Source organism: Perca flavescens, chromosome 2 (genome assembly GCF_004354835.1).
Source record: "Perca flavescens isolate YP-PL-M2 chromosome 2, PFLA_1.0, whole genome shotgun sequence".
Classification (NCBI taxonomy): domain Eukaryota; kingdom Metazoa; phylum Chordata; class Actinopteri; order Perciformes; family Percidae; genus Perca; species Perca flavescens.
Window position 1 is genome coordinate 9,485,423 of NC_041332.1, and position 288,358 is coordinate 9,773,780.

A 288,358-nucleotide genomic window follows, 5' to 3' on the forward strand; every position below is an offset into this window, starting at 1 on the left:
TGGGCTGACAAAAATATCACTGTCAAAGAGCCTGAAGCAAAAAGTTGTGGAAAAGCCCTGCTTTAATGACGAATGGACTGATAAGCAGTTCCTGTATGTCTCATTTTCAATGAAACGATGCTGTGGCAAAATAATAATAACACAACCAGCATCATTATCAAGAATGAAGAACACGAAGATAACGATTGCGTCATTCACGTGCATATTAAGTAGCCACATGTATTTGCTTTGGTCTAATAATGCATCCATATTTACCGCTCCAGCGGAGAGGATGGTTTCTTCAGAAAGCTTAAGTTTATAAGAATTTGTCCAAATTTCAAGATCCCTGCAAACTAAGTTACAAAAACAGACTACAAACCAACAGCTTTTGCTTTAGCTTGTTTTGTAAAAATTCGCTATTTGCAGAGTAGAGCTGTGTTTGCGTAAAACAGTGCAATGGACAAGAGTGGACTGAGCAGACAGAGCAGATTGAATTATCGCTTTCTACATGTTTATGCCGGTCTACACAGGTGAGTGCACTGATAAGTATTGGCTTTTAACTCACGAAGGTTTAATTGTAGCCTCCTTACAGTAACAAGACGTTAGTTCATCTGCCCAGCGGCCGTTGGTAATCCTCTTTGTATTGTTCCCAGTCAGAGATATGAGTCAATCAAACTACCGTAAATAACAGGTTGCGCACAGGCGCCGATTTGTTTTCCTCCGTGGGTGCTCACACGCACACACCCTTTAAAAAAAAAAAGTAGTCAAAAATGTTTGCATTTCAGAACCTTAGGAAATGGACAGCGGCCGACACGAACACACACGCCGTAGAAGCTCTCTTTCAACTCAGGACAGCGCCACTTCTCACAGATAGGATTGGAGATGAGAAGTTTAATCAGCTTCGTGGGAAATTATAAATCAATGCCACCGACATGACCAATCACACTATGACAGACGCTCCACTTAGCACCACCTGCAATGTTTAATATTAAAATAATGTAAAAATGAACTGGCAGTGTGAACACGTGGGTGCTCAGTATTTTTCGTGGGTGCTCAAGCTCCTGAGCACCCACGGTATCGGCACCTATGAGGTCGGCAACTGTGAACGTTGTAATTTGGCATGCGGATGAGAGAGTGCTTCAGCATTTCAACCATGATTTCAACACATCAATAACTCTCTTGCACACATATTGCCAGCGTGCCATTGGTTAAGGTGCCGCGTGCCCATGGTGGCACGCGTGCCTAAGGTTGCCGACCCCTGGTCTACAGTATGTATACTGTATATAGAGGCCAGTGGAGCCATATAGAGACATTATGTGTTGCCAAGTGGTTGCAGGATCCTGTAACCTCCCTGACAACGTGATGCAGGAAACTGCTTTCTGAAGCAATTAATCACTTTGGAGCAGTTGGGCTGAGCAACTTTCATTGTTTTGAAACCTATCAATCAACATTGTGATGGCCAACCCCTGGTATTTGTATAGAAAACAGCAAAAATTAATGGAAAAATGATTTGGGGAATGTAGTCCAGCACAGGCAAGCAGACATCTGGTCCTGCAGCGTATTTAAAGCGTAGTTTATGTCTGCCCCATCGCTGCATCCACATGATGCAAGCCTTCCGTGATATCGCACCACCCCCTCTCCTTCACACAGTTGCTAGTAGCATAGAAGGACACGGAGGATTAAAAAAACATGATGGACTCTTCCGAAGAGGTAATTATCTTTTGCTTGATTTTCTGCGTGCGGAAGTCATCGGACGACACAGTTTTCTTAACATAGCCATACTGAGAAATACAGAGAGAGTTTTTTTGAGCTGATAGTCCTAATTAGCTTTGTATCAATTTATTTGGCAATGGCTTGAATGTAACGAATGTTACTTAATATAAAAAAAAGTTACACACTAAAGCTTTAAAGATAACAGATAATCATTTCCACAGGATTTATTGCTCAAGTATTAGAAGGGTCTTCTCATGTAGAGGACTCTGGACCATATGTGGTGTCTGCTGTGGCACTTTGAGTTGCCAGTCAGTTCAGCTCAGGCTTTACTATGAACAAATTTATACTTCAGCTGACAAGATGGAGGCAAGTGCTAAACCCAAACCTCACCCTTACAAGAATAATTTAAGGTTATGTGACATGTAGGGTTAAAGCCTGGAGACTGAGATTGTCACATTTAATGGGATTTCTCACTTAATATGTGTGAAAGTAATGCTGATGTATGTGGTATGGTACAGTATATAGTGGGGTACTTCTCTATCTATATGTCCAGCTATCAAGCTGCACGGTGGACCCACTGCTGCTCTTGAAGTATTTAGCAGCCTAAGCTTTTCTGGCTAAGTTGGTGTCATGGACTCATGCTCAGCATACGATTGTTGGAGGAGTATGGATATAATTTCACACTAAAAGGTGAATGTTTTTTATTATTGTTTTTGTTCGAATGTCTACTGCCTATTTCTATATTTATTGTTCTTAAAGCAATTATGGCCCCAAATTTTACGATCCAAATTTAGCTAATTTTAGCATTTTCCTTTTAAGGTTTAATACTTTCACCTTCTGGACCACAATGTTTCTGTAGTCATACTAAAAGCCCACAATGTTTTGATTGTAGATTGTGGCTTACATCCAATTTTTTTTGCTAGTTTTCTTAAATCTGCAGTTCACCCTGTAGATTTGTCTCGTTTATTAAATTTTTTGTGTTCAGTCAAGCCTGGCGTGAGCTCACTGTGCAGAGAACGCTGTCTTCGACAGTATTTGATTTTTGCCTATCAAAAGACCTTTTGGTAAGCGTCAGTGTGTAGTTAAAATGTTTAGATTAGATAACAAACTACAACACTTTATTTTCCATGCTGTATCCATGCAATAGCTCGCTGCATGGATATTGGACTACCTCACCAACCAACCTCAGGGCTGTGTGTCCGACACAGTTGTATGTAGCATGGGGGCCCCACAGGGAACCGTTCTGGTCCCGTTCATGTTCATCTCTACACTGCAGACTATCAAATGACTCGGCAGTTGTTGGCCTCATCACACACTGGGACAACAGGGAGCACAAGGAACTGGACCAAAAAACCTTTGTGAACTGGTGCCAGCGGAACCACCTCCAGATCAAGGCTGGGAAAACCAAGGAGCTGGTGGTGGATTTCCACAGGACCAAACACTCTCCTCCTCTACCGGTAAACTTCCTGAGTACAGACATTGATATAGTAAGATCATATAAGTACCTGGGTATTTACCTGAACAATAAACTGGACTGGACTGACAACAGACAACAGCACTATACAAAAAAGGCCAGAGCAGACTGTATCTATTGAGGAGACTCAGGTCCTTTGGGGTGCAGGGGGCTCTACTGAGGACCTTTTATGACTCTGTGGTGGCATCAGCCATCTCCTACGGAGTGGTCTGCTGGGGCAGTGGCATTGCGGTGGCAGATAGAAAAAGACTTGACAGGCTGATGTGAAAGGCCAGCTCTGTTCTTGGGCAAAACACACAAACACAAGGTCTGATACGGTGCAATAATAATCTGACTGTGCAATACTGTTAACGTTAAATACAACTGTTTGTTTATTTTACAACAATTTATTCTCTTTACTTATATTTGTTTATTGTTTGTTCATCTCTAGAATATTTTTCCCATATCCCTTGCTGCAGCAACACAGTGAATTTCCCTGTTGTAGAATTAATAAAGGATTTTGAATCTTGAATCTTTTCTGTGCTTTGATGTTGCTTTCAAAATGATTTAAAAAAAACTTTAACATATAGTGAGCTACTAAAAGCCAATTGGCTGCATGGTAAGATATATTTAAAAACATCTAATACTACTTATTTTGCTACTGTGCAGGCTTTCAATAATGTCTTTCAAGACATTATTGCTGTTGTTAAACAGTCAACAGAAGAGAGCTATGCATTTTTGAATGACTGTAATCCACCCATCCATTTCCTCCATTTCTACTTGCCGAGCAAGACTATAAAATAGCATGGGAAAGGGAGAAAACTGACATAATCTGATTGGCGGTTGGCGGTCACTGACAGCAACAGTTTGACAAGTTGACAATCGTATTCCCCTGTCTGAACATCATCTGAAATTCCGAGGTTGTCAAACACATGAGTAGCACAATGTGATGGGTTTTTGTTCTGACACTGTTCACAATCAGACATGACCGGAGTTCTCCCATCTACCTTTTCAGAGGGAGGACATGTAATAAATTACTAGTAAACAAACAGCCAAGATGTCCCACGCATCAAAGATCGCATCAAAGATCACAAGCAAACACACCCTGAGGCATGCTCGGTAGGCAAAGCAACTACACCCGCCTTTACTGTTTCAGGTCAAACATACATCTGAACAAAATCTCATTTCACGAAGACACAATGGACATCTGACAATAACATATACGTGACTTTGGGGAAAGACTGAGGGATTGAGATGACCTGCTGTCTGTGAATCAATAAGTTGATATCAAACAGAAGTGTGGGGTGGGGTTGGGGGGTGGGGCGGGGGGGCAGTGAAGTCATGGTTCACTGATCTGATTGGTTCAGAGACAGAGGCTGTCCACTCTCATCCAACATGTTCACTGGCCTGAGCACAAATTGCTGCTTATTGGGCCTGGACTTCTTCCTCTCTCCGTTTCCCTTTTTCTTTGGTAATGCTTTCTCCATGTTAATGCCTTCCTTAGTATTCACCAGCCTGGTTAAGTCTCTCCGCAAAATCAATGCTCATTCACTAGGGATGTGTTACTGCCATACCACTTAGAAATGACCTTGCACAACATGTATATCGACTCTCGATTCTTTTCTGTAGATGCTGTATTTTGCATGTGTATATTTTGCGTATTAGCTATGTAACTCATGTTGTCTCGCACGTTAATGCTTTGTCTTGGCCAGATCGTCATTGGAAATGAGAATTTGTTCTCAATCGGCTTACCAGGTTAAATTAAGGTTAAAAAAAAAAAAAAAATATGTACTATCATTTTGATCAGATTTGGGTGAATAGAGTAAAAATGGTTGTTCATCATTACAAAGTGAAACCGAACTGGTACAGAGCTTTAACATCCATGTGTCCTGATCTTTACCTGCCTACTCTACCACAGCTCATTAATGTTTGGGTACTGCAGTGTTCAGTCAAGGACTCTCCGTTGATCCATCTGTCTGTTGAGGGCTCCAGAGCTCTGGGTTAATTCCCTCTCTCTCTCTCTCTCTCCCTTCTTTCCTCTGCCGATTCGCACTCTTCACTCCTCTCCACCGCGGCCAGCAGATGTTTTGCTGTTAATTAACAAGCTGATGTGGCAGATGTGGAGGTCGAGAGCTTGACGTCTGCCATCTCACTGGGTGCCAGATGGTTAAAAAAAGAACAAGGTAGAGAGCACTGTGCGCTGGACCTGATGGAAAATGCATCCGAGGGGTCTGCTGTCCATACTGGAGAGGTCGGAGCTAAGCACTGTGGCCAATTAGCGTCTCAACAAGAGATAACCTATTTGTTGCACTCTCTGAATTCAAACTGTAACATGTGTGTGGATAAGGAAGGTCAACAGGTGAAGAAAAGCAAGTGCAAGGGGAATTACCACTCACGTGGTCTAACCCCCCGTGATGACAGCTGCTGAAGTTACACCAAAATGACACAGAAATTAGCCGTTGTTAATTAAAAGCGGCTCCACAGATTCCTACAAAACATTCAATCATACATTAGGCACACCAACCTGTTGCATTCCTGTATCTGATCTAGTCATTATGTCCTAGTCAACACATTCCAGTCTGATGCAAGCAAATCTTAAGAGATGGAAACACTCAACGGTTTTCTAGAAGTTCTCTTTTGTCAAAAGGTCACAGTACCCCCTTGTTGCACAGATGATTAAGTTTTCATAAAGCCTATATTGCAATAATCCACAACGTTTCACAGGTTTCGTACATTTTCATTACAGTTCTCCCACACATGTTGATGTGCACCATCTCCAGGCAAGTAAAGTAATAGCTTCTTTAGTTGACCATTTCCTAATCCCTGCCTCCCTTAGTTACTGTTGCTATGCTTGGCAACAGTAAATCCAGCTCTTTTATTCAGTGATGAGTAAAATAGGCTAACCCTATTTAGATGCATACCATAGAAAATATCATTTTGTTCCCATTTACAGTGTTTCACATTTACAAGAGAAAGGCTTTGAGGGTGAGAACCAACTAATGTATATGAAAAATACAACACTATCTCAGTTTATCTGTATTTTTTGCCCCCAACGGCGCCTTCCAGGCAGTGGTTGGGAGGCACTGGTTATGGTTATGGTTAGGGTTAAGGTTAAGGTTAGGGTTAGGTGCCTTGAAGGCAGTGGTTGCAGTGCTGCCTGGAAGGAGCAGTTGGGGGCAAAAAGCACCATCGAGCAGTTTGGCAGGGGTTGCTGGAGTGTAAACGTTCACAAATCAAATTAAAGGGTAACTCAACCTGGACCCTATTTTCCTATGTTTTTGTATCTAAGTGACTGATAGAAACAACAACCTTTAAAATTGGTTTAGTATTAAGCGTGCAAGCTGTAACCTTCAGCCACAGCCTGGGCTGCTATGTAACCCTATGGGAAAAAATGTGCATCGTCAATTTGGTCCACTAAAAGTGCTTTATTTTGCCACTGAAAGGCGTAGATTATTGTCTGTTACGCCCCAGTCTAGGGGTGCCTAGGACGCAACATGGAAAGGCCCCATCTTCCCCGTCTCCCAAGTAGCCACAAACAATTCAGTGATTAGATAAATAAAGGAATTTATTTTACATAGAATATATGTAACAAATGTATAAAGCTTCAGGGTGGCCTACCATAAAAGTAACAAACAAAACAATCCTAACTGAGAGATAAGCAACTAACCTAACAAACAAATGGGCAAAACAAAAGACAAAAACATGAGAAAACAAGATCAACACATCTGGAGGTCCACCCTTACTTAACAAACGAAAAACGATATCCAATCTAAAACCAAAGAGTACAAAAAGAGTGGCCAGTTGGGTGATTAGGAGGATGAGAAAATGCCTGCTGCCCACTGACAGCCGCCATCTTGGCTCCTTATATGAGGGTAGTATCCTCAGCTGCAGTCAATCGCTGGGACGGACCTGAACTTCTGAAAATGATCCCTACAGAGATAGGCCTTTTAAAACCTCTTTAAGACCTTTTCTGTTTAACCACAAACAGCTCTGAGGTCGCTAGCGCTAAACCCAACAGACAAAAAAAGAATACTTTTGGGGTGTAAAAAGACAACATATTTTCACATGTATATTGGTAAACTATGTGTGTATTTCAACCAAAAGAGTTGTGATGGTTGGAAAGATGACTCAAAACAGCTTTTCATAGTTTTATTTTGCTTCTGCCGTCTTTGAATGAAGTGCATTTTACGATGCTAAAATTACTGTTTATTTATATGGAGTCTGGGGGCTTTAGCCAACGCAATTTAAAAAAAAAAAAAGATTCTTACTCTTTAACAGAAAGGTCGACCTCCTTAAAAATCCTTTCCAGAATGTTGTCAGACACTTAAAATATTAATCTTAGCCTGTCAGTGGCAAAACGAGCACTTTAGTGAAGGTAAATACAAGCTGCACTATTGCCCTATTAACTTACATTGTAGCTTGTTTTCGCCACTGCCGACTGCAGCAATCTCACTTAATACTGAGCTAGTGTAGATTGTTGTTCCCATCAGTCACTTAGATAGCCTGACAAGCCAGACTCACATCCAGATGTAGGGTCTGGGAACTCACCATTGACGGAGCTCGATCCGAGGGGCGGGATAAACGGTTGTCTTTCAAATTCCCTCTGCACGCAATAGGATAGCGCTACAACCAGGCAGAGCAACGAAGAAGGTAGAGAAGCTAGTTGATAGATTAAACTTTTGCCGCATCCGGTCGGCAAAACTCCGAACACATCTTCCTTTTTTAAGAATGACTTCAGTGCCGTTCTTTGTTCTTTTCTCAAAGAAAAGCTTAACTCCAAGTCTTCCAGAAGACCGCTGTTCCCAGCAGCAGCAGCCATAAGCCCCGCCCACCCACTCTATACACGATGTGATTGGCTTGACCAAAATTTGTTTTTTGCAGCTCGAAAGTCAATGGAGAGTGCCTAGACCCCCCCTGGCTGCCAAATACATTTGCTGCCACTAGGGGGTCTAGATTTCTAGGCTATCACTTAGACACAAAAACAGGAAAATACGGTCCAGGTTGAAAAAAAACGGTAGTTACCCTTTAAGAAGGAGGACAGAGCCTCTAACGTTAGCCTAAACTCTCATATACTAGCACACAGTGGATGTGTAACCTGTATCCCACAAACCAATGTATTAGATAAATAGATGCTCCTTGGCTTTGGTAGCAATGCTACGGTAGCTGGGTCGTAAGTTAGCCGGACATGCTAACACTTGCTGTTTAGAGCAGACTAACATATTTTTATCCATTCCTTACACTTTTGTCCTTGTGTTTTTGCTTTGTACAGGCGCTGTACCCAGTTCCATTTGCTAAGATATGATTTGAAAATTGTTCTGCGGGGGAGGGGTTTAGTGGACTGCGCAACAAATGGGATATGGGTTGCATAAAGCCTTATACTAGACAGGTTAGTCATTTCCACCTTCAACTATACAAAATTAAACAAAGCCAGTACTCCCTTAGATATTGCAGTATATAGATATGGAACTTCAAACTACACATTATCAAAAGCTCGTTAAGTCGTTATACATTTTTTAAAGGAAAATTGTAATCACATTTAATATAGGATGTCTAATTATTCATTGACATTTAGCTAAATATATAAATATAAATATATATTTGTACTCTTCTTTTTCCCTGTATTGTTTTACATGCATTTTTTTGTTTTGAATCGGATTGGTGTCTGATAGGTCCTTAAATTGAGGGGAGGTCTGTTGTAAAAGCCTGTGGTTTCTTGACCTCTCCTGACACATTACTTATTTTTTAATTATCTGGATTTTATGCAGTTTTGTGTGAAAATAAAAAAAAAGTGCGACAGAAATGTGTGCCACAAAAAGATTATAATTGCAATGCAATGCTTGTCTAATTGCCTCCTCCTCCATATGCATATGCACACACACACACACACACACACACACACACACACACACACACACACTTTGCAATTTGTCCAGGGAAGAAAAAGCGACATGGATGACAAGATCTTATCATGGTGTTCTATGGGAGTCATTAACATGTAAAAAGGAGGAGAGGCCAAACAGAAATCAACCTAGACCCTCTTTCTTATTTAGCTCCACTATTCCCAAGACTGATGCTTTTGTCCTTTCTGTTGCATCTAGGTATTGCACCGCCGACCAACCAGCGCTCTCCACCTCCCCCTCCTCCCCCCCCTCCTCCTCTTATTCCTCTGTCAAACCATTTAGCCTGGGAATTACAGTTTAGCTGGAATTACAAATTATGTGCTATGATTCACACAGTGATGCCCTCAACTCTCAATCACACTGATATACAAGGACAGGCATGCATAAGTGTGCGTGCACACACACACACACACACACACACAGAGCCAACAAAGTCATTGCAGTAATAACATGCTTCATTTTCAATCTGCCTCTAGCCCTCTTCAGCCTGCTTACACCTACATACAGCTTTCATATACAGTTACAGAAAATCACTTTTGACAACAAAGTAAATCTGTGAGTTCAGTTTTAAAAATCGACGTTCTGTTGTTTTCTTTGAAAAATGTGTGAATACATTTTTTTATTTCAGCTTCATGTTGAGGGATGGAAAGGAGCAGGCAATACAAATCTTAATTAACTAAAATTAAAAAGTAACAAAAAAAAATGTCAAAGTACAATACTAATGACCTCAGAGCTATCACAAACTACACTTTGAAAGTTGTTAAAACCACATGAGTGGGTCGCTCAAATGCACTCCTGTGAACACATTTGCTAAAAACACTAATAATTGCGTTGAAATGAAATTTCGCTCTAACACTTTATGGTGTGACTGGAACCTTACGGAGTTGAATGCATATGCCAAGATACTGTTGGCATGTAGTGTTGACAGGCAGAGGAACAGATGCTAGAGGTGGAAACTAGAAATTACTAGCTTATTTGTGTCATTTCATTTTCATTTGTATCAGTTCCACTTAAAGATGCAGTGTTTAAGATTCACTCCTACACGTTAACTCCTCTAACTGATGGACTTGCATTTTTTGAATGGCATAGCGCCTTTGTAGTCTTCCGACAACTCAAAGCACTTTACACTAGATTGCCACATTCACCCCATTCACACACACACACATTACACACCGATGGCAGAGGCTGCCATCCAAGGTGCCAATCTGCTCATCAGGATCTAATCTAAACATTCGCACACCAATTGCACGGCCTTCGGGAGCAATTTGGATTTCAGCATCTTGCCCAAGGACACTACGACATGCGGACAGCAGAACCTGGGATTGAACCGCCAATTACTGGATAACCTTCTCTACTTCCTGAGTAGTCTGTATCAACGGGAGCACATTTCCAGGATCAAACAACAACAAACTTCGAGCTAGCAAAGCCACAAGCTGAAAATGGCAAGTTTGGAAGAACATTTGGATCGTGCAATAAAACAGGCTTGCTTTTTTGAGGAATGATTTTTAAAGATTAATAAAGAATATATTCGCTGCATTTACTATCTAACTGTGACATTTTGAGACCGATTGGGGGGATTGCTGTGGACGAAGTACACACGGCGATACACTGGTTAGAGCAAATCAGGTATAACCATGTATCCAGCTAATTTTAAGCTAATTTCAAAAAGCTCCTGTTACTGTATTATGTAAACTGTTAACTTCATTTAATATTGTGTGTTGTTGTTTTTTTTGCCGGGGTGCAAATGTTCCACCAAAAGTTTCTATCCGAGACTATATTGCAGAGGCACCGTCACTGCGTTCGGTGCTTTGAGCTGCCCCAAGACAATTGTGATTGGTTGGGGGTGGCTGTGGTTCAGGTGATAGAGCGGTCACCTACCAATCAGAAGGTTGGTGGTTTGATCCCTGGCCTTGCTGTCCCATGTCATTGCCCAAGTGTCCTTGGGCAAGACACTTAAACCTGAATTGCTCCCTGATGCTGTGCCAACTGTGTGTGAATGTTTATCAGATGAGCAGGTGGCACCTTGTGTGGCAGCCTTGGCCTGTATGAATGCATGTGAATGGTGAATGGTTCCTGTACTGTGTAAAAGTGCTTTGAGTAGTTGTTAAGACTAGAAAAGTGCTGTATAAATACAGTCCATTTAGTTTAAAGAAATGCAAATAACCCAGAGTGTTTTTTTTGTGTGGTGTAGCCAGACCTTTATCTACAGCACTGTGGAGATACAGTGGGTCTGGCAATGTGAGACTATTTCCTCAGCCACGCACACACACACACACACACACACACACACACACACACACACACACACACACACACACACACAAAATATTCATTCAGGCCCAACTGCAGTCTCTATAAACACTGAGAAGAGCAAATATGTGGGTTTGATTGATTGTGCGCGTTCTTTATGTCCATATGTGCATGAGCCATTGCATCTGTCTCTGCAGGCATTGATACAGAGGACATCACTCTTCCATTGTCTCCCGGTCCACGTTGGCTGCACACAGTTGTGTCAGACCGCGCGCACATCTTTAAGAACTTCCGCCCATTTTGTCTTCCTCCTCTGTGCTGAATGCGGCGTCGGTGTGTGAGCTTTAAGTTAAGCCTGAGCCAGAGATAGGGGAGGTAGGGGCTGGTAATTGCATGTCGTGCTCTGCAGCCCCCTCCTTTCCCCACCCTCGATGGCCTCTCATTGTGCAGCACACTGCAGACGGAGAGGAAACACACATGTAGCCATTCCTCTGATTAATTGTCTATCTACTTCCCACCAGTTCACTCTCTGTGGCCTGATTAGGTCTTTTAATGGGAATCCAAATTAAATTGAGAGCTCTTATCTTGTTATTGCACTGTAAATTCTATCAAGTGGTCACAAATGGTTTGTCAAGGATGTGTGTCTGTGTGTGTGTGTGTGTGTGTGTGTGTTGAGTCCGACTCCACCATGACTAAAACTAATTATAGTATTTCTCCAAAGAAATTAAAGCGGCGTGTATCACTCCAGACTCTGTTGCTACCCTTTCAATTTGCCCATTGATATACAAAACTGTAGAGTTTCTCAAACAAATTCAATTTCTGATTATATTCTTATTACTAAACTATATCATAGGACTGCCACATTTTTTTCCAAAGGGGGATAATTTGGTAGTTATCACATTATGTTCTAATCCACTGTTGGAGCTGCAAAGTCACAGATGGTCGAGAGCTGTTTTTAAAAAGAAAGAATTTAGAATTTTTATTCAGAGGGAAATATTTTCAAGAGGCATTTCAGGCAATTAATTATTATGTCATTATGCAGCCAGAGTCTCTTAGAAGTTAAGCTGTTTGCTCAAGTGACCAGCTTGACTCGAGTCAACGAGGCAGAGTGGACTCAGTGGAGGGACATTTATGTTTGTGTCAGATCACTTGTTACTAAAGGTGTGTGACATTTAACATAGAAGGTGACAACAGCTGTTTGAACATTTCCTTACTAAAATTGCCAATTAGGAGGTGCTGAAAGCTCACTGCAGGTGGCTCTCCTGAAGTGGCACAGGTACAAAGGCTTCACTGCTGATGCAGACTTTTAATATAAGCTGTGAAGACTGGTCAAAAGGACACACACACACACACACACACTCACACACACACACACTCACACACACACACACACACACACAGCAGTGAGGAGCAGATGTGGAGCAACAGTGAGAACAAGATGAAGCTCTGAAGGCCTCGCAGCTGTTCAACATCTGACAAACTGCAACAGCTGGTGGCTGGCTTCTATATCTCTATAGAGTCACAGTTTGGGATGTCGGACTTTTAGAGGGATGACTCAATGACTCTGGATTTTATGCCAGAGTTGTTTATTTTTGGAATCAAATGTGGCTCCAAGAAAAAGATCACTCATTTTGATTAAATAATAGTGTTTGGTCTGTCTAAGATGGTGACATGGAAGAATATGGAAGACAAGGAAGAATCGCATTAAGGGTCAAGCGTCAGTTCGCCAAATCAGTGTTGGACTGCTTGAAAAATCTGAATGAATGAAAGGATGAGAAAGCACCACACTCATAACTATGATTTACATCTCAACAAGTAAGTTTTGACTATTATTAGCCCTAACAGAAAAAATAACAACAACAAAAAACCCACATTTTTTGCTGTGAAATTATGTTTTTGGCACAGGAAGTGGGTCAAAGAAAAGTAACATGCTCTCCAAAAAGAAACACATAGGTGTTTTTTGGTTTATTTTGGAATAAATTGTGTCGATGTGTTGTGTTCTTATTAATATTATTGGTCCAAAAGTTTGTGTTAAAGCACTATTGATACAGAGGAGTATTACCACCAGCTACACCCATTTCACATCCCTCTGTTTATACATTCATCTATCAATTAAACTGCATCTGGGTCTCACTTGGATTCCTGGTCGTATTAAATTGATCAGACTCTCATTACAGACTGATACATTAGTTTGGATACATGTTAGCCTGCTGTTTCTTTACATGCTGCCTTTGATTGGAGTACAGATGTCCAGGAGATGCTCAGGTTCTCGAGTGCTAGAAGAATAATTCAGGTTGGAGGTCTGTTTTATGCCAATTGTGAGTGGTAGCATGGCTTTGCACATACTCAAGCAGTTCCTTTTAAGTGTGTTTGCAGAAGCTCTCCATGCATAACAGGATTGCCTTTGCTGGCAGAGGTTTTTAAGCAACCAGTCCTTTCATTTCCTTTCCTGCGACAAGAGAAATGTTTGGCAGTTGTGTTCCCTCCGTTGTCAGTGCAGGAGAGCAGCTTGTAGGTGAAACCTCATTACAGAACTCACACATAATAAGTGCATTTTCAAAATACTGCATGGCGATACAGTTCCAAGTTTTTGGGAATGTTCCACCATCTAAATGTTAGCGTTGTTACTTGTTGCTAATGGCAGACTTGGGTTTTTCTGATGAAATAGTGGCATGGAAGTTTAGTTCTTTAAGACTGAGCAAAAAAACGTGTCAGTAAAATGAAGTCCAACGCTGTTACTTCTACATAACAGACCCACGGAAGACACATTAAGGGCTGAATGACAATGTTGGTTTGTCCGCACGTCCACCGCTCTGGTCCATACTGAGATATCTGAACTATTTGCTGGATTGCCTGGGAATCTATACAGACACTCATGGTCCCCAGACGATGAATCCAATCCTGACTTTTCATCTACCACATTGGGACGTGTCGAATACTTTTAATTTTGACCAAAATACCTGCAAAAATAATGATTCCCATCAGCCTAGTGAATTTTGTATTTACTTACCAACGTAACTAAGATGGTTAACATTGTTAACCATTGTAACATTGACTGTTAAACATCAACATGCTAGCATGTCATTGTTAGGCTGCTAATGTGGGCATTTAATGTAAACCACTACAGTTCCTAATTTAAGACTCATAGCTGCTAGCATGATTGTAAACTCTAAAGTCTGATTTATGCCTCTGCGTTAAATCAACGCTGAGGCTATGTATGTAGGTATGTGGAGAGAACGACCCTATGCCGGACCCTATGCCGTAGCCTGACGTGCTCCTCTCAAAAAAAATGACTACACATCGTGGTGACGCACATCGCTTGACCGTGGCATTTTCCCCCGACTCATTGCCTGGTTCTCCTTCTCCATAAACAACATGAATTCAAGGAGAGGCTTAACTTTTCCTGCTCCAGATTTCTCACCGTGGTCAGAAAGCACAGGGGAGACACTTTGTTTCTTCCACCATGCCTCTCTAGAGTCCTCGCTCCGAAGCTAATCCCCATCACTCTCTCACATGCTCTACCACACAATGCCCACACGCACACACATACGGGCCCTGCTATTCTCTTAAAGAGAATGACGCACACACTACATAAGTATAAACCTTCAGGCCTCTTACGTAGGCTACAGCAAAGGCTCTGCGTGGAGCCTCCACAGACACATAAATCAGCCTTTAGTCTGTTCCAAGACAAACAGAGGTAGTCATCTTTGTTACAGGAAGTACCAATGTTATGTGATCTTAATTGGAATTCCAGCTCTGATGATACTGTTGGACGAGTTCAAATGATGCATGTGAAAGCTGATTATTTACAGTGGCTAGTTTTTTTTTATGTCACTGCCAGAATTTCAGCTACCAGATGCTGCACATTGTGTAATATTGCATTATCATACTGTAACAGAGGCCCCAAAAACCCCAGATGCACTTTGTGTTAATACATTGTTTTTGGTCATTTGATTAAAGACGGGTTTTATTTTTAACAATTGTTTTACTTCGTCTGTAAAATGTACTATATTAAATAAACATATCATTATTTTTTTAACTGAAAATGAGGTTGAAAAGGATCTCAAGGCATTATTTCCTGATCTTAAAGCCATACGTTGTAAAGAATTGAACCATTCTTCTTACATGGTGCATTTTCCCAAATGAATGTGTTAAAGAAAAATACTATTAATTAACTGACACACAGCAACACAACCTGGGTGCAGGTATCCAGTGTAGGAGTAGGCAAAACATAATTAAATTGCATTGTGTGGTCCACTGTGTGCACTGCATTGGATGTTTACTTGAAGGCAACACAATGCACAGGGAACCGAGAGACGGGACCAACGCTCCTTTTTGTCTCAGGGCTCCTTACCATTTTAATCCGGCCATGCTTACAAATGTAAATTAGTTCTTATTCAGACCAAAGACTATATAGGTGTGAATGCATCCCTTTAGTTCGCAGATGTGGTTTATAATCATCTCCATACAAGTTCCTTGTTGGCGCCACATGTCTGCTGGAGGATTTATAAGGAAGGCTCCACTGCTTAGTCACCCAGAACCAGGAAATGAGCAGAAAATAGAGTTATAATACATTTATATAGGGGTTTGCATGATAGCAAAGCTGTGTCAAATATATTTTGCTAATTACATTTCTTCAGTAGTTGGCAGCACAGCACCATAATGGCCCAGGCCTGGTTGAGATCAGAGAGGAAAATAAGAGATGAAAGGGAGTGAGTGGCATCGGAGGAAGGAGTGGACGCGCCTAATGTGGATTTGAGTGTAGATGATGGTGGATGGAGGGATGGGGGGGGAAGGTTAAATAGGGAAAAATAATAAGAAAAAACAGAAAATATGCACATGGAAGTACCACAAGAGGGAGAGTCTGTTAGATGATTTTCTTACTGTGTTATGTTGTGATTTCTCACTGTCTGGTGCAGGTGTAAAGCTGCTTACACACTGACCAGACGGTCAACCGTTGACAGAAAAGCCAGTCGAAATGATCAGTCTCCCCGTGTTGGTCCAAAAGGTGCCACAGAACACACCGAAGAGACAAGACGAGACGTAATACATCTCTATAACAGCAGGGGGCGCTAATCTGTATTGTTGCCGAAGAAATGAAAACCGGCAGCTGATTGGACGAACGCGTCACATGGGTTTGTTTTCTCCGGAAATTCAAAGCCAGACTGTCATGGCGGCCGTTCAGAATACGATCTCATATTGTACTAAAATAGTTCACTGAAACATGTTTCTGAGAGAAATAGACCATGCAGTTGCTGAATCTGTCTTCATTTCAGCTCAACGAAGGTCAGTTTAAAAGATTTTCATCAGATTTTGAGAGACTCTAGTCACGCTCATTCCGCTCGCCATTTCCGGGTGAGTCCCGACGGCCCTGCCGCCGACTGAACGTGTCAGGTCGGCCAAAATGAACGCCGACAGCCCCCCAGACGGACGACGACACGTGACACACCGAACAGATTCGAGTCACTGACCTCGCCGGACTGTCCAACGGCCGATAATCTCCTTGGTGTGTCAGCACCTTTACATACAGTAGGTATATGCACTTTTAACCTAATAATCAAATACACTTTGTGTGTTCATTCACTGTGTTCTTTTAAAACTCTTAAAAACTATTTGATTTTAAATCTGATCTTACTTGAGTTTATTTTTACTTGATTTTAAGTTGCATAGCCTTTATTTTACTGGATTTTGTTTGTATTTGATTTTTAATCTCTTTTTGTTTCACAGTTTGCTTTGTTTATAGCTGCTTTTTTTAATGCAAGCCAATTTTATTAATACATTTAAGATGTCTCGTTAGCTTTACGATCTGTACAACATACATAAACCTCTAATCTTAGACAAATGAAGCACTTTGTAATTTAGTTTTAGATTGGTAGTGAGTCTACAGCCATGCTAGCAGCTCTGTAAGGCTGTATTTGGAGGTACATGCTAATGTCAGCATGCTAACATGCTGATATTTAACAGGTATGTTTTCCATTTTCACAATTTAGTTTAGCACGCTAACAGTACCGCTGAGGTTGATGGGAATGCAAAGTTTTGCAGCTTTTTGGGCATAAACCAAAGTACTGGACATATTAAAATCTTAATATAATGATGGTATAGATGACAAGTCTGTTGCAAGCTGTTGCACTTGATCTGATGAATATCTGTACCAAAATTCATGGCAATCCATCCAATAGCTAATTAGACATTTCACTCAAAACCACAAATGTCATCTTCATGGTTTCAAGAGCGTATGAATGTGTGTGAATGGTTCCTGTACTATGTAAAAGTACTTTGAGTAGTTGTTAAGACTAGAAAAGCACTATATAAAAACAGTCCATTTATATATTTCGGCTTGAACCAAAGTACTAGACATTACAGACCGACCTGCCCATAACCACTAGCATGGCTAAAACCAGTTTATAAAAGAAGCAGTGGTTTCCTTATCAAATGTCCTACCACATAACAAGCATACTAGCCTAGAAATCTAGACGCACCCTAGTGGCAGCAAATTTAATTTGCTATTGCTCATCTCTCACAAACAGTGAGCAACACACAACCCTATATGCATCATATCATGAAGCTATTTCCTGCAGCCTCAAGCAACATTATTTAAAGTTTTAATTGAGGTAGGTCCAAATTAGGGCTATAGTTTAGAATTATTTAGTTTACATTAGGGTACTGATTTCTTCTGCCAGAGGATAAGAGCTACTTGGCATGGAGAATAAGATTGATCAGACCATATGTGCTCCCCTGAAAAGTAAGCTTTAATTAAAATGTTTTTAGATATTGTTGACATATTAAAATGCTCTGTAATATATAACATAAACCCTCTGATTCACTGTGAGTGTCTGCTCTAAATGATAAGACACACTTTCAACACGGGCCTTCCAGCCAAAGGTGTTGTACACACCAAGGTGCCTATAGGAGCAGAGCCGATTGATTGGTTCATCATTTATGATGTTTGATACCCTCTGACCCATGTCACGAGCAACTCCACGAGCACCTATAACCTGTCCCAGCCACGCTCGCATCTAAAGTCAAGAGGAGACCGTGCCTTCGCTGTTGTTGGTCCTAGGCTGTGGAATAGCCTCCCCGTCTCCTTGAGATCGCTGTCCTCTTTATATGAGTTTAAACTCAAACTAAAGTTTTATCTCTTGGAGCATGCATTTCTCTAAATTCTTATTTTTAATTATGTTTTCTGCTGTCTGAAGGATGTTTTATTCTATTATCTTTCCTGACTCTTGTTATGTGAAGCACAGTGGTCAACTTCTGTTGTGTTTACTTGTGCTATACAAATAAATGAAATGAATGAATGAATGAATGAATGAATGAATGAATGAAACTCTTCATTTTGTGAAATGGTTGAATGAGATTGTTGGTATGGCACCACATTCTGGTCTCTATCTTAGCAGAATATTCAAAAGTACTTGTGTCTGTGTACAGTAGGCTGAGGTAGAAGTGTGCCAAAAATGCCAAAACACATGTTTGTGTACACATACCCATACAAAGCTATACATCTCTGTGAACAAAAACCTCAGCAAAAATCTGCTTAAAATGCTTCCTAAAACTATAGCCCCTTCTTAATTTTGAAAAGGTAGTCTCAGTAAAGGCTACAAAGCTGATAGCTACAGGCTTTAACCATGCTGATTGATATGAGGATCATCTTCTGAATAATAATTAATATGATAGGCCTACCATATAAATTTAAGTTATTAAAGTTATTTAAAACAACTGATAATGCAGTGTGATGTTAAATCTAATTAATTCCCACACATAAATATCCTCATGTTTTTTTTCCCCTTTAGTCTTTGCTATTAACATTCATCAACTGCAAAATTAGAAAATTGCGTTTTTAAATAACTATGCATGGAAAATGAAAAATGCTTCTCTTTGTAAGTAGTTTATTTTTTGTTTTTCACAACAGTAGCCTACAAGTCAAAACAAATGCCCATTAGTTAAACAAGCCATTAGGCTGTAGTTCTAAACAGTCAACTGTAGTTTGTTTATATAGGCCTAGTATTTTTCTGCGACAAGGCAAATCAAAGTGCTTAGCATAAAACACAATTTTTTCATTATTGGTATTTTTATTGTATAAATTCTCACATACAACGTGCAGCAATTTGTTTTATTTTTTTACGTGCAGCAATCTTTTCTATCCGCTGAGTGGTAATTACTACGTCACTTCCGGAGTCTTCAGCTGATGTCATTTAGCAACAGAAGGTGCTACACACATAAAACCAACTGTCGTTGTAAAGGTCTCAACCTGGAGAGTAACATATGTCAGTCTGGAGAAGATACATTACTCCTGCTTTGAAATATTGACCTCCGAACCTTGAACCCAGTACATGTATGAAGGCTTGTCATTTAGCAACAGAAGGTGCTACACACATAAAACCAGCTGTTATAGAAAGCTCTGGACCTCAGCTATCATGTAGATATGGTCTGCAAAGTTTATCCACTGTAAGCACTGTCAAATATGGTAATAAGCTATTTTCACCTATTTAAGGATTCTATTTTTAAAATATGATGACACAAGTGTGTTCCCCATCCCAAAAAAACCCCAGGGTGTATCCAGAATTCTACACTACCAACTTCTACTTATGAGAAATATACCAATATACTTAAAAACTACTACTCCCACTATAGACGCAGCCCAGAATCTGTTACAAAGCTTGAGCACTTGTAGTTCTTCCGGGGTGGGTGGGAGGACGTGTTGGGCTCCTCTTTCTGCTGTCTACCGTGACTGGGCTTCGTTCCGTTTCAGATTGAGGCCGCCCGCCGGCCGGCCGAGCACACAATACATGAGACAAATACATGAAACTGTATTTTATTATTGATGCTATCTTTATTGTTTAACTCCTCAAATACAACGTTAGACAAAAACATCAATGTTACGAATATTATGTATTTGTATCTTTTATATCCGCCGAGCGATAATTACGACGTCACTTCCGGAGTCTTCAGCTGATTTTTTTTAAACGTTATTACGATGCATAACTTACTGGAACAAAACTGAGCAACGTGTTGTTGCTGGTGACACAACTACTGATTATATATATTTATTACATGGCTTGCTTATATTCTAATGTACAATGCGGTCTGTTATTTTCTTGATAACAGACCGTTTCCAAGTATAACACACCGTTGCCATGCATAACAGAGCGTTGCCATGGACGCAGTTCTGTTCCATCTGGAGGAGAGCTATCAATAAATCCGCTAGAAGAAGATTGGCGTCGGGGTCCTGATCACCCCGTCGTTGTTGTATTCGCTATAACAACGCTCTACATTATCCCTTACGTACATTGAAGTGATACTGCCGTTATAGACCCGTTGATCGCCGTCTGATTCTGTGAATGAATGCCCGCATTGCATCGTGGGACATCGGCTTTGAATGCGCCCAGCTCGGCTCATATCGTAGCTTACTGTTCTGTCTTATTTACTGTAATATTTCACCGGTAATAAGACCGAAATAATATTAAAATAAAGAAATGCATGATAACTATGATAACAGCTAAATACATGTTGAAAGATGTAGCGTTATAGTTTAAAAAATAACAATAAACAACAAAGCAATCCAGCTTCCCTGGCCGAAATAGACCGAAATAACATTAAAAGAAATACATATAAACCGTGATAAGATCTGGTGAATAAATGTTGATTAAAACAGCGATTATTGGGCTAAAAATACCAATAATATTAAAGCTGTATCCAGCTTCTCTGCTCCAGCCGAGTGGCAGAAAGTTTCGTGCTGTGATTACGTAAGATGCTTCTCATTGAAATACATTAGTATAAAAAACGTGACCCCAACACGTAAATCTTTACAATAACGTAATGGTATCACATTCTAATAGATTTCATTTCGTAATGCCATCACGAACTGATGTGAGACTGGGTTGTCTAATGATCACAATGTACAAATATTTGAGGAGATTATTTCCCATGATCCCCTCAGAACTAAGTATGGCAGAAAATACAGCAGAGACCATTTCTTATTGTGTGTGGACACTGGAACAATAGGATAGCTGAGGAATTTGTTGTTGTGCTGAGTTAAAACTAAATAACGCTGAAGGTAAAAAGTACTCTTTTTATCCAGGGAAAAGAATATTTTGACTCTTAACGCTTATGTGACTTATTAGAGGCAGTAATTGCTCTAGATCCATAAACAAAGTCACACTTCTAAAGCAGTTTTAACTGATAATAGAGACAATAGCCTACACAGTTGTAGGTTTTATACTGTTGTCTCTGTTCAAAGAAAGAAAATAGCAGAAAATACATGCAAACAGCCCATGCATGTGATCAAACACAGAGGGAGAAACAGATGCCAAAGAGCAGTGTGTGGATGCTTTGTTCCTGCAGTTCGTTTATCTGATAAGTAAGAGAAAGAGGGGAAGAGGGAGGGATTTTAAAGACTGACAACAGCTGTTACAATTAGCTGATTGGGCCACACAGGTGTATCTAATAATATATCCTCCATGAAAGAGACCAATACTAAAACACTTGTTAAAAGTGCCTTTTTTGGGCAGTTACATGGAAGTTGGGTGCCATTTTACAAATTGTATAATGTTGACAACACTATTGTAAATTGTAAATTGTAAATTTATTTTTGTTGAACGATACATTGTGGAATGGCAGTGTCCATCACCAACACAATATAGAGTGCTGGCAATGCTAAAAACTTAATTTTGTCATTGTTTCCTTTTATGGTGACAAAAACCCTAGAATAATTTATTCGATTAATCAATTAGTTGATCAAATGAAAATTAATCGGAACTATTTGGATAACATATTAATATATTAATTGTGATTTTTCAACAGACAAAAAAATGCAATGTATTTGCTGCTTTCAGTTGCTCCAATGTGATTTTGAATAATTGTGATGGTCATAGTGTATGTGTTAGATAGTGTTATGGCGGTTTCCTCAGGTGTGTTTATTTTTGCCCATTCTCCCGTTTTACAGACATATCAACAAGGTTATAATAATTGCTGAACCCACCAGACTCCATGTACGTAAACAGTGATTTTATCATTGTAAAATGTACTTCATTCAAAGTTGACAAACACCAAATAAAACTATGAAAAGCCGTCTTGGTTTGTTTTTTCAATTTTTCTAACAATCACCACTTTGGTTTGGTTGAAATAAACACGTAATTTACACGTGAAAATATGTTGGCTCCATACACGCTGAAAGTATTGGTTATTTAAATGGAGTCTGGTGGGTTCAGCGACAGCCACGTCGGAGCTCAGAAGGTTTGAAAAGTGGACTAAATCTGTGGGCCTTTAGGTTGGAAGAAATACCGAACATCCACATAAATGGAACCTTTCCATTTACCTTTTGTCTCAATTACAGTCAAGCTCAGCTCAGATATGTGCTCAATCATAGCCTTGGGTACAAAGGAGCCAGACGAATGTTCTGGGTGCAACCTCACATTTAGGACTAAATAGGACAACAATTGGAATACAGCACCACATAATTTGTGTCTAAATCTGCCATTACCAACATTTTACAATTAATTCAAAACAATGTATCTCGGTCACGGAAGGCTTGTATCATGTGGACGCACCGAAAATGTGCAATGGCACGTAACAACATACTTTCCATTATATTTTTGATATATTTTGAAATGTCAGGTGTTTTTCTTCTTCACATAAATCATCATAAATCAAAATAAAGGTATTTCCACCGTAAAATTGGTGCATACAAGCGTGTCCATACATGGTTAAACAAAGATTTTATGCTTCAACAAAAAGATATTGTATCTCTGTGGGGATCCTTTCCATAAAGTTGTCAGACACCTAATAACACACATTTATATATATATATATATATATATATAGGTCCATACATATACAGTACAGTATACCCACTGCAATACATTAGACTACGCCACTGGCCCCCTACAATTTTGTTTTCATTACTTAAATTCCTCAGAGGGGCGGCAGAAACTACGCACTATAGCTTTAAGAAGTGAATTTTACATATACAGTATATATTTTTAAAGAATACTATTCTGAATGATTGGTGCTCTTCAACACTGTATAAGGTGTATGGATGCCAGTTAGTTGAAGGCCAAGCTGTATGCTGCTTTAAATTATCAAAATAAGTGAAAGTGCCGCAAAAGGAACTTCATCAAGTGTGTAAAAAAAGGACAAAATAACAAAACACTTACCTGCTTCAAGGCAAAAACATGTGACTCTAAGAAGTTAACTCCTCAGTCAAAGTCATTCATTCAGATCAATTTAATTTAGCAAGATGCCACTAGCAATTATTTGAGATATTTTGCAACTAGCCATTCCACTATAGACGCTGCTTGATAAGATAAATGAAGCTTTTGGACTGGGAATGAAGAAGGAAATTGAGACCAACATTGAACTTTTACACAACCTTGGGAAAAAAACAAGTAAAAAAAACAACAACACAATAACAACATTGTAAAAGACAAACTTCAGGAGTCAGAGGTTGAAAAGCTATTTCACTTTTATATGACACTAGAATGACATTTAAGAAAACAGAAGGAACAAAAAAAAAAAAAAATAACTCACATGCATTTTGGAGAAAAAAAATCTAAAATCCGGTCGGGAGGATGGAGGGGAAAAAGAGAAAATGCACACTCCAAACACTCTGGAATACATGAATACATCATCATCCTTTCAGTGACCTTTTAAATCTTGGTGACGTTTTATTCTAACACATGGATTCATAAATATTATCTTCTCTCACCATATTGTCTATCTATACGAGTCTCATACATCTAACTGTACATCTACTGTAGCATATTGCATATCTCGAATAGAGAGGGGGTTAATCAATAGTCATTTAATACTCCGGCTTCCCTGTGGAAGGGAGATAATACAATTGAATGACAATATGTGGGGGTGGGGGGAGGGGTGGGGGGGTTGAAGACAAAGTAGAGGAGGAGATACAGACTGAGGTTTCCTTCTGTCTCATCTCAAATAGTCTCGCTTTGCCAGACCTTCCTCTACAGCGCTGCGGAGGAGGGTCTGGCTAGTCCACACAGCATTCCGGGATGGGAGAAAAACGTGCTCTGTTTTATTGGCATTTCTTTAAACCAATCACAATCATCATGGGCGGGGCTAAGCGCCGGACGGAGCCCCGGTGCCGCTGCAAAATAGCCTCGGGAAGGAAATTGTTTTGGTGGAACATTTTTACGTTCAAAAGATTGTTTTAGTCGTGCAACAGAAAACTCAGATTGGACAGATAGTCTAGCTAGCTGTCTGGATTTACCCTGCAGAGATCTGAGGAGCAGTTAACCATAGTCCTCAGAAATCCACCGGAGTTCAAAATTACAACCCAAAGAAAGCGTTAGGGGACGGACATCCGGCTGAAAAGAAGGACATCCGGCGGAATTTCCGGCGGCACCGGAGCATTCCCGGAAGTGAAACATCGTGGATGTAGACTACACCTCAAACAATTACAGAAACACCCTGGAGTGTTTTGACACTAACATCTTTGTATGATATGTGTATGTAACATGTACTGTATATGTGCTTCAATGTGTGCTATGTGTAATGCTGTGTGTGTGAGTGCATATAGGTCAACCTGAGGTCTACCTTCTCTGGATTTTCAAAGATTATGACACAGTATATTATATGATGGATCATTACAATTTGTCAAAAGATGTCTGATAAACAAGTGCTAAAAGTTACAAGTTACACCAATTTGGACCACATTGCTTGCCATAGTATCTGGTATTTCTAATATCTTGCTACACTCAAGCAGACCTGAGTCAAATAATTGTCAAACTGTGAATCGCACCAAATGCTTGCTCGTGGGAAATTGTTGGGTCTTTGTAAATTATAGAGTGTGGTCTAGACCTACTCTATCTGCAAGTGTATTGCGATAGCTATTGTTATGAATTGAATTAAATTGAATCCCAATTTCTGAATTCCTGGAAATCTGACTGCAAGATGAAGACCTACAACCACCCTCAAGTACATTATCAGCTGCTAAAGTGTATTCTAGGCCACTTAACAATGGCCGATCATTATAAAGGCAGTTTGATGTCATTTAGTTCGCCCTGAATCTCCACACTGGTCCCACAGAGCAGCGCATGTCAATTTGTCAGCAGTGGTGAAATGTAAAGTAACTAAGTACATTTACTCAAGTATTGTACTTAAGTACAAATTTGAGTCTTTTCTTTTCATGCCACTTTCTACTTCTACTACTGCTACATTTCAGAGATAAATATTGTACTTATTACTCCACTACATTCATCTGACAGCTTTAGATACAAGTTACTTTACACATTAACATTTCTGTACACAAAACAGATGTAGTTTAAAAAATGACGAATCAGAGGAAAGGACGTCTCATCCCTCTAAAACACATTTGCTCGTTGCCTCTCTCCTCCGAGGATTTCCTTGCGTCTCTCCCGTGCCTCCTTGGTGCGAGGGACTAAGACGCGAGAAAGGGAGACAGGTCGAGGCGGCAATTTAAGCGACATGAGAAGCATCGATAGCCCTTAAAGGTGCTGTAGGTAAAACTTTGTGTCATATTTGCTGAAACTGACCCTATGTTCCAGCAGAACTACAGGAAGCAGGTCATTTAAAAAGCAATCCAGCTCCTCTGGCCCCACCTACAGCCTGTAGTGTGATTTGCAAAAATCCACCGCTTCCTGTTCAGATGCACCAATCATGGCCGGGGGGGTGGCGGGGTATCTAACTGTGTGTCAATCACTGCTCAGGCACACGCATTCGTTCTCCCTCGTGGGGGGAGAGGTTTAGGAGACTGTTTAGGCTTTAGCAGAAAGGGGGGAGGGACTGAGAAGTTGTCGATGTTCACATTTTGGAGAGGGGAGAGAGGCAACGAGCAAATGTGTTTGGAGGGATGAGATGTCCTTTCCTCTGATGCGTCACATGAATTCGTCAGCTGTTTGGGCGGGGTTAGAAACTCCTTCAGCTGCATGGCATCCGGGAAGGCTGCTCTCCTGTATCCTCGCCTAGAGCTCCTCAGTGATCCCTCCTCGATGCTCACTCCTCGCTCCACGGAGGAGCTATCCACTAAGGTTGCCAGATTGTTGAAGTGTATTGTATTGTAGTACTTTTCATGTCTCACACCCCAGCGTTATTTCCTAGTGTATCTTCCCAGTGTTTTCTAGACCTATAGCCCGTTTAACAACCACGTCTTTTGCCTCCTGCTTTTGATACCTTTCACCTACAATTGTACTTTGTACACTGAACTTCATTACTATTTTACCTCTGCCGCTGAGTCGTGCTTTTGAGTCTCCTGAGCTCGCTGACACTGGTCCCATTCAACTACTGTCTGAAGCGTAGACACTGTTGGTGTGTGAGGGACAACTCGGATGACATCAAACTGTCTCCTACTGTTGTAAAGCCCATACTGTTCATGTTATTATTGAAATGTTTTTAGAATATTTTGTTCATCCCCTGCCTTGTAAAATATATTTCTGACCTGCAGGAATCACTACTGCACATTTAACATCTAAGTAGAGGTTGCAGGGGCTGAGAAAGTCTGTTGATGTGTTGGCTATCATTACCTTATTTCTAATAATTTTGTGTTTTAATCTGTTAAATACATACTTGAGGAAATTGTAAATGTTTACTTAGAAATCCACCCAATTGCTTTACAAGTAAATGTTCATTTCAGTGACACATGTGTCTTTTATGTATATTAGCATCAGAAAAGTTTTTGAAAGTAACAGTTGCACCTAAAAGACAAGTTAGGTAGCAAAGGATTATTACCCAATAGGTTTTGGCCCAGGTCTGCACTCAATACATTTAGCCCTTTCATGGGTATGTAGAAAGCAAAAAAAGAAAAACCACTTTAAAGTGGCAAACGGTTCCACTGACAACCCACATGTATTCTCAGCGGCAGTCACAGATCCAGTCTTCTAATCAAAGAGGCCCTTTGTCAATTTTCAGACTAGCCAGGCTCCTTCGCTTGTCCTGGACTCCCTCTCCTTCACAAACGGAGACAGACATGTCTACATTCACACAACTTCAATAAACTGAAGTTAAAAAAGAACACAGAACAAAAATAAAAACAACCTTTCAATTCTCTGTTACTCACCAAATTTGCTTAAGAGGAAAAAAGGTTGGTCAATGCTACTGTTAGCAATTGTTATTACAAAAAAAAAACTGTACAAAGTTCAGTTCTTCCTCAAAAGAGGCTTCAGAGTTTGCCATTTTGTCCAATGTTGCAATCTGCACAACGTTCGAGGGCAAGCAATCTATTTTTTGAAATTTAACTTTTCAGCAGTTTTCATATAAATATCATCACTTTATGTTCATCTGTCAATCACTGTAATTTTCAAGCCTGTCTCTTTAATGGCCTTCCAAATATTCTGTATTTCACCATGGCTCACATGTAAAGCCCGGGACTGTCACATCTTTCAGGGCTGAATCCTGGCTATGCTAAAAGGCTAAGCCCCTTGTCACTATCGTTAAAGTCCTTTCAAAAGGCGAACGCATATCCTGCGGAAAAGAGAGCAAGTCAAAACTCAGAAACAATCGTGTTCTTTTGAGAAATGACTGATCCCAAGCAGCCGGATCCGAGGAGGAAAGAGAGAGAGAGAGAACAGACGATTCAAGGACAAGAGAGAATTTCAGAATCGGGATTCACGGGTCACGTATTAAAAGTCTCTTCCTGTTCTGTTCTGTTCAAGGTTCCCGGAAAATGGAAATGGTTAAAGAGCTCCACTACGAGAGAGGCAACAAGTGTTTCATCTATTTTTCCTGGAGCTTGTGTCTGTGGGCCGGCTGCTGAAGCCTGTGATGTCACCGTCCTCCTCCCCGCCACTCGCCCTTTCCTCCGTCCAGGGGTTGGACAAGTAGCCGCGGGCATCGATGCCGCAGAGGTGGCGGCTGTCTTTACTCCGGGCAGATAAATTGGTTCGGTCCAGGGAGCCTGTGCTGTTACATTTCTTCACCGGCGGGGGTGCCAGAGAGCCTGGGGTGAGCAGCGACGTCAGCGAGACGCTGTTTAATGTTTCTGACAAGGGCTCGCTGCTCAAGGTCTGGCGGCAGCCGTCCCCAACCGTCCCCGTGCCCACGTCCTCATCCGAAGGGTCCATGGAGTCCTGCCGGGGGCAGCCGGGGCTGGTGCTGCCGCCGCCGCAGCTGCTGCTCTGGCTCCTCTGATGCCCCCTGGTGGCTTGAAGGGTAAAAGTAGTACTGCGTCTCTTTAGTAAAGGCCGCCCCTGGTCTCCTGTGGCCGGTGCCCGGGGGCGTGAGGGGTGGCTGGGGAGTTCCGGATCTCGAGATGGGGACACGCTGAAGCTGAGCCCTTCTTCTAGGGTGGTCTGCAGGCTGCCCTCTGAACTGCCTGTGGCCAGGGAGGAGTCACTGTGGGACGGGTGCTGCACACAGAGGAGGGAGGTGGTGAAAGAAAATAAAAGTAGGCAATTAGGTCTTTAGTAGGCAAAATATTATTACTGGTTTGCACCAATATGGTTTTTTATTATTATTAGGGTTAATAAGTTAAGCTTTTCATTAAAAAAAAAAAAAAAAGAAGATTATTCAGGTTTAAAGCAACACTAGAGAACTTTTCCCGCTTTGGTCCCCCTACAGGTTGGAAGCGGAGTTGTCTATTACATTACATTATGCAAGTTTGCCAGATGAGGATAGAGGATCTGTAGTTCGAATGAACTGGACAGTATAATGTAACAGACAATTCCGCTTCCAACCTATAGGGGGACCGAAGCAGGAAAAGTTCTCTAGTGTTGCTTTAACTCTCTGAGGACAAAAGACCCACCGGTGAGTCAAAGAGATGTTTGACAACAAAAATTTCATTTTAGACATTTATCCATCCATCCATCCATCTTCGTCCGCTTATCCGGTGTCGGGTCGCGGGGGGAGCAGTTCCAGCAGGGGACCCCAAACTTCCCTTTCCCGAGCAACATTAACCAGCTCCGACTGGGGATCCCGGCGTTCCCAGGCCAGGTTGGAGATATAATCCCTCCACCTAGTCCTGGGTCTTCCCGAGGCCTCCTCCCAGCTGGGCGTGCCTGGAACACCTCCCTAGGGGGCGCCCAGGGGCATCCTTACCAGATGCCCGAACCACCTCAACTGGCTCCTTTCGGCGCAAAGGAGCAGCGGCTCTCCGAGCTCCTCACGGATGACTGAGCTTCTCACCCTATCTCTAAGGGAGACGCCAGCCACCCTCCTGAGGAAACCCATTTCGGCCGCTTGTACCCTGGATCTCGTTCTTTCGGTCATGACCCAGCCTTCATGACCATAGGTGAGGGTAGGAACGAAAACTGACCGGTAGATCGAGAGCTTTGCCTTCTGGCTAAGCTCTCTTTTAAATCTAACGGTGCGATAGATTGAATGCAATACCGCACCCGCTGCGCCGATTCTCCGACCAATCTCCCGCTCCATTGTCCCCTCACTCGCGAACACAACCCCAAGGTACTTTAGACATTTATTTACTATTTTATTCATATTCATTGTAAACTCATTTCAAGCACCAAAACATTTGAGTGTAGGTATGTATTCACAAGAGATTTGAGAAATGTTTCCGCTTAAGGGCCAAATTATCTCTTTCTACATTGCTCTGAAACACTTTTGGGCATCACTAGACAGAAAGCTGAGTTTGTTCCGACAATTTTGATATGAAACACATGGGGATCAGGTTATATGCAAAGGAGAATTCAAGGAGAATTAAAAAAAATGTTTAAAGTTAATCCCATCTGTGTTCCACAATTTTAATAAAATCCTGGATCAATAAATTTCTGTTAAATAACTTAAACCAAAGTCGTACATTATCTTAAATCCCCATAAAATACAGTATGACAAATTATTATAATAAGTGTTGATGATAACCTATACATTACTTTACCATTAACCCTTGTGTTGTCTTCCCGTCGACCATGCAACTTTTAGTTTTTCTGGGTCAAAATTTACAATTAAATTTCCCCAATGTTTTTGTCACTTTTTTAAAAATTTTTGTCACTTTTATCCAAGTTTTGTTTTCACTTTTTCCGACGTTTTTTTTTTGGGCATAAATTGTGCAACAGGAGAGTGATGGGAATGTCAATCGTTCATGGTCTGTGTTTGGCCACATGATTGGAGAGAAAATCAAATCAAGCACAAAGAAAAAAAATAAGGAAATACGTGTGTACCATGGGCGTTTCACACAACCAGCGCTGCACTTCAAAGTTTGCTATAGTTTTCACTTGTTACAACTGGCATGGCAGAAATGCTCAAATGTCCCTTCGGAACAATTTAAAGAGCTCCAAATACCATTCTGCTAGCTCCCACGTTTACTGGCAGGTCTAACTTTTCTTTTGAGTTTTGTTTATATTTCAGTCCAAATTATCTTCTACATCTGACTCTGAGTCGTTTCCTTATTTATTTTTTTCCAGGAACTGTGCTCATTTTGCTCTATCCACGCTGCCTGTCAATGCAGCAATTGTTGATTTTTTTTTTCTCCAATTGTTGAAGTTTAAAAAAAAAGCCTTTTAAAAAGATACAGAGATTAGAGTTTAAATTGGATTTTGAAAAGGTGGAGCAAAAGGGATGATTTTAATCTTGGTTTAAAGAAAAAAAGAGAGGTTTAAAATATAACCTGTTCAAACCTGTTCATTCTGTGAGCCAAGAAGAACAGTGTGCACAGAGTCGGTATCAGGCTCAGGGCTGGCCGGGCTAATTAGACGAGCGCCGCAGAGCATTACTGTAGCAGCTGAGGATCACAGAGGCACTCAGGCACAAGCTAAACAAACCAAACAGGTAGAGGGGAAACAAAGAAAAATCTGTCTCCATGGTTACACAGGAACTAAAAAAAGGGCCCTTTCATTCTCGTTTTGTTTTGTGCAGAAGCCAACACAGGGGAGGTGTTAGATTCAATACGTATTAGATCATAGCTTTAATTATAAAAGCATTAATATAAATAAATTATCGGAAGTTTCACACAACATTAGGACATCAAGGGAGGATGGAAAGTGTCATGTGTGTATTCACAATTTCACACAAGTTGCCAAAGGGATGTTCCAGCTCAGCTACTGCAGACTGATTTGTCAGTTATTAGTATCTGTATTACTGTGTGTAGACATTTACTAAGCCACGTTACGGTATCAAGTTTCCAGATCACCGTTTTTTGGGCTCATTCTGCATTATACATCATTTGGCAAATCCCATCTGACTGCCTGCAGTGTTTTTGATGCATGACAACTTTGGTTCACTGAACATTCCCTTAGGAATGATCTATTTACATCATGTCACTGATGTGTTGCACAGAGGTACTGATGGCAGGTCCTTATTTGTCTATCTATCCATCCATTCATCTGTCCATAATACCTGAAAGCTCAGGGGCCTGCTGTTGGCTCCGGGTGAGCGGAGAGAAGCCCAGGAGGCTGGGGAGGGCAACCTGGACGGCCCTCTATCTACTGGGCTAACACCGTTCCCAGGACTGCCCGGGTGAGCCGCAGCAGCTGGGTGGAAGAAATCTACCGGAAGGTGGAAGACGGGTGAGGAACCGCCGCCACCTCCACTGCAACTTCCTCTATCTGCGTCTGAAAAACAAAATGTCAGTGACAATGTTGCCAGTTTTGTGTATTTAGTGTTGTTGTTGACACATTTGTATCTAGAACGCATAACTGATGCTTTATAAACACCTCAATGCAAGATCATCAAACACACTTACTCAATAGTATCATGTTTTGATAATGATCTCCTCAGAGAAAGGCTAGAAACATGGTTTGGCCTCCTAGGTACAGTCCCACACTGGTTTAGGTCTTACCTACTTTGTTTCCCATGGGGAGTTCTAGTGATGTGCCACAAGGTTGAGTCCTGGGCCTCATTCTTTTCTGTCTGTACAATCTGCCATCAGGTTCTGTTAAAGTTTTGTTATCATTATTATTATTATTATTATTGCACCCAAAATATCTACCATTTTGAAATTGGGAGACTTGCTCTCATCATTCCTCATCTAAGTAAAGACACTTTTTTTTTAACACTAAAAACAAAATATCAATGTTTTAAACTTTATTCTCACAAGGGATACACTGTTTCATCTAATTATGAAAGTCTTAAAGTTGGACATTTTGCTCTAAAGAAAGACCTCCAGTGTTTGAAAAACTCACTATATATATATATATATATAAACAAAAATGTAACTCACGGGAGACAAATCAAAAATCAAAAACAATTCTATCATAACCTACATTTAGCACATTTTAGAGTTTTAGAGCAAGTATTATAGCTTCCCCCAAAACTCTATTCTCTAAACTCTAATGAAATAATCACATTATAGTTTGATCTTTTATATGGGTCTCTGAGATAAAGAATAAAGGGTAACACTTTATTTTAGGGGTGTGCATAAGACATGACATGACACCTGTCATGAACATGAAGGAGTCATTTTTAGTGTTCATGACTGTTGTCAGTAATTGTCATTTGTTAAATTATGACACTTTAAATGCAAAGTTAGCATTGTCCGAGATGCCTCTGATTGGCCAACCCTGGTATTCTTACCCTAACCAATCGCACTCCTAGTGCCTAAACCTAACCAATCAAACCAACAAAGGAAACGAGTAGTGAGGGACTTGTCGCGTCGCAGACATGGATTAGCGTTTACAGTAGCCAATAGCGCTGAATGTGCATGAAGCTGGGTTTCCACGTGGCAGTTTCGGAGCGACTCAATCGGATTCAATTCATCCGCCATGCTAGCGCATTACCTGAGTCGGTGTTGCCAGACCGGGACCAAAAACAGATATGGTTTTCTTTCCGGGTTTAGTTCTTTGCAGCCCAGGGCTGAGTCCGCTAGCTAGCTAATTGGACAGCTGTAACGTTACAGCTAACAGAGCTAAGGGCAGCTAATTATAGTTAGCAACAAGTCCAAAACTCAATAAATCACTTCGGTACTGCATTAACTGTCATCAAACTGGTCTTATAACTTTCAAGACATCTTAATGACGAGTCCAAATGGTTCCACTCTACTTGAGGTCAAGGATATTATTCACGACACTGTCATATGAGCATTTGCTGATGAAATCAAACTTCATGACAGGTCCAAATTGTTTCACTTATAATAATATTGTTATATATTATTATATAATGTAAAAAACAACCTTTTAATGACAGTTTAATGTAATGTTAACACATAAAGCTAAATAGTTTAATAAAGTTTGATAATTGGGCATATTTATGATAGGTTATGTTGTTTAGGTTAAGTCAAGTTGTCATAACACAGAGATTGTTGTCTTCGTTCATGTCAAGCTGTCATGACAAATCCATCTGGGACAATGCTAACTTTGCATTAAAAGTGTCATAATTTACGGAATGACACTTTATGACAACAGTCATGAACACTCAAAATGACTCCTTCATGTTCATGACAGGTGTCATGTCATAATAATGACGGTGTCATGTCAGTCTTATGCACACCCCTTCAAATAAAGTGTCACCGAATGGAGTAATATTTTTTTGCTGGCAGAAAACAAATCATGTTAACAACTCCTCCATGTCTTCAGTGGCATCGTGTCTACAACAGTCTGTGATAGTGTGTGCTGTTGAACGGTGCCCCTGAATTGACTTTGCCTTGCATCTCTCTACCCGTTCCCATGATGATGGTCATGTTAAAGGGGGGACATAACATGTCATTCATCAACATCTGTGTATCTGCGTCGCTGCTGGCCTCATCTATCACTGCATTAATTGCAGTGGAAGTTAATCAACGGTGTGGAATATGAGACACGTCCTTGTGCGCCTGTGTCGGCTCCAGAGACATTTAGAAAAAGCTTCTTCTTATTTAAACGATACTATCAATGTCACGTCAAAGTCACGGTTTAATGAAATCGCTGTGGTTAAATACCAGTGAGGGTCACAAAGAACACTGATAAGGATAATATGAAACGCTGATGAAAGGTTATCCTCAGAGGGATTATTTTAATATGATTGGATGACGTGGAAGATTCAATTGAACCATTCCACTGCTGTTGGATGAAAAATGATCTACAAAAAGCAGGAAAGCTATAGAATCTCATTTACATTTTTATTATTGAAAATATATAATGGGATTCTATATGATAGCACAAAAACTTGAGAGTCACCAATAATGGAACAAACTCAAGAAAATGTACACCAAACATGTAACTATATTGTATTGGTGATTTACAGTGACTTGGACTGCACATATCATTGTGTTCAAAATGAGTTTAACCTCATGTTATATTTATTTATATATTGTATATATTGTATAGAAACAAATGAATATTTATCTTTAGTGTTTCCCACCAAATTACATTATGTGTGCAAATGTGTTGAACATATTTTTCCTCCTCATAAAACAATTGCAAAGCTGATTTTTTACATTGTTTACATCCATGTTTGCACTTTTGCTTTTAATTACTTTCCTGCCTTTAGTTGTTCGTTTCCTGGCCTGTCACTGCCACCGGAGAGTGGGGATTCCACTCATCAGTCAAATAGCGTTGCTGTGTGTCCTTGTGAGTTTACATAGGATCAACCAAATCAATGATCCACTCACAGAAAAATTACTCCATGGCGCTACTAAATTTTCAGAAACCTTGAACATGTTTTGCGTCATATTTATATCTCCAATTGTCCTTGTTGTAGTGTCTTTGATATTTTTTACTTTGTCTGCTATTTAAAAAAAATGTTTTCACAATTGTTTGTTCACACTGTATGAGTTTTTATGAGTTTCAATTTTCCAATATACTTTAATGTCAGTCAGACATTGACTGCCTGTGTCCGTCTTTTTTTTTAAGCTGGTGGACTGTGTGAACACAATGGAAAGAAGTCAAGGTCTTCATCCGTCACTGATAAAGTCATGTATTTCTTTTTCAGAAACATATTAGAATATGGTCAATAAACCAAACTACGATTTGGTCATATAGCAGAGAGACATTGTTGAAGGAATATGTTTTACAGGCAAAATAATATATTAACACATTTACTAGAATGCATCGCTAAGTATTTTTCCATTATGTTTCCTGAGGGAATCTGTGTTAATTCATTAATTTGTAATACCCATGCTGCGACTAAAATCCTAATGTTATTAAGTGTATTAAGGTAACCAGTCGGTGGACATTTATCTACCAGAAACAAACTTTACAGGCATCTGGTGGTGGTGTGTATGAGTATTTCAAAAGATAAGACACAAGAAATACAAGAGCATTGGTTGTTTGTTCAAACAACTTAAATAAAACTGTTCAGCAACAAAGCATGGAGTATAGCAATGTATACCAGTATAGTGACATAAAAACTGTTATGGAGGACATTAGGGTGAATGAATGGGCATGCAAACGCTAACATTGGCTTACAAGGAAAATCTAATCTAAGAACTTGATTTCAGGACCTGCCACCAAGTATCTCACACGTTCTCACCGCCATCATGTCAAAAAGCGACATTTTGGTTTGGCGTTTGTTATTGATGTAAAAAGTGTCCTTTAGCATCATATTTAGACGCACTGGGTCGGGACTCTTGGCATCACTTTTTGACACTCTCGGGACTCGCGTCCCTTTGCCGTCATATTTAGACGGGCTTAGTGGGGACTCACTTTTTGACGCTCTGGGTCGGGATGTACGCTTAAATTGACATGTGCAAGGACAGGACAGTTAGGTTTAGCAAAAGGTCGTGGGTGGGGGTTACAAAATGTATGTTTCAGTGACAGGCGGGACACAAACCCCGGTCTCCGGGCTGAAAGTCCTATGTTGTTTGATCCATCCATCAGCCCAACCAACCTCCTTACGAGGATTTTCGGTCTTTCTTACTACTCACTACCGTTGTCTTAATACAATGTCATCTTACAGCGCCGCGGTGGAGCTGCTGCTATGCCCTGTGCGTCCCATTCAGACATTAAAGGTGGAATTTTGCATTGGTATCTGACCCTGAGAGACACTGACCAGGCCTCAGGATTTTACGAGTTGGGAGTGAGAATGGGTTGCACAGATTAATTCACTCAGGATGACAGTACTTACTAATCATCATGGGCAGTCCGGTACCTGTGCAATGTGCCCGGCTTGGCTGCTCCAGCGACAGACTATTCAACTCAAACAACTCCTGGACCCCACACTCGCTTCCTGAGCTAGGGGGACAGAGCCCCCTGTAGCCCCCCTGGGTGGGCAACTCCTCCGAACTATGGGAGTCACTGCTGCCCCTCTGCGAGCATGATGGGAAAAGGAAGAGGGAGATTGAAGATAGAGGAGCAAGTAAAAGAAGAGGAGAGACAAAGAGATTCAGAGAGAGTAAACATGATAACCAGGTGCGGTGATGTTCACTGGAGCAAGAAAGATATCAAACTGAAGCCTTTCATTTGGCCTTGCCAAAATGGAAATCTGAGCACAATTTGTTTCCAATTTCAAAAAGCTCCCTTTTCATGTCCCTTCCTTTATCCATCTATACAAGTCTGATTCAAATTGGATAAAAAAAACTGTAACGGCAGGCTTCAAAGCTTCAAATTGCTCGGCTGTTGATGTTGGTTGTAAACTGGATCAAATGAACTGGCCTTCAATAACGCAGCGATGAAACAAGCCAGGTGGAACCGCTGTGAGGCGAGGGCAAAGTGTTTATGAGAAGATGAAGATATAAAAGACAACACACACACACACACACACACACACACACACACACACACACACACACACACACACACACACACACACACACACATACACAGCCATATCAAGGGCACGGAGGGAGGCAGGTGTTTTAATCAGACGGTCGAGCATGTAAATAGTAATTAATGATGATTACCAAGATGGAAGGGGTGTGATGACATGAGCTGTGACTCCCCGACACCCCAGAGACGTACCTGTGTGTAAGTGTGAGTGATTATTACAGCGAATGTTAATTTGTATGTCACATGTCAGATTGAAATAGTAATAGGATACGGATGGATGGATATGATTTTTTAGTAGCCCCATACATACACCAATGTTGCTTTCCTGTGCATACACTGTGAATGTAACATGATATTTTGGGGGGTGGCAGTAGCTCAGTCCGTAGGTACTTTGGTTGGGTTGGGAACCGGAGGGTCGCTGGTTCAAGTCCCAGTACGGACCAAAGATGCCAGTTCACCTCCTGGGCACTGCCAGGTGCTCTGGAGCAAGGCACCGTATCCCCCCAACCGCCCAGGGCGCTGGTCCAGCACTGGCAGCCCACCCACTCTGACATCTCTCCCTTTGTGCATGAATAGGTTCTGAGCATGTCTGTGTGTATTTCAGGCCTGTGTGTAGTGATTTCTAACCAACAGAGTGTAAATTGTAATTTCCCCACTGGGGATCAATAATAATAAATTATAATTATATACTCTATATGGCCAAACGTATGTGGATTAGATTAGGACATACTTTATTGATCCCGCAAGGGGCAATTACATTTCCCCATCTGACCATTACACCCGTTTTGTGATTGAACATCTAATTTGAACACTATAGGCATTATTATGCTGCTACTGTATACAGGGGTGGAAGAAGTATTCAGATCCTAAGGTCTAATACACATGTGTCAAACTCAAGGCCCGCAGGCCAAATCCGGCCCCTTGCAGATTTAGATCTGGACCGTATATCAATTTGGGTTCACAATACATTTTGGCCCACCTAGTTGTGCGCCAAACCAAGAACACAGGAAAGTGTTTTTTAAACTGCAGTTCCGTGACATTCAAAGCAGAATATGGCAGATTTGCCGACTCTGAGACTCCGAAATTCCCCCAGCAGGAACTCTTTTGATGACTTTTGTAGGGCTTCATGTCAACAAAAATGTCGGAAAAAGCAACAGATTTACAAAATGGTGACAAATGTCTGAGAAAGCCACAAAAACGTCGTAACAAAAACAACAAAAATGAGGAAAAAAGCTACCAAAATGTAAAAATAAAAAATGACATGCGTTACTGCATGTCACTTTTTATGTTAAAGCATGCCAATAAACTCTACATGTCCAGCCCTTGGTGTGATTCTCTTTTTCAAGTGTGGCCCCTAGTGAGAATGAGTTTGACACCCCTGGTCTAAGACTACACTGTAAAAATAAAAGTCCTGCATTGAAAATGTTACTTAAGTAAAAGTATGTAAGCATCATCAGGGAAATGTACTTTAAGTATTAAAGTAAAAGTACTCAGAGAAATGTGGGAAATCGTCACATTTTAGAAAACGTAAACGATCAAAGCAGTTCTGTCGATCAACTAAGTGTTAAATCGGCTAATCATTTCAGCTTTACTTGTAGGCCGTTATATTGATTATATATAGTAAAACATGTTTTATAAACTACATGTGTTTTATGTGCAAACAAATCTTATTTTGTAAAGTAACTAGTAACTAAAGCTGTCAGATCAATGTCATGGACTAAAAAGTACAATATTACTCTCTGAAATGTAGCAGCGTCGAAAGTAGAAAGTGGCATGAAAAGAAAAGACTCAAGTAAAAGTTTCTCAAATTTGTTCTCAGGTACAGTACTTGAGTAAATGTACTTAGTTACATTCCACCACTGACTGTATAACAGATGTTGGAACCTGGCTGCAGGGATTTGCTTCCGTTCGGCCACAAAAGCATTACAGAGGTCCAACGCACCAACACTGATGCTGGGCGATAAGGTCTGGCTCGCAGTCAGCGTTCCAGTTAATCCCAAAGGTGTTGGATGGATTGAGATCAGGGCTCCGTGTAGGCATTTCAAGTTATTTTACACAACACTGGGGAAACCATTTCTTTATGGATCTGGCTTTGTGCAAGAGGGCAATAAATGCTGAAAGAGGAACAAGGCCTCCTCCAAACTGTTGCCACAACGCTAGAAACACAGAATTGTCTAAAATAAAGTAGTTGCATTAATATTTCCCTTCATTTGAACTAAGAGTTCTAATCCAAACCATAGAATACACCCCCGAGACTAGAAAACACACAGAAGTATGTAGACAAAAATAGAATCAGAAAATTGATGTAAAATGCATTAAACTGTGTTCCACTGCATTGCAGACAAAACACTTTGTGTTAACCTAAACTATGACATGTCCTGACAAAGGGCCCTGGAACCGAAACGTCGACACAGGCAAGAAACCAAATGCAAGAGGTGGAAAGTATGTGCTGTCATTTTTTTTTTTCCTTTCTCTTCTTTTCTTTTTGAAAGGGTTCTTCGGGGGATTTAATTCCCTGCACCAGAAAGGAGACCAAGCAAGTGGTGGGCATGTTGCTGTCTATTGGTCATATTTAGACAATACATATATATATATATATATATATATATATATATAAATCTTTTTGTCTTCTTTATGGGGGGAATCAGTCTGTGTTGGAGTAGTTAGGCTTGGGAGTGTTGTGTGTATGTGTTAATGTATTTTGAATTTTCTGTGTAATTGTTTTAAGGACCCCCTAGAAAATGAGATGATAATCTCAAGGGGTTATCCTTCTTATATATATATATGTATAAACAATATATTTGTGTGCAAGCCTGCCATGTGTCATACATGTAACAGTATAGTCCACAGGAAATGACTATGTTTGTATGTGTATGTGTGTGTGTGAGTGTGTGTGTGTGTGTGTGTGTGTGTGTGTGTGTGTACCTTGGCATCTCTGACCATCAGCTGATAGCTGCTGTGTTCGTCCAGGCTGAGGTCATCAGGCAGCGCCGGAGACGATGACTTGTCTGACAGCTGCTCTGACATCAGAGATGCCTGCTCCACCTCAGCCAGTTGGATCTGTTCCACAAACACACAGTAACGAGTCAAGTTGCATCTACAATATGATGTAGTGACGTCCCAACAACTTGCTGGCAACATCAAAGTATGTCTTGTCTTTGTTTGTTTTTTATAATACTGAATGAAACCTTTACTGCCTCAGGGGATTTAAAAAATAATAGCAAAAGAACATTAAAAAAAGATACATTGAAGTTAAAACAATAATATTTCTATCAGACTGTTGTACAGAAATAAATGGTCCGATAAAGTGAAAGTTTGACACACAGCAACATAAACAGACTGGATGAATCAGACAAGAAAATTGCTTTTTATGTTGCAAAATGATGAGCACACCACCACAATTTTGCTGGTATGAAAATGTAAAATTTTGCTTAGATTATAATATTGATGCTGTTTTGCCTGATCAATTTCAGTGCTCGATACATCTGTAAAATTATGGCCAATACTCATCAACGAACACTGATGACAACATAGGAAATAAATACTCATGAATTGAAAGCATAGATAGATAAATACATTCTAAGAATGCCAACATTTTCACTTTCCTGTGGGAGGGAGAAGATCAAATAAATATGAGATAGAAGGCCCTATTTTAACGAATTAAGTGCACAGCACGAAGTGTCTGGCGCAGATGTGTTTAGGGCGTTTTTTGCTAGTTTAACGGTGGAAAAAAGGGTCCATGAGCCGGGCGCATGGTTCAAAAGGGTTGTACTTAGTGTCTTTATTAATTCATAGGTGTGTTTTGGGCGTAACTTTACCTTGGCGCATTGCAATTATGATGGCGGATTTGCTAAGCAGGAAGGAGACATTTTTTAGGAGGAAACACTGATCTGCTCGTGCGTGAAGTGAAAGCACGTCCCTGTGTGTGGAACAAGCATAGTGTGCGTGCGCTGTGCACGAGCCTAGGTGCATTTTACTAAAGCCCTGTTAAAATAACAATGAAATGCTGCGCTATTGACTTTAGACCAGGTCTTTGTTGGTCAATGGCGTGATCACTTTCTGCTGCCTAGAGATAGCAGTACGCCAAGAATGCACCTGAACACAGATGGGCGCAGGTGCATTTGCTATTTAAACGACGCTGGACGGGAAATTGACAACAGCAACGTTCTTAAACTAGCAAAGACACTTGTGTCGGGCTTTGCGCTGTGCTGCGCTGTGCCGGGTACAAGATAGGGCCCAGAGTCTTAATATTTAAATATTAAAAAAAGAAAAGAGAAGAAAGGTGAGAGTTGAATAAATATGAATGCACTGTGTATAAAATGAAGGCCCCATTACATTATAGCATATTTGCATTCCAGCCAACCTCCAGGCATGTTAATACCTTATTTGCACAGAGAGAAACGGTAAATATCCCGCTATAGAGGTCCTTGGTGAAGTATATTTATATGTACGCAAATAGTAATTTAATGCCAGAGGCATAAGAGCTAGCCAGTTACTGTAGGTCACACTTCTTCACACGCATCCTAATATCTAAATCACATCGACTGTAAGCTGCTGTGACTTGTACATTGACACACACACACACACACACACACACACACACACACACACACACACACACACACACACACACACACTAAATATGCAATCTGCTTCTTATGTGTGACCGATGTTTTCACATGTCTGTGTGCATCATGGGTGAAAGCACATGGTGAGCAACCAGATTTCCAGTGCAAATCATTTGGAGGTGACATTTACAGTATGATTGCACCTTTGAGAAAGACACTGAATGATTGTAAAAGGCAGAGCAAATGTCTGAGCATTCTCACCGCCTATCATTAATATGGTGTGAAATCTGACATCTAAGACATCCAATATTGGGTATAGCTATCTTTATACAGTAGCTATTTCTTTTCTTTACATATCAACTACAATCTGGGTATTAACTGTATCTGACTTTATTTTAAATTAAATTTCCAGGATGATCAGGAACACCATTTGAAGTGCACATATCATGAAGCCTTTCCTCTTTTTATAACTTTGAGGGGTACAAAAGGGATTTCCTCAGCTAATCCTTGGCATCTTTCACTCAGTACCGTCATGATCGAAATGTTTGTTAATGAAGGCAGCGCATATACTGCACAGTCATTGAAAACAAGGACAATGCGCGTGATACCACAGCTATAAAAACAAATACTATTACAATACTGTATAGGGCCTTGATCGCAATGCAATGCTAATCTCAATATCTATTACAAAGATAACAAAGTCACCTTCCTTTAATCTTGCTGGGATTTTACTAGGAAAAATGGTTTTAAGGGATACTCCACATACATCTGAGCAGGGTTTTATCTTCATCTTTGGGCATTATGGATTACACAAGAACGACTTCATTTTGAAACATGATATACTAGTCAGTCCTTCCAGAAAAATGCAGAGTTTTTTTGTGATTGTTGCGGGCAAAAATCCTTGATTATGCGGCACCTTTTCTTAAAAAATGCGATGGAATATGCGGGATATTTCTGCAATTTTATGCGAAGAAATTGCGGGAACTTGCAAAAACTGCGGTTTGATGAAAAAAAAAGTGATTCCCCCAACACCCTGCTTTTTGATGAAGTTCACGTCGCGTAATTACGTCACTTCTGGGGGACTGACTAGTGCGGTGCCCATTTGGAACGGGCGATTGCTTGGCCTGTGGTATTGCTGCTTGTAGAATTCATCAAAACCAAATTGTACCCCAAAATGACTTACAGAAGGACCCCAAACCACTTAATATGCAACTCCTCTGTATAGCCTACTATTGACTTACAGTTTAGGCTACTTCAATCACAAAATATCAGACAGTAATCAGACATTAGCGTCATGGACTCATGGCAGTGCGCTACCCACCCGGCCCGTTATGAGGGCTAATCAGCACATATCTGCGTTCATCAACCACCAGAACCGGACCGTGCGTGTGTGTGTGTGTGTGTGTGTGCGCAGAGAGAGAGAAAGAGAGAGAGAGAGAGAGAGAGAGAGAGAGAGAGAGAGAGAGAGAGAGAGACAGTGTTGTCTTGTGTCGGATCGTTAGCAAATTTAAAATTTCAGCAGAGGTGTTCATTTTCATACAGGTTTAGTGGCTTGACGGTAAATGGGGAAGTAGGGGATTTGATTTGTGGAGTTATTTTGGCGACTTAATTAACCCGACCCAGAGTGAGTCTGATGAAAACTGATGTATCTGCCTGGTTCAACTCTGAGATTTTCTCGCATTGCACCGCTATGTGAAGGAATAATCTCCAAGATTAGGCTACGTTATGTTCTGTCAGCTCACAGCAATTTAATATACCAAACACGGACACACATATATACAGATACGTCTTGCTTTATAAGATAAATAGCCTGCCTATAATTGGGATCACGCTCTGTCTGCACTTGTTGTCTGGTTGTGCCTTGCATGTGTGGGATTCTGATACGTCCTTAAATTTGGGAATTGGCGTTTGTTTATTCAAAGTCAAAGACAGTCCAAAGTAGTGCAACTTTGCACATTTTTGTGGGTCCGAGGTGTATGCCACATTTTAGCTGCCAAAGCTCCGCTGCTCTCTGGTCCTCAGTGTGAGAGGGGGAGTGGCCAGCGGCTAGAGCGGCAAAAGCCAATGTGTGCTTCTTTTCCCTATAACGATATCTTTTGCATTTCTAATCCATACACCGTCAAAATTGCCATTGCACTTATTCGTGCCCGTAGCAAGACACCTGTCAAGTTTGAAATCCATCGGACTAACGGTTCAAGAGATATGAGATTAACACGCACACAGAAAGACGTTCCTGCAATTTATAGATAGATAATACTAATTGAGGCTAAAATTAACACAGCAGGAGTATTTTGTTGCTCGTAAAACAAAATTAAACACAGTGGCGGAAAATATACAGCTGTGCTGGCATTCTGACCCCAAAACAACAATGTCTATGTTGGTATATAAGAGGTTAAATAAATACAGAACATTCCACAGCTTTGGAACATGTGTAGGAGTATTTACAGCTCTGGATTTCTATCTGTTGTGTCTTTTTAGCGCCCTGGCTTTCCATCTGGGGAATAGTTACACAAATTTATAAATAAATAGAATTTTTTCTAGAGAATTTAACAAACAACCTGAGGAACTGGAAGAAGATGTGGATCCACTGAGGTCTTTGATCTTATATTGACTAGGGGATACAGACATTTGCATTTGTGGGATTGACACCAACGTTCTCGCCCTCTCTTCAAATGTTTGTGATACTCACTGTTGCTATGTGGTGTGGTAGAGCTCCACACATGCTTGTATTTAATCATACAAGCATTTTCCTTCTATCTACTAATTCATTTACACACACTCACACACACCATGGCTAATGTGATTGTGATATGGTAAATCCATATACATTAATGGGATAGACACACACGTTTCTCACTCACTCTCTCCCTCCCTCCCTCCCTCACGAATTAATGAATTAACACAGATTCCCTCAGGAAACATAATGGAAAAATACTTAGTGATGCATTCTAGGAAATATGTTAATATATTATTTTGCCTGTAAAACATATTCCTTCAACAATTTCTCCCTGCTTTATGACCAAATCATGGTTTGGTTTATTGGCCATATTCTAATATGTTTCTGAAAAAGAAATACATGACTTTATCAGTGATATATGAAGACCTTGACTTCTTCCATTGTGTTCACACAGTCCACCAGCTTATAAAAAAGACGGACCCAGGCAGTCAATGTCTGACTGACATTAAAGTACATCTCATAAAAACTCATACAGTGTGAACAAACAATTGTGAAAACATTTTTTTTAAATAGCAGACTAAGTAAAAAATATCAAAGACACTACAACAAGGACAATTGGAGATATAAATATGACGCAAAACATGTTCAAGGTTTCTGACAATTTAGTAGCGCCATTGAGTAATTTTTCTGTGAGTGGATCCTTGATTTGGTTGATCCTATGTAAACTCGCAAGGACACACAGCAACGCTATGCAAACATGGATGTAAACAGGGGCGGAGTGGGACCTAAACATTTACCGGGAAATTTCATGGACCACTGGCCCTCTGGTGGCACCAACATCTGGCCTAATCATAACTGGCCTGGCAACCTAAAGGCCAAGCTTTTGTCTCCAGAGCTATGTGGCAAGTAATGATACAAAACAAATGTAGCATTTAAAACTTAATTTCCTGCATTCTGGTGAATTTTTATGCACCTATTTCTACCTTTTATTGCTACCTTTTCCTCAATCAATTTATGCTGAAAATATCTTTATGTAAAGGGAAACATAGTGGACAATTTAAAAAATAAAAACATAATGGAATATAGGCTCTCAGGCATTCTGTATTGCTTTCAACTATTTATTCTCCTGTAGATCGGCTTTTCTAATTATATCTGAGTCAGCACACATGTAGCCTAGGCATAATTTACTCTTCCCTCCTCTTGTACGTCTTTTCTTGGGGAAGAAACCTCCTTAAATGTGCATATTGGTGATTATTCACCTCAATGATACATTCATTCATTTTAATGAATTAATAAACCCCTGGACTGTAATATTTCAGATGTGTTTGAGCAAGATTTCTGCTCATGTTCGAAACGTTGTGCACATTCAAAATATATCTGTGTTCTCTGTGATTTGGAGGAGTTGTGATATTTTGAGAAAAAATAAAGTGATAATAGGGTATTACAAGAATACAGTCACTATATTTCAGAAAATAATCTAGCTGCACCGTGGTCTGCTGTGCATTACGGTAGATCTCAGACCTCTGTTTCTCTCTCTCTGTTTCTCTCTCTCTCTCTCCCTCTGTCTCTCTCTCTCTCTCTCTTTCCCTCTCTCTCCTTCTGTCTCTCTCTCTCTCTCTCTAGCTGTGTGCAAATTTGTTCCCTACTGTATCATGGAAATGGTGCATTGTCATTTTGTAGTGGTGTTCAAATTCTCCACGGCAAATTTCATTCACTATATAGTCCACTATAAAATACCCCCAATGCACAGCTAATTTGTATAGTGTACATACGATGTACCCTACATTTTACTCCCGAATACCACAATGCAACGCGGCCGTGTTTTTTCACGCGGAGAAGAAGAAGCAGAAGGACCCGCGAAAATTGAAAAGTAAAAATGGAGCGGGCTTTCGTTTCTAAACAGTGGAAATGTTAAAATGCAACATAAATACAACCTTTAACTCCATAGCACTGTGTTTGTTTCAGGGGACTTATTAAAACTATTTTTCTTTCGGTTTGTTCACATGATGCTGGGCGCGCCCGCCTCCTTCACACAGATAACATCTGCTGACGCAACGATATTTTCAGTGAGTGTCCGAAATCTCGTTTGGTCGTTCCCTATATAGTTCACGCACAAATGAATATGAATATGAATATTTCTGCAGACATGGTTAATGCGAAGAATCAAACTGCTTCGATCCTAAACTGCTTATGAGCTTACATTTATCTTTTGTTATTTTATCTTGTATATATTTTGGAGAACACAACCATGTTCGTAGGGCAGTACTCTATACAAGTATCATTTGTCTTTCAAGTTACTCATTTTTACTTGTACCCTAAACGTTCCACAATTTTGGCAATTGTTTTTTATATACTTTTACTCAAAGTTTGAAATGTCCAATTTCCTCTGCACTGCGGCTCTTGTTGCTGCTGACTTCCATTCTTGTAGGAAGGAAGGCAAAGACTGAAAGAGACAGTGTTGACAAATCAATCAGGAACCCCTCATGTTGCAGCGAGGACGTGATCCCTCACCACTTCCCGCTGGTGAAGGCTTTTCTCTGAACAAAAAAAATTATGAGTTTGATGGTGCGCCCAGCCAATTAGAAAGACTTGCAGCCAGGCATTGAAACCAGGTTTCTGTGCTGGTGGGAAAATGTTTGTTCCCCTGCTCCACCCAGACATCTCAATAAGCGTGCTGGAGCCCCTTTTAATGGCTCATTTAAAAATTGTACATTTGGTGGCCGGGTTGGATCAGTGGGTAGAGCAGACGCACATAAACATATGGGTTTATGCCTCGACGCAGAAGGCCAGGGTTCAAATCCGACCTATGGCGATTTCCTGCATGTCTTCCCCCTTTCTCAACTAGCTGTCCTATCCATTAAAGGTGGAAAAGCCCAAAAATATAATATTTTTTTTATTTATTTACAGAATAGGTACAGAGGTGTACCGGGTTTAAGTGGACGTAGTAGGTCATGTGTAACAACACCGAAGATCTGGGCTTTAAACATCGCTGTGCCTTTGTCTGTCAGTGTGTGTATTCAGAAATGATAACAGTTGCTCTATCTAGATGATGCAGATTTTGTATGATTGGCAACTCTGAGTTGCTTCATGTTAATCCAACCTACTGTTCTTTGAGTACTGCAAGATACAAGGTAAGAAAACGTGTGTAGATAATAAGAGAGAAAAGGAAAGAAACGTGTGAATCTAGATAGTTAAAAACACAATTGGAGTAGCACTACTTAGGTCTAACCGGAGTAAAAATAAAGTTGCTGCCAGAGGTGTTGTTGGGATCTTGAAACATTGGGGGCTTAGCCCAGGCAGAAAAGTCATCTAGGGGGGGTCCAGAAAAAAATGGTATAGCTGGTAGTTAAATGCATCAATCTGGTATAGAACAATTGTTATAATACGTATTTCAGTCCTCAAAATGCCTGCTGATTGGAGGCAGACCGTTTGGTGTGTGTGTGTGTGTGTTTATTTTGTATAATTGAATTATCTGAAATATAAGAGGATGTTTGGAATTTATAAATTCATAAAAGTCACCACCAATGATAATAGGTACAAATTGGAAAGCTAACCATTAATTCCTAATATATTAACAAGTTATGTAAATGACACCAATACATAGTATTGCAATTTTAAGAGTGCTTTTCTTTTGTTGTTTCCTGTTCTACCGGAAGTTAGCAAAGGCGCTAAGCCCATCATTAACAGTAAATTGACCGCGAAAAGAAAGCTACAAAGACGTGAAAGGAAAGTAAGTTGTCAGTACCCGATCCGTTCCAACTGCACAATCCGTTCTGCGCATGCGCAAGATGTTCGCGCATGCGCTGTGGTACGATGATTTTCGACACTACCCGATCTGTTCCCACACTAGCCTCCACCGGGAAGCTAACGTTAATTTAGCTAATAGCTAATTCACGGAAGCTAACGTTACTTTAGCTAACAGTTCATTTGGCTAACCGCTAGCTGATTGTAGCGGTCTGCCGTCCGTCAGCCTCCACAGTTAAGCTAACGTTAGTTTAGCTAACAGCTAATTCGGCTAACCGCTAGCTGAGACAGCATGCAAACTTTTAAAAGACCATCAAAATAAAACTTCAAAACAAACGTTAACATATATAACAGCTGTTACGTCAGTTCTACTTTACTTGTGCTCATTTAAAATACAATCACTCAATACTTGTCTTTATTGTTACTGTAAAGTCTTAATTTTGCTGTAGCCTGCTTTTCCCATTATGTTTGACTTAACGTTAATTTGCCTGCACAATCCGTTCTGCGCATGCGTTATTTGTCGGCTAGCAGTTAGCCAAATTAGCTGTTAGCTAAACTAACGTTAGCTTGGGTGGAGGCTAGCGTGGAACAGATCGGGCAGGTCGTAAAACTTTATTATCATCTGCGCATGCGTGAACATCATGCGCATGCGCAGAACGGATTGTGCAGGTGGAACGGATCGGGTAGTGACATAAGTCTCTCCTAAAATTACGCCCTTCACAGCTTTCTTAGAGACGGTTGCTAGGTGATGAACAAATACAACATGCTGATCAGACCCCGCACGTAGCTGCCCGTTCTATTCGCCGGTAAAATAAACAGGACAAAGTTACAGTTCTACCATGAGTTCTACAAAAAAAATTTACAAACTGAGAAAAAACCTTTTTTAGGCTTTTTTATTCTTTTATTCTTATTTTTGTAAAAAATAAAAAATGAGAGAGAGATCCATGGCCCACGCCCATGGCTGCTGCTAAAAAAAATAGGGCCTTTATTAAAAGAGCATGCTAGCTTAAATGAAAGAAAGAGAAGGTATTTGTGTGTGTGTGTGTGTGTGTGTGTGTGTGTGTGTGTGTGTGTGTGTGTGTGTGTGTGTGTGTGTGTGTGTGTGTGTGTGTGTGTGTGTGTGTGTGTGTCTCAACACTAACCTCTTGTGGGTGGCCCTTACAGTCCTTGCAGACAGGAGGAGAGCAGTAGTGGTGGAAAACTGAACCGGAGAGGTTGTCAATCATGTCCCCCTCTAACGAGTCCTTAATCAGCAGAGACACACTGTCCAGCCACCGGCTCTCCTGCAACACACACACACACACACAAACACACACACGCTCTGTTTCTGTCAGTAGTATGAGGATTGACCTTTTGGTCTGTTTGTAATTAGCACAGAGACCAGATCAATAGCTTTCATTAGGGACTGTTCGTTATTTATTTAAGGGGCCACTGGAGGAGTTTTGGGATCTTAAATCAAAATAGACCTGACCCTCCCCTCACCAGAAATACATTTTCTATGACCCTCCAAAATAATTTGAATAAAAGGCTTGACCCTCCCCAGCAATTTATTGATGCCCTGTGTTCTAGTTTGTGCTTAGCAGAGATGTACAGACGCCCTTTGATTTTGTACAGCCATGACATAAATTAGTTAACCTCTGCCTTCTCATCTTACACATCCCACTCCTCTGTTATGGTGTGGTGGCCATTTCAGTAGATTTACTCACTAAGGTTGTTGTGGAAACACAATAAGCATGGAAACTAAATGCACACTTCCTGCATTACTTCAAATACTGAGTTACTCCTCTAGTAAACTAGTATTCACATGAAATAAAACAATAAAACATTGAGAACATCCAGCAAAGGATACTGGGAAATAACAAATTCAACACTGGTTGCTATGGACTCATCACTAGGCTTCCTCAGTCATTGTATATTTTAGCACATAGGTAAAGCTGCCGAAGCTGAACATTATATTCAAAACATATATGTTTATTTTTAAAGCAGATTTTAAATTACATTGTAACAATTTAACAATTCGCCCTTATGAAATTCAATCGCGGCACGGCTGTCTTGGAACGCAATAGACAGGCGGTGGCGGAATGCCCCGACACTTAAATTCAACTAAAATGTAACAGTGAACACTCAGTGTTTGACCTACAGTCTGTTGAGATGCCTCTCCAAACGCAGAAACCAAGCGCAATCGCACCATAAAATGTTAAGAAAAAAGATCCGTATTTTGCTGTAATCCAATGACACGAAAAAAAAGTAATCCACAGCGATCAGTAGATCCACAAAAAGGGTCACGGTGTATCCAGCAAGGCCTATATGAGCGTCACAATCTCCAGCCAGCTCCAAACAGGGGAACAAGGCTGAAAGCAACACTGGTAGGCTACGCTGGCTCTGATATTGACTATGTAAGCAGTTATAGATAACAAGGCATAAAACAAGTTCACAACTCAGGTTTCTTTGCGCGTCAGACTTCTTTTCAGTGATTTAAGATCCCAGCAATTCACTTGATTAGTACACTGATATCGTAGCTATAGCATCAATAGTCAAAATTACTCAAAAATTGTAATAAACTGGAAGTATCTTTTCAGGCTATCAGGAAGGGAATTTTCTACATGGTTGTATGAGAGTATTTGAACTGAAATGTAGCCTGTATTATATACTTTTTGTGCAATGTTAAAACTTGTACACCGTTTCCTGCTTGCGTAATGTGCTGTACAATCATCGGATGGGTTTCTTATTTGGCATGATTGCGTTATTTATCATCTTAAATGAAAGGGAATTACAGTTGAAAGTTGTTTCTGAAAAAGGATCCACGCAAATAGAAGGAGGTTTACAAATATATTTCCATTGAAAAATACTAAGTTGATTTACAAATGAAGAAATACAAGTTACAAATTAGAGGCACGGACACGGATACACATTCACAGATAAAAATCGCGCCCATGTCTAAAGTTTAAAGTACTTGCTCCCTCCAGGGCCTGCTCTTTCCTACTCTTTGCCTCCATCTAAGAGCTACTGCTAAAGGGTGTGCGGTGAAGAGGGCAACCACAGTCGATGGCTGGACCTTGGCACACACATACACATTGTTTTGAGTGTTGGGAGATGCACAGTTAGGGGTGAGGCAGCCTGATTGATTGGCTATGCTGTGGGCCTTGGTTGTGGTAAATGGTGCCCATGACCCTGTTTGATTCACTGCACTGCCATCTGCTTTTTCCCATCTAGAAATGCTCTCATCCACTCTGATCCCCACACTGTGGATCCTCAGTATATTTGAAGACATTCTGCTGTGTATCTCTTTGCATACCATAAGACATCTTTCAGTAGTTTGAAAATATAAAGGATTCAGTCCGTAAAAGAGATTTTACCACCGTTTGAAGTTGCCTCCTAACATTCCACAAAATTCATGGAATTAAAAAGATCATCAAAAGTCCAGATTTAACTTACAACTAGAAAACAGACAGAACATGCTTCAGCCAAGGCTGCACACACCTTTAAAGCTGTTTTGTTGACAACAGGAAATGTTTACAAAATTGTCTATACCTGCATCAAAAACTAATCACTTGTTCCTTGACCCATGCCCCAACTTTCAAGCACATTTCTTTGAAATCTGTTAACAGGTTTTTTGATATATTCTGCCAACCACAAACAAACAGGACCCGAAACATAACCTCTCTGGTGGAGGTGTAATAATGAAAATTACATTAGAAATGGCAAAATAATCTTACCAAGACTCAAGTTCTAGCTGTTTTGGAGATTTTGACTGTATCACACAATCCTCAACAGCAGATGGATTTTATATTATGAATGCTACTTGATTAGGTTCTACTGTATATGCTTGTGTACCAATATTACCGTGTAGGATCATGAGATTAAGTTGACAATTTTTAGTTTCACACTCAGACAGCTACTGCTTATCAGCGTTATTAGAACTGCCCTTATCTCATTTTGTATGCTGCACTTCATTTATGGTTGAAAAATCATTATTGTGGCCCTCTGCTACTTTCAGGTCACACAGGAAGACATGCTGATGCTTTCCCCTGCAGAGCAACTCATGAATAATATTTCAGTAAGTCAGCCAACTCACTTGGACTGGATTATTAAAAATGTAGGATTGATATCTAGTGTCCAGGCTCTGACTTTGTCACTTGGCGCAGCAGAGAGGGGGAAGTGATGACAGTATAAAAGTACACTCAGAGCCAACAGGTGGATGCTGGGGTGGACCTTGGCCTTATTAGCTCTATAAAGTATTAGCAGCAGCGGCAGCGAGGGATTGTGGCAAGAAAAGCACTGACAGCTCACTTACGCCGTCATAATGAAAAGAGTGAATTAGATATGTTGTCGTGAGTATGTTGCCTGATTGTAGCAGCGGACTTACGTTGTCTACCTGAACTTGCTTGCAGGCTTTGCTTCATTTATGTGCCACTCGTTGCTGTTTACACTTTGTCCGCACCTTGACACACGGGGACAGCAGCGTGCCAGCACGTGTCGACACGGCATCTGTTCAGCCAAATTACTGCAGCACTCCGAAGCATTTGGACACTCAGAGCCCAATTGTATGATCGTGAATTGAAAGTTGAAAGAAAAGAAACTTGAAGCCTTGGACTCCTTCAGTGACGACTTGGACTCAAGGATTTATGAAATCGCACTTGAGCATTCATGAAAGTTCTAGAGATGTTCCGATACCGGCTCCGATACTGCCTAAAACGCTGGTATCGGTATCGGGAAGTACTGGAGTTTATGCACCGATCCGATACCAAGTAATAAAGCCCTAAAGAAAATCTACGTTAAAGTAGATTATTTATGTTCTTCTTCCGTTATAACTGACTGTCAAACTGGACAATAAAAGAAAGTTCTGTGGCGTTCATTGTTTGTGTTTGTTCATGTTTCACAAAGATAGAAATAATATCACATCCATACAGGGGTAGTGGAATACAGTTGTTAAAACATAATAAAATATATGACACACTGGTATCGGATCGGTACTCGGTATCGGGCGATACACAAGTTCAGGTATCGGAATCGGTATCGGGAAGCTAAAAATGGTATCGGGCCATCTCTAGAAAGTTCCTGACTACTTTTATTTGTAATTGGCAGTGATGGAGTACTCGAGTCCTGAACTCGGACTCGAGTCCGACTTGAGTCGCTATTCTCTGGACTCAGGAGCGCAGGTAACGGAGACTCGACAGTTGGTGACTCGACTACAACACTGACTTGGAGATGACATGAGAGACGTTATGCAGCCGGTACGGGAGACAGTCCAAAAACTATAGCTGAAACATGTCCGGCAACGCTGAATCTGACTTTTGTTCTGGCTCTTTTGCATCCATCAAGCTGACTACAATTCAAAATGACCAGGCTGTTATCAATCACCACTGTATAAAAAATGTCTCTCTCTTGGTGTTAGGGGTGGGCAATATGGCCCTAAAGTAATATTACAATATTCTAGGGTATCTGTTATGATATTCAAGAAGAGTCAAAATACTGAACAATATTTCATTATTAAGTTCAAGAACATCAAATTGCAACAAAATAAGTGTTATAGTTGTATATGTCAGCATAAACCCTAACAGTTTGCCTTCAAATATTCAGTGTAAATAAAAAGAGACCTCTCACTTTAACTCAGAGTGAGATTCAGACTCTGTAAAAAATAAAAATAGTACAACAAAGTGCACTTCTGAACAGTTGCCAAATGAACAGACAATTACGTCAAGAAGTCGGAATGTTGCCTTTTTCACAATATGAATTTTTTCATATATCATATTTAAAATGATACCAATATTATCATGAATAATATGACATAATATGAACGATATGACACCTTTACTTGGTGTCCCAAACTTTTCAGTCTCTGATAGACTGGAAGCTTTGTACTGACTAAATACAACGTGCACCCACTTAATGGCACTTGATTTCCTTTTTCCACTCATCTAAATATTTTGCTCACAAATCACCATCATCACAATCATCTACTAATGGAGCCATTAAGATAAGTGTTTCCAAGAGCATGAATCATTCAACAGTAATCTGAATAATAATGGTCAGGCTTTGTTACATATTTCGCTGGGAAATAATAACCTATTCTATATGTCGCACCTTCTTTTACATTAGGCCTCGTTCACACTGGCTGCGTGGCGTGAGCGTGTCAGCCGCGTGGCGTGTCCGTTTTTATTTCGGCTCCCATGTTAACAGGTTAGAGCTCGCACACTGCCTGCGTGACACGCACGTCTCACGACGATCGTTCAACGCGTGCCTGCTAGAAATAGGACCGACGGCTATTTTTCACGCGACACGCAAGCGTGTTGGAAGCATTTCCATTCAAAATAGAATACGAAAAGACATTTATATGTCATTTTGACATGAATACATATTAATAAATGACATTTTGATGTTTGAAAGTCTCTAAGTTTTGACATAAATGCAGATGGAAATGTAATTAAAGAAATAATAATAATAATAATAATAATTATCGATTTTCAAATATTGCACCTGTCATTACAGAACGAAATATTCTGTAGCCTATTTTGCCGTCAATACTGCCGAAGTTGTCTTTGCTGTAATTAAATCAGTACATATTCATCTTTAACATGATGTATACTACTGCTTGAGTACATTTTATCAATGGCATTGTGCACAGACAAGGCTAGCAGCAGCAGCGCCACGCTCACGCAGCCGGTGTGAAGCCGGTCGTAGATTTTTTTATATATATAAACAAAAGTTGGATGGAGGTTTTCTATTCTGCAGTTATGGAGTTAAAGGTGAGACATGGATTCTACACCTGAGCTATTATCTTCCTCATTAGCATAATACAGCCAGAGACAAAAGGAAGAAATTCACATTTTGACACTGCATAGTTTCTTTGATGGATTCTGGATACGTCTTCACACTAATGACTTATTTGCGAAGAGATTCTGTGACTATAGAGTTAGTCTCGCTTTGCTAGACCTTCCTCCACCTATGCGGGACAGATAGTCTAGCTAGCTGTCTGGATTTACCCTGCAGAGATCTGAGGAGCAGTTAACCATAGTCCTCAGAAATCCACCGGAGATTATAATTACAACACAAAGAATCCCGGAAGTGGAACGTCAAGGATATAGACTACTATACAGTTATAAGACTGAAACAAGTTGAGCTGTTATAATGAGCATTGTACAATGAGGTCTATAAGGGTGTATATGGCTCTGATTACTGCTGATTCATGCTCTTGGTTGGTAGAAACTCAATGCTCTCAACTTGTTTTTGCTATTTCTCCCCGAGGTAGCTGAAGTGCTCCACTGCCTCTTAATCACACTTCAGTATAATTTAAACCTGACATGGCTGTGATTTATTTTTGAGTTTGAAGTTTTATCAAATCATTTGTGACAGGCTCATGCAGGGATTGTGCGACAGTAGCAATAATACTTTGTCGTGATTCTGGTTTTATCTGATAAGTGTTCCTTGGGAGAAAAAAAAAAATCTAAATCTCAATATGAACGCACATAAATAACAGGCCGAACTCTGTGCTTTTATTCTGACAAAGCCATTTGCTGGCTAATGAGAATAGAGATTTTAAATGCAGAGCATGTGGAAAGACACAAGAAAAGAGTTCCTCCTCTGTCTCATCTCTCTTTTTACTCCTCTTCTGGTTAAAAATACCAGTAGGCTGACAGACAATGAGCTATAAGCACAATGAGACTGTGGCGGATGGTGCCACCCACTCACACTGTGTGAAGCTTCCACAGTCAGCCTCTCTCTGTTCTCTCCTCACTCACCCATTGATTCGGTGTCATCCTTTAAGATGGATGAGAATATTCATTTGCTTTGGTCTGAACCAAAGTACAAAAGATTACTTAGGTTAATTAGGTTCACACTGCAAACATTCAAACAAACCAAGGCTTAATGGGGAAAGAGATCCCAAAAGACATCGGACTTGACAGAGTCCAGATAAAGGGTGGACACACATTACGGTTGTTAGGCCGATTATAGTTACGACAAGTGATCGGACACAGTTTGTCTGGGTCTATTTCAGTCTGGGCCAGATGGTGCTATTGGTAGGGCGATAACATCATACCGCGTGTGTCTTTTTAGCCACTTGGAGGCAGCAGAACAAGCCGTAAATTGACATATTATGACTTATGAAGTTGTAATAATAAAATAATAGCTAATATGTCAGACAACTGTTGCCTATTTACAACAGCAGTACACGCTGAGCAACATTAGCATTCATTTGGAGTTGTGCCACCTGAAGATTAGGCCAATTTTCACTCTCCTTTTAGCTCTGTTTTGATCACTGTTTTGATCACCGCTAACCCGTGAGGAAAATATACAAGTAGTATATGTTTGATGAGAACAGAATGGCTGTAAAGAAAACAATGATCCAAAATAGACTGAAGGGATCTGTCAAGCTAAGGGGAGGCCTAAACAGTGATCAAAGGGTAAAATAGCACAATAAGCTCCAAGTGAGAATTGGGTTATTTTATATTCATTGCCTTTCAGTGCAGAACCACTTAGGCAGCTTATCTTAAAGCTACTTTAATCAGTATTCATATATTACGAGTGGACCAAATTACTGCATGTAATGTGAAAGTGGTTGCTAATAGTTAGTTACAGAGAAACCATTTTGGCAGTTTTAGAATTCTTAACTGCTCTTATCAAGTGGTTTTCAGCTTCAGTTCAGGAAGCTGTTTTCAGCTCTGATACCTGGGCAAACATTTTTAGGCAGTTTTAAGCTTGGTGCATTATTTTTATTGCCAGCTTTTTTTGGTTAACCAGTTCAAACAATGTTAACTTTTCATTCAAACAAACGTAGTTTTGGACAGGGCTGGGTCAGACTGATTTAGTGAGACACAAATAAGACAGAAGTGCTAATAACTGTATGTTACTGCAGCTTTCACTACTGTTGATGCACTAGGCAGCCATGTTGGATTTTGAGCTTTGAGCAATTGTAGCACAAATGATCCAAAAAAGTAGTAAGTAATGAGCATATGTCCATTTCTGTTTTGATACAGGTAAACGCAAAATGTGTGTTCTCGCTGGATTTCGGTGGTTGACTTGACTCCACTGTGTCCTGGATTTACTGAATTTCTTCCATTCTTTCTGTATGTTTATTTATGTGCATGTTAATGGTAATGTTTTAGATTAGATTAGATTTAAATGTATTGTCGTTGCACAGTGTGCAGGTACTGAGACTGCAGAATTCAGTTTAGCATCTAACCAGAAGTGCAGAGTAATGTACATCATTTACAGAATAAAATATAGAATACACAGAATGTGGAATACACAATAAAGGGGTATGCTTGGGGGTTTCTTGTCTTCATATGTTTCTATAATAAAAGGTCTATTTCCAGTTTTAACAGCTTTAATGACAAATTAACTTTGTCTGCTGAAAACGTCAGACCCCATTAAGAAATATCATCACAAGAACATTAGTCCAGACTGCCTCTTTGTTGTTATGGCTCTCTTGGTATAAGGTCCAGCTGGCAATCAGAGGCCAACAGCAAGCTCCGTCTATTTCCACTAATCAGTGTTTGTGTTTACGGGGTCATTTCTGATGAACCACCTTGAAAGTTTATTTAGCACTGCTGTCAACTGCCCAAACACATTACAGTTAAGGAGTAAACACTCCACCGTAGACTCGCTTGGTGCACTGCAAACACAGTCTCAGTCAGTAAGTTGCAAGACGATCATTCAATGAGTCAAACACTTCAAACATTCATTCAGCCACTTGCTGCAGCAAACAAGTCACTTGCTTTCCAAAGTACCAACTACTCACTTTCTTTCTCTCCTTCTGTTTTTTTTTTTTATAATTTCTAATAATAACAATAGTTTTTTTAATTTACATTTGTTCTATTTTTCCCTCTCTCCATTTCGTTACTGTTCTTGTTTCCCCCACAACCTCCCCTTTGTTCCTGCCTTTGTTGTTTTATTTACTTGTTTCCTTCTTTCTGCCTCAGCAAGCGTACTTCAGAAAATATCTGTTCTCATCTGCAGGTGCTGTAATTTTATGTGAGTGTGATTACAGATGCAGCTTGAACCGACTTGCTGTTTGAGATGCAGCAATCAGGGAGCTGAAGAATAAGAGCCACCACGACCACGGCCCCCAATCATGGTATTTTTAGAATGGTGGCGACAGCGACAGTTTAATATCTTTGCATGTGTGTGTGTGCGGCGTTATCATGTCTGAGCTGAATGCATGTGTGTAAATGTCATCAACACCTTGCATTTGCACAAGTAGGGCAGCAGTATTTCATGAGTAAGGATAACTCCAGATGCTGTGAAGTCCCTAAGAGTCTGTCTGGATGTGCAGCACCAACGGTTGCTGTAGATGAAGTTCATGAAGCCTTGAAACAGCCGAGTAAACATGCCAATAACGTATTGTTTGGTTTAGCATTATAATATATCCACAGCCTGTTTACACATTGGGGACCCTATCTTGCACCGGCGCAAGTGTCTTTGCTAGACCGACGCAGTTGTCAATTTCCTGTCCGGCGCCCATGTCAATTAAATAGAAAATGCACCTGCGCCCATCTTTGCGCCCATGGAGGTGTGTTCAGGTGCATTCTTGGCGTACTGCTATCGTGAGGCAGCAGGAAGTAATCGCGCCATTGACCAACAAAAATCTGGTCGTAAAGTGCGCCTAGACACAAAGACAAAGGGAAGCGCAGCAGCACACAAACATGCAAAAGATTACAAATACAAATATTACGGTGCAAATCCGCCATCATAAAAGCAATGCACCAAAGTCCAAACACGCCTGGCTTTTAAAGGGAATGGGAGATGACACTCTGATTGGTTTATTGCATGTTACGCCCAAAACACACCTATGAATTAATGAAGACATTAAGTACAACCCTTTTGAACCATGCGCCCTTTGAACCATTTTTTCCACCGTCAAACTAGCAAAAGTGGATTTAGACACGCCCTAAACGCACCTGCGCCATGCGCTTCACGCCATGCGATTAGATCGTTAAAATAGGGCCTTGGGTCACACACACAAACATTTTGTATTCTTATCCTAAACCTCTTACTTTTTTTTTTTTTTTTTTCTGTGTGGCACGTTCATTTTTCAAGCTGGATTCTTTAAACTCTCTTAACTACATTCACTTGTCATAATTAACCTGTTCCAATCTGATGAATGCCCCTTCTTCATGAGGAAGAGCATGCTCAAGAGATTTGCATAATCAACGCCCCTAAATTGCTATCTAAAGAGACAAGTTCTGCTTCGGAGTGAGAGTATTTTCCCAACTACTAAACTTTAGTCTAGAAATTACCAACATTAATCAATCAAATAAAAAAATCTAATAAAAAAGAAGCAAAGATAATAATGGTGAACAGATTATTAATTTAGCATTACATTTATTTTAGTTATGTATTTTAATTCAGTTGATTTCTGGTACAAAGGCTTTTTAAACTCCATTTAAGATTAAGATTAAGGCCTTATCATCATGAGCTACAACTAATGTTTTTTGTACCTAGGAGAAAATTGTAAATATGAGAACATTGGTGAATGACACGAATTCTCTTAAGTCACTCATACATGCAACTTCAGAACAAATCTGTTCTTTTTTGAGTGGTTCTTGCATGAGGACCGATGACTCACTAGGGCTGAAACTAATTATTTTCTTTGTCGGCTAATCTCTTGATTATGATTTTCATTAATCAATTACTTGTTTAGTCTATAAGAAAACCCCAATCAGAAGTTCTGGAAGTTGTCTGCAAATTGCTTGTTGTTTTCTGAACTGCAGTAAAAAAAAAAAAAAATGATCTAAACATCAATCTCCATTTGAGAAGCAAAAAACATTAAATATTTGGCATAAATCAAAATAGTTGATTCATTTTCAGTCGATTGCCTTACTGGTTGATTGATTGAGCACTCAGTGGCTGCATTTTCTAGATTCCACACGCTCTGAGACAGCAGGGTCTGCTGTTACGCTGGACCAAACTCTTGAGGGACAAACCAACACCTCTGAGGCTGCGACTATCACTGAAGTCTCACTAAACTCATAAAATGCACCCGTGCAGTCAGTGAATGGATTGGTGAATGGGATGTTTTCAATGACTGATGACTCATCCGCTCGGCAGAGCTATCTGAACGATGCTGCAGGGAGTATGCAGTTAGGAGGTCCGTAGTATCAGAGCCTATCGGCTCATCAATAATGATCCCACACGATTAGCTGCTGGCGAGAAATGGCCATGGCATGGGAAGTTAACCGCTAGTTCCAGTATAGCATACGCAAGACATTTCAAATGCTGGGAACAGGGATCTCAGTGCATCTTCCAGCAGATTGCAGCTAAATTAAGTGCCTCTCAGCAAACTTCCGAGGGGAAAAAGGGACTTGATTGATTGATTTGCAGCCTTTAATTGTGCAAACAGACACAATTAAAAGTGGATTAATCAGTGTGCTCCAGTGTCCAGGTTTCCCCGTGGACATCATTCATCAGTCTTACAAAGGAATCTAGTATATTTTTCACAGCCTGAATATTGTTGCTTGCTAACTTATGTATTCACATGCATGCAGGCAACTGTTGATGGCTCTATAAGAACTGGTTTTGTGATTTGCAGGCCAAGATTTGCTTCATCGTTCCGGTTAACACCGGGCTACAATTTGGTTTAAAAATGAGATGATCGTGATCTGTTAATTACTGGCACAAACAAATGCTTAATAAATGAAAACATACGAATGTAGTGTAAAGTAAAGTAAAGTATGAGTTGAAAAATGAATTTGATAGGTAATATGTCCGAAATACTAATTCAAATAATGAGTAGGGGATGCAACGGGGGTTTGCATAAAACATTTTGTTTTTCTAAAAGATATTTGCATGTTGCCGTCCAAACCCGAGAGCACGAGCCTATATTGGCCAACTCTTATGTGCATTGTTAACTCAGTCACTACACTTTGAGGTAACCTTTATTCTGGAATTTAAGTCTGCCTGTTACACATATTATTTATTCTTCGCAAATGTGTGCACTTATTTTGTTGTATATATTTGTTTTCTGTATATTGTTTGTTTGTTTGTTTGTTTGTTTATGTATGCACCTCACACCAAGGCAAATTCCACATAAGTGTACTTATTGTGGCAATAAAAACTTTTCTGATTCTGATTCTTGAATGTCTGGAAGTCCACCTACCTGAGCAGGAGAGTAGAGACGACATCGATGGTGTGTGTGGCCTTCATGACCCGCACCGCCTCCTCCTCCTCCTCCTCCTCCTCCTCCTCCTCCTCCTCCTCCTCCTCCTCCTCCTCCTCCTCCGTCTCGTAGTGGCACCATCACCCCGCCACTTGGACCGCCGACTGTCCCCGATGTGATTACGCCAAACGCTCCTCCGCCCGCGCCCGACCCGCTCGCAGCGGCGCCGGTGGCAGCGGCCCCGGTGGCCCCGGCGATGGCGCCGATGCCCCCCATCATGCAGCAGAGGCCTCCTTGAGCCAGCTCCAGCTCCAGCTCGGCGTCCATCTCGGCGTCCTCCTGCGCCTCCTTATTGGAGTCGTCCAGATGCTTCATGAGCACGGCCACCACCACGTTGATCAGGACGAACTGAGCCGTGAGCACGAAGGACACGAAATACATCGGGGAGATGAACTGTAGTCCCGCATGGCAGCCGTAGTCGGTGGCCGGATAACCCGGCGGGCACTCCCTCAGTGTGTCCTGGTGGGTAGGTGGGGTATAGGGGTGAGGAAAGGGAAAAAGGGAATGGACAGTAGGAAGAATAGTTTTAAGATTTCAGATTCTTTCAGAGAAAAAATGTATTGTCTGTCGTGACAGAAAATCGCCTTAAGCTCAAATGTTCAGACCAAAAAAAAAGCGATCCGGCGATTTGCTGCAGGGTTGTGAGGCAGTGGCAGTGTTAGTTAACAAACGGCCTGTTTGTGTGATGTATAGTTGTGCTATTTTACCGCTCCAATGTAGCACAAGTAAGCTTTATGTTTCACAATCACTGTTTTCTGTCAGATCGTTTATAGATCTCGACGTTTCCGACCGCACTTGCAGGCAGCTTTATTTCACGGAGAAAGAGACATAGCGAGTGCTTTGTTGTGGCAGGAAACATTCAGCTATTGGACACGCTCCCGGGCAGTTCAGTGCTTGTGATTGTCATTGTTCCTGTTTTCTGTGTGGGATTCTCACACCGAGTAAAACCATGGCTCAAAACACACCGACGAGTCTGATCGCCGGTTACATGATTGGCCACCGCAGTGTGACGTGGGGTTGCGTTTCTTGAAAAGTTGAGTCAGGCCCGCTGCGTTTTTCTGAGTGTCCCGCCCTACGGCAAACCCCTGCCGCAGCCTACATGCACTAACCCCATTCAAAAATAATGGAAAGACCTGCGTTTTTGCCGGACCGTCTGACGGCCGACGCAGGCTGTCTGCATGAGGCCTTAGACTTGGCCTCAACAGAAAGTGCAAAAAAAAAACTCGGACAGTAAACATACAATAGCTTCTAAACAATAATTTACACAGGATAAAAAACACAATGCATGTGTGACATAGTATTTGTGTGGGTGTGTGGGTCATTACTTTTTATTTAAAGATGCCCTGCCATACAAAACCGTTTTTACTTGCATTTTGAAATATGTTAGGTCCATATGTGTTTGTGTTATGTTGTAAATGTGAAAATGAACTGCTACCTCCTCTGTCAGCTCTAGCCACTGAAAAGAAATAAGCAGAGAAATCAGGCCAATTACAAAAGCTGGTCAGTCGGACATCATATTGCCTTAGCTCGTTACTATTCATTAGCTCGCCCAGTTGGGCTGGGTAAAGGATTCTGACAGCCAGGCTCTCATTGGCTAGCTGCCAATCAGATTCAAACAGCTTAGCTTGTTGAATATTAATGACAACTGGCAGAAATCGAGCTGAGTCTTCCTGTAGGCTTTCTATACCACATTAGAATGGCTTGAAACAAGGTAACCAAGGCATTTTTTTCCACAACACAGACATTACAGAGTCCATGGCAGAACTTCAGACATTACCACAAAGTAATGAAATACGTGTGGCAGGGCACCTTTAAGGTGTTTATGGTGGTGGGAATGAATGAGTGTTTGAAAATGTTTTTCTTGGCTAGAGGGACTTTATGTTATACTTCACAGTGAGACGAACAGAAAGAGGAAACAGGAGGGAAAGGTGGAGGGAAGCACACAGAGAAGGTCCGTTAGTTGAAGAAGAGTTTACAGTAAGTGAAGAGAGACTGTTGTGGCCTTCTCCTTCCTTGCCTTTGTTGGTGCATTGCTATGTTTCTTTTCATGTTACTGCCACCTGTAGATGAGTGAAATAACTACTCAATCTGGTGACAGGAATGGTGTCACACACATGCTCACATGGGTGCGTCATATCATTGCTTGATACAAACAATACAGGGGACTCACTCGTAAGCACATTGCCTCATAGCGCTACTAACCCTAACCCCACAGGGTACCGTCAATATGTCAGTTATTTTTTCAGATTAAAGGATTAATCATTTGTTTCATGAAATGACGGAAAATATTGAAAAATGAACATTAGAATTTTCCCATTGCCGGCCCTGACACATGTTCACATTACTTGTTTGATCCGACTAAAAGTCCATAGATATTCAGTTTACAATATAATAGGCCTTTTTCACCACAGACATTTTGACTTGTCTTAGTAGGGAAAGCACAGGTGTTACTAATAACAATCGCAATTCTATTCAAGTGTCCCAGTAAAACACAAGAGTGTGATAGTGAGCCAGGACCCTAAAACTCAAGCAGCTACATGGAATTCAGCCATCATTAATTAGATTATATACACCTGTGCTTTTCCTTCTGAGACCTGTCAAAATGTCCTCAACTGAGCAAGGCACTCTCATGAACGGGTCTGTATGATATAGTACGAAAATGTATGCACATTACGGTTAAATTTAGCTATATCAACTTATAGTTCATGAGAACAGGCTGGACTGAGTAAAAAAAAACAGTAAATCTTCTTATTGGTTTCACATTAAAATCGGTCCCGCGATTAATCAACTAATAATCTTATTGTTTAAGAAATAATACAAGAGTAAAAGAAAGTAATGATTACATCTCAGTCCGTTCACACGTATACGTGTTTGTTTTTTAAGAATCTGAATATTATTTTAAGGAAAACAAGCTGATGAAGTAAAGCCTTTATGTTCAATAAAAAGAGACTTATTCAGAGCATAATTTAAGCAATTTGTAATGTCTTTACGGAGCACATCAAACTTTCACAATCTGGCTTGATGAAAGCTCAAGGCCTGACAAATTTAGGCCTTTCATTTACAGTCAGTCAATCTCTCTGAGAGCCTAATCAGCACTGATTTACTATTTCCCGGATATGAGCTGTGATAACATTTTAAGAGCTCAAGGTACTTGGTTTTGATTAGAGAGTGAGACTTGATTGAGGTGATGGATGAGGAAATGAAGAGGAGGATCAAACAGTGTGAATTTTAAACATTATTCATCCTTGTTGAGTGCACGTTTACATTTCTAACAGCATCTTTGCTAAAGGATGTGCCGCTCAATACTCAATCATTTCCCCCAACCGAAAATTTGTCTGGTCCAGGGATCTGAACTGAAGACCTTCAATTACTATTCTGCTTCTGGACTGAGATTGGTGTGAAATAGGTTTGGGCAGCTCAGAAAATATTGTACGTTCGTATGTCTGCCGCCTTTCTGATTGACCCTCATCTAAGAAAACCTGTGCTGTCTCTCAGTGGTGGAAGAAGTATTCAGATCCTTTACTTAAGTAAAAGTACTAATACCACACTGTAAAAGTACTCTGTTACAAGTAAAAGTCCCGCATTGAAAATGTTACTAGTAAAAGTATATGAGTATCATCAGGAAAATGTACTTAAAGGCAAAATCCTAAACTGGAAACGATCCAAACAAATCTGTCAATCAACTAAGTGTTTTATGGTCTAATCATTTTAGCTGTACTTGTAGGCCTGTACATTGTTGGGTAGTTCATATGTATGTATATATATATATATATATATATATATATATATATATATATATAGTCATAATAAATATTTTGTAAACTTTATTTTGTGTGCAAAAATCTTAATTTGTAAAGTAACTAAAACTGTCAGATTAATGTTGTGGATTAAAAAGTACAATATTTCCCGCTGAAATGTAGCGGAATTTGTACTTAAGTACAGTACAGTACTTAGAGTAAATCTACTTAGTTAGATTCCAACACTGCTGTCTGTACTGCAGGAGATGAGGTGACGCTGAGGAAAGTGAAAACCGATCAGCTTAGTCGATTACATAGCCCAATCCAAATGTCAAGAGATAAGTGCGGTTTGAACACGTCACTGAACTAAGCAGCTGTAAACTCAAGTACCTTCATGATGCCGTTCCAGTTGTCGCCCGTGGAAACCTGGAAGAGTGTGAGGAAGGCCATTCCGAAGTTTTCAAAGGTGGCGTGTCGGCTCATTCCTTCGCAGGGGTAGTCAGCGTTACACACTGAGAGAAGATATGACAGAAAAAGAAAAAGAAGAGGGAAAGAAAGGGTGTAGAGAGTGAAACCTTTGTAACGTTACACTTTTGTGAAGGTTTTCTGAGAGATCACAACTTTAAGTTTTCGGTTTCTTCGATCACAACAGTTTGAGAAATTTGCTGTGTTGTATCTTTGTGCATGTTAACTTATGATGTGTTGTACGAATGTTTTTGGTGCTTGACATGAGTTTAAGTTTGAGGTTATATATGATAAAAATAAATAAATAAATCCCTAACATGACTGGACGACAGGTTTCCAGGATTGTGGTCCATGTGACTTTCGGCATATGTGACAGTCTACTAGTCTACTATCTTCTTCAATCTACCATCCAATGACAAATGTACAGTTGTGGTCCTATGTCTTTCTCTATTTTGACTCTGATCCACTATTAAAGACATGTAAATATGTGTGCTTCAGTCCTTTGTTCATCTATGTTAATTAAGTTTGAAAGATTTGGCTTATTTTTGATTAAGCAGTGTTAACAGGCCTTTAAATTTAGAGACCGATCTGATTGGAACACCTTGCCCGGCTCACTTAGATCTATTACGTTGTTTGGTTTCTTTAAGGCATTTGTCTTTAATTATCTATAAACAACCTGCTCTTGCTTCTAATTTGACATGACACATGATTCATGTTGTTTTTTTTCTTTTCTTTTTTAGTTTCTTATTTTCTCCTCCTTAATGTGTTGTCGCCTGTTCATGCATATACTGTAAATAGAAGCGCAATTGGGATGTATGCAAACTTATTGTGTATAGAGTTTACTGTATATACGTATATATTTTGTATTTTTAATGGGGGGGAGTCAGTTGGTGTTGGAGTAGTTAGGTTTGGGAGTGCTGTGTGAAAGTGTGAATGCATTTTGTATTTTGTCTGTATGTTTGTCTTAAGGACCCCTTCGAAATTGAGATGATTCATCTCAAGGGATTTATCCTTCTAATACAAAAACACACACACATTAAACACAATTATTTGCAAGTCATTTTCATTCCCGTGCCCAATTAAGACTATTAATTGTTTGGCTGATTGACTGTAATTTCACGTTGACTGCTTTTTGATTCAAGGTCCTTTTTTTCATTTTTACAGCATAGAGTTGGATACATTTTTGTTTGCTTGACAGCAGGTTTTTGTCCAGGATGTGCGATCTTTAGAAATTACTACAAATCTTGAGATATGGTTAGTCATAAAGAAAAGGGACAGGCAATTAACGTTGGAAACGTTGTGGCAGAGGACACAATTTCTACAAAATGATACTGTGGAGAACGTTCCTTTATTTTCCTTGTCAAAAAAAACTGGAAAGATGTATTGGTTTGGCAGTTGAGTCAGAGACGCTTTAGAACCGAGACGCCCCAACTCAGGGCCAGATGTACGTACATTTGCGAAAGTAGCGTTATCGGCCAATCCGCAGAAAGCACACGCTGTGTATTGACTAGTGCGCTGTAGCAAAGCGTTAAGTACTGGTGCTATGATACGGCTGAGTGCAGACTGCGATATTCCCACTGCTGATGCTAGGACTGTTTGAAATGATCCTGATGCCAATATTTGTAATGTAGCGAGGAGTTTAACAGCTGCTGGAATGGAAAGTGAACGCTGAGTCGGAGATTCAATGTCATCTTTGATTTCTTCCAGTAACTGTAATATTGCATGGCTGTTTAATCTGTAACGCTTAATGATTTCGTGTTCACTCAACTGAAAAAGTGTGATCCTTGTGGCAAAAATCTTTTCAGCTCCTCTTCTTGGCCTATGTCTTCGTCTTGCTCAGATTACTGCTGCCACTTCACCAGGAGGCGTATGCGAGGAAACCCGCTTGCGACTGGTTTACACCTGCTTTTAAGAGGCGGTGAATTTTCACTGCGAAATAGAGGCGCGCTTTCGCAGGCGTTTTTTGTACATACCGCAGAATACATAATTAGGCGCACTTTACGTTTCCCCTCCCATCTCTTTATGGTAAACTCCCATGAATGCATATGCATGACACGGAAAAGCGCAATTTGCCATTTTCAGTTCCCGCGACAGGCAGTCTGTGCTTTTACCTCAGTGCGGCCTGTTTGTACATACCTCGCCATGCTTTTACACGCACGGTGCGAAACAAAAACCCCTGAAGTGGGCGCAAAAGCATTAGTACATCTGGCCATCAGAGTAGTTTCCTGTATCTGTGTCACGTGGGAGACTAGCGGCAGGTCTGTGTGTATTGACTCCAATGGGAGAAGTGAACACAGGTTGTGACCATGTCTTTCGCCCCATAGTCACCAAAGTAAATACTGCAGCCATTTTTCACAAGCCACATATGTCCAGAACATTCTGACACTAAAATGGCATTTTTCAGACATACGCATCAGGAGAAAATTTTACTTTGTTTGAGACCTGTTTCTGTCTCAGGACCAAACTCTCGCGAGATGTGGCTACACAGAGAAGCTAACGTCAGCTAACGTTAGTGAACGCCCAAACTAAACTAATCTCCGTTATGCTAAACTCTTATAGCTGTGTAAATATCTAATGTTAGCAAAATAACACATTAATAAATTATTCACAGATAACTTTTCATCTATCCACACGACGTTCACTACACGTTCAAACGAGGCCACGCCCCTTTATGAGACGGGAAGTGTGTACCGTTTCATACCATTGGCGCTGCTTGAATTGCGCTGCCTTTAGTATATAAAGGATCTTTGGTTGAGTTCAAATGTCAACTGTCTTTGCGCATAATCACTTACTGCACCTTTAAGTTGGTGGCAGAGAAGACTTACCCAGCTCTCCAAACAGCTCCACTCCCAGGGCTGCGTAAATGAAAAACAGCAACATGAAGAGCAGACCAAGGTTCCCCACCTGTCACACAAAAAGGAACATTCACACGTTATATTAACAGAAGTAACTCATATAGATGTGTTTAGTGTATTTAATCAGGTGTACCTCTATGATTGGGTATAGTGGGTCAGATTTTGGTTCAACCATTCCTTTACTGCCACAGTAAGTTTAAAATGTCACTTAAATAGTACAGATTAAAGTGTTTTGCAACTACACCACATAACACTCTCATGTTTAATCAACATGATCTGACTAATGACACAACCAGTATTTTTGCCAACACCCTTTATGACATTTTACGGTAATATTGAGTATAAAGGACTTTTATTATTTTATTTTATTTTATTATTTTATTTTCATTCCGATACAAAAAACAACAGACTAGAGTCAACATCTGGAGACAGGAGGCAACTGTTAAAAACCACAAATAGTGAAGCTGCTAAATAATGTATGGTGTGTCAGATAGATAGATACATAAATAAATCTCAACCTGTGTTGCCCACCAAGATGAATGGACAATATTCTGGACCGAAAGCCTTGGCTTTTCCTGTAATGCTCATTTTGAAATAGATGCTTATGCATTTTTAAAAATGCTGCATTGGGTTTTGAAAAGTTTTTTTTGGGGCTCAAAGGTCATAAAACTGAACAGGCACATCCAGCATCCTGCAAACATTGTATTCAATCAGAAATACTTGTAGTTGCAAACTGCAAAACTGAAGGTTACTGTAACTAACACAGACACAGACACAGAACGAGACACACAGAGACACACACACACAAACACACACACAGAGCATTTTATTACCTGACGTCTTAACAGGCATGAATCCATGCGTGTAAAGAAAACGTTCCCAGATAGTGATACGTATGCAATGCAAATAGATAAAGGACTCCTCAGGGTGCAATAGCAGGCACTATAAGCAGAATATCCTTTAGCTAAGTCACCTCACAGGGAGGTAATGAGGTGTTTTTGGATAGATAACTGTAGAATTCCATTATATAGGCAATCTTTTTTTAAAGCACTGATCTGGAGTGGCACCTTGAATTTCGTTGTTCTAACACTGTATTTATGCAATGACAAATAAAGCTTGATTTGATTAGATTTGAATCAAACTGAGAGAGTGAAGTGGCAAAGAATAAGTCATTCAAGACATTTTTTTTTGGAGGAGGAGAGGGTGCATAGAAATACATAGAGGAAATAACGAGGGAGGGTGAAATGGGGAATTTTGGCTAAGGCTAAGCCCGAGGATAGCTTTGTTTCTCTCCCAGGGATGGGGATGCTGTGGTAGGAGAAACAGATTGTTGGATGCTGTGGCAGAATAACAACTATATTTATACCTTTGGTTTCCATAGCGAACAAACCTGCTTCAAACTTTTAATGTGAACATGTTCTTTTCTGTATTTAGACTAATAGAACCTCGACTCAGTTGTCTGTTCCGTGGTGCAAGATGTGATGTTTTTGACACACAGAAGATCATTACACCCACCTCAAACTCCAGTAAAGGAACAACACCAACATCTGGGGTGAATGAAGATCATCATACTGTATTATACAAGCAACCAATTTATTTCCATAAATTGGTTGCTTGTATAATAAAGTATGAAGATATAATATAAATACTTTAGTAGAAAAAGTTCTGGTAACAATGGGTAAACCACAGTGTTAAAATATTTCTTTTCATTTATAATTGCAAAGCCTTACCAATGGAGACATCATGTTGCAGCTTTTCACTGGACTTAGTCACAGCCCAATGAGTAATTGTTTACACCTTTATGGATGATCTAATTTCCAAAAGTGGGACGCTCACAGTAATACATATATATATATATATATATATATATATATATATATATATATATATATATATATATATGTCTATTTTCTTCTGTAAAACCGTAACAATGCATGCTTGCTAATAAGCTGCAGTGGCTTTATTTCCTTGAAAAATTCAGCTCATATAATAAAGTCTATGCTGCATATCAGTCATTTGAAAGTGATCCTGCTTTCTTTGCAAGTTAATATATTTGTTTTTGTAACCTGTAGTGTCTTTACTTGGGGATGTAGCCAAAAGAAAACATTGATGAAATACCAATAAAGTCAAATCTGATCCTTCTTTCCTAAAAGAATATGTATCATGAAGGCCTTTTGCCCAACTAACCGAGCAGAACTTGAAGTCTCTAAAGAAGCAAAGCTATAAGTGAGGTTTTGCATAATTGTAAATTATGACAAAGAGAATATTTCTGTATATGGTTAGGAGTAAAAGCAGTGAACCTACCATTTGAAAACGTTCAGTATGTATCTATACGCCTACATGTGCGCTAATGTTCACAACACTATACCTCCAGTGACACACTCTTATTGTAGCTTGATGTGTATTTTTTTTCGGGGTCTAAGCTTTCACTGCAAAAACAAGACCAACAAAACGGATGAAATCTTTCCAAATGAAAGAGCAGGGACCAGAATGAAAACAAGTTAAAGTGGATGGAAAAATGCACTATTGATTTGAGCCACAACTGAAGGTTGATTTCTGTGACTGTAATTCTACCTCAGTGTGTGAGCCTTGTGTTAAAATGTATATCGCTGTGTATACAGAAATCCTCTCAGAGGGCTCCGGTCAGAGCATTGATAAGGCAGCAGAACTAAAAAAAACAAACAAACTTGTAGCTGTACACAGACTCAGTCCTTTATAAATGCCTTTAATAAAAAAGCTGTTTTAAAGAGAGCAGCCGGTCCAGATCCATAAGTGTATTCTTCTGTGGTTCATCACAGAAATAAAGATAGATAAGAGTTTCATGATTTTAGGAAAAGGCAAAGAGAGGCAAAACTTCAGGAACTCCTTTTTTTGATGATGAATAATACCGCAGAGAAGATGAAGAGGATGATAATGATAGGGCAGTTTATTTTGGCAAAAAGCAAAGAAGCTGCTTGCACATTGTGTTCCTGTGACCTCATTTTTTTTTTTTTTAAAGCTTCAGCGCAATGGCTTTTTTGTTTTTGTTGAGGCGTATCTACAGTATGTACAGTTACTGTCTTTGTGTTAATACATTTATGTTTCTGTTCTCAGACTCTCATTGCAGTTCATGTTCATTCTTCCCCGGGACTTGTTGTCACAGTGCGGTTACCAGGTAACCAGCAGAGATGCTGCACAAAGTCCTGGATAAACTCTTGATTGTCAGGAAATAGTTACATCACATAACTCACTAATCAACTGGCACAAAGAAATATTTTAAAGGAAAAGTGTGGTTACATTAAAAAAAGAAATTCTTCTATTTTCCACCTAATCTACAGACCAAAAGCAAACAATCTTTTATACTAACAGATTTGTCTGTGTAGCAAAAACCGGATAGAGCTTATTCCTCTGTGAAGTGTAAGGGCGCGCTCACACCTATAGTTCGCCGATTCGGGGGTGAAGTTGCAACATTGTTGCATTTTTCATCTGGCTCGCTTTGCTTTCACGCTGCACTTTGTCAAAAGCACCAAGCGCTGTAAACAAATGTCACCCGATCGAAACAGTCGCTTGTTTATACAGAATACAATATACGGAATATCCGAAACTCGCCGACACTTCTGGTCACAGAAATAATGGAACAACACCAAATTTATAACGTCTTGGGTTTACTGGTTCCGTTTTAGTGTATCTTATATTGTAGAAGAAGGCGAACAATGTGAGCAGCTGACAGCGATGTGTGCTCAGAACAGCTTATGGATCTGAAAGTTATCCCTTTCATCATTGTTTTTGGTCCACTTCCTGTATTTGGGTCGGATCGCGTCCTCACCTGAAGTGAGCCGTGAAGTGAGTCTAGTTCACTTGGAAGCGAACCGAGACCCCTGTTTTCAAGCGGACCAACAAGAACATGTTTTACTCATGTTTAAGTGACATTTGCAACAACAGTGCCCTGACGTTTTAGGAAATGATTGAGCTTCTTTTATATTTGTGTGCCATTCTTAAAAATGAATGTTTTCAGTGGGAACAAATGGGCTTTTGAATGGGATTTTGTGACAATAGCCAAACAAAACAGAATATTGCCAGTATTGTCCTTTAAGCAGTGACAAAAAGCACCACCATTTGTACATATTAATGCAAAAGGGTATGTCATCTCTGATAGGCTGCACTGGACAGATTAACATTAACATTAGTTTGTTCAAGCCAAATGTGCCAAAGATACATCATCATTTATCCGACAAAACTCATTCCTCCCACTAACCGGTCTATGCTTAATCTGTCTTAATTATTAAATACAGTTTCTGCTTGAGGCGTAGGAAACACAACTAATTAATAACTGAACTGAAGGAGGCAGACAATGACAGAGTGAAGCCCAGACGGGGACAGAGCATAGACTGTAAATAAAGATGGGACGACATGACAGTCCCCCAAAAGGGAAGCCAAAACATCTTGATCGATCTTGGGCCAAAATAAAAAAAATGTTCCCCCCAACGATGGTTTGTCATTTTAGATAGTTCTTATCACACTGATGTTTATTCAAGTGTTCATTTTTCTTTTAAATTTGGTTTATAATTAGTTTTGTGATGCTATAAAAAAGGTTCACTAAAAAGTCCTTTAGTGAACCAAGGGAGCAGAACTTTTTAGACGCTCTTGTCTTATTAGCAGCAGTGGGAATGATACATCTTAAATTAATGCCACAGAGGGCTTTATATCTCCCAAATAAATGAGAGGAACAGTGGAAGGTTAACAAGGTGTTGTAACATTTAGTAATAACCCAACTTCCTGAAAGTCATAATTCTCAGGGAGATTCTATCGATGCTGATCGTTTATCATTCCACAAATGTTAATTAACTCCTGGGTGTCCTTGTGATAAGCCAAGGGACGTGTGTGTGTGTGTGTGTGTGTGTGTGTGTGTGTGTGTGTGTGTGTGAGATGACACATACCTGAGGCAGAGCCTGGACCACTGTGTCTAGCAGAGCTCTCATCCCAGTTGCCATTTTCAACAACTTCAACACTGGGGAGAGAACACATCAGGGTGAGACAGCTATAGCAGCCGCACAAACTGTGTATGTCTGCATGCATGCGTGTTGCTTTGGACATGAGTTTTTGAGTAAAATGAAAATTCTGGGCCGAAACCGAAAATTCAGGATGCACTGGGACGAAAACCGAAACCGTTTTTTTTTTTTTAAACCCATTTTAAAATCATTTTTTTGTTGTTCTTTATTTGTATTAATATTATACTTTTTAATTGATTTCATGAATTGAATGAATCTGAATTGAAAAACTACAAACCAATAAAATTGATCACACTTTTATTGAAAGTAACACACCACAATTTGACAATATATATACAACACAATTTTAAATATATTATTCCTCATTCAGTTCTCTAACAATCAAATGTAACAGATTGTTTGATGTACTCTGCATATTGAATTGAACGTTGCGTTTTCAGTTGGTGCATCAAACCTCTTGAAATGTCGGCTGAACAAACACTGCAGATCGCAAATTTGATGTCCTTATCAGAAACTTTGTAAGTAATTCAACACCGCTGACATGAGTGGACTTTGCTGGGTAGCACCGTGATAACAGCTAGATCAACTGAGAGAGAAATCTGAGCACTGAGGGGCGGGGCGGAGAGGCATATCATTTCGGCTCATATTTTTGGCCGTTTTTCTCTTTCGGCAAAAAAACGAAATTTCGGTGCATCAGTATGACAAACGACAGCCAAAACCTACAGAGTAAGAGAAATAGAAACAAAGGACGGAAAGACAAAAGACATCAAAGAGACCGAAAGGGAACAATTGAGCGAGCGATCCATAGATGGAATAGGTTCACGACTCTCCATTAGGGACCCTACACAATCCCCAGTGGCCCAATTTATGGAGGAACATGGCTGGCGATGCGGCCGGTAGCGGAGAGAAAAAGACCATGGCCATATTGTGATGGGGAACGGCAACAGCTTCTCAGACAATAAAACCTCCCGGGAGATAGACTTTTGTCAGTATGGTTGGTGGTGGTAATATATCATGTGTGTGTGTGAGAGAGAGATAGAAAGAAAGAGAGAAAGAAAAAAAGAGAGAGAAAGAGAGGAAGTGGATGAAGTGGTGGTAGTGCGTAAATCATTAGCCCGCACTCCCTCTGTTCTCTCCAAACAGCATCCCTTAGAAACACTTTTTTGGTGACATCTTCGGTGCAATGTTTGTGTGTTTCTGTCCTTCACTTCACAGACATGTTGTTCATGTGAACATGGAGGACTGTTATTCTGTGGATTTTCTGTTAGTTGAGACCTTTGGTAATAACACTAGGTTACCATGGATGTATTTAATATAAGATACATTCACTATAAGACACTGCAGGTGAAATAGTGTTCTGTTCTTTATGTAAAGCGACAACAGGAGGTGAATATAAATTCAATTGAATTAAATATATTAAACTTCATTCAGCTACACTTGTTGAATATTTTTAAAGTAATAAGCTACAACAGAGGCTTATTCCTTTACAAATATTCAACAAGTGTAGCTGAATCTCTCCGTTTAAATTCAGCTAGGTGAAAGAAGTAGATGATGGTGCAATATCTTAATATTCTTTCTCACAGTCACACAAATAAGTTAACATTCAGGCAGAGTGGAAATGTTTTGAAAGGAGAGGAAAGACTAACAGTCAGCAGTAGCCCTCACACTCATTATCAAATACCCTACTTGCTTGTTAATCACCACCGGCTGCTGTTTGATTAGTATATCACCCATGGGTCCACTCAGTGGTCACTGGGCAGTGTTATGGAGGGCAGAGGGCGATGGTAAGAGGGAGAGGATTAAGTGAGAGTGATGTAATAAGTCCCTATCCTCCTCCTTGTTGCAGCCCAGAGAGCTAGTCCTGTAATTTCCTATAATCAGATTGGACGTGTTGAATGAGAGTCATACTAAAAAAAAGGAGAGAAGCTGAAAGATAGAAATATAGGAATATAATATTGATTTTACCTTCATTCAGAACAGAACAATAGGGCTGTAAATGACAGCTTATGTTTATGAGGCAAGAGATGAAAAGTGTGTTCATGTTTGTGTTTTAATGAGCCTTGGTTCATCCCATTGGTTGGTTGAAATGAGCTCACAGTCACAAAATGCAAATAAGGGACACAACTGGAAAGAAGTGAAAGATGTAGCGAATGTTTTTTGCCTTTAGAGAAATGGATAATTGGGCTTCAACTAACTAAATACTGTTACATATATTGCAATTTGAGTTGATAGCCAAATCAAAAACAAACAATAAAAGCAAACAGCATCAACAGATAACTAAAACAAGAGCAGAATAGAAAACACTTACCAAAATGTTGGTAAAAACAAAAGTTCAAAATATATTTTTTAAATAAGGCAAAAGGTAGGTCTCTAATATAAAATAAGTTTCAATTACAGTCATGTTCATTTGACAGCACTTATTTCAGAAAATATCATGGGATAACATGTGTGTGCATACCATGTTTGCATTTGTCAATGTGCGTGTGTGTGTGTGTGTGTGTGTGTGTGTGTGTGTGTGTGTGTGTATATACCTCGTGCTATCCTGAGTACCCTCATGATCCTGATGATGGTGGGGTTGATGGGAAGGGAGGCATTGATCTCGATCTCCTCCAGGGTGATGCCCATTACTGACAGCAGCACAATGGCCAGGTCCAACTGGTTCCACCTACACACACACACACACACACACACACACACACACACACACACACACACACACACACACACACACACACACACACGCTTTTTACAAAATGGATATTCAGCACTGGTTATTCTTTATCCCTTCGCTTTGCTTCTTGTTTTCAGCTGGTACCCAAACTTACCCGGAACTTTATGAAGGAACGATATATGGAAAAGACACGTGGCAAGTAACACACGCACACGCACAGCACACAAACATATACACAATTTTTTTCAATCTACCATAAACTGTAGAATTTAAGATAAGCCCTGCATGTGGCTCATGACTTCATGGCTGCACACATCAGGGCCTGTGTTATGTTAATCTTCCAATGAATATTAATGTTCTACATCAACTTTATCTTTGTTCATAATTTGCATGATTCTCCCACGACTGACTTGGCAGAATAATTAGTAACAGCTCACCATTACCTGAAGGCCTGCTCCTGTCATGAATATTCATGTTAATACTAGAAGAACACTTCGATACTATGCAAACCCTGCAGCCTCTGAAACATCACTTCCTTCCTGTTTGTTATTTTGTGTCTTATTCATTTTTAGTGCTAAACAACCAGCTGGATGTTGAAAGGTTTGAATGTGATCTTGGCTGCTGCCACTAAGGGCTCCTGCACACTGGCTGCGTGGCGTGAGCGTGTCAGCTGCGTGGCGTGTCCGTTGTTATTTCGACTCCCATGTTAACAGGTTAGAGCTCGCACACTGCCTGCGTGAAAACGCACGTCTCAGGCGAGGCTCGCCGAAAACGCGTCCATGCTAGAAATAGAACCGACGCCTATTTTTCACAGGACACGCAAGCGTGTTGGATGCGTTTCCAGGCAAAATAGAATACGAAAAGATGTTTATATGTAATTTTTACACGAATACATTTAAGAAATGACATGCTGATGTTTGAAAGTCTCTAGGTTTTGACATAAATGCAGATATAAATGTAATTTAAAAAAAAAATAATAATAATTATCGATTTTCAAATATTGCACGTCAATACAGAACGAAATATTCTGTAGCCTATTTTGCCGTCAATACTGCCGACGTTGTCTTTGCTGTAATCAAATCAGTATGTATTTATGTTTAACATAAAGTATACTACTGCTTATTTCATTTTATCAATGGTAAACATACATGTGTAGAGACAAGGCTAGCAGCAGCAGCGCCGCGTCAGACACGTTTCTGGTGTGCAAAGACATAGAAAAACGCCACGCAGCCGCCACGCAACTGACACGCAACAGAAACGCCAAGCTCACGCCACGCAGGCAGTGTGCTGGAGACCTAAGGCTGACACTACATGACAAGAACAAGAACAAGAACACCAAACATTGTCTGCTCCACTGTTGCTAGCTAAAAAGAGTTTGTCAAGAGGTTGATGTACTAAGCATGCCAATAGAGGGCTACAAAATGTTCAATTTAGCGGACGTCAATTGGCACAGCTGCAGTTAAGTTAGTTTGAATGTTCTAATCAACATCAGACAAGGCAATAACTGTAATGCTCGATAATACATTTGTTTCTGTGGTATATTAGAGTTTGACCATTGCAAATCTTTGGTGCAGTCCTTCAGAAAATACATTCCAATGCTACAGTATCTGACATTTGAACTCAACAACAAACTAAAAATCTACAGTAAGTCATACTGTAGTGTAACCTCTTGGTTAGTAAGGGCAGAAGTCTAAAAAAAAAAGCAGTTATTCTTCCTTAAATACACATTTGCCAGATCCAGGGGAGTATCTTTAATTTTTAACTCACTTTACTGCAAAATTGCTGCCTGGGGTATGTTCCTCCACAGTTAATGTGTCTCGTCCTAGATACTATCTAAGTTCCAGAGCGGTAGAGCTGGCACACACCAGGCTCAGAGGGTATAAACACACACAAAACGGGTTCGCAGAATAAAGCCAGGGCTTTCCAAAAACATACAAGAGTGTCATGGCACGAAAAGACAAAGGGACAGAGAGAGAGAAAGACAGGAATTTGACAGACGGAATAATATAGCTATAAAGGTTTCTGTCTACATAAAGAGCAAGAAAGGAAGAGACAGACACAGTGAGACTGGCAAAGTGCATTAAAATAGCTGGGAAGAAACACATTTGCAAAGAAAGGGGAGGGGGAACCAAAAGCAATTTCCTCCAACACACCCACAATTCTAAAACTGGAAGCTGCAATAATAAAATCTACATAGTAGAGTAGCTAAAATAATATTCGCCAACACCATCACAGCTGCTCCGCAAGCCTGTGCACATGGCAGTGAGAGAAACCCCCTGCTGTATTGTTTAGGTGGAGATACTGAAATATATTCACATTTCAACAAAAAAAAAATCTCCACCTGCACAGCCTTAGTGTGAACCATTTCTTTAGTCTGATTCACAGTAAAAACAGTGTTTGTACGAGTTTTAACTAATAGTCCAACATGTAATTCTGGGAGCAACATAATCATTACGGGTTTAAGCAAAGCATGCAGAGGGGACATTAAATATTTGTCTAAATGTTGATGGAATCATTACTTAAGTTGTACTTTATTTCATCATCCGTCCATCAACCATCCCTCCATTTGTCCATCCATCCATCCATTCACCCATCCATCCACCCATCCTGTCTCCTAATATTTATACGATAATAATTATATATAATACGCAAAAGCAAATAGGCCTACCTTTTGAATGGATTCATTTTTCTTTTATCATTATGAGTAAATGTCAATTGACTTACCTGGCAAGTCACAAAATGTTGACATACATGTGGATAGCTCAACATACGTACAGAAAACACGCCATTTGGCGTATGTTTACGCAAAGTCATGATGCCATGTTGTATCAGGAAAATGTATGCAGGGCTTAAGCCAAAGCCAAATGAATGTAAAATCAATGTGAGCATCAAAACTAACACCCAGAAATACTCTAATTATTGTAGTTTGCTCTCCAGTTTGCTCTCCAGTGGACTTCTTTAGCAAGTATTGGTTTTAAGCTTTTTGAGTGTTATTTATTTACTATCTGCTCTTGCTTTTCCAACGTTTGAGACACAGATATGGTGATAATAATGCTCCAGAAGGATGTGAAATTGATGATTATTTCTGTTGAAAAACATCAACTTTTTTGAGTCTTTGTCAAACCCAAGGAAAAACATTGGTATGTTCTTCTACTGTAAGATATTTAAGAATGTCGTATATACTTCAAATCAACGGGTTCAACTGTGCAGGGACTGCTCTGTTCTTGGTGTACCCACAGTAAATACTAACATATAAGCAGCTTCATACACCAACACAAATCTATACAGTCTTGTCTCCATACAGCTGGAAGTGTCCCCTTTATACCTGTCCTTGAAGAAGCGTCTAAAGCCAAAGGCCACCAGCTTCAGAGAGGCCTCAATCACAAACGTGGAGGTGAAGAAGTAGTTGCAGTACTTCAGTGTAGTCTCCAGAGACTGGGATAGAGAGAAACCAGGGTTTAAAGAGGCACAGAGGTTAGGGATAGAAAAACAGACAACAAGAAGTATAGACAGTTAATTTGTTCCGACTCCATCTCTGATCTTAAAGTGGTCATATTATGCTTTTTGTTTTTTTCCCCTTTTCTTTATTGTGTTATATATCTTTTTTTTGTGCATAAGTGAAAAAGCCTAAAGTCCACCCCAAAGGGAGTTACCATGTCCCACAGAAAACACTGTTCATAAACTGCTCCAAACAGCTCTATTGTAGTCCAGCCTTTACGTCCGTGACAAACGTGCGCCATTTTGCGTCACCTTGTAACATACAGTACGTTATAATGCTGGCCTAGCTGCCAGTATTACGCCCTTAAACCAAGCTAGTTAGAACGGAGGCCCAAACAGGATAGTTGTATTGCCATGTCTAGGAGACAGTGCAGAATTAAAACGTTACGAACGAAAGACTAATTTGTTAACATTTAAATAACTTACCACTCTGACACGTCTTGCTCCAGTCTAGTTTGAACGGCTGAGCCAAAGCCATAGGTTACCGACTGAAGCGGGTTTGTTTTGGATCACGCTAGAGTGCTTGTCAGGGCCCGCCCTACTCTTCTTCTGACTGGCTAGCAGTCCTTACCTAGGTGCTGCGCATTTGCGACTCCCAACAAAGATGGAACAGAAGTGTGATGTATCACTCTGTAGCTAAAACAGAGAGCTCAACACACAGGGTGAAAAGAGGAGCTGCAGCAATGTCCAGTATGACAAAAATATGGTGTTTTTTGAAAATTAAACCATCTATTCTGGTACAATCTCTAAATACAATTATGAACCTGAAAAGGAGCATAATATGAGGGCTTTAACTGTAATAAACTAATTATTCTTTGTTCCAAAGTTGATAGATTAGCCACTTCTTCGTCCACAGTGAGACATTGCAAACTGATTTGTTGTTTAACTTTCGTCATGTGAATGAAAGAACCTTTGTTCTGAAGAGAGGAAGGGAGAAGCGACAGATAATCTGTTCTGTCAATGTAAGGAAAGTATCCTGCCAATGAGTCTCTTTTAATAGATAGGAGCTCAATTGAGACAGACAACTAAATTATGTTAGACTCTGGGGAAGAACAGAGAAAAAAAAAAATTCTACCCAATGGTATTAATGACTCACCCAGAAAATTACATCATTAAACCTTGTTATCACAACGGCTGCAGCCAAATTAAGGAAGAACAAAAATATATGCTAAACTATGTATGTGTGTTAATACTAAATTATAGCAACAACAGTATATAGTCAATTCAGGTCAGTAAGTTTATTACCTTTACAGTATACACGCACATTATGTTTATATCGTACCACATCATCATAGAAATTATTGCAACGGTGTCCAGTGTTGGAGGAAGTATTCAGATCCTTTACTTAAGTAAAAATACTAATACCATACTATAAAAAAAAATACTCTGTCCAAGTAAAAGTTATGCATTGAAAATGTAACTTAAACCTACATTGTGTATTTTTTTTAGTTGATTCTTAGCAAATAAAAGCTTTGTTCTTTCACAAATATGTGCTCATTCATGTGTAATTACTTCCACCAACTAATCAAAGTATTCTTGAAAGCGTAGAATCTGCTATTCAGAATCATTCAGAATACATATGAGCGAGTCGCTCGAATGACAGCAGCCATGTAGCGCCTCCATCTTTAAAATACATTAGCCAAAGAGGGACATACCTCCGCCTTTTGCGTTTTTAAACTCAGTGGCACCGTGAAGAATGCCAGGGGGAGATTACTTGCTAGGGAAGCGAAAAAGAGCATTAAAAAGTAAAAGTATGTAGGTATAATCAGTAAAATTAAAGAAAGTATCAAAAGTAAAAGTAATCAGTCCTAAAAATGTGACTGTTATACTAATATTATATAAGTAGGTCATTATTACTCATACATTGATGTAAAAGCAGGATTTTACTGTTGTAATTGTAGTTAGAAGTATAAAGTGGCATAAGGAAGAAATACTGAAGTAAAGTACAAGTACCTCACATTTGTACTTACAGTACTTATGTGTATTTGGTATCCATTCATATCATTATTCCATCCATTATTCATCCATAGACTCTGATCATAGGCGAAACTTTTCATTTTTAGAGAGTCAGATCTTATAAACACATGTAATCAGTGTATCCATCAAGTGTTTCCACATCGTCTGCTGATGTTCTGATGTTGTAAAGTCCCAGTCACGCTAAGGTCGAGCTAGTTTGACATGTTTGGAAATAAGCTTTTTCATTTGCATGCCTAGAGAAGTGGGAAAAAGCAAATAAGCATACATTCCAAAAACTTTTCATTTAACTTAGGCCACCTTACTTTAGCAAAACAAGGTAGACTGCAACTTTAGAATGTGAACAAGTGTATAAAGTATATTATGTTATAGATTTGAAATAATCAAGAGGGGAAAACATTCAAATCAGGAAATATGTATGTTAAATAGTGTTTTCCTGCCAGATTACTGCAGGTGTAGAGCTTTACTGCTAAGAAGACAGCTGCTCTAGAGACAAAAAATAGAGCCCAGGTTTACGAACATACTTTTGAACAGCTATGTTAAGCTGAAAGCAACAGTGCCAACCTGTAGAACAGCATTTTATCTTACTCTACTGTTTTCACTGGGCTTTAGTCCAGTTTTATGTAGCTATACAACCTGTAGGTCTTTGACTGTAGCCTTGCCTGAGTAGGCGGTAGCTTTAGACGTCATTGGGAGCTAAGATAGCTGTTGACTGTTGAGAGAGTCAGTGTTGGTAAAATATGGCATAAACAGACTAAACAGATAAAGCTAACTGGAAATAATGAGCTGTGTCAGTTGTCTGTGTGCAGCCAGCCACATAAGCTGATAATATGGTATACCTTCAGTACAAGCATGTTATTTAAAATCAGTAAGGTTTCATCATAATCTTAAAAATATAGAACTATTCTCCTACAATTGACATGGATATCATCCAGCCAGGATGTAAAGAAAATGTTCTCCAGTTTAACTACCTTTCTGATTCACCAAATTGTATCTGGTGGAACAGCTCAGGTAAGATGTGGGCTTATGCAAAGCCTAAGATACTTTTTTTTATTCATTTTTTACATTTTCAAGAGAATAAAGTATCAGAATCAGGATACAGCAGTATTGCTTACTTACTGCCTACAAAATACAAGCCTGTTTTTTCTTTTAAAGCTTTAGTGCTTAACTTTTTTATATTAATGAACGTCCGTTACATTCAAGCCATTGCCAAATGAGTTGATACAAAGCTAATTAAGAATATCAGCTCCACACAACTCTCTCTGGATTTCTCAGTATGGCTATGTTTAGAAAATGGTGTCATCCAACGACATTTGCGGGCATAAAATCGGACTCTTCTGAAGAGTCCATCATGTTATTTTAATCCTCCGTGTCCTCCTTGGTTACTAGCAACTGCATGGAGAAGGGGTGGTGGGGTGGTGCGCAATCACGGAAGGCTTGTATCATGTGGATGCGCCGACAGTTTTGTTGTCATTACTTAGAATTCTTCATGGGGGCAACAGAAACGATGCACTATATATTTAAGTTTAACTCAAACTGATTTTGTTCGCCCCCAAAAGCATCTGTGCCTCTGAGAAACATTTTACATAACTAATACCCCAATCTGCCAGATTGTTTGTATTCCAGCACGTGGATAAATGTTTTGGTTGTTGGCGGTTTTTGCTGCTGATTCAGAGCAGCAGGTTGGCAGCCTGACACTGGGAGTGCCCACTTAAAAAAAAATAAAATAAAAAACTACCCAGATGGTGCACCACCGCCCACTCAGACGCCCATAAACAAGTCTGCTATGCTCCATCCCCATAGGATAGTGTGGTCACCTGTGGCTGGCTGTAGTGCTCCAGAGACATGGTGATGACATTGATACAGATAATAAAGGTGATGGCCAGGTCCAGGTAGTGGCTGGTACACAGATTGTGGATAGCTAGCCGGATTCTGCCATATGACGCATAGTAGGGTAGCTTCTGGGCCTCTGGAGAGCGAAAGAAATTCAAGGGAAAGGGAAAGTGGGAAAACAAGGCAAGGAGGGATTTGGATCAGTAAGAAGGCAGGGGAAATATCAGTTGAAGGGATAGACAGATGGAGAAATGGAATTTGGATGTGTAGGGGAAGGGAGTAGGAGGAGACAAATGGGGAAATGAAAGCCCAGAATCAAGGAAGAAGCAGAGGAAACGTACAGGAATAGCATAGCAAAAGTACAGGAATAGCATACACAGGGCAAATGAATCTAGGAGTGAGGAATGAAAGAGCAATAAGTGAAATAAGATGTTAAAAGAGAGAAAAACTGATATTTGATTTAAAGGAGAAGCGAGGAAAGCAACGCAAGGTGCCAACATTATGATTTATTTATGCCGGGGAGAAGGCAGAGAGGGAGATAAAAAGTTTGAAGGAGTTTTAAATAGGTTGAAATAATGATTTATTCAAAGGCATGTCAATGAAGATGTGTAATACGAAATATTCAATTTGAAGTCTTGGACATGTGCTACATGCCCAAGAAAGAGGACAGTATTTCTAAAGCTTCCAGTCAGGTTTTACTTAACTATTTATCATTATTGTAGATATTAACTAACTGGGTGGACTACATTGTATGTTAAAGTGGTAAACAAACATTTATGAGAGAAGAAATTAGTACATTTTAATGTATGTGTATACTGCAATCTTAATCTATTCCTGTCTTCCTCTTCTCCACTTTTTAAAATTGAGTTATTGATCCCATCTATTTATCTTTTCCAAAAAGACTCCCGTCCCTCCATCGTTCCGGGTCCTCGATATGGCTGGTTTTGAAGGATGAAATGGAAATGAGTTTGTCCAGTTTGAGAATCATTTCTCCACCTCATTCTATCCAAAGACTATTCTCATGTATCCCTGTCCCTCCCTTCTGCTTTATTTCCCATGCTTCCCTGGGCCTTACTTCTCCTCTTCTTCTCCATGCGACGCTGGCGTTTCTCCTCCCGCCGCTTGGCCTCCTCCACCTCCTGGTGCTGGCGACACTTGTGGAAGTTCTCCACCACAACGCCCACAAACATGTTGAGGACGAAGAAACTGACGATCAAGAGGAAAGAGATGAAGTAGAGCAGCATCCACGGATTGTTGTTGGTCGATGGCTGGGAGGGGGGTGGAACAAGAGTGAGGGGGAAGGAGGGGAGTTAAACAGAGAAAAAGAGATTAGACCAGGAACTACCGCGAAAACAGTAGAGTAAATGAAGGGGAGTGGGAAGACGAAAGGGAGGACAGAGTGAAGATAGGGTTATGAGGAGAAAAGGATGTCATTGGTTGAAATATCACCAAGAATAGTGAAAGACAACAGAAAAAAGGGAAGACATACAATGGAGGAGAGGAAAGCATAAGCAGAGACAAAAAAGTTAAGAAAGGATTATTATTATTATTAATATTATTATTATATTATTATTATTGGAAAGGAGAATTTGTCAAATATTGTGAGAAAAAGTCTGAATCTTTTGAGAAAAAAGTCACAAATTTTAAGTAAAAAGCTCATTATAGTAAAAAGCGCATTATATATTTTTCTTCTTCTCTTCCTTAGGTGAAATGTCTACTATAAGCCCCTAAGGGTTTTCTTAATCTCACCTGTACAATCTTTTTATTTTTTATTTTCTTGTCTTACTGTTGCCTTGATTTTATTCTGCAAAATAAACAAATACAAACGAAAGGAGCCTGGAGGGAGCTCAAGGGAGCAACAGCTTTCAGTAGAGGGTAAATATGGAAAGGGAGAAGTTATTTGAGTAAGTTATTTATTTATATATATATATATATATATATATATATTCCATTTAGAAATGTGAAATATTAGAAGGCCACATTAAGAACCTATGTGTTTGTCCGTGTGCACAGGGATATACAATACTTGGCATTTTATGTATTTACTAAATAGATGGTAGTGAAAAGATAACATGGAATGAGAGATGAGAGAGATGGGGAATGAGATGCAGCAAAGGTCCCTGGCTAAAGTCAAATTAGGGACGTTGCGGTTCACGATCTGCATTGGGGGTGCCGGTAGTTCAGTCCGCAGGGAGTTGGGATGGGAACCCAAAGGTAGCTGGTTCAAGTCCCTGTAGCCGTACAGAGACTGTGGACTGGTAGCTGGAGAAATGCCAGTTCACCTCCTGGGCATTGCCAAGGTTCCCTTGAATTTTATGTATGTCATGTATGTTTGGTGCCCTTGAGCATGAACCCCCCCCACCACCACCACACAGGGCGCCTGTCCAGCAGTCGCAGCTCACTCATTCTGAATAACAACAGAGTGTAAATTGTAATCGCTGGGGATTAATAAAAAGTATAAATTATGAGACTATTTCTTTTTATTAATTATAAGAACCCCTCCAGCAAAGGGTCTACCCCCCCCCCCTTTCCCAATGTGAGCTGGAATAGACTTCACCCGCCTGCGACCCTGCCCATGATAAGCACACCATGACGATGGAGCTATATATATGGTTTAGAGCATGATATACATTTAAGGCAAATCTTTAAAGCTTTATTTCGTAACTTTTTTATATCAATGAACGTCTGTTACATTCAAGCCATTGCCAAAAATGAGTTCCCACAAAACAAATTAAGACAATCATTTCCACACAACTCTCTCTGTATTTCTCAGTATGGCTATGTTCAGAAGATTGTGGTGTCCGGTGACTTTCCCACGCAGAAAATGATAATGACCTCTTCTGAAGAGTCCGTCATGTTATTTTAATTCTCCGTGTCCTCCTTGGCTACTAGCAACTGCGTGGAGGAGGGGGGGATGCGGTCATGGAAGACTTGTGTCATGTGGATGCGCCGACGGATTTGTTGTCGTTACTTAGAATTCCTCATGGGGGCGACAGAAACTACGCACTATAGCTTTAAGTATGTAAATGTTGTTTTTTAAAAACGCTTACAGCAACACTGTAACTTTTAACCCTACAGGTTGTCTCATTGGAACTACAACTCACGCTACCCGACTCAAGTTGTAGTTCCAATGAGACAACCTGTAGGTGGACCGTCCCCCTACAGGTTGTCTCATTGGAACTACAGCTGCAGCTAAAAGTTACATAATGTTGCTTTAACAGTATTAGTAAAGATACATAAATCCAGGTGGGTACTGTGATTTAGGCTGACACAATATCTGAAAGGTGCCTTTTTAAATATCAGTTTATCATCTGAAAAACACTGGATTAGTTAATCATTGTTATAAGTGAAATAAGCAGCGACTGAGGGGAATTCATCTATTTTGTCCAGTCTTGAGGAAGATTTGAAATACTACTATAAGCCTCTCAAGTCTCAAGTCTTCTAATGAACAAAACCACTCCACAGCCAGTACAGTCCAAAACTCCTGCAGCTGTCACTGGTAAAAAAAAAAAAAAAAAGGATGACAACGGAACGGAACAAAAGACAGGAAAAGGACAAAATGTGAAGAACAGATTGGGATGATTGGGTGTGGAGGCAGTCATCACAGGGAGTCATTACAAAACAAAAAACCAGGTTCAGGTGCAATAAAACCGGAGATGAGAGTCAGATTTTCAATTTGGAGGAGCGTTGAGTGTTGAAAGCGCAGGGTGGAGTGCAAATAGGATTAGTCATTCAGAGCCATGTTGGACTGCAGTGAGGTTTCTCCCTGAGGCGGGGAAACTGAATCATCCAGAAAAATGCCCTTTCTTTAATAGAATCCTTAATAGATTTTCAAATAAAACCAATTCTTAAGGGAATCTGTTCACTTTGAAGCCACTTCGTAAGACTAATTTGCATCATGTCATCAGACTTTGACGTCATGCTTGTGAATGTGTGCGTGGTTTTTGGGGTTAAAAGTGAAATTTACTGAAATTCTACACTCTACAGACTCATTCTACACTCCTACTAAATTCTACTACTACAATTTTTGGCGGTCCAATCAGCGAACAGAGGGAGTGGCTGAGAACGATGACGTTGAGGCTGTGTGCTAGAGTTGTAGCTCCATAATGGCGGCGGAGAAAGATGCGAGCGAAGCCATTCGGTCCGTTGTGGCAACGCTGCCGAACATCCAGAAGTTAAAGCCCGAGCAAGAACAATCTTTGCTGAGTTGTGTTGGTGGCCATGATGATGTGGCCCTCCTCTCCACGGGGTTTGGGAAAAGTTTGATTTTCCAGCTCGCTCCGTTAGTGGTGAAGGAGTTGGCTAAGGCTAACGCTAGCGATGCTAAGCCGATGTCACGACCAAACGTTAGTGATTGGTTACGGCAGATCCAGAGTGGCTCTGGGCAGATCCAATAGTTTTAAACTTCAACAGAGTACCCGCCTTCAAGGAAGTTAACACTTGTCAATGGAGAGTGGCCAGACTCTCTGTACAAATGAAATGCACGAGAGTCTGGTAGGACCAGGCTACCAGACTCCCATAGTTCCGGTTAAATCACTGGTAGTTAATCTTTTGTGAATATAATAAATTTACTTTAACTAATCCACTGGTTTGGTGTCCTTTAATATGTTGACGGTCACAGTTGGTAAATCAAGGCGAAAAGTGATTGTGAATGTCGGATTGCCGAATATGTACAGAAATTGTCGGACACAGCCCCTCATAATCCAAACTAGGTAATGTGTAGGGGCAGGGGGTTTTCCGAAGCTATTAAACCGACAAGTAGTTCTGACGGAGTACACTGGCAGCTTAAATGGAATGACATGCAGCAAAGAAACCTTAGACTAGTAGGCCAACCTGCTTTTCCTCGACTTTAAGAATGAGATGAAGCCTGGATATTTTTATCTATTGGAGCTAGCTGAGATGGTTTGGCGCTTTGATCAGGAAGCCTCCTTGTGGAGGACTTGTGGGCACATCCAACTGGGTGGAGATCCCGGGGTGACCAGAAGGATGGATTTCATATCCCATCTGGTCTAAAAATGCGTGGGATTCCCTGGATAGAGCAGAAAGATGTGTGGCTGGAGATCTGGCCATGTGGGCTGCTTTACTTAGTTTTTTGCCACTACAAACCGGACGCAAATAAGTGGTGGAAAATGGAAGTACATAACAGTCATTTTTGTGTGTCAGCATGTTACACAATAATGTAATTACATACATTTGTACCAGTGTTGTATATGCCTGCACTAAGTGTCAGTTATTACCTGCTGGTCTATCCCCACTGCATCCAGTCCATGGTACATGATGTTGACCCAGCCGTCTTTTGAGGCCAGCACAAACAAGGACATTAGAGCCTGGAGGACAGACACAGACACAGACACAGACACAGACACATACATACACACACACACACACACACACACACACACACATACAAACACACACACCACACACACACACACAAAATTCACAGTTCACTGTATGCCAAAAACTACAGAAAATTGTGTAGCGGAGCATTTATCTACAATATTACTTTTACTTTGTTTGCTTGTTCATTCATTCATTTAGCAAAGCAGTTCTTTTGTATTTCTTCCAAACAAGCTTCTGAATTTCAAACCCTCCCTTATACCACTGACTGTTTAGAGCAGAAAACATGTTTGATTGCTATTATGATGATATTAATCAATACTATATCTATATTTAAAGAGATAATTATATCAGTTGTAACATTATCAGTTGTTTGTTAGTGAGCTATAGTAGGACTCAATTCAACACTGCCTTTTCCAGTGCAAGGAAAATGACATTTTCATTATATTTATACATATAGAGAAATCTCTAGATTTAGAAGCATTCCTTATATTTTGCCTATGTGTAGTGTTCTATCATAGTCATATGTATTGTAGTTATTCTCCTTGTATAGTATAGGAGTAACTCTGTCCTACAGTTTGCTAATTATTATTTTCATTTTTTATGAATATGTGCACCATTGTTTGTGTTTACATTAATATGTTCAAAACGATCCAGACAGGTTGTCAGGCATGCATTTTCTTCTCTCTTGTACCTGTCCAAGGTTGTCAAAGTTGTATTTGTGGTGAACCCATCGATAGTTGGCAGCCAGACAGTCGGATTTGTTAGTGATGTTCTTCACATTGAAACCCACGCAGTAGAAGAACTTCCCTTTGAAGAGCTGTGAAGGAAGACACACACGGAGAAGGAAATGAGAGTCAGAGGCGCACAAAGATACATTTCGATGAAGTCGTGACAACACTTGTGTGCACTCACTTCTTTCATGCCGCTTCTGAAGTAATGCCATAATTAGCGTCTGTAACTAGTGTGCGCGTGGAGCCTAAGTGAAGACTCCAAAAGCACTTGATATCAACAGTGTGGTTTTCCTCCTGAGAGAAGATGTTTTTAATTCTCAATCTTATCAAACACATCAAAGAAGAGATTGAGTAAAATAATGCATAACGGCAGATGCAGAAAGAATAATACATTTTAAAAATATGTGGGGAATAACAGGGTGGGATTGACAACAAGATGCAAGAGGAAATGCAGGTCGGCACTAATGAAATAAAAATGGGAAAACCAAGTCAGTTGTACGTTTGCAAGACTTATGAACTCGCCTGTAAATAGGATAAAGTATATGAAATTACGTACTTACCAATAATATATATTGTGCTTTACTACACATATCAGCTATTTCTGTAGGGCTTTGACTTTTGCCCAAAAATCATATTCGAAGTTTGTTTGTTTATTAATATTTGAATATATTTGAATATTTATTAATAATATTTTGACCATTGCCTTCAGTAAGACTTATATTGGTATCAAACTGTATATGTTCTGTCCACCAGAGGGCAGTGTATCAGTCAATAGGCAGGCAATAATGTTTTCAGAAGAAAAAACACACTGCCACGAAGCCTACGTAAGTGGTCTGATGTTTATACTTTTGCGCTGGTGTGTGCGTCGAGCCGGTGTGTGTGTGTGTGTGTGTGGGGAGTGTGTGTAATAGAGTGAGAGAGTGACGGTGATTACCGGTAGCTTCAGAGCGAGTAGCGACTCTAGAGTCCTAGTGAGAGAAACAAAGCGTCTTTCCTGTTCTTTTTTGACCACGGTGGGAATCTGTAGCAGGAAAAGTTAACCCTCTCCTTGATTTCACGTTGTTTATGGAGAAGGAGAACCAGGAAATGAGTCGGGGGAAATGCAACGCTTCATTTTGAAATGCGTGAAAAAGCCTCGGAATCTGAATTGAAAACATTTACATCAAACACATTTACTAAAAACAATGCCCATAACAGGTTTGAATATGAAGCGCTGCCTAATTTTCATTTGAATATCAATATTTTTTTAAATATTCAAATTACACTCACCTAAAGGATTATTAGGAACCTGTAAGATTTCTCGTTAATGCAATTATCTAATCAACCAATCACATGACAGCTGCTTCAATGCATTTAGGGATGTCGTCCAGGTGTAGACAATCTCCTGAACTCCAAACTGAATGTCAGAATGGGAAAGAAAGGTGATCTAAGCAACTTTGAGCATGGCATGGTTGTTGGTGCCAGACGGGCTGGTTTGAGTACTTCCCAATCTGTTCAGTTACTGGGATTTTCACGCACAACCATTTCTAGGGTTTCCAAAGAGTGGTCTAAAAAAGGACAAACATCCAGTATGCGGCAGTCCTCTGGGCGAAAATGGCTTGTTGATGCTAGAGGTCAGAGGAGAATGGGACGAGTGATTCAAGCTGATAGAAGATCAACTTTGACTCAAACTCGTTACAACCGAGGTATGCAGCAGCAAAGCATTTGTGAATCCACAGGCAGAAGACCCCACCGGCTACCACCCATCTACACTAAAAATAGGAAAATTAGTCTACAATTTGCACAAGCTCACAAAAATTGGACAGTTGAAGACAAAATGTAAAAATGTTGCCTGGTCTGAGGAGTCTCGATTTCTGTTGAGACATTCAGATTGTAGAGTCAGAATGAGAACATGGATCCGTCATGCCTTGTTACCACTGTGCAGGCTGCTGGTGGTGGTGTAATGGTGTGGGGGATGTTTTCTTGGCACACTTTAGGCCCGTTAGGACCAATTGGGCATTGTTTAAATGCAACAGCCTACCTGAGCATTGTTTCTGACCATGTGCATCCCTTTATGCCCACCATGTACCCATCCTCTGATGGCTACTTCCAGCAGGATAATGCACAATGTCACACAGCTTGAATCACTTCAAATTGGTTTCTTAAATATGACAATGAGTTCACTGTACTAAAATGGCCCCCACAGTCACCAGATCTCAACCCAATAGAACATCTTTGGGATGTGGTGAAACGGGAGCTTCGTGCCTTGGATGTGCATCTCACAAATCTTCATCAACTGCAAGATGCTATCCTATCAATATGGGCCAACATTTCTAAAGAATGCTTCCAGCACCTTGTTGAATCAATGCCAAGAAGAATTAAGGCAGTTCTGAAGGTGAAAGGGGGTCAAACACAGTATTAGTAGGGTGTTCCTAATAATCCTTTAGGTGAGTGTATATTTGAATAACAAGATAGGAGTCAAAGCCCTATTGTACAGTGAAAGCGACGTATTCATGTAGCAGGGAGATTTGAATTGATTGTATTTTGCTTTGTTTTTGAGTAAAGACAATATGATCTATTCAATGTGCAATTTGTGAAAAAAGTAAAGGGAGAGGGGGGGATACATTTTTACCCCACAGAGGATAAAAAATAATTTAGCAGAGGCAGGGATATGTAGACCAGAAAGGGGGGAAATCCCACGCCCATCGCCCCGCCCCCCTCCCCCAGGCAAATCGTACCCTGGATCTAGTATATACTGTAGCTTGTTCTTTATATACTGTGTTTTGAATATCTGCGTTGTTTGAATGTTAATTTGAATATGCTTTTGAGAAAATATAAAAAAGAAAATACTTTTGGGATAATATACTTTTTGAGATAATATACTTTAGGGCTAACTCTGTCTGTGTTCTTGAGTCCCATCATTTAAATGAATCCCGATATACAGAGAAAACTCGCACCTGTATAGGGTTGATAAGGTTGTGGCTCATTATGTGATGATGTGCGGGGATATGTGGAGAGCACAACTTAATCTTCTAAACTCAGCCCTGTTCTTTTGTTTTGGCAAGAAAGGTACTCCCACCTGGATCTTTGCATGGTAATGTGTTACCATGATACCTCATCCTGTTGCATTCTGCTCTAATTAGCCTTCTTAGCCATGCTGTGAAAACAGGATTTCATTGTGGGTGCAAACAGAGCCACGCAGCCTCATATCATGTTCTCCACAATTCATGTTTAATGATTCATTTCTTGGTTTTAGTTTTTTTGCTATAGATGGAAGTTCAAAGCATAATTTGTAATTTGAGCAGCGGGGTGGATATGTCAGGTCATATTATATTTTCAATAGTTGACCATCTCAGGTCCAATTAAAATGTTTGCAGAGAGTTCTCATACAGTGTTAAAAGGAAATATGAATCCATATTTGATGTTTACCTGAACACCAAGAATACCAAAGATGATGAAGAAGGCGCAGCAGATGAGGACAATGTTGCCGATAGGCTTGAGGGACGTGATGAGGGTCTCGACTACCAGCTTCAGTCCAGGAGCTCTGCTGATCACCCTGGAGGAGTGAGGGAGAGATACAGAGACACAGTGAGAGAGAGAGAGAGAGAGAGAGAGAGAGAGAGAGAGAGAGAGAGAGAAAGAGAAACATCACCTACTGGAAAGACACTGCAAAACATCAGAGCAAAATGGATTGTTACTAGCCCTTAGTCTCGCATTGCTAGACCTTCCTCCACAGTGCTGTGGAGGGGGGTCTGGCTAGTCTACACAGCATTCCGGGATGGGAGATTAAACGTGCTCTGGTGTATTGGCATTTCTTTAAACCAATCACAATCGCCTTGGGGGGCGCTAAACGCCACAGAAAGCAACTGGGCCTCTGCAAAATAGCCTCTGGAAGGAACTTGTTTTGGTGGTACATGTGTACATTCAAAGGTTGTTTTAGTCGTGCAACAGAAAACTCAGATTGGACAGATAGTCTAGCTAGCTGTCTGGATTTACCCTGCAGAGATCTGAGGAGCAGTTAGGCATAGTCCTCAGGAGTTTAAAATTGTGGAAGTGGAAGGTCGTGGATATAGACTATTTAGCCCTAATTAGACAATTACATAGTAGCAGGATACTTGAGCACCATACATGACTGCAGACTTAGAAAGACTCTGAGCAGATACAGTCTGAGTGGACAAAGTCATTCTGACTGTGGAAACCGGCCGACCCAGATAGACCTGGACACCCAGGTAGAGAAGTAGAGGCAGAGCAGCACTTTCTACTCTGCTTTGTCAAATACAATACAGAAATTAGACAGAAGTCAGGGTGAAGAATTTAAGACACTTTCAGACAGGAACAAACTGAAATGTGTTTTTAGGCGAGAACTCAAAACTGCTGCATCCTAGCAACTATGTCGACTCCTGCAACAAATTGAGAGATGACCATGGAAAAACCACACAGGAACAAACCACCACTCCTAACAAAACACCCACCTAGACCAGTAGGATCCTGTAAATATGTAAATATGTTCAATTGAGTTGTTAAGTTGTAACAATGTGATAAGTTGTGTAATGATTTTGCCGTACCAATGGACTCCTCGTGCCTTCATCACTTTGTGTTTAAGTTGGTGTTCATGTAATAGTTGATGTTGTGCCAGTTATTATTAATATCCTTTTATTCATATGCCATCTGTTTTGTCAATATAAGCAATGTTGTGAGAGAGAGAGAGAGAGAGAGAGCGAGAGAGAGAGAGAGAGAGAGAGAGAGAGAGAGAGAGAGAGAGAGAGAAAGAATGAAAGACAAAGAGACTGGGAAAGAGAGAGAAATTGGGGCATGGTACTGCCATTGAAGTCAAAGCTGGAATTTGGATGCAGTAGATGCAGTTGTAGCAACAGCTTCCCTTATAATCAATACATAAAAATACATGATGCAGTATCACATTTTAAGGAAAGCTTAAAGAAAGATGGATCATTCTGTTCAAGAGAGACTATGTAGGGTCCCATGGTGCATTTGTGGCAATGACATACAGTGCAAACTGAATTCATTCAGACCTAAAATGACCTTAGTTGGATGTAATTTGAGCTCTCTGCATCCTTGACCACCAACTGCTTCCATCTCAGCGTTTTCCTAACAGCTCTGTCCGGTGCTATCAGGCACTAAATGGTTAACAGACATATCTTAAAGCAGTGGTTCCTAACCTGGGGGGTCGAGAACCCTCGAGCTGGGTCACAAGATAAATCCCAGCTGTCATGAAATGATTAATGGGATTCACTCTTTAGGTGAATTGCTCACAACGCATACACATCCTGTATGTGATCGGTGTTTAGGGGTGGCAAGTTTCACATTCCTTTTAGAGAAGCCTGGCTTAAAACATATGTAATAAATACTACAATATGAATAAAACAACATTATTGAATTCAAAACAGCAGAAACAGATTTTGACCAAAATACAGTATGTGAATTTGTTCACTACAGAGTACATTGCAGTCTGAACAAATATGTTTAATAAACATTAATTTGTTCCCTTGTCAAAATCTCTGCTGAATCAGCCCATGGAGGGCGCATGTATTTATGGCCACTCTTACAGAGCTGGCCCCCATCATATATGTTTTTAATGATGCCTGATGCTATTAACTTTTGACTTCATGTTGTTGTGTTGCCTTTTTAATTGTTGGAGCTTATATTGCTAAGACAAATTTCAGTGCTTACGGACAATAAAGTGTTATCTTATTTATCTAATTCTTATCTTGTCTTATGAGTTTCTCTTGTATGCCTGTTTTCCAGTATACCACAGTAAGTGGCTGACTCTGACTCTTAAAGGAATAGTTTGACATTTTGGGAAAAAAGCTTATTTGCTTTGTAGTGAAGAGTTAGGTGGGAGGATCGATACCACTCTCAGCCTGTACGGTACATACAGTATGAAGCTACCGCGAGTAACCGGTTAGCTTAGCACAAAAACTGGAAATAGCTAGCCTGCCTCCATCTGTCAGTAACTAAATCCACCTACCAGAACCTCTTAAACTTACAAATAAACATGTTTTATGCTGTTTGTTTAATCTGTAAAAAAATGATGAAGATGTAAAATGAGGATGATGATTTTATATGGGGGGGTTTGGTGCTGGGACCAGTAACTGGAGTCTCAACTAGTTGCCTGGCAACTGCTATGAGAGCTGTGCTGTTAGTCAGATTTTAATACTTTTGAACAGAGTCAGGCAAGCTGTTTGCCACTGTTTCCAGTCATTATGCTAAGCTAAGCTAACAGTCTGCTGCATTGACAGACAGATATGAGAGTGGGCTATCTAATTGAAGAAGCGTACAGTATTTCTCTACTGAAGAAAAAAAAAATCCATCCCAACTTATCATGCCGAAACATAAATCTTGACAGTTTTTCCTTCTAACTAACCTGAGGGGGCGTAGCGTCCTGAGCAACCGGAGAACACGGAGAACCCCCAGGATCTTAGCCCCACCAGCCATCGACACCACAATGTCAATCAGAGACACGAATACCAGGAAACCATCGAGAATGTTCCAGCTGCTCCTCAGATAGGCTTTCTCTCCCAGGTACAGACCCATGGACACCACCTGGGGAGATGAAGGGAGAGAGATGCAGAATCCCACACAGGTAATTCAACAGTGGTCAGATGCATACACATATTCAGGGTCACACAATTGAAAGTAAAAAATATGAGAGGATTATTGGAATCCGAATCAGAATACTTTATTGATCCCCTCAGGGAAATTGTCCGGTTGCAGTGGCTCACGGTCAGATTCAAGGTAAAAGTAAGAGTACGAAAAGAGCTAGTCAATACGTGTATAAAGTAACATAAAGTAAAGGTGCAGTAAGCCAGTGGTTCCTAACCTGGGGTCCGGGCACCCCTTAGGGGGGCAGCAAAGATCACAGGGGGAGCGCAAGTCTTTATTTGGTTTGAGGGTGAGGTAAAAAAAAATGTTTGCTATGTTAAACAAATTATGATAATACACTAGAATATATAATGTATATAAAAGTTGGTATAAAAACTATATATTTTTGTTCTGGCTTAAAATTGTAGGCAGGCTAGTTAGTAGGCCAAACCTCCAGGACCTCTTAACCTGGGACCCTTGCTGTCATCCGGTCAGCTGCTAGCTGCTAGCTGTTAGCTGCTAGCTGTTATCATCCTCGTTTTTACCGCCGCCACGACATCACTATTTTATGAATGGAACACGGCGGAGAAATGTAAAAGTGCTGATAACTCCTCTGTGTCAACAAAAAAGAAAGTAAGGCTCAGGGCGGGGGGGCCTCAGCTTTTCTTAGACATAAGTAGGGGGACGCCAAGGAAAAAAGGTTGGGAACCACTGCAGTAAGCGATGCTGCGCAAAGATGTTAATATTTCAACTCAACTGTTTACTGTGTTATTACTGATCTACATCACTAACTAGACCACAACTTGCACTAACTGTATATTGATTCTTCACTACATTTCAGCATTTATACAGACTGTCTATTCATATATATTGCATTATAACTGATCTACATCACTAACTAGACCACAAATTTTGTGACTTTTTACTACATCTCAGCAGTGTTATAGACTGCCTATTCATGTATATTGTGTTATTACCATATCACTTTCGCATATCTATCGACTTACTTACACCTCACTTTGCACCGGCTTTGTAATGCTTACTTAATCTGCACTTTATGTAGCCTATTGTATCCTGTATTCTTGTATTGTATTGAATGTGAAACTGTATGTTGTCCTGCACGCTTATGCTTTTCTTGGCAAGGTTGCCGTTGCAAATGAGAACCTGTTCTCAACGGCCTACCTGGTTAAATAAAGGTTAAATAAAAAATAAAAATAAAAACTGTCAAACAAATACAACCCCCCTCTTAACTACTGGCTGGCCGGCACATTCACATGCAAAAGTAAAGTGCATTTGAGGTGTGTGATCTAGGGGGAGCGGTGTTAAATCCAAAAGATGAAATAGGGGAAGAAAGACAAGCAACAGCTCTTAAACCCCAATATGAGAAAATGAAAGGGGAGGAATTAAGTAAAGGAGTTCGAGGAGGGGAAAGGAAAGACGATTAAAAGGAAAGTATACAACGATTTCAGGGAGCAACATCTCCAACACTGGACCTTCTAACTGTGCAGTTGTTGGAATGATGAATCCGCGGCAAAATTAAAGTGCACCAACTTTTATTTACTTTTAAACATTGAATTTTGCTGATTCTATTGTAACTGAGCGAAATGGTTGCAATGAAAACTTAGAAAGGCATTTTCAGTTAAGACATACAGTGTTTTGAAATGCCGACATTGCACTGTGCCTCCTCAGCAGTCGGCCCAAAATTTCTTTACTGTCTGGCCACACAAACAGACCAAAGCTTGGATATGTGTGTGCTTTTGTGACTGGAGCTGCAAACAAATACAGCTGCACATATTTCAGTTTTGTCTTAGATTTATAGTCTGTCATTTTCTAGCTACGGCTGGCTGGGAGGTCTCGCTCACTAGGCGAGCACTAATGGGCAAAGAGCGGAGAAGGAGAATAAAACGAAAAGGAGGGTAAGGTAGGGGAGATCAACAATTTGGTGGAAACAGTGAGACAGTTATCAGTGGGAGGAATGACAGAGGCGGAAGTCAGGGGTGGAGGAGAAAGACAGCAGAGGCTCAAAGAGTAAAGTAGAAAGTTTTGAGATCTAAAAGAGTCAGCGAAGGTTGGAGGAAAAGTCGCACGGCAGATGTTTCCACATCATTTGACATCTGCTTGGGTGCTTTCATGGAAAAAAAAAAACAACTCGGTGTAGCTGTCATGTTGAAACAGATCGAGCAAAGAGGCAGCAGGCTCGTCTGCCCTGTTTGGCAGAAAACGCCACCAGACAGGAATGTGGAACGATGGGAAATTCTGGAAAAGGTGGGATAAGAGGTGATGGTGTTGGTGCATCTGTTTGGAAAACGCGTCACAAGCATATTGATGGCACACTGCGGCAAAATAAGCCCCTGAGTATCACATAGGCACCGCCTTTAGGCTAGAAGGGAGGCTCTGAAAACTTTGTGGCATGCTCCATCATGAGCTGTAGTCAGCTTGGATTCAGACCAGTTACAATAGAAGCCAATGGTGACCCAGAGTCGTCTTGGGAACACGTCCAACTATATGAAAACAGCCATTGAGACTTCTGAAATCACTCCAGCAACCTAATCCACTTCTCTGTCGTGAATGCTCCATATTCTATGCTGCCCTCCTCCAAAACAATTCTAATAAAGCTACTTCCAGGGGAGTTTTGAAGCTCTTCTAATAATAGTGTGACTATGAATACATTTACATTGCTATGTTTTGGTTTTTAAGTTTTGAGCCAAAAGTGATCTCCATGCAGCAAGTGTTTTTAGCTCAACTAGAAAAACTAATCTGCGTTTAAACTGACATGACCAAAACACATATCTCATCAACATTCTCGTATACAGGAGGCATACAGTATGCTTCGCCCATTGCTGGTAGTTGCCACGGTAACGTTAGTAGCTTAGTCTCAGAGAACGAAAAGTCATGACTGATATGACCCAGTCAGGCAGCGAGACATTGGCATCAGTGTTGGTGTTGCTAAAAGTCTCCGTTTGCGGCCGTTGAGATTTCAACACAACCCTGGAGATTAGATTAGAGAAAACGGGGTCAGAAGTATTTTAAATATATCTCCGGTATAGGGGCTCTGAAACGCCAGAGCAGTGTGAATGCGAGGTGTAAATGTAGCAAAAGATGTTAGTTTTAAAGCAAAACGTAGCAATGTAAATAAAGCCTATGCTGTGGAGAAACAGAGTGTTTGGAACATACTGACCAAACAAGTTAGCCTGGTTGACACCAGACCCTTCTCAGTTGTAACTGAGAGTGGGTCTGGGAAAGGTTCATTGACAGTTCATTTCCAAAGGGGCGTCACTCACATGTCTCTGGGCGCAATTGGATAGTCTTGTTGAATGTAAACAAAAAGCTGCTTGCTGTCACTGCGCTAACGTCATTGTGTAAAGCCCGCCTCAACGGTTGTGATTGGTGCCTCGATTAGGGGACATTAGAAATGGGTTTGAATGGGCTCTTAGCCAGACTGACTTGCAGAGCAAATCTCAAATTTCCCGGAAGTTCGTCAGGGTTTACCCAGGCTACAAACAAGTGAAAGTGAGAAGTAAATTAGTCTGCAGGAGGGTTTGCAGAAGTTTCTATAGAAATGTTGATACCGTTGGCACTTTGCCATGTCAGTGGGTCACCATTAGCCTGGGTAAACCCTGCCGAACTTCTGGCAAATTTGAGATTTGCTCTGCAAGTCATTCTGGCCAAGAGCCCATTCAAACCCATTTCCAATGTCCCCAAAATCGAGGCACCAATCACAACCGCTGAGACGGGCTTTACACCAATCACAACCGTTGAGGTGGGTTTACGCGACGACGATAGCGAAGCGAGCAGCTTTTTGTTTACATTCAACATGACGGCTACCGAAGCGCTGCGTCACCCGGATTGTTACTCTGATTGGTTGAAGGACTATCCAATTGCGCCCAGAGGCATTTGAGCGGCGTCCGTTGGTGACGCCCATTTGGAAATGAACTATCAATGAACCTTTCCCAGATCCACTGTCAGTTACAGCTGAGAAGGGTCTGGTGTCAACCAGGCTATGTCACCATTAAAGCAAACTACAAACTGTTCAAAGCCACCTTTCAAGCCTCACAGGACAACTGTTTGACATTTAAAAGATAGATTTCCTGTAGTGTATTTCTTTAAGGGAACGAACACATTCCGTTTTAATGGCCTATTCATAATTATCCTCTTTTGAAACTGTGCCAACAATGTGACAGCAGCTCTGATTTGAAATAGGGTTTATTAACAGTATCTATACTATGCCCCCATCACGCCACATCGTTCAGACAATATTTACGAGTTACAGAATAGGACAAAGTATTTACGCCAGCCTTCAACTTGTTAATTCCAAGTTAGCGAATCCAAGAATTTCCGACGGTGAAGTGTCAATAAACTTTGTTTGTATTTTTGTGTGACATAAACCCAAGCAATAACCAAATCAGAATAACAGGACATATTCCTGTTCTTCCTGTTTTGCCAACGCTTCTTATTATACATCAGTCAAAATGTATTCACCTTCTAGAAATGCTTGAATAAAACTCTACTACTGTATCTTGTGCTGGCAAACCTCCGCAACATATCCCACCTCTGAACAAACACCATGACTGTCACCACGGTAACTCAAAGTGAGTGACGACAGCAGCAGCGGTGGAAGCATGATAACAAATAGCGCCATGCAATGCAACATTTGTCAGGGTATCCAAACTCTACATACATACATAATGTAGAAGCAGAAGGCGTCGGAGGGTGGAAAAGACAGAAAAAGAAAAGGAATAAAGAAAGGAGATGAAATGAAGACAAAGTAAAATAAAAAAAAACAAAGAGCCAGATAAAGGGAGCGAAGGATGAAGAAAGAAAAGAAACTTTTACGTATCACAAAACTAACTAGTATGTTTGAATAATTCCACAGTTCTGTTACGGAACAGAATCGTTGCGCCTTGTTTTGACAGTAAATATGGTTGAAAAATCTCACTGTAGGAACATATGTCATCTGTCACAGATCTGCACAGCAGCGGGTCACTGTCATATCCCATACGATAGGTCTTTTGTCATGTTTTGACAGGATGGATAGCGGGTTATAATACTGCTGCTCTGTTATTAATAGCAGCCGGTTATACTGATGCCCCTTTGGGACTGTTGGAATGCCACTGGGCCTCCATTAAGCAGATCAAATATCGCCACCATAAAACATGATGCATGGGATATCTATAGCACGTCGATGCCAGCGCTGTTATCAAAGCCAGCTCTGCTGGGCTTTGGCTGACAGGGCGAGTATGTCACATTAGATTCAAATTTAAATTACATTCAAACTCCATTTGCAATATCACTTGGCGGAAAATATGGCAATTATTGTACTTCTCGCTTCTGCGTTTGAAGTTTAAGGTTGGATTTTGCATAGTCACATTGCTGCATATTGACTTAAAAATGACCATAATGGATCTCTGATGGATGTAGACTTTTCCCACCCATATTTCAACAGTATAGCCGGACTACTTTAATACTATAACGACTTTGGGTGACGGGTCTGTCTGAGTCGGATTATGTGTTTTTGAGAGTCTGAGAATTAATTTGAGACAAATCTGGTCTTTCTGCATTGACATTGGTCATTAAATGTGTTCTCACATCATCAAATTTACAAAATGGTCAGATTAATAATAAACATTTAATTATAAATTATAATTTCAATAGGGAAAGTTAATAAAATCTAAAAATGTGTCATATTAACACTGCATTAAGCGACCAAGGTAGCCAAGTAGGGCTAACTATGGCTCAGATTTGGCCTACATGGGCTGTTTTCTGGCACCAGAGAGCCAAATGTGAGCGGGCCCATACAGTACATGGCTGCCAGATTCAGCTAGGCTTTGAAGAAGCTGATGTGGGCTGAGAATCAGCTCTGTTTAGCAGTGATGTGTCGGTTGCGAAACAAGTCCTGACTCTGACTCCTTTAAGAGAAGGATGAGAGCTGACTCCTGTCTGAGATCTGGTTTTTTATTTGTAAATTCATGCAAGACTGAATAATAGGATGATCCTAAAACGTATTTGTTAAATAGAATCAAGAAACGTCTCACTTTGTTAAGCACCTTAAAAGCCAAGAATGGTGAGACTGTAGTATGTTATTGTGCCAGTAACTTAGGCAGTGAACAGGAGACCACATGTGCATATAGTGTTGGATTTTCCTTCCAAACCCACGTACAAAATGAAATTATATTGGTGGGATGTCAAAGTTTGAATCTGATTAAAATCTTACCCTATTATTAGCCTAATTCCCAGATAAAGTTTGTTTTTGTCGCACCTCTTTGACAAACATTGCCTGAGTCAGAAATAATACAATATAAATAACACTAAACTTAATTATTACATTACGTATAATGAATTTACCAACTTGCTCATTAAAAAGAAGAAAAAGAAATTTTTGTATTTCTGCACAATAAATACCCAGTCAATCAAATTAATACCTTTTGTTTCGGGGAGAGGGGATAGACAGGAAAGGGGGAGAGAAAGAGAGGGGATGACACGCAGCAAAGGTCAGGAATCAAATCAGGTCAGATTCGAACCCGGGCTGCTGCAAAGGACTCAGCCAACATGGGGCTCACGCTCTTACTGGGTGAGCTAGAGGCTGCCCCGTAATCATTTTATTTTTAAACTTTATTCTGGACAACGTTGCTCCGTAATGCTACTTAAAGCTAAAAAAAAAGCAAGATTTCCAGCTCCATTTTCACTGTATTTCTTTCAGCTTCCGTCACTAAGCTTCTCAGTAAGTATTATGAGGCAGTTTTAAAGAAAAGAAAAAGCATGACACTTTGACGACCCAGCTTCACATATTCAACACTGCAAAAAGTGTTTGCAAGTTTTGCCTCAGCCCAAAGTTGGTTGCGGTTTCATGACAGCCCCAGAGCTGAATGACAAGTGCTGAGGTAAGAAATGAACCAACTGAAAAGGGGAATCATGACAAGAGTCTCTACCACATTATGTTGCGTAATGTAACTGCAAATCAGCTACGATGACAGTGTAAGCACAGAAAAGAAGAGGCAACAGAATGGCTACATGAAAAATTCTAAAATGCTTCTAGGAAGCTCAGTCTGTCTGTTTGTTCATTTACTTTGTAGGATCCTCGTTAGCTCCCGTATTGCAGCACCTATTCTTCCTTACAATTCAGTCAACAATGCAATAATGAATGTACTGTACATCAAACACAATACAATACATCGCAAATGATACAAAATAGCACATCATAAGACGAAGACTAAACACACATAATAGCATCATTTCATTACATTACTCACATCACACTTTCAGTCACTATGACCACGACAGTCAGAAACATTGTGCCAAAATATGAACAATAACGCCGCTGTCAACGGGCTTATCTGTTAATGTTAGCTACCGACCGTTACCTTGAAACCATCCAGCAAATAGACGGTACCGTTGGGTGCCGTTACCTGAAACCGGTGATTTAACGTCACCGCTCATTTTACACACAGTTTAATACAAAAAGCTGAGTGAACATTACTAGCTACATTTTTCATGTTGGTTTTGAGCGGTATGCACCCCCACTAACCTGGAAAACGGTTTTAAAACAGTAATTAGGTTACGTTAATTAAGGTTGGGTACTGTTTGGATATTTACGATTCTGATTCCTATACCGATTCTTAAAAAATTGAAAAATGACATCAAAGAAAGGCTCTTTTATGGAGTTTTAAATTTTTTTTAAAATTATTTAAATTTAAAAATATATTAACGTTCTAAAGTACTTAAATATATAATAAGTAAACCTAAGTCACCTAACACATAACTACAATAACTGAAGAAATAACAGTTACACTATTAACAAATAACAAAATAAATGTTGTTGAGTTGGTATGCCAACCAGCTTCAACTTCTTTTGCAGAAAAATGACCATATTTGCCTTCTCTGGCAAGATAGGACACCTCTCCTGACTTATGGCATGTCCTGCACAGGAGAAAACTCTCTCAGACGGTGTCCAAGAGGCCTGTACACACAGGTAGGAGTTTGAAAGGACTGACAATTTGGGGAGGCTGTCCTGCCTCCCCCACCACCAGGCTACAGGGTCTTGTCCTCAGTGTTGCCAACATAGCGACTTTATGGCTAGATTTAGCGACTTTTCAGACCCCCTTAGCGACTTTTTTTCAAAAAAGCGACTAGCGACAAATCGTCCAGCGACCACCGTCTTCTGTTCTGTGACTGAGGAGCAGAGGAGCAGCCCCTCCCTTCTCTCCTCATGTGCAGCAGCACTGCGCACAGTGCAGTTAGAAGGGGAGGGGGGACAGGGTGCGGGGGCCGGTGTAGGTAGGAGAGACAGCAGGATGCGACGGGAGGAAGACTCGGCTGAGCTGGCCTGGCCCTGGCAAGCCAGCCTTCTTTGAGAATTCTTTATCGATCTTTCTCCCTCCCTTTGTAGAATATCTTTTTTTACTTCAAAGATAGGCTACCTAAGTAATAATTATGAGGTAAAATAAATTCCTGTATTGAATTTGTGAATTTGAATTGAATTATTTGGCTAAAGATTCCTATTTCTTTCTATCTACCTTGCTGACCACAACCACTGAGCTTTATGCAAATGTCATAAATATGCAAATGAGCGTATGATGTCATCTAGTGACTTTTAGCGACTTTTGGAGCTTGTGCTAGCTACTTTCATTGGAAAATGTGTAATATGTTTACTAACGATCACGTGCAGTGAATGGTTAATATGCTTTTATGCTTTTTTACGTCCGTTTTGGTGAGCCCAGAGGGAAAATATGATATTTTAAAAGTAGCCTACATTTACGATAGCTAGTTAACGGTAGACTACAGAGAACGTGTGTTATTTTTACATCCGTCTATCAGCAGTAATTGTAGAGCGCATGTCGGAGAATATATTTCAGTCGGAACCGAAATGAGGAACCAAAATTTGCGTTCGAATCCGGTCTGAATACTACCGTTTGCGTTTGTGTACCCAGCCCTAACGTTAATACAGCGTGTTGAAGGAATACAGCGTCTCCTGCAGCGGCGAGTCAAAGGCAGAGGGTCCGCAGCGTTCGCTAACGTTAGCTTCTTGTCTCATCTGGGGTCTGATCAACAGTAAATTCATCAAATTGTGGTCCACAATGTTTGTGTGTGAGTGAGAGAGAATGAGGGGGGATGTCAGGTCTACACTCCTTTCCCTGTTTCTAATTAGAGTCTGATGTTCAGGGTCAAACTCACTGTGTGCAGGTACTGTAACACTGTTTACACTGATCGCTACTGCTCATGTATGGAAGTGTGTGTGTGTGTGTGTGTGTGTGTGTGTGTGTGTGTGTGTGTGTGTGTGAATGAGAACCGTGATGAAGTGTGTTTAATTAGTGCTCCTCAGAGAGAGATCAGACTGACCAGCCTGCAACAAGCAGGTAGGGAGGGTGAGAGGGGGAGAGGGAGGGAGACGGAAGGAGGGTGAGATACAGTGAGAAGAAAATCATGTTGTATTGGTCCTGTATTGAGAAAAAAACATGCCATGCCCACGCCCATGCCAAAAATCTGTATAAAAGCCGGACTGCACCAATGTAACAAGGAGGGCAGGAAGATTATTATAAGATATGAAATAGTGTTTGACTTGAGTATTATAGCATAAGAATAAGTAAATGAATAAGCAACAAGCAAGTAGGAAACTCAGATGTGAATATATATAATAAATAAATAATAAACACAGGTATAAACAGTCTCATCAGATTCTAAGTGCTAAGGGAGAGAGATCCAAAATCACTGCTTCAGTTTTAAGTGAGGAACAACTAAAAGCCTCAGAGACCAATTGGTAATATGTAAGTAATGCAGCCATTAATGTAGGAAGCTACTTGACAATGCAGAACTCTATAATAATATTGCTTTATTATAATCTTAGAGGTGTCTCCAAACACTGGTTTAGAGTAAAACTTGTAAAAGCAAGTCAGTAAGAGAAGGTTATTTTGTATAGCACTTATCACAGACAAGCCGAATAAATAAATACATTATAACAAATCAATATTCATAAAAAGCATAATAAATCACAGTAAATCATAGTAAAACACAAAAGCATAAAACACATGGGAATACAGTCAACACACATCTGAGTGTGGAAAAGAAGCAGGGCACAGATAACAATGGAGCTCGACTGATTAAATTACAAATGGGGGGACAAAAGAGCAGAGAGGACGATAAGGGACGGATACAGAAGTGAATATGAAATGAATACAATGAGCACAAAGGAGATAAAACCAACTCAAATTATGAGTGATTGGAAAGACTGATCGAAGGAATGGAGGTAAATAAAGATGCAAAGAGGGAGACGAGGAAACGGAAGAGAATGAATAACAAACCAAGCTAAGTTCAACCAGGGGACAGATACATATATGTGTACATATGAAGTCTGCACCACCACAGTGCAGAGATGATCTGCATACCTTTGCGCTACACATGTCTTCATTATCCCTGGTCATAAATAAATCACTATAGGGTTTTTACATGCCAATGTGGAAAATGCCTGGAGCAAGGCCCTTAATAATGGATGACGCCCTGTCTTCAGGACAGTGGATCAGTGGATTAAAAAGAGTATGTGAAAGTGTTTGTGTGTGTGTGTGTGTGTGTGTGTGTGTGTTTATCGATGGGAAGTCCAGGAGTAGCTAAAGGCCATCTGCCATCTGAAGAGCGATAGCCTTTTAATTAACTTCATTATCTAGCTGCCCATCGCTAATGGACAACTGATTAAAGCGCATGTAGCAGAGTTCTCCAGAAAAGAGATGGTGGGGGGGGTAGATAACAGAAAGGAGAAGAGAGAGAAAAAATAAGGAATGGAGAGATAAAGGGAAGAGAGAAAATTAAACCATGTGGGAAACGATGAGAGGAAAGAAGTGGGCAGGAGCAAGAAGAGGAAGTGTATACACAACAATTTTACTACTGAGCACTTCCAGTTGTTGTTACTGTGTAAGAGGTGAAGAAAGGAGAGTCAAAAAAAGAAAAAAAAGGAAAGTTGAGCAGAGCAACAGAAGAAAGGACATTTTACCTTGACAGTCATCTCCGCAACAAAGATGGCAGTAAAGATGTAGTTGGAAACAGTGAGAAACAGCCTTTCCTGTAACAAAAGGAGAAAGGGAGGGAAACGAAAGGGAAAGGGTTTGAAGGAGGAAGGGATGAGGAAAAGAAGAAATAAAAGAGTCAAAAAGAAGTGGCAGCTCGGGAAGACAAAGTGTTGCAGGAAGATTGATTGCAGTTGGCTTTATTTAGAAGCTTCGGAGAGCAGGGAATGAGACTTCATTTGTCAGTGTTTTTGCTATTAAATTAGAATTAGCTGTCGTTGGCAAATTGAATGCCCATTGTGAAAGAGTTGCTCCGCTTTGATTTGAACGCTTCAGATCACTTGCTTTGAAAAGTGCCCACCATTCAATCATTTTTGTGCTGCTTGATTGCAGGAAAGTGGATTGATGCCAGAATCTAGTGAGAGCTCGGAGCAATGAAGGCAACGCGGCATTTTGAAGTGGATCTTAGTCATCAAATCATCAGTACGGTTATTTTTCCTAAATGAGCAACAGCTTGTTTACAAGAAATAGTGTACATTAGAAATTGGTTATTATTACAACAAGAATTGTTACACCTCAGCTACTTCTCATATCAAATGTGTTCTTGAAAGAGAAGTCAATTTTGTCAATTGAAAAAAGAAAACCTGCACATGTATATTAAACTCTATTTCTACATACAGTTATGTTTTAGTCAAACATTCTTATTCAAGTCAAGTTAAATTTAAGACCTTTTTATGAATGAAATTTAAGACCTGTATCACAACATCAACTGAGCCCTAAATTCAGTTTTTTCAAGCCAAGTACTGCTAAACTAAAAATTCAAGATCTGTCTTTATTTTTGCAACTAAACAATATAGACATACTCATGATTTCTGAAACTCATTTGGATCACTTCATAGATAAATCAGATGTTGATATAGGGGGGTTTTCAATTTATAGAAATGATCGAAACAGGTTTGGAGGTGGTGTGGCCATTTATATACGGGATAATTTCCCTGTTAAACTGAGACAAGACTTAATGGTTGATGAAGTTGAGGTGTTATGGTTACAGGTACATATTCCAAATTTAAAACCGATTATTCTTGGCTGTTGTTATAGGCCACCTAGTGCCAGGATAGAGTATGTAAATGGTTTATGTAATATGCTAGACAAGGTGACTGAGGAAAACAAAGAGATATATTGGCTGGGTGATCTAAATATTGATTGGCTATCTGAGATTTGTCCTCTGAAGAATAAGCTTAAAACCATGACCGACACCTGTGTGTTATCTCAATTAATGGATCAACAAGAGTTTCTAGTAACAATACAGGATCTTTAATATCAAAATGTATTGATCATATTTACACTAATAATCCTGATATGTGCTCAACACCTATTTCTGTGACAGTTGGCTTTAGTGATCACAACTGTATTGCTGTCTCCAGGAGAACTAAGCTACCTAGAGCCTGTCCTAAAATTATTATGAAAAGATCTTATAGGGTATTTAATGAGGAGTGTTTTTTAAATGAATTGGATAATATTAAATGGAATTTGATAAGTGATATTGAGGATGTGGATATATCCCTTAATTTATTTATGGATTGTTTTATGAAAGTTGTTAACAATCATGCCCCATTAAATAAATTTACAGTTAAAGCCAAAAGTGCTCCTTGGGTGGATACTGAGTTAAAGAGCATAATGGCTCAAAGGGAAGAGGCTAAAAAGGTTGCGGTTCTTTCTAACTCCCTGGAGGACAGAAAATGTTATTGTATTTTAAGGAATCAGGTGACCAAGGAGAATAGAGTGAAAAAGAAAAAATATTTTCAGAAGAGAATTGAAGACAGTGGTACAGATAGTAAGAGAATGTGGAATGTACTTAATGAAATCATGGGAAAAAAATCTACTTGTACTTCTTTTGTTGAATTGAATGGAGTTTATTTGACTAAGCCAATACAGATTGCAAATTATTTTAATGATTATTTTGTTAATAAGGTTTCTAATTTTAGAGAGACAATGAAATACACTGTTGATTCCAACTCAAATGAGCTAATTGAAAGGTGTATTATGAAAGATAAACTGTGTAGTTTTGAATTTCATCAGGTTAATGTTGTGCAGGTGGAAATGTTGTTGAGATCTTTGACTGTTGGAGGGTCTGTTGTTACAGACAACTTGAATAGTCGGCTGTTGAAGTTAGCAGCTGGACATATCTCTAAACCAATCTGTCACATTTTTAACAGATGTCTGGTTAGCGGTGTGTGTCCAAAACTTTGGAAGGAGGGTAAGATAATCCCTTTACCCAAAGACACAAAATCAACTTTTTGTGGCCCAAATAGTAGGCCTATTAGTATTTTGCCTATTCTAAGTAAATTATTGGAAAAGATTGTATTTGAGCAAGTGCGAGATTACTTTACTAACAATGATTTGACCACTATGTTTCAGCATGCTTATAGGTATGGTCATTCCACCTGCACTGCAATGACACAAATGTCGGATAGCGGGCTTACATCAATTGATAACTCAATGCTGGTGGGTACACTACTACTGGACTTTAGTGCTGCCTTTGATGTGATTGACCATGACATTTTGATTTCTAAACTTATTAGTTATAGTTTTACTTCCTCAACAATCAAGTGGTTTAAGAGCTATTTGTCGGAGAGGTCGCAAAGAGTTTATTTTAATGGTGCATTATCTTGTAGCAAGTCCCTGGATTGTGGTGTTCCTCAAGGAAGTTGCCTCGGACCTTTTTTTTTAGTTTCAATTTTCACAAATGATATGCCGTATATACTCAGTAAGGCTACATTGACTATGTTTGCTGATGATTCTACTCTTTATTATGCAGCCCCTACATGTTCAGAGCTTAATCAGGTTCTGTCTTGTGAAATTAGCAAATTGTATAATTGGATCAAAACAAATAAGCTTGTACTAAATATTTCAAAAACTATGAGTATAATATTTGGTTCTAAGTATAGATTATCTGACAATCCTAAAATTAATATACAAGTTAATGGTCAAAATGTACAGCAAGTGAAAAAGGTGAAGCTTCTTGGACTTTGGCTTGATTCTACATTGTCATGGTCTGATCACATCAACAAAGTTGTTGCTAAAATGGGCAGAGCTGTTGCAGTAATGCGTAAATGTGCACAATTTTTAAATTCACGGTTGTTTAGTCGTGTTGTTTGTACATTGGTTTTGTGTCATTTGGATTATTGTTCTGTTGTATGGTCTGCTGCATCATGCAGTCATTTAAAAAAATTACAAGTGGCTCAAAATAAGGCTGCTAGACTGGTCCTTGGTTGTTCTTTGAGAACTTGTGTTGCAGAGATGCATGAACGTCTTGCTTGGCTGGTAGTCAAGCACAGACTATCTGCTAATATGTTAGGATATTTTCATAGAATTATTAACACTGGATTCCAAAATTTCTTTATGACAATATAATTTACTATTCAGATATGCACTCACATTACACAAGAGGGGCGAATAGTCGACAGATTTCTTTACCCCTACCTAAATCTGACTCTATGAAGAGGACCGTGTTTTATAGGTCAATTGTGTTTTGGAACAATCTTCCAGTTGGGGTTCGGGATATCAAGGGAAAAACTGGTTTTAAAAAAAGACTAAGACTATATTTGTTTTCAACATCATAATATTGTCTGATTGGCTGAGAGTTGTTGTATAACGTGCTATGTTGTTTTGTATTATTTTACTATTATTCTAATCAGTACTTTTTGTATTGCTATTTTTTCTTGTTCTTTTATGTGTATTAATATATGATATTTTTGTGAGTAATTGTGATTGCAATTATTCACATATACGTTTTGTATGTATTGTTTGGACCCCAGGAAGACTAGCTGTCGTCTCGGCGGCGGCTAATGGGGATCCTTTTAAATAAACAAATAAACAAATAAACTTACACTCCCCCATAGCTGAAGAATAAAATCCGTTTTATGTCTGTGGTACGATCCCAAAAGCTGATTGGCTCCAATATTAGTTGCATGGTGGTCTCATTTGTAGTCGTAATACAGAGAATTATATTGGGACTACAAAAAAAAGAACCACAACTAAAAATAAAGAGCATTAGAGCTAGCGTTGCATGGACGTCGGAAAATTAAGACCTGTTTAAAATGATTTAAGACATGGAACACAATACTTCAGCGAATTTAAGACTTTTTAAGGCCTAAAATTTAGATTTTGAAATTTTTGATTTTTAAGACCCCTGCGGAAGCAGTCTCACGTCAGATATGCAGACTGTAAGAGGATAAAACAATGTTCACTTATAGCAGTTACATCTGCAAACGCAGAACGAATCCCGCAAATTTTTCTGCAGATTTAACAAAAAATTCAAATTAAACTGTTAATGTTAGGACATCTCCACCCGAAGCAGAAAAACAGTCCCCTAAATTCTGCAGATTTTTTTTTTGTCTGGATCACCGCTAAAAACTGTTGAAGAATCTGCAGTTTCCGTTTCGGTCTGCTCATGAGTAAACACAGGATTACAGAGTTTGCTGATCAGGGATGTAGAAACATAGCTCTTACCAGGCTGCCTTGCATTATCTTCGGCCTCTCCAGGGCCACTGTGATGCAGTTGAGAAAGATGAAGGCCAGGACAACATAGTCAAAGAGCTTATGGGCGATAATAGACTGGCAGAGCACCCTGAACCTGACATGAGAGAAACCAAAAAAAAGAGGAAGATATGAGGAGAATGCAAGATTTGTTCATGAACTGTCTATACGGGCACATGTGGAATTGCATCTAAACAGCTAAAGATCTTATAATTCTCTTCTTAACTAGTTTCTTTAAGATACCCCCAAAAAACACATGGTCTTATGGGTGAAAGGAAATACTGTTTACTGTTAACATCTGATATTTTAGCAGTATTACACTTGTTCAAAACTGAGTATGATTTAATGAACCAAGAATACACGTTGGGAGTACAAGCAACAGAAACAGAATTTTTCGAGACTCTAGTCTTTTTAGTTTTGTCTCCGGTATAAATCTACATCTTTAACTGAACAGGATGAGAAGGTAAAACTCTGTGGTCAACTTGTAGTTAAGAAGTGTGAATATAAAATGCAAAGATTTTTTATTTTTAATTTTATGGAGAAAATCAAACATTGCTCTGTTAATTTGACTTTTCTCTAAATGTTTTTTTGTGAAATGTTGGAAGCTTTCATTTCTCCTCGCCTCCAACAATTATTCTAATTAAACAATCTGGGTTTCCTTTTGAAAGGTTTTTAGGGGAAACTTATTCTAAGGTGGGACAGCTCACGAGGCATCAGCTACTGTTTGCATCATGTGAGGAGAACCACTCTCTATCTCAGTCTGAATAGATTTTCATCCTTAGAAACTCTCACACAACTCATCTGCAGCTATAAAGGGAACATAATGTACTGATCCTGAGAGAGAATCAATGTGCTAATCTGACTGCTTTTTCCTCCAGACCTGGCAACCCTGTCCCTTTTATCTATCGATTCAGATCTGGCAACAACCGTTCCCTGATATTGAGCATGAGCAGCTGCATCGTTGGTGTAGGCACTTCCCATCCCACCCGAGACGCAACTTCTGTTGTTGGCTTGTTTCTCCTTTTGTTTGTTTGTCCGCTTTAATTCTGCTTAGGTACACTTGTTAGAGCAAAAACACACACACACACACACACACACACACACAGACAGTACACTGAGGCATAAAGAAGGCATAGACGCACATATACTCACACACTCCCACATGCACATATGCAAAGTCATCCACAAACACGCTAAAACGACACTAGCAAAGATATGGCCTAATGCTAGTACACACGCCGCCAACACATGGAGCCCTTGCTTGACAGATGGCCCCTGCCAGGATGCCAAAACACAGCCCTGGGGCCTGGCTTCCCTTAAGTGGCTATCAGCACGCAGGGAATCGGGTGAGTGAGCGAGTGGATGACTGAGTGATTTTTCATTTATGTTGCTTTCAGGGGCCTTCTCTTTTCTACCAGCAATGCATTGGAGGCTGGAAAAAAACCTAATAACACAGACAAACACAGATGAACACACAGACACACAGACACACACACAACTTGGAGCCCAGAGTCAATAACACTGTCTAGAGAAAAAAAGAAATGGTTTGGAGGAAACACGACATCACTTTAACAAGCCATTTGTGAAACCAGAAGACAGCGCTTTTCTCTGTGTGAACAGACAAATGGTGTGACTAAGCAGCTCGCTGTTCTTCTACTTTATCAGGACAGAGCTGGTAATGTTTGCTAAAATTTGCTTTCAGTGCCATTGGTCTTGCTTGTCGACTCATCTTTGTGCACTTTAAGTTTCTCTGCGCTTTAGCTTTAAACAGGCTCGGTAGAGCCAAAGCAAACTCTCCCAAGTACTGACACAGAGATGCTTCCCACTTTGTTTTCTCACTGAAAGGTTAGTTTTTTTTCAACCTCAGATCAATTCCCACTGACCAAGGTTTTAAATTAAGGTCAAAGGGTTTTATATGTCACTTCTTCATACTTTCCACGAGGTTGGAGATTGTGGAGTGGAGAATCAAATCAGTCCATGTAATTTACTGTATGTGTGCACAGAAGGTATCAGCACTTCTATATCTATCAGTTTAACAACAACAAAGCTTTAGTGCATAACATTTTTATATTAATGAACATCCGTTACATGCAAGCCATTGCCAAATGAGTTGCTACAAAGCTATTTAAAGGTCCAATGTGTAGGGATTTCTCCCATTTAGCGTTGAGATCATATATCACAATTAACTCCCTCGCACCACGCAGTTCAAAGTACGTATTACAGCTACGGTAGCCTTCACGTTTCAAAAAGCCGGTCTTTTGCTCTTTTCAATATCCTTTTTCTCTTTTTATGGTTAGCAGCACCTGTGAGTTTATCATGTGACAGCGAAAACTCGAAAGGCGGAGCAGTATGTCCTGTATGTCCCTCACCGGCTAACGTATTTCAAGATGGCGCATGAATATGGAGCGTCTACCCCAGTTCATGCGAATGCAAATGTAAAATTTCAAGGCAAAAGGAATACTTGGAATTGATGGTGGAGGTAAATATTCATGAAAAAGGACAAGTTTGTGAACGGGCAACACAGATTTTGATAATGAACTAACTAAACACGTTACACACTGGACCTTTAAGACTATCAGCTCCACACAACTCTCTCTGTAGTTCTCAGTATGGCTATGTTCAGAAGATTGTGGCGTCTGGGTACTTTCACGTGCAGAAACTCGAGTGAAGATACTTACCTCTTCTGAAGAGTCCATCATGTTTTTTTAATCCTACGAGTCCTCCTTGGCTACTAGCAACTGCGTGGAGGAGGGGTGGGTCAGGTGCACGGTTGCAGAAGGCTTGTATCATATGGATGCGGCGACAGTTTTGGTGTCATTATTTAGAATTATTAATGGGGGCGGCAGAAACTATGCACTATAGCTTTAACATACACACACTCAACTAAAGTGCTTCATCAGGCTTTCGTTGGTGTGGTTTGATTAGATTGTGGTTCGATTGGCAGTAGTCTGAGTTCCATTTTGTTTTCTATTGTCCTTTTTATCGTGAGCAGCGTGATTTTTTGTTTTGTAGGAGCAGAGATTGATTTGGTAAATATGGATGATGCTCAAAGATTGAGATGGCTGTTCACATATGAAACATATAAATTGGCTAATTATTTAGATAAAGCCTGGGAGAAGAGGAAAAAAGCTCTTTATCGAGTGTAGATGAGAACTAGTTGTTTGTGTGTGGTATGTGTGTACGTGTATATACATGTATGTATGTGTATGTCTATATATTTGTATTCATGTATTTGTTCAAAGGATTTGTATATGCAACGGGAAGATGTTTGTTGAATAAGTGAATTTGTGGTATCTTGTAATCCCATGTGGGATGGACCAAGATGTTTGGCATGACACAGAAATAAAATATAACTAACTAACTAACTTACCTAGCTAATTTTTATAAGCTAATAAGTTTTACGTATTACCCAAGACCAGAGACCTAGAACAGTTAAACTCTAAGGAAGGACATGCTCTTCCGTTTTTTGAGCTGATTTTCTGTTCATTTGACTGATGTTTATTCGAGGGAGGGGTTAGAGCTGAGTTGTTTAGTGTCTGAAGGTTTATAACTAAAGATACCACAGTTGTCCACTCACTTGTTCTGAGGGGAGAACAAGTAGACGGACCACTCCTCTCTAGATTCACACCATTCTGGCTTGTACACCTCCATCATCTTCTGGACACGGAAACACAAATTCTGGAGGAGAGAGGAGAGAAAAGGGAATAGAGATGGAAAAATTGGGGGGGTAATGGTTGGGTTAAAAGATCAAGCTAGCAGTAATCTTTCATCAGTAATATATATCATCAAATTGTTAATGTTGTGGTTAGGTTACTGTTGCCTGAGACAAGTTTTCTTCGAGATTTCTGCCTGTTAAAAGGATGTTTTCCGTGCCGTCAGACTAAGTGCTCTTTGGGGAATTGTTGGGTCACTGTAAATTATAGTATAGTGTAGTCTAGACCTACTATATCTATAAAGTGTCCTGAGACACCTTCTGTTATTGTTTTCGTTCGTTGTTCTTAGTATTATATAATAATATATTATCAGACTTTTTGTTTCTAAAAGCCACATAGATTAACACCCACAACTACAGTATGTACACTTTTTATAATTTTTTTTTATGATAGCTTTATATTATCCCCATGCTATCCATTAGATTTCTGGAAAAATTTCTCTTGGAAATGTCATAACGTGACTGCAAAGTAACTGCAGAGGTTAGACCAGGCATGTCCAAAGTCCGGCCCGGGGGCCAATCACGGCCCGCGGCCAGATTTCATATGGCCTGCAGCCTCGGTTTGTGAAGGACAAGAGCAAGAGTCATATGTTGTAAGCTTAAATGTTAACAAACTTTGCATTACTCATAATAAGTCGTGTTTAAAATCGCCATGAGGTTAAGATATTTATCAACTTCAATTTTTTTTTTTTATATGTTCACGTCTAAGTGGCGTTGATTTGTTTATCATTGCCATTCAAAAAAAAAAGATAATTGTGACAATGAAAATAAAAATTATTATAGATCAGTCCATTTGTATGTAACTTGTATTGTTAAAATTTTTTTGTCAGAGGGGATCATTGGCCCCGGGCATCTTCACATTATCAAATCTGGCACTCTTTAAAAAGCGTTTGGACACCCCTGGGTTAGACAAACTGCCTCATTTGTACACTAACTCCCACAATGATTATGAAATATGTTTTGGTTTGCAGTATTAGGCATGTCTGCGAAATAGTGAAGGGTTCCCTATTCATCGGTTGCTAGCAGCCTCCCTGAGTGGGCCAAAGCTAAAGCTCCTTTCTCATTTTGACACATAAACAACAACAATAAAAAGATAGACAACTGCCATTATAACGTCCCTCCCAAAACTAAAGTATCTAGTTTAGCAGCCCATTTTAGCGTTAAGACAATACAGTGGAAAACATGTCATCTTAAGCGGTGAAGATTATTCATTCTGCTTGTGACTTTAATGGCATTTCTTCTTTATTAAATAGTCGTGGTAAATAAAGAAAGAACCACTGATGACCAGTGTACAGTAGATCCGTGCCACTCACATAATCTGTCTCTTCATCGAGGTCTGTTCTGTCCTTGCGTGCATTGACTTGAGGGAAAACCTCAGACATCAGCTGAGTGTGGGGACCCGGTGCCTTGCCATTACAATCCCGGTGGTCCACTCCGAAACCACTACCAGCGCCAGACCCCCCAGTGATGGATCCCCCTGCCCCAGACCCACTCCTCCTCCCGGGGTCTGGCTGAACAGGGGGCAGGCCCGGGGGCGGTCCTCCTGCCCGAAGCAGCTCCGGAAGCTCCAGGGAAAGAGCCCGTCGATCCCTCCTCGCAGCGAAATGTCTGGACAAAAACAGTGGGGGTGGGGGTGGATGATGAGGGGGTAGATTATGATGGGAGTGACGTGGGTGGGAGAGAAGGGACTCCTGCTCGGCAGCACAAGTGTAGGAGTAGGGCGAGCGGGTGCTGTGCACACGGAGGCTGCCTCCTACCAGAGGAGCCCCACCGAACCCGTAGCTCCTCCGGCCCAGACTGTTTGAGCTCGACCTGCACAGCAGACACAGATCAAACGTACAGTTATGAAATAGAAAGTATGTAATATTCATGAGCAATTTTCAACACGTAGCAATAAAGAGGTAATCAACACTTTCTGCATATTAAGAGTTTAGTCATGAAGCTAATAGGAGTATAAAACAACAGGAAAGGTTTGATGTTTCCATGTAGGTAATTAAGGCTTAATGAAGGTATTAAGAATTCATTAAGGCAATAGCTGAAATCAATTGCTGAAAGTAAATCTGACTGTCTACCTGCGGCTCCAGGCCGACTGCGGAAGCAAAGGGCGCCCCCAGTTGTGGTAGTTGGAACTGCGAGCATGACGCTAGAATAGACACACAAATATCATCAGAGTGCATCCAGTAAAACCAAATCTCTCCAAGCACCAACGACCCAAACCCATCACCACGTTCCCAGATCTCAGCAATTAACTTGGTCAGTACAAAATAATCATAACCAATAGAAAGGATGTCAAACCTACAAAAACTAAATTGGAATAATAAGCACTATCCTTGATGAATGAATCAAATAAAGGGAAACTTGCAAAGACATTGTGCAGCTGTAATTTAAATTCATTCATAATACTATCTTCAAAATGTGACAGACTCTCTTGTAACAGGCTGTGTAGTTGCAGTGAAGGAACCGCAAAATCATTCATATTACTTGCATCTATTTTTATCATGCGTTTCCATGGTGGTAATTTGATGCATTTGGGGTCAGATGCATAATAGTCAAAATCCACGAAGTTCCACTTCCGGGATTGCTCTCGTTCCCCCGGAAATTCCGCCGCATGTCATGGATGTCCATTTTCAGATGTCCGTTACCTTCCGCTTTCTTTGTGTTGTCCTTTTAAACTCTGGTAGATTTCTGAGGACTACGGTTAACTGCTCCTCAGATCTCTGCAGGGTAAATCCAGACAGCTAGCTAGACTATCTGTCCAATCTGAGTTTTCTGTTGCACGATTAAGACAACCTTTGAACGTACACATGTTCCACCAAAAACAAGTTCCCTCCTGAGGCTATTTTGCTCTGCTCGGCGCTTAGCACCGCCCAAGACGATTGTGATTGGTTTTAAGAAATGCCAATAAACGAGAGCACGTTTTACTCCCATCCTGGATTGCTTTGTGGACTAGCCAGACCCTGCTTTGCAGCACTGTGGTGGAAGGTCTGGCAATGACTAGATGCATTTCAATGCATTAGTTAATTAAAAAAAAAAAAGTGGGGGGTAGCTCACTCTTAGAAATGACTGCTTGCCTTTAAACTCCTAAAAAGTGAATTCTCCTTAATTTGCTCTTAAAGGGGCAATAAGCGATGCTGTGCAAAGATATTTGATCTTTGAACTCAACTGCCAAACAAATACAACACCCCCCCTCCCCCTTCAGAAGCTCAGCCCCCCAGATTTACAGACAGATAACTACTGGCTGGCCGGCACATTCCCATGCTGCCTCCCTGCTCCCCCCCCCCACCATCAACTAACGCTGCCTGTTGCCGATTGGCTGGAATAGTGTTTTGGGGCTTGTGCACTCCTTTCTGTTTGTTTTCCATTTACACAACCAGGGCTCTGTATCAACTCCGCCTTTTTTTTCAGCACGCACAGAGAATAGAGCGCTAGGTCACTGCGAGGAGATATTTGCTAAATTTGACAAAAGTGTATTGGATTAACATCACTTACTACAACTTTAGGCAAGCATCTCCTTCTCGGCCACCGTATCTACCTGCTCCAGTGGAGCGGATTAGTGGCGGCCAGTAAAAGAGTGGATGAACTGGGCAGAGACCAGTATGTGAATATTTAGGCATGGGGATACGTGGAAAAGAGCATGCCCACTACCGTAGGTCAATCATGAATTAATAAATACATAAGCAAATGACCGAACAAATGCAATATAAACTGTTTTTACAAATGAGATTGCAGTGCACTCCGCAGGCTGTCATCAACCCCTGAGTGCCACTTAGGGGAACATAACCTGTTCTGTTTGTTTCCGCATGTCTAATCCTCTCAGCATGATAGACCTAATTACGTGTTTTACCCTTGGAAACGTACATGTTGCCAAGTCAAAGCCTGAGCTAAAGCCATATACCGTTGAATCCATGCATCTGTCTCTATAGAAACTGTAGTGAAGCGTGCACGCTAGCTGTTAAGTAACATTCCTAGTCAACAGCGAACTGCACTGCGGATCTCTCCAGAGGAACATTTAGTGTGTGTTGGTGTGTATTACTGTCAAGGCAATTTGTTCCACACTATGCAGCATAAACCACAGACAAAGGCTGGTACTAATGTCCTGGATATTATGTAGTTAGACAAACATACTGTAACAATTACAACTTTTGACTAATATAAAATATAATGGAATGCCAATGCCTATCTCAAATAAAAACAGTTAATCTCCAGGTATACCGTACTCCTCTGCACCAATGCAATGCGTTAGTATTGTCCAGTCAGAGCAAATGGCGTATTGTGTTATATGCTCTCTTGATTTCAGGTACAATTTTGCTGACGCTGAACTAAGGCTAACTACTGCATTTAAAAGAAATTCCACCGATTAAAGACAAGTGAAGGGATTGAAGGGAGCATGTTGCCATCCTGACCCTGTTTCTCTATTTTTTAAACAACATTCCTTGAACCGATAAACCCTTTTACTTTCACTTCTGTTAACCTTAAAAAACATATACATATTAGGTCACCAAATATATTGTGTATTTATACAAATGCATATATTGCAAGTGGCAAAAAATGTAAGAATATCCTTCGAGGCGATCAATATAACTCTGGATGATCTTTATATATAATGATGACTTGTGTTGGTGACTTTTTTCATTCAAGTTTATAGAGTTAAACAGATCTTTGACTCCACTCTGTACCCCCCGCCCTCCAATTCTTTATGTATCATCACCAAGATTTGATCAGACACATTGCCAAACACCCCTAACAAAGCAGCACACTGATGTAATTGATTAGGGTGCAACACAACATAGCAATACATCATTTGCGCAGAGTTTCATGTGAGTCCAATCAACAGTGTGTGATAAGCTGTGTGAGGCAGTGAATCAAACAAACCATCCAACAAAGGATGGAGCTGATTCATAGCTCAAAGTGTGATTTCATCGAAGAGGACCGAACACAATCTGAGCTGCTGATAAAACTGAAAACAAACAACTTTCTTGACTGCTTATTATTTCTGTACTTTTTCTTCCGAGTGATGTAACTGGTGCCTTCTGATAACAATTAACTTGGAGCGCTGTGAGAGAAGAGGAGAAAATTCACAGTGAAGTGGATCTTCCACGCCCACAGTGTTTAACATTATAACCTCCGAGGTAAGATAGTTGCTAAACTACAGCTTATCACCGCTCTAGTGTTCACTCCCCTCTATCTTCCTGTCACCGCATCACCGTCTCTGCTCCGATTCTCCCTCTCTACTTCTCCCTGTCATTCTTTTTCTCTCTACTCCTCTCACTTTCTCTGTGATCAAACAGAAGAGCGGGACAGTCAATTAATACAAGTTGCCATGGCAACTGGATGCTGAGCCAAACCTTTTAGAACCTTGATTCAGTTTCTCTCTCCCCAGCAGGCACAATGTTGGGGCATTCCAATTGGGTCCGTGTGTTTTTAGAATCTGCATTATATGCAGATGTTTTTATGTCGACTGCAGGGTGCAACAATTACTTTATTATACAATTATAATAAAGAAGACCAGGCTAGCTGTACAGCAGCTGCAATAACAGGAGAATACATGGCAGAATAAAAGTGTCCCTTGCAAGTTTCTCTTTTTAGAAACTTTCTTCTATGCCACCACAATTTCATGTGTGAGGACAAAGTGGTTTGAACTGGTTTGGCAACAACTGTTAATTTTGTCTTCCACTAATCTGCCAAATTTCCCTTTCTGAATTTGGTCGAGGCAAATGCCCTCTAATAATATTAATACTTGCTGCAGTTTTTTATATACTGTATTTTTTACTTCATTATATATTATTTTCATGTATATATTCCAGTGTGTCTATGTGCTAGACAACGCATTCTCACGAACGGGTACGTATGATATCGTACAAAAATGTATGCACACCAAAACGTATGATATTCTACGAAATTAGGAGACCGCTGGCTGGTCGCGTGACGCTTGCATTGCTAGTTGTTTAAGCCGCTACAGAGCTTTGTGACGCCGGCTACAGACCTCCGTTGTATAAGCGGTATTTGGTGGTTCAGTTACCTGAAAATAGGTGACTTTGAGCCAGTGTCGTTTCAGCGGACATTACGGTTAAATTTTGTCGACAAATATATGACATATGAGTGTTTTGCCGCGACAAAAAATGAGATTAGGCACCAAAACGACCAGTTAAGATTAGGAAAAGAGAGCCTTCAGTTATCAGGCTCCTCTCCTATGGAACCAGCTCCCGATCTGGGTTCGGGGGGCAGAAACTGTAATTGCTTTCAAGAATGAACTTAAAACTCTTCTATTTGATAAAGCTTATAGTTAGGGAGTGAGGAGTTGCGGTGTTCACCTAACTGGCCCACCTGCTTCTCTTCATAATTGTTAGATTAATAATACATAACAAAGTAGTGGGAGGCAGGCCAGCCAAGCCCGATCCGGCAGGGGGAGAGTTCTAAGCCCGAAAAAGCTACCTCTCCTTATGACCCGTCTCTCTTAGTTACGCTGTTATAGTTACGCTGTTATAGTTCTAGACTGCCGGGGGACTTCCTTCCTTCCTTTGACACACTGAGCTGCTCTCTCCTCTCCCTTTCTATTACTATTACTATTACTATTTGTGTGTATCCCGTCCCAGAAATGCTTGTTACTAATCCTAGCTTCTGGGGAGTTTACTCCCCGGAGTCCTTATGTTTTTTCCCCCAGCGTATTTCCTTGGAGAACGTTGGCACCAAGATCCTGGTTCCAGCTCTCGCCGTGGTCCTGCTGCACTCCCTGCTGAGCTCAGCGGTGCCCTGCAATGTCATGCTGCTTCCTGCTGAACCCTGCAGCTTCCCGCTACATCCAGTCACTGTTCCATTATTAATGTGACTATTATTGCCACTGTTCATCACACCCCCGACCGGCCCGTCAGACACCGCCTACCAAGAGCCTGGGTCTGTCCGAGGTTTCTTCCCAAGAGGGAGTTTTTCCTCGCCACTGTCGCACTGCTTGCTCTTGAGGGAATTACTGTAATTGTTGGAATTGTTGGGGCTTTGTAAATTATAGAGTGTGGTCTAGACCTACTCTATCTGTAAAGTGTCTCGAGATAACCTATGTTATGATTTGATACTATAAATAAAATTGAATTGAAAAATTTAATTGAATTGAATTGAAAAAGATTGTGGTTTGGAATAAAAAACACTCCTAAGGAACACGCATTTCCTAGGTGAAAGACTTTAGTTTTACCCGGTTAGCAAACTCTGCTCTCTGGCTTTGAAGTCCTGTATGTTAACGCCCACCATCCACCAGCAAAAAAAAACATGGAATGCTTACGAATTACAGTGCTTAACTTTTCATAGCTTTTTGAATGAATGGTTCATGAGAACAGGCTGTACTAGAAGTCAGGGTAGTAGTGGTTTTGTTTTGGATGCGTTTTTATCACAAAGCCATTGATTGATTTTCCAAGGCATACTGTTACTTTTCTGAATCATCAATGTGTTTCCCCCCCCCAATACAGGCAGTAATTAGTTATTTTCTATTATGTTTTTTAAGTTTTATTAGCGATAAATGCTAGTGCTAATGTTGGGTGTGATCAAAAGCAAATAGAAAGCTTTCAAGTCTCAGATTTCAGTCAACCAAGGCAGCCAATTTTTTTAACTAACAAGAAAATCAATTTCACAAAATCCACGTTTTTTTGTTTGTCTTTGATATTTCGGCAAAAACACCTTCTGATTTTAATGAAAATCATGCTTTGAATCAGTTTAGTCTAATAGATTTTCATACACTACTCAAATAAAGTAAGCCTAACACTTTGTGGAAAGGAAGTAAACTATGTTATCTCTCTTTAATTCTAAACATTTTGATTTGGTTTGTAAAGGTAAAACGGTTAGAAAAAGGTTGGGCGCGATGCAACGTAGTATGTCATTTGTCTTGAACAGGCTGTCATCAGTATGGTCCTTCCACTTGATGTTGACTGTTATGTCTACACATGCCCGTTGGTGTAATAATAGTATCAGTAAGTACCAGAGAGAGGGAGCGTCTCTCCAGGCTGCTCTTTCCCAGGCTCATCACACTGCTCTTTCCAGACTCGATGGTGAAGCTCCGCCTCTCTGAGGAGTAGGATCCCCTGGGCCCGGAAAGGGCCCCCAGCTCCAGGTGGCCGTTGGGTGTCAGTGTGCAGATCCTTGGGTCTATAGGTAGTTGAACAGAGACAGCATGTCAAATAGTACTTTTGTTGCTTTTTGTGCCATCCATTCAATGTATGTTGTTACCCATTTGGTGTCTATCAAAACTGTACTCCTCACAATATTTTACACTGGTAGATTAGTTTAGATTGACTTTATTGATTGGGAATATTGGGAAATTTCAGTGCTACAGCAGCAAAATATCAGACACACAGCACACGTACAGAATATCCAATAAATAATAAATAGGATAGAATACAAGAACAAATATTCAAAAAATAAAGATAAGAAATACAAAGGAAAGAATGTACAAACGTATATTGAAGTTGGGAATAAAAAATTTACAACTACTTAAAGTTTTTATGAATATGTAAGTAAAACCTGTTTGTGCAAGTTGCACTAAGTGCAGTATTGTGATGTATATAAGTCTTATCTAACACACTCATTTAAAAAATGTGATTGCCTGTGGTAGGAATGATTTCTTGTAGCGTTTCTTCTTAGGCTTAGTCAATCTACAATTTTAGCTCATTCCTGAAGCTATGCTCTTTTTTACTCAACCACTTTCTATTACGCTGTCTTGTCTATCTTTATTTCACTGTGTGATTTCCTAGATTTCCGTATTTTGCGGCGGCACTGCGGCTTTTCCCGGTGCTTAGCACCGCTCCAGACGGTTGTGATTGGTTTAAAGAAATGCCATTAAACCAGAGCACGTTTTTCTCCCATCCCAGAATGTTCTGTGGACTAGCCAGACCCTCCTTTGCAACGCTGTGGAGGAAGGTCTGGCAAAGCGAGACTATTGCACCAGTAACACAGTGAGGCTTTTTATTAATAGAGAAAGAAGGACAAATGTGGATCTTATGGAGGTTTGGATAAAGTCTGAATACATTTGAAAATCACAAACTTTAGAAAGCTTAAGCACAGCTATTAGACCGGTTATGAGTTTAAAAACACTTGCATTCTGGTCTTTTAATGCTCCTATCAGCGGAAAATGTGTAGAAATGTGAAGAAGAAAAAAAGCAGTTTCTGACAAACTAATTCATTTCTCAAAAAATAATAATCCTTAAAAATGGTTGGGATGACGATGCCAAAACCGCCTGAAGATACCCCTCAATTGGAAATACACCGAGAAAAAAGTAGAATATGGCTTATATCTTAAGCCAAAAAGAGATATAAAAAAAGAAAAAAATGCGAGAGAGGCAGAGCATGTGCTGGGTGAGTGGACAGACATTGGAACACCTTGTTGTATTTCCATCTAGATATGGAAACAGACTGCAGGGTTTCATCCACATCTTGTCTCTGCAGCAGTAGCCCACTCATACTGTGTATAAGTGATTCCACCAGTCTCTGAACTCATGTTTAATCCTCTCTGAACTGCATTGTTTACTGGGTCTGTTGAGGAAAGCTGTATGGCTGGAATTGGTCCATTGTGAGCTTTGGATAAAGATAGAGCTCATTTATATTTCACATAAGACTGCTGGCTATTCTCTGACTTTTTAGAAGCTGTTTGCACATAGTTGTGTCTTACTTTTGGTTTTAGTTCATCCTGATTGTCTATACTGTATTTTTTATTATGCTGGTTATTCTGTACAAACAACCTCTATTGCATGTCTGTACATCCTTCCTCAGTTACCCTTACCTGAGATTTGTTCCATTTTTTTCTGCTTTAAAGTTCTTTTTGGGGGGAGTTTTTCCTCATTCGACTCAAGGTTCAAAGGACAGAGGTTATCGTATGCTGTGCGGATTGTAAAACCCCTTGAGGCAAATTTGTGGTATTGAGCTATATAAATAAAATTGACTTGACTTTGTTATTAAATGACATTGACAAATGAATAATGATGATATGTTCTTATTTCATTTTGGAAAAGAACTATGTTGGCTGTATTTTAGCTTGGCTGACAGGATATATTATGATTTTAAAGACATTTTAGTTGTATTTTGTCCTAACCTACAGCAGATGGGTCAGTTATTTCAACTAATCTATAAATCTCAAATTAAAAACACACTATAATTATAAGGGTGAGAGGGGAACATGGCCTCAGCTCACCAGACAATTTTATGGAGTCGTGCTTCTCGCTCTCGTCAAAGGAGGAGTGGTCGTCATCCGAATAAGAGCGATTGGCATCGCCCTGGAGACAAAAAGGGGGTGAGGGGCAGACCAAGGAGATAAAGAGAAGAAAGAGACGTGGAATTACACAGGCGTCGTGCTGTGGGAGGCTTTAAAGTGCACTGTAACAGATTTCACAGATTTGGTTTGACTTAAAACCTTTAATCTCCTGTGTAACATCAGTCAAAGCCTCTGCTCTCTCCCACCGCCCATCAAACATTTTTGAGGTTATCAAGGTGGCTCAGATCTGGGTTGTGTGTTAACATTAAATCAGTAAAATCCTCAAACTACTAACACACTACTCCAATAACCCCACAGGTGTGGTTAAATCCAATGGGATTTCCTCTTCGGCCTTTTCAATGGTAAAATCTGGAGCAAATTGGCTCATTAATCCCTAGTGTGTAGCAGTAGTAGACACAGTGTGAGAGAAGGAGAGTGAGAGAATGAAAGGCAGATGTAACAGAGTTAAAAATGTAGTGTATTGTTATATATGATATATAACAGCCTTGTTTAATAGTTGTGAATGAAGCCACCCTTGGCCATATGGTGTACTGCAGATCTGCTGCGTGTAGTCTTGCGTTACCTCCCTACCCGATCAGAGAATCTGTATACTTTTGATCGGGTAGATTTAGTGTACAAAGTACTTCACCCAGTATATCAGTTTTCTAAAAGTAAATTAATGTTTAGGTTGATAACTTACTGCATTTTGACAGAAATTTTGTTAATGTTTCCTTTTGATCGTGAGTTTCTGCATACTGAGGCTAACGTGGCTAGCCGTAAACTCCGCTAGTCACGTCCATACATTGGATGTAATATTACTCTGTGTTTATCATGTGTGTATGTTTAATCTCAGTATAGTTTCGGTATATGTATGAGGGATATTGACGTAGTACATGTAGCCTATGTAACGCAATGCATTCTGCTTGTGCAGATGCTGTAAATGTGTACACCAAAGCCTGAAGACAATGTTTTGATTTAATTTCCAAAGGTATTTGGCTCCATAATGTAATTAGGTTTTAATGAAGTGCTGTAACTTTATGCACTTCGGCTGCAGTTATGCCATTCTATATGAGAAGTTAAAAAGTTATGATTCAGATAATAATTTTGTATGCATTTTCTATTACTGAAAGAGTAATTAGCAGAGAAGCTGTATACTTTTGATTGGATGCTGTACATGTGTACACCAAAGCCTGAAGACAATGTGTTGATTTATTTTCCAAAGGAAGAAAAAATCTGAAAACATCTGTCCCACTGATGCTTGACCGTTGTTACACAGACAGAATTTCAAAAGGATCGATCAAAAGCATTGTGATTTGTGTCAAGTGTTTCCCCTTCCAATTCACATGTTCCATGAATATGCTTTGATCCGTATATGAAAAATCAACTGGATTACTCAACTGCACTGTTATTTTCAAATCATGCATCTGGGTTTGACAGTTGATGGCAGATTGACAGCATCATTTTCCAGTATTTTCCACTGAGACAGATGGCTTCTGAAATTACACTGTTGTGTTCAATACACCATTATTATGTTTTGACTGCTGATACAGCCTCAGATAAATATCATAATTGTGGCCAATCCTGTAATTATTATTTCTGCAGTATAAACTACAATTTGAAACCTAGGTTGTTTTTGCTCCAGTTTTTACCCCTTTACAGTGTCTACAGGCGTATGGCAAAGTCAATACAGCGTATTAAACTTAATATGCTATATACATGTATTATTACTTTCGGTATATACAGTTTACAGTTTTTGTACAGTTAGGCTACTCAAAAGTAGCACTAATATACATAATCTAAAAAAAAGATTCTAAATAAGTGTCTAGTGGTTTAGTCTATAAGTATTTGTTGTAGTAGCAGTAACTCTATGCATGTCAATCTGATCAGTTCTGTGATTATAAAGATCAACCAGGCACAAGAGCCCAGGCTTATTTTAGCTATGAAGCTCACTGACAAAGGTCAAACTCTAGCCTTTGAGAAACCCAGACAGATTGATGGATATCAGCTGTCCATAGCAGAGGATGGAGACACATACATGTCAAGTGATCACTTTAAATATTTCAACCCTCCTGATTCAGGTTGAACCAAATTAACGTTTTTAAAAGGGTAGTAATGAATCAGATCAACAAACCTGGCCTGGGCACCTCAATCATGAACAACTAAATTCAAATGTGGACATCAACTCATAATGAAAAACAACCTTACAACCTTAAGCCATGTGGCAATACTTGGCAACGAGTTCCCTTACCTCTGCCTGAAAGCCTTCAACCAAGATGGCTACCAGCAGGTTGAAGAGGACATAGTTTCCAAAAGTCATGAGGGCCACGAAGTAAAGAGCAGCAAGTGGTGAAGTGGCTGCCATACCGTTGTACAAAACTGCGTTCCAGTCCTCCTGGGTCAGAATCTAAGAAAATTACATTGATAAAAACACTCCCACACACACACATATGCATACAGTGCTTTAATAGTGCACACATAGACCACTTAAACAATTTAATTAAATATTGATGCAAACACAGAAGGTGTTCCGTAGAGTTCTAGTATTCTTCACATTTTCTTTGTGTATAGATTGTTGCAGCGGTGTTCTAGCATTAAATATGTGTGAAAATAAAAATCACAGGGGACTTAAAAATTGGATTTACAACCAATATGCAAAAGTTTACATCATTGGAGTTTTAAGTGGTCCAATTAAACGTTTAAGCGTAAAAGATTTGTGCAGAAATAATCGAATATTAAGATATGTGTGCAAGTCATCTGCATATATAGAGAAAGAGCCGTAAGTGGTGTAGATATGCAGCAATTTCTGCTAGTGTGTCTGCATGCCTGTCCATGTGTGATATGTTGATTACCTGAAAAACAGTGACAATGGCCCAGAGCAGGGAATCAAAGTTCTTCCTGTCTGGTACTGTGTCACCCGTCTCGGTCTTGAGACTGAACTTGCAGCCAAAGATGTGCATTCCCAGGATACTGCAACACAATAGCAGAACCTCTGATGATGTAAACATATCGTACACACCGGAAATGTATAATCTGCTGTACCTGACTGATAATGTGGATCTTTGCAGGTTTTCTGAACATGATGAATGCCAAGCATATTGTTATCCATTTTTTTTTTTTTTTTTTATCTTGTTTGGATTTTATGCGGCTCTTAGTTGTACCCTGGCTGCAACCAAACACTTTCTTGGCTGAGATAATGAAGATGAATGTAAATGTTTTAATGTGACTGTACCCTAAAGCCTGGTTACATAAGATGTCATCGACCCAAATGGCCTTGTTGTCACTATAAAGTACCACATTAAACATTTAAAAATAATGTAAAGGTTATTTTAATGTGCAGTTATTTTGTTATAGATATAGATATTAATTCCTTGCAGAGAATCCAAGAGCCTCTGTACAGTATCAAACTGTGAATACAATTAGTAGTATTGATAGCCAAACATACCTGCTCTAACAAGCAACTAAGGGCATTGACAAAGCAAACATGACATGAACAAATATTAATGGTGAAACGTAGCTAGAATGTGACATTTTTGGGGCACACCTTGCATTTACATACACCACCTTAAAAGTGACACAAACACACAAAATAGAACCCTGGCATAATAGTAGTTTGGTATAGTATAAGTAAAAAAAATACATTCAAATAAGTGCTTATACTTGGAATATGTATGTGTCTTAAAACACAAGTAGATAGTTGTTGAGTGTGTACTGTAATTAACTAATTCACATCACCTTACAAAGCAGAATTTCAAGAAGTTAAAAGTAATGCTGAAATGGAAAATGGTAAAGGGAATGCATTTATATTGTGCCTTTCTACTCTACCGGACAAAGCGCTTTTACAAATTAGCTCTCATTAGCACATACATTCATATACCGATAGTTGCGAAGCCGCAATGCCCATCGGGAGCAACTTGGGTTTCAGTGTATTGCTCAAAGACACTTTGACAGTAGGAGCCGGGGATTGAACTACCTTGTGGTTTAAGGACAACGTGGCTCTACCCTGTGAGCCACAGCTGCTATCTAAATGGAGGGGAACGAAAACAGCGAGGAACTGCAACCATTGATCGCCCACTGAAAGGCGTTGTAGGCCTTCACAGTGCTGCTGTGTCAGGGCTTGAGCATCTACAAATGTCTGCGTGTTCTGTTGCTCCAGTTCTTCAAGTGACTGCTTGTTGAATTCTAACCACATCTTCAAGTGTCTGCTCGTTATATTTCACCCAGGGTTAATAGCTGCTATGGAACACTGTGACCTGCTGCACTTCAATGGCAGCTTTTATGCAGGTGTACAGGACTTTGAAGTAGACAAAGGCAAGCACATATAAACACACAAAGACAGAGGAAAAAACAATGTCCTGTCTCTAAACCATATCTCTGAAAAAAAAATAATGTATAAAGACCACTGTTCAAAATGAAAGGGCTCCATGTGTTTGTACAGTTTTCAGGTGATGAGGAGCCAGAGAAGCATAGACAGATTGTCTTGTAATCTATGATCTGCATCAGAAGGAGACACCAACAAACACCCAAATACAGCACATTTTACAGCATGTATTACCTTACCTAAAGATGAAGATGAAGAGCATGAGCAGCATGCAGAAGGTGGCCACATTGTCCATGGTCTTCATGAGGACCACCAGCTGTCTCCTCAAAGCTGGCATGAACCTTACCAGCTTCAGCACCCTGAGCAGTCTGAACGTCCTCAGCACAGACAAACCGCCGTCGGACTGTCCGACGATCTCACACACACTGAGAGGAGAAACACAGACCACATAGACAAGCAGGCAACGTAAGGGAAAGAATGAGAAATTATGATAATTTAAAACATTAATTGGCAACATTTACATAAAAATACATTCATATAAATGCCTGTTTCACTCCACCTCCAAGTGATAAAACTCCATTGAGATTAAAAAGGTTCAACGGAGAAAAGAGGTTTTGAAATTAAATGTGCTTCTAAATGCTGGGTGGCATGATTCACAACACTTTTACATCCAATGCCAATGTTTTTATAAGTCTCCCTTTTTACAAAATGCAATTGCAAACTATAGTATAGGTAAGGTAGTGGGAAAGGAAATAGAAGTGGTTATACTAAATTAAATATGGTAATGATTTGGCAATAAAGAACACTTGGTTAAGGTTAGGAAAAGATTATGTTAATTGGTCAGCATTTATACGTCTTCGATATGCTTTATTATAAAAAAAATACATGATATCTTGCTTTTTACAATATGGGACCTTTAAGAAAGACAAACTTAAGCATCAGAAAATCTAAGTAAAAAGATATTTCAGTAGTGGCCTAACATTTGATTAATATTTAATCTAGGATTTCAGAGTACATAATAATGGTCCGTGATCAAATTAAAGTAGGATCTTTTGTTCTTCAGCAATTCAGCCCCAATCGATAGACAATAAAAATGGGATAATCATCTAACTCTCACTGTTGGATGTGATGTACTGATTAGATCTTGAACTTATTGTTTAAAGTACAATAGATTATCATTGCATACAGTCATATTGCTATTGGAAGGTCATTAGTTAGTAATACGCCTTCGATGTGAAAGGTAATCATTATTGCTTTAATTCATATTCAAAGCTCCTAAAATGTTTCTTTCAACAACTTAAGGAACCATTGCCAAAATGAAATGAGCTGAATAATCACTAATCCATGGGAAACATAAGGAATGACTGGTTTATCTCATCTTGCAGTGATTAATGTGTCCACTCAAGAGGTTACTTGTGTTTTTCGACACTATAAATCAAGCTGTTGCCTAAATGTTCAATGCCTTTCTTAATTGCAGTTTGCTGCTGCAAAACAACCACAGATTGGGGATCACAGCAGTTATATATTTCCTTTGACTTCTGGTAGGCATTTTGGTCCTTTTAATGGAGGTGCCTATCAAAGGCTCCTCTCAGCACATCAAAATAGCATTGGCTATGAATTGGCAAAGATTGAATGAGGGCACTTTTTAATAGCAGCTCTGTATGAAAAGCTGAGGACATTCAGATAGATGAAGAGAGGGAAATTGGTAGTGGAGCAAGAGATAAGAAGACATATGTAGATATGTTCAATCAATGTGTATCTTCTGTGATGGGCTGCACATTTGATCTTGTTCAGTTTTAGTAGCTTTGATGTGTATCTGATCTCAGGGTTATAATAGGGATCACCGACAAAGGCGCTCAGCCAGATGAATTGAGGACAAAAACGCCAGCAGATCAAAGGCACCAAGGCACCTGAAGCTCGAGGCACACACAACAAAAGACAAAACATGTTTGCTGCTGTCTGACGCTTTGGCATCCGAATATGTACAGGTGGTACATTTCAATCTAATAGAATGCCGATGACAATTTGACAAAGCATGACATGAATAATTTAACTGCAGGATCTCTGCCTGGAAACCACAAAAAAGTATGCTACCTTAATTACATACAGTAGTATTTCAGAAACCAAAAAGCCCCTCTTTGCTCCTGTTTTTGGCAGAAGAAACTATATGTTTAAGTATATTGTGTAATTACCTTATGATGACGATGACTCCATCAAAGACGTTGTAGGGGTTTCTCAGGTAGTTAAAGGAGCCAAATGCAGTGAGTTTGAGGATCATCTCCAGGGAGAACATGCTGGTGAAGACGATGTTGCAGATCTCCAGAACATTTGTGAGCTCTTCTGGCTGACAGAGCATAGGGACGAATAAAAAATAAGAGAAAGCCAATAGGAAGACAGAAGAATGAGAAGGAAAGGAAGGGGAAATTATTTATGCACACTGCAGACCCTTGTAGCTGTAAGGGTCATTACACACAAAAAATACTAAATTGTTGGCTGGATTAAAAAATAATGAGACAGCTTGTCTTGCATCCTGACCGCTAGTCTGGCAAAATATAAACTGTGGCACCACATGAACAACCATATTGTTATTAAAATGATGTATTATAATACAGGCTACTGGCCATAAAAGACCATTGTTGACTAAGCTTGTCAGGGTCAGCTCTACATTGTAAGACTTGGCCCAACTTTGATCCGTCTACATTGTACTTTGGCAGCCTCAGATGGGCTTTTAAATAAATTAAAGCATCCCAAATCATAACTTGCTAACATTGTGAATGTCTGCATGTTATGTTAGAGACATTCCATGTTCGCATTACAGTAAGCTCTTAGCTGATTCTTGTTTTAGGCTACAGTAGGAGCCTTAACAGTATGTTAACTGTAAGCATGTTAGCTTACATTTAAAACACTGCTATGTTAACATCTGTGCGTGCTAACGTTAATATTAGCATGTTGGCATGCATAAATGTTAACTGTAGGCATAGTAGCATGCTATGGTTATATAACATGCTAATGTTTGTATGTTGTTTGGCTAATGTTGCTATTAGCATGCTGACAGGTATGCATTAGTTTTTGAGATCATTTGTCCCAAGGTAAAGCATTGGACATGAAATTTGACCTGTTGGTGGTGCTAAATTAAAAGTCACAGGTGATTCACCATTTGACAGTCAGACAAACAGACCAAACTACCATGCTAACCATGTCATTCTTTATAATAGGCCTATTAGCTACAAAATTAGGAAACTAAATTATAAAAATGAGAGAATAAAAGTGTAATCATAAAGTTGACAAAAGAAATTAAATAGAAAGCAAGTCGGAGAAAGAGAAATGAGTACAGAGTAATAGGAGAGGAAATGACAGGCAGTAAAACAAAAAGGGCAAGGAGGACAAAAGCTTTTACACACATCTGCGCACGCATGCACACAGAGAGACAGACACACAGACACACACACACACACACACATTGATGCCAGTAAAAAAAATAGTAGGAAAGTGGACCCTACTGGTTACTGGCTACTGGATTAGCTACTGGCTAATAGACAAGCAATAAAATAGCAGGTACATTTTTGCTCTGCGTTTCCACATCCCAACTGTCTGCTCCTTTCCAACACAGCAGAAGGTAGCAGGCAAACAACAAACATAACACATTTTGTCATCAACTATGGATGTTGCAGATGCTGCCATTTAAAAAAGGTCCAACATTTTACTCCTCATTCCGTGGACACAACCCTAAAAACAATTTTGCTCCAAACAATGTGAAGCTATGTACTGTAGGCCTCTATCTATTCAGTCCCGCAAGTTACACAATAGTTTCTGAGAGTGATACAATTAGCACACTGCCAGTATTTAAACAAATTGGTCCTAACTGACACTTAAAGCTTTAGTGTGTAGTTTCTGCCGCGTCATGAGGAATTCTAAGTAATGACAACAAACTGTCAGCGTGTCCACCCCCCCTCATTCACACAGTTGCTAGTAGCCAAGGAGGACACGAGGATTAAAAACATGATGGACTCTTCAGCAGAGATAATTATCTTCACTAGAGTGTCTGCGCGGGAAAGTACCCAGATTCCACAATCTTCTGAACATAACCATACTGAGAAATCCAGAGAGACTTATGTGGAGCCGATAGTCTTAATTAGCTTTGTAGCAACTCATTTGGCAATGGCCTGAATGTAACGGACGTTCATTAATTATTAAAGCTATGTTTGAGACTATTAACAACATTGTTTCTCCCACTAAGTGTATTGTCCCTGTGTTTTCAAATGTGGACTGCAACCATTTTTTGTCTCATTTTGTGGACAAGGTTAGTGCTATCAGGGCAGGCATCATTCCATCAGTAAGCGCCCATATTGTTACTCATCAGAGACTTTCGGTAATGGACTCCTTTTGCCCCTTGTCCCTGAATGACTTAATTAAGCTAGTGGGCTCAATGAAACCTTCCCAAAGTCCTGTTGATATTTTACCAACATCTTTACTTTTAAAAACAATACATCTGCTTGGACCATGTTTGGTTTCAATTTTAAATTTATCTCTTCAGCTAGGCCAGGTCCCTAGCTGTTTTAAGCATGCTGTTGTCCACCCCATATTGAAAAAGAACAATCTTGATGCAGCTTTGTTTAAAAACTACAGGCCTATTTCTAAATTGCCTTTTATTTCAAAAATTTTAGAAAAGGTTGTTGCGAGCCAGCTGAATAGAGTTTTGGATTCTAATAATATCTTCGATAAATTTCAGTCTGGCTTTCGAAAAAACCATTCAACTGAGACTACTCTCCTGAAAGTCTCTAATGACATTTTAATGGCTGCTGATGGGGGTAAATGTTCTGTTCTAGTCCTTCTGGATCTGAGTGCAGCGTTCGATACGGTTGACCACTGCACTCTGATTGAAAGACTGAAATCAACTGTGGGCATTACTGGATCAGCTCTGGACTGGTTTTCTTCATATCTTTCGGACAGGAGTTTTTCTGTGTCTGTGGGAACTTACTTGTCAGACTCTGCTCCTTTGTCTTGTGGTGTGCCACAAGGTTCTGTGCTTGGCCCTTTGCTATTCAGCCTGTATATGCTTCCTCTTGGTAGAATTATTGGTAGTTTCGAAGGTATATCTTACCATTGTTATGCTGATGATATCCAGTTATATTTATCTTTTAGCCCCGATAAGCTAGACAAACTGTCCTTGTTGCACAATTGTTTAGCCTCCATTAACAAATGGATGGCTGACAATTTCTTGCAATTAAACTCTGACAAAACTGAGGTGATGATCTTTGCCCCAGATAATATTACCCCTAGGATTAGGCAGGCCATTGGGACTCTATCAGTTTCAGACTGTAATGCTGTGCGTAATCTGGGTGTCATTTTTGACAAATCTATGTGTTTTAACAGTCATGTGAAGTCTGTGGTTCGTTCCTGTTTTTTCCATCTCAGGAACATTGCTAAAATTAGATCTGTGGTTTCTCAAAAAGAGATGGAGATGCTTGTTCATGCTTTTGTTTCCTCTTGTTTGGATTATTGCAATGTACTGTACACCTGCTTAAACAAATTATCCTTGGGCTCACTGCAAGTCGTACAGAATGCAGCAGCAAGACTTTTATCTAAGACCAGCAGGAGGTCTCACATTACTCCTGTGCTCAAGGCTCTTCACTGGCTACCGATTGGTTTTAGAGTGAATTTTAAAATTTTAACTATTACCTATAGAGCCTTACATGGCCAAGCGCCCTCGTACATCCAGGATCTACTGCACGCACACACTCCTGGTCGCTCTTTGAGGTCTTCAAGCCAGGAGCTCTTAATTGTTCCTAGAACACGTTTTAAAACAAGAGGTGATCGTGCATTTTCGGTGGTGGCCCCAGGGCTCTGGAACTCTCTCCCTTTAGCCTTGAGAGCGTTGGATTCTGTGGAAACCTTTAAAAAACACCTGAAGACTCATCTTTTTAGACAAGCATTTTTAGCCATATAGCTGTGTTGTCTTTGCTCTGTTTTTGTTTTACTGTAAAGCACTTTGTGACTCCTTTTGTCTGTGAAAGGTGCTATATAAATAAAGTTTACTTACTTACTTACTTATTATTAATTAAAGCTTTAACATTTGCAGGGACAGTTGGATGTATTTATTTTTGCCTTTCACCAAATCAGTCAATCAATCAATCAAACTTTATTTCTATAGCACATTTCGTACAAGTTAATGTAAAACAATGTGCTTCGTACAAAAGCGACATAAAAAAGCGACATATAATAAAACTTTGCTCTATAACTTTACAATATATTTCACTTTCTTTTACTTGCTGTCAGTCTCAAGTTGTAAATGTGCAGCATGTCTGTCTTTTCAGCTGTGTCTGACACTGTTTGAGTCCCTCCTTCTCTTTCTGTCTTCATGTTTCTGTCTGGCTTTGCTCAATACAAGGAAGAACACATACATGCACACACACACAATGAGCTAAATTTGGCACAATCATGATTTCCAGCACATCACTATTCCAAAGAACTCCTCTGTATCTTCGGCACTGATGCTTCTGACATTTCACCGCCCCAGAATCAATGAGCACTGTGTGTTTTGCGTTGTCGGTGTGCATGTGTGCATCTATTTGTACTGCAGCATGTGGCATGTGTATGTTTGTGTGTACTAATGAGTGTTTAGCAGTGTGAAAAAACGGACTAATGATGCATGCCCACCAGTGACGGTAACGATGTGATGGCTGACCGCTGTTTGCAGACCAGCCAAACAGCATCGGCCCCTGGAGATCCATTACCGCAGTCTCATTACTGCAGACCTGGGAACAGATCTAAACGCTTGTGTGTTTTTCAGTCGGCTGGTGGAATAAAATAAGAAAGAGTGGGGATGTGATATCACACGGAGGACAGTTTATTTAAGAAAGTGAACCGTTTGTACTTGTAAAGTGATCACAAAAAACACAACCTCAATAACCTGATGTGAAACAAGACCTACAAATAAAGCTGATGCTCAAGTCTAAAAGGGTAATATGAAACTGGTGTGTGTATGGGTCCTGCATCAGGAAAAGCAATGCTGCACTAAAAACCTGCCTCTATTCACACGTGACTAACTCTCAATATACATCGATAACCCTTAAATGTCCATCAAGAGTAATTTGGCTGACACAAAATTAGCATTGGCATGGTTTTGAGAATTGCAGATGCAGAAAGTTAATTCAGCCCATTTGCAACTGTATACAAAAGGATAAGCGGGGGGTCACGTGTGCTTCTCTGATTTGATTAGTATCAAACTTGACACACACTGAGACTTTCAGGTTAGGTTAAGTGAATGTGTTCTGGCCTGCTACTCTGCCAGCATTAGAAATGGGAAAATCTGTCATATTAACCAATCGGACATCGGACTTTAGACACGTTCACCAGAAAAGCAACAACAGTGGTTGTCTGTTAAAACGCTGGGGACAAGGGACTTCTGGTTGTTGGCACAATGGCTCTCGGTCATTTTTATGTCAAATAACTTATCAATCAACTAATTGTTTCAGATCTCTGGCGCTGCAAACGTTCTTAAGGGCAACACAAAACGCCCGTATGTGACACACATCTGAATATCCGCACCCATTCCCTGACGACTTCCTCTGTGCATGACGAGCCTGCTGTGTGCTATGTGTGCATCAAATGACATGATTTTCTGTGACACGCAGGACGTTGCAGCGGTTGGTTGGTTTGGGTGGGCGGATGTACAGAGTGTCAGACTTTGACACCAGAGCCTGCTGTTTGCATCCGTGTCCTAACAGCAGTCAATGTACAGCAGATTCCTTTAAACCATGACTGTTATCTGTCCCTAAACTTGAGTAGTTTTAGTACCTTTAACAATTCAACTTCAACATAAGAGTTGGCAGCTCAGAAAACACACACATTCATCTTTTTTGTAATGATGATATGGGTCATTTTGAAAGGTAATGACAAACCTATTTTGTTGTTTAGTAATATGACATCCCTGGGGTGATCCCATAATGTATGTGGGGAATTCCAGCAACAAGTTCAGCCTTTTTAGCCTCTCCATTACTCCAATGCTTTTAGCATCTGATGCACAGCGAGTCTGACCCCTGTTAGTGCAACACCTTTTCACCTGTCTCATGTAACATTCCTGTGAGTCAACAAACCAAAGTCACTTCTGTGGTATCATGCATGCATATCAGCAACGTAATAATGGAAATCATAACAAACCTAAATCCTCTAATATCTCTCCATGTTTCAATAAAAAAAGGTGATTTACACTTACTTTTTGCCTGTAGAGAGTGAAAAAAAGTCTTTAATAAGAGCTTTTTTATGTTTCAACAGACACTTTGGTTAATGCAGATATTCATCTTATTAAGGCTTATCCCGTTGGCTATTGATTCTTCAATAATCCTCAGGGTGGTAATGTTCGTTTATTCACAACATACATTTTAGATGCAGGGTGCTCTCATTTTCTTTTCTAAGACTTCCAACTGTTTCCTATGGATTGTCTCATTGTCCTTCAAAACCCAATTTTGATTTTATTTTTGAATTCTCTGACCTACTTCTGCTTTTGATTACCAAATAGGTTTGGTTTCTGCTGTGCTTCTAGTTTGCATGTGACAGCCATCCCCAACAAATCTGAAACCAAGGATGTAGGTGCTATTGAATATTTTGACTGTGGCCAAGGTTGCTCCTGCAACATAAATCTGGCAATTTCATTCGGTTTTATTCCTGAAATTTTTGCAGACAGTCACTCAGCTGTGTGGTTTGATCTCTATCCATCCCTGTCAAATCTCCTAAGTGCCCATCACGCTGCTGCATTATTAATTCCCAAACAGCTGTTGAATTCTCTGAAGTGTCTTCTCACTCGAGCAATCCAACTTCAATGGGGGATATAGCCTTGTAATTTCAGTTACTTCTCAATTTTGAAACAATGGGTCCTTCCATATCAGATAGACAAGGGCAGGCTGCTCATTTTTGGCCAGAAATCATTGATTTTGCCAGCTGAAATGACAACTGGCTGACATATTTTATCAGCTGTAACTAGCAAGCTGATAAAGTTAAGGTTAGCCCCATGATTAGATTGAAAATGTTGTCGTTGGCTGACTTTTTAATATTCCCATTAACAAATGAGAATAATGTAAAAAGTGTTCAGTGGCTTATAGGTGCACTGAAACCTATCTGAAGGCTTTACACAAGAACCACACAGCAGCAGTAATTTTTGCATCGTAACATATGGGCATTCTAGAACATCTCTGAGCTCTGAGCAGCGCTTGCTTTAGCTATATTGAGCCTGCGCTCAATGTTTTCTTTCTTTCATTCCAATTTCGGGTCTGTCAGTCAGTGGAAACCGGGGACATTTCTGGGGACAACTCCAGCCGGGGACAGGTTACCGAAACCGGGGACTGTCCCTGGAAACCGGGGACATCTGGTCACCCTACTGATAAGACCCAATCAGGCAACAGGCGGCGAAACATTGGCGTCAGTGTTGGCGTTGCCAAAGGTCTCAGTATATACTTCTGATGCTATACTTCCATTGTGACTATAACACAACTACGCAGATTCTAAACCTAAACGGGGTCAGAAGTATTTCTCTGGTTTAGAGTATCTGAAATGCCAGAGCAGTGTGAATGCGAGGTGTAAACGTAGCAAAAGATGTTAGTTTTCAAACCAAAACGTATCAATGTAAATGTAGCCTGAGGCTAGAGTTTCATGTCAGCTATTGTTATAATTCGAACATAACCCTGTTCGGCTGCTTAGCATACATACTTAATAATACGTGTCTGTATTTTCAAATTGTTTTTACTTTCAACGTCACAAAATACTACACAGTGTATATGTTAGTTGCGTTTTGTTAGCCTAACCTGTGACTACAAACTTGCTTGGCTACTACTGTAGCTAATTATGCTACTTAGCACAACATGCTAACAATTGCAGCTTATGTTAGAGCATATCAACATAGCAGTTAATGCATTCCTTACAGTTTTGACAGTCAATTTATGGTCTAAACAACCCATGTATTCTAGGATAATGGGTTTTCAATACTTTTTATTTAATATGATAATGTAATGAGGTAATAGAGAAAAGATCTGCTTTGTTATAAATCAAAAGAATCATGTAGTTTAATTAGTAAACTATTACAAAATGTGTCTTTGCTCTAGTAAAAAAGAAAGGGTGGGGACCATCCCAATACACATCTAACACTCTTTCACCAACAGACTGGTTTGTTTTGATATAAAATACACTCTCCAAATTATGTTTGGTTTCTTGCCAAAATGGCTGGTGGTCTAAGTTATACCTCCTGCAAGGCAGAATTAAGAAAAAGCATCTGGCTAGCATTTTTTTCCCACACTGGTTACCTGTTATTCCCACACCGACATAACCACAGACCACAAGTGTGACAGGACAGGTGGAAGCACCTCTCTATAGGATGAGGATCAGAGCTACGAGACAGATGAAGCCTCTGATACCACTGTTCAAACAGAGGGAGGCATGACTCCAGTTTGCTAAACAGGCGGTAGAACACACAGCCATTCCAGCTCGCTATTTCCTTCCCATTAAAAGGAGCAAAGTCTCCCTCTGCCTCTCTCGTTCTGTCTCTCTCTATTTTTAGCCGCCCCTGAGATGAGAGACGACCCACCACTGCGGCGGTGGCAGGCGTAAGTGGGCGATGGTATAGCGAGAGCGAGAAATATTGACAGAAAGACAAAGAGTGCACAAAGCAGGATGACAGAAAGACCCAGGAAACAGGAATAAAATAAAAATCACAAGGCATGATTGTGTTATGGCTTGGAGATGATGATGAGTGAGATCTGAGTCAAAGGTGAGATAATATTCTGGCGGCCCTACCTCTATCCTGCTGCCTAACCTGAGTGCACACATGGCTATCCTGTTGGCTGACAAATCACATTATACAGGCATTATGAAGACAGAAGGACGAAAAGGCATGAAGGATGAGAAATGGATGTGTGAGAGCGAGTGTATAGAGAGGTTTACATTGCGGAGGAGTATGGACGTTGAATGACAGGGAGAGACACTAGCAGTGACGGCGGATTCACACTTGCTTGCTGGTGCATTCAAATTGGTAACAATACGTAAAGACACACACACACACACACACACACACACACACAGACAACAAAAACAAGCCAACTACTGCGACATTTATTCCAAGATTATCACTAATGGATGAAACCTCCCTCTAAGTATTTTTTTTCAACTAAAAGTTGTGAAAGCTTAAAATATTTCTAATTGGGTTCTCATTATTTTTCCACTTAGCGGCCTGGAAAGTTGTTGAAAGAATGAAATCACTGACTGATGACCGTGGAAATGTTTTGTACTGTACATAGTTAAGTCAACCAATAACATCTCAGCTGACATCTCATCTTGTAAAATATTTACAAAAAAAAAATCTGTTAATATTCTATACAACAGCAATGAGTTGATCCCAGTAAACGTGCTGCAGCGTGACATAGTAACAACAATGGAGGAAATCAGTAAAAACTATTAAAAGCACATCAATAAGTCACACCATCTTACTGGGTGACATGTTCCTTCATGTTTGTGTCTTTTTTTTCTTTCTTTTTTTAACCAAGAAAACTGTTTATTATGAGTCGATTCCACATTACCTGTCCTGCTGCCTTGGAATCCTTCGCATCAAATCCAAGTCTAAAAAAAACTTTAACTTTTGCTAAAAAACTACAGTGTCAATAATATTTTAGGCTTTAAACAAATAAAAGTAAATATTAGTGACCTTTTTTTTTTTTAGGACTCATGTCTTCAGTAGGAGCAAATGGCCTTGAGGCTGAGTACCATAAGGACGTCTTTAATAGATGAAGAAGAAAGGACTGAGAGATGGACTTAACACATTGTTGGTTGTGGTCTTACAACATCTAATAATGCTACTTTTAATTTGCAGTGCAGTTTTACTGAATCAGTTTAGCCAAGCCTGCAGAGTACTTAGTGTATGCTGTGATGTCTTTACTGACATCAATTGTTTTTTGTGTGAGTGTGAACACATCTATGATACTGGAAAGACTTGATTTAACCGATGAACAGACTGTGTCAAAGAGACAGACTGAGAGAGAGGAGAGAATGACATAGGCAGTGCAGAAATGAAAGAGAATGAATGAAAGAGGAGGAAAACAAACGTGTGAACACATACACAGAGGGGAGCTGCAGCTGTCTGTACGGTACCTGCTCGTGGTGCTCGATGCCCATGCTGATGGTGTTGATCAGGATGGCGATCATGATGCCTCGGTTGAAGTATTTGCTCTCCACGATTCCCCACAGCTTCATCCTAATATCGTGCCACAGCTCCTTACAGCTCTTAGGAGTACAGCCCCCATGTCTCCCTGCAGCCCCCTGGCCTTTCTTGCCCTTCTCCTCACTACCAGAGTGTACCCCCTCCCCGTCCGTTTCCTCCACAGCTCCCTCCTCCGCTTCATTGTTTACCGCACTGCATGCTGGTCCCACGCCGTCAGCGACTGACAGGGCTGCGGCACACTGAGGGCAGCCGTCGGTGGCCGAGGCGGCGCTGAGGGCCATGGCTGAGGCGTGCTCAGGCTTATTATGGTGGGGACATGGTGGACCTGAAATGGAAATGGCAGTCGTTACGATTCTTGAACAATTTTTATCTCAAAGCCATTCGCCATCCTGAACTCCGGACTAATAGCACACCCCCAAATGCTTGCCAACATCAATGTGCAATAATCCATTATTTATTTATTATACGCAACACACTTTGCTGTCAGAAATTGACTTTCATGAAATTGAATTTTAATTACACATACTACTTTTTAATTGCGTACGTTGGCAATGAGTGTATGGTAAATTAGCTGGCGTGAATGGGAGTATGAGTGAGTATGGATGGATGATGAAGCGTTGAATTTAATTATTTCAGCTCAGTACTTTTGTTGTTTTACGACAATAACGTTTCTATCTATCTATCTAGCCACCCATCCACTCACCCATTCATCCAACCAACCAACCAACCAACCAACCATCCACCCACCCACCCATCCAAAGGGTGAGTGTATTAAGCATGCATCTAAATTCTACTGAATATTTTTAGCTACATACCGCGTCTCATCACTGCTCTCCTCTCACGTCCTCCCCTCCCATTGGCCTTCCTCTCCCTTCGCTCTCCTCCTCCTCTACCTCTTCCGACGCCCCGAAAGCCGCGAGGTTTCCCCCGCAGGGTGTTGAAGAGGGCGACCGTTTGTCTCCTGGCCTTGCGGAGGATGTGGCAGATCAGCTGAAAGAGTGCCTCGTAGCAGTCCCCGGGTTCACTGGCCAGGGTGGAGGAGGACGAGCACCGCGCTCGCTGCTCCTGCATCAGCTGGTGTTCCCTCTGCTTGGTCTCCGAGAACTGGGTGGCGATGACCACGAGGCACAGGTTGATCATGAAGAAGGAACCAATCTGGGAGGATGAGAGCCATACATGGAAATACAGTTTTTAAGACCCACTAAAAGAAGAAGTAAACACATCATTTATTCCAAAATGTAATATGTGCTACATTTGAAAACATTGGCATGAAATAATATTGGGCTATCAATGGTCAGTTTCTGCCAGCTAATCACACTGAATAAAGAACTCTCAGCAAGATGGCATGAGGCCATTGGAGATATCTGCTACTACCTCTAGCCTGTTGGCCCACTTGGCTGGACAAGTCCAAACATAACACATTTTACAATATGGTTGCAAACAAAGCTGCAGTGTTTTTTAATGAACACATTGAAGATACTGAGCTGTAGAGTCCGGTCTTTTCTCTTGAGAGTACGATAGCATGCTGGTATCAAAACCAGAAAACCTTACCAGCTTAAGAACAGCCACATTAACCTATTAGGAGAGGGGAGCTAACACTTTTACCTTCTTGATGCTGTTCTAATTCAATCTCCTTATAATTTAATTTTTTGATGGTGAGAGGTGAAGCTTAGATTGAATCCCATTCACACGGGAAAAGTTTTACCCTGGAACCTTGTGTGATTTAGGGATATACTTCACAGGCCCCAACAATGTTTTCCTCTTTTATCAATGGAACTTAAACTGTAACCAAGGCTACCAACGCTTCAAAGTAAAGGAAGCTATTTGGGTTCAGAGTTAAAAAGTCTCTTTCATTTTCGCCACAGCGTGGATGTTAGATGACTCACAGTTGGAATACTTCCACAGATTGGATGGACGTGAAACTCGCCTGGTTGAATCAATCATCAGAACAAAAGATGAGCTGGATTAAAAATATCCTGGTCTTCGATTTAAAAAAAAGTGATGGTACAAGCCTATGTACATAAAGCTGTAAGGTTAAAATTGAACTATGACTGTCAAGATGCATTTCAGACAGAAATATTCAAATATCCATTCAATAAAATGTTACTACAAGTGCTGCTCCCAGTGGGCAGAAGCTGAAAACAATATTGTTGACAATACCGACAATACAATCTGCAGCTTAAACCAATTTACTTTTGGATTCTGGGTCAATTTTGAATGGTTTTGACAACTATGGCCCTACAATACATGTACAATACATGCAAAGTGTTTTGAATAGGCTACACCTCCTATTTGGGCCTCTGACTGGCTCATTTCCAATAGCAGTGGCAGCCAAGGTCCATTGGTATCATAATATTAACAGCAATATTAAAAGGGTTTTTTTTTCTGAAAGAAAGCCTTGTGAGGCCCACTCACACAAGGAGTTCTTTAACTAGAACCTGATTCAAATTCTATATTGGTAATCAAAACTATCCTTTAATTCAGACCACTTTGAAGAATTTACACTTTTATTTAATTATATAAACATAATGTTGTAAGAATTTTTTTGAGAAGCGTGTCAGAAAACAACACGGCTCGATGTGTTGCCATTCTGTATGCTCACTCTCTTTACAAGAGGCTGTATACGTGAAACAGAAAGAGAGAGAAAAAGAGAGGAGAAAAAGGGCAAGGTCACCCAGAGAAGCAGAACTGATGATGAAGGAAAAAGAAGAGGAGAGAGAAGGCTGAGAGTGGGATGACGTCTAACTCTCTCTGGGCTGTGAAGCCTCATAACCTCCTTCTGCTCTCCATCTGAACCACTGTGACAAAGACTATGGAAGCGCTGGATACCTAAGTGTGTAAGCCGACGTATTTGTGTGTGTGTGTGTGTGTGTGTGTGTGTGTCGGTGTGTTCTTCGTGTGTAAATTGATTGATACAAAGCAAAGATTTGTGGTCAGGCTGGTTAGTTTTCATGCCTGATCTCTGGCCCCGCAGACTGAAAGGAAGGCAGCAGGTCCCAGCACCCATTCAACACCCTCGCCGATCCCATCAAATATTTATACTCACACTCTGTTGGAACTGCTGGAATACAATTAGATTAGTGTGTGTGTGTGTGTGTGTGTGTGTGTGTGTGTGTGTGTGTGTGTGTGTGTGTGTGTGTGTGTGTGTGTGTGTGTGTGCAGCAGGGTGACATAATGACGTATGTGTGAGGCAAATCTGGATGGCAGTGAATCAATGCACATCAACACAATCAAATCAATACACAAATGTAAACATCATTGTAATAGTGAAAATAAAAGATCGGACACCTTTAAAGCTTTAGTGCGTAACATTTTGATATTAATGAACGTCCGTTCCATTCAAGCCATTGCCAAAAGAGTTGCTACAAAGCTAATTAAGACTATCAGCTCCACACAACTCTCTCTGGATTTCTCAGCATGGCTATGTTCAGATGGTGGCTTCCGGTGACTTTCCGCACAGAAGCTCAAGTGAAGATAATGACCTCTCCTGAAGAGTCCGTCATGTTTTTTTAATCCTCCGTGTCCTCCTTGGCTACTAGCAACTGCGTGGAGGGGGGGCGCGGTCACGGAAGGCTTGTATCATGTGGCTGCGCTGACAGTTTTGTTGTCACTACTTACAATTCCTCATGGGGGAGACAGAAACTACGCACTATAGCTTTCAAAGGACAGCACAAACGACAAATGAATGAATAAAATGAAATAAACAGACAATAGGGTAAAAGGATGATAAAAAGACAACATCACAAAGAAGCAAGTCTATAAAAAAGTGTGTTTTAAGATATGATTTAAAAGAAGTCCCTGATTCAACAAGCCTTATATATATCATCTGGCAGATCCCCTCGGGTTTTGAGCCTGGACTTTGGAACGGTTAGAAGGGCCGCGACCGAGGATCTAAGGCTGGCTCCACACTGGCTGCGTAGCGTGAGCGTGGCATATCTGTCGCGTGTCAGTTGCGTGGCGGCTGTGTGGCGTTGTCTATGTCTTTGCACACCAGAAACATGTCTGTGTATGTATGTTTCCCATTGATGAAATGAAATACCATTTTAAACATAAATAAATACGGATTTGATTACAGCAAAGACAACGTCGGCAGTATTGACGGCAAAATAGGCTACAGAATACTGCAATATTTTTATTTGTTTTATTTTTTTTATTACATTTATAACTGCATTTATGTCAAAACCTAGAGACTTTCAAACATCAAAATGTTATTTATTAAATGTATTCGTATCAAAATGACATATAAACATCTTTTCGTATTCTATATTGAATGGAAACACTTCCGACACACTTGCGTGCCGCGTGAAAAATAGGCGTCGGTCCTATTTCTAGCATGCAGGCGTTTTTGGCACGGCTCGAGCCGCGCCTGAGACGTGCGTCTCACGCAGGCAGTGTGCAAGCTCTAACCTTTTAAAAAAAAACAACATAAAAACGGACATGCCACGCAGCTGACACGCTCAGCCAGTGTGCAGCCATCCTAAGGCTGCAAACAAGCTCGTATGGGGTCACCATTTCTCAATATGTTTTTCCCCTATCCCATTAGCCAGACCACACTCCAGCGCTGTGGAGAAAGGTCTGGCAACGCGAAGACTACTAAACCCTAGACACATTTTGCAGGTTTGCTTCCATCTAATACACCAAAAACACAGCAACAGGTGGGCGCATTACATGCCATCAATGATTGTTTTCCTTCTGTCTGTTCCGTAGGTTAGAACTGAACTGGGGAAAAAGGCGTTTAAGTTAGCTGCTCCCTCTACCTGGAACAAGTTACAGAAATCCATGAAACGTAATGAGCTGGTCTCATTGGTCGCTCTTAAGAGGATGATAATTGACTTGGAGTCAGCCACATCTGGCTGTAGATGTTTTGCCTGATGTAGTTAGGATTGTGGTTGACTTTGAAAAATTAGCTGATTCAGTTGTTTTATGTTTTTAATGTTTTTGTGTATTTTGTGTTTTGTGTATTGTGTGGTTATCCTGCTGCCTGTCTTGGCCAGGACACTCTTGAAAAATAGATTTTTTTTTAATCTCAAGGAGTCATTTCCTGGTTAAATAACGGAAAAATAAAAATAAGTAAAATAAATAAATAAATCAGGTTGTCTGTCTCCATATCCATGTATGGGCACCACGACTATCTGTACCAAATTCCATGGCAATCTATCAAACAGGTGCTGAGATATTTCAGTCAGGACCAAAGTGATGGACCGACCCACTGATTAACTGCTATTGCCAAAAATGAGCCTGGAGACAAATAATCTGAAAACTGCACCTGTGACTGAAACATAACTAATTATTTATTTATTCTTCTGCATTTTAATACTAAAGGAGGTATAGGTGAGGGTACTTATATGGTGTGAAATCAAAAGGCTTATCCGGCTATGGGGGCTCTGTAAAGACACAGGTTGAGGCTGCCCCACTTAATTCCATAGGACCAAGCTATTTTCCATGGAAAGCCTTTAAGTCCACTGAGTCCTCATGTTTAAGCTGCTCTATGATGGTAATCAGTGTAAAGCAACTCTCAAACTCTCTCCATCTTCATCTCACTGTTCTCATCTGGCTCTCCATCTGTCACATTCTCTCTCCACCTCTCTCTCATCACTGTTTTCATCTCGCCTTGCACTTTCTCATACCACTTACTCTTCATCCCACTCTACCATTCTCTCTCTCTCTTTCTCTCTCTCTCAATTTAATTTAACAGTTAATCTGCCTGAATGTTACGAGAGTGAAATTGTCAAAGCATCTTAATGCAACCTGAACCTCTCTCTCTCTCTCTCTCCCTCTCCCTCTTCCTCTTCCTCTCCCTCTCCCTCTTCCTCTCCCTCTCCCTCTCCGTCTCTCCTTCCTATCTGTCTCGTTTGCTGTCGCTCGCTCTCTTCCATCTCTCCATGCTCAGTGTCGGGCGGTATTAAAGGAAACATAATTAAAAGTCTTGTCATCCGTCTGCTACTGAGATGAGGACAAGCAGGGATACGAAGAGAACTTTTAACATGCGGATAGTAACGCTTAAATCACTTTCTTCCGCTAAGTCTGTTTGTGAGACAAGCCTTGAAACATGCTGCAACAAAGCCGACAATGTATCCTGACTGTCAAATATTGTCTCTGCGGGAAAAAAAAAAGCCAGCTATGCAAAAACAACAGGGAGTAAAATCCTGCTATTATGTTTTGTCTACAAGACATTTATGCATGGTTAATCAGAACACATTCATCTTGAAATGCATTAAAATGGAAGGCCTGCTTCCTCATTTAGATAATGTTTCAGGCTTTAGTAAGTATGCAGAGGAGAGCCATGATGAACATTTGGGTTTCAATTCTAGCAATTAGGTTCATTTTAATCCTGAATCTAAAAGGTGGTTTAATCGCTGTAAGATTTATTTGACTGCTGTTAAAAGATCTCTTAATCTAACTTTAAATTTTCACTGAGTAAGTGCTGACACATTTTACACGTTCACATTTTAAAAAGCAGCTGTTTACACTAGCTTTTGTTCAGTTCAGTTTTTAGTTTGATGTCTGCATTTTATGTTTTTTTGTTCGTACTCTACTTGCTTTTGTGTTCTCTGTTAATTATTATATACAGCAGTCCTTTAACTGCACATTTTTAAAATATCAGAAAGAGATAGGCTACATGGTGGCTATTGTAATGTTTATTTTTATTTTTTGTATTTTCTTACTAGCACAAACTCTGACAAGGGAGCGAGCTGTTGATGCAAGTTGAAAGGCTGTGGTGATCCGCTGACTTTTCATAACGCACCATCAGGTTACACCTTGGTGAACAATTCTCTCCTTTAAAACCTATTCCCAGTGTTGTAGTACTCGAGATCGGTCTTGGTCACAAGACAACTTAAGTTCTCAGTCTCGTCTTTGAATCAACCATATTTTTACTATGTCTTTACTCGGTCTCGGATGAAGAGGACTCTGCTTTTATTTCAAGACCGGTCAAGACCACAACTGCAGGGATATCACTAAATTTCCTCTGCATTGTTGCTGATTTATGTGTCAACATCATTACGGTGATTGGATGTAAAAATCCTTGCTTCAAATGCAACCAATAACTTGACTCATTTCTAATTTGAAATTTTGAACTGTTAACCCCCTCTCCCAAGAAAGTGAATGGGGGAGACAGGAGAAGAACCTCTGGCTGTCTGGGAGATGTCAGCCAAATCCTCGGTGTAAACAATTGGCTAGCTAAACCATCTAAAAGAAAACAAATATTAGCAATACATATTAGCCAGTGGTGTACATTCTGTCTGTTTTATGGCAATAAAAGAGGTTAATGTTTTCTGTGGATATTTTTTTATGGGAATGTGGACATTTCAGATCAATTTGAGGAGTGACTATGGTTAGCATTTTCCACATTTTATCATTTCATGCAGGGTGGGACTCGGTCCCGCCCTGCCTTGGACCAGGTCTTGTCTTTGTCTCGATACACTCTGGTCTTGGTAATGACTTGGTCTCGGTTCAGGTGATCTTGACTACAACACTGCCTATTCCCATCAGACCTATCTGTACTTTAAGATCAATGCTAAAATAGCATGCTCACATCTACATATTGCAATGCCAAACATACATGCCGACATCATGGCATCCTAAACTATGCAAAATATAACTAATATTAGTGTATTAGCATGCTAAGGTGTAAAAGTATTACACTCTAAATGTCAGCCTAGTAACACCTAATTGTTATTGACATGTAAACATACTTAAGTATTTCAGTTTAGAACGTTTTAATCTTTTATATTTCTTTTAAAATGTTTTATTTGCTCTCTTTACTTGTATCTTAATTATTTTTTTTTGCCGTGTCTTCTATCTAATATTTTATTTTACCATGTAAATGAAATGTGCTGTACAATAAACTGGTCTTGCCTTACTACTAAAGCATTTTAATTCTGAAGGTTGGGAGACAGATTATAATGTATGACGTACTGTCTGCTCTAACCATGTGAGCGACATGCTGACCGATTCGCCCTGATTAATAACATTTCATTTAAAATCAAAGAGGGAGACCACCATGTGGTCACTTCCTCATTCCCGTCCTCCATTCCTCTCTCTGATTTCATGCCGACATTCCAGCCCATTGTCACCACCTCCTGATCCCTTCTCTTCATTGATCCATCCACCCCTCTCCCTCCCGCGATATTTTTTCCCCCCACTATGGCCACACCAAGACCCAGCCTTCAATGGCTACTATTGGCCAGGCATCCATAGTACAGGTCCTATCCCCCGACCAATCGGCTATCCTAACCTTAACCACTCAAGGTGAAATGCCTAACCCCAACCAATCAAGCTGCTTCGTAGGGCGAGTCTTGGCGTGGCCATAGTGGGATTTATAATTTTGCCTCCCTCCTCTCCTCCATTTCTTCCCTCTTCATCACCCTCACACTCCAGCTCACTCACCATCTTCCTCCGCCCTTTTTCCTCTCTCCTCCATTCCTTCCCTAGCCTGGATGCAAGCTGAACTTAGCCCCGCCCACAACATTTGAGGTTGGGAAATTCATATTCTGACTAGAATCTGAGTACGACGAGGTCAGGCTATTCCTTCCCATCCCTCTTCCCTCTATTTTATGTTACATTTCATCATCCCTTTTCCATCTCTTACTCTCCACCAGCCCCTACTCCAGTCCACAGTAATTTCCTTCATTCCTTTCCTCCCCCTTCACCCCTCCTTACTGATGTTTTCACATCAAAAGGCAACATTAATATCACCAACTGCCTGTTGCGAGGCAATCTCGATGCATAAATGAATGTCCAATGGCACAAATCAGGAAAAGAGGGTCAAAATGTGTTCTTTTCCATTTGTGCAACTTTCAAGAAATTTGTTGTCTGATATAACTAGACTAGTGGAGCTAAATAAGCAGATTGCTGGAGGAGGTTATGGTATTAAAAAGATGGTGCCTATCAAACCAGTGTAGCCACGGCAGTTTAACGTGCGGCAGATACAATATAGATAGATATAAGGCTGGGTCAAGCCGCCAAGTGTTAACTGGATTTTCTGTTTGTATGTTTGTGAGTGTGTGTTTCTGCGTGAGTGAGAATAATGAGTCGAGTGACAGATGCATGAATGATGCTCAGTATACAGCTCAGCGAGAAGGGGGAGATAAAATGAAGGCAGGAGGGCTGTGGATGAAGGGAAACAGGAGGAGGTGGAGATAAAACGAAGGAGGGGAAGAAAGGAGATTAAGGAAAAGAGTGAGACACAGAGGGTGTAAGTGAGGCGGAGACGGGTGAATGAGGGAGTGATGGAAGGATGTGTTAGCAGAGTCAAGCATTGATAGATGGCAGGAAAAGATAAGCAAGGTCAAGTGGCAAGGAGCCGAGATTGGCAGACAGACAGATGTAATGGAAGATGAAATGAAAGGGTTAAGAAATGAAGGGAGTTTTGGTGAGACAGTAGCTTGTGCCTGAATTTGAAGGCAGGCAATTAAAAGTGCAATAAAAAAAGACAAGACAGCCCCGGGGTTTGGGAAGTAACCGGGACTGGCAGTCACACTGCATCATGATAACGCGCACACTCACACGGATACGGACACAGAAGCCTAAGGATTGGAATTAAAACGTGTTTTATCACAACAAAAGGGGGATTCTTCCGGGATTTCAGCTCAACACTGACAGCCTTGTGTGTATGTGTGTGTGTCTACAGGTGTCTGGACGTGTGTGCATGGGTATTCAGGAGAGAGGGAGAGGAGAGAGAGAGAGAGAGAGAGAGAGAGAGAGAGAGAGAGAGAGAGATATGGAGTGACAGCTTTTCATTGCTTGGCAACAAAAACTGGAAATGTATGTATGTAAGTTGGATGACTGCAGAAAGTACAACTTCACTGCGTGTGCATCAGTAGGTGTGTGCCGTTCCCCACCGTGTCAAATACTGACGTCACGACACTCGCTGACGCTTTTATCCAAAGTGACTTACAATTCTTACATATCAGAGGTCACACACCTCTGGAGCGACTAGGGATTAAGTGTCTTGCTCAGGGACACATTGGTTGATGTATCGCAGTGGGACTACCGCACCAAAGGCATGTGACATATCCACTGCGCCATCACCACCCGATATAAACACACAAAGCACTCACATGCACTAACATGCACGCATGGGCGGAACGGCTATCGAAACAAAGAACAGAGAAGCTCAGCATACAACACACACAGAGGGAGTGTGACTTTATCTCTGCTCTGCCCATTACTCCACTATATATCTTCACAACAAATAGTTGTTTACAGCTATATTAATGTTCTGGATGTCGAGTACAGAACCTTTAAGTGGGATTGCATTGCAGTGATTGTATTATGTGTATGCTCATAGATTCCAAGCAATTAAAAACCAACAAAAGTAGTTATTGAAATGTTGGTCCAACACAACTGAAGTGTTTTGTCGATGTAATGCCAACCGAACACTTTTTTGATTAGTTTATGTGTGATTTTGCTATTTACTATATTCTAAACCAATATAGATATCTAGAAATGAATACTTCTTACAGCATTATGATGATATATAATGCTATATATGATATACACCCATACTGTATGTGTACTGTATGTGTACACACAGCAGGACTTACAATAATCAGCAGAATGAAGTAAATGAAGTTGTAGAAGGAATGAGCATCCATCACATAGTACATGATCTCCACCCAGCCTTCCAGAGTGATCACCTACAATCAAGGGGAAAGGTGAGAGTGAATAAACAATAACTTTTATCCATCCTGCTGACATTTTGAAAAAAAAAAAATAAAACACTCATTTGCTTTCTGGCGGGAAACTCATGTCTCTCTGTTAAATGTATCTATTTATTTGTTTATTTGACAGGGACTATGCACAGCTCCTTAGCAGTACCAGAGTTGGCCATAAGCTAATTTTCATCCGTAGACCCTGGGCAGGAAACGGAGAATGACATCTCTGTCAAAAGGGAAACCTAAGACATAAATATAAGGCTACTACCAGAAGCCAGGAATCTAACTGAAGACAGGAAACAGCTAGCATGCTCTGTCTGAACGTGACAAAATATGCCTGTAAAGCTGTTAGATAAACATGCTACATATCTTCCTTCTTTTTTTTCAGCCGTACAAAACTGAAGTGTAAAAACGATGATTTGCCATTTTACAGGGGATTGTGTACTTGACTATTTATTGGTTTGAGTCGTCAATGGTTGCCTGCCAAGTGCTCCCGGCCAATAAATAGTCACCTATACACATAACCCATTGTAAAAATGAATTGTTTGTGTTATGTATGGATTAACAACCCGTTCTCTTTCCGAACTCGTAAAATACGGACGTTTGGACAGTGGCTGTCAGCGTCTGAAGCGACGCAAAAAGCGCCCTTCATCGTGTTTGTAGAACGCACCGGGAAGAGCAGCAGCTACACAGGGTTTGAAGATGACGTAGCACTACGAGCGACTACGGTAGCGAGTAGTATGAAAGCCCGAAAATCTGCATAGGGAGGTTGGTTGGGGTGGTGGATGGGTCAAACAACACAGGAGACCAGCGTGTCTCGTTTCCTAAACCCAACCGTCATTTTCTTCTTTTCCTAAACCCAAGCGTCCCGTTCTTCCTGCGTGTCATGGAAACGTAAGCCCACCCACGACCTTTTCCTTAACCTAACTGCGTCAAAAGCAATGCCAATGGTCCCGACCAAGCGCGTTTAGATATGACTTTTAGCGGCAATAACAACGCCAGAGGCATCCCACTGTTTACAGTCTTTGTGCAACGCTAAGCTAAGCTGCTGCTAGCTGTAGCTTCACATTTAACAGACCGACACGAGGTATCGATATTGATATCGTTCTTCTCATTTACCATTTACCTCTCCACCAGAAAGTGAATAAACGTGTTTCCCAAAATGTTAAAACATTTGTTGTGGTTTTGGGGTTGTCTTAGTTTGGTAGTCTGTTTTTTGTGTTGTATTTTGCTCAGTTTCCTGTTTTATTTTGAAGTCTCTGGTTTTCTGTCTTGTCTTGTCCAATTTACTTCCTGTCTTGTGCTTCCCTCCTTTTTTGATTGCTCTGCCCAGCCTAATGTGTTTCACCTGTTTTCCAGCCCTTGTGTCACCTATCTTGTGTTTTCTCATTAGTCTGTGTATTTAGTCTTTGTGTTTCCCCTTGTCCTTTGTCAGATCGTTTTGTGTGTTTTGTGTCCCCCAGTGTCAGTCCTCGTCTATGTTCCCGGTTATTCCTGTTTTCTTGGATTCCTTTGGTTTTTGATGATACACTTTTGTCTTTGTTTTTGGAATCGGTTTTTGCCTGCTGCAGCTAACAGGACTCCCTTGGTTTGTTTGTGTTTCCTTAATAAATCCTCCACTTCAAACGTTCTCCTGCCTGCCTGCCTGCTCTCTGCATTTTGGGTCCGCCATTCCCCTACTCCTCCCTGCTATAACCTAACAACAATTTCTTTAACATACCGCACAGTACTAAGCTTCAATAGAATTTGAACTTAAGAACATTTTCATTCAAAGCAGTAAGAGGGCGCGTTTCATTATTCTTTGTGTTTTTGCCCATGTTTTCCAGATATACACTACCGGTCAAAAGTTTGGGGTCACTTAGAAATTTCCATTCCACTCCATTCCAGACACAATACCTGCTGAGATCAGTTGTATTGTTTTTTTTTAATAGGGCAGCAGTTTTCAGATTACATTATTTGCTTACATAATTGCAAAAGGGTTCTCGACTGTTGTAGAAAGAAGTGGCTGAAGAAACACTTGAAATTGATGCTTTTTGGTCTAAACGTCATACCCAAATTAAAAGTGGTACAGCTCCCATATACTTTGACACTCAGGGGTGTGCCTGATATCATTGGAAAGGTGATTGATGTGGGTTTGTTTGTGTATTTGAAAAGTGTTGTATTTTGTAGTTTTTTGGCTTTTTTATTTGCACTTTTCAAATAGACATAAAAAAACGCACAGACATATTTGTAGAAAAGAATTCATATAAAATCCATTTTTGAGTCTTTTAGCTTCTGAATTTTTTTCTGTAGTAAGCTGAGACGTGGCTAATGCTGTGTTGTCTGTCACCTGTCAGATGTGTTTACAGCAGTGTATTTTAATAATTTTACAGATTTATAACTTGGACAGAAATAAAAAATCTCCATTCTAGCCTCTGTAACTCTGTGTCAGTAAGGCCTAGAATCGCCCTGACACTTGTAACAAAAACTTGAGAATGTTTCCTTTCCAATGATATCAGGCACACCCCTAAGTGTCAAAGTATATGGGAGCTGTATCACTTTTAATTTGGGTATGACGTTTAGACCAAAAAACATGGAATTTCAAGTGTTTCTTCAGCCACTTCTGTCTACAACAGTCGAGAGCCATTTTGCAATTATGTAAGCACATAATGTAATCTGAAAACTGCTGCCCTGATTAAAAAAAAACAATGCAACTGATCTCTGCTGGTATTCTGTCTGGAATGGAAATTTCTAAGTGACCCCAAACTTTTGACTGGTAGTGTATGTATCATGTAAGCAAACAAGGATGTATGTAATAGGAAGGATAGGATATATGTTGATGACGCTGTAAATCTAAACTGTTGTCAACTTCTTTATTTGTCCCAAACTTCCTCTTTCTACCTGTTTTGTGTAACTGGTACCTATCTGATCTGTAGTCATGATAACTTAAAAAGCAGTTTTAATATGAACTTTTGTTGTGTCAGGACACATGGGTAAAGCTGTCTGTAAAAAAAAAAAAAAAATAAATAAAAAAGCTAAATCCACTCAAAACATAGATATACATGTCATAAACTCTGATAATATTACTTATAAAGAACTTAAAAGATGGTTTTGGACCACAAAGCAGTCCGGTTGGTGTTCTACTTATATGGTGCCAAGTACCAAAATTCTTACCTGGAAGATTACAATCCAGGCAAAGGCAATGTTGTCAAAGTTGATGGCTCCTTTGTGGGGGTTGCTGTACCCGGTATGACACCTGGTGTAGTACTGGTTCCAGTTGACACAGAGCCCTGCTACACTGACGCTGCCATTGGCCAGAGGCTCGGGGCTCAGGCCCAGCGACTGGCGGTAAAGCGCGTCGTCTTTGTCCAGGCAGCACGTCCTGCCTCCCTCGCGGCGGGCCGGCACGTCGGCGCAGGACATGATGCCGTTGTCGACTGGCAGGGAGCAGATGAAGGGTCGCTCATCATCTTCGTCAGCCATGTAGTAGGGCCGAGGAAGACTGATACCCGTACGGCTGGGAGTGTGAAGGGAGAAGGTGGTGAGTACAATACTATAATAAAAACTAAAGGTTGTTTGAATATCTCTCTTAAAACACCATGGACTTCATTTTATGAAATACATTTAAATATGTAAAATAGGAAGGAACAACAAAGAAAATACTGTAAGAAAGGGTAACAATTATTTTTTTATTATATTTAAAGCTGTGGTAGGCCAGGCCCGGGGTGGGTAATCAAGAGAATCGGGAGAATTCCCGGTGGGCTGCTTCACTTTTTTTTTGACATTTGTCACGTTAGTCTATCTTCTCTTAAAGTAGGCTACACACGTTCCACATTCTGACACCGCAGCCTCTGCATGGGTTGTACTATGTGAGGGAGTTCTCCAAATAGAGTTGGTTGGGCAGTGGCGTAACGAGCCAACACCGGGCCCCTATGCAGGATTATCAAGGCGGGCCCCCCTACTACAGCACGTGATGACGGCACAACGTCCACGAGTAGGCCACCATGAATAGGACAGGATAGGATCATAGAGACACAGCATATAAGAGATGAGATGATAACAACAACAAAAACACTGGTGAATGTGCACCATAACACATGAAAAAACACACAAGGGCAGTCCCTCCAGGATTTCACTGCCTTTTTTTGAGATTGTTGTGTTGTTGTGGCCCAAAGTGCCTGATTTCACGGGAGCTTTTGTAAAACATTGCAATAAAAGTTGTGGTGTCTTTTGTATGTTTGTTGCATTGAAGTTGCAGAATACAGTGAAAGTTGCAAAAAAAGTTGCAATTTCTTTTGTATAGTTCTTTAAAAATAAAAAGTAAACTTGTTTTGAGGAGAATAATAATTATTACTTTAAATTAATTATTCTGGGCTGAGATTTCCTAGGAACCTTACCAAAAAGAGTCAGGATGCTGCAAATGTTGGTATAATATGAAAATGACTGGTGGATTTAAAACAAAAAATAATAATTTATTGAATGAATCAAATGGCTTGTTGATCTTTACATTGTTAGTTCATTTCCTATCCTGGCCACACGCACATTCATACAGTTTGATAAAGTACATATTGAACTTTTTCAACCTATCCTTGTTGAATAGTGGAATATTTTTGTTAATTTCTCAGCTTAAGTGAACTATTATTTATCCTTTAAATTATTTGTTGAACCACGGTATTGATAAAAACTACAGAATAGTAAGAGCTGAACTGTCGCTTCATTTATCCAATTTCAACCACCATGGAAAAAGTGGTCCGGTCTTGGGCCTGAAACTCAAGGGCTGAAAAGTGGCCCCACTCTGGCCCTGTGGTAGGCCTTTTATTTTTGGCAACATTAGGCACAAATTCCATAATATTCTTTCAGCATTTTGTAACTCAAGTGTTTTCTGCACCTCCTCTTGGCTCTGTTTTTAAAGCTGTAGAAAACCTAGCCTGTGACGGGTGAAACTTTGGCCAATCACAGGTTATTTAAAAAAGGGAGAGTTCCTTTTGGCTGTTTATGTTTTGCTACCTACCTACTGCAGCTTTAAGCACTTAATACGTTTTGTAATGTCACTCTATATTGCACGAAATGGACCAAATAATTGTGAGAATCTGAGTTGGCAGCATGTACGTATCATTCTAATGAATATTTTCTTGCTTGATTTTATTCTGGAGACACTAATAACACTTAACCCTCTGAGGACAAAAGACGCACCAGCAAGTCCAAGCCATGTTTGACAACACTCCTACTCAAAACATATTGACATTTATTTACTATACTATTCATATATTACGCTACTTTTGTGAACCCAAGACTTTTGTAAACTCATTTCAAGCACCAAAACAATTGAGTGTAGGTATGTCTTCACAAGAGATTTGAGAAATGTTTCCGTTTTAGGGCCAAATTATCTCTTTCTACATTGCTGTTTGGGCGTCACTAAACAGAAAGCAGAGTTTGTTCTGAACATTTTGATATGAAACACATGGGGATCAGGTTACATGCAAATACCCTTTAAAGGAGAAGTCAAGAAGATATCTTAAAATGCCGTTAGACTTCAGAGAAACATTTGGAAAGCTATAATAATACAGTTCTTAAATTACAAAGAGCAGTCAACTTACTTCTTTGTCTAGTTTTACAGCAAACAGTGACTTTTACTTAAGGCCATGTAAAAGCTCTGTGTTATACTCCAAACTGAGGCCCGTGCATAAACCATGACTGTGCTTGATCAGTAACCAGTAAAATTTGGAAATCAATTTTTCAGCCTGGCTAGTGTAGAGATGCCATAAATAGGTGTGTGTGTGTGTGTGTGTGTGTGTGTGTGTGTGTGTGTGTGTGTGTGTGTGTGTGTGTGTGTGTGTGTGTGTCCATCCAAGCTAGTTTTCTATAGGAATTTTACACAGAGCAAAACATCTTGTCCTTCATGGCTATTCCCGACATTTGTGTGGTGTGAGAACAGACCTGAAAGCAGAACATAAAATGATCATAGAAAGACAGATGAGTGGAAGAAAGGATGGAGAGAGAGAGAGAGAGAGAGAGAGAGAGAGAGAGAGAGAGAGAGAGAGAGAGAGAGAGAGAACGAGAGATGATTATGGTTGTAATGGTAAAATTGAAAGAAAATGACACCATAGACACAGACAGAGAGAAGCAGAAAGGTAGTGATGGAGACACGTTAACCTTGACACACCAAGCTGACAGTCAGCTGTTTGCGTCTGTGTTTCACTCTTTCCTGTACAGTGGTGTGTCTTGCATTGTTCTCTGTATTCTACACACATTTGTTGCCGTCACGATTCGTCGCTCAGCCTTGCGAATCTAATGTGGCATCTACTTATTTTTTGCTTCTACCCTTTTTCTTCCTCTACAAACGCAGGCTGTCAAACATACGATAGGCGGAAAAACAGCAGTGCAAAGCCAAACTGTACGCCGTCGTCCAAGCATAACATCAATTACAGCAGCGTGAAAATGGGTGCTTAGTTGATTTTGTCTTCTGTGATATTATTTGGAATGCAAATACACGTTTAGTACCGACACGTTTATCCCCTATTACACCGGCACAGGACATACATACACTGTCAGCTGGAGTATTTAAAAGGTGTTAAAGTGCAACCTTTATTATAAGAGCTGAAGCAGCGTGAAGCAGCGTGAAGCATAACACAGTGTCTGATCAGTCGGTCGTGTAAATGTTATTTCTTTGCAGTGGACTTGGTGTGTCAGGGCTTTTACAGAGAGCCTCACAAGGGAATAGGCCAAAAGCAGCCTATGGCTTTACTTTGTTAAATGAGTACCAGTGAGAGTTGCAATTTCAACTTCTGTGTTCAAAGATGCTGAATGTAAAAGAGAAGGATACGGGAAGAGGAAGAGAGGGACACAATAGAGGAAGACACTCCCGGATGAAATGGCAGCCAGGAATGAAGAAAGAAAACTAGATGATGGAAAGGAGAAATATATGGATATAAAAAAAGAGGGAATGATAATTGATGTATGCCAAAAAGGGGGAGAACAATGTTCAATGCCATATACAGAAAGATGTAGGAAAATAAATGGAAAGCAGGAAGGAAGCATGACAATAGGAAAGAGATGAGACAAAAATCCCAAACTGAATCAATAACTGAAAGAGAGATGGCAAGGCTGGGAAAAGAAAAGAAAAACATAACAAGAGTACTATGTGAGGCAAAAAAAAAGAAAGAAAAAAAGACAGAGATAGTAAAGGTGTTTGCCTTGCCATTACAAAAAGAGCAAGGTAGGCACGTAAGACAGAGAACAGCAAAGCTCTGTGTGATCTCTCTTTAATACGGAGCAGGCTGCTATTTAAAGGGCAGCCCGGAGAAAGGAATACAGATGGATGCAGACCTTGGTTAGCAATTACATGTGACCTGGTATTTAAGAAGACTCAATAGAAGCTCTCTCATTCACTCTACGTCTTTGTCACACTCATTGTATCTCTTTCACTGACTTTGTCTCTCTGTATTGTGTTGCACTGAATAGAAGCTATTATCAAGCCTGCTGACCGGAGGAGAGACACAGCCTTTTCACGTCAGTTAAGTTTACAGTGATGCTCTTGTTCTGATCATGTCTTCATCTTCTGACCTTTTTCTATCATATATCACCAATGAAGTCTTAAAGATTAATGTGCCACAAGTCTTGGCGTTCTACTGCAGCCAAGTTGCCAAAAAATCTAAATACTACTCTCTTCGCGGAAGTGTGGACGTCTTTTTTGTGCCATTGATTGTGCAAGATTTGTGAAAAGGGCTGAAGTCTGATCCTAGTGGCATTAGTATGGATCCCACATAACTTCTAGGAAAGTCCCGCCCTACGAAGCAGCTCAATTGGTTGGGGTTAGGCATTGACCTGGAGTGGTTAAGGTTAGGATAGCTGATTGGTCAGGGGATAGGACCTGAACAAATCGGGTAACGTTAGCTAACGTAAGCACGGAGGCCTGGCCAATAGTAGCGTGTGAATGTTATTGAAGGGCGGGTCTTGCCTAGAAGTTGCGTGGGTTCCATAATAACGCGTTTTTCAGTTCTTTATTCCTGAGGGTGGCATAAGGTGATAGGCACCGTGACAAGTTTTTTTTTTTTCCTGGCCAAGATGAGCTGGTTAAAGCAAACATAAGGCCAAAGCAGCTACAGAGAAAATATGTGTTGTATGTATGTATAAACTAGTATGGCACTACCCATTAAAAACTGTTTGGTGGAATACTTTTGAGCGTCCCTGTAGTGTCACATGGATGTCAAGTGGCTCACATGTTCTTATCAAACAAAGTAAAAGCAGGGGATCCTATAATTGCTACTTTCTGGTGGACAATGATAACAGATGAATAAGCTGAGCTCTTCTCTGAAGCCTGTGAATTCTTCTTCACTGGATGGCCCACACACAGGAGAGCAAATAAAAAGTATATTATGTTCAAACCAACTGCAATAGATATTGCTAGGTTTCCATAAGATTTTAGTTGCTTAAACGATTTAGTTTTCGTAATAATTTCCTAAACCTAGCAGATTGGGCATCTGATGTGATATCAACCTAGAATTATAAAAAAGAAAAAGACATCATCAAATGTAAAACACTTTGCTATTCATCTGTCTATTCCTGGCTCTGTCCACCTGTTGAGCCCACCTGTTCAGCACTCTCATTAGCTCAGCAAAGTTCTGGTTTATATGAGTGTTTATTTGTTCGCTAATTTGGCACTCTCTGTGTGTCAGGAACTTGCATTACAGTGGTGTGTGTATGTGTGTGTGTGTGTGTGTGTGTGTGTGTGTGTGTGTGTGTGTGTGTGTGTGTGTGTGTGTGTGCGCGCGCGCGCGTTTGCCTGCGTGAACGAATCTGCTATATATTTTCCTGTGACTTCTACCGTTTGTATTTTTGTCTGCTTGCTAACCAAAGGCCAGCAAAAAAACGTCAGAAACAAGCTCGTGTCCACCCACTTATTCTACTCTTCTTTCCATCGCACAACCCATCCACTGATCCCCACCTCTGCACATGACCGAGCCAACATCCAGCGACAGCAGATATCACACCCCAGGTCATTAAGAGATTGGACATCGGCGGTGTGTTTCTGTATACTGAGGTGATTACGGCCGCCGCCAGAAAGTGTCAGACAGACGGCAGTCATTTCACAGCTGAGATGTTAGGACTCCTGTCAGCATAGCCACCAGCCAAACGCTTGTGTTTTATACCTCCCACTTTCATTCCAGGAAACACTTTGCGGTCGGATTTACAAGCATCACACATGGTTTGTGGTAAAAAGAAAAATCTGCTTGCGTGTGTGTTTAACCAACATTGGATGACATTACTGAAATTAACTCGGACAGGTCAGGACATTGTGTGATTACATCCCCTCTCATGTCTCATCTCTGAATTGGTTACCATAGCAATGGCCAACCTCAAAGCCTCTCATCAGATCATTATTTTCTCCTTTGGGCTCGGCAGTGCAAAACTACCGTCCAGTCCACTTCTCTGAGCAGCCAAACTGGCCTAATCAAACGCTTGGCCGCGGACTTGGTCTCCCCGGACTCTCGCTCAACGCTGACCGAATCCCGGTTATTGTCTGAGCTCTGTGATTTCACAGTGGTATTAGCTGTACTCTTAATCATAAAGATATTTGGGAACAAACAACACCTGCTGCGCTTCCAGCTCCTTATTCCGACTTACTATTTTCTTATGCTGCTACCATGGGACACAAAATGAGCATAGGAAGAGAGTCATCATATTTTCATTACGGATTGATGATTTTGTTTTCCAAACTTTGAAGAAATTTACAGAAATCCCCCTGCTGTCCCTACATACAACTGAAATAATGCCCTGCACAGCAAATGCATTCTCCGATACTCAGGTAACAAAATTAACAATCAAACTGAGATGGCATCAAAAGATTTTGATACACATCAAAAGACCTGCATTAATCGGAATTTTTGCAACTTGGTTTTTAACTCATCTTGTCTTGTCTAATCTCATCTCATGAGCTATCTTCCAGTGCGGTATGGTGTAGTGAACAAGGTGTGAGTGTTATCAAAACCAACTGCATGAAATGACCCAGAGAGGTAACACTGGCTTCCTAGAAAGAAACCGAGGGCCAGATGTACGTACATTTGCGAATGTGGCGTTATCAGCGCCATGGCCAACCCGCGGAAACAGCACGCTGTGATACTTCAGCTCACGTCGTATTTACCAAACCCGCAGTTCATCGGGTAATCGCCGCCTTTCTCCGCCCACTATACCGCAAATTGCGAGCATCTTTCTATCATGGATCAGCCACCAAGTCAGTCAAAACAGCGAAAACAAAGATTCAGCGATAACAAAGTTGATCTGCTCGTTCATAAGGTAACAGCTTCATGCGTGTTATTTCGGCATCAGTGGTGGGGAAATGTATGTATTGACTATTGCGCTGTAGCAAAGCGTTAAGTACTGGTGCTATGATACGGCTGAGTGCAGACTGCGATATTCCCACTGCTGATGCTAGGACTGTTTGAAATGATCCTGATGCCAATATTTGTAATGTAGCGAGGAGTTTAACAGCTGCTGGAATGGAATGTGAACGCTGAGTCGGAGATTCAATGTCATCTTTGATTTCTTCCAGTAACTGTAATATTGCATGGCTGTTTAATCTGTAACACTTAATGATTTCGTGTTCACTCAACTGAAAAAGTGTGATCCTTGTGGCAAAAATCTTTTCAGCTCGTCTCCTTGGCCTATGTCTTCGTCTTGCTCAGATTACTGCTGCCATTTCACCAGGAGGCATATGCGAGGAAACCCGCTTGTGGCTGGTTTACACCTGCTTTTAAGAGGCGGTGAAAAATTCACCGCAAAATAGAGGCGAGCTGTCACAGGCGTTTTTTGTACATACATAATTAGGTGCACTTTACGCTTCCTCTCCCATCTCTTTATGGGAAACTCCCACTTTCCCCTTGAACCTCCAATGAAAGCGCAGTTTGCCATTTTCAGTCCCCACGATAGGCAGTCTGCGCTTTTATCTCAGTAAATGGCAGTTTGCCATGCTTTTACACGCACGTAGCGAAACAAATACGCCTGAAGTGGGCGGTATTACATCTGGCCCCTACTGTAAATTCAAAAGGAATATTCATGAACTAATTCAAGTACTAATTATACGGTAGGAAAATGGAAGCAGTGTTCAATTAGTGCACTTCCAAGTAATTAATTCGAATGAATTGCTTAGCTAGCATAATGTAACCTACAGTCTTTTAGTCGGTGCACAGCAGGTCGTGCAAAAGCTTTAATCTTTACGCAAACATGCAATTCATCATACACGGGGGATATATCTTGCAATGGAGCAGTTCTTTCAAGGAAATTCCATCAAGTGCTTCTAAACTCAAAACAACTAAATGAACTCAAATAACTATCTCTATTTCCCCTATCTGTACGACATTATATATTATGATAAGGAGATAGCAGGCTGCTAATTAAGTTGACCAGGTATGGTCATGACAAACTGCCACCTCTGATAATGTTTTCTGACTGAGATCTGACTCTTTGTAGCTGCTTGGGCCAACGTTAACTTCAAAGACTGACAGGATGAGCTATTTCAAAGACCGATAATTGGAGGTTGGGTTATGTGGCCGGTAGTCTATGTCCCCGACGTTTCGTTTCCGGGATTGCTCCGTTGCCGATGGAAATTCCGCCTGATTTCACTCGCCTTGGGCTTCCTTTGTGTTGCCATTTTAAACTCCGATGGATTTATGAGGACTATGGTTAAGTGCTCCTCAGATCTCTGCAGGGTAAATCCAGACAGCTAGCTAGACTATCTGTCCAATCTGAGTTTTCTGTTGCACGACTAAAACAACCTTTGAACGTACACGTTCCACCAAAACAACTTCCTTCCCGAGGCTATTTTGCAGAGACACCGTTGCTCCGTCCGGCGCTCAGCGCCACCCACAACGATTGTGATTAGTTATTATTAGTCAATAGGTGACCACAGCCCAGCATTCATTCATACCACTTCCATTAAACAGGTCTGTTCTTATAAACACCTTAAGGCTGATTTATGCTACTGCGACGAATCAACGGCGTACCCCTGCAGACCCCTCTGTGTCGCCGTGAACCCCTCAGACATTTTTTGGTTACAATGACGGGGTTGTACGTTTGTAAAGTGTCTATATGTCAGTAACGTTTTGAAATTAGCACTTCGTCATCAAGCAGTACTTTGTGGGCAGTTGTGCTAACGTTTGCTTGCGAACATAACATAAACTGGCCGGCAGATGCCACGCAAATAACCTCAGACTTATCACCCCCTAGTGTTATGGCGACGCAAAGCAACCCTGACGCAGAACTCCGAAGGGGTCACGACGCCGTAGGAGCGACGGCGTAGCATCTCACATCCTTCACTCTGAATATGAGCGTTTACCTATCAGTTTAGAGTTTCCCAATTTAGACTGCCGACTTGTATTGTTATTTGTATGAACATTGTCTTTCTTTTTAAAATGTATTTTAAGAAATGTAACAATTGTAAGGATGCCGAGCCCAAGAAAAGTGTGCCAAAGGGGACAATAAAGTATGTATTTTCTCATCTTATCTTTAGAGAATGTAATATTGTGGTCTGGGAAACTATTGCTAAAGTCCTTTCCAATAATGCAATTAATATTGTGGCTCTTGTGATGTGAAAATGTAACTCTTTAAAGTGCAGTTTTGCCATTTAAAAGGATAAACCATTCTCATTCAAATCCTAACTATTAATATCTTGCAAGGGGACTGTGGTGTTGTTCATGGATTATGAGCATGTAATCAAAACCAGCTGTTTGGTGTGAAATTACCAAAAAATGCACAATTACAAGTTGAAGGATATTGACATCTGACTGACAGCTGTTGCTTCTGCCACTGTGCACAAACAGATGCAGTCTCACACACAAAAAACAAACAAACGAGTGTGAGGCACATGCAGAGGGTGCATCGGTGGGCCGCCCTGAATCAGCATTTGCACTCCTCTGATTTTGTAGCTACATGACATAGGAGTAATTGATTTTCTAAAAACTTTCACCAAAATAAACAGCCCACAGCCACTGAGATACAGCATTAGTCCTGGAAATACAATCGCAACAATAACACGCTCACACATGCACCCAAATAAGACTTTACCCCAAAGAAAGGGAAAGACAAGTGAAAAGGGGATATTAAAAAAGGAGGGAGCAGGGAGATAAAAGCATACAGTACACCTGATTCGCATTATTAGCATCCTGAAGCTTAGACCTTCTATAAAACCCCAGATACCCTGCTGGGGGTATGCAGTGTGTCTATCAGTGGGGGAGTTTGTGATTGTGTATGTGCACGAATAATTGTGCACCCTTGCAAGTTTGTGCGTTTGTTTTAGGAAAGTGTACAAAAAAGGGGATATGCGTGACTGTGTGTGCACACAGCAGGGGATGATTCACCACATACACACTTGTTTTGCTGTATAATGAGGAGATGATACAAAGTAAGAGTTAAGCCAATTGAGAAGAAACCGTGGAAAAATAACGAAGTTGTTTCCTTGGAAGGATACAGCAAAAAAGGTCAGCAGGGCCAACTTGTTTTCTCAAATGAGTCAAACTAAGACTAAGAAAGAATTTTTTTTTTTTCTCCACAGCACAGCCTGAGGTCTGGGCCCCTGTGGAGAGACCCGAAAAAAACTCCTGAGTGACGACACAGCTTCAGGGACGTGGAGGCAGAGGAGTCATTTGGAAGAAAAGAAATTCTGATATAAACAAACTTTGCTGACTTGGACATTGGGCCGCTGTTATACTTTTCTGTTTCCTACCAACATTAATCGTGACCATGGTCATTCACTAACATTTACAAAACATTTGAACCAAAACTGTATTTTCTTCTTACTAATTAAGCATTGCGTTAGTTCATGCAGGACACGGAAGTCATGGGCCCACTAATTGAATTATCATTCCAGCCAGTCACCACCAATCACAGTCATTTTCACATCAGGCGGTCCATTTAAATGTCTCCCTTTTCCTCTCGTCTTCCTGCTACTCCAATGCTGCCTCACACCGCTGCTGCTGGCAAAGCTCGCCTCCACCACCCCAGCCTCCACCTTCCTGGATTTGGGTGTCATCATAACTATGTCTTGAAAAAATTGTTTTGATGTCTTGGATTGGGGCCTGCTCTTTTGTACAGGGGAGGGGGGGAGTCTCAGCAGCGTGCTCCCTGTGTCATCTTAGCATGCTGCTCGGCTGATCCAGGGAGCATCATCAGAACAGATGATATCTATGACGAGAGTGATCCTGACTGAAATTCCTTCATGGCTAAAAGACAAATGACTAACAAAGACATCTTATATATCTGAGCTCTACACTGAGAATGGAATTTAGTATTTAAGCTGGATCAACTTCACACACACACACACACACACACACACACACACACACACACACACACACACACACACACACACAGATAAAAAACAAGCCAACTACTGCAACATTTATTCCAAGATATTTTATCAGCTACATCTAGTACACATATACTGTACACCATTACAAAAACAAACCACCACAATAGGATGGAAACGCATACAGACACAATAGTGTGTAGACACTACACACACACGCTCACAGATACATTTTCAAGCCGACGGACCGACATGTCACATTATAGTCTCACATTTCCCTCTCACGCTCTCTTTTTCACACACTGACCTACACAAACACACAGAGACCTAGACGGTGACTCACAGTGTGAAGTTGTCCTCCGGGTAGCAGCGGTTCCTCAGCAGCCCCGCCCACAGCTGAACGCCTATGATTCCGAAGATGAAGAAGACGAAGAAGCAGAGGAGGAGGACGTTGCCCAGCATGGGCAGAGTGTCCAGCAGCAGATTCACCAGGATGCGCATGCCTGAAGAGAAAAACACAAAAACATTGGTATCATGACACAGGCCACATTGTCTCGCTTTGCCAGGCCTTCCTCAACCGCGGCACTGCAGAGGAGGGTCTAGCTAGTCGGCACAGCATTCTGGGATGAGAGAAAAATGTGCTCTGGTTTATTGGCATTTCTTTAAACCAATCACAATCGTCTTGGGCTGCGCTAATTGCCGGACGGAGCCGCAGTGAAGGAACTTGTTTTGGTGGAACATGTCTAAGTTCAAAGGTTGTTTTAGTCGTGCAACAGAAAACTCAGATTGGACAGATAGTCTAGCTAGCTGTCTGGATTTACCCTGCAGAGATCTGAGGAGCAGTTAACCGTAGTCCTCAGAAATCCACCAGAGTTTAAAATGGCAACACAAAGGAAGCCCAAGGCAATGGATATCCGGCCTAAATGAGTGAAATCCGGTGGGATTTCCATTTCAGCAAAGGAGCAATCCTGGAAGTGGAACACCGAGGATATAGACTACAGGCCACACTACCAGCTGCACATTCACTCCAAACCACAAATACATTTAAACTGACAATGTTATGATCTCAGTTGAATCTTCATCAGGTCAAAATGTTTCAACAAAATGTTTTCTTTTTTTGTTGTTGCATTTTTCATTTGTTATTTTGTCACTTTTAAAGTCTTTTCAATACAAATATACTGTTAACTTTAACCCTCCTGTTGTCCTCGGGTCATATTTGACCCATTTTCAAAAAGTTTCTATAACAGAAATTTGGGTTTCTTTCAACCAAATTGTTTAAAAAAAAAAAATAACATGGATGGTTCCATACAACTATAAGCCTACTCTTCACAAGTAAAATAAATGATCAGTTCACTACTTTCATTGAATGTGGGTGTTTTATTCAATTTTATAGCATTTTAAAGAAAATTGATAAGAGAATGTTGAAAAAAGTGACAAAAAACGTCAAAAAAAAGCACAGAAAAAAAATCAAGAAAAACATTTAAAAAAAAGCAACAAAAATACGTCAGCAAAAGCTTCAACAACGACGGGACAAGTAACAAAAACGTCGAAAAAAGTGACAAAAACATCGGGAAAAGTGTCGAAATCAAACAGACCAAAAAAAAATTTCATTTTAAAATTTGACCCAGAAAAACTAAAAGTTGCATGGTCAATGGGAAGACAACACAAGGTTTAAGAATGGACATCTGACAGTGCTGTTGTTCTTTGTACATATATACTGTAGTGATGCTTGTGTGAATGTGTTGTGCCTGAACTTAACCAAGATCTCTGACTAAAGCCTTTAAGAAATCACATTTTTCTCTGGGGAAACCTTAAAATGTAGCTTCCATTCACTGAGCTGGGAATTACACACTGATTGTTGGGTGTAAAGAGCTACCAAAGAATTAATTTTATTTTTATATTAATTTTTGCCTTTTAGCTGTCAGTTAAGTATCAAAACTGAGTGAGTTGAGCATGTGCTCAGACTAAGTTACTGAGATGTACGGGAACATTATCAGTAAGTCATGGCTTGTTATATTTTGAGGGTGAAGTGTTGATGGGGGATGATTTTTTGTTGTTGTTTTTCTTTTCTTTCTTTCCTTTTGGTTTCTCTGCCATGCACATTAAGAACCGAACTTCAACTTTCAAACCTCAAGCAAAGTGTGTTCTAGTAATACCTATACTAGTTAGTTTTTCTGTAGTTTACTCTTTAACCTGAAATTAACGGTACCTTTTCTCACATCCCTTTTATTTTATATTTAATACAGAATTTCTAGTTAATATTCAATAGTCATTTTTAATATATGTACAAAAGAATATCTGGTAATCTGGTAAGGATGCCCCCCTGGGCGCTTCCCTAGGGAGGTGTTCCAGGCACGTCCAGCTGGGAGGAGGCCTCGGGGAAGACCCAGGACTAGGTGGAGGGACTATATCTCCACCCTGGCCTGGGAACGCCTCGGGATCCCCCAGTTGGAGCTGGTTAATGTGGCTCGGGAAAGGGAAGTTTGGGGTCCCCTGCTGGAGCTGTTGCCCCTGCGACCCGACACTGGATAATTAACGTTAGAAGTGCTCAGACACACACACACACACACACACACACACACACACACACACACACACACACAAAGATGCATCTGTATAATTTGTGCACTCTTTGTAAACAGAAACACACGCTGACAAACCCACTCTCAAATTTCTCATCTTTCCACCTAACTACCTCTTTCTCTCTCTCTGTCTTTTATACACACACACACACACACACACACACACTCTCTCTCTCTCTCTCTCATCCCTCCCACTCTTTTGCTCATGCAGAAATTCAACACATTATGCTGGCATTTCGATATAAGCCTTCATATTATCATAATTAGCTAATCAATCCCTAATCTTCACACTAATTGTGATCCCATGGCCCATTACGTTGGCTCTGATCTGTATAAGCAAACTAAACCAGGGGTTAAATTATATCTGTAAAATAGGTCGAGGATTGATACAGCATTTAGCCGACTAATCAAGGGTAAGTGGGCATGCGGTCCTCAGACCTTCTCCCAGGGCTCCTGCCAAATGTCGTGATGATTTACGAGGTTTTATTCTAAAAACGACACATAAGATGTAAAGCCTTGAGCACGTTTTTATTAATTGATACTTGACTTACATTATATGTCAAATAAATAAAAATAATCATGTGACATCTCCATGAGAAAAATGTCCTTGTGTGATATGTTCTGTAGGACTGCAGGAGGTGACCATTCACAACTGGAAAATGCACATTTCTCATGAGATCTGAAATCCCCCTCAAAGGACTAGATTTAAGTTTTGCTGGAAAAATATAAGATGTCATTCTTTCAGTATAAACACAGACATACGTACACTGACATGACCTTTGGGGAACAGAATGAACGTCAGTTGGATTTTTGATGTAAATATTATTGATTCCAAGTTTAAACTGTTAGCTCTCACTTTTGCCAGGGCAAAATATAAAAAAAGGTGTCCAAAATCAATTGCTATTGACTGTTTTTATTTGTGGGGTTATTGACTTTAAAGTAATTACACATGCAAAATGCCAAAATCAAGTTAGTTCCTCTTTTAGGAAAGTTGAAACAGACGTCTCAAACATATTTTCCACACAATGATCACGTCTGTTTGAAGTCAGTAGCAGCTTATAGTGCTGTAATTCAAGACACACTAATATTACATTACAATTGATCAACACTAATAATATGAATTTTGTATAACATGTATCCAAACGGAAATAAGTTATTCACAGAAATGAAAAGATCACAACAAGGTAAAATGTTAAAGAGACAAAGTATATACAGTAAATAAGGGATAACACAGCACCTAAAAGTACATTGTGTAAGAGCTTGTTTTGCCCAAGTTCGAGATGTGATTAAAGATGAAAAGATTCAAAATGTTTCCTCCAGGAAGTAATTAGTAATTAAAGTTAAAATGAAGTTAAAATTAGCCTGGCTATTTGATGATGGGATAGGGCTAAATAGAATAACAAATGTTTGTTTTTATACAAAAGTCAACTTTAATAATCCGATCATTTGCAGCAGACTGCAGCTGCAGATTTTAGAAGCAAAGAAAAAGGAAATCAGCAAATTGGATTACAAATGAGGATAAACAGAATATAATTGAAACGAATAAATGAAAAGACAGGGGCGGCAGAGAAATATTGTGATAACGGCCGTTACCTTGGCTGTTCATACGGCATTTTCCCCGGGGGGGGGGGGTAATGTAGTAAACAAGCTCAGTCCTTTAAGCTGTGGCCAGTGGGAACCAGGCCTGGATAATTTCTATTAGCATCCCATTAACTGACTCTTCTGTTCACTTCACTGTGTGTGTGTGTGTGTGTGTGTGTGTGTGTGTGTGTGTGTGTGTGTGTGAGTGTGCTTGTGTGCACATTCAGTCCATATGAGCCTACAAGTGTGTGTTCTTTGCTTTGCATTAGTTGTGGTTTTGCGTCCCTGTGCAGTGTGTTTGTGCGCATATTCCGTTGTGTTTGTATGTGTCTGCATGAGCGAAGCACTCCATGTTTGTATGTCTTGCGCAGCACAGAGATTGAATTACCCCTGAGATGAGCTCTGTGGTAAATTGTTTTTAATAAAGGAGAGAATTGCTTCTTTATTCATTCAATACGAAAAAAGAGACAGTGAAATAAGTTGGTTTTGGCAGCTAGTGCTGGCGCAGCGCACAACTGTGTTTGTTATACACTGACCTTTTCATCACGTGACCAATGAAGCCAAGTGGTTTACAAAATAAATTGACACTTTCAAATTCATGTTGGTCACGGACTCAGACTCAGGACACAGAATAGAAGACTTCAAGTTAAACTGTTCCAATAAACTTTGAAGTAAAAAAAAGCCCAGGAGATAAACTTAACTTCCCCGGAGACAAACACAGGAAGGCTCAGTGGCAAAACTGGACCAGACAACAACTGAGGACCGGACAGGGTTTTTGTAGATGAGCTTAAACAGGCAACAGGTGAGGAGTGCTAATATAACCTGACTCCGCCAGATCGGCATTTCCATCTGGGAACTTTCCATTGAAGAACTTTTGGGAAGGTGGCGAAAATACTGGTTAGGTGATTGGATAAACCATCTGTCTGTCACCACCTATGTTGGTGATAGATGGGCCAACTCAACCAATCAGATCAAACTCTTGCCGAAACCAGTCGGGAGAAGAGAAAAAACATCTTTTCCTCCGAGAAAAGCCTCCAGTGCCGTTTTTTGCTCTTCTCTCAATGAAAGAATACTTTCTAATTCGGATAAAACTTGCGCGATAGCTACGCTCATCTCATCCAATGAAGCTGCCATGTTGTTTAGACTAACAGTCGCTTCTCGTTGCGTCACACCTAAACCCGCATCAAAACCAACGCTGATTGGTCGGTCGTTTGGCGTACGGCTCCAAATTTTCTCTATCTCAAGATGCCAGACTGATCTGCGAGTGGAAAACTGGAGCTCGTGAGATCAGGACGGTCTCACGAGGCTAGTGCTAATAGGCTGGGGATAGTGAACAATGATACTGATTGAGTGGAGAATGGGTAGTGGGCGTGGCTGAGGGAGAGCCCAGTGCCGGTGTGACAATGTTGGTAATTGTCCTGTCAATACTTTATAAAGCACAAGTGTGCCATTCAATAACAGTTCAAGAAAGATGTTATGCTTTCATGGTCAGATGTTATCAACACACAAACGCTGACGTTGGACTATTTGGCGTCAAGTGGAGGGAAAGATTGCGTTTTTGACGATGTATAGGCTTTTTTCAGGGAACACATTTTGACATATTAGAGTAGGAAAAGAGCAGCTTTAAATCATCAATCGTCAATAATTTCTGAATTCCATTAAAGCTGCTTCGGGTTCCGGGTCCTGGTATTGCTCACTGGCACACTGTCACACTGTAATAGCTTACTGAGACACTTGAACATAACTATGACTATGAAGTTATGGAAATACTGAGGTTACATTTAAAACAAGCCTTCAAGTGTACAGCCATGTTATAAAAGTTATGTGAGTCTGTACTTAGGCAGTGGGGCTTTGAGGAAAATGCTAATATCAGCATTTCTTTAAACAAATCACAATCGTCTAGGCCGACGCTTCAGAAAACTCATCGGTCGTGCAACAGAAAACTCATATTGGACAGATAGTCTAGCTAGCTGTCTGGATTTACCCTGCAGAGATCTGAGGAGCAGTTAACCATAGTCCTCCTAAATCCACCGGAGTTTAAAATACCAACACAAAGAAAGCGGAAGGAAACGGACATCCGGCCAAACGTTGAGGACATCCGGCAGAATTTCAGGCGGCACCTGAACAATCCCCGAAATGAAACGCCGTCAATATAGACAACACGCTCACAATAAAAATGTTTAAATGCAGATGTTTAGCAGGCAATGTTTACCAGGGTCCACATTTACATTAGCATGTTAGCCTAATAACGTTTGCCAATAAAAGAAAACTTACAGCTGAGGCTGATGGGTATGTCATTAGTTTTGTAGGTATTTGGTCATTGACCAAAGTATTAGTCTACAATCCATCCTGTGGGGAACATGAATATTTGTAAATTCCATGGCAATCCATTAAATAGTTGATAAGACATTTCAGTTTGGACCAGATGAGTGACATTGTCCATCCTCGAGCCTTGCTACCAACAGAGAAAAAAAGAAAAAAAAAGCCAATATCAAACAAACTGCTATCTCCAGAATAAAGGTTGAAAATGACGGGCGCCTATCCACTACCACAACCGTCACCCTTCCTTTTTGCCTTGCTAAATAAAGGGATCACTGCTTCATGCACTTGCATTGAATTAGGTATTGATTGGCCGTGTGCCAAATAATCCTCCAATATCCTCCTACAAACAGGCACATTTCATTTAGTTTCCTCTAGAATAAGCTGTGAGAGCTTCTGGCTAGTTAGCTTAGAGTAAAATAATCACTATGACTATATAAGGAATAGATCACCACCAACAGGTAAAACCTAAGAGGATGTTTTTAGTAAACAAGCAAGCATGAGCCTCAGATTTGTCTGCATTATTGGCTGGCATATTACAACCACACAATTAGTTTAAATGTCTTAAAGGTACAGTACACAGGGCCATAATGGCTTCAAGTTATGTGCGTGTTTCCCTAACTAACTTAAAGTCAGGGTCTAAGGGAAATTGCAACATTGGGATTTATGCCTCAGCCAACAGCAGTTTATTAAAGTTGGAGAAAATGTGTGAATGAGTGTTGGGAGAGCATTGCTTATCAACAAAGCTGCATATTAACAATACAAATAATAATATGAATATATTCTATATTCTTTAAGATCTAATCATCTCACCATTCTCATCTGATCTTCCACTCTCTGATCCTCCGTCCTCTCTGTCCTTCTGCCATTTTATCTCTACAGTATCTCCCTCCATCCGTTGCACTTGTCTCCTCGGGTCTATCAGTCATCATAATAGCCTGCTCATCTGAGCCTCCCCCCCACCCACCCCCACCCCGCATCCCTCCTCTCATTATCCCTTTCTTCCTCCCGTCCATCTTCGCCTATCCTTCATGGAGCTGGATAATCCCTGCTTCCCTCCCTCGTTTGTCTCTCTTTCTGTCTCTTTTTTTCTCCCCTTTTATCATCTGCTTCTTCTCTTTTATCCTTCCTTTACCCAGATGCAGTGCCCCTATTTAAATGTCGCTGAATAAACCACAAAGAAAGCATCTAGTGCGAGGGGATCTATTTTTCTCTGTTATCGTCTTTATTGTATAAAGTGTGACATTCGTTTAATGCCTATTTCCTAGCTTGTTTCTGAGATCTGTTACAGATAGACCAGTACACACACATATTTGGTTTTCAACGTCAAAAAGCAAGCTTAGTGAATAGAAAAGTCACCCCTGCTCATATAATTCCCAGATTATGGCTGTAAACATGGTTTAGACTCAATCATTGTTTGCCTTTCCTTCCAGCTGTACAAACCATTACATTTTAGTTAAATAAACATTTATAAAACAATATGACGGTTAGGACTGGGACGATATGCTTTTGTCCCGATTCGATTCTTTCACGATACATGGGTGCCGATTTGATTTGTATTCTTTGTTATTCTAAAAGTATTGGATAGTATTGCGATTTACTTTTCCTTCTCTAACAAAAACAAAAGTTGAATAATACATTTCTAGAGACAATATATCATGAGACATTTCGATCAGTCAATCTGACATTTATTTCAATTGTGAAGAAGTACATACCATGGATTTTCCAAATTTTCTGCTCCTGGTCTGTTTTGCTGGAAACAGATATGATGTTGTCGCCATTGGCGGTACAGTATAAACAGAAAATATTTAGGTGAATCATTGGTTAAAAAAACTATATATATAGGGAAAATAATCAATTTCAATATCTTCTTTCCACCCCTAATGACTGTTTGTGATGTGTCTCTTCTATGTTAGTTAAGGTCTAGTTGTGTTAAGGCGACCAAACCCGCACTGTTAAGAATAGAGAAAGGTCGTGGTCATGCTTAAGGTTATAGGATTGGCATCATGATTAATGGAAATGACAGAGAGAGGACAGTCATCATTAATTCACTATGTTAGGACAAGAGGTCACTTGTCAAGAAAACAAAAACACAGGTCATTTGAATGCATTTGAACAAACCAACCAAGCTATAGGTTTTAATGTGACATAGTTAGTTAGTGTTTTCTGCCCCTATAAGAGGAACATCATTTGTCAGTGCTTTCCACTTTTTGTTATCTCACTTCGCTAAGGGTAAGGTTTGGTTAGGTGTGGATGCAAAAACGACTTGGTTAAGAAAAGATCACCGTTTGGGTAAAAAAAAATCAAGATTAAACATTGGCCCAGACTGAATGATGCAAAGCATAAAATTGATAAAAACAGAGAGAATTCAGTGATAGGGAAAGGATGGAGAAAATAGATACATAACAGAGATACTCCACAGAGAAAAAAACAATGGATAAGAAAACAAACTCTTGCTATCTTTTCACCTAAAAAATAGTTCAACAGAGAGCCATGGAAAAAGACTGGCAACAGGAATGCAAATAATTGGATATAATCACAACACGAATGAAGTGTCCTCGACTCTAGTTACATCAACGTTCTCCCTGTGAAAACATATGGGCTATGTTTAAGTGCTCTCCATGTCTGCATGCTCATATATTTTCTGTATAAATAATGTGACAAATATATATAGAAAAAATCAACACACATTTCCCTGTGACCAACCTGCGTTCAGAGAAGAAAAAAACGAAACTGCTCCAATAGTTTATGTTACAGATTTTATGAACAATGGGAGGTTTAGCAATTACAACAAAGAAGCAAAACAACATTAACTTCAAGCACCAGCATATCCGACTTAGAGAGTACTCATAGCTTCTTAAAATTACTGCCTGCGAGGTGCAATTTAGACACATAAAGCACAAACGCAAGTAGAAGCAAGCTCTGATTATTCTCATCAAAAAAGGACAGAGACTAAGCAGCACTCTCAGAGTTGAAGGGGGGCGATCAAAACACTTCAGAACGTCTATGCATCACTTCAGTGACGGTTTTGGGTGCTGAGGAGATTTTATACAAAATTATAACGGCTCAGGGTGGATCAAATGACTTTTAAGGAATTTAAATAGCCCTGTGCACTTGGTGCCCTCCAGAATTGGTTTCCTCCCACAGGATGAAACTGGATGAGCAGCAAACAACATGCATTACACTGGCTGAACAGAGATGAAATGTGACCTCCTAATTTTATTCCTTCCACTTTTATTGTTGTGCAGAAGCCCGTCACTCTTTAAAATGCATAAGACAAAAATCAATTCGCTTACAGGCACAAATGTACCTGTAACCCACCAGGCCAGCTCATTGAAACAACAGGTACACAATCGACGTAATTACAGCCGAGACAACGAGGCATTTGGGGAGCATTTGGCAGTCAGGTTCGTGTCAACATGTATGGTGCTGCAGTTACAATGGGGCTGCTTTCATGTGGCCCATTTGATCCAGAATGAATAACAACGTACTGCAGCATGTGTTATGTCGCTAACAATGCCGGGAGCCATCTGTGAGAAAGGTAGCAGTAAACACCACACTCAGACACAATAATACAAGAGTTGTTTTGGATTTATTCAATGCAGATTTACAAATAAACTTACCTCGTCTACCTATTTCGCTTATGAGATGAGTGTACTTCTGATATAGGTAAAATTATGTTATCTAAAGACTTAAAAGCGTGATTTATGGCTAAGCCGTGGTACATAGGTATGACACATAGGTAGGAGACACAAACTCTACGCTGGATCCTATGCCGGACCCTACGCTGAGCCTGATGTGAACCTATCGACAAATGTAAATACACGTCGCGGTGACGCTTGGTAGCATTGCATTCCTACTAATTTCTAGGGTTGGGTACCGTTTGGATTTTTACGATTCCGATGCCGAACCGGTACTTTTAAAACAATTCCGATTCCTATAACGATTCTTGAAAAACTGAAAAATGACATCAAAGAAAGGTTCTTTTATAGGGTTTTTTTAAAATTGAAAATTATTTCAATTTAACGATAAATATATAATAAGTAAACCTAAGTTACCTAACAGATAACTACAATAATTTAACAAATAACAGTTACACTATTAACAAGTAACAACAAAATAAATGTTGTTGAGTTGGTATGCCATCCAGCTTCAAACTTTAGTAGTTCTTTTGCAGAAGAATGCAGAAATTTGCCTTCTCTGGCAATGTACTACACCTTTCCTGACTTATGGCATGTCCTGCACAGGAGAAAACTCTCTCAGACGGTGTCCAAGAGGCCTGTACACACAGGTAGGAGTTTGAAAGGACAGACAATTTTGGGAGGCTGTCCCACTTCCCCCACCACCAGGCTACAGGGTCTTGTCCTGAGCGATAGACTAGCAGAGCATGTGTAATATGTTTACTAGCGATCACGTGCAGTGAACGGTTAATATGCTTTTACGTCCATTTTGGTGAGCCCAGAGGGAAAATATGCCATTTTAAAAGTAGTCTACATTTATGGTGGCTAGCTAACGGTAGACTACAGAGAAAGTGTGATATTTTTATGTCCGTTTCAGAGCGTGTACAAAAAGCCGTCTATCAGCAGGGATTGTAGAGTGCATGTCAGAAAATAGATAATAAAGAGTCTGCCGCTGTCCGGAGCGACAGAGGGAAACTATTTCAGTCGGAACTGAAATGAGGAACTGAAATTTGCGTTCTAATCCGGGCCGAATACAACCGTTTGCGTAGGAACCAGTTCCATAGTGGAACCAGGTTTCGGTACCCAACCATACTCATTTCCTGGTTCTCCTTCTCCATAAATGACATGAAATCAAGGAGAGGGTTAACGTTTCCTGCTACAGATTTCCCACCGTTGTCAGAAAGCACAGGGGAGACACTTTGTTTCTCTCACAATTATTCTGGAGTTGGTACTCGCTCCGAAGCTAATCGCCGTCACTCTCTCACTTGCTCTACCACACAATCCCCACACACGCACACATGCCAGCCCTGCCACACACACCAATGCACAAGGCGGGGGGGTTGTGGGGACCTCTTTCAAGAAAATGTTGCGTTTTTCAATAAAAAGAAATGCATCTTTCTCGTCTTTGAACTCGTGGCTACTTTATTTCTTTTCTTACACCTTGTACTGTTATTTGTTCTCATACTGTAACGATTGTGTTCCAGTTTTATCTGTTGTTCAAGCTTACTCTAGTTCCCCCCCCCCACCCTGTCCGCCCCACCCGCCCCACTCGTGACTATGTTTATACCTCGTATGTATTTGTGTGTGTCTTTTATGTGTTTGTACATGCTGCACACACAATTACCCTTCAGGGACACAAATAAAGTTGAAGATGAATTTGACATCATTTTGGACCTTTATTATTACCATATCTGTGTCTAAAAAATTGGAAAAGCTAGAGCAGATATTAAATAAATAACATTCAAATTGCTTTAAGACAAAACTTGTTAAAGAAGTCCACTGGGGACCAACTGCAATCATTAGATCTGAGGAAAGTCGTTTAGTCACATTGATTTTACATTTACTCAGCTTAGGTGGAGCCCAAAATGGCTCGGGTGCTGCACCTAAGCCTTATAACTGTAGGGAACACCCTGGTTATGTTATGTTATGGAACAGAATAGAATGGTATGTTATGGTATTGTTCAATGTATTGTCAAAAACAATGTTTTCACAAATCAGAATGTATATCAAATAACTTTTGATAAGTTTTACGCTACAGTGGTTAAATATCACCATCGCTCTACAGTACATGTGTCAAACTCAAGGCCCGTGGGCCAAATCCGGCCCCTCGCAAATTTTAAACTGGCCTGCAATCAATTTGGGTCTAGATGCGCGCCAAACCAAAAAGACGGGAAACTCAAAGTGTAATTACGTGACACTCAAAACAGAATTTTAGTTTGTGCTATCAGCCGAATGGCTTAGTGCAGGCGCTAATGGAATCAAATGCGTATCTTGTAAATTACCCCACTAATAATGCCAGGAATGGTACCAAACTACAGTAGTACAAATAGGTTCTGTACTCATAAAATGAGGCATTGGAAAGTGTGTAAGTACACCAGGAGTTTATTTAAATAGCATTTGCCTGATGACTTCTACTCTCTGAGAGCTAGCTCTCTGAGAGCTAGCTAGCTCTCAGATTCTCTTCCAATAGTTGTAGCTCCTTGTTCGTGTATTCAGGCTCGAATAGGTACGCGCGACCTTCGAAATTGAGCCACTCATCATCGCATTCGATGTTAACCTCAAACTCTGTAATTTTGTTAATCTCTTCTTCTGTTCTCTCACTTCTTGCTCCTTCTTCACTACTTTACCGGTAGCCTCTTCCAGCAATAGATGTCGTGCTCTGTGCAAAGCACTATATTCTTTCATGTGTAGATAACCAAAGTTGACTGTAAAACCCAGTCTGAATTGGTGTTGTGACTTACTTGGCACCCTGTTAATTGCTTTGAGAGGCCGCAGTACCCTCACTGTTCTGATGGCGGTGAAGTTGACGTTCTGCAGGTCCAGCGAGTATTCAATCATCCTGAAAAAACACACACACAAAACATACAGAAAAACTGGTTAACAACCCTTCCATATGTCTCCAGTCTATAATGGGTATTAAACGGACTGAAAACCAAGATCAATGCAAACCAAACAAATTTTATCGGAACTTCCAAGTTGTGTTGATTTAATCTACTCCTCCCCTCCTTGTTTCTCCAAATAATAAGCTTAAACAGAAGCACACACGCCTTTCGCACAGTCGGGGTCCTGCTGTGCAGAGCCTAATATGAATTAATGAGCTGGAATGTGTGCACCTAATAATGCAAGACAAAAAGGGGTCAGTGGTAGACTTTGAAACAGTAGCTTAATTGTGCTCGCAAAAATCTGTTTCTTTGTCTTTAAATACGCTGTTAGACATCAAACTCTTCGAGTAGTTTGCAGCAGAACATGAATATTAATGTGCGTAGGTGTAATGCTTTACATGGCAAAGTTACACTAGCATTAAAAAAACGTTCCTTCATTTTGACACAGATGGAGAAAGATGTCAGAGTACAAGTGAATAAGTACAGTAGACCTCCTGCCTCCCTGACACTGGATATACATTTTAGCACATGAAAGAATCAAAGTGTATCTTGTCGGAATCGCAAGCATGCACAAGCATGAAAGGCGTGAGATTAAACCTGCATCCATCCGACATGAAAGCCGAGGGATTGAAGGTGGAGGGAATACACAAGCTTGAAGTAAAACTAGTTGTGGAATAATGGAGACAGAGAAGGGAAGACTAGAGAGTGAGTATTTTGCTATTTGACCTATTTCTGACAAATTCATTACAGGGAAAACATACTTTGCCTGAAGAACGGCAAAAAGAGAGACTGATAGAGCATAGTGCATTGAAGGAGGGAGATGAAAGTAGAAGTAGAAACAAGGGGATGACAGGAAATGGAGAGAAAGCGTGAAAAAGGGACGGATAAATCAGAAACCAACGCGAGTAAAGCACCGAGGGATGATTACCGTATTTTCCGGACTATAAGTCGCACTTTTTTTCCTACTTTGGCTGGTCCTGCGACTAATAGTCTGGTGCGACCTTAATATCAAAATATATATAATTTAACATGTTTTTACATGTTAATTCATACTGAAAACATTACCGTCTACAGCCGCGAGAGGGCGCTCTAGGCTTGTGACAACTAAAACGCTCCTCCTAAAGACAACTGAGAAAGAAAAGAGATAACAAACTGCAGGTAGTAAAATATGCAGCCGAAAACGGTGATCGAGCAGCAGAAAGAGAGTTTGAAATGAGGGAGAAACTTATGAGGGAGACTGGCGAAAAGGGGACTCTTACTGCAATGAAGAAAACAAAGAAAGCTAATCGGCTAATCGTGGGCTGAAAGCAAGACGGCCAGAGCTGGAGGAACGAGTCGGGAGGGGCTCGTTCAGGGTGCAGTTACGTCTCCACGCCTTTTAATACCTCCATGCTCCACGCCCTGGTAGCTAGTTGTTCTGTGTGCTATTGTATAGTTCAATAACTGTTAATATGTTACATTAACATATCGGACACCTACCGTATTCAGCGTATTGTTCTGTGTGCTATTGTGTAGTTGAATAACTCTTGTATTTATATTCTAAATAAATGCGACTTATAGTCCGGTGCGACTTATATATGTTTTTTTCTTCTTCATGACGCATTTTTTGACTGATGCGACTTATACTCCGGAGCGACTTATAGTCCGAAAAATACGGTAAGTGCAATATAACGATGGCAATAAAGTGAGATTGAGAGAGGGAGAGGGAGTGAGTCTGAGGGTTTTATCAAGTGTTGGAGATAATTACAACGCCAGGAGCAGAGACAAAGACAGAGAGAGGAGAGCAATATGCATATACCTGGCTGAACAGAAGAAAGCTGCTCTCAGGCTAAGACAATGGGAGGGGGTTAAAAAGCCCCATCCAATTATTCTCTTTCGACCTTTCAACATACGCATCTGGAGAGGAGTCTTAGGAAAGTTTTTCGACAGCAAAAAAACAGTGAAATAGACAGTAACAGAAATCCTCCAATTTCCTGGTGTTCCAGAGGGAGTTTCAAGTTACGTAAGAATGTAACTCAGGAGGTTCAAAAACAGAAAAAGACATGGCCATGTCGAAGTTCTGCCAGGATATAAGAAAATAGAGGTACTGCCAACTTCAACTAATTGTCAAATCGGAAGAGCTGATGTTCCCGGAGTTGTACCTCGTTCTGAAGCTGGAAAAAACAGGCCAGACCAGGCCAAAAGTTTCAGAGTTGAAACCTGCAACTGTAGTCTGGCTATCATCAGACCAAGCTCAATCTTTTAAGAGTGAACATTAGTCTGGGGAGTCTGCTCTGGATTTTCTACCGCACAACAGGCGTTATCAACGGGCATAGTTCAAATGACTCTGTACGCAATTGGATAGTCCTTCAACCAATCAGACGATCCAGGTGACGTACTTTGGTCGCTGCGCTTCGGTGGCCGCCATGTTGAATGTAAACAAAAAGCTGCTTGCCGTCGCTTCTCTATCGTCATTGTTAAACCCGGCAATAGCGCGCCAGGTGGATAAGCATGTTTGTGATTGGTCCCCGCAGATTTTTAACGGAAGCAGGATAGATAAACGTACAGGTTTCCAGCTTGAGCTGCAGGGCGGAATCAAATGGCCAGCAGATCGGGCTGGGGTTACCCAGTCTGCTGCAACTGCACTGTGCTCCCACATTAGCTCAAAGGTGAAACTCCCTAACATAACAGTTGGCTTTTATTACCATGCAGTCAGGCACCCAAACCTAAAGTTTAGTGACCAAAGCTCTGCATATGTTTCAAAGCTTCTGTAAGTTGTGGCTCTAACTCAGTGAGCCATGAAATGTGACTTGGTGATGACAGGAGCCCTGATTCTGCTACAGCTTCCCCACACAAATCAGACAAAATCACACTGGTAAAACACACCGACCATGAAAACCAAAGTCGGAGTTCGCAGAATACCTGGATACGGCCATGTCCTCACAGAGGTTGGTTCGTCACTGGGATCTAATTTGACAGGCAGTTTTCTATGGCGGGAGCAAAGAACAGAGCGAACACATCATTGACTTCCACAATGAGAGGAAGCAAAAAGTATATCGCATTTAGGAGTTTATCCAAAAGGGGTGGAAAGAGAGGGAGGTACAACAGCAAAGCAAAAATATGAATGCAAAAAAAACAACCAGTCCCCTCTTTAATAAGTAGTCATGTGTCAGGCTCAGGGGCGGATCTACAGGGGGGCAAGGGGAGGCAGCTGACCCCCCACTGTAGGGCCTTGCCCCCCCAGCTGCCCCCCTAACTTTGGTGTTCAAAAAACTTTGCTTTTAAAAACAAACTGCCACTATGTGCACAGGCTTCTTAAAACATTGAAACAAACAATTAATTTATATTAATTCATAATAAATAATAAGTGTAGATGTAATCTTAGCCCCCGTTTCGTTACAACACACTACACAGTGCTTGCTGAGACCGATCGTGTGTGTGTGATTAGTTAAGGAGTATTATAAAATCCACTTCCTCTCACATATCACGACAATAACGCTGCACAAATTAAACCAGGCAACATCCTTTACTGTCAAACTGGGAAAACAACAAATACAACGGGGTTAAGAAGGCTAGTCTAAACATAACTGATGTGTGCATGTAATAAATCTCGTCTGATGTTATGTTTTTTAGGCTACTTATTAGCTACAGGGCCATACAGTGTAATGTAATACAAGAATAACAAGAGCTTTTCACATCTTGACTTTTGTAGGCCAGAGTAGCTGGAGATATTAGCTGAAGCCTAAAAGTGGGGATATTGCCAGCCAAGAAAATTCTGAGATGTGCACAGGAGGAAGAGAAGGAGGGAAATGAAGAAGGAGAAGACAGGAAACTGGAGAGACCAGGCAGGTCAGAGCAGGAGAAGACCCCAGAAGGAGATGCAGAAATGAGTGAAAGAGAAGAGGGAAAGGAAGAATTGACAGTGAGGGATGAAGAGGAGGCTGCAGGTTCAGAGAGAGGGACAGAGGCAGAGAGTGATCAGGAGGAGGCAGATGAAGATGACAGAGAGGAAGAGGAGGCTGCAGTTACCCCCAGACCATATGGTTGGTTTATATTCTCCTTCCATATAAATTGCAGTACAGTAACATAACATGTCGTGACATGACGTGTTTTCAGTTTGGCTATTTCCATTCTGTTGTATATGTTATAGGGTTAGATATGTAAATATTTACATGTACAACAACAGTTCACTCTTCTCAAGACACTTTACAGATAGAGTAGGTCTAGACCACACTCTTTAAATTACAAAGACCCAACAATTCTCCCAAGAGCAAGCATTTGGTGCAACAGTGGCGAGGAAAAACTTCCTTTTGGGCAGAAACATCAGACAGATCCAGGGTCTTGGTGGTCGCTGGTTAGATACAGATGGATACAGATATACAGATATAGAGAATTATGATTCATAACAATGGTAATTATAGTAACAAAAAAGATAATGGAACTATGACTAGAAATAAGAGTTGTAGCAGTTTAGGGCATAGCAGGGCGTTGCGGGGCGTAGTAGGGCATAGCAGTTTACGTATGGGGGTTTCCATGTACTGTCTTCCCCTGCCACCCTACCAAGATCTCTCGCTACCCCTTTGCCCCCCCATGTAAAATTTTCTAGATCCGCCACTGTTCAGGCTCCCATATTGGCAATTTATTTGCATCAATGTTAAATTTTTTTTTAAATCAGAAACAGTTGTCTACAGTTTGTAGGTACAGGATGATTAGGGTTGGGTATCATTTTTTTTTTTTTCAATACCGGTGCTAAAGCGATACTTTTAAAACGGTGCCGGTGCCTAAACAGATACTTTTTAATAAAGTTAAAAAAAAGAAGGGAACTAAACAACAGATGGCAACATTAAAGAACGGCTTGTTTATTGCTAAGGCCATATGGTCAAAATTTAAGTTTTAATAATAACGTAATAACTATAACAATAACTTATTTCACCAGTCGTTTTTTGTTGACAACAAAAAACGACAAAAACAATCACCAGATGGGAAAAGGGTATTTTACAATAACTTTTAATGCACCACGAGGCTGCCTGTTTCAAGTGAACGCACCGTCTGTGTCGTTTTTCCGACAATGGCAGCTGCTGCGCTGCAAAGCAGCACACGTCCCAGTGTTGGAATCCTCTACAGTGAAATACAGTCACACTTTTTAACGTTAGCTGTCAGCATTTTAACTGTTTTATACAGCTGCTAGCTAAAGCTAGGCTAACGTTACCTGCTGTCGAGTGTAGTGTAAAGACAGGCACCGAAATGAGGCACCGAAATTTTTGTTCTTATTCGGTCTCGTTTCTACCGTTTACGTCGGCACCGCATTTCGGTACCCAACTCTAAGGAAGATGGTACACGGTAAAATACAGTAGACATGTTAGTGTGTGGACGGGAATTTACGTGTTAAAGCTATAGTCCGTAGTTTCTGTCGCCCCGATGATGAATTCTAAGTAATGACAACAAAACTGTTGGCGTGTGCGCAATCATGTAAGGCTTTTATCATGTGGAGGCGCAGACAGTTTTGTTCTCATTATCTCATCGCCCTCACCCCTCCTTCACACAGTTGCTAGTAGCCAAGGAGGAAACGGAGGATTAAAAGGATCTACAGCTGTTTTTTTAATCAATGTGTTGCATTGCGTTGACAGGACAGGTGTCTGGGTGTGTGTTTGTTTGTGAATGTGTGTGTGTGTGTGGGTGCGTGTGTGTGTGGGATGTCATCTGGGATCTGTCATTTTGAACAATTTTCTGCAGCAATTTTAGATAAAACAGCTCATTTCGACCACACAAACAATTATACTTGTGCACATAATGATATACACACAACTGCAAGACTGCAAGGGGGGCGGATTTCTAACCGATTCTTAAACATCCTCCTTCTCTTTTTGGGGTTTTCCCTCTCTGGTGTCTCTTCTTTCTTGAGGGAGCTGCTTTGTCTCCATCGTTTACTTTACCCCCGAAAAGCACCGTCACAAGTACTCTCAGGAGCTATCAGAGTGAGACAGAGGGAGAGTTTTCCCCCAGGGGTTCCCTGCTGGAGCGAGAGGGAAGCTTTGAATGTTAGAGATAAAGTAAAGGGCAGGCTTTCAAAACACTGTACAGGATTTATGAGTAGAAATTGCATTTCGACAGCCAAAGTGGAATTTGACCACAATCAATATTTGATAAGGTTGTTGGTCCGTACAACGTGACCCACTCAAAACTCACTTTTAGGATGCATGGTTCAAACTCAAACAGAAAAGGAAACTCAACATTTGTTCTTATTGGGAGCTGAAGGTTAGGTTTTCTCCTCTCAGTGACTGCATTACATTGGAGAATCCTAAAGGACACATTAGAGTTGCCCATTAAAGTTAGAAAATTGGACGACGAGTACGTGTCCGCTTGGAGCCTTTCCTCACAGCACTTTCATTTACTTTCTTTAATTTCAATCAAATGAATGTGGTTTTCCCAAAAGCGTTCATTATTTTGCCATGGCACAACGATCTTCAAAAAAGCGCATTCACATTAGTCATGGTCAAAAGCTCTGTTTTTTTTTTTTAAATTAAAGTGCAATCACGAGATAAATACAGTTTTTGCCGATTGCTTACACAGTGAAATCAAAAGTATTACACAATTATCAAAACCTTACACTCAAGGAGCAAAACATTGGCCCAGATGTGCACCACAATGTCAGCCTCACACTTTTTGCAAAACAATACACACGGTGATTTGCAAAAGACTAAACACACTTGTATACATTAGAGACAGAAGTATATTTTGATGTCACTTACTGTCAATTCCAAATCACTGACTGTCAAATGACCCCAGCTAAGAGCCAATCTGTGAAACACAGCCATCGTGCAGCAGGTAAGTCTAGTATTTTTTCTGTATTTTCACTGTATTTTTGTTTGTTTGTTGTTCTTTTTGTTTACTGTAATTGTAGCCTGTACTGGATACAGAAGTGTATGTTTGTCTGTTGTTTGCTGAGCTAACAGTGTTATGCACACTACTGTAGTAGCAAGAAAACTGTTCTTTTGTTGTGATTCAGATTTGGGTATATGGAGAGAAATACATTATATTTTCCTCAGTCTGCAGCATTGGTCTTGTGTGGTGTTTGGTTAACGTATTGTATATCTGCACTTTCTCTCTGTACTTCATTTACAGTATTCAATTGTGCGTAGTATTTGAAAAAGCGGTCCCTGTTTTTGAAATAGTGCTTAAAAAATCAAAAAGAATTGTAAGATTAAAAAAAAATTATCATTGGTTATTGAATTTGAATGATCCTGACCCATAATGCAGACATGTATGGTGCATGCCACATGTCATGATTGGCCTGCTGTTACTGCCCTTTATAGTTCTGTGTATTTGTTTTGTCGATATTCTATGTACTACAAGCCAAGTGCTTACAATGGCAATCCTACCATGTAGATGTTTAGTAGGTAGGTTCACCATATTCACCATATTAGTTTAGTGTGTTAGCATGCTACCATTTGCTAATTATCAGTAACACAAAGTAGAGCTGAGGTTAATGGAAATTAGATTTGCAGATATTTGGTCATTAAAGAAAACATTGGGACAAATTCAAATGTTGATCATCAAACGTAGTACAATTCCTCCCTATCGGATGACATGGATGTCTGCAGCAGATTTAATGGCAAACCATCCAATAGTTGTGAAGACATTTCACTCTGGACTGACAGACCGACAGACTGACATTACAATCCCTAGCGACACAATGCCAGCATGGCTGAAACAATATTGTTTGTAATTATTTAAGATTGTTAGTATTCCAGTATTATATCTTATAGTATTATACTCTGACACCAATCCAACAAAATGAGAAAAGTAAACTAAAATATCATCTGCAGGCAAAAGTGGCTAATGACTGTGAAATCTGAAAAATCAGCAACTATCCTCTCAATGTTACAGGCCAAAAATAATGAATACAAGCTCTGAAGCATGGTCGTTAATCTGCTACAGTGGCTGACGCTTACAACACTTTGCATACATTACAGTTTACCAGCATTAACAGCAAACATTAATCTGCTTTTTGTCACATCAGGTGCAACATACGTATATTAGCAAAGACACATTTAATTGATGATCCAGGCGGTGGATGGCCTTAGAAAAAAATAATGCAGCTAAATAGATATCGCACATTTAGGTCATTCTGCTGGCTTTAAATGGCCTAAAAAGCAAGAATAAACTACCGTAATATGGCAATTACCAGAGAGCACTAAATGTCTCACAGTCCAGGCAAAAACTCCTTCTGGAGAAGATGGCATTAATTATTAAAATGAGATTAATGGATGCAGTATATCTTCAGTCCCAGAAGTGGTCTGCAAGTAAGAGAAGATAGAGGCGCGCACACATGCACACAGACAAGTGAGCACACTGGACACGCACTCATTTACAACAGCTCTGACGCACTTGTCTATTTTATTTTTCTACAGACTTTTCCACCACACAAACTCGTTATTAAATCTCTTCCTTTATGCTTAAATTCTATCTCTCTACTTTTTTTTCTTAACATACTCTTCCTCCTCTCCCTGTGTATTATTTTCCATTCTCTGTGTGTATTATTTTCCATTCTCACATTCCTGCAGAGTGTTGTGTGGCGTCAGAGCTCTAATGAGCTATTGTTACACCTCCAGCTGGGTACAGATACTCATACTCATACACTTGTCCCTGTGTGTGTGTGTGTGTGTGTGTGTGTGTGTGTGTGTGTGTGTGTGTGTGTGTGTCTGCGTGCGAGCGTGCGTGTGTGTCTTCTATGCACAGACCGTGATGTAACTGCCTTGTCAGAGATGAAAGCCATCTGTCTGCTGAAGCTGTTATGGACACACAGCCATCCCTATTCCCACATGTTCTCCCCCATTTCTTCTTGTTAGACTTCTCACACGTCCAATTTAAGCCAATGACTTTGTCACTTACTACTACGAAACAAAATACACAGCAGGAGAGTAAATGGTCGAGCAGGACTCCGTCCCAGAAAACTGCACTGTTTTCGAAAAGTCGATTGAACAAGGTTTCTGCAGGTTTCACCAAGTCAAATGTAAGACTTTTTTTGACCTGTTGAAGACCATGATGAATGCAACTTAAGACCTACAGTATATCTCGACACTGACGTACAACGAAATGCAGAGTCACAAAATTACTTGCAAAGTAAATAAATGTATTTGTTGAATAAAAAGTGGCATGGAGTAATAACAGTCGGTACACGTAAAGCAAATTATATTTGGAATAGCAAAAGAAAGAACTTCAACACCACGGAATCAAAAAAATAAATATCTAAAGCGCTGCAGGAACACTTTAATGAGCATTAGAGGTAGCGTTACATGGACGTCGAAAATTAAGACCTGTTAAAAATGATTTAAAGGAACACGCCAACTTATTGGGAATTTAGCTTATTCACCGTAACCCCCAGAGTAAGACAAGTCGATACATACCCTTCTCATCTCTGTGCGTGCTGTAACGCTGTCTGACGGTTCCAGCATTAGCTTAGCCTAGCATAGATCCTGCAGGTAACTGGTTCCAACTAGCCTACTGCTCCGAATTGTGACAAAAGTGACAAAATAGCGCCAACATGTTCCTATTTACATGTTACACGTTATTTTGTCACTTATTCGGAGCAGTAGGATTGCTGGAACCATTCACCTGCATGTTCTGTGATGGGCTGATGCCGCTGGAGCCGTCAGACAGCATTATAGCACGCACAGAGATGAGAAGGGTATGTATCGACTTGTCTAACTCTGGTTGTTACGGTGAATAAGCTAAATTTACAATAAGTCGGCGTGTTCCTTTAAGACCTACAGTAAAAAACAATACTTCAGCGAATGTAAGACTTTTTAAACCGTAAAAGTTAGATATTGAATTTTTTTTACTTTTTTAGACTCTTTGTACCCCGCGGACACCCAGGTAAATATGAAAATAGGTGCTGATGAAGAGAGGTCACAATCAGTCTTGTATAAAGTAATTGAAAGCAATACTTGAGTAAAGGTACAAGTATCTTACCAGTACATGACTTTGGTAGAAATTAAAGTCACCTTTTAGAATATTACTTGAGTAAAAGTATATGATATTTTTTGTACTTGAGTATCAAAAAGTAATTCTCTGATATTGAATGTACTTAATTATTACATTAGAAGTAAAAGTAAAGAAAAAACATTTTTATTGTGGCTTCCTTATAGTAAAGCATACTATTTAGGGTTTCCACACCTTAAACATCAAATTCAAAGTCTGACATCCACAAAGAGAAAAACAGAAACAGAATTTTCATTTTTTGTGAGGAAGAATCTTTCAGTGCAATGTACGAAAACATTTCTTGCAAGTAACGACTAACGAAGATGCTTACCGGTGACAATTCGGGTTGAGTATCGCTTGGTTTTTTTCCGATATCGGTGCTAAAACGATACTTTTAAAACGGTGCCGGTGCCTAAACGGTGCCTGAACCGATACTTTAAAAAAAAAAATAGGGTAATAGGGAATAGGGTATTTTACAATAACTTTGAATGCACCACGAAGCTTACTAGTTTCAAGTGAACGCACCGCCTGTGTTGGTTTTCGGACAAAGGCAGCTGCACACTGCTTAACGTCCCGCTGTTGGAATCCTCTACAGTGAAATACAGACAGTGAAAAACCGTTTAGCTGTCAGCATTTTAACCGTGTTTAATCCAGCTGCTAGCTAACGGTAGGCTAACGTTACCTGCTGTCAAGTGAAGTGTTAACTAGCGTCATGTGCAGCGATGCTTCTGTTGTGTCTGTCTGTTTCAGAGCATCAGAGAGCAGCGCAGAAGGCATTTAACTGGCACCGAAATTAGACACCGAAATCCGCGTTGCTATTCGGTCCGGTAAATACCGGTGCTGTATTAGCACCGGGTTTCGGTACACAACCCTTGTCACAATGTAGTGGCTGAACCATCTTTAAAGGAATACTATATTTTAGGAAATGCATTTGTATGTGATCTTTCTATCAAATGAGTTCAATGAAGGTGTTAATACCAGTGTCATCTCACTGCATTCAGTACAGCAGGAATGTGTTTAGCCTCACAAACGCTAGCCGCAAGGAGATATGGCGAACTGTGCCCGGTTAAAGGTGCCCAGTGTTGCCACAGATTTTCAGAGGTAATTAACTTTTGAAAGGTTGCAAAAAGATAGATCATGTCAATTTGCATATGCACAACACCCTTAGACAATGATATCCATCAAATATTGAGAGATTTAAAACATTTTCACAAAATGAAATCAAACTTCATTACCAGCTGTGATGATATAAGATGCTATCACCTTATTGATTGGTAGAAACAGTTTAAATTGCTTGTAATGAAACTGGAACAAGGAGATTATTTTTAAATCTTGTAAACTGTGTTAAATAGTCAAGTTATTTCATTTAGAACAACAAAGGAGAAAACTAGGCTAAACATGCACTAGATTAGGTCTAATCTCTTCATGAAATGAACAGAAATTTAAATAATCAAGAGAAATCTTAAAAAAAAAAAGCTATAGCTGCATTGTCAGAGAGAAAAGTGACATAGGTATCATGTCATTTACATTTCTGTTGTGGAAGGCTATGCTAGTTGAAGTAACGTCCATCCATGCTTTTATACATTTTAAGTGTTTTAAGTTTTAATTCAAGTTTGAACCTGTCTGTGTGCTCTTCCAGTCAGTCAAAGTGCATCCATCATCAAAGTGAACGCATGACAACCAGGGGGGGATTTACTGTAAATTATGTAAGGGAAATATTCTGTACTCTGGGGGACAGCCTGTACTGTAAGTAGTAATACACATCATTGTCATGCAAAAACATTTGAGAAATCACTCCTGATCATTTTTAATAACATCCAGTTGATGAAAGCATTACATGTACTTTTTTGTTTTAACACCATACCTGGTTTATCTTAACCGGGAGACGTAATCAGATGACACATGAGAGTCAACAGAAACTGGACTGAACAGACTTAGATTCACAGTTCTGAACAAACTGCTCGACTGACAAGGGTTGAAAATAATCTGGTAGCAAATTACCAGTATGTATCTACGTATATTCTATATTAGTCATTTGGAATTAGGAGAATAATCAGCCATGAAGGCACATCTGTTGAGCCAGTTGGTGCTATATGATACCAGACTGATTCCCAGGCTTCATTTACTTTACGCTTAGTGTCAAACAGTATTCAGCATCATTAACTCAAGTACCTCATGGATCATCCATCCAATTAAACTAATTAGAATATGTGCATATCGTAACATGTGCACCCAAACACACAGTGCACAAACGCATACATTTTAAAGACTAAGCTTTAGTAAATGAAACACTTCATTCGGTTTGTGCCCATCAAGCATCGCATTAAATCTGCACTGCAAATTAGTATTTTTAGAGTGTATGGATAGTATGAAAATACTGACACATATGCACACACTGAGCACTAATGTGTTGGATATGTTACGCATCGGATCAACATAATATGGTGTCACCTATTCAATAAGCATGCAGCAGCATTACGGCTGGTGCTTGAAAGTGTGTTGTCAATAATTATATGTGTGTATTATACATAAGTCAAGGCTCTTGCTACGTTTTTAAAAGTTGTCAACTGTCAAGAATGGAAAAATATGTTTAATTGCTAATCACGGTGGTGCACTTGGTTTTGGTTTGTGCAACTACTAAAGAAAACTGACTGTTGGGAACATACTGATCACATGAATGGAAGTGGTTTCTGGTTTGTGAAAACTTGGTTCCATTGGTGTAGAATAATTCAAGCGGACAAAAGCTTCTGTTTTCTATGACATTGTGTCTTATCCCCGATTATTCAATATCTTAATTCTCAACTCTTCATCAAACAAATCAGTGTCGCAAAATCATCAAATTTGCAGATGACACTCTGGTGTCATTGTTGGTGTGATCTTGTAAAATTACGAATAATTAGTAGATGGTCCTTCAAAATAAATTTTGAAATGCACCTGGTTATTCACACAGGAACATGAGTAGTTATTTTCAACCTTATCCAAGAACATGCTTACTTCCATCCAATATTGAAGAAAACTATATGAGCAGACAAAACTTATTTCTTTAAATGGAGGGGGAGAACATTTGATATATATGTAAATATAGTTCTGCTAAAGAAAGATAGAGATCAATTATGGTCTCCCATCTGCTCTCCTCACCAGTATATGGTTTGGCAGCTCAGAATGTAAGGGGGAGGCAGTTAAGATATATACTGAAAGCATATGTTTGATATATGACGGACTGCACATTTACAGTGTACACATATAAGCACACATACACATGAAAACAATGCCAGAATAGAGAGAAACAGATGGCACAAATAACAAAAAGTCTGAATCAGTTGGATCAGACATCAAATGGTCTTTACCCTGCCAGCTCCCTAGTACAAAGTCTGTGTAATCTCTGATTGAGCCCAAAAGTGTGAGAATCCACAGCAAACGAGTGGGCGTGTTGATGACGTTTCAGGGTTAATCATGTTTTGATAAAAAAAGAATGTATCTTTATTGATTTAGAATGTTTTCAAAAATATATTATTTTAATGCCTAAAGCAAAGTTCTTCAACAGGGGGTCCTCAACCCCTAAGGGGTCCTCAGAGTTACTGCAAATATACATTAACATGAATCTAACACATTATTAGCAAAGCCTTTTTGCTAAAAAACATGTAATCTACACAGTATTGATGATAGGCTTACTATAGGTAAGACATCAAATTTGTATTTAGAGGTTGTACCAGAATCGGTTTATGTGGTTTAATTTTCCAAAAAACACCATATTTTTGTTGTACTCCACATTGCTGCAGCTCCTCTTTTCACCCTGTGTGTTGAGCTCTCCGTTTTAGCTACAGAGTGAGGCATCACACTTCTGTTCCATCTTTGCTGGGAGTCGCACATGCGCAGTAGCTAGGTAAGGACTACTAGCCAGTCAGAAGCAGAGTATGAGGGAGTGCCACGTTAGCAGCTAGGCGAGCATTATAATGTGTGTTACAAAGTGATGCACGTTTGTCACGGAAGTAAAGGCTGGCCTACAATAGAGCTGTTTGGAGCAGTTTGTGAACATTGTTTTCTGTTGGAGATGGTAAGTCCCTTTGGGGTGGACTTTGGGCTTTTTCACTCTTTAAATCTTAATTGCACAAAAAGATATATAACACAATAAAGGAAAGGGAAAAAGCCTAAAAGACACTGCAATTAAATGTTACACAATGTATGTAGTTGGCGGTCCCTGCTCCATCTCTCTTTTAGCTAAAGGGTCCTTGGCCTGAAAAACTTTGAAGACCCCTGCCCTAAAGGAACTCTTTCTATAAACAGAACCATCTTCTGAACTATCCAATATGCATTGGACTATCTAATTGTCAAGCCAATTTTAAGCAAACTTTAAATGTCGCAAAAAAGAAAATGCGAATTAGAAGCGTTTCCATCAACTGGTTTAGAGGGAATAAACTAGACTACGCAAACCATAGTTTTGTCACAAGTTGACGTTACGCATGGTTGTAGATTGCACACAGGCTTGCTAAATCAAAGAGTTTAGAAGCTAAGTTTAATAGCGCACCGCAACTCCACTACGCACCGTGTGCCACAACACAGCGCACTTAATGAGACCCATATCCCAATCCTTTCCCCATCCGATGGATACTATAGTCATGTGAGTTACGTGTTCGCTACATCACAACTTATTCGGTAAAGCTGTTTCCATCTCCCATTTTGCACATTTACTCTTTTTCGAAAAAGGAAAAAACCAACTCAAGTGTGCCTAAAAACGTTTTTGCGAATTTTGCCGTTTCCATCAACACTTTCTAATGCGATACTTCAAAATGCACGTAAAAATAAGTTGAGATGGAAACACGGCTAGTGTGTTCTTGCAGCAGGAAAAACGTTGCTCTATTCACATAGCAAGAATATGTTTTATTATTATCATTTTAAACCATGTACTACAATTTGAAGTGGCTGTATAAGCTGATAAGTCCTGTCTGCCTTAGGGACTAACTAACTTGTCTTCAGTCTCTGTTAACGACAAAAAAAAAGCTTTTCTAGCTTGGCAAGAATCATTTGCCACCGCGGTGAATCTCTCAGCAGCTGAACTTCTTGCGCAGCATCGCCCATCAGGAGCCAATCACGCAACCAGCATCTATGGCTGTAACAATGGTGGCGAAGCAATAAGCTGGCTCAGATTGCCCATTGAACAGTGGTGGTTCTGCTCACACGGGTAATGCTCAGAGCAGAACATTCGAGTGAGCGAGCAACAGCCTGAGCAACAGAGGACACAGTCCTGGTTGTCATTCTTACAATAGGTTTGATAAGAATGCATTGAGAGCGTAAAATGTGTAAATTTATGAGCCCTGACATTTCTCCGTTAATACGCTTTGATGTCCCTTCCTGTCTCCACAATATATTGCTAGTATTTTTCATTCACGCTCTCTCAACACATCAGCGTGTATTTACCTTCTCTCCCGCTCCCTCTGCTGAGTGTTGGAGACAGATAGAAGGCGTAAAGGGAGAGAGGAGGAGCTGGGAGAATGAATGGATCCTGAGAGAGGAGGTGTAAAGCTGGGCCTGCACTCACAGATATAGCCTTCTCAAAACTACCCCAGATGACAGACTGTCACAAAAGGATACACGCAAATATACAGTATGCACTCACATATGCACAGGAATACAATATATGAGGATCATTAGAAGGACAGGTTCCCGTCATGCGAACATTTCCGAGGCAGAGTCGCTTTGAGTGGAAAAAAATAAGAATCCAGGGGCAAAAAAAAGGTTGTCAAACTTGAAATGGATATTTAAAAGTGTGGTTAAAAGCCGTGGTTCCTTGCTCAAGCTGACCTTCAAAAGCATAAACAAACAATCCTAGAGATTTATAGCTAAGATATTCAGCTTTAGCCTGCTTCCATTTTAAGATCATTGATGAGTCATTTAACTCCTGTATTCAATTTACTGTATTTTTTTACAAGGATTTGTTCATTCATGATAGTTAACTTTGACACTAAAAACTGATTTTGGCAGAGGTCACAGACGTCAATCCAAGATCCAAGATTCGCCTTGCTCCCAACATTTTTTTTTGTTTTTTGGAAACAAAAACATTTTTTGGGAGCAAGGCGAAAAAAACTCTACAACTAAACATCAAATCTCATGCAGGCAAGGCAAGAGTCCCACTGTAATGCTGAGCAATTGCAGGAAGTCAACAGTGAACTTTTCCACCACTTTTTTTTGTCTTCCTCCCCCTCCCTGTCCACTCTGCTGCAGGAGAACACAGTGGCGCTCCAACAAATTAGGATCAGAGTCACTCATTGTGAGTAATGTTACTACAGCAACCAAGAGTCACGCTGCTGTACATATACCACACTGGAGATCTGAATAAGGAGAGACTGATATCCTATGGCGCTGTTTGTGTTGTGGATAAAACAGCTGCCATGATTATCTCAGCTGCAGGAAACCGGAGTATGAATGAGAAAATATATTTCGGATGTTCAATAAGGAAAGGCCAACATTGGCTCCATAGGTTTCACTGGATTGTTTTAGGTGTTGTCTTTTACACATTAACAATGTGGGAAGGTTTGCACTCTTGACTCCAGGTCTACAATTGCTCGCTTTTTGCATCTGAAGAGGCTTGTTTATTTTATTTTTTGTATGTATACCACAGTGAAATAATGCCAATTTAACTTTGGTAAAAAGATTATCGCATATTTGAATGTACTATAAAAAAAAAAAAAAAAAAAAACACTGGCCCCTTTAAAAAATCATGTGTTCCCAAACAGAGTTTAATATCAAAATATGGAGAAAGAAGAATCAAAATTACAGCTGCAACCTGGTTTCTGCAAATACATCCTGCAACAAAAAACACTTGGTTAATGCTTTGTATCTACATATAAGATATTTACATATATTGTGAATTTACTTAAACACCTTGACTGGCAGGGAAGGACCTTTTATTATAAATCAAATGTAAATGTTTTAAATAGATACTAAGTGATATCTGGGAAATATCTGGAAATGAGATGGAGACTGAACAAATGCTGAGTACAATGAGTTCAGACTAATGCAGCTTTATTCACACAACAAACAAACATACTTTCATGAAAGAGAGAACAGTTGACATGCACCAAATGTATATGCCAAGGTTTCTCCTAGAAAGGAAGATGACCATGTGTACACCCTCCTAAGAGCATGTACCCATAGTGTCTCTACGAACATCAGAATAACTCCTCCTTTATACTTTTTTGTCCTCACACACTTCAAGCTATCTATTTCAGTGCAACAGTTTACTCTTAAACTACACCTTTTATGGCACGTGCTCTAATAGATTCCCACATTCCTGGCTCCAATTCCAAACTCATAATAGATTCTACACATTCCTGTGGGTGAAGGTTGTCCCCAGACTAGCCTTCTTGTGTAGTACCCTACATACAAGATATAAAATACATTTGAAACATGTAGGCTGAAATATCCAACCTATCACTAAGTGTAGGCAATGTCTAAACAATCTAGCATAATGGAAACTATCTAGCCAACTCAACAACAATGAATTGTTGACACAGAAATGTTAATTTGAGTCATAATGCATTCAAAAAAAAGCCTGACAAACAGACATCCAGCAGAGGGGGGGGGGGGGTGCCTGTGGGAGACTTCCTTCAAAGAGCAAACTTCTGGTTTAGTGTTGGACACCTGCCTTCTCCACACCAGTCCACACAAACAAACAGCATTCTCACACATTGCTTTATACAATCTGACTGGTTCAGCTTCATAGGCAAGCTAAGCAGAGCCTGGTGTGAGACTCACGCTGCTCCTAATCCCTTTCCTGCAGCTCGCCTACTGGTTGTGTTTGCAGCACACAAGTTCCCAGGGGTGCAACGTTTTATCACCCCCCATCCTCATCCCCTACACAAGCTGCATGTGGTGAATGAAAGACTGGGGAGTAATTGGTGGTGGCGGTGGTGGCATCTCTCTGCAATGCACGCGCTGAGCATTGGGGTTTGGCGCACAGAGACGAGGTGACAGATCTCTATGGCTGCTGCTTAGAGGATGATGACTGAAGGAAAAGTGTGGAGAGGGAGGGCGAAGAAAGACATTGTGCTGAAACTGTAGGATCAGAGTGGAGGAAACTAGACTAGATAAAGCATTAGAAGAAAGCAAGATGGAGACGGCTGTATCTTCTCTAGCCTAAGGGCTGGAACAGTGCGTGGCTGGTGACTGTTGACTGTTGAAAACCAGGGCAGTAAAAGTGAATGAGAAATGTTCACCCTTCCTAGAGGGGAAAAGAAGAGGAGGATGAAGGGAGTAGAAAAGGCAGAGGAAATGTGTAAGATAGAAAAATGCAAGTCAAGTTAAAAATGGAAAGCTACAGGGGGACAATGGAAAGGGGAAGCTACATAATTCATCTACAAAAGATGTAACAGAAATACATATCTTTGAACGCAATATTTTAAAACAACTATTTGAATATTAATTAAAAGGGGAAAGAGGAAATGTTGGAGGGGAATGAAGATGTGATTTTATCTCATGTATAGTGTGGTCTTTAGTGTGGTTTGTGGTGTGGACTTTTTCCAAGCCCATCGGTGTTGACGACCACATTAGTGGACGGAAGTTACAGGACATGTTTGGCCATCAGCTCTGTGTTAGCATTTTGCTTTTCACACTAGAGTTAACGTGCACTCCAGCATTGTGTTGGTTTCATTAAAACCCAAGACGCAGGGGTATTTTATTACACACATTTCACATGTAAAACATATTTTTTTGAAAACAATTGCTTTATTACCCTCTCCCTTTTCATCTGTGTCTGAATCTTGTTGTGTTTTGTTTGTTTTGTTTTGTTCTGTTTTTGTGATATACCTCCCATGTAAACCAACTTTGAGTCCATGAAAAGCGCTATATAAATTCAATTTATTATTATTATTATTATTATTATTATTATTAATAATTATTAGCTGCTACAATTTACTAGTCATGGGAGTTCAACTCAGCTGTGAAAACAGCTTAAGCTTTTTGTGCTTAAGAAGCTTTGTTAAGTTAGAAAATTATCAAATAAGCCATCAGGGTTGTCTCTGTAGTAGGCACGAAGATCTAAGACAAGATTATTTCCATTGAGTTTTTATTGTTGGCAATGTAGGACTCAGCATTTTTGGGGACCTAGTCTATATCGACAACGTTTCATTTCCCCGGATTGTTCAGGTGCTGCCGGAAATTCTGCCTGATGTTCCTTTGTGTTTACATTTTAAACTCCGGTGGATTTTTGAGGACTATGGTTAACTGCTCCTCAGATCTATGCAGGGTAAATCCAGACAGCTAGCTAGACTATCTGTCCAATCTGAGTTTTCTGTTGCACAATAAAAAAAAACATACGTACACATGTTCCACCAAAACAAGTTCCTTCCCGAGACTATTTTGCAGCAGCACCGTGGCTCCGTAAAGCGCCTAGACGATTGTGATTGGTTTAAAGAAATTCCATTAAACCAGAGCAAGTTTTTCTCCCATCCCGAAATGCTGTGTGGACAAGCCAGACCCTCCTCCGCATTGCTGTGGATAAAGGCCTGGCAATGCGAGACTACTAGGGACCAGACTTAACTTGGCCCCTGCTGCCAAATTCTAAATAATAGTTTTTTTTTAATCTCTTGTGAGTCACTCAACTTGGAACTTTGAAGGTACAATACGTAATCTCTGTAGTACCCCTTAAAGACAATTCACATTTTAATTAGTACGTGTACTTGTACATAATAAGACAAGCGCTCTATCACTAGATACAATAGTGAGGGTAGATTAATTGAGGATGATTCAATTCTTCTTTTTATACAGTATATATTTTTTGAGTTTCTTAATGATGGCAAAAGCCATTGAAACGTAATACCGATACTTTCTGTGTTGTTATTGACTATTCATAATTGCTTTCCTGTGCACAGTATGTGGCAGTTAATTATGACATTTGGAAAGTCTCCAACATAATGGAGATTGTCTCTTTAAAAACGAATCAGCCAACAGAATGTACGGACGAGAGATATTCACACAGCATCCCCCAGATAACCTGGCTGTGACATGTGCTTTAAAAGGGATCTGTTTACCGGTCGTAGGGGGGTACTGCTCTACATGATAATCATCTCTTAAAAAAACTCCACAACATAACAATTCTAGGATGCAACTTGATTGTTTTGAGTCATCAAATCATGTTAATTACTTTAATTCTTATGTGCCAAGAGATAATACCCCAGCTCTGGAAATGTCTGCTTATTGCCAGAGTTTTTTTTTTCTGTTGTGTTCATTATTCTGTCACCAACTCTATTGTTTTACCATCAAGTAAAATTAAAGCCTACCAAAATGGTATTTGTGCTTGTGAGAATGCAGATCTCTTTGTATTAATTCCTGCAAACAATCAAATAATGAAGTGTTAATCATGTCTTTAAGGAAACTAATATTTAGATATTCATTAGTACTCCAGCAGTTACAATTATGAATTCATCTCAGCTGTCAGCTTGTGTGAAATTTGGTTGCAATGAAAAACTACATATAACGTTTTCTGTGGCACCTGTATAGGATGCGTTAAAACAACTACTGTATTAAATGCTGCGCTTATTGATGTTGTGTTATTCCAAAACTCATGCACCTGTTCACACTCCCAGACCATGTGTAGGAAAGTTCCAGTTTGTTCAGGTTGACAGAACATGCAATAGGGAGTACGAATGACTTTAGAGACGTATCTCTTCTGAGGAGTCCAATATGTCCTATTTCGAGAGCTATTTGTGACGCCAGAGAAAATATAGCAAAATTGGCCGTAACAGTATGACCATGTGCTAAATTTAAGAATTGAAGGTAATTTCAGCTCATTCATTAAAAGTACATTTTATTTTATTTATTTTTTATTTATCCAGGTAAGTCGATTGAGAACAACTTCTCATTTGCAACAAAGACCTGTCACATTCACACAGTTCCACATTCATACCTGGAAGCTGCCCAGTACAACCACAGCGGTTGGGGTTAAGGGCCTTGCTCAAGGGCACCTCAGTGGTGGTAATGAGGGAGGGACAAAGCGCTGTTCTTTCACTTTCCCCACCCAGATTTTTATCCTGTCGGTCTGGGGATTGAACCGACGACCTCCCACTGACCACATTGCGGTGATTAGCTCGCTGTGGTATTGTCAGCCATGTCCCAGGTGACAGCCAGTGACTTTCAACATGTTAATATGTAATGTCATATTACATATTTAACACTGACATGATTGGCCATGCATGGTAGGGAATTGGAGCCTGGACCCATGATGAATCATAATTAAAATTTTGAACTTTTAACTAATTCACAAGGACTAATTATTACACTTATGGAACTTAATAGGACAATGAATTACTGGAAATAAAATATCTTCTGTTCCCATTAAATCCTACAAATTAGTTTTATAAATTATGTTTAATATAATTGTTTTCATTCCGTGCTGTAAATCACTTAGCGTTGCAAGAGGTGTGTTCACTGTTCTCACTCATGTGAGTCCCCTGCCATGCAAAAGGGATAGAATAAAGGGAACAGGAGGTCCTCACCCTGCCATGACGATAAAGAAATCCAGTCGGTTCCAAGTGTCCCCGAGGTAGCAGCGTCGACCAAAGATTCCAAGGGCCATCATCTTTATCACCATCTCCATTGCAAAGAAGATGTAGATGAACGCATCAAAAGCCTGACAGAAAGACATAGGGAGACAGAGGCATGGTGTCAAGAATAAAACTTTCTAAATGGAAAAACACCACCTGGTGCTATGAATCTGTAGGAACATGCTGATGGCAGAGTCAATGGGTCTATCCTGCCTGCTGTCAACAACACACAGTAGCACGGGGGAAATGTTATGTTTCCTTGACTCATCTTTGTCAAATGGGGACTTTGGCCAATGCCAAATTTTGCGCACTCGATCATCTCAGGGTTGCTCCAGCAATAGGAATGTAGGGCTGTCCAAATCCACAATTTATCAAGTTTGTTAGTGTCAAGCGCGCCTCATTAAAACTTTTTGCAGACTTCTAAGGAGTCTGTTTCAGGTACATATTTCATTAGATCTTGCTTGTAAAATTGCCCATACAATAACTAACTACTGATACAATGGATACAATTTAGATATTCAAAACACATCTCTTTAGACAAATCTTATATAATAGATTTATAAATCTTGGCATTGGTCATATCCATGGCATCTATATGTCTCATTTTCCATGTTATCTCCTCTGGCTTTATGTCTGTAATAAAGAAAATTTATTAAAATTCTGTCAATAGATTAATGGCTACCACTACAACCTTTTTGGCAATTGACTAATTGTCATATTCAAGCAAAAGTGGCAAACATTTGCAGGTTTCTTCCTTGGTTAGCTTCCCAAATAGGACAGTTTTATTTTTTTTGTCATGCTGTATATAACAGGAAAGTGAATATCTTTGGGTTTTGGATTGTTGGTTGATGTAATCTGAAAAGTGCCACCTTGGGTTGTGGCAAATTATCAGCAGTAGACATTCTGCAGACCAAACACTTGATCATTTTGTTGAGAAAATAATAATAATTTGTTCAATTGGTCGAGTATGAAAAGACAGACAGGTTTCAGTAACCTCCTCTCTTTCCTAGCCCTGTCTTCCTCCAGCGCGTCTCTCAATCTCCCTTTCCTCCCGCTTTCTCTCCACACCTCTCTGCCAATATCTTACTTCCATCTCTCTTCCTACAACTGTTATATTTAACTTCTTTCTCCTATCTTTCCCTGACAATCATATCTCTCCCTTCAAACCTTTGTCACTCTAATAAACCTTTATTTCTCTACTCCTTCCTTACCACCCTCCCCCCTCTCCCCAGTTGAGCAGTTTGCCCTAAACGGTGGGGTAATGGAAAATAATTTGTTTGTGCAGTAATCAGAGATAAGCCCCACATCGACAACCCCCCACACACACACACACACCTCACTCCCAGCTTTAATCATGCATCTAATTACAAGAGGGGAGTAAAACAAATCCAAATAAATCAAAGATCCCAGCTTGTTAATTCGTGTTATTGCTGTTGTGAGCAAAAAGCCTAGATTAGCTAGTGTTCTTTTCTGTGTATATACAGGGGGATTAGAGATGAACTGACGCGCTCGGTGTTGCCTGTAATTTGATTTTCAGAGGGACGTACTGGAGGCAACATGTTCGCAATCTGAACCACTGATGTGAATCTTTGTTTTGTCATTTGCTTGAAGTGAAGCATACTACTCAGCAGTCCTGGAGGACTGTAGCGATGCAGGACTGGCCTACTAATGTAGAGGGATGGTCACAGTTTGCAACCTTGGCCTTTGTCGAAGCGGAAAGATGGACGAGATGGAGGTACAACAGTACCTTTTGCAAAGATTGACGAACCAAGGGCGAAGGAAACTTCACCAAATGTTAAAAACAAACATTCCTCCCTCTGACGAATTCAACAGCTCTCTTTCTTACAGCTCTCATTCTGTCACTTTTTATGCTAGTCCTGTGTCTCTACTGTCTCTTTTTTCTTTCACGTCTTTATACTTCTGTCATTATCCATCTCTCTCTGGTTTTTCCTTGTTTGGCACTCCCCTTCTATCTGTCTCCATTATTTTATGTTCTTAGCTTTTCAATCTTTTCAGGAGGTAGAAAATTGCTTGTGTATTTGTGAGTGTATTTTGTTTGTTGCCAGTATAGCCTGATTCATACTTAAATCGTGATGCTGATATGACACACTATATATATAATATCCGTCAGTATTAACTTTTTCCACACCGATCACATGCATTGGCCTACAGCCGTGCTAGTGCTTTGAGCTGAATGCTAACGTCAGCATGCTAACACGCTCACAATGACAATGCTAACTTGAAGATGTTGGGCAGTTACAATGTTTACCTAGACTAGAAATCTAGACGCACCCTAGCGGCAGCAAATGTAATTTGCAGCCAGGGTCGTCTAGCAACTCTCCGTTGACTTGCGAGCTGGAAAAACCAAACTGTAGTCAGGCCAATCACATCGTGTATAGAGTCAGTGGGCGGGCTTAACATAATGACGACAGAGTTACGACGGTTCCGCGTGAATTCCCTGCTACTTGAAAACAAAGAAGATGGCTACTGCTGCTGGCGAACAGCGGCCTTTCGAATCGGCTTTGGCTGCGACTCTGGAAAACTTGGAGTTCAGCTTTTCTTTGAGAAAAGAACAAAGAACGGCACTGAAATCATTCTTAAAAAAGGAAGATGTCACCTTCTTCATTGCTCTGCCTGGTTGTAGCGCTATCCTATAGCGTGCAGAGGGAATTTGAAAGACAACCGTTTATCCCGCCCCTGGGATTGAGCCCTGCATCTTGATGTGGGTCTGGCTTGTCAGGCTAATGTTTACCATGGTCACTATCTTAATTTAGTGTGTTAGCAAATTTACCTAATCAAAAAGCTCTGAAGGTTCCAAACCTTTCTCATTTTCAATCCAACTCAACAAGTGATCAGATCAAAGAATGCTGCTTTTATAAAAGACACTTCAGGACACAGCCTTGGTAGAGTTGTGTGTCCAAGCCCAAGCACTCATTTGGTCTTTTTTAATTTGCAGGGAAGGACCCCATTTGCATGCAGTTCTCTTTCTGAGGGCTTGTTATTGATTCGTGGATAAAGCCTTCATGATGAATTGTGTCATGTGTGTCTTTAGGACAAAACTACTATTTTAGTTGCCTCTGACTCTCACATAACAAACTAAGTTGCACAAATTGTAGATAATCTGAAATTGGCTTATCATGCAAATTGTCTTTTTCACATTCCATCCACTCACCCATCCATCTACTGTATAAGCGTATACTAGCTGACTAGCTAAATAACTAACTAAGCTTCCAGAGGTCTTTAGTTCCACAGAGCTTAAATATTCTGCTGGTAAGGCACCATTGAAATCATGGTATTGATCAACGGATTTTCTGAGAGGAGAGTATTGACTGTGGCGCTGTAGCGCACTAAATCCATGCCGATATTGAATAGGGTCTACAGATACTTGGAGGAGAAATTCCATTAGGTCCAACTCACCAGCCAGCTTCCCCAGGGAGCCGAATCAATCTACTGTGTGTGTTGGCTGTTATATGATGAGTGCGGTGCCTTGTGTGTTCGTGTGAGAATGTGAAAAAAATAAATAAAAAAATACACAGGACGCCGGGCTGATTCAACAAGTGCTTCTCACCGACAGACTGAAGACATACGTGCACACGCTCACGCACAGATGTTACACCCACTCAGGCCACCTTTTGACATAAAGTGAGAAGGGATTCAGTGTCTTGCCAGATGACGAGGAAAGCTGCCGGGGTGCCGTGCGTGAGAAAGTCATGCTCGCTGCACCATAAAGACCACATGCTAGCAGTGAGTCACTGCGAGGAGTTACAGGCTCCAGCATGGCAGGGAGGGCAGAGCGCGAGGGGAGAGCGAGACATCCAACGGCTGAAAGGGAAGGAATACAGAGAAGAAGAGAGAGGGAGGGCGTGTGTGCATGTGAATTAGTGTGTTCTTCATGTGTCAACACGAGTATGTAGGAATAAATGGATAGACTTCCTAGAAGCACACTGGTGGATCTCTGCTTCTAGGAATGTGAGGGCATGTTATGTGCGGTGTTGGGAAGGATACTTTCAAAACGTTTTTCGTTACAGAATACAGAATACATGCCCACAAATGTAATTTGTAACATATTCCGTTAGGTTACTCAATCTGAGTAACGTATTCTGAATACTTGGATTACTTCAGGATTACTTCCACATTGAATTGCGTTTTAGTGTAGGAATGCGGCTATCACATCCAGCTTACTAAACAGGCCTATAATGGTGTGTTCTTTTTATTCCAACTGGCTGAATGTGTACCTGAACAAGCAGATAGATTATTGTATTGGTAGTCTCGAACTGCATACTACAAAAATCTAACCGCGGTCTAAGCTACCACAAAGCTAATTTTAGCTAACGTAGCATGTCAAACGGGATAGTCAGTCTTTAAACGGCTCTGGAGCTAGTAAATCAGAACCTAGGAGAATATAAAGTCGCACGTCAATGTTAAAATAGCAAGGTGACCAGTAAAACTACAGCAGACGACTACCCTTGGCTAATTAAAAAAATAACTTACTTTAAGATGCTGAAAGGAGGCTGGTTGCTGGCAAGCAGAGGCTGCACGGCACAGTTAGCTATATTTCATTCTCCCTGTTCGTTCTTTAATGTGAAATACTGTTTGAATTTCCAAGATAGAAACTTATTGCTGCCCTGGCTCTGTCGTGCCGGATCCGACTCCATTGTGACTGATCACGCAAACAGCTATTTTTTTCTATTTCATATCGGGGCTTCTGGAAAATGCATTAAGTTGCCTTAATTTATTCAGAGTGAATAAACTCGTGAAACAGATAAGTATCGTCAGGTAATCCATTGATTTTAACAATGTAACTGTATTCTAAATACCAACTATTTAAATTGTAACTGTAACGGAATACAGTTACTCATAATTTGTATTCTGAATACGTAACGCCGTTACATGTATTCCGTTACTCCCCAACACTGGTTATGTGTATGGATGTTTTTGCATTTGTGTATTCAAGTCTTTCTGCCTTTGTGAGCTTAGTGTGTCTGCTTTTGTTTGTGTTCAATATAAAATATGTATGGCTGAGTGTAAGTGTGCAGATTGGTTACGCATGTTTGTAAGTGAATAAGTGCTTTCCCACAGATTAATGCGTGTAGAGCAAATACATCATTTTTACATGCTCCTGTGTAACTAAGTCTACCTTATAGAACTCTTTTAAAAACTCAAAGATCGGTGGCTGGGTTGGCTCAGTGGTAGAGCAGGCACACGTATACTTAGAGGTTTATGCCTCGACGCAGAGGTCCAGGGTTTGAGTCTGACCTGTGACGATTTCCTGCATGTCTTCCCCATCTCTCTCTCCCCTTTCTCACCTAGCTGTCCTATCAATTAAAGGCAGAAAAGCCCAAAAATTATCTTTAAAAAAAAAAAAAAAAAAAAAAAGATCACAAAGTTGTTAAAAAAAGAAGAGAAAAACAACACTCTTCCGTCACGCCAGTGGCTCTGTGAAGCTGTAATGCTGATTGTAAAGAAGGCCACGATTAAAAAGATAAATAAAGGTTAAGCCCCAAAGTCGGTTTTGGAGCCATTGCAGTCGTGCGTAATGGTGCGAGCTGTGGTAAATGTACCTCTTCATTTTTTAAACACAGTATATTGCATCACTTGTTCAAATAAGATACAGCAGAACAGTTTCAAGCCCTCGGAGAGCTGATCCAGCTGTGCAGCTGTCCTTAGCAACTCAGAATTCACTACACAGGGCAGGATGTCTCCTTTCCCAAACAGTGTTTTCTCAATTCCTCCTTTATTGCATCTCTTCCTTGCACTTTAAATAGAAGAGACTAGGACATTAGTGAAATAAATGCAGAGACAAATAAGGGAGCTGGATAAATCAATGGACAGATTAAACAAACGAAACAATGTAAAACAATGCTATGGAGGGCTGCCCTGACACAATACTTTAAAGTAAACGTCCGCATGGTCACAAAGACTATGGTGAAACACTGACGTTTTGCAAAAGAAAAGAAAAAGAGTCTGGGGATTACCAAATTAATTAGGATTCATCCTCTGGGTACCGTTTTCATGGCAATCAAACAAATAGTCACAGAGATATTTCACTCTGGACCATCAAGAGCAAAACACAAAAAAAATGTTGGGTTTCAGATGCGTTTTGAAAATGTGCACAGATCTGGCTTCTGTGACATTTAGTGGGAGGCTGCTTGAAATCTGAGGATGGCAAAAATATGATCAGAAATAAAAAAGTGTTTGTGTGGGTGTTTTTGTGTGTACCTGTAGTATTTGGCATCGGTCTGAAGAGCAGTCGATGTTCTCGCAGGGCTGGTACATTCCCAGGGTGACGCAGTTCAACAGGATCACCATCATACTCACACGTTCGAACCACGTAGAAACAACAACTGTTAAGGAAATCAGCTCGTAGAGTGGAGAGACACACAACAGGGTACAATCTGAGAGGACATTTAAGGACTCTGTGACTTTTCATTCATAATTTCTTCAATCATTAATTCAGAATTATCACAGTCATGAATGATTCCTAGGTGCGGGTTTGACTTTGACTCCAAAGCACATGCCTAAATTCAACAACAGTGGTGAGAGAAATGTCTTCCGACTGCACCTTGGCTAAGAAGATGATGGTAAATGAAAAGAGAAAAAGAGAAAAATGCACTTACATGCGCCTATTTGAACCTAATGTATGTGATTCTTGCTGTTCTGAGTTTGTACCTTCATGGCTGAATGCACTTATTGGATGTCGCTTTGGATAAGGGTCAGCTAAATGAAATGCAATAATGTAAAAAAAAAAAAAAAAAAAAAGTGGTGAGAATGAACAAAAGCAGACCTATTTAAAAACTGCAATGCCACTTTAGTGAAACAGGCCATCAAGGTGCAGGAGTCCAAACTCCAAATGACAGCTAGTATAGCGTGTGTGACCTTTGAACTGTAGAGGCTGCATATGGTCCAAAGATGACACAGCACAGTTCATCTTCTGGTGTTACTCCCCAGGGTCAGATCACGTCGCTGATACCAAAGTGCCGAAAAAAACGTTATGACGTTCCCAAAAGTATCATTATTGTAAAACTGCAGCGACAGTAAAAACACTGGAGCAACAAAAGCTAAACCCTGCAGGGTCCAATTCAGTCACAAAAATGTCAGTTTTAGAGTACAGCTTTGACTTTTAGAACCTGCCATGCTTTTTTCTTAGACCACTACTCTTGAAATGGTGCTGTTAATGTGCAGGCCTTACGCGGAGACAGCGTTTGCAGTAGCAATGAAACATACATTAAGAGACTTTTACGATGTGTACACTATTAAACTAGCTATTTCCATTTAACTGCATTACTCCCCAAACACTCACACCACGCACGCCCAAAGAAATTCAAATTTTAAACAGTTTTTCCTATGAGGACGATCCCATTTCACTCTGACTACTCAGAAAAACTGCTGCAGAACACATGTCAGAAAATCTCTTTGGTGATGTTTTCAGAGTACCACAGCGTGAACAACACTTGTTTGGAGGAAATGTTAACGGAGCATACACAATAATGCAAAACCAAGCGGCATGCCAGAGGAAAAAAAACAAAAAAACGACAGAAACAAAGCAGCGGAGTGTGACGGACTGATTCAATATGCATTTTCTGTGTGTTGAGGGAGTGAGCGCACTGCTTGGATAACAAGCGTGTGAAGGAGGATGTGCTGTAATAGCCCCGGAGGTCCAATCCTTTTCCCGAGGCTAATGCAGCACAGGACGCTGAAATGCACCCGCGGCAGCCTACAGTACAGCACGCAGGAGAAGAAAAGCGGGTTTGTATCTTAGGGTACTACACTACAGGTTTGAAACAGACAGAATTCCCAGAAAAGAATCAATTGTCAACATGCTTCTCGTGGCCTCGCATGAACCTTTCAAGAAAGAGATGGAAGTACTGTAGCTATCACAGCACGTATAAAGATAGGCTGTGAGTGGGCAAAACACACGCATACACGTAAACACACATGAGCAGGGAAGTACACATACGCCGATGTGCATGTGAACACCAAGCAACATGTTCAAAAACATAAACGTGTGTGCACACATTCACACGCTCACACACAGGCACACACACGCACACTCACTTGTGCGCATTAAGTCTCACATTACATCAAACATTAAATCAATGCGTGTCAGCTGATGGCGATGATTTAAATAGTAATATTCAGCACTGCAGGGAGGCATGTTTAATATTAATGTTCTGCAGGCTAATAGCTGCAAAGTAGACATGTAAGAAAAGGTAAAGAGGCAAGACTCGTCGTCAAACACTCGTTCGTCCGACCCCACAGACTAACGTCTCACACACACAGCGATCGATACACTTTAGGATCCGTTTTTTAACTGGGTTATACCTTATAAATATTGCTTTAAAAAAAACTGGATGTCAATTTCTGGCCATTAAAAAAATACACAGTGGGGGGCAAATGAGAAAAGAAATGCACACCTATATGCGTGATCACACTTTGTATCACTTAGACTTTGGTAGTTTGGACCTGTAGGAGTTCGAATAGCAGGATAATAGCGAGGCCAGGCTTGATGGTTGCCGTTAATGTGTGAATTGGTTGAGAATATGTGTATTAAATAGAGATGACCTATGAAGACATATCGACAAGGCTCAAATAAAAACTGGTTCGAAATAATACCCGGGTCTCAATTAAAGAAGGCACTGAAACACAACCCTTGCTTCCTATTTCAAATTAAAAGCCTACCGGGGATTTGAGGAATTATGCTCATTGAGCCAGAGGACGGCATTTATTGTGAAAACATCTTATCAGGACTTTCACTGAGTTTCATTAATAGTAGCTTAACAGCGAATCAGGAAATAAAAAAATTACTGAAAACAGTTTTTCTGCTTGAGAAGGAAAACTCTGAGTGAACACTGAGTGGTGAGTATGACATGTTGTACTGTTGGAATTAGCACTGTGGAAATACACGGTACTGAAGAAAACAGGTGAAATGAAGGGAGTTTTGAGTTTACAGCAACAGCTAATTAAAACTGATCAGAAAACAGGGAGGGATCTACTAATCTTGATATAATAAGATAGACTTTTAGAAAATGATTTTTTTTTAAATAAAGGCCTCTCTCTCAAATAAATAATGCCACTATTTGGGTCCGGTGCGCGGTCACGGAAGGCTTGTATCATGTGGACGCGCCGACAGTTTTATGTCATTAGTTAGAATTCCTCATGGGGATTACAGAAACTACACACTATAGCTTTAATATGATATTTAAACGCAGAAGATGAGCTAAGTTTTAGTTTTGTCCAGGATTAGATGAGTTCTGCTTGCTCATGTGTTAATCAACATATTACTTTGTCTTCACTTATGTGCAATAAAATCAAGTCTAGGTCCGCTCACGAATAACTGAAATATTCAAAAGATGTCATCATTCCACAGGCATGATACATACAGGCACATACTGCAGGCGAACAAACACACATTCACACACTTCACATGTGCCACTTCAGCTATTTTCTGTAGCTAGCCCTTCCTACAGTATATAATGAGGACAGAGATATCATCCGCAGGTGTCACTGGGCTTGTGGTGAGACCCTGCAGGCGGCGCCTGTGAACACAGCACCTAAAAAGCGCAGCCTTTCCAGATATATGAAAACACACTTTAATGTGAAAATCATGGCTGCATGAAACCGCAGGTCAGCGCTTTCTTATTTCCACCAGTCTAAGTAATGATGACAGCCTTTGGGGCTAATGCTATAAGGATTATCTCGGGGGTTATTTCCACTGCCTAATGCATTCTTTAAAAACAGCCTCGACGAGATGCCAAAGTGTCCAGCTTTCCACTTCAGCTTTTCACGCATGCTGCGTATACATGAGCTGCCTTTAACAATCTGCAATTGTCTGTCTGTCGCTCTCCACTTCTGAAAAATTAGTCAATTAGTGTAGGTGCCTTGGAGGAGACACGTTATCTTTTCTTTTTCTTCCCTCAAACAGACGCACACACACACACATGCTGTACATCGACACTACAACTGGAGAATGAAGTGAAATTCAAAGCACAAAGGTCTATTACAGACAGTCTTCCAAGAAGATTTACTCAGAAATTGTCTTATAGAACTGTTTCACCTCCAGAATTCTTTAACCTTCTTTGTTTTCTTCTTTTTTTTTTTTAACCAGGGAGTGATTGCAAATAGGGTAGTGTTTTTTCAGCATGCTCTACTTCACATTCATCCAGCGCCTGTCAATCACTACTGGAGGCTGCCGGGAACACCTACAGTATTTCAATGTGGGCCACCGAGCGGCTCCAATGAAATAGCTGGAAGTACAGTGTGACTGATGGGGCTTTCCGATAGCTTTCTGATGAATTTGAGCATTTTTGTGTCAAAAAGTAGTGTAAGTAGAGTATTTTGGGTGTTCTCTAATAGATTTTTTGTCATTGGAAAGGTGAATAGCTAAAGAGAGCATCTCAAGCAATCCAGGAAACACACACACACACACACACACACACACACACACACACACCTCCATGTACAGTATGCAATATTAATGAAATTCTGAGACTAAGCCAGAAGAGTAAGTGATAATAAGGCCTATATAACACAGTCACTTGCATTAGATGTCATCAAACTACTATACTGGTCTAATCCCAGTTTGCTGTCAAGTACCTTACTTAAAGATATGTTAATTAATAAATACATGTTCTAATTTATCAAGTCTCAACCATGTAAAAGTATTTTTAAATGGCCTTCACAAGCTCTGAAAGTCCAAGTAGTTGTTTTAAAATGACTAATTCTGTTCAACACTCCAAACCCTACAGTCATTCAATGTACAGTGAAGAAGGCCAAGTGAAAAAAGAAAAAAAGATGTTTTTTGATAAATAAATTGCTTAATCATTTTTTCTCATCCATAATAGTTAATTAAAATTATGAATTACAGTTAATAACCTCCTGACCATTGACGTACTGATTCAATTGACTCATTTGGGCTCTAAGACATTTGACATTCATTTTTGGCACGCTGTGATTTTCCTGGCACACCCAAGGCTCAGTTACATCATCCCGCCGGCGGGAAACTTTAAATGACCAGATGAAATTCAGTGGCATCAGAGACCATTACCCAAAAGATTTGAATGTGTCGAAAGCATCAGCGTGACAGAGCCGGAAAGAGCTGGGAGGCTGAAAGTGTGTGGCAGCGGGGGCCAAATGAATTCTTAATACATCCCTGCGTGGCGTCACTCTTTTCTAACCCTTTCTCAATGTCTCTCCGCCTTCTCTCGCTCTCGCCTTCTCTCTCTTGTTTTTATTGTATCCAAAGAGACACGAGGGAGGCAAACGACCTCCGGTTTCCATGGCAACCAATCGACTCAAATGAAGTTAATAGTCACAAAGAGAGGGGAAAAGGACAGAGAGAGACAGAAAGATGCAGGGCGGGGGTATTTTGGTTGGGGGCTTTGGTGTCCTTAAGGACAATCCCATCATGCCATGCGACATCCTGTGTGCATCCATTTGCCACTACTGCTAATGAAACTATGATACAAGGAGCAGCAATTTGTGAGAGACACTGCATTTAGAAAATACGGTTGGCCACGAAAGAGCAACAAACAGCAACCTCAGTGCCTCAGATTTTAGGTCAGACTCTGACCTGCGGCCCTTTGCTGCATGTCATCTGCCCCTCTCTCTCCCCTTTCAAGTCTAAGCTGTCCTATCCAAATAAAGGCCTAAAATGCCCCAAAACATAATCTTTAAAAAAAAAACGCTTAACGCATACTTAAATGCAAAATAATTTTTAAGAACTGAATTTTAGGGAGAGTCGCATGCTAGAACTATCTTTAGGAGCAGTGATGTGTCCAGGTTCGATGCCATCGGACCAAAGACTACTCCACCAATTTAACATTGCAGTCCAATAACATTTTATTCCATGCGATCTTCTTCCTTGGCAAAAACCAGGCGCCTATATTACCCACAATGCAACTAGACCTCCAACAGTTCAGTCGGAGGCTCAGGTGTGTTATGCTCCAAGATGCACTGTGTAACAAAGACAGCGTCTCTAAAATCTATGCTAAGCTAGGCTAACCACTACTTAACACACAAACATGTCATTGACAGATTGTTTTATCTCGTTCACAGAACTAAAGTTTACAGTATTTCTCAAAATGTTCCATGAAACTACCTTAGCGCAATGATTAACTAAGTTCAAACTGTTTCTAAATGGGTTTTGAATTGGTATGAGCCATGCATGGGGATTTGTGATTTTTTTCCCCCTGTGTTTTGCAAAAGGAAGGATGTCACCTCTTTACCTGGTAATTTATTTACTCAGTTTTAAAAGCAAAGGCTTGCCTAAAAGTGTAGATTTGATGGAATGTACTGTGCTTCACTCAGCACTTTCAACAGTCGGCACAGCCATTTATTCTAACAACATTTACTGCTTTAGTCTTCCCTTTTTTGTTCTTCACACATTTATCTCACCTAAAACTGTTCTCACGTCGGCATTTATCTTTTAGTTGCTCGCGCTCTCTAGCCCTGCCTCCTCTTCTTCCCTCTATCCTCTCCTCCATCACCGCATAATGTTCAGAGAGGCTGCTGGCTGGGTCTTTTTTTATTTTCTGGAATTTTCCATCAGGGGTTCTTCGATCCAGTACAGCTGACTGGATCTGGGGGAGTGTGTGTGGAGGCGATGGGGTGTACATGTGTGTAGCTTGGGCAGCAGCAAATGTCATGGGATATCACACGGTAATGCTTCACAGCGTCTCATGTCAGCTCCTCTTTTCCCTAAGCTGTCAGGTCAGAGGAGTGCACGCACACACACACACACACACACACACACACACACACACACACACACACACACACACACACACACACACACACACACACGCACACGCCACACTCAAACACTCAGATAAATGGATGGTTAAGGTTACGTAGATAATTGTCACGATGACAGTAACAACAGAAGCTATTACTTTGTTGTATGAATCTCTCATTGCTCATCGGCCTGCTGCCTTCTGGCCTTTCAAACACACATTTCTGACTTTTGTCTTCAATCATAGTTAGATTGGAACCGTTTGGTTATTGGTGTGATATGAAGCTTTTCAACTATGAATCATTAGCACATCAACTCTGCAGAGTAAGTATAATTACAATTAACAAATGAGACCATCACTCACAAGATTGGCAGCCTCTACCGAGTCTGGCTAAAGCTGACTTGTTTGCTACAGCAAACTGCATCCCCTACAGTAGGTCTCCATCTATTGGTCAGCGTTTGAGATTCTTATTCTTATTCTTATGCTCTTTTCTTATCGCAGTGGCCCGGGTTCGATCCCAACCCGCGGCCCTTTTCTGCATGTCGGCAGTGTTTTTGCACATATGTATGGATTTTTACATGAACCAGACTATGTACATCCCTGCTATATCCTGTAGTTTAATCTTAATCTGGTCTGAATGCTCAGTTGGCTGTGAAGTGCTGTTATTGTCTCTTGTGCTTCTCTTATGGCTCTGTGGAAAGTGGACAATGCTTCACAGAAGAGCATACCAGTTCAGCTACAGGCAATTAGGCATGAAACCAGTTATTGGAACTGAGGAGGAACTCTAATAGGGCCATCCCTACCAGGTCTCGTGTTCTACTGGCTATCCTAACTGTGACAGATCATCAAAAGGACGATTAAAAAAAATGATAAAGTTTTAAGAATTACTCTACTCTCCGCCTCCTCAAATCTCTTGACTTCTGTCTCTGTGTCCCCCACTCTACTTCTCTCCCAGATGGCCTGTGCACAGCTGCCATAGGATTCCTTAAAACAAGCTCTGCCCTGTTGCTGTGGCAACCAGCACTGACAAACATATATTAGGAAGCCTTTGTTAGGTGTCCATGCTGTGTTTGTGTGTGTGTGTGTGTGCATTTGTACTGTGAAAAACACACATTTTGGCCAATTAAATCGCCATCAACGCTCATTTTTCAATATCTTGATTGAGGATTCATTCAGTAAAGGATTGTTAACTGATTCAGTCTTAGTTAGCTACCATTCCACCAACGAGACCACAGTTTGGTATAATTATGTGTTATCAGTCTTTTCGACTCACTTCCAAACTCATTTGACGCTACAAGCCCAAAACGGCGTGCCCACACACACAGAAAAGGGGGGGATCCATGGTTTCACTGAGATTAGGAGATTACTACGAGTTAATTTAGCAGTCCAGCACCTCCTGGAAAATAGACAGATAAACTGCAGGAGCAGGGAGGACTGAAGGCACGGAGATGGATTAAGTTCTACTAGTTTACTAACAGCTGCCAACCAATGTGTCTTTTGGCAGTGATGGGGAGATACAAAGAATGGAAGTAGCAGGGAAATACTCAGTGTGCAATTACAGATTAGATAAAAACAGGAAAAGACACGCATGCACACAAGTCTTCCTTTTTAGACCATCTGTTAGGATTTTCCGTGCTTTCCGTCTCTTTTTTCTTCTGCCCTCCTCTTCTCTCTCTCTTTCTGTGATGTGGTGTGGTGGTGATATGATGCGGACGTTAAGTGCGTAGGTTTCCTCTCCTGCCCACGGCCACTGTTACGCGCTATTTTAATCCACCGGCACTGCCGGGCTTGTGTAACTAAGAGCAAAAACCAGAGGAACAGACTGACCACCAATTACACAACATAACTACTGGCAGAGCTAAAAATACCAAGACCAGTGTGAAATGTCTACAACACAATTCCATTAAAAAAATAAAGAAAGCCATAAGCCTAAAGTCCCGAAGCCACTGAAAGTTTACTCTCTGTCAAAATAGCAGACGGAGTTTTAGATAGTAACTTTTGCTATCAATTTGTAACATGGAAAGATCAGTGAATATCTGTTGCATCTATTTTTCACAGCCAATTTCAAAAATTGGCATACGCTGCTTTTATTTCATGTTGAGAGCGGAAGACATAGCTACCTAAATAGAGCAAGGTAATGAGGAAACTGAACAGACTTAAAGTGCAATACACACATTTGTTTCTTACAGCCACAAGTGCTGTACAGTGACTTCAATATATTTCTACTTTTAAACTGGCCTTAAAAACAAAGCACACAGTTGCCATACAACGTGTGTTTAAATTATATATCCATTTACCAAATGGAACGGCAGTGATTGGCAGAACAGGCAGCAAAGTGACAGTACTCTGATCCAATGGAAATCAAATTTGTCAGATTGACAGCACTGTAGCCCAGTGGATTGGGGTGGCACCAATTCACCCCCCTCTAGAGCTGCCCCTCTGGAGAGGACAGAAATGTAAAGCCACCTTCACACGATAGGCGGTGCCGACCAACTAAGCGCTCGGATTTGTCGCTTTGCGCTGCGCTCACAGTTCAAATTACTTCAACTCTGACCTAGTTGCCGCTGACCTTTCAAAAGCACTGCCAATGAGATAACAGCATGTCGTTACCTAGCAACAGGAAAATAAAGTACTGAGTGAATGAGAGACAATTAAGAGCAAAAGGCAGATGTGTATGAGTTGCAAACATCTTGTACTATAGGCCAAAATAAGAACCTACTGTTGATATACGCCTCTAGTTTCACAACAGTAAACACAAGTAAGCTTTGACTGCAGCTGTAGCACCACAACAATATTATAGGATTATTATAACGAGCTTGAAATAAGAAAGTTAACTACTTTATTTTTAATTTTTGTATGTACTTGTTGATGAGATGGTGCATTTTGGTAGTTTTTTGCGCCATTCTGGATGTCTAAAAAAAATTTAAGTTGTTTTTTGGGCATTTTTAGGTCTTTATTGACAGGACAACTGAAGACATGAAAGGGGAGAGAGAGGGGGAATGACATGCAGCAAAGGGCCGCAGGTCAGAGTCGAGCCCAGGCCCTCTGCGTCGAGGAGTAAACCTCTATATATGGGCGCCCACTCTACCAACTGAGCTATCTGGGCGCCCAAATAAAAATAAAAATAGTTTTTGGCCTGGATGGCCTCGATGGAGGGGAGTGAGGAACCGGTGATGCGCTAGGTAGTTTTCACCACCCCTTTGAATGTACTTTTTCTATGTCCTTTATTGATTTGTTTATGAATAATAATTAATTTTGTTTCTGGATCCTTCCTCACCCTTTTTGGATGAACCACACCAGCCATCATAGAGCTTGTCAACCTACTGGTGTGCATGATTTATAAATATGGGTGTGGTTTGCTTTTTTTCAAACATTGTGATCTGACAAAGATCCATGTATATTGACAGTTTGACAATTATTAAACTCCTACATGATGTCTACTGTCAAGGACCTAATGCTTTTATTTTTCATCTGCTGCTGCGTTCATGCAGGATATTATGCATAATCAATGACAAATTGAAAGTCTAGACTTTCTGTTTTCATGTAGATGGAATTGGGATTGGGTAAAAAAGACTCAGTGGACGTGGTTCCTTATTTTAAGATGATAGAGCGAGTGTTTCTGCTCAGACGTCTGTCAGCAGCTGTAGATAGATTTGAGTTCATCTGGAGGCTGACAGATAATGTTCAGTTAGAATGGGAGGGATCCAGTTGTCAGCAACTGAGTACCTTTTCAGTCTGCCACTGTCTTTCCACAAGCCTATAGGCTATCGCCGTAAAACTGAAGGCCATAGTGTTGACCACCTGTCTCTCTTTATTTCTCAGCCCGGTTCCCATTTGTTCCAAACTCTCTTCACATTCAAAAACAATTAAACCCCAAAGTAATAATGCTTTCTAGGAAGTTGATTAAGAGACAAAGCCATGCTCAACCAAGACAAGAAACATGTGTACGTCTACTATAGAAGGACAAATGTTTACTCAAAATAATTGCTGAATTCCGCACACCAATGATAGCTGGACTAATACAAAGGCCTAAAAATAATGGTCTGTGGCTATGCAAGCTCGGCCTGCTGCTGTCTTATTGTTATATTGTTCTAGGAAGTCAAAATGTGAGACTTCGTATCAACAATCAAGTTAAGTGTTTAGATAGCCAAGAATCACAGTATTTGAGTCGTCTTGACTCCTCTTTTTCATGACTAATTTGAGTCCAAGCGTCAATTATGCAGCTTCTTTCCTTCAAACCTATTTTCCTACCATCTTTTCTCCCAAACCTCATCAATATTGTACATCCTCAATTCACTCCTTCCCATACTCTACATCTTTTTCCTTATTGATATCCCTTTTGTATCACTCTGCCTCTCTCTCTGCAGACTGATCTCATGAAGTGGCGTATGTATGACACGGCAATTCGTATGCCATTATTGGCGTGTTATCAAGACGTATACTCGCTATATTAGCGTGTTTATCAACGCCGTTTGGCCTCCATTGACTTACATTACCTTGGGATTACGTGTGAATTTACGCCGTAGCGAGTAGTATGAAAGGGCGAAAATCCGCGTAGGGAGGTTGGCCGGGGTGGAGGATGGGTCAAACATAGGACTTTCACCCAGGAGAGCGGGGATCGTGTCACGCGTGTCATGTTTCCTTTGTGTCCCACGTGTCACGTTTCCTTCCCGTGTTTGTTGTTTTCCTAAACCCAACCGTAATCTCGCGATAACATGTAGCCTCAAGTGGCGTGTATGTTTACGCTGTGACGTGTATACAGCGTAAACATACTACAGCTCAACATGCGTACAGATAACACGCCACTTGGCTTAAGAAAGTGGGCGTCTATGTTTACGCAAAGTCATGATATCACGTTGCTCTCTGCATTGCTCTAACATCTGTCTCCTGTATGGAGGTCAATAAGTCCTTGGAGCTTTTAAAATGAGTGCTTGAGAATGCTTCGTCCTGCATTTTTCGATTGCTTGGCATCATCATAATTAGGGTGAGACATAACAAATTGAAAATCTTAATATTCATGATCTTAACAAGAGGAACAAAGTGCGGTATCTGTAGGGACAAGTGTCACTTTCAGCAGGGACTAGACGCTTCCTAAATTAAGATGCTAATATCGGTTCGCAGAACAAAGGAACACAAACATACACACGCACACACACGCACACACACAACACATTAACGTATGCCAGTCAACAGTTCCCACGATGACACCATGCAGATAGCAATCATTGGAAGCGAGTGTTAATGACAGGCTAATGACTGTCATTTACCAAACTTGATAGAATGGCTTAATTTGGCTCTGACTCAATTTTTCACTCTTCGTCTGTCTGTACGTTTATTAGTACTGCTGTATCTAAGAAAAACATCAAATAAAAATAATATTATTTATGTAATGCATTCATCATTTGTGTGATCTAAAGACTAACAGTTTACCACATGTGCTGCAATGTTCCTTAATAGCTTAAAGGAACTGTTTGGGAAATTCAAAGTGTGATGGCCTCTTTGATCACCTATCAAATAACACAAAACGTGTGCATGCCAAGTTTGTATGGTTGTTGTTGTTTGTGGGTTGTTTCTATCTTGTTTTATTTATTTATTGTTACAATAAAGCATTTTGGTAATTGGTTGCAAAAATGCCTTATAAATACAATAAGAGGAATCCAGTTAAAGTAATTCTGGTGGGTAAAGATATCAGAAAGTTCCAGACACACATATACACACAGACACAGACAAACACACACACACACACACACACACACACACACAGGTCTGAGTGAACTTATAGCAGCACAGGGTCAGTCCAGTCAGACCACCTGATTTCTATAAATAACCATGGTGACCCAGACGGCTGTGAGGTGCACAAAAGCAAAAGCGAGGGATGAAAAACATGGGACGAGGCAGGAGGAAGGAAACATAGGAGAACAACAGAAATGATGGTGCTGATACAAACACACATCCAATCCCATATACAGGATTGTGCTCTGCTAATTACTGGGTCTGCGGCTGTTTGAAGGCTGCTGCTCACCTTGGGTGACCCCTTACCCACAACCACAACCACACACACACACAGTCACACAAACATTATTTCCTCTCATTCAGCTACAGTGATTTCATTGAATGCTGAGTGCTGCTGCTGAAGTGTAAACCAGCAGTTGCTTTCAAAGACAGACTTTGAGTTTGTCCATACTCTGTATGAGAACACTTGCACACATCTATAGTCACAGTCTATAGTCAAACCCCACTAGTAGCACAGCAAGGCTACAACACTCGCCACCAAAATGACAACATACTTGGTGGATGAGTGAAAGACTGAGACATTTTTCTTTTTTCTTTACAAATCCTTACCAGCAGTGAATGCCTCAAAAAGAACTTGTCCTTTAGAGATTTGATATGAGAATACAGGGCTTTAAAAGCTCGCCATGCTTAATGTTTTGCATCAAGTGTTTTTACACACACACACACACACACACACACACACACACACACACACACACACACACACACGTTATGCACCCTTTTACCATCTCTCTGCAGGAGGCAGTGTGTTATTTCAGCACTTGCAGGCCCAGTGGGCGATGCCGAGCTGACAATAATATGTATTGACAGGAACCAGCATGAAGTCAGAGCAGCAATACATGATGTCAACAGAATAGGCCGAACTACAGCCTCACTAACTCATTTGGAAACTTTTTGTAACTAGCAGACTCACAGTCTGTCAGTTAAAATTGTGCGACGTAAAACAAAATAAAAACTCCTTGCATAGTGTCTTTAGTGGCATCGTAGCACCAAAAGGGACAATTTGTATTTTGCTTCTCACCACCACCATCTGTCAACTGATTACGTGTTTAGTTTTTTTTTTTTTTTTTGCTAAAGGTCCTATGACATGCTGCTTTTTTGGATGCTTTTATATAGACCTCAGTCGTCCCCTAATACTGTATCTGAAGTCTCTTTCCCGAAATTCAGCCTTGGTGCAGAATTACAGCCACTACGAGCCAGTCCCACAATGAGCTTTCCTTAGGATGTGCCATTTCTGTATCTGTAGCTTTAAATGCTATTGAGGAGGAGAGAGGGGGGGCAAGGTGGAGGGTGAGGGTGTGGCCTTGACCAACTGCCATGATTCGCATGTTTGCAAGCCATGATGCTTCTCTTTCTCATGGCCGGCAGGCGTGTGCAAAATTCAGAATTTCAGAATTGGCCTTTATTCAATTCATGAATTGGAATTTTAATTGAATCCGCCCCACAGGAAGTTGAATTTGAATGACAGGAAGTGGAATTAAATTCATGGAAATTCAAAGAAATTCCACACAGTCACACAACAGAAAGAATGTGTTTAATCTCACATACATTCAGTGTTAGGAAGGTTACTTTGGAAATGTAATTACTTACTGTTATAAATTACCCATTATTAATGTGGTTTGGATTACATTATTTGGATTACTTTATCAATGCAAAGCAATTTCCTTTTAATTTGATTAGCTGAATTGAATTACACATTTTACCTCAGTAATACAACTAAATACAATTACATTCATTTTGTTTCAAATATCAGTAGCATAATACCATCAAGAGCTGTTTTTCAAAATAAAAGACTGTCTGTCTGTTAACTTACTTGTAGATGCCTTTTGAAATTTGAAGTAGCCTCGATGCAGCCACAGACTGGAGCACTGCAGTGCTTGCATATGGCTATGTGGTTTCCAGGTGTTCTTGTTGGAATTGGTTCTTCAAAATGAACTAGTACAGATTAACTTTTAGGCCTGCTATTATTTTCCATGTCGCTGTTATTACAGGTGTCAAATCTATAAATGTTTGTAATCTGAAGGGACTTCTGACCAGTGTCCAATGTTGACCATCAAATAGTGTAGAAAAGAATCTTTCAAACAAATGTCCACCTCAAATTGTTTGGCAACCATTTTAAATACTTGGTTAAAGTAAAGCATTCTGGGAAATGAAGTCATGTTCCACCATGTTCCACAAAATTACAATTACAATAAATAAAACTTAATTATTTGTTCTGTGACTAGAGCTTTTAACATTCATTGCTGTGGGGAAACATTTCCTGTTAATGTAATCTGTACAAGTATTTCAAACTAATATCATTAATAGAATATCTAATGCAATCATATGTGAAATTGTCATGCCACGGGACCTTTAAACTTGAATAAACAATTTATTTCAAAATGTTGCTGCAATTATAATTCACTAGACAATTTCGCTAACATTTTTGGCATTTTGTGAGTGCAAATCTAACTCCATTTTATAGGTTCTATTAGTCAGACAACTGTCAGATCGCCAAAGTAGTGAAAGTCTATTGAAGAACTTTTCCAAAATAAGCACAATGATAGTGGCACCAGGAAAAAGGACTTCTTTACAACAGAAATGGTTTGGATTCATGGTCTTAATTTCCCACGTGCAAACCAAACTTTTAGAGGTACAAAGTGCATCATGTTGTGCTCATTTTCAGGTTCATAATTGTATTTAGAGGTTATATCAGAATAGGTTTACATGGTTTAATTTTCAAAAACACCATATTTTTGTTTTACCGCACATTGCTGCAGCTCCTCTTTTCACCCTATGTGTTGAGCTCTCCGATTTAGCTACTGAGTGAGGCATCTCAGTTCTATTCCATCTATGTTTGGGGTCGCACATGTGCAGTTTGGAGCAGTTTGTGAAAAGTGTATTCTGTTGGAGATGGTAAGTCCCTTTGGGGTGGACTTCTGGCTTTTTCACTTTGTAAACCTATAACATGCACAAAACAGATATATAACATAACAAAGGAAAGGGAAAAAGCCCAAAAGCATAATATGAGCACTTCAAATAACAACAACTTTACCTAAATTCTCTAAATCCTGACACTCTCATGTGAGATGGATGTGAAACCTCACACCCCAAACGGTGGTAATAATATCTCCAAAATCAGACAACCATGAAACTATTTTGTCATCGTGTTAGCTTGTTAGCTCAGTAGCGGTAGAAGCTACAAGGACATAGACAAGGAGTAATAGTGAGAGATTGAACCATATTGACAAAAACAAAATCTGAAACAAATCTTGCTTGTGATATTCATGATATTGAGGTCCAACGAAAAAGGGTCCCCAGGTTACTACTGCTAGCTAGCTACCATTTTCAAGTTTTAGCTATTTTTATTAACTAGGCTATCTGGCAATGCTATTGTTTTTACATTGTTGGTCATACACAAACACACTGTTAAAAAAAACTGAAGCTTACTTACTAGCTAGTTGCTGTTTTATTTTTTATAATGTGTTGCTTTAATCTATCAGCTACCTGATAGTTAATAATTATATCTTCAGGCTGGCAGCCTGTTAGACCTTCATAGGTTTGTTAAATTCAGCGCCCAATGGGTGTAGCTATGTGTAACAACATAGCAGCTATTTTTTATTATTATTATAACTAAAACAATTAATGTCAAAAGATATAAAGATATTAGAGTACTTTGTTTGACTCAGAAAAGAACTAATAATGTGTGTTGTGTGATGTGATTAAATAGTTGAAAATCAATTGCTAGCATAATGTTATCAGTGGTAAGCTATAGAGCACAGGTGTGAGTAATCGGCTAAAGTCAGCAATGCATACAATTATACAAAACCATTCACTTTCCTCAATGTTGACATGAAAAACTCATGAGCCTTTTGTATTTCTTTGTTATTATTCATAGGTGTGTGAATACTACTTACAACCAGTAGTCTTCTTTCACGTGTGTCCAACATAATCCATCACAGCAGGAGAAGAGGAGAAGAAATTGAAAAGCCTGTAGAGTTCACGAAGGCAGTGTATAACTAGACAAAGCTCAATGATCTAATGACAGAATCCCAAGGGAACCAAAAACCCAAGCCAAACCTACATCCATCTAACCTGATGGCATTGAGGACTGATTGATGTCACTATTGAATTATTGATTGCTTTCTTTACACAAGTGGCCTGAAGATGACATTCGGCACAATAGGGTGAGTTACACCTCAAACAACAGCAGTCATATCAGAGGCCAAGGCAAAAATAGGACAGAATTGATCCATGGGATCAGGGAGCAGAGGAACAAAGGAAAACACTGGTAATCTGTGTTTTGGCCCTCAGGCAATATTGTTTGGCAAACATATTACACCGAGACAGGATTTTGCGACTTGTCTGTACCTCTGTTCCTCTTTGCTTCTCTCAAAAAAATGTGTTCTCTTTCACGTTGCCAAAATATGTATGTCCACCATCTGCTATTGCTAAAAAACTAAAAGCTTTAGCTTCATATGGCACGCATGGTCGGAGCCATAAAAGAGAGAGGCTAAAAGTAGCACCATTACTATTAAGTAAACCATACAGAGAGAATAAGATACCACTCTTTTATATTAATTTCATATCTGTACTTCTCTGTCTCACTCCTACAGATGTTACCCTCCAGTCATACCAATGAGAGTCAGCAAATTAAACTGTAAAGTACTTGTGCTCTGTTCCATGGCTCTCTGAAATTGTATTAAGCTCATTTGTCTGTGCCATCGCCAATGCTGGTTCCTAACTGCTGTAAGAACTGAGACTTATAGATGTAATAGAATGAAAGGTTCGCCATTAAAATGAATTGCAGCTTCTGCCGAGAAGCAAATTGTATATTCAGTGAAATGGTATGCCAATGCTGTGATAAAAGAGTGTGTGGAACCTGCAGAATATATTGTATGAAGGAGTTCATTCCCAAACAACTCATGTCCATTTTGGAAAGAAGTTATGTATTATTTAGGGTTGGTTTTTTTTTGGTGACAATTGGGTAAAACCAAACACACACACACACACACACACACAAACACACACACAAACACGTACACACACACACACACACACACGTACACACACACACACACACACACGTACACAAACTTATAAGCATGACAGCATATACTGACACGCACAAATGCTCTTATTCTCTCCTCACACATAAGTGAATGTAAAAGTATGAAAAGAATTGCTACAACACATACTGCCACACACACCATCAGTCCAAGTGGATGCTTATTCCCCATCTGTGTCACACCGCTCTGTCAACATGTGGCAGCAAACATTTCAAAGAGAGGAGAAGAATAGCAGGAGCAGGTGAGAGTAGATGAGTAAACCAGCCTATCAGAGAAGTTGTTAAAGTAGTAGTATAAACTAGTTTGGCTTGAATGAGGCTTTTTCAGTATTCAATTAGCTGCAGATTTAGCTTGTGAAATACATCCGCACTGCTATTCAGCCATGGTAAAATAGAAAAGAACAGTGATAAAAGAAGCAGAGGATACAAAAAGGGGGAGTGGTTGCAATAAACAGTCCAGTGGGGGAAAGGAAACGGGGAAAGGAAGCAGTGAAGGAGGATGGAAAAAAATAATCTAAAACATTTCATTTGACTAATAATGGATTTAAATGTTAAATATAAACTGTAGTAAATGAATACATGCAGGGATTAAGGGAGCAAAAGAGAAGAGTAAAAGGCAGGTCCTCGTATGCAGCCTTTCCACCGGTTTGACGGCTAGGTACAGTGACATTAGCATAGCGATTAACAGTCACATTAGCATAATGATTAATACCGGCATTAGCATAAGCACAGCTGCTGGGTGAGCAAGGGAGAGTGCCAAAGAAAGTCAAGGTAACACAGCAATAAAAAGAGAAAGAGAAAAAAATAATGAGTGGCAGAAGAATGGGAGAGGACAGAAAATATATGAAGACAGAAGATGTCTTTTTCCAACCATCACAGCTGTTGACAGCTTCAACATGTCTTCATGAATAAGTTTACCCTTCATCCATGCTGTATTTCCAGTTATGAGAAAGGAGTGTCCCAAAGAGGAAGACTAGCTGTCAGTTCTATTTCCCTGGGCAACACAGCCGCAATATGTGTCCATTTCTATGTAGGACTGGGCAATATATCAATATAATATCGATAGCGATATATTAGGCTAGATATCGTCTTTAATTTTGGATATTGTCCAAAATATAAGGCGATATCTAGCCTCATATATCAATGGCAACACAGCCACAATCCTTGTCTATTTCTATGTAGTGCTGGGCAATATATCGATATAATATCGATATTGTTAATTAAGAGGCTAGATATCGTCAGTAGATTGGAATAATCTACCTGTAAACATTTGATCCATTCTATCTCTCCATCTCTCTGTTTTCCTATTACAGTACCAACTGTACCTGTCCATAATCCTCTACCACACCATGATAACACCTCTTCTAATATTATTATTAATTTCCAGTTTCATTCTTGCTCTGCCTCAAACTGACTGATTATGATGTTTGTTAGTTTTTTGTCGTTTTTGTTCTTTGTCTGTTTTCATTTTGTTAACGTGTCTAATTATGATTGTACTGTTTGTTTATTGTTAAGGACCCCCTCGAAAACGAGATGCTGCATCTCAAGGGGTTACTCCTAATAAAGAAATTTTCAACATTACTGATGATAATTTATCAAAAAATATGTAAATATGTTGTGAAAGTCAACCCTACAATATCGATATTGATGTATTTGGTCAAATATATTGTGATATTTGTTTTTCTCCATATCGCCCAGCTCTATTTCTATAGGTGGACTACTGCATACAAATGCTATGAAAATATATAGCCAACAATCCAGGATGTTACTTTAAACATGTAGATTATAAATAGTCCAGCAAAATATTTGCAAACTAACAATTTTCTTTTTTTTTCTTTCTCTTTAAATTGGCAGGAGATTAGCAAGAAATTCATTTCGCACCATGGAGGCATTAGAGTATTATCATGCCCTATGAAAAAAAATATGCTATTTAGTTTTGGGCAACTGTACTGTAGTTCCCCATAGGAATTCAAACTGTGTCATTTTAAATGCTAGAATGCAGCGAGAGATGCATCATTCCTGTTTGCAAAATACAAGTAAACTAATGTTGTACAACCTAAAGTGTCACTGGCTTAAGGTAAGATGTAATTGAAAATGCCAGAGCAGAGCAATGACACATCTTCACTAAATCAGATTAATGGATCCAGGTTTGGATGACCTGAATCTGGATTTCGCTGTTGGAAATACAAAAAGGAAAAGAGAAGGCTCACACCGTCACAAGTAAATTGGGTCACATATAACAATATGTAAACATGTACACACTGCGCTGTGAACTCATATCACTGTTTCTAACATATAGAGATTGCAACACATGTTAACGTCCCCTACAGCAGTACAGCAAATGGACATCCCAGTCATGAGATGCAGAAAGAATTACAAGTGAGGCTGGAGTTAAGGTGCTTTCAGACAGTGAGTGCTTTCTAGCTGCAGCCTCCGCTGTTTTCAACAGACGCGACGGCAGCTATGCCACCGCTGGCAGGGGCAGGAGCAGCGGCAAGGAGAGGGAGAGCGGCTGCTGATGCATTCAGAGTTTCTGATGATTCAACTCTTTCCAACTTGCTCGCTTTGTGACCACGACAACCACAGAAATAAAAGTGAATGAAACAATGCAGGAGTTCTATGAGTTCTATGAGCTCATTGAATTTGACACTTGACCCACAGAGAAGAGAAAGATCAATGACGAGAAACGATATCGGAGCAACACGAGCCTCAACATTTATATTGTCCTATCAAGGACAATAAAAAACCTTTAGGATACTCAAAAATCATATATTTTAATCGACAACCTTCTCTATTTAGCTGTGTTATGAGATCATATTGGATAGCAGCAGCCTGTGATATATGATACAGGGTAGGATCAGAGGTAGCTGCGAGGTGTCAGGGCAGCTTTGCATCCTGCTGCCACTGGTTTAAAATACAAAGCGAGCTGATGCATGTTCATGGATCTCCAAAGGTACACATAAACATCTCTGCAGGTGGTGTATCCCCCCAGAGTTAGATAAGTCCATACATACCCTTCTCATCTCCGTGCGTGTTGTAACTCCGTCTGACGCACCCACCGCTAGCCTAGCTTAGCCCAGATCCTGGAGGTAACCTTCTGAGAATATAGTTCCCAGTTTGTATACGGTTAGAAGATGGATGTGTCTCATGTGACCTTGTTATTTGTACACGCTGTGACTATACAAATCACAAAATGTAAATAGGGACATGTTGGCGTTATTTTGTCACTTATTGGGAGCAGTAGGCTAGATGGAGCCGGTTACCTCCAGGATCTGTGCTAAGCTAGGCTAGCAGTTGGGGCGTCAGACAGAGTTATGACATGCGCGGAGATGAGAATGTATGTATGGACTTGTCTAACTCTGGGGGATACGGTGAATAAGCTAGAGTCCCAATACGTTGCCGTGTTCCTTTTTAAATCTCAATAATGCATCTGAGTTAAGCAAGGTGATTGGTTGATCCCAAAACTGAAGAAAAAAAAAACGGTCTATGCTATACTTTTGTGTAGCCCGGAGAAAAATGTTCCACCCCGAACAGCCCAATGTCAATTAAGAATACTCCAGGACGCAACAAAACCAGAAAAAATCCAACCAAAGCAGATGGAGGATGCATAAACGTATGCCAAGAGCGGCAGCAATGAGATGTCAACCTAAAGTGCCCTGCCAGAGTTAATCACATCTTGTCAAAGCAAGTTTGTTCATACAGACTGCAATTACGGGATCAAAGGGCTTCAAATGTGTCTTTAAAACATTGACAACTCATCAAAAAGAAGATAACCTCCACTTTAACCTGCCTTGGAAAAAAATCCATGTATATATCAAGTGGGCAATTTATCAAAATACCACCATGGCCAATCAGGCCGCTGCTCTGTCAGATTATGCTGTGCTGTACACAACCTGCCTGCCAAGCACTGTTCAGCAAAAAAAAGTACCTTCAGACATCATTAAAGGAAACACCTGCAGCCACTGCCAGGAAAGTAATTTTATCAATTAAACTGATTTTGTTGAGCAGACATCTTGTAGAAGATCCAGTTTAGCTGCATTAATCCCATCATCATCCAATCACGTAAACCAAAGGGTATTTCACAACTGTCAATTAGCTGAATGACGTTATTCTACTGATGCAGAGCCATGGAAAAAGGCAACATTATCTATATGACCATGCCACCACAGACACCCCATTCATTAAATTGTCTGCATCTTGGGCCCCTGGGTAGCTCACCTGGTAGAGCAGGCGCCCATATATAGAGGTTTACTTCTTGATGCAGCGGCTGTGGGTTCAACTCCGACCTGTGGCCCTTTGCTGCGTGTCATTGCCCATCTTTCATGTCTTCAGCTGTCATCTATAAATATAGGCTTAAAAATCTTTATAAATAATGTATGCATCCTACACTCTAATGCTCATATAATTTAAGTGGCAGGATCTTGTCCATATGCTCCATTGCAGGCATCACGTGCCATACTGGTAGTCAGTGCCAAACCAATTAGCAGCCAGATCTAGTATCACATGACCAGTGATGTTTTTAGAGGTGTCACTCCAGGACAGCAAATAGGTAAAGGACAGATGTATTGAATAGATAGTATTTGAGCAAAATATCAAACAGGTATCTTAAACTCTTCTTTTTTTCTTTTCACACATAAGGCGCACAGAGTGAGAGGCTCAATGTATACACTGCACAAGAATTTGTGTGGATGTATCTTTGGATATGTGTGAAAGTGAGAGTTTATGTGAGAGTGTGTGTATGCACTAATGCTGTTGGCACAAAAGGGCCACATGTGTTGGTCCAGAGGAGATTGAAATTGAATTGGAAGCTATTAATCTGACCTTCCCTTGCCATCATGTTTGGTTTGGAGCAGAATATATAGTCACTCCACATGCTCTGTTTCCCTTTGCACAGCCTGCTTCTCTTCTCTTCTCTCTCTGGGTTTATCTCTCCCCCGTATCTCCCTCCGGTCCTGCCTTTTTTCTCCATCTACAGGTACAGGTTTAGATGTGGAGAGCAGAATTTGACTTCTCAGCCTTTCAAATGATCTATTTTATTCCCTCCCCCATGCTGCTCTGATTATCCCTTCTCTATGTGAATGAACCCGGCAGTGTTTCTGCCTGAGAGCTGGTTAACATGATATTTGCAGCTCCGCATCTCCACTTTCCGCCCAGCATCAGTGGAATCACACAGATGTGGATACAATGACAGTACTCCCTGTTGGAAACAGCTTTGTTGTAGGTGTACAAAGTAAGGAAGAGAAACCACAGGCCGTGACGAGTTTCCCTTGATGTTTCATTGCTTATGTGACTTTCCAGTCGATTCAGCATGGGAAATGTACAATTCTGCAAAAACAAATAGCAATTACACAAGGATGGTAAAATGCTGGCAGCACATCGGTTTGAATATGGTATGCTGTGTAGAATCAGAAAACTCAGGTCCAAGTAAAATATTTCTCTGAACCACTTTTGTCCTGGTTCGTCGATTCAGTGAACTGAGTTTATTGTGTACAAGTGCTGTCCAACCACCACTTTCAACATAATATAAGATGCCTTTGGGTAGCAATATGGTTAAGATTGAATAAGATACAATTGTTGCTGTTGTAGTTACATATATCATACTGCTGGAAATAGTGGCTGGAGGAAACAATTTGGCTCTTTTTTCAGTTTAATTGCACAATTATTGATATTAACACTGAATCAAATTACTCCCTGTAATATGAGAGGATCATTGTTATTGTAGATAGGAATCAACACCCCAGTTGGCAGCTCTACACAGTTTTTTGGGCACTTTTAGCAAATGAGTACTTAAGCTGTGCTTTAATTTACCAGTATCACACTATAGTAGATATGAATAAGTAATGGTATACATCTATATACAGTACATCATTTAAAAACTATCATATATCATTTCTAAAATATCACAGACTCTAGGTTAGATGTACGACTTCCAACGGTTCATGAAGATTAACAAACAGTTGTAATAATAACTCATTAAAGACATAAAGAGCGCATCAACTATTGCTATATAAACCAAAACCATAACCTGAAAGCTGCATAGAGCTACAGACTGTTGATTCTCATTGGGATCAGCAGAACAGCCCTTTCACGTAAAATACTCATTTCAGTTCATTGCTGTGTTACAAAATATCGCTTTGTGAAGCATCAGCAGTGTTTTGTAGGGGACTGAATAACAATATTTTAACATTATTCCTGTGATAATTAGTGCTGTGCAGCTACCCAGAAATGTTCCTGGCATAAACTATTCAGAGGTTTACTGTTACAGCTACATTGTGCTGCTAATTTTAAGAACTTTTGCTTTATGATCTGGCAAAATGAGGAGTACACTTAGATAAAAATAGAATTAAGGTGTATACACATACTATGCCAAGGTAGAGCAGAATTACATGTACTATATATTGCTGTTAAGACATTTCTAAGTATATACACTTTGAATGCATTGTAGCACAGCTCAATTTGCATTGCAATGTATACAACTGCAGTTACAAATATGGACAGAAATATTGCTGAATCAATTGTAAAATAAAAATCAATTAAATTCAATTTCAAGTTCAAGACAGTGGTCTAGACAGTGTTGGGAAAGTTCAATTTCTACATGAACTAGTTCAAAGTTCAGTTCACAAATTTTAAAATGAACTAGTTCAGTTCATAGTTCATACTTCAAAATTTTGAACTAAGTTCACAGTTCCAAAAATGAATTAGTTCATAGTTCTTTTTTTCCATATGTTGCTGCGAGCTATTATTTTTCAAAATTGAAAGGCTAGGCGGGTGCTTCAGTTCAATGTGCTGTTTCAGGTTTGGTGTGGATGTGACTGAAGTGCGGATTTTCTTTTTGAAAGCCGGCGGGCAAAGTTTGTACAGAAATGTAAGATTTTTCCCATCGTCACAGACCTTGTCATAAAACTTGTTTAAATGATCATGCGACGCCTCCTTGCCGCTTTGTCGCCTAGATACTGCTTTCTGTTTTGATGACACATGCGGCGGTGCGACACTGGTGGCTGGTGTTGCCAGATTGGGTGTTTTTTTCCGCTACATATTAAGGCCTTTTTACGGTGTGTTTTAGCCGGGTTTTCGCCTGAATGGTTCTATAACAATCTGGCACCCTATTGAACGAAGTTAAACTGAGAGAGTGTGCCGTTCACAGACACCAGAATGAACGACTTCACAGTAACGTTCATCAGGCAGTAATACAGTACGTTCAGTTCACGTTCGCCCAAAATAGGAACGAGTTCATGAAGTATCGTTTAATGAACGCGTTCAGGCACAACACTGGGTCTAGACCACATTCTATAATTAACAAAGACCCAACAATTCCAGTAGTTCCCCCAAGAGCAAGCATTTAGTACGACAGTGGCGAAACCTCAAGTGGTGAGGGAAACTTCCTTTTAGGGAGAAACCTCGGACAGACCCAGGCTCTTGGTAGGCGGTGTCTGCCGGTACCGGTTGGGGGTGTGATGAACAGTGGCAATTATAGTCACAATAAAGTTAATGGAACTATGACTAGAAATAGTTGTAGTAGTTAATGTCGTAGCAGGGCACTGCAGGGCATAGCAGGATGTGTATATATAAGTTGCCAGTTTATAAGGTAACCTACACCTAGCTAAAACTAATACGGCATAATACAATAGCACACAAAACCTTAAGGGTTATAATCAGTTATTGTTGAGTCTGTTCTAGAGAGGTGTTGATTAAACTTAATGGTTATTTTCGAGCTGTTATATTGTGATTTAAAATAGTGTAAAATGATAATTTATACTTCATTAATCCCGCCAGGGAAATTACAATTATAAAGGTGTTTATAATATGTATTCTACTCTCAATGATATAAGTAGTCCTTAAATCAGGGATAACTCTCTTGTTTCTCAAAACCAATTCCTGACACACTGTCTTGTCTTTCTTTTTTTAACAAAGACAGAGTGAAACCAATGGATATGTTGGGTGCAGTTAGCGCGGATGACAGACGGAGAAAAAGACCCGGGCAGTCATTAAAATGAGCAGATGAGTAACACGTAAGCCGACCAGCCGCAGAAAGCAACAAAAAAGTGATGAACAAATAAAAGCCGTGAGGTAAATGGAAAAATTACAGTGATTTAAAATAAGTGCAGAGCACAAAAAGTCTGATCCGTCTATCACTGCGGATAGCCAGAGGAAATCTTTTTTAATGTTGACTGCCAACTATCCCACCCCGCCTCTGCAAAATGATTTAACAAAAAGAAAACTACAACTGATTTACTGTCTAGGAGGGAAGAGGTGAAGGAGAGTGATAGAGACGGAGGGAGAAGAAGAGGGAGGGGGGAGATGAGCCAGCACTTAGAACACCATAAAGCGTTAATAACTGGCTAACAACTATTCCATACTTTTTATACACTCTTATTTCTTTTATACTTTCTTATTAGACCCTTTTCCAAACCAAACTCATTCACTTGTTCTATTACTTCTTCAACCTATCTTTTCTGTTTGTGCCCATTTATCTTTCTTAAGGAAAGAAAAAAAGTTACTGTGCTTGATTTTCTATCAGGTCACTACGGTTCACTCAACTGTAAAAGTTAAATTGTCAATTTCCACCCGAATCAGTGTAGCTGCCAACGTATCTGAATGATTGTTAGTTGTTAGAGACTGAGGAGGGATGTGGAGCTCTAAAACAAAAAGCAGCATGTCTGAATACAAGACATCCTACAAGGAGCATTTTCCATTTGTTTCCCCCAATTTAGTTTCACAACTGTACTCTGTATTCTCCCAAATTTGCCAATATCCGTAACGGAGATAAAATGAAGCTCATCCACAAAAATATGCACCCAAGTTCCGGTAGTGGACACAGAATGAATTTATTACAAACAAAGACTTGTGGATCAATCCACAGCGCCACTCAATCTGAACTCATAATGTGGGAAAGTGGACCTGGTCAATATAAACCATTTCATTTTAGGGAAGTAACAAGGACACACACACACACACACACACACACACACCTCATTTTCTTTTTATACGAACATACAGAGTGGCCTGTGAGACACACACACACACACATCTCATTTTCTTTTAATAAGAACATACAGAGTGGCTTGTGAGACACAAATACACACATCTCATTTTCTTTTAATAAGAACATACAGAGTGGCCTGTGAAACACACACAGACAGACAGACAGACAGATACATAGACACACACACACACACACACAATTTCCTCTCATTCAGCTACAGTGATTTCATTGGATGCTGAGTGCTGCTGCTGAAGTGTAAACCAGCAGCTCCTTTCAAAGACTGAGACTCTTCTTTTTTTTATCCTTACCAGTAGCGGGACTGAAACAATGTAAAGCTTGGCCTAAGCAGCTCAACTTAAAGCTGTACTGTGTCAGATTTAAAGGTCCAATGTGTATGGATTTCTCCCATCTAGCGTTGAGATCATATATCGCAATCAAATCTCTCGCACCAAAGTACGTATTACAGCTACGGTAGACTTCACGCTTCAAAAAGCCAGTCTCTTGCCCTTTTCAATATCCTTTTTTCTTTTTCTGGGTGAAGTAGAAGACACATCTTCCTGAAATTTGGATTTCGATACCCATTAGCAGCATTAGCAGCACCTGTGACTTCATCATGTGACAGCGAAAACTCGAAAGGCGGAGCAGTATGTCCTTTATGTCCCTTACCGGCTAACGTATTTCAAGATGACGCATGAATATGGAGCGTCTACCCCAGTTCATGCGAATGCAAATGTAAAATTTCAAGCCAAAAGGAATACTTGGAATTGATGGTGGTGGTAAATATTCATGAAAAAGGACAAGTTTGTGAACGGGCAACACTAAACACGTTACACACTGGACCTTTAACTAGAACTAAAAGTACAGCTGAGGCTGAAAGGAATCTAGTGTTTAGATATTTCCCGTTCATTATCTGAAGCATTACAAAAGTGGACATTTTGACCTGCGGGTTGCACTAGATAACAAAAATCTTTAGACATCATCCTCATGGCACCGGAGCTGACCAGCTAACCAAGTGGCGTCACCATTTCTATTGCCAGGTCGCTAGGGTAACTTAAAATAGTTGGCTGCCATTACAGTAAGTAAGAAAGTAGTAAAGTCAACAGTCATCACAAAACCTCTATGTTCTGATAGCAGTAGCTTGCACCAGCTAGCAAAACAGCAGTATAACAGCAAAAGTAGCACGGAACGCTTCAAACAATATACCACGAGCATGGAACTTGTGCGTCAGAGATTTGATATGAGAATAAAGGGCTTTAAAGCTCGCTACGCTTAATGTTTTGCATCAAGTGTTGCCTTCAAGGTTGTTCTTATGTTGTGAGAAGAGTCCAGATTAACCACGCTCTGTTGTGATAATTTTCTTTGCTTTCTGACATAAATCTCTGACTCAGCACCACAATTGCACCACAGGACTCCAACAGACACATGAGCTCAGTCTAGTGGAGAAAATTACACTTAATTTACTTGTGAGCTTTTAGCAAAGACGTAGAAAGAGACTGCAGAAGTGAAATAGAGACAGAATTAAAGACACTGACTCCAATAACAGACAACGCCAAGTGTTTTCTGAGATTTTCCAGAGGAAGACATTTCCCTTAGACCTGAATGGATGGCTCGACTATTAAAGGTGCTCTAAGCGATGTCATGCATTTTTTGTCACATAAAGCAAACATCTCCTCACTATCTGCGAGCTGCCTGTCCCCTGAACACACTGTAAAAAAACGCAGTCTCTGTAGACAGCCCAGGCTCCACAAAAACAAAACAAAAACAAACAACAACCTGCACCACGAAAAATAACAGTGTTACAGCGTTCCAGCCACATACCTGTGTTGGGGACCAAGAAGCTGGTTAAACCTGATTTAACCAAAAGGCCTCAGATTGAGCTGACCAGAGAGACAAAGGAATCGTGGCCTGTATGTAAACTCCAAAGCTTGGTTAATTCACACCTCTATGCAAAAGTTCCAGCCAGAAGGGACAAGCCTCACAGCTGGCAGGAAGTCAAAGAACTACAAGATTGTAGTCTTCAAACTTTCAAGAGTTTTGAGTCTTCCTATTGGTTCAGCGGGACCATAAACACAGCATGCAGTCTTGACCTATAAATAAGCCTGATCACCCAAAATCCTGTTGTCTTCACTTGCAACTCAACGTTGCTGACAGGAGGCACGCAAGCGCTTGTGCTGAACTTCCATTTTCTGGAGAAAGTGGATTTTATTTCGGTGGATCCCTGAAAACGCACCAGTGTTTTCATATCTGCAGTGAGAAGGAAACAACGTTTTTCTTCTCAAAGTCGACTAAACTTGCCCCCTTGCTGCCTTTTTGGAGGGAAGTTTCTCCATGGCCGCTGTTTCATTTCTGTGGAAATCTATGGACAGGAATAAATGGACTGAACACACCCGTAAGAAGGCTTACGTCTGGGCAGAGATAAGTAGTGTGTTTTATTAATGAGCAAAGGGTTCGCTACCATTGTTGCCATTAATGTGATCTATGATTTTAATTATGTACTGGTCTATACGTGATTATTAATCTTTTTCTGTGAATGTATCAGCGATCACGATACTGTTGTTGTGTTAAGTAGCTGGGTATAACTGTAATCGCTACCTGCTAAGTCACTCCTTTCACGGAGTTTAGTTACTGTCCGCGAGATAATCGCGGTAAATCAGCTGTTAGCCACTGGAGTGGTTATCGATAACTAAGATCAGAGTGCCTCTTTTCTTTACTCTTCTTCTCTTTCTTCTTTTACTAACACACACACACACGACACAGGCTAGCTGCGTAGCTCCCGAGCTAACGCTGTAGTTTAGCCACGTGGAATCGGCTTACTTTCGTACAGAGCTAACACAGGAACTAGCTACCATACCGGCTAAGCGTGCGCATTGCCTAGCAACCCCCCGGCTTCTTCAGCCCATCCTCGTGCACCCAGCACCACTACCGCCCTCTTGAGGCTAAATAGTTTTGTGCAGCTCACAGGAGTAGCCATTTTTGGAGTTGTTTTTGTGTTAGAACTACATTTCGACACCTCCCCTCCTTTTTCACTCACTCTCTCTCGCACACACACACACACTCACACACACACAGACACAGACGTGTCCATGCTGCTTTGTTTTTGCTTTGTTTTTGGTTGTGATATTGTAAAAAGGTATATAAGTTTATTATTGAAGGATTATTGATTAGCTACTGATAATTGTGACGTTATTAAATCTTATTATACTTAATTAGCAGTTGCTTGTGATTATTTGTGTACTTGTTGTAATAATTGCTGGTCGATCAGGTCCGTGCTTGGATTCACCCCTTCCTTTATTTCCTTTTTAAAGGATTACCACAGAAATGAGAATGTTCCACAGTTTGATTATTGGTCCCTGACTAGCAGGGTGGTGCCCCGTTTTGATTGTTTGTCAATTTGATACAGTTATTAATAACCATATTCATAACTTTATTAATATTGATAAAACATCTTTTGATAATTTGCCAATGATCAAATCTGTACCCTACGGGTATCCAACACCTGCAAACTCAGAGGGGCTGAAAAAGGTGACGCATCCTCTCCAGTAAAATACAGACACACTTTTACACCGTTTAGCTGTCAGCATTTTAACCGTGTTTACTCCAGCTGCTAGCTAACGGTAGGCTAACGTTACCTGCTGTCGAGTGAAGTGTTACCGTAGCTAGCGTCTCGTGCGGCGATGTTTCAGTTCCCTCTAATGTCCGTTTTCGGAGCATCAGAGAGAAGCGGAGGCATTTAAGTAAATAAGGCACCGAAATCCGAGTTGCTATTCGGTCCGGTAGATAATGGTCGGTAAGGCATTGGTGCCGTATTAGCACCAGGTCTCGGATCCCCCCCGCCCCCTAAATAAAAACTCTTCGGATCTACACGATTCACGTGGATGACATTTTCCCATTCAAAACGGCGATTTCCACCGAAAAGCGACAAGTTTGCAGGTATGCAGCCAATAACCGACAAGAAGAATTTGGGGGTGGGGGGGATGGGGAGGGGGTTAGTGCGCGGAAGCACGGAAGGAAGGGAGAGGGAACGGGATGAGGAGGAGGGAGGGGCGAGCTAGCCTCCGTTTTGTTTGACAATACTTCGAACGTCAACAAGAAGTGACGTCACCCAACATCGCTTAGAGCACCTTTAAGCAACTCTCCAACACTGTTTTCCCTCTCTCTCTATTTTTTTTTCTTCTTCCTCTTTCTCTCTAGTTGGTTATAAATTATTGCCAGGCCCCCACCAGGAGCTGATGTGATGTCTGCTTAAATGGAAAGGTAGGAAGTGCAGAAAAGATAACTTTTGTTTCGATCCCGTTCGTTCTCCCTGTCACAGGAATCATATACTGTATGCCAGCTGGCTTCATCCCTGGAGAGAAAATGCTGTTCCTTATGTATGGGAAATAAACACAAATCCAAGCTGTTACATACACACACTCCATAAACGCCCAAATGCAAACAAACAATGATGCACATCCATACTATATTTGCTGCATTCCTTCTCCCGCCTTTATAGCCCTCTTAAACACTAGCTATTGACTCTTTCCCTGTTTCAACTACCCACCTTTATGGCTTTCCATCAATATACCTTTCATACTCTTCACTCTATCTCTCCATCCTTAAATTTGTCACCTTCTCACTGCCTCTCACTGTCCTCTTATCTGTCTGTATCTGCTGGTTCCCTGATGCTTTTTCTTCTTTCTCTATCTCTGCTTCAATGAATTCCAACCAGTCAGTCATATCTCTGCTTTTTCCACGCGCTCATTCTTACTCTTTTCACTCTGCGGTGCCACTACTTACAGAAATATAAACTCTGTGTTTGGGGAGTTTGAGTGTAAGTCACACAATGACCTCACTGGAAGTGTTGCTCTTTAAAGGTCCCGTGGCATGAACATTTCACTTTATGAGGTTTTTTAACATTAATGTGCGTTCCCCCAGCCTGCCTATGGTCCCCCAGTGGCTAGAAATGGTGATAGGTGTAAACCGAGCCCTGGGTATCCTGCTCTGCCTTTGAGAAAATGAAAGCTCAGATGGGCCGATCTGGAATCTTCTCCTTATGAGGTCATAAGGAGGAAGGTTACCTCTCCTTTCTCTGATTTGCCCGCCCAGAGAATTTGGCCCACCCATGAGAGAGAAACATCATGGCTTTCAAACTAGCAAACGGAGTGTACAGATTGCACTGGAATCTAAACTCCTGCCATTTCGCATAGCTACAATTTGTGTGTCTTTGTTTGTGTATACACTGTGTGATATAATAGACAAACACTAACAGGAACCCATAACGTGTAAAACAAAGCTTTAACCCCTTCAGCACTGAACGCTACACCCATCTGACATTGGTTCACCTCTCTCACAGCAGATTTTTTTGGTTCTTTCATCCATCCATCCACCCATCCATCTTCATCCGCTTATCCCGGGGTCGGGTCGCAGGGGCAGCAGCTCCAGCTCCAGCAGGGGCCCATCAAACTTCCCTTTCCTGAGCCACATTGACTAGCTCCGACTGGTGGATCCCGAGGCGTTCCCAGGCCAGGTTGGAGATATAATTCCTCCACCTAGTCCTTGGTCTTCCCCGAGGCCTCCTCCCAGGTTCTTTCCGATCTTTCTAAATCAATGTGTTATCTCTGGTCACACCAACAGCATCAAACCCCATTGAAAGGTCCACAGTAAAGGAAGTCTTACTTCTGTAGATCTATCTGTCGTTGTCTCTGCTGTGGTGGGACTCTAAATGTAAAATAACTTATATTTCTATAGAGTGAACGTAAATCCACATTTATTTTCATCGCCACAACCTCCCTCAGGTCTTGGTAGGCTACATCTTATTTGCACTATGTTTACTCTTGTTTTTTCAACCTCTGTTAAAGAGCCCTTTTAATGAAAAAAATCACCTTTTCTGGGACTTGGGGTGTTATTTTGTGTCTCTGGTGCTTCCACATGCATACAAACTTGGAAAAAAAAACATCCATGCTATTTTGAGTGAGATACGGGTTTCTGAATGTGTCGTCAAAAATCGGCAGGGCTTTTTACATCACTACAACACACACTAGTTCACCATAATCTACAAAAGAACTACTTCCATGTCCCTGTTCTGCAGGTATTCAACACAAAGTTGGAAGTGCGCCCTCGTTTAGAAGAAGTCTGCCGGCTAATCCTGCCTTGTACTTACTGAAGTTGTAGAAACAAACAGCTAGCTATCTGATATGATCCTTACCTAGCTACTACGCATGTGCGACTGCCAACAAAGATGTTACAGCAGTGCGAGGTCTCACTCTGTAGCTAAAACAGAGACCTGAACACACAGGGTGAAAAGAGGAGCTGCAGCAATGTGCAGTACAACAAAAATATGGTGTTGTTTTTTTTTTTTTGTTAGACTATGTAAACCTATTCTGGTACAACCTCAAAATACAATTATGAACCTGAAAATGAGCATAATATGGCCACTTTAACATGTGTCCAACAATTCTTTTACACAAATGTGTCTGGGGCAGAATGTGTAACACCTGCATCAGAAAAAACAGGCGCAAAAGTATAAGTAGTAGTAGTAGTAGTACTAGTAGTAGTAGTAAATCTGGCCCTTGATATTGGATCCAGCCTGCCATGCGCTACCTGAGACTGTTTTGAACTTGTCGGGAGTATTTTGTCGATTCAGAGCTGAATCAATCACCGACCAATGGAAAATTAAACTTGTGAGAGAAATGGTAGAGCTTCGGGGCCTTATTTTAACGATCTGAAACGCAAGTATTAAACGTGAAACGCAAGTAGCTTTGTGGGCGGATCTCGGCCGCTGTTGCTATTATACCGCCGGGATAAATGAGTCTTGCGCCCGACGCAAATCTAAAATGGGTTGGTCGGAAGTAGCTAGGTGTGGTTTGGGCGTAACACGAAAATAACCAATCAGAGCATCATCTCACATTCCCCTTTAAGAGCAGGCGCGCTTGTTCCATGGCGGATTGCTATTATAATGGCGGATTTGCCTGGCGCACGCCAGCAGGATCTGTCCGGGATGCGGAAAAAAAGTAATAAATGCCTGTGTTAGCCGGGTGGCGATGTTGCTGCTCCTCTCGGGCGCATCTCCTCAAGTCTGGAGAGGATTGCTGCAGTCATGGAGCGTGGGCCTCCAAACGCACCACCTGCTCCTGTTGTGCCCCTTCCTCCTCCCCCCCACTCCATCTCCGTCCACCCGCTCCACCAGGAGTGCATCGAGTGTCCAATCCCACCGTAGTTCAACATCACGTCTCCTTAAATCCTCTAATATTTCCTCATTTATGTCATCAACACATCCATGATTCATGGAAAAGTGTAAAACACAACAAGCCACAAAGAATGCTGCGACTTTTTGAGGACTGTACTGTAAAGTGCCTCCTGACCTATCCAAACACCTGAAGCGCATTTTCAGTAATATTTTTCTTTTTTACGCTACATTATGGCCAAGCATGCGCCCCTAAAATAGCATCTGAATAACGCGCCACTGACTTTAGACAAGCGCCACTGACTTTAGACCAGGTTTTTCCTGGTCAGTGGCGGAATTGTTTTCTGAAACTGCAAAATAGCACCAGGGAACTTTTGCGCCTCCTCTTTTCGCTGTACCACCCCCGGGAGCGCAAATACATTCCCTAATTTACCGACGTGCGTCTGTGGAGGGAAAAGTCCGCTGTGCGTCGGGTGCAAAATAGGAATGATACATGCGTCGGTGTACAAAGGCAATTGCGCTGAGTGCAAGATAGGGCCCTCCGTGTCCATGTTTTCTTTACAGCCCAAACATGCGAGTTTGAATGATTAAATATGATGGATTAAGATATTAAAAAGCACTTTGTGGAGATAATCCACAAAGTTGGACTCTCATCAGTCACACCGTAAAAAAAAAGGATATGGGCTGGAGACCATGCGGATGCACCAGCTCCGAGGACACGTTGTCTGCTTGAGGCAGAAGAAGACCACAGGAGCCAGCTCAGGGTAGGGCACAACCAACACGCTGGTGTCACTGCTTTCATCCTCATCCTTATCTTCTTCATCATCCCGCTCACAGACCACCACCCCCTCCTCCTCCTTCTCAATCCTCTCTTGGTGAATAACCCCTTCCTCCTCTATTTCCTCCTCTTTCTCCTCCTTTTTCTCGGGACATGGGAGGCGGTGCGGGGAGGGCCTGCGGGGCGAGGAGGAAGTGACGACGTCATCGCTATCGCCCCTAGCTATGGTTGTTGCTACCCTGGAGATTGTTGCCGCTGACGGTGTTGTTGCAACGCTGGGGCCCTCCTCCTCCTCCTCGCTCGTCATGGCAACGCGACGGTCTGCGATGAGAGACACAGAAGACGCAGAGAGAGAGAGAGAGAGAGAGAGAGAGAGAGAGAGAGAGAACAATTTCAATTTACAAACCACTTTTTAGTGACCGTCAAAAGTCACAGCTCGGCTGACAAAATCATTATTTTATTGTAGTGACATCTGCCCTCTACAAATCAGCATACTGTACATGCAGGTTAAGGACAAGACCTGTGCTGATTCCTTGGTTATAAAATGAGTGATCACACAGAAAGCTGTTTAAACTTCGAGATCAGCGAAACAGCTGGTTACCGTACCGAGTGACAGCCCATTACACCTCATCGTTCTGTCATCACCCATACTGTGTTGTAATGCGGCCAAATTCTCATTTACATATTTTGTTGTCAGACAACAGAACAAGCATGTAATAAGTTATTTAATTGTGTCTGATAATACCTGCTGTGATGCCGTGATGAAATCATTATTTTATAACCGTTGTGTCTGACAAAATCTGCTTTAATAGAGGCCATTGATAACAGCTCCGCTGTGCATTTTGAATGATCACACAAAGGTTTGAGGCGACCCAAAAAAAGTTCTTCTTATCTTTCCTGCCATACAGGCCCCGACCCTCACTGGGCTGGCTCACGTCATTGTTTTTCAAAGCTCAGTTTTTCTTGTACACTCTGAAACACCAAGCCAGCGTTTAAGATTGATCTAATAAACTGGTTTAGAAAAGTTCAGTGTTAGGGTGCGAAAAATGCTGTTTTAGATAGATAGATGGATAGATAGATTATTGATCCCCAGGGGGAAATTCAAAGTCCCATTAGCTTAAAAACATCACACAACACACACATGAATAATATGGACAATACAAGAAAAGATACTGAATAAAAAATCCACATGAATGTACTAAGAGATGTATAAGCATGAGATGCTTGCAGTGACAGGGAAGGGACTGACCCTGTGATTCAGTATGCATGGTAAGGTGCTCTATGACAGTGTGTGTCATGGTGGTAGTACAAATAAGTCCAATAGTGCAAGGACAAAGTCTAGAGCCCAGCATTAAATATGGACAATATAAGAGAATCATGTAGACATAATATAAAAACTATAGCAGTGCAAGGATAAAGTTTGAAAAAAGACAGCATTAAAAAAAACAGTCTTAGTCTGAAAAGGAGGGCTAAAAAGGAAGAGAATAAGATGCATTTACAAGTTTAACCAGCTTAGTGTGGACTAAGGTTTCTTTGGTATAAACTTTGGTGAACTAGTGCATTTATGCAAGTAAACACCAGAAACACTGCTTTAAGTTATTTTGGCAATAAACCATCCAATCTCCTATGTTTGACTTGTTGCACTAAACTCAAAGACAATTTAACAAGGCACCCAGATGACATGCATCATTTTGCAAATATATATTTTTTAAAGTCTGATCACTGAAAGAACCAACATACAGAGGTAGAGAGGTTGTAGCACAACTGCGTTGGGGGAGGAGAATTCAGTGGTTTAGTCAGAGGCTTAGTGTTGAGAGGAATCAATACTGTGGAGTTAGAGAGAGAATAGAAAAGGAGCAGGGCTCGTGATACGACTGAGTGGCAACTGCCCATGGATTCCCAATGAGTGAGCCTGAACGCACAATTCTCAATAAAAGCTGGAAAGCTCAAGTCCACTTCAGGCATAGACAAAAGCCTTCAGAGGTCCTCAAAGTAGGCTGTGTTCATTTGAGTTGCAATATCTGTTGGCTTTCAGGTCATTTGTATGACTACAAAGGAAAGGGAGGTGAATTTGTGTTTATCACACGGGCAATATCGAATCAGTTTGTCAGTGGCCAAGGAAGTGCAGCATCAACTGCGGCAAAGCTTACAGTTACATCTTCGGGTCAGAAGGAAGAAAGCCAGCTAATTAGAGCAGAGACACAAGGGAAATATCTTGTCTGGAGGAATACAGAATCCTTACAATGAAAAGATAAGGACTGTTTTCATCCCAAAGGAAAATGTTGTGCTGGTGCACAACAACTTCCCTCGCAACTGTGTTGCAGTACAAAGCAAGAAAAGAGTGCAAATATAAAATATCAATGAAGTTGCAATATACATTATCAATAAACAGATAGCGAAAAGACAAAATATGCACAATTGCAAAACAAATGTATGTTACGTAATATACAATGTTCATCAACGTTAGGGAGCATACCATTCTTGGTAGGGGTGTGAATCTTCACTGGTCTCACGATTCGATTACAATAATCCTGTTAACAATTCAAATCAACACGATGCGTCACCTCCTCAATATTATATATTGCTACACGTGGTTTTCATCAACAAATTCAAGAGGTCAGATCTATATGAACTCCCCTTTTTCTTGTATCTGCTCTTAAAAAAAAAAGACACTTCCTGAATGTAGCGCAGTCTGAACACAGCAAATAACAGACAAAAGGCAAAAACTAAAAAAAGCAGCGAACGGAAAATCTAAAAGTTACGTCATTATCAATCAATCAATCAGACTTTATTTATATAGCACTTTTCATACATAAACATGTTGCACAAAGTGCTTCATACAATTAAGGAAATAATCCATTATGGTCGGTCACTGCATTGATAAAGAATTGTCTAGGTCTGCATCGCAATGCATCGATGCAATGATTCATGTCAACACCCTTACTTCTTGGTGGGTTGTAAACTGTAGATATGAGAAATGGCATATATACTCACCTAAAGGATTATTAGGAACACCTGTAAGATTTCTCGTTAGTACAATTATCTAATCAACCAATCACACGGCAGCTGCTTCAATGCATTTAGGGGTGTCGTCTTGGTCTAGACAATCTCCTGAACTCCAAACTGAATGTCAGAATGGCAAAGAAAGGTGATCTAAGCAACTTTGAGCGTGGCATGGTTGTTGGTGCCAGACGGACTGGTCTGAGTATTTCACAATCTGCTCAGTTACTGGGATTTTCACGCACAACCATTTCTAAGGTTTACAAAGAATGGTCTGAAAAAGGACAAACATCTAGTATGCGGCAGTCCTCTGGGCAAAAATGCCTTGTTGATGCTAGAGGTCAGAGGAGAATTGACCAAATGATTCCAGCTAATAGAAGATCAACTTTGACTCAAATAACCACTCGTTACAACTGAGGTATGCAGCAAAGCATGTGTGAAGCCACAACACGAACAACGTCGAGGCGGATGGGCTACACCAGCAGAAGACCCCACCGGGTACCACTCATCTCCACTAAAAATAGGAAAATGAGGCTACAATTTTCACGAGCTCACCAAAATTGGACAGTTGAAGACTCTAAAAATGTTGCCTGGTCTGAGGAGTCTCGATTTCTGTTGAGACATTCAGATGGTAGAGTCAGAATTTTGCGTAAACAGAATGAGAACATGGATCCGTCATGCCTTGTTACCACTGTGCAGGCTGTTGGTGGTGGTGTAATGGTGTGGGGAATGGTTTTTTGGCACATTTTAGGCCCCTTAGTACCAATTGGGCATCGCTTAAATGCCACAGCCTACCTGAGCATTGTTTCTGATCATGTCCATCCCTTTATGACCACCATGTACCCATCCTCTGATGGCTACTTCCAGCAGGATAATGCACCACAAAATCACAAATTTCAAATTGGTTTCTTGAACATAACAATGAGTTCACTGTACTAAAATGGCCCCCACAGTCACCAGATCTCAACCCAATAGAACATCTTTGGCATATGGTGGAACGGGATCTTCGTGCCCTGGATGTGCATCCCACAAATCTCCATCAACTGCAAGATGCTATCCTATCAATATGGGCCAACATTTCTAGAGAATGCTTCCATCACCTTGTTGAATCAATGCCATGAAGAATTAAGGCAGTTCTGGAGGTGAAAGAGGTTCGAACACGGTATTAGTAGGGTGTTCCTAATAATCCTTTAGGTGAGCAGAACCGTAAATACAGTAAGATCATACTTCACGTAGGGGGTAATGGTCGTAAATCGGATATCACTAAATTGAATGTTGAGTCACTTTGTGCATACGCAAAGACAATGTTGGACTCAGTAGTTTTCTCTGGACCCCTGCCAAACCTGACCAATGATGAAATGTACAGCCGTACGTCATCCTTCCACCACTGGTTGTCGGGGTGGTGGCCAGCTAATGATGTGGGCTATGTGAATAACTGGGGGGCGTTCTGGGGAAAGCCTGGTCTGATGGAGAGAGACGGCATTCATCCCACCTGGGACGGAGCCGCTCTCATGTCAAAAAATCTGACCGAGTTTATCAGACATAAACCATGACAACCCAAGTTTGATATTAGTAATCAGAGGTGCAGTGCAATGCGCCCCTCTGTGCTTCCGTTGGAGCAGTCGCCCACTCATAGTCTAATAAGCACGGTGTCTGTTCCCCGACTCAGATCGGTTAAATCAAAGGTAAACAAAAGATGCGCTATACTTAACAACCTAATTGGAATTAAAACGACTGCAACGATAGAACAAAAGTCGGAAAATTAGATGTGGACTATTAAATATTAGATCTCTGTCTTCTAAAGCATTATTGGTAAACGTGTTGATATCAGATAATAACATTGATTTATTTTGTCTTACTGAAACCTGGCTGGGCCATGAAGACTATGTTAGTCTAAATGAAGCCACTCCTCCCAGTCATATTAATACTCAAATTCCTAGAGGCTCAGGCCGAGGAGGGGGAGTTGCAGCCATCTTTGATGCAAGCCTGTTAATTACTCCTAAACCTAAATTAAATTATAACTCCTTTGAAAGTCTTGTTCTTAATCTTCAACATCCAAAATGGAAAACATTACAGCCAATTATATTCGTTGTTCTTTACAGGGCTCAAGGTCCGTATTCTGAATTTGTATCTGAATTCTTAGAGTTTTTATCATGTTTAGTCCTTAAATCAGACCAAGTTCTTATTGTAGGTGATTTTAATATCCATGTGGACGTTGACAATGATAGCCTTAGTACTGCTTTCAACTCATTACTGGATTCAATCGGTTTCAGTCAGAGTGTGCACAAGGCGACGCACTGTTTTAACCACACCCTCGACCTTGTGCTGGTATATGGTATTGAAATTGAGGATTTAATAATATTTCCGCAGAATTCGGTATTAACAGATCATTCTTTAATCACTTTTGAATTCTTACTACCTGACTATATTAAATTAGATAAAAGCTTCTACACCAGATGCCTATCTGACAGTGCTATAGCTAAATTTAAAGAAGATATTCCAACAGCATTTGACTCTATGTCATGCCTTAACATAACAGAGGACCTCTATGTTAACCTCAGTCCCTCTCAAATTGATACATTTGTAGACGGTGCTACGACTTGCCTAAAATTAGCACCTTGGTATAACTCTCAAACTCGCAAATTAAAACAAATCTCGCGAAACCTCAAATGAAAGTGGCGTTCCACAAAAGTGGAAGAATCCCGTTTGGATTGGCAAGAAAGTCTCAAAACCTATAGGAAGGCCCTAAGAAAGGCCAGATCAGACTATTACTCATCACTAATAGAAGAAAACAAGAACAACCCAAGGTTTCTTTTCAGCACTGTAGCCAGGCTGACAGATAGCCACAGTTCTACTGAGCCATCTATTCCTCTAGCTCTGAGTAGTGATGACTTCATGAGCTTCTTTAATGATAAAATTATAACAATTAGAGATAAAATTCATCACCTTTTGCCCTCAACTTCTAACGGTTCACCTTTAAACGCAGAGTCGCTAGAAATAATGACTAGTCTCGACATATACTTAGACTGCTTTTATCCTATAGACCTTCAACAATTAATGTTAAAGATATCCTCAGCTAAGCCATCTACCTGTCTCTTAGACCCCATCCCAACGAGATTACTCAAAGAAGCGTTACCCGTGGTAAACACTTCATTACTAGATATGATCAATATGTCCTTATTAACAGGTTATGTACCGCAGTCCTTTAAAGTAGCTGTGATAAAACCTCTTCTGAAAAAACCCACCCTCGATCCTGAGGTCTTAGCAAACTATAGACCTATATCTAACCTTCCCTTTCTATCCAAGATCCTTGAGAAGGTGGTTGCTAATCAGTTATGTGATTTTCTACATAGCAATAGTTTATTTGATGACTTTCAATCAGGATTTAGAAAGCATCATAGCACAGAGACGGCACTGGTGAAAATTACTAATGACCTTTTAACTGCTGCAGACAAAGGAAGTCTCCATTCTTGTTTTACTAGATCTTAGTGCTGCATTTGACACTATTGACCATTCAATCCTGTTACAGAGATTGGAACACTTGGTTGGCATTAAAGGAATTGCTCTAAGCTGGTTTAAGTCCTATTTCTCTGATCGATCTCAATTTGTTAATGGTAATGATAAATCCTCCAAGTACGCTAAAGTTAGCCATGGGGTTCCTTAAGGCTCAGTGCTTGGACCAATTATATTCTCCTTATATATGCTTCCTCTAGGCAATATTATTAGGAAATACTCAATTAACTATCACTGTTATGCGGATGACACCCAATTATACTTGTCAATCAAACCAGACGAAACCAGTCAGCTAGCTAAATTTCAAGCGTGCATTAAAGATATAAAATCCTGGATGACCTATAATTTTCTGATGTTAAACCCTAACAAAACTGAAGTTATTGTACTGGGACCTAAACACCTCAGAACCTCATTATCTAAAGAAATAGCTACTCTGGATGGTATTGTCCTGGCCTCCAGCACTACTGTCAGAAATGTAGGAGTTATTTTTGATCAGGATATATCCTTTAATGCCAATCTAAAACAAACCTCAAGAACAGCCTTTTTCATCTTTGTAACATTGCCAAAATTAGGAATATCCTGTCTCAAAACGACGCTGAAAAACTAGTCCATGCATTTGTTACGTCCAGGCTGGACTATTGTAATTCCCTACTGTCAGGTTGCTCAAATAAGTCCTTTAAGACTCTCCAGCTGATCCAGAATGCTGCAGCGCGTGTTCTCACAAGAACTAAGAAAAGAGATCATATTTCTCCTGTATTAGCTTCTCTGCACTGGCTTCCTGTTGAATCCAGGATTGAGTTTAAAATCCTTCTCTTGACCTACAAAGCTCTAAATGGTCTAGCACCATCATATCTAGAAGAGCTCCTAATACCCAATTGTCCCACTAGAGCACTGCGCTCCCAGAATGCAGAGTTACTGGTGGTACCTAGAGTCTCTAAAAGTAGAATGGGAGCAAGAGCCTTCAGTTATCAGGCTCCTCTCCTATGGAACCAGCTCCCGATCTGGGTTCGGGGGGCAGAAACTGTAATCGCTTTCAAGAATTAACTTAAAACTTTTCTATTTGAAAAAGCTTATAGTTAGGGAGTGAGGAGTTGCGGTGTTCACCTAACTGGCCCACCTGCTTCTCTTCCTAATTGTTAGATTAATAATACATAACAAAGTAGAGGGAGGCAGGCCAGCCAAGCCCGATCCGGCAGGGGGAGAGTTCTAAGCCCGAAAAAGCTACCTCTCCTTATGACCTGTCTCTCTTGGTTACGCTGTTATAGTTACGCTGTTATAGTTATATACTGCCGGGGGACTTCCTTCCTTTGACAGACTGAGCTGCTCTCTCCTCTCCCTTTCTATTACTATTACTATTACTATTTGTGTATGTAATAATCTGGCAGAGTAATCATCGAGTCAAATTTTATGTGAAATAACATAACATGGTTGTTTCAGCAGCAAAGTAATATGATTCCTACAAGTGAAAGAAAAAGATGAACACAACTCTGAAACAAAAACAAGCAATGTGTAGAGTGGAAATGACAACAAATAAATATATATAAAAACAGAATGTTAAAGCTACATTGTGTAAGAATTTATCCCATCTAGTGGTGAAATTCTATATGACAACCAACTGAATATTACTTTCTAGCCCCTCCCATTCCAAGCGCGTTTTAACTCCTACGGTGGCCGTATTACTCCAAGAAGTACGACTTTGTCCATGAGTGTTCCATCCAGTGTAATAATAGTTTTACGTTTTCGTTATTTTGGTACCATTTCATTGCTAACATCAGCTATCAGGTTCCCAAACGAATGCAATCTAATGTTAGTACAGCATCAGCGTGATCCTCCATCTTCAACAGGCTTTCAAATCTGCTGGCAGATCGAGTAATCTCCCCCTGTTAGTGGCATTCGTCACGGTGCCACTGAGTGTAAAAGCGCAAAAGGCGGAGGCGCTACATGGCAATAGCCCTATTAACTTACTATACATTGTAGCTTGTTTTGCCGCTGCCGACGGCAGCGTCCTTGCTAAATACTGGACCAATGTCAGAGATTGTTGTTCCCATTAGTCACTTAGACACAAAAACATAGGAAAATAGGGTTGAAAAAAATGGTAGTTACCCTTTAAAGAACATTAAATGTCAGACATGAATGTTTTCTCAAGAATCATTCAACAACATGATGCTTAGTTTTACAGCCCTGCTTCAAGACTAAGCAACAGCAGTTACGTATGTGATTATATGCAAGGCTGTGGAGAGCAGATGGTATGGTACGGTATTTGTGTTTTCTTTATTTTCAGAATAGGGCCCTGGGCATACTGCCCGAAAACGTACTAAGAAAGTAATGTAAGATGTTGAAGTGACCTAGACAGGAAAGTGGTAGAAAGCAACTACAAAGAAATTGAATCTGGGCAGCCTTTTCTTATTAAAACATCCTTTTGCAAAGTAGAGGAGTCGGTGACACATTGCTACTCATTAGGGCCAGTGGGACAGGCTAGCTGCTGTTTACTGTCTGCAGCAACACATTGCTTTGGCTTCACTGCTGTGTTTGCAGCTGTGAATTGTCCTACAGCGAGAGCAAATAAAGTACTTTGAATTGTGAATGTGTCCAAAAGTCTCAAAACTTCTGTGCCTTCGTTGGGGAGTTAATAATTTTTACTACTTTTTAGACACAGAGGGACTTTAACAAGTGATTGCTCTGTGCATTTTGAGTCTCTGCACCATCGATTAACTAAATAATGTAGTCATTTGCTGCCCTGATTTACTCTGGATTTCTGCATATCTCTGCCTAGCGTGACACAACAGACCGTTTTCCCGTCAGACATGTTGACATGTCATAGTAGGAAAAGCACAGATGTATTCCAAACCATTAATGATGGCTGCAATCCACTTAGGAGAGGCCCTGGTATTGTGCATGTTGACTCACTGAAATAGCTTACTGGGACACTTGATGGAATTGAGCCATCGTTAAGGTTATCAATTTCAGCTGTGCTTTTCCTACTACGACAAGTCAACATGTCTGCCGTGAAAAAAAAAAGGTCCATGGCCTCCATGTACCTGAAGGTGATACTGAACATGTCACAGAACACAAACAGCCAATGAGACACCATCAGACGGGGAAGAGTGGGGTCATTTTGGCTGTTCACCTTCACGGTTGTTTTAAATGGACTCATGATGGATATTATAGGCAAGATAACTGTTCATCAGGATAGCAGTAAAATGTGATTTCAAAATCATTTCAAGCGACTTCCAGTCTTTCTCAATCACCATCAGATTAAAATGATTTATGTCTGGAGAACACAGAAAGAAAAGTTAAAGAGGATCCAGGCGATAATCCAGTAGTGAGTCACGCAGAGTAGGGGGAAAACAAATAAATAAAAAAATTCAAGTGGGATTCAATTTACATCCAATATTGTCACACATGTATGGTATAGTTTCAGACGTGCGTGAGTTAATTAAATTGCTATATCTGGGAACAGAAATCTATATTTTGGAGGAGCAGTGAACCCACAGCACAAAAAACTCAATGGTCAGTCAAAAGTTAATTATCAAATTTCCCTATCATTAACCCTGAGGTGAGGTTCACTAGAGACGTAATGTATGATGGGCATGGCTCCTATTAATCTGTCAGAGATATAATAATAAAAATGCAGGCTATAATATGATAATAATGATTTCAGTCTTGGAAACATAAAAAACAAAGTCTCAAAAGAGGTTAAATGCTATTCCGGTAGAACAGGGTTTTCAGTTTCGTTTTTTTCTGTTAGATGAACAGGAAGAATAATATCCCATTTTATTATCGTAGAATCACATATTCAAAACAAATGTCAACAGATTCCCAAAAGTCAAAGGGCTATGCCAAAAATACGTCATTATTAAATAATAAAGAGGAAGAGAACACACACGTCAACATTACTGCCACTGCCAGTGACCTAAAAAACAAATAAATAATTTAGAAGAACATTGTGGTCTACGTGCAGATCCGCCACCTTGTTAAATCTGAACTAATGATCCATGTTACTGAATCACACTGTTGAATAAAAGCCATAATTTCCCAAGGAAAACAGGCAGTAGCTGTTAAACAATGTTTTATTATTTTTACGCCAAGTAAATTACACCTTATTGCAAAGGTGGGACAAAATCATTGTTTTTCAAGTCACAGTAGTGACTACATTTTAAGTTTTGAGCGCTTTTTTAATTTAATTATTTTTTTAGCAATTGTAGAGCTAATTTTTGTATATTTGACTAACTGCAAGAAAGGGAAAACAAGGAAAAGTATTTTCTTTTTTTTTTTTTACAAAACATGATGCCTTTTTGCTGGAAAACTGCTGATTTACCGGCCGTGGTCCTCTGCGGACAACAGAGCTAATTTTCTGCCTTGAAAGTGTTGGGTTGGTACTCAGCGAGAAGGCAATAAAATATCACAGTCATATCCTAGATGGTGTTGTAAGTTCTGAATGGCGTATATGTGTGATTAACACAATGTGTCAAGCACGGATTGACCTTTACTGATCACAGTCAGCAGCCAGCTCATATATCTATCACACACACACACACACACGCATGAACACACAGAGTGAGAGAGAAGTTTGTAAAGTATTTCTTTTAAAATAAAAGTATAGATTGAGTTTCCCTTTACATTTTTCATTTCAGTTTTGATTTATTGTATTTTGATCACCAATCAGGCTAATGCATAATAGGTACACACCCACACACACACACACACACACACACACAAAACACACATACGTATAGTTTACTATCAATGCTCAGAATGATTTAGTTAATTTGCTTGGTGTGTTTTTATTCCATCGACATATCCAATATTTCATAATAATAAATATATATGAAGGCTAATGCAAGGCAATAATACACCCACGATTCTGACCACCAAATTCATCCACTGCAGTTGGTGGAGTTCTGCTCCTGAGAAAGACTTTTTGTAACAGGTTGTATTGAACAGTAGAACACTGTATATACAATGGTTAAAAGCTGAATCGCCCTTGTGTTACATCAGTTGGCATTCAAGATATTTTGAGGTGCTATGGGTTAGTACTTTAAACTTATTTCTTGCCCCCTTTCTGTGGATCTTCAATTCAAAAGACAAGCACGTGCTACCTCCAGTGCTGCTGAAAACTGAACTCCTCCTGGTCGGTTGCAACCTCCATTAGCCCAGCAGGAAGTCATAACATTCGTCTAGTTGGTGTGAAAAGCTGATGTCCACTGCTAAACACCTCACAACACCCTGACTCAATGGGCTCGAGAAGAAGAGACACATACACACAGCAAAGAGATGATGGAAAAAAGAACAGAATATGCAAGTGAGGACTTGGCACAGACACACATGACACATGCATGTATGCATGTGTAGAGTCTGTGGTACAGTTATTAGCATCCAACACATAGCTAACTAGGCCTGGCGATGGTGTGAAGCAATATACGAGACCATGTATAGAAATTAGGTCTGCAACAATTATTACATAATTGTCTAATTGTCACAGAGAGAGGCAATTATATTGTTAATCTCAAGTATTTCTGAGGCAACTAATTGTACAGCAAAATTTGGAGTTGCTACAGCTCTAAAAGAAATGGCAAGAGATAACGACAGAACCACACACTAACACACCTACTCAGACACTGTAGCTAGCAGTTAGGCGTACGGTGTCGGGAAGCTAAGCGCTAGTTAACTTGGTCTAGTCGTGATGTGTTTTGATGTGACACAGATACTCATTAGCAAGCTCCAGACCGTGCTGACGGCTTAATGGCCCGTGGCTCACTTAGACACATACACAGACTCATCAAGAACAAACTGAGGGACACGGTTACACATACATGGGTAGACAGATGAGCACTACCACGTTGAGACAGGCCCACGCACGCTCATTAAGACTGCACCTCGTACCCACACTGCGTTAAACAAGCACAAAGATCCAACTACAGGCACCGAAAAAGCAAACATGGATGGCTCTTAATGATGGTGGCTATCTCAGATGAAAGGCCCAGTAGAGCCCAGCGTAGCTCCCACTATCCTCCATTGACATTTCCTTCAGCTAACGACACATCAGCCCATCGACTTTCCGGGTAGAGAAACAAACACTGACAAACGAGCGCTTATCCCCCATTCACACCAAAACTTCACAGTTGCTCGGTTCAGAAATTGATTCTTTTTTTAGCCTCTGAAGAAGGAGCAGAGCAAGGGAGAAGCACTGACAGTTAACCTGCGTTTAGACCCGGGAAACGGCGTCCGGCGATTTTGCCGCAGGGTGGTGAGGCGGCGTGGGAGTGTCACTTATGGCTCATTTGTGTGACGTCCTGTTGTGTTCTTTAACCTCCCTCCCCACTGATGCACAAGTAGGCTTTATATTTCACAATTACTCTTTACTGGCAGATTGTTTAGGGCGTCAGGCGTTCCCAACCGCACTTGAATACAGCTTTATTTCACTGAGAAAGAGAGAAAGAAAAGAGACGATCCAACAGTGCTTTGCAGTCAACAGTCAGCTGTTGCAAAAAATCCTGTGCAGTTCAGTGCTTGTGTTTCATTTATTTATTTATTTTACCCTTATAGGAGTCTATCCACTACATTCCACTTTTGGGATTGCTCCATTGCCGCCAGAAATTCTGCCGGATGTCACTCTTTTCAGCCAGATGTCCGTTACCTTCCACTTTCTTTGTGTTGTCATTTTAAACTCTGAGGACTATGGTTAACTTCTCCTCAGATCTCTGCAGGGTAAATCCAGACAGCTAGCTAGACTATCTGTCCAATCTGAGTTTTCTCTTGCACGACTATAACAACTTTTGAACGTAAACATGTTTGAGGCTATTTTACAGCAGCAACGTGGCTCTGTTCGGTGCTGAGCGCCACCCACGATGATTGTAATTGATTTAAAGAAATGCCAATAAACCAGAGCACGTTTTTCTCCCATCCTGGATTGCTGTGTGGACTAGCCAGACCCTCCTACGCAACGCTGTGGAGGAAAGGTCTGGCAAAGCAAGACTACCCTTACAGTGTTTTAAAACTTCCTTGTGGCAGCGATAGAGACAGTGATGTTTCCCGTTTACTGTAAAGGACGCTGTCAACTTGACAACTTTTCGCCACAGACCGCTGCTCCCCCCCTGCGGCAACCCCCGCCGCACCCTGACACACTACCGCCATTAAAAAATGCATGGAAAGACATGCTTTTTGCCGCACCATCTGACGGCCGACACAGGCAGTGTGAATGTAGACTCAAGAGGTTCAATTCCCTGTGGGGCAAGGCACAAACATTCCCACTACCGTTATAGAAAATAGAATAAATATGTATTAACTAGTGTTTTGACTGCAACATTTGCAGAAGTTGGACAAGAGCTGCAACAAAAAAGCTTTACTTAATTATTTGAACTTCATTTGTTGTTTGTCTAACTTGATTTGCTATCCCAGCTGTGTGAATATTGTGATGTTTTAGGTTCCTGACAGCTTTACATTACATTTTTTAATGACTTCGATTTTTTTTTTTTTTTGGGGGCATTTTCGGCCTTTATTTTGATAAGACAGCTGAAGACATGAAAGGCAAGCAGGTAAAGAGTGTGCTAAGAAATCATTCTGTTTTTAATACTGTACTTAAATTGGCAATTGACAAACTCCATTTCTCTAGAGGCTGAAGCTGTAGCTGCAGCATGTTGATTGACACGTTTTAATTATGTAAAGACATACTTGACGTGTAGTCAAACACGTGTGATGACCAAAGGAAATCATTAGTTCTTTACAAAATGTATACTCAAGACCCATTTGAATCCTAAAAAGCTAAGTGCCAGTGTGCATAAATGCTCACTTCATTTCAGGCAATTTTCAAACTCATTAAAGTCTATTTAGACTAACAAATGAGTGTCAATGAAAGTTACTGGAGTTTGCCTTAGTTAATGCATTGTTTTCCAGACAGTAAGGGGCCATGGGCAAACTCGGCACACATATTTGAAATATTTAATTTCATCAATCTTAATTGGACAAAAAAAAAGGAAAAAACTAAAAAATGTCTAAACTATGACTACATCTATTGATCCATGCCACTGTCCCAAAGACACACATAAGCTGTGAGTGAAATCTACAACCCGGTCTCACGCAAGGTCGTTATATAGTCACGTTATTGTAATCTATTAAATCGTGGACAGGTTACGTAAATCCCGTTTTTTTTCATGTATATGCAACAACTTTTGAACGTGTACAGGTCACGCTTTTCGAACCTGCTGCTCTGGGGGACGCGACAACGGGGAAATGAGGCGCCACACGCCGACCAAAACAACGGGACGGGCCGCCACTCGCGACCCACGCAGGGGCACACAACAACGGGGAAATGAAACACCACAACGGGGAAATGAAACGCCACAATAACAAGACGGTTGGGGTTAGAAAAAAAAAAAACGGGGAAAGGAACCGTCACAGACGGGACACGCCGACAAAGGAACTGCCACACGCGGGGCGCGATCCCCGGTCTCCGGGGTGAAAGTCCTGCGGGGCGCGATCCCCGGTCTCCGGGATGAAAGTCCTGCGGGGCGCGATCCCCGGTCTCCGGGGTGAAAGTCCTGTGTTTTCTGACCCAAAGTCCCTACGCAGACTTTCGCCTTATCAACTACTCGCTACTCGCTTTCGTTCTGGGATCACGAAATATGCTTCCCATTAAAATGCATTGCTTTCAATTTTGTAATGGCCACACGAAAAAAACGGGATTTACATAACCTGTCCACAATTTAAAAGATTACAATAATGTGACTATATAACGACCTGGCGTGAGACTGGGCTGGAAATCTACAATGTGTCCCACCTGATAGGTCATGAGTCCCTGTAAAACATGTGGTGTTTTTTTGGTAGCGATGCTGTGAATTTCTATGAAGAGGAATCCGAATGTTACAGAATGTTCAGAATAAAATAGGATGTTAATATACTTCAAACACAAAACGTTAATGGGACGAAGTTATGATGTTACTAGAGGCTGGATCAATATTTAGCTGAACCTGAAAGAAGGGAATGATGCAATTGGGGAATGGAGGACGGTTGGGTACATTGTTTGGATTTCAGGTATATGGTTGGTGTGTCTTTGGTTCTACATTTGGGCTGCAGTGTGTTTGTCTTTGTTTGCATGTTCACTTCATTTTAATTGTTGTGCATTGCATCAGGAATGGCTGATTTTCCTTAGTTTACAACTGAAAAAAAGATTGACAAAGCCTGGCCAGTTTAGGTGTGGTAGTGGCCGCAGTTGAACCACCATAGCACAGCGAGTTAGACATCCCACAAGTCAAATGTTCTCCCCAAAACCATTGAGTCTACCTTCATTTTTTCAGGTCAGCTATACTGCAGTTTGACCAAGATCATTAAAAGACAACAACAGAAGTGTACCTCAATAAAGACAGGAGGATTCACGCTTGAGAAAACTGACACCCTCTGCATTTCATATTTCGGACCCCAAGTTTGGTGTTAACGTCTACTGGATTCCTCTAAAATACAAATGGATATTGCTTTGTGGCAACGGAGAACAATTTTACACCATATACTGTATAACAAACACAATGTTATTCCAGCGGCAAGACAAAGGCTACTAGTGGAAAGCAATGCTGATTCTCGAGAGTGTAAAATGTTAGACACAGTACCCCTTTGAAAAAATAGAGAAGACTAAGTGACTTGTTAAGGAACAGTTTTTGCAAGATGCAACCAAAGTACTATGTGGTTTTGCCACTGAGGAATCCCACATTAGCAACTGGGAATTCAACAACTTCTTCAAAGCCTTTCATTATAGCTGCTGACAAAGGGGATTGTAAAGGCAGCTTATCCACCAAGAAATGACTATTCACTTAGAAATAGATGGCGTACATTGGTAAACCAATCTAATTTATAATACATACCCAGCAACCAAAGCTACTGATCTCATTTCATTTCAATCTTTTGTGTCTGAATTAGTGGCTGTGGGTGAATATATCTTTTGCAGGTCATATCTCTTCTCAGCCAACTACAGTACGTTTCTATCCTGGGTTTCACACGAGCTTGCTGGCTCCCGTCCACAAACTGCAATCAGATCATCTCTCCATCTTTCCACTGATTCAAACAGAAGCAATGCTGCTGAAGACAAAGTAGCTTTGGCTACAGCGGCTGTGCTGGGAACAAATAATTGCTATATAAACATTTCTGTGCAGTCTCTGCCTCAGCAACAGCTCGTACTCAGATTACAAGCATGTGTGATGGCCTCGGGGGTTGTGCTTTTCAGGGAGTAGGTACTACCAGTTAGTGCTTCAGTGATTCGCTCAAAGCAATTTGACTGCCTTGCTGAGAACAGGGGTGCTTTCGCTGCCTCGTGCAAGCATGTGTGCAAGTATGCCAACTCTGTAGGTGTTGAGGAGTCTGTAGTTGGCAGGACTTTATGAAGCTACATGGGGTTTATGTGTGTGGCCAAAATTCTGAAACATATCATGCTCATTTTCAGGTTCATACTAGAACATGATAACATGATTTAATTAGAAAGAAACACATAATTTTTGTCATACTGTCTGTCTGAATAGAACGGTATTCAGCTTCTGTCTAAAACGCCCCCCTCCCGAAAAGGCCTGTCCGCTCTGATTGGTTTGCGAGACAAATATAGCACACCTGGGTTGTCTCATTTCACGGTTTGTGAGTTGGTAGGCAATCCAGATACACAAATGTTTGTGTGCAAGCACTGAAAAAAGTGATTTTTTCCATGATATGTCCCCTTTTACATCAACAAGACTCTATTTGTGTCCATTTATGCCCAGATTAACTACAGGGCCCAGTCACAGCAGGCTATACATGGCAGCGTCATTTTACTTTGCTGTAAGCCCATAGAACCAGAAACCAACCAGTACTCTTATACTGGAATATTACATCCTGGCCCACAATTTTCTGTGTATCAGTTGTCTATGGGCTCTTTTTAAACATAACTTAATTTAAGTACAAAAATGGTCTCACAGCTAGATTTTGACAAAGGGCCACTCTACAAGAAAAGGCCACAAAAGTATGCATGGCCCATCATAATTGATAATGTCCTTTGGTGTTGCAAATTTGCAAATAAATCGGCAAGTGGTGTGTTATCTGTATGCATTTTGAGCTATCCACGTGCATGTCTACACTGTATACGCGTCGCCACGTGGCGTGTTATAGCGAGAACGTCACATGCGTGTAAAAAAAAACAAGAAAAGAAAAGAACATTGGGAAAGGATTTAGTAACAGAAAAAAACGACAAAAAACATGACCGTGACCAACGTCACACACTTAGGAAAACAATAAACGGTTGGGTTTAGGAAAAGAACATTGGGGAAGGCTTTGTTAAAAAAAAAGAAATTTGATAAACGCCACACGCGGGACACGATCCCAGCTCTCCTGGGTGAAAGTCCTGTGTTTTACCCATCCACGGACTACCGTCCTTTCATACTACTCACTACGGCGATAATTCACATGTTATGTAGCTCAATGGAGGCCAAACGGTGTTCATTAACACGCTAAAAAGCGATTATGCGCCTTGATAACACGCCAAAATGGCAATAAGATATGGTTGGTCATACATACGCCACTTCATGAGATCAGTCTGGTATTTCGGGGAAGTTATACCACTGGTGTTGCAGGTCTTTAGAGCCCTTTTTGTCTTCTAAAAAACAATAAACCAGTTTTGTTTTGACAAAAATTACAAGTTTACTACCACGACATACAACAGAATACTTGACTGTTAAACCATTCATGTAAAAAATATATTTAAACTACTAATTTCATATTTTGGAAAGCAAATGTATTGTGACTGGAAAGTGACATAAAACACTTCTAATATATTACTTCCAATTTTAGTAACCAACATACCAGGCAAGTGGGCAGCAATTTGACAGCAGCATATTAGCATTGACATAGAACAAAGGTTTATTGGTTCAATTTATTTCGCTTTTATAACTGCACCTGCTTAATCTGTGAAGGTAGTATTAGAGATGACACTTCCTTAAAATCAGGCTGGCATTTTCATAAGCTGAGGAAATACCCTGGTGCTTCATACATGACAGCTAACAGAATTAGTCTTTAATTGATAGGGGAGTTATACCATAAACCTGGTAGAGACAATGAAGAAGGCCAACAGGGGTTGAGGGGGGAATTAATTTGTGGGGCTGATGTTATTCATTGCCAATATGTGAGAGAGGGGTGCGGAGGAGAGGTGAGAGGGTGAAGAATTAAGGAGAGAGAGAGAGAGAGAGAGAGAGAGAGAGAGAGAGAGAGAGAGAGAGAGAGAGAGAGAGAGAGAGAGAGAGAGAAGATTACAGTTCATGAAGCTAAACTAAAGCCCACTGAAAAAGCAAGATATTATAAAGATGTTGTTGTAAAGCATATGGCTCATGCTACCAAGCAGATTTCGCCTTGAAATGTGAAACATTGCATCTATGCATTCTACTGTAGAAATGTACCAAGACATCTTAGCCAAACATGTCTGCTTGCAATTATGTTTAAATGCAAATATTGCACATTTTTTCCAATATATGCAAGGCAAGGAAAACAGCATCCATGAAAATATTAAAGTCTGAACTCTGACTTCAAAACCTTTAAATTTATGTAAATAGACAATTACACCTCACTCGTTCTAAATCACTGAGATTATTTTGGCCAGCAGAGCCGTTATATATCCCCAATAAATGGATAACTAAAACTTGAATCTACAAAACGCTAAAAGTCTTTTCCCCTATTTTTTGTTCTTTAATTTGGTCATTTTCTTTTTATACAAACATGCAGAGTGGCCTGTGAGACACACACACACACACACACACACACACACACACACACACACACACACACACAGTTTACTCTGACAATGCTGCTCTAGTTCTGCTGTATGTACAGCTGATGTGAAGATGACATGAAGTGGTTTGGTCAGGGTTCTTCTTGTTAAAGCAGAGAGCAACCAAAACAGAAATCAATGATATGCCTTTCCAAACCTTCTTTCTTTATGCATCATACACCAAGACAATCTGCATTTCCTGCTCTCCTTTTTTGTACATTCAATCTTTTCACTTTTCATTTCTGTATATCATTGTTTCTGCTTTAATATTTCTAAATCATGTACTCTGGACAAGAAGCTTTTAGACATAGACACACACACACACACACACACACACACACACACACACACACACACACACACACACACAAACACGTATAGTTTACTAGCAATGTTCAGAATGATTTAGTTAATTTGTCGTCAATTATAACCCAGAAAACAAACACAAACACCTTTTGAAAATGAAATCATCATAACCTGATTAGGATTGCTTACAGTATATACAGACATGGACACAATCCTTGGCAAATATTTGAACACTATCCTGACATAGTTATACTATATGGACTAGTAGAATTGATTTTTAAGTCTGTCATTGAATTAGCATCAGTCATGCGGTACTTAAAAGTCCCATGACATGGTGCTTTTTGAATGCTTTTATATAGACCTTAGCGGTATCCTAATACTGTATCTGACGGTTGAAAAAAGGCTCCGGGCGCATGGTTCAAAAGGGTTGTACTTAATGTCTTCATTAATTCATAGGTGTGTTTTGGGCAGAACATGCAATAAACCAATCAGAGGGTCTTCTCCCATTCCCTTTAAAAGCCAGGCATGTTTGTGCCTTGGCGCATTGCTATTATGATGGCGGATTTGCACCGTAGTATTTTTATTTGTAATCTCTTGCGTGTTTGTGTGCTGCTGCGCTTCCCTCTGTGTGTAACAAGCATAGTGTGAACGCGCTGTGCATAAGCCTAGGCGCAGTTTACTAATTTGCTGTTAAAATAACAACGAAATGCTGCGCTATTGACTTTAGACCAGGTTTTTGTTGGTCAATGGCGCGATCACTTCCCGCTACCTCAAGATAGCAGTATGCCAAGAATGCACCTGAACACACCTTCCCTGTAAGACCAGCACGCCCACGGGCGCACAGATTGGCACAGGTGCATTTGCTATTTAAACGATGTGGGCGGCGGACAGGAAATTGACAACTGCGTCGGTCTTAAACTAGCAACGAGACTTGCGTCTGGCTTTGCGCTGCGCCGGGTGCGAGATAGATGGAGATGGATTTTCCAGAACTCTTATCCATATGGCTCAATGTACATTTATTTACATTTTGTATTGCAATGTCTTATCTATGTACAAACCAGCAGTCCTTCTCCATCCACTGTTTAATAATCTCCACACTTACCAACACCATCCATTCTCTGTAATTAACCTCCTCTTCTTCCCATTTGTGTCCTAACCTTTACCAACACGAATCTGACTCAACTAAATACATCTGTGTGACACTGAGCCCCTAGAAAACTGCTAGCTGGGCTGAAAATAATTGGATCACACACACACACCAAATCCAAACCGCATATTACAACTCAGAACACTTAGCTATCATTGGCCTGTACTGTCAAGCTAAATAAATACTACAAGTCAGTGTGTTGAACAATTTTCCTCAATTAAATATGAAATTGCTTTGCAGACAGCTCGGGGAAGGCACCCCTCAAAAAAACTTAGTAAGGCATGCATCTACTGCATTTCAATCATTGTTGCCAGGCAGTTACAGTATTGTTGTGTTAGTGTACTACAATTTCCAGTTTTAGATGCTGTACTCTTTGTCTATACAAACATGCTTGCACTGCTCATATTAGCTCACAGTATTTCATCATTTGTTCCAAACAAACTGCTATTGCTGCTGCTGGAAACACATCCCTCCCTTTGTCCCAAACAGATTCTGCATGTTTAATTCAGCAAACATTAAACCATGCAGGAATTATTTGTATAGCTGACAAAGGGCAGCAAATGGACCTTTATGCAAACGATTTACATATTATTACCTCAAATTAGTTTTTACAATGGACTCAACCCACTCTCTTGGTCTCTTTACGTCTTCTATAATTAACAGAGTCATTCAGCTACAGCAGCTTCATTTAGTAAGCCAGACATTACACAGAACAATGGTGTCCTCTGCCCTGCAGGGAGATAAAAGAGAAGAACTGAAGCTTTTCAAAATGAACTGAGTGAGAAAGAAGGGTGGGAAGCTGGGAGACAGAAGGGGGGGAAACGAAGATTTCTTGTCACATGGGGATGTAGTGCAATGGTAAACGCAACAGGAAGCTGAGATAAGAACCAGTCTAACAGGAGGCAAACAATTCAATTTCAATTCAATTCAATTTTATTTATAGAATCAATTCATAACAAGAGTTATCTCAAGACACTTTACAGATAGAGTAGGTATAGACCACACTCTTTAATTTACAAATTTACAAAGACCCAACACTTCCAGTAATTCCCCCAAGAGCAAGCATTTAGTGCGACAGTGGCGAGGAAAAACTCCCTTTTAGGAAGAAACCTCGGACAGACCCAGGCTCTTGGTACGTGGTGTCTAACAGTGCCGGTTGGGGATGTGATGAACAGTGGCAATAATAGTCACTATAAAGATAATGGGACAGTGACTAGAAATAGTAGTCGCTGTGGAGCTACAGTGGGGCTTCCACAATAACAAAGAACTGCTGCGAACGGGGTGACTGGTTGAGAGCCTGTTGAATTATTCAGCTCCTTGTTCAACTTTTTAACAGCACTGTTTCAGCCTGTCTGTGTCCTATTTTGGCTGGGACAGGTACCGTGTGTGTTTTTTTTTTGTTTCTTGAGTTTCTAACCTCGAATAAACAGTCCTGTTGTTGTGTTCTGTCCAACCCCAGTGAGTGCCAGAGGCATGACGGAGGCAAAATGGATTTGGAGAGAAAAACAGAAATAATAGATTGAAGTTCAAGTACTGTATTAACATTACTGATTAAAACTTTTCTCAGGTTAGTGGGGGTGCATATTGCTCGAAACCAAAATGAAAATAAGCAGGAATGTTAAATGTTAAAATCACCTGTTTGATGTAACAGTATCCTAGGGTGCCGTCTCCTTCCTGGATTTTTCAGAGGTGACTGTAGCAAATTTTAGCAAATAAGGCCACTGACGGCGACGTTATTGTTCTTATTTTGGCACAATGACATTAGTAGTGGCTATAGTGAGTGAAAATGTGACGTGAGATGCACATTGCAAAATGTGTTTTTGCATCTTGAATTGTTCATTAGCCATATGTGATATCTGTAAAGCTGAACGGACTCACAGTAGTAACAAAAACTCTTTCTGTGAGAAAGGACAGAGCAGGGACACTTACATAATATCCTGGAATGTAATCGTGAGACATATGATGCCTTTTGGGAAACAACTGTTGACGTTCAGTCACAACAAGCAGAAGAACTTCTTTGAGGGTTTGGAGTTCAGTTGGCGCATGTGATAGTTACATATGAATAGGCTTTTAGAATTTGAATGCAGTGGATTCAAAGTCTATATATTTTCTCATCCGATAATTGTGCTATCTTTTCCCCAAATTTTTAAATCTGTATACCTCCTGAGATTTGAATTATTTACAATTTTCAATGTAGATGTAATAGATCCACAGACTAAATAACATTGTACTGCATGGAATACAAAACAGTTGCATGAGGGTGGCAAAGTGTGGCCTGATGACAGCTCAAGAGGGACGTTCACAGGGGTCGTCAAAAATGAATAGGTTTGTTTCTGTCAGGAGTACGATGGGTGCTGCAAATATTCTGAGTTCACAACTCAGGGCTCAAGACATGAGGCCATTTTAAAAATTCAGAGGTTTGGCTGAAGGCGGTGCCAGAGCAAAGGTCATGAGAGTCAACACAATCCATGGGCTTCTTCGACTTGGGGAGCTTGAACGTCCGCAGCATGTTGGATTTTACACCAATGAAGCCATTAGTTTAAAGGGATAGTTCGGAGTAATTTCAACCTAGGGTCCTTTGCACCATGACCTTTACGAGATACACCTTTGGATCCATTAGCGCCGGCACTAAGCCTTTCGGCTGATAGCGCTAACTCGACCAATGTTAGACCAAGGGAAAAAAAGCTTCTGGGGGGGTGTTTGGCTCGAGGTCATGGTAAAAAGGACCCTAGGGTGAAATTACTCCGAACCATCCCTTTAATATATGTTGGTCAAAGACAAACCGAAACAAATATATGGGTGAAAGTGGTTACAAAGTAAAATATGAAGGTTTCATCCACACCTGATCTGTTGGTTGACATTTAAATAAACTTCCCCCTTGTTTGAATTCATGAGAATCTGTATTTGTGTACATATGTGCACATTGTGTGTGCAATTAGTGCTTCTTACTATGTGTGTGGAGTATCATCAGTGTGGTTCTCAGTGTGTCCTCCATTAGTCTAGATGTGAGAGTATGACAGTACCAGACCGCTAGGATCTATGGCTGGTAAAAATAGACCAGCAGAACCAGCTGTAGCCCTCTGTCGGCTGGCAGTAACACAATCTGTCTGTAGTCACACTATCGGTCTGCACTGCTGTGGGACACAGGAAGCCGCGTCCATAAATCACCCTTATACTTCCTGGGTTAAAGGATCACAGATACAGAAGAGCTGTTAGGTGGAGTGTTGATATATATAGCCTAGCTAGTGTGAGCGATATGTCACTGCCACCGACTGGGAGGTTAGCAGTATATAATGTGTTGATTTAAGGCAAACTGCTCTGAAAAGGCCATATATCTCAGCCATTGTTTAGTGTAAGCCTAGCGTATATTTAATATATTTTAAGTGCACACAAATTTGGCCTAATCCTCACGGGAAAAATAAGATTTGATTGATTGATTTGGAAGAGGACAAACAAAATGGTCATAGTAACATAACATTTTATAGTGTTATCTTGGCACACAGCCTGGTTAGTCTCATGGGAGGAAAAGAAAATAAGAGATTTGTTGCTTCAAATTAATCATTTGTACCCCTTAAATTACTTAGTTTGCTCCTGTGAAGTAACAAATCGTGCCCTCTACTTAATCAATTGTAACCTCACATTACTTGATCCATTGACAAAAAATAATATCTCTAAGTTATTGTAGAGGATGGAACTCAAAGTAAAGGCTGGCATAGTAAGTTAGGGAGGAACAGCCAGAGTGTTAGAAGCAAGCTACAGCAGCTGTGTTTGAGTGTTAAAGCGTACACAAATTGTTGGTTGCCGTTGTTTCACCTCTCATTGTTTGCACTTTGCCCGCACTTTGTCTGTGACTGATGTCATGTAGTGTATATTCATTATCAGCCTGCCTGCCATGAAGTTTGCTCTACATATCAGGCCTACCTTTTTAGTATTTTTAATCCCCCAGCAGAGCCGGCCCAGCCACTAAGCCACCTTTGCAATTGCAAAGGGCCCTGTGGCCAGCAGAGGGCCCCCTAGAGCAGTGGTTCCCAACCTTTTTTCCTTGCCGCCCCCCCTACTCATGTCTAAGAAAAGCTGAGCCCCCCCGAAACCAAAGTTGAGGTAACTCTCGAGATAGAGCCTTACTTGCTTTTTTGATACAGAGGAGTTATCAGCACTTTTACATTTCTCCGCCATGTTTCATTCCTAAAATAGTGATGCCGTGGCGGCAGGAAAAACGAGGATACAACTAAATATATCGTTTTCATACAGACTTTTGTATACATTATATATTCTAATGAATTATCATAATTTGTTTAACATGTGCAAATATATATATATATATTTTTTTACCTCAACCTCAAACCAGATAAAGACTTGCGCCCCCCCTGTGATCTTTGCCGCCCCCCCTGGGGGTGCCCGGACCCCAGGTTGGGAACCACTGCCCTAGAGTCACTGCTAGCTAGTTGGTGTTCTAAATCATCCCGCTGCTCCGCGCAATCACTGTCTGCCCCCTGTCATGACATATACTGTTGGAAATCACTTTCTCTCCTCTACAATGCTGTCGGATCCAAATATGGTCATTTCCTTTTCACCAATCGTGAAAGTAAAAGGGGGGATTTAACTCAAAATGCGCAATCTCATTGGCTGATGCCAATTTCTGTCAAAGTGATTCGTTCAGAATCGTCACGTGACGTGCTCTGACATTTCCTCGGTAGTTCAGAATGTCGAAAGAAGTGCTTCGAAAGCGGTCGAAAATCACCTCAGAGAAGACGAAAACAGTTGTTATTAGCAAGAAGACACAGGGGATTACAAACTAAGACAGCAGATGATGAAATGCCTTCACATAGTACGTTGATGTGTCAAATGTCATTCAGAAAACACTAGTTTTCTGAAATTTCTCCAATGTTCTAAATATTGGTCTTTTGAATGATTCATAATTAGTTTAGTTCTGTTGTGTTGTTATGAACCAGTGCTGATGGGAGCCTGGTTAGTTAGCTTCACCATCGGCTGACTGAGGGGACTGTTTTGTGGGGAAAGTAAGCTTGAGGCAGCAACAAGTATGGCCATCTCCACCTTCAATGAAGGTGCCTCTGCCATGCTTTCTGTTATGGAGTTGTGGCTTCAGAGCACAGTTGTGATGGTCAATTCAATGAGAGAAACTGTAATACACAGGATCTCGAAAGCTGAGGCTGTCACAACTGCCAGTTATATATTATTATTGTTACTATTGATCTTGTTTGTGGTGTTTTAGATGTTATTGTTTTGTTTATTTGAAAAATTCTAACATTTGAATGTTCTATTTATTATTTTATATAATATTTTATTTGTGTGTTCAGTCTTGCACTGCCACTCAGCTCAGTGGTATCATAATTTGTTTCTGTTAAACATCAAACATAGTAGATATAATAATAATATGCACCGTAGAGTTATTAGGTAGTCATTGCTTTTCTTTAGGCCTTACTTAAAATGGTCAAAGGGGCCTCCAACCAAATTTTTCATAGGGCCCCCAAAGGTCTAGGGCCGGCTTTGTCCCCCAGTCATGCTAACGCCGCAATTGCTGTGCACATTTATTCTTCCAACTAAACTAAGCCAATGACATTTGGTAATGCTATTTCCTTTTTCCTATTTTGCCACCAACATAACAAACTACCCTGCACACAGGCGAAAACTGGCCGCCACCTAATACATGTGTAGACAACCTCTACAGTATAGCGTGGCAAAAAAAAGGCCAAGATAGGGATAAACGACGATGATTTCATTTTTACACGTTCTAAAAAGGTGCTTTGTCTTGAGCTCCATTAATTCAAATGAATGTACTGGATGGGAGTGAAGTGGTGATTCATGTGACAGTGAAAAAGATGGACTAAGGATTAGCAAAAGAAATGAATGAATAAATAAAACACTACATGATAATGATTTATATGCCAGTGTAGTCAAATTGGTGATATATTGAATATTTAGTATTTTTAATGCGATGCAAATGTATTTCAGATAAATTATTATTAATTTTTAGAATTTTGCTTGTTTTTGGGGTCATTTTTGAAATGTTTTATTTATTTATCCTTTATTTAACCAAGAAATAGTCCCATTGAGATTCAGAATCTCTTTTACAAGGGAGTGTTGGCCAAGGCAGCAGCATCCAAGTTTCAACATACAGTAACAAACAGCAAAAAACAGACTTAATACAAAACAGAAAAATGACATTCAACACTAAGAAAATCAGAATTCTGTAACAGGACATGTGCATTCAGTGTTCAGGAAGTCCTTTATCCTATTTTTGAAATATTCCATGCTAAAAAAATAATCTAGATTAAGGTGACTTTGTAGCTCACACCAAGATGACGGAGCATGAAACACATGTGATACAATTATATCTGTTAATTGGAAAAATGAACAACATTACTTGGGGGACATAATGCTGTCATGGTCAGAAAGCTACTATCCAATTGCCATTTGAAAATTGTACACTGGTTTTGTAACTGCATTTATATGTCAATGCGTTGTTAACATTCTGGTAGCTTCCTGCTGTAATTGGAGGTATTACTCAAATGGAAGACGATTGGATCCTGAAATCACAGTGGAAAAACAAACAATAAAAGCTTTGCAGATTATGGTAATGTTCATTTGCCGAAATGGGGCCAAATAAAAGTAAATTGCTATATTAGCGATTCAAATTGATTATGCAAATGCAATTTGGTGCGAGATATTGTTTGAGCTGTTAATTGTACCAATGAAATGCAGAATTTCTCATGGCCATTACTGTTTGTTTTCTTAACGGTGATGTACATTTTTGAATATTTAGTCCAAAATTGCAGAGGCGATTGAAAAGTTTTGTCTGAAGGTAGTTTCTGTCTGTCATTACCCATAATGAGCACATGAGAGCTCAGAGTCTAATTTATGTATAATAAAGAAATCCTGCAGTAAGACATTCACTGTGTTAAAAAACTAAATAAAATAAAATAAAATTCATAATATGCAAGTGTGAGCTTACAGTATTAACAAACTGTACTTTTATGAGTGGTGACATTTACTGTTAAATACGCTGGGTGTAAAGTGTGATACTGTATGTCATACTACAGGATGTTAGCTGTTGTTGACACAATTATGACTTTAAGATAAACAATCTTAGAAATAATGTAGAAAAAGCATAAACATTATTGTCCTTTAACACAGCTAATGTCAGCATGCTAATATGCTCACAATGGTGATGCTAACATGTTAATGTTTAGCAGGTTAAATGTTGACCATGTTTACCATCTTACTTTAGCCAATACTTTCGCAATACACCTGTTCAACAGGCAACAGAGAAAAGTGATATCTCCCATCCACAGCTGCTGTTTTACACGACCAGTTTGTGCTACTCTGCAAATAGGCAATTGTTACAAACAAGCTGAAACGAAAGCTGTCTGTATGTAGTTTAAGTGTTAATCTTAGTTTGCCATAAATCTTGAAATTCTTGTAAACTTAGCTGCTGGCTGTGGCAGGTTTGGATCAGTGGTAGAGCAGGTGCACATATACTGAGAGCTTTATGCCTCGATGCAGAGGTCCAGGGTTCAAAGCTAACCTGTGACAATTTCCTGCATATCTTCCCCCTTTCTCACCTAACTGTCCTATCAAAAAATTAAGCGGAAAAAGCCCAAAAAACTGTCTTTTAAAAAAAGCGTAGGTGCTTGCGGGAAACAACAGCCCCCGTCTCTACCACCTTGGCAATGATATATGCGTTTCTTCATTCTTTCTAAACTTCAATTAATATTTTGGTGTCACAAATATGATTTATTTTATAGCCAAAATCATCTCTGTCTGAAAATACCAGACTACAGAGGGTTAAATCACCAGCCTTTCAGTGTGTGAACTCACAGAGCAAGGCATTCTCTGCTATAAGAAATGACAGCTCATCACATCAGTGAGTCACCATTCCCATCAGGGACCCTAATGGCTTGGACTCAGTCCATAACACAAACACACACACAAACACACACACACACACATACACACACATACACACACACACACACACACACGCAGGCAGGCCGCTTTTGATTTCAAAACCAGCCACTGAGAACAAAAGGGGACACCGCGCACACCTTACAGGTCTCTGCTGATTTATTGAGACTAATGAATCAGCATATGATGCTGAATATAGACAGAAGGACATACACATACATACAGTACAATGAAACAGCGGTGGTGAGGTAAAGACTGAGGGCAATAGAAGCTTTAGAGCGAGAGGAATGAAATGAAAGGATGAGATGGTGTATGTGAGATTTTGTGAGATTTGTGTGCATATTAGAGTAGAAGAGAGAGAGAGAGAGAGAGAGAGAGAGAGAGAGACAGAGGGAGACAGAGACAGAGTAAGAAAAAGAGAGAGAGACGGGGGTGTGAGATGATGGATGGGAAGAGAGGGAAGGGTGCGTGGGGGTGATATGACAGATACCTCGTGAGTAACGACTGGCCCGGGGCAAATCAATCGCTAGAATTACACAGGAGTGTCCTGACTGTGTGTGAGCGAGTATGAGTTACAGAAGCAGTAGAACACACTGCACGTATGTGCATTTGTGGGCTTCTATGTGCAAGACATGTGTCAGCGCAAGGAGCCATGCAGATAGAAGCAGCACCAGCCAGCAGAGGGAAAAGAAAGGATGACAACATCGCTCCTGAGAGAGTAGAGATGACAAGCCGCCTGAGAGACAAAAAAAAAAAATGAGGAAGAAGAGGGCGAGGCTTAAACAACAGCAAAGAGATAAAGAGGTGTCCCAAGGTGAATCATAAAGAGAGGAACCGACGAGAACGGAGGTGCACGCGCACACACACGCACACACACACACACACACACACACACACACACACACACACACACACACACACACACACACACACACACACACACACAGCTAAGCTTGTGCAGACAGATAATGATGTATTGACACAACTGGCCTGTAGGTGAGATTCTCTGCAGTGACTAATCCTTCAACAACACAGACACAGAGGGTCACCACACTACATCACTGGACTAAAGAGAGAGAGAGGGAATAGAAGGAGGGAGGAAGCATGGAATTTAGATAGGTGGCCACATGAGCGGCAAGGACGGAAAGGAAGCTTAAGGATGACAGGGATACAGTGATCAGGGAAGCAGAACACCACAACTGACATGTGCATTTGATTGCATGTCCTATTCAACATGTGTTGAAACCCACAGACATGGTGTCAACACTAACAAGCATATATGTCACTCCAGAAATGCATGTTTCTTGGGGAGTGTTTAAATCCAAACCACAATCTTTTTCCTAAACTTAACCAGCCGTTTTGGTGCCTAACTTTTTGTCGCTTAAACTTAACCTCATGTCCACCCAAACGGCCGGCAGCTCGTGGTGCCCTGTACCCGACTCAAAGCCCCCTATTCTCGGGTTTTGATTTGATTTTTGATTTGATTTATTAGACAGTAACAGAAATAAATGCATAACAATATGCCATCACAGTGACATTACACATTTAACAGAACTGTCGAGGATAACACAAGAAAGTTACAAACTTATTTCCATTGTGGTCCTCGTTGTAGTCTGATAAAGATGTCCAGGCAAGCTACAGATGACTAAAAGGTACATTGTGTACACTCAACCACATCCAAATACAAAATAATTACAAATATATACACTGTAATAATAAATAGTCATTTAAGACTACATAAAAGATTGAATCTAATTAGCATTTAACAACCATTCACCACATGCTCGACTAAAACAACAATCTGACTGGCTTAACTTTATCTCAACTGGGAGTTTGTTCCATTCCATTGCTGCCATGTACAAAAAAGTATGTTGCCCAGAACAGGTCTTAAATCTACACGGTACTATGTCTGTGTCACTACCTCTAGTTGAGTAGCTATGAGAGTAACTACTACCAACTGCCGCTGATATGACCGTACTCTGTAGCCGGCGTCTGTACCCGGCCTCAAAGACCCCCTATTCTCAGGTAACCTAACTACCAACTGCCGCTGATGCGACGTAGCTGTAGCTAGCGTCACGGCTTTTTTCCGAGTTCTTCCGCTCCTCCAGTAGCCATGACAGTCCCTATCAACTGCTTTTAACATGCTCCGAAAACAGAACATGAACAGAACATTATGTTGCCTGTATCTTTTCACGGCAACCCTCCATAGAGATTGGTCAGCCTACTTTAAGTAACAGCGACAGTAAAAATGTATTTCACACTATTATTATGGATAAACTTTGCAATTAATCCGCGGTTCAAATGCTTTCGAATCATGAGTCCGTGGTCCAAATGGATCAACTATGGTCCGTTGCACCACTAGTGAATATACACTAGAAGAAAATAGGCAAAGAATGCAAGACAGACAGCAGAATCAAGACCGGGAGGTCAAATTGATGGGAGTAAAAGGAAAATCAGCCAGGGGAGTTAAACCTTTGTTAGGAAGCAAGGAAGGAAGAAAGGAGGCCAGAAAGTCAGACAGGGGTCAGACAGGTGAGCGAATAGGGAGGGAAGGAAGGAAGCAACAGGGCAAGAATCAAACAAGAAGACGCATGACAAAAGGAAGCCAGGTGATTGGGAGGTCAATAAGTGAGGAAGAAGTCAGTCAGACAGGAAACTAGCGCATCATTACCAAAGAAGAAGAAGATTTATTTATTTATATTAGGACAATGCACATTAATCAACATTTCTGTAAATGCGCCAGTGTTAGCCAGTCGGCTAATTTTCAACTGTAGTCCTAGTTGCATGCATGTCTTTATGGTGGGAAGAAACCGGAGCACCCGGAGGAAACCCATGCAAGCACGGGGAGAACATGCAAACTCCACACAGAAACCCAGAACCTTCTTGCTGTGAGGCAGAAGTACTAACCACTGAGCCACCATGCTGCCAGACGGCAGACTGAAGCACCACCCTATTCATCCTGAACATCTCGGCTCTCTCTCTCTCTCTCTCACACCTACACCTGAATGGGCAGGATGAGTGATTGCCGTGCAGCTGTAGCTCACCAATCCAGTTCAGATAGTGTGTAAGTCAGCTCAGAGGGGATCTGTGCTGTTCTGTACTAACAGTGTTTATTGAAAGAAAAAAAAAAAGACACCCCGTTTGATAGGAGGATTAGGACTCATGCTCTAGAAACAGTTAAATAGGCGACACAGTGCTTAGGAGTAAAGGAAAAAGAGCAGTGCAGATAAGTACACACTGAATTGCCGCAGAGGATTTCACAGCCTCAAATGTATTGTAAACACACACGCACACACGCACACACGCACAAACGCAGAGCTGCAAACCCACACACTTGCATGCAGCGCTATAATCGGCTGTATCCCTTTATATTAGGCTCTGTCAAGACTTTTAGCCCCACAGCCCACATGCAGGCAAAAAACACAAACACACACGCACACATGTATGAGCACATACATAGATACACAGAGCATTGAAATTGTGTAACATGCTGGTTTTATGTAAGTGTGTCGCACACCCACTCCCTGGGAGTTGACAGTTTGCACAGCACTGAGGTAAAGAGGAGGAAGAGAGAGAGGGAGAGAGATAGAGAGAGAGAGAGAGAGAGAGAGAGAGAGAGAAAACCATGACGGAGGTCCAAAAAATTGAAAGATTTTTTTTTCAACCACCACTTACAGCTCAGTATGTTTAAATGCATGAAAGCATAGTATACAGCCAAACATTTGCTGGTCATGATGCAATTATTAATATTAGCTTCATTGTACCATGAATACGTTGTGTTTAATTGTGTTTAAGCTGCTGTTAAGGTTGTGTAAGAGATAATGTTAATGTCTCAAACAAACGGCAAGGAGAGCATCTTTAGCTTCTGTAATAACGTATTTTCAGAGAGAAATATAATATGCAGGTGGGAGACATATAAGACAGATTTGATTTCTTTGCTAAAAAAAGCGGCTGTGAGAACAAGCACGGAGTGTCTGGAGAACCACAGTGACTCGAGGCTTAAAAGCAACCTGCTATAGCGGACTGCTCGTCTCCACCAATCCATCCTTACCCGTGTTGCTAGATCAGGAGGTGGGTTAAGAGAAAAAGAAATACATATGGCTAAAAGAGCGTTGCAGTTTCATGTGAGGTGACTATAGCTGACGCATCACCCTAAATCACATGTAATTGGATACATTTAAGTATACATCCCTGAGTGCAAGATGAGCTTAAACATTTAAATGTTTTTGCAGGAAGAGAAAAGGTAAGGGTTTCCATAAACATTCAGACCAAACTTTTTTATATAACATATTTGATAGCATATTTGATACCAAGGATGCTTTTACACCAAGCCCATTTAAGGTGGAACATTTAAGGTGACTCGGTCCTTCTCCAATCAAACTCCGGTGAGCCAGGATATCTCTAAGGGCATGTTCAAACCTAGACTACGTTTCCTGTGTACCGTATGAGTGGATGGGTTAGTAAACTTGTTGCATTTTCCCCTTAGTTCGGTTTGTTTTCGCGCAGACAAAAGCCAGCCTTATCGAGGGAATTTGCCGCTGGGAGCGGATCCACAACCAGATAGATACGGTTAACAAGTTACAAGCACATAACAGTGGGATATAATCTTTGTGCTTCACTAAACATGCTTATGTATTTGTGTTGTAGCTTTTGTATTTGTGTTGTAGCTTTTGTGTTTGTGTTGTAGATTTTGCGTTGTAGCTTTTGTGCTTGTGTTGTAGGTTTTGTATTTGTGTTGTAGCTTTTGTGTTTGTGTTGTAGCTTTTGCGTTGTAGCTTTTGTGCTTGTGTTGTAGCTTTTGTGTTTGTGTTGTAGGTTTTGTATTTGTGTTGTAGCTTTTGTGTTTGTGTTGTAGCTTTTGCGTTGTAGCTTTTGTGCTTGTGTTGTAGCTTTTGTGTTTGTGTTGTAGCTTTTGCGTTCTAGCTTTTGTGTTTGTGTTGTAGCTTTTGCGTTGTAGCTTTTGTGTTTGTGTTGTAGGTTTTGTATTTGTGTTGTAGCTTTTATGTTTGTGTTGTAGGTTTTGTATTTGTGTTGTAGCTTTTGTATTTGTGTTGAACCAACCTGATCTCACAGAATTCCGTGAAATGAACACGGCCCCTTAATTCAAAATCTGTGGCAGTTTCACGGAATCGCAAAACATTCCGTTATGGGCCCATGGAAGAATTACGTTATATCAACATGGATCGCCAAAAATTCCGACACGGCCCCTTAAGTTAAAGAAAAGGTCGTGGGTGGGCTTGCGGTTCGGTGACACACGGGAAGAACGGGACGGAAAAGAACAAAGCGACTTGCAGGACACAATCCCATTCTCCTGGGTGAAAGTCCGGTGTTTGACCCATCCACAACCCCAACCAACCTCCTTACATGGAAATTCGGCCTTACATAGTACTCACTACCGTAGTCATGATCATTTCACGGAATTCTGTGCGACCAGCCTGGTTGAACCGTCTCGGCTAGCCGTAACTGAGCCACTGTTAGAAAGTTTTTGTGACCGGACCAAGGCCACTTTGTCTAAAAGGTCTCGGTGCTGTTGTTTTGCACCGGAGTACTATTGCTGTGTTCGGATTTGCACAAACAAATGTTACGTACCAAGGAGGAAAACGAACCGTGTGATTCAACAGACTAGAAAACACAGGTTTGAAACACCCCTAAATTGAAAATTCAAATAATCACTAGTTGCAGCCCTAAATCAATATACTGTTAATTTTGTACATACATATTGCCCTCATCCCATTCTATCTATTTGTTCATACAACTAGGTGCTAGTGTGGTGGCAGAATTGTATTGCCTCTGGGCCGGAAGCTTCCGTGCTGTGTGGAGTCTGCATGTTTTCCTTGTGTTCATACAGTTGTCCTGGAGACTTTAAAAAAATGCCTTAAGCTGTGCCCATGGTGTAGGTGTTAGCTCTGTTAAGAGTTCTTCCCCACCTTCCCCCCATCGCTGCACGGAAAACAAAAAATGAATGCCATGTGCTAGGCTCTGAGTGATCCGTCTAACACCAACCGGCATATTTAAATGTTTTCCTTCAGTTTGATGGAGCAGAAAATGCGAGGCAATTGCATCATCCATTTGCCACCAAGCAGGGTGTTGTGTTTCCTTCCATCTGCTCACAGTGAAATATGTGATGTTCCAGCATCTATCACCACAAATTATCATTAAGACGGGATGCTTCTGCTCAAGCTGGGTGACAATGCCCCTGAAAAAGCCGGTTAAGGTAACACGAAATATGAACAATTACAAAATGCTCAGTCTTTGAGTCTGTCTATATTACTGAGTGGAAATTCAAAAGGGGCTTTTCACGTTTTGCTGAAGGTAGGACTCTGTGTCTTAGCTTCCAGGCCACACAGTATTTCACAAGAGGGGTCAGAGGTCAGAAGCAGAGAGGGTTCAATGGTGCAATGGTCTAATTGTTAAAGCTATCATCGATCCTGGTCTAATTGTTATAGCTATCATTGATCCTTTTCTTTTTATGTTTCATCAAAATAATTCCATAGTAGCAGTCCAATTGGGTTGTACACTGCTTCAGACTGACAGTTAACCTGACTCCGCCAGATGGATCGCTTTGCATTTGCTCGTCATATCCATCTGGGAACTTTCCATTGGAGAACTTTTGGGAAGGGGAGAAAGTACTGGTTAGCTGATTGGATAAACCATCTGTCTATCACCACCTATGTTGGTAATAGACGGGCCAAATCAACCAATCAGATCAAACTCTTGCCGAAACCAGTCGGGTGAAGAGCAAAAACTTCTTTTCCTCCGAGAAAAGCCTCCAGTGCAGTTTTTTGCTCTTCTTTCAATGAAGGAATACTTTCTAATTTGGATAAAACTTGTGCGATAGCTACGCTCATCTCATCTGTGGAAGTTCCCATGCTGTTTAGAGTAGCAGTCCCTTCTCGTTGCGTCAGACCTAAACCCGCCTCAAAACCAAACGCTGATTGGTCGGTCGTTTGGTGAACGGCTCCAAATTTTCTCTATCTCAAGATGCCAGACTGATCTAGGAGTAGAAAACGGGAGCTTGCGAGATCAGGACGGTCTTACGAGGCTAACTGACAGTAGCCTGTGTGTGAAAAAGACAGCCATCTTATTCATTTGAATGGAGCCAGTCCAACACAGGTGGTTCTGGCAGAACAACAAAGGATCCCCAGGCAAAAAAATTTAACCTGGCACTTCCAGTAAGGTGCTGTGTTGGCCAATCAAATAAATGCATCAATATACCTGGTAGATAAGAAAGTTGCTGCAGTGATAACTTTCCAAAGTTGTAAAATCCTGTCTGTTGGTATTGTAAACAGCTGTGCAGTGTTTTGCCGTTTAATAACCTTTAAACACATTAATCTTTTACTTCTGAACAGTACGAACTCTGTGGATCATATTTCATCGTCTCTTAAACAACACTTAAACCCACCAATGCGGCCCCCTGCGCCGTTTTCAGTCTGAATCCCCGCTTAGCGTTCGGTGGATTTCACTACAACTAGTCTATGTTTGTCTGATTCACAAGACTTAACACTGATGCAGAAGGCTGTGTTCTAATAATAGCATTATTGTGTGCAGTCATAGTGCTGGCTGGTAAGCTTTCGGAACGCGTGACGTATTATGCATCACAAGCACCAAATTGCAATGTTGCAACATTAATTGCCAGTGAATTTCTTCACACTGAAACAGCACTTGTGGGACTCTTTTACGGAGCGTTTTAATCAGAAGGCTGGCTTGCAGGCTCGGGATAAATGGATCGTGAATACAGGAAGTTGAGGTACAAACAAAAGCGGGAGCAGACAGGTGTGGTCTTTAAAAACAGGCGAGTGCCGACCGGTGCTCTAAATGCAGTTTAGTTTGTCTGTCTGATTTACTCAACTTTTGACTTCAATGTCGACCACAACACGGTCTTAAATTGGTAAAGGTGTAATACATGTATGACTCTGCAAACTAAAAAGGACAGAAGATGTCACGAGTAATCAAGCAAAGAGGTACAGTAGAAGTCACACCGCGCTACCGCTGTGTACACCAAATAAAACAAGCTCACCATCATGTCAAGTAACTAGCAATCTTGGAACCCATTGGGTAACGGCCATTATTAAGTGGGTTCCGGTGTGGCCAGCAGATATCCGAGCCAACACTTACTCTGTCGTGCGCCGGTCATCGCTTACATTCTGATTAGCAACTTGAGACACGAGAATGAATGTGGAGTTGAGCGAAGAGGTCTATAGACGGATGGTTTCTGTGCAGGCAGATAAAATACATAAAATAAGTTAATACAAATACATAAGTTAATCAAAAGCTAAAGCTTAGTCAGCTAATGGCCAATGGGTTTCAAGATTGTATTTTGTCAAGTACATTCTGCCTCTTTTTCTATACACACGGTTTATAGAGCTTAGATAGGGCCCAAAAGAAAAAAACCAAGCCCGAACCACTACCCGTGCACGTTGTGTCCGAGCCTGGCCCAAAACATTAACTGGAATTATGAGCCCGAGCCCGATTTAAACCCGACAATTTTTTAATACCTGGGCCATTACAGGGTTTCTGCAGGTATCAGCAAATCTCATTTCATGCTTTTTAATGCCCTTTTTCATGCCAGTTTAAACTAATTTCATGCCCATGTCCAACTGCAGATACTTTAACACACAAATTGTAAGCATTTCACAATGCCAATTTTTTATATTTGAAAATCCAAATTTAACTGTCAGATGGCTCACAAGATGGTTTACAGTCATTAAACGCAACACAAAGTGCTTCACAAAATAAGAACACAACAGAAATACAAATATTTAAAACACTGTTCACTGAACAGCTCGCGTCTCTGCCCCGCGGATCTCAAAACAACATGCACCGATAATTAAAAGTAATGAACCTATACTGCTTACGGCAGTAGGCTAATTCGCCAAAATCATGTCAACCAGTCCCAAAAGTTAGACTAACTTCAAGTAAGCACCGCCATCTGAACTGAAAGTTGGTATTGAAACAGGGTGTAGCCAGACTTTGGTTTCTAAGGGGGAATACCCTCCGTCCTCCCACACCCACCCACCCACACCCACACACACACACACACACACACACTTAGTTCCTTTCCTTTTTGCTCCAACTCTTTCTCAACAGCAGAAGTTGCGTTGCTGGTCATGGCAAAAAAATTCGAAACAGTTAACTGCTGCCTGCCTTTAAGTGCCGGCTTGTGACTCTCGGACTGCAAGTGTGATTTCACCACATTGACGCCCATTGTGCAAAGTTTGAAGTTTTTTTTGCACACGCCCCAAAATGCCTCTCCGGGTTTACCATCGACGGGCTTAAACCAGGTTCTGAATAGTTCATCCTCCAACCACTTCTGCTGAAACTTGCATTTTCCCATTTTTCCGTTTTGATATTTCCTCCGTTCTTTCGCCACAGCGTACACTCACTCACACCATAGACAGTAGATTCACACTCACCGCATTACTAGCATCCGGTGTCGCGACTTTGTGCACCAGCCGTAAAAAACAGCCAATTAAAAGGTTCCGCCTGTCAACCATTACGCTATATTTCCGATCAAAATTAGATTTAGATGTTTATATAATCAAAATAAAATGTGAAAAACAGTGTTTTTATTCCATTAACTTTACATAATTTTGAATGCCTTTGAACATCGAAGGTCATGCTTTTTCATGCCAGTTCAGGCCTGAATTTTCACAAAATCTATTTAATTACTTTTCATGCTTTTTAATGACCCGCGGAAACCCTGCATTATAACTGATGTTCTCAACTACAATTCTAAGTTGTTTGAACTACAGAAATCTGTTTAGAATTATCTTGATGAATAATGCAACAAGGACAAAGAATGTAAACTGCGTTGTTTGTTTATTCTGAATGGAATGGATCGCAAATGGATCCGAATGAAGAAACGTAAAAAAAATTGGCTAATAAAGTAATGATTAAAAAAAACACAAATACTTGATGAAGGGCCCGGCTTGGCCCGAAGATAGTGGCGGAAAATATCGGCCAGACGGGTCCAGTTCGAGTTCGGGCTCGGGCAGAGAATCTAAACTCAATCCAATGTAGCACGACTATTACCCTCACTCAGCTTGAGAACATATTAAGAAAGGAACATGTCAAGAGTTACAAAGAGGAATAACATAAAAGAGCAAATCTGTGATGTTGTACAAATTACAATTAGGCCTACTGAATTAAAATGGTGCACCATTATTAAAGAGTGTGACATTTCCACCTGCTGTCTTTAAAAGCCCTACTAATCACTCCCCCTATTCTAGCATTTCCCTATTTCTCACTCTGCTTTCCACCTTCTCTGTTCCTGTTCACCTTTACTGCTCTCTGAAGCTCCAGTACAATGGCTCCTCGGATCTGCTTTTGTTGTTTTCCTGCCTTTCATTTCACTCGCTCGTCTTTCCTGTTTTTTTATTTTGATGCATTTATCCTCTATCAGTGTTTTGCCTCTTTTTTCTTCCGTTTCAATGACTGCCTCCCTGTGATTTGCACATTATAGTCCCTCTTTCTCTCTCTTTTTAGTGAACCAAAGCAAGCTAAACAATGTGTGTAATTTAGTTTCTAGAGCTTTACCATGGCCACAAGGGGTTGCTAGACAAATTTAAGGAGTCAGAAGATGATTAATGAGACGAAGAAAGAAGAAAATACAAATTGGTGCTCCACAAAATGCTTTGGATTTTTTTTTCCTTTTTTTAATTTAAGGCCAATATGCACTGTGGATTATGCAATCTTGCAGGTTTATTGCATGTGCAAAAGGGGTCAAATACAATCTTGGTCGCAGTCTGTCAGACTGTACAATAGCATGCATATCATGCATCAAGCATATATTGTGTGATGAAAGCCTGGTGAATGGTAACACCATGATAGAAAAAAAGAACATGCAAGCAGACACTCATCATCAATTTGTATCATCAATCTGTGTCGCAGTTTTAAAACACATAAAAACAAAAGGCAATCAATGCCAATGTCTACAATACTGTATGTGCACATGGAAATACAGTATGGTTAGGGTTTGGCAAAGACTCTGGTTACAATTAATACAAATTCAATTCAATTTTCAATTCAATTTTATTTATAGTATCAAATCATAACAAGATTTATCTCGAGACACTTTACAGATTAGAGAGTAGATCTAGACCACACTCTATAATTTACAAAGCCCCAACAATGGGCAAACATTCATTTGTTCAATTTTGTGATGAGACTGAACTCCAGACCAACAACAACAACACTGAGAGAGCGGTGAGAGTGAGCCAAAAACGGTAAAGTTGCATGCCAAGCAGCTAAACAATGAGCTGAAACTCACTATAAAGCGGCGTAAAACCAAGCGGAGCTGCCTATTTGGGCGATAATTCACCGTAGGTTCATGACTAAGAGCGACTCCATTGCTTATACAATGTATTCTAAAAATGAATTATAGCTGCTATAAAGATTGATATCAAGTCGGAGTAGTGAGCCATTATTGTCAATTTGATTTCTGTTTTCAGTAGCCAGAACACAGGTGTGCACACTCGTCGCTCACATCTGTGGCCCTGTCTTTCCTCTTTGTCTCAAGGGGAACTTGATGGGAACTTGAAGGGAACTTGATTTTCTCTGGCACTTCAGACGCCCTTCTTCCATAACAACCATTCAGTTGAAGAGTAATAGCTCCAATATCTCTCTCTCTCTCTCTCTCTCTCTCTCTCTCTCTCTCTCTCTCTCTCTCTCTCTCTCCCCGCCTGCAGTTTCACATATGTTCCAGTTTCCTTAAGCATGCTTATCCATTTTTCGTAACTTCAATAAAAACCTGATTTAGATTTACAGCAGCTTTGTGTTAGCTCATCTCTAGAGGATGATTCCTAATGACTTTTGTGACCCTTTTACCTTTTGTGTGGTGCCACTTTCAGGCCAAAATATAATCGAACGCCACTCCGCTGCATGCTCTACTGCAGTTTTACTGCAGATTCTCCAGTATAGCAAAAAGTAAAAAGAAAAATGCATTTTATGTGGACGCAAGATTTCCAATTAATAATTTCATCGTGTAATATAAAAAGAAGATTACCATGAAATCTGCTAAGTGCATTCGGAAAAGAGCCAACTTTGTTATTCTAACTCAATAATTGGACAGAAAATTGTAAAAAATAGCAAACAATTTTGGGCTGATCTAGATGACAAATATTAAAAACATGACTACAGATACACAGGACAAAGTAATTGTTGTACTTGTTTATACTGTCAATAAAAAAATACATTTATTCAGCCAATCAGCTCTAGAGTGTTCCTCCAAAATGATGAGCTGAATTATATATCTGCTGATTTTAGCTGATAAGCATTGTAATACATAAAAAAAAAAAACATTTATAGTTATTTAAGACAGTACTGCCAATAAAGTGCTGTTGAATTTGCCAGGGGATGACAGGGAGAAGAGAGGAGGTAGATGTGAAGGGTATGAACAGATGGAGATTACAAAAAGAAACCAACAATCAAGGTTAAAAAAAGGTTGATTTGATCAAAACAAGACAACAAAAAGAAATATTTGCACGCACTGAAGACGCATTCTGCTCAAAAGCATTTGCCCAAGCCGTCACTTTTCGTTTTGTCGTGAAACAATCAAATGTTTCAAAGCCAATCAATGCTCATTGACTGCGCTGAGATGCCCCCCGTTGTTCGGATAAGTGAGACAACTGACAATTGGAACGAGAAGAAGGCTTTTGCTAGAAAATACTTCACATCTTGACTTTCTGGAGACATTTGAGAAGTGAAGAGATGAGTCACTCACGTCTCAACACAGACAATTATTTACACATGATGCGATCAGATCTTCTGTACTTGTTATGAATGATAAAGTTATATTCATACACCCACACATCATTAAAGGTCCCATGGCATGAACATTTCACTTTATGAGGTTTTTTAACATTAATATGAGTTCCCCCAGCCTGTCTAAGGTCCCCCAGTGGCTAGAAATGGTGATAGGTGTAAACCGAGCCCTGGGTATCCTGCTCTGCCTTTGAGAAAACGAAAGCTCAGATGAGCCGTTTTGGAACCTGCTTGTTATGAGGTCATAACAAGCAAGGTTACCTCCCCTTTCTCTGCTTTGCCCGCCCAGAGAATTTGGCCAACCCATGAGAGAGAGACATCATGGCTTTCAAACGAGAAAAGTGGCAGTTGGTCAAGGCCACACCCCCACCCTCCACCTTGCCCCTCCCACTCTCCTCCTCAATAACTTCAGACACAGAAATGGCACATACTAAGGAAAGCTCATTGTGGGACTGGCTCTAGTGGCTGTAGTTCTGCACCAAAGCTGAATTTTGGGAATGAGACTTCAGATACAGTATTAGGGGACCACTAAGGCCTATATAAAAGCATCCAAAGAGCACCATGTCATGGGACCTTTAAGTTCGAGCTTGTTTGAGGGGGTCATGTCAGCGAGCGTTTGGCTGCAAGGAATATCTCGAAACGATAAGCAAGATCTGAATTTGTGCAAATATTTTTTTTTTTAGAAATGTTCAATATCAGACGGTTATATAAAGCCTCATGCAATCCCGATCCTTTATTTATTGTAACCTTTTTGTGTACTAGGCATCACAGCTGTTCTGCCTCTTTACAACACGCTGATTGAAAGCAGGCCCCTGCATGTTAATTGCTGCTGTTGGTTGAACACTGCATTTGAATGTCTGTAATTGGTTGATGAAAATAGACGAGTGCTGTCAGTTTAACGTGTTATTTTTTTATCGCAAGATTAACGTTATTTTTGGCCTAGCAAACAACTTAGCCTCGTGAGACCGTCCTGATCTCGCAAGCTTCAGTTTTCTACTCACAGATCAGTCTGGCATCTTGAGATAGAGAAAATGTGGAGCCTTTCGCCAAACGACCGACAGCGTTGGTCAGCATTGGTTCAGCGTTGGTTTTGAGGTGGGTTTAGGTGTGACGCATCGAGAAGCACCCGTTCATTCTAAACAACATGGCAGCTTACACGGATGAGATGAGCGTAGCTATCGCGCAAGTTTTATCCAAATTAGAAAGTATTCCTTCATTGAAAGAAGAGCAAAAAACGGCACTGGAGGCTTTTCTCGGAGGAAAAGATGTTTTTGATCTTCTCCCGACTGGTTTCGGCAAGAGTTTGATCTGATTGGTTGATTTGGTTAGCTGATTGGATAAACCATCTGTATATCACATACCTATATAGACAGATGGTTTATCCAATCAGCTAACCAGTATTTCTGCCCTTCCCAAAAGTTCTCCAACGGAAATTTCCCAAATGGATATGCCGAGCAAATGCGAAGCAAACCATCTGGCGGAGTCAGGTTAGCAACAACTAGTTACGTTAGAAAAATTACAACACTACACACTTGTTTGGGCTTGCGAGCCAGCCAAAGAGTAGGCTAACGTTAAGTTTTGAGTGGATGGCGAACGCGAGACGCCGAAATGGATGCCAATAAGATTCTGAATGGAAAGTTTAGTTTTAAAAAGTTGCCAAATGGTTCCATTGACAAGACCAAAGTGATCTGTGTGTTTTGTCATTGTGAACTGAGCTATCATCGCAGCACGTCCAGTCTGAAATACCACTTGATGGTCAAGCACACAGCTGATGGGAATTCTCGCCCCCCCCTCGTCAAAGCCAGGCGACAAAAGCACAAAGCAAGCCAATCCACTTTTCCATGTTGATAAGAGTATTAAAATGAGAAAAATAATGGGACAAAAAGAAATCAAGTGACATTTAGAATAGATAAAAATATGCGATTAATTGCGATTAAATATTTTAATCGTTTGACAGCACTAAAATAGACAAAAATAGACACATCCTGACAAACTTTCCTGCCAAAACAGTTCTCAACTAAAAGTGTCTTCTCCCCTGATGTTTAACGAAAAACATAGCGTGTAAAGAGGAACTGTCACGTATCGGAAAAAAAGGATTAAAAGGAGAATTTTGGTCGATTTCAACACCAGAACTAAACAGAGCTGAATTAGCACAACTTTTATGCATTTCTTTCTACTGCAATCAGATTCACTGTGTTCATTGGGAAGGAATCACTTCACATGGGTAGGCACTTGTAATGACATTTCGGACATGTTAAGAGGCTAAAAGCATGTTTAAAACTTGCCCTGTTTCAGCCTCCTGGTTGCAAACTGTAGCAGGAGGAGAACACGGTGTGTTTTTTTTGCTACTGACAGCACTCAAAATTTACAAAAAACAGAGCTACGTGTTGAAATCAACCGGAATTCTCCTTTAAAGAGTCAGAGATTCGGTTACATTAATGCACAACCACACATCTGAACCTTATTCTGTTTAATGTATCCTTAATAAAAGGATTATGAACCACATACACAGTACGTATACATAGAACTCTAGAAAGAGTTCACGGCTTCTGAAAAAGCACTCGCAACTACAAATGTATAACTTTTGTTTTACTTCAATGGAAGGTTTGCATGATTATTTCTTTTGAGTTTTGAGTGAATTATAATAAACCTCTGTTGTTAGTTGTCTAGACCCAAGCTTGTAAAGTTTACTTCCACTGCTATGTTTTAACCAGTTTGTAACTGTCCTAAACAAAATAATATACAAGCAGCAAAAGAAACAAATTTCATTCAAGTCAAATTGTAGATATATAAACTACCGGTCAAAAGTTTGGGGTCCCTTAGAAATTTCCATTCCACTCCATTATAGACACAGTACCAGCTGAGATCAGTTGCATTGTTTTTTTTTAAGCAGGGCAGCAGTTTTCAAATTACATTATGTGCTTGTAACATAATTGCAAAAGGGTTCTCCAATGTTTTCTCTGTTGATATCAGACTAGTAAACATAATGGGTCTTTGGAACATTGGATGAATGGTTGCTGATAATGGGCAATGTAGATATTGCATTAAAGATCAGCCACTTCTTTCTACAACAGTCGAGAACCCTTTTGCAATTATGTAAGCACATAATGTCATCTGAAAACTGCTGCTCTGATTAAAAAACAATAAATGCAACTGATCTCAGCTGGTATTCTGTCTATAATGGAGTGGAATGGAAATTTCAAAGTGACCCCAAACTTTTGACTGGTAGTGTATATATAGATATATTTTTCAATGATGGCGAGAAGCGTTTCACCCTCTGACCGATTTGATGTCACTGATGAGCTATCAGCAGGCGATTCCCTGCACTGGAAGATATTCCATCATATCTGACATTCAAACGCCTCTGCTAGAGCTTGATCCAACCGTCTGTGTGGGAGTGGAACTACGCAGGAGCCATTGATTACCCTGTGGGTGTGCTAACAACCATATTTTGCTTGACAAAAAAATTAAATAATATATAATAAGTCTTTACTGCTACACTGATACACTTGAGTAGTTTATTATTGATGTAAATCTTCAGACACAAAGTGCAACAAATTAATAAATAAGAAAAGAGAATAGAATAAAAGTTTGCTCTTTAAGATTTACACTTGTTTTGTTTATGAGAACAATGCACATTAATCAACCTTTCTGTAAATGTGCCAGTGTTAGCCAGCTGACAAATGTTCAACTATAGTCCTTTGCTGGGAAATCCTGATTATTTTATATAATTTGTAGTACACCTGGTCACTAATATCCCCAATGAATGATAACAGTTATATTGTTATACGTCTTTTATTCAAAAGAACTCAGTTGACCTATTAGTGCATGTCTATAGAAAACTACAGGCACATTACTGTACACAATACCCATAATGCCTTTAGCTCCCTCGATAGATCTGGGCGAAATTGTTTTAATGAACATGAATAACAATCACAGCAACAATGAGAAAAACAAAAATGACAAAAAAAAATGGTAACGAGTTGCAAACGGCAGCAATTAAAGCCGTAAAGAGCAGCAGGCTAGCAACGCAAATTACGATCCCACGCACTGTCCAGCTTTGAACAGGCTAAAGAAAAGACAAAAAGAAAGAGAGAGAAAATCACCCCTCGTCCTTCTTCAGGCCAAAACCATAATGACAGCTGGATCCAATGAGCCATAGCCAGCCAAACTATTTAACCAACGGAGACCTTTCCTTGTAAAGTTCCTTCCTTCAACCATTGCTTATTAGGCCAGCTGCCAGCCATTACTGCACTCTGGGGGGAAAATAACAACAGTGCCTAACAAAACTAGTGCACTGGCCAGATTACAGAGAGGAACGAGAGAAGAAGCTGATGTCTCTCTTTGAGAGAATAGCAGAGCCGGCATGTGTGTGTGTGCGTGAGGAGTGTGTGGTAGAGCGAGTGAGAGAGGGACAGGGATTTGTGTCGGAGCGAGTAAAGACTAGTGGGAGAAACAAATTGTTGTCTCCCCTGTACTTTCTGAACACGGTGGGAAATCTGTAGCAGGAAAAGTTAACCCTCTCCTTGATGTCATGTTGTTTACGGAGAAGAAGAACCCGGAAATGAGTCTGGGGAAATGCAACGCTACCAAGCCACGGCCAAATGGACCAATCACAGTTGTTGTGGTCTGTAGATACATTTTTGAGAGGTGCACATAAGGCTATGGTGTGGCATCTGGGGTACGGTCCGTATCTCCACGTACCTACGGCGTCGATTTTGTGACTATAATTGCCACTGTTCATCACACCCCCAACCGGCACCGTCAGACACCGCCTACCAAGAGCCTGGAACTGTCCCAGGTTTCTCCATAAAAGGGAGTTTTCCTCACCACCCGAGCTTTGTGTCCTGCCTTGGTTGCACCGGATTGTTGTGGTCTGCAGAAGCGCAGAGAACTTCCCCTTTTTTGTCTTGAGATAACTCTTGTTATGATTTGATCCTATACATAAAATTTAATTGAATTGATTTAACACAGGACCACAAATTGGACTTTACTGTAGAGAGCAGAGGCATGAAAAAAGCAAGCAGTTGAATCTGCCCTTACTGCTGTGTGTGTACACGCATGTGTGTGTGTGTGTGTGTGTGTGTGTGTGTGTGTGTGTGTGTGCATGATGGATCGTAGTCAAAGAGGTAAAGAGGGTCAACCTCCTCCATCTGGAGTGTGGCATCCCCGCTGGTTCCCGTTCCCCTCCTCCTCTTCTTCTTTTTGCTCTGTGCTACCATTCAACCAAATCAGTCTCCCTCGCTCACTCTGAACACTGAGCCAAGTCCCTCTTATGTCTTTGCTCTCCAACTGCCTCGCAGCCAGTGCACCTTGGGACCACAGTGACTG

General features: G+C 40.4%; 1 protein-coding gene across 1 annotated transcript; it reads right to left on the reverse strand.

The window, feature by feature from the left end:
- Positions 1–27,980: 27,980 nt before the first annotated feature.
- cacna1ib (calcium voltage-gated channel subunit alpha1 Ib) lies at positions 27,981–241,914 on the reverse strand. The gene is made up of 38 exons (XM_028566047.1): positions 241,511–241,914; positions 207,333–207,444; positions 201,066–201,199; positions 179,476–179,573; positions 166,916–167,075; positions 155,448–155,790; positions 152,184–152,276; positions 142,452–142,791; positions 141,567–141,961; positions 131,630–131,781; positions 129,677–129,862; positions 127,969–128,086; positions 127,368–127,523; positions 125,060–125,141; positions 122,855–123,021; positions 116,967–117,037; positions 116,208–116,706; positions 114,760–114,860; positions 111,156–111,279; positions 106,631–106,699; positions 95,438–95,616; positions 92,485–92,611; positions 89,037–89,162; positions 88,240–88,329; positions 84,078–84,270; positions 82,987–83,138; positions 79,023–79,132; positions 75,558–75,691; positions 72,955–73,025; positions 68,009–68,087; positions 65,109–65,230; positions 61,105–61,440; positions 60,922–60,996; positions 48,968–49,108; positions 39,762–39,896; positions 36,220–36,376; positions 31,555–31,769; positions 27,981–28,616 (listed from the first exon to the last, which is right to left on the reverse strand). The coding sequence occupies exons 1-38, from the start codon at positions 241,912–241,914 to the stop codon at positions 27,981–27,983; spliced, it is 6,882 nt and encodes a 2,293-aa protein (XP_028421848.1).
- Between the last annotated feature and the right edge of the window lie 46,444 nt (positions 241,915–288,358).

What these genes read in the sequence shown, in the direction of transcription:
- cacna1ib (XM_028566047.1), bottom strand. Translation starts at nt 241,914, where the DNA reads ATGACGAGCGAGGAGGAGGAGGAGGGCCCCAGCGTTGCAACAACACCG. An exon ending in AGCAATTAACAGGGTGCCAA is followed by an intron (nt 167,076 to 179,475) that starts GTAAGTCACAAC and finishes TTTTCTCTTCAG; the next exon opens with GCATGCGCATCCTGGTGAAT. An exon ending in CATGGAGAAGAAGAGGAGAA is followed by an intron (nt 83,139 to 84,077) that starts GTAAGGCCCAGG and finishes TTCGCTCTCCAG; the next exon opens with AGGCCCAGAAGCTACCCTAC.